The following is a 230,102-nucleotide window of genomic DNA, read 5'->3' as shown; positions in this document are numbered from 1 at the left end:
GGATAGGGAGTGTCGGAGGGAGACACAAGAGGGAGGAGATATGGGGATATATGTATATGTACAGCTGATTCACTTTGTTATAAAGCAGAAACTAACACAAAAACAAAAAAACAAAACAAAAAAAAACGATGTAAAGAAAAAAAGAAGCTAGATGCAAAAGACAGTCCATTTACATCAAGTTCATATGCAGGCAAAATTAATCAATGATGATAGAAATCAGAATAATGGTAGGCCAGGAGGGACGTTAGAGAGATGTTTGGGATGCTGATTAATGTTCTAAGTCTTGATCTAGGCGGTGGTAACATGTGTGCTCACTTTATAAAAATTAATCAATCTGTACAATTAAGATTTACCTTTATTGTGTGTGTTATACTTTAATTAAAAGTTTATTTGGGGGTGGTGGTGCTGTGATGAATTGGGAGATTGACATATATTGACATATATATTATCATATATATTGACATATATACACTAATATGTATAAAATGGATAACTAATAAGAACCTGCTGTATAAAAATAAAATAAAATAAAATTCCAAAAAAACAAAAAAATAAAATAAATAAAAGTTTATATAAATAAAATAAGAATGAACATATTAGAGAGAGAGGGTTACACTGCATGATTTTTAATGTTCCGTACAGTTCTAACATGCTATGATTTTGTGTGAAAATGCTTTGAAAATAATAAAATCCTCTACAAGTAAAAAAATAAAAATAAATAAAGTAGACACCAAGGGACTTCTCTGGTGGTGCAGTGGTTAAGACTCTGCGCTCCCAATGCAGGGGACCCAGGTTCAATCCCTGGTCAGGGAACTAGATCCTACATGCCGCAACTAAGGAGCCTGCGAGCCACAACTGAAAATAAAAGGAGCCCGCCTGCGGCAACTAAGACCAGGCACAACCAAATAAATAAATATGTTTTTAAAATAAATAAAAAAATAAAGTAGACATCAAATAAATGTTTCCACTATTGTGAATTGTGGGTATAATTAATAAAGCACCAAAATGATGCTTGCCACCTAGCCAGGAGGGTTAATAATACACCAAAATGGGCTTTGGTAAAATGGTGTGCTCTTTCCATGCTCGGCAAATTCCAGGAAAAGATGGGAAACAACTATTCTGGATAGCTTAGAGAATGGTAGATGCATTGGAATTCATGGAACTCCTGAAAACTAAACGTCCTTAGACCCCAGGTTACAAATCCCATCCCATGGAAGATAAAGAATGGACCACTGAACCTACCCCGTGCCCCAGACTAGATTAGGCACCCCATTTTATACCCTATGGCTTCCTCTTTCCTTGTAGCTCCTACCATTCGTGAAATTTTTTATCTCACGTATCACACACTAGACTCCAGCTCCCCGTGAAGGCAAAGGCCACGCTGGTCTCATTCCCCATCGCATCCCCAACATTTAGCCCGAACTGCCACATAGCACGCTCCCCGTAACGTACTCGCTGAATTAATTAAGTGGTCACTGGATGGAGCTTCCAGCTGTGGGTTTCTAGGCTCCCACTCCAACCATCTGACCAGAATTAAGAACATGAGCTTGATCCCAAGCAGAGGTTTCCAGACAGCAAAGCACGTAGGCCTAAAACCCACCAAGCCGGTGCTTTTGCTCCCTGGTGCAGCTCCCCGATCCCACGGATCACACGTGTTTTGCACATGGAACCCCATTGACGTAACTGGGAATTTCACGGATGGAACAAATGAAGGGGCAAGGCAGCAGTAGATGTCTGCAGCACGAAGCTGTCAAGAAGAGATGTTTTGCGACCGGGGAGGGGGCCAGAGAGTGTGCCCCAACCGCGAAGGGCAGACCACATGCTGCCGGGTGGTGGTCACTGACCGGCCTTCTAGAACGCACGGAGGGGTGACAGCTTGCTCTGCCTGCTTGGCCCCAGAGCATCGGAAGCTTGGGTGGGTTCCATAACAGCAGCCTGGCCTCCCTTTCCATCCCGCAGCTCCCTCCTCAGCCCTGGCCCCTCCACTTCCGTCCCACCGGTCCCCAGACAAAAACAAAAGACCCATTACTGAGTTATTAGCTTCGTCTCGCATATCCTGTGGAGGGAGACAACTGCCAAGCCCACTTCGACTTAAAATGTTTAACAGATTTGCCCACATCTAATTTCTGTCACTGTGTTTACAGTACAAGGAACCCAGAGCAGAAAGCCGTGGAGAAAAGTCCTGGGGTTAGGACGGCGGGGGCGATAGAGGAGGGGGCAAAAAATAAATGCCAAACGCCTTCAAAGGCGACATTCCTCCCTGTGGTTTGCAAACACTTCCTCTCTCCCCAGTCATCCTGTAATCATGCTCCAGCGTTCACCAGAGGAGTGTTTACATCCAACACCATTACCGGCAGGGGAGACGGGCGAAATTAAGGCCTCTGGTCTCTGTTCTCTGAGGCCCCATTATCTCTTTCCTCCCTTTACGTCCTTTCATCAGACGCCTCCAATATATGAAGGGGTAAAAGCCTTTAATGGGATTTTGAAGATCTTAAAAGCCAGGCGGTTTGTTTAAAAAGGAAAAAGACCAAGAGGGGAACATAGCCTGGGATCCCTGGGTCCACTTCTTGAAAAAGGGAGCGAACTTTGTTCTCTTTTTTTTCCCCCCGTCTGCCAAATCAAGTGTTGGGTTTGAGGTTTGTCTTGGATGGGCAAGCAGACCACACAGAGCTGCCCGTGGACAGCTGCCTTTCCAGCGAGGCTGAGAATTGCCATCCACAGCACTTCCCGGGCCTGGCACGTCCTCTCCACTTCTCTCTCTCTCTCTCTTTCTCTCTCTCGGAGCTGTGTCAAGGCCCAAATTGGCACCAACATCCCGATCGTGGTTAGCCAAGCCTAATGGTGGCCGAGGGAACAAGATAAAGGGGAGACGACGGTCAAAGTCAGAGGAAATATCGCACGTTGGCAAATTCGAAAGAGTGGATTGGGGTTTCTTCACTTCCCCAAGGCTGGGAAAACCCCTGTCATACATGGCCGCAAACTTTGGTTAGGAGAGAGACTGGGTTTTCCAAAGAAATAGCTCTACTTGGTGTTCTCTTTCCATTTAGCTGGGCCAATTATGCTTCGCTGAATCAGCACTGGACTGCTCGGGGTTTGTTGAGCCATAGTTGTCTTGGGGAGCCATGATGGCGTGAAGAGTGATTTATGAGTTACACTGCATTTGAATGAGACTCTGTGTTGGGCTGGGCTGGGTTGAAGACATTGTTGGTTCGTGTTGTAATATCAGAGCGGAATATCGGCGTGGAATCTTGTGATGCCGTATATTGCTTTGATCCCTGGCGCCACGTTGGCTGTGGTACGGTTTCAGAAGACACACTGGTAGACAACGCTGTGTTTGTTTCGGGGGGGTTGTTGAGTTGGACTCTGACACAGCCGTGGACTGGGGTGTCGTGTTGGGAAGGCCGTGTAGTGAGACCGTCCAGCCCTGGTTTTGTTCACCAACGCAACTAACCGGTCCAGTAATAAAATCCAAACTCTCCTCCCAAGGTTGCCACGTGGCCCCTCTGCACAGAAGCTGAGGGCTTTCAGGAGACACGAGACAGAACTATGTCTCCTGAAATCCCGATGAAGACCTCAAGGTCATCACAGCCCTATCACCCAAACTGACCATTGGCTGAACAGCACGTCCAAATCCCCAGGACTCTTCTGCAAAGTGCAATAGGATCTTTCATTACCACACTCCCCGGTTTCCCTCGCTGCAATAGTCTCCCCTCAAACCACATGGAGCTTCCAGCCAAATCTCAAGTCCTGCCTCTTCCCTCGCGCACTTCAAAATATTTCTTAAACTCACTAGAACCTTCGTCGGAGGTCGTCCAGCCACAAGAGCTGGAGGCAAAAGGACGTGACGTCTCCCTTGTTCCACGGAACACTGCTCTCTGCACATCAGCTGACGCAGTTTCCTCCCTTGTCCCAAGCGAAGCCTCCTGTTCGGGGGAAATGGACATTTCCTCCCTGGGTTTTATAATGGAACCAAGTTGTTCCACCTCCAAAGACGACAGCAGCCATCACAGCAATCGCAGCTCCCACGAATGGCAGCTCACCGTGGGCCACATGCTGAGCTAAGCACTGCACATGCCTCTTCTCATTACATCCCAACAACATCTCTGGGAGGGAAGTATTATTAGCTTTGTTTGACACATTCATTCAACAAATATTTTCAGAACAACTACTACGTTGCAGGCACTGTTCTCGGACCTGGGGATGCAGCAGTGAACAAAACAGTTGAAAATCTCTGCTAGCCTGTAGATTCTGATCTAGTGGATGGGGAAACTGAGTCTCAGAGACGTTAAGACGGTTGCACAAAGCCACACAGCTGTGAATAGCAAAGCTCAGACTCGGCCCCAGAACCGCCTGACTCCAAAGCCACGATTCAAAAGACAAACCAACCAAAAAAACAAAAACAAACAAAACACACACATACACACAAAGCCATGATTGTACCAACTACATATCCTTCCTTTATAAAAGCCACTAATGTGTCCTGTCAGGATGCACTGGCTTACTTTGGTTTTCTGTTTTTTTGTTTTTATTTTCAGTATCAGCTACTCTGTCATGGCTGCCTGCTGCTTGGTCATCACCCATCAGATGTAAACACAAATAGCACTGCAGGCTCAAGTACCTTTATGGAGGGATGGAAGTTCTGAGGCCAGAAAGAAAGGGCTGATGGAGAGGAAGAGATAGAGGCTCAATCCCTCTAGGTTAGAGCTGGCATGTCTACGATCCAAGGGTCATTGACAGCATGGGAAAAGGAACAAGGGTGAAATCTTGGCTGGTACAGTCCATTCCCAAGCCAGAGAGAACCGTCATAATGGAAAATATAGTATTCCACTTTTTAAACTGGGAAGAGTTTGCCTAGGGCTTCCCTTCCTCCTAGGACTGAAGAAGAGAAGGATGGATTGTCTAGACAGCAAGCCAAGCTTAAGAGACCAAGCTCTAAGTCCCCGTTGCACATTTTCTGGAGCCTAGGCTGGTCATTTTGCCTCTCTGAGACTCAGTTTCTTCACCAGTTAAATGTGAATGTTCTTAACACCTAAGTGACAGAGCTACGATAAAGAGCGTTAAATAAGAATATATAGAGAAAGTGCTTTGCCCATTATAAAGAGCTACGTGAGTATTAGATAATCCACCAGGCTGGCAGGAGCCAACTCTCATATTACGAACTACGAAATTACAAGGCCAGGAACACTGAGAGGAGAGACAAGGTCTTCATAGGGGAGAAGATGATCAAGTCAAGATTGTAGGAGAAAGAAAATGGGGTTCATGTTGCTATACCTGCTATATTGTAAGCCCTCTGGTTGGCATATATATATATATATATACGATTTTGTTTGGGGTGACTATATTATCCTCATTTTATGAATAAATAATGTTCAAGGAGGCAAACCAGCATTCCCATTGTCACCAGACCAAAAAAATGGAAACACTGGCATTTAAATTTAGAATGGCCACTCGCCAAAACCCAGATTTTTTTCCCCCACTTTGTCACCTCATTTGCCCGAAGTACTCCCTAAAAGAAAACCTACTCAACTGGATTTACATTTAAAGGCCTAACCTGTCTTTAGTATCCATGTCCTCAAAATAAACAGACCCCCAAGCCTCAGTCACACCATTTACAGAAGCCCCTACATGGAGTGGGTTGCCTCTGTCTGAGTGGCTTCCCAGAGTCGGGCAATGAATGAAGTGACCCCCCCCGCCCCGACCCTCCATCTCCCCCAGTCTCCTGGTCCTTCCTCACACAAAGAGGGTTTCCAGGCGTTTTGCAGGGGATTGTGAATACGAGGTGCCTCTTGCTGTATCCAGGTTCTAGAGTCCAGTCTCTCTAGATAAGGAATGGCGTACTTGACATGACAGAGCTCCCGTGTGTGTTGTTTGAACTCCATCCTCAAATTCTAGTTCTGTTTTCCTCTCCTCCATTGATTGAAAGGGCTCTCATTCAGCACAGCTTGCTTCTCGCAGACTGTCTCCAGATCCACAGATTCCTGGCTTCGGTCTCAAAATCCTACTTCTTCCACTTAGTAGCTGGGTAACCCTGGGCAGGTCATCTGGCTGCCCCCTCCATCTCAACACACGGCCCCACCTGCCACCCAGCTGCCCAAATCTGCAAAGCAATCTCGAAGCACCTGTCCCTCTATCTTCAGATCTAAGTCCTATCAACCCAACCTCCCAAACATTCCTCAAATCCATTCACTTCCCTCCATTCTCACTGCACTAGCTTCCACCGTCTCCATCCCTCTCCTGGATTTGGTCTGACTGCTTCCACTCTTGCCTCCTCCATTCTTTCTCCTCACTGCCACCGAGCAAACCTTTTAAATATGCAAATGCATTCATCATGCCTCCACCTCCCTTCCAAAATCCTTCAGTGGCTCCCTATTGCTATAAAGTAATGGGCCAAAGCGGGGAACCATGTCAGCTCTACCGTCTGGGTTCCTACCAGCCTCGTGGCCTTGGTCAGATGGCTTACCTTCTCTGTGCTTTGGTTTTGCAATCTACACCTATAGCTCAGGGCTGTTGGCAAGATTAAATGAGTTAATGGGAGCTCCCTGGTGGTCCAGTGGTTAGGTCTCAGCGTCTGCACTGCCGTGACCCAGGTTCAATCTCTGGTCGGAGGATTAAGATCCTGCAAGCCGCATGGTGTGGCAAAAAAAAAAAAAAAAAAAAAAGATTAAATGAGTTAATAAATAAAAGTTACTTGGAAACGTGTCTAGTGAATAGTAAAGACTCAACAAATCCTACCTATTTTATCATCTTCACCGTCATTATTACTATGCTTATTATTTGAATAATAAAGCCCTTAGCATAGGATACAGAGGTTGGCAAGATCTATTTCTTGCCTACCTATCCAACTTTACCTCTGGTCTCACCCCTGACATTCTACACACCAGCCATTCTTAACTTCTTTGTTTTTTTAATTCAATATAGGGGCAACGATTTATGTATAAAGATGGTCACCGTAGTGATGTTTATAATAAAAAAAATTTTAAGGTAAATATCCATCAATTTAAAATGCTTAAGTAAAATCGTAGTATAATCAAGTATTTCAAAAACATTTTAAGTTATGACTCTAATGAATATTTAATGACAGGAGAAAATGCTTATGATATGACAGCACGTGAAAAATGACTTAAAATTGTATCTACAGCATTATTGCAACCTGAAGGAAATAAATCAAAATGTTTACCAGTGGTGATTTCTGTACTGTTATACAGTGATTATAGGTGATATTTTTTTTCTTCAGACTTTGCCTATTTTCCAAACTTTATAGAGTCAGCATGTATGCCTTTCATATTAGGGAGAGGGAGGGAGAGAGAGAGAGAAACTTGCCTCCTTTCTTTTTTTGTTTCAAATGTAAATGTTCTGTTATTAAAAACTCACTCCCCAGCCCACACACGTACAATTGCCACCGTTTCCCACCCTCCCTCCCTGTCCATGAAAACAATATTTCAATTCTGGTCTTAAACGATTGTACTGAAAACTTAAAGAAAACCCAGTTCCCCTCCACAGGCTAATGTACTTTGCTAGGCTCCTGTCTTGGGATAAAAGAAATCTTGAAATTAAAAAAAAACAAACAACAACAACAAAAAACTACAGTCGGCTCCATTTTAGAATGAAATCCAAAACAGATTCAGTCGCAGAGGACAAATACATAATACATTTTTTAAATGGAGGCAAACAAATCACTTAAATCCCAAGATTTTGGACTGCTGTCCCTATTCGTAGAAATTATCACCTGGTCAACACACTGCATCTCTCAGGAACCCAGATATCCCTTAATGTGTTTTTTGGCAATAGTGGGGGGATGTGGTGTATGTGTGTATATCTTTTTCTCCCGGGTCCACCAGATGTTCTGAGAAGCTTAGTCTGTGTCCCTGAGATGCAGAGTTGACCAGATGTCTGACATCGTGTTTTTTTTTTGGTTTTTTGGGTGTGTGTGTGTGTGTAACAGGCAGAGAAAGAGAGAAAAATAAAAGGGCAAAGTTCACTAACAATTTTTTTTCCTTTTCAAAGCAACTTTGATAACTCTCCGTTCCAATAAGTTATGGCTTCCTCCCAACCTGCTTCCTTGGTGGGAACAGTAGGTTCCCATGCCAACTGGAATGGGGAGAGGGGGAGGCCGTGAGAGCCATTTGATGGTTTGTCAAGATATGCACTCCAGCACCTCATTCTTCTAAGAATGTTTTTAAATGAAAAAGCTTTGCTGCTTAGACAAAAAGAGGAACAAATATTCTTGCAGAGAAGCAAAGAACCTCATTCTAAAGGATGCAGGATAACATTACTAATATATCATTATGAACCCTTAATGAATGAAAATATTATTCACATTTTCCTTTGATTTTATGCTTGGTTATGAAGCATTTCAAGAGGAGGGAATGAAAGAGACAAACACTGTGGCTGGCATTGTTACTTTGACGTTACAAATAACTGTATTTATGACGGTATTATACAGTTCATATATTTCCCTCTAATAGTGCCAATAAAAAGATGGTATTTTCCCAGCGTCTGCTCTCTGCTCATGTTTTATGTCTTACTTCCCTCAAGGGTCTGTGTGCTCTTAAGCAAAAGAGCTAATTTTTCACAGTGTTAGAGGGGAAGGGAAGTTGGCTTTCTGTCTTTCTACCACTCAACTGTTGTTTTCCTAGTAGCCCTCACAGGGCAAAATGTTCTTCTTTTCCTTTAAAAAGAAATGCTACACACATGTACATATTATAATAGCGCACATATTTTCAGAGTTCTTCCTACCTACCCAGGACCTGGGTTTTACACATTTCACTTCAACTGACCTTCAGGACAAGCTTCTGACCCAGGTACTCTGATTGTGCCCATTTTAGGGATGAAGAGACTGCAATTCTTGGCAAGTTCCCCGTAGACACTCAGTATGATCCAGGACTCAGATCCCTCAAAGTCAATGCTCCAGAGAACACTCTTGTGCTTTTCTGTCCTTTTGTTTTTTTCTCACTGTTGAGGTGTTCATTGCTTATGATGGATAAATATTCTTTTTTAAAAAATAAATTTATTTATTATTATTATTATTTTTTTGGCTGCATTGGGTCTTCGTTGCTGCACACGGGCTTTCTCTAGTTGCGGCGACTGGGGGCTACTCTTCATTGAGATGTGCAGGCTTCCCACTGCAGTGGCTTCTCTTATCGTGGAGCACGGGCTCTAGGCATAAAGGCTTCAGTTGTTGTGGCTCGCGGGCTCTAGAGCGCAAGCTCAGTAGTTGGTGGCGCACAGGCTTAGTGGCTCCTCGGCATGTGGGATCTTCCTGGACCAGGGCTCGAACCTGTGTCCCCTGCATTGGCAGGCAGATTTGTAACCACTGCGCCACCAGGGAAGTCCCATGATGGATAAATATTCTAACTGATAGCAGAGAACTCAGTCTCACAGAGCACATATTCTTTTTAGATGGGATGAAAAGGCCGGCTAACTTTCATCAATAATACTTCTTGGTGTCTTCTCCCACAGGTCTAGCTGTGTGAGCTTGAATAAATAATTGAACCCACCTGAACATCAGTTTTCTTATAAGAGAGAAATATCATAGCTTAGAATCAACACAGAATATGAGCTTAAGAACTATGATACATTCACTTACATAATATTCACTAAGCCCTTCTTAGATGGCTGACAAGATATTAGATGCTGAGGGAACAGCAATGAAAAGAATATAGCCCCTGCTCTCTGGATGCATACAGTCTAGTGCGAGAGATAACTATGCAAACAGACCAATACCATTGCTTGTGATTAGTTAGTTCTTTGATGTAGTTACCGAATTGTTGTCTTTAAGTTTCTGACCAGCATCTGAAGCACTAACAAGCAAAATAATTTCAGAGTTATCCAGAAATATTTCATCACAAATACTCCCTTCTAAAACAAACAAAACAAAACAAACACTTGTAGAAATCCATAGGGCTTCTACCAGGCAATTTAACATATAAACTGTGGATATGTGAGTCAAACATAGTTTTAAACTATCATGGCAATGAACAAAGATTATCATGTCGACAAATGACTACCCCTGGCGATTAATATCTTTTTTTAATACATACATACCTGCACCAATCAGCAAAACTGAAATGTGAGAGAGCTCACTACACCACGCCAGCCAGTAAGAAAAAAAAAAAAAGTATTTCTAAGTACTCAGCAAGACTGTACTCTTCAAGATATCCTCAGACCCTCTCTATCTTCAAGTCTCCATGATTCTATCAGGTACTTAAAACAGTTTCTCAGCCTGGGCACTATTAACATTCTGGCTAGATAATTCTTTATTCTGGGAGATTCCCTGTGCACTGTAGAATATTTAGAAGCATCCATGACCTATATCCACCAGATCCCAGCAGTAGAGACGATCACCTCCCCCCCGCCACACCACATCATGACAACTAATAACGTCTCCAGACATTGCCAAATGTCCCCAGGGGAGAGGGTGCCCCAAATCACCCCCCAGTTGACAACCATTGGTCTAAGACTGAAAGCACCTCTATATTTTGGAGGAGTTAAGATCAACTTAGGATCTAGCCTAGTCTGGCCTGGTCCCTTCTAAGATACCTTTTCTTTCTTCAAGTCAGGGGTTAGGAAGGAAGCCATCAAATGTTTCATTCATTCATTCATTCACTTGCCTACTCACTCCCTCGTTCAGCATACATTGGCGGAGTGTAATGGCAATTTGCAGGCATGGCCCGGTACAAAACCACTAAGCACATTAAAGATGTCCAAACAAATACCATCCAGGACATGATCTGAACTATCAAAGCTCACCAGAACACTTGAGGTCTTACCTTGACCCTGGCACTATCTCTTGAGCCAGTGGTTTCCCTCTAGGACTCAATTTCATCACCTGTAAAATGGACTTGATGTGTGTGTCCCAAATATCAATCCTTTGGATGCTACCTTCAAAAGTTCTGCCATCCTCACCATCTGTATAATCATTTGTTTACTATATTTTTTCTTAAATCAATTCTTTTTATTTATTTACTCTCCCAAGGAAATTGCATATCACTATTACGTACATAAATCCAGTATCACATCCATAAATAAAAGGTAACCTTAAAAAAGAAATACAGGGAAAGTAAAACAAAGCTATTATATTCCAGCTACACACTGCTGTCAATGGGAGGTTCTCAGCATGATGCCTATTCTCTCCATATTACAAAGCGGAGGACAGGAGAATGGTGAGGAGATGTTAAAGGCACACCAGGGCCAAACTGGAAATTTCTCTGTGCCAATGAGAATCAAAGGAGGCTTGCAAAGGGGGAAAGCTCTCACTATGTGATTCAGAATCACTTATTTTCATGTTCTTGGACCATCTTGAATCATTCATATCTGTCGGTGGCATGCATGCCACCTTTTGGGAAACACAAGATCAGCTGTGCCAGTCTAGTTCTTAATACCTTGTTTCACTGGCTTTACTGTGTGGCCTCATGTAAATGACGTAACTACTCTGAAGCTCAGTTTTCTCATCTATAGAATGGAAACACCATCGCTGCCCCTCAAAGCTGTTGTGAGCAGTTAATAACATATTTAACCTCGCTTTGATTTCCAAGGTTCTTCTTTAGATCTAACATCCTAGAAAAAAGCAATTCCCCCAATAATCTTTGTAGATGGCCTTTTGAGTCATGTTTAGGAGCTGCCATAGCAAAACAAAACAAAATAAAAAGTCTTTAGAGTTGTTCCCCCCCCCCATTCATGTTGAAACTTAACCCCCAATGTGATGGTATTAGGAGGTGGGGCTTTGGGGAGGTGATTAGGTCATGAGGGTGGAGCCCTCATGAATGGGATTAGTGCCCTTATAAAAGAAACCCCACAGAGCCGCCTGACCCTCCCACTACTTGATGACTCAGCGAGAAGATGGCCATCTATGAACTAGGAAGCAGGCCCTCACCAGACACCAAATCTGCCAGCACCTTGATCTCGGAATTCCCAGCCTCCAGAACTATGAGAAACAAATTTCTGTTGTTTAAGCGTCACCTAGTCTATGGTATTCTGTGATAGCAACCTGAATGAACTAAGACAAAAATTCACCACCTTTGGGCTAGATGTTCTTAGCCAATCCCTTAGGTTCTCTGAGCCTCAGTTTCCTTGACTATAAAATGGAAATCAGAAAGGCTTTCCTGCCTGCCTGCCCCTTGATAAAAATCACATGGAATAATGACAGCTCTTTGTAAATGGCCAGGTGAGTGATACACATATCGGTATTGATTTCCGAGCTCCTGGAGTTAAGTGCATCTTTTCATGTGTTCTTAGTTGCACCCAGGCAGGTAGGGAAGAAACGCCTCAGGGCTGCCCCTGCTAAGGTGAGCAGCTACGAAAGAAGTATGTTGCAAGGAGGTGCAAATGTTTGGGGTAAAAAGTTCTGCAAGTAAACCAGAGGGGCCAAGATTAGTGCGGGGTTGGGGGGTGGAGAGGAGGGAAGAAATGGAAGAAAGTGTCAGGAGTGAGAAAGGGGTGACTTCGCAAATTTGCCCTCTGGCATCAGGATCCTTGGCGAGCTCAGCACTTTTGAGGTTCAAGTTTGTTTATTCTTGGCAAAACGCAACCGCCTGTTTCTAAGAGAAAAGTCTTTAAAAGGTTTATAAAATCTACTCAAAAGGCTTTCTGGACATCAAATAGCTCATAAAAAGGAACATTTTGATGAGTTAAGTGTAAATGAATCAGAAACATACGGATTCCATTTTGCCTAATCTGCCCGTGGATTTAGGAATGAAGGGGAAAACTGCTCCAAGCCAAATTCTTCAGGGGCTTTTAGACCCCTGAAACCTTTGAAAGCCATTGGCAACGTTAAGCACATCCCATACAGAACTCTGCTTTGTCCTCCTGAATTTTGGTCTCCAAGAAAGGCCCCCGCGGGAAGATTAATTCTGAGGGAGAAGGGGAAGGAAAGGAGTAAACACAGCCCATTTACTAAGTGCTCGGAACTCTGCACTTCACAGCTACCATGTGCTGATCCCCTCCAGGAAGGGAACATACTTTATGTCACCGGAGAGACAGGAGAGCACAGAGGATGGTGACACCAAGGAGACAGGGTGCTCATCCCAGCTCCACCAAGGGCCAGCTTTGTCTATCTGGCCAAGTTAAAGTAATGTGCCTAGGCCTCAGTTTCCCCATCTGTAAAATGGAGCTAAAAGGGGCATCTAGGTAGAATTGTGGCAAGGGTTAAATTTTTACTTTTTTTTTTGGCCGCATTGCGCGGCTTGTGGGATCTTAGTTCCCTGACCAGGAATTGAACCCGGGCCATGGCAGTGAAAGCACAATGCCCTAACCACTGGACCACCAGGGAATTCCTAAATTTTTAAATTATAAAACATCTCATCCAGTGCTTAGCACATAAATATTCGGTCAAGACTGGCCATCATTATGATACACAAACCTTGTAGAGTGGGCACTAATGTTATCCCCATTTTAAAGTCCAAGAAACTGAGTCCAAGAATGATTCACTCACCCCAGGCCCCAAATCCATTACAGTAGTAGACTCACGATTTAAACTTAGAGCCTTATGATTCCCAAACCAGAGGTCTTGTCACTCCACTCCACAACTTTCCCAAAAGAATCAAAAGTCTAGCAGAACCGGGATTTCCCTGTTGGCCCAGTGGTTAAGACCCCGCGCTTCCACTGCAGGGAGTGCGGGTTCGATCCTTGGTCGGGGAGCTAAGATCCTGCATGCCGCTGGTGCGGCCAAAAAAAAAAAAACACAAAACAAAACAAAACAAAACAAAGAGTCTAGTAGAACCAATCAAACTCCAGAGACCTGGAATTAATTTTCCAATAAGGTCTGTGCTGGGACCCTCACTCCAGCCTCATGCCGGTATCTAGAGGTGAGCTAAGATGGGCCTTCCTCCCAGACTTCTAAGGACTTTCCGGTGCCAAGACACTAGCCCTACACCCTCCATCAGAGGTGTTGAGAGATATCCCTGGCTCCAAAGTTTTGTTTTCTTGGTGTGACGGGTTAATGGAATTACAGGGAGGAAGCGGAAGATGAAAGGAGAGAGAGAAATTTGGAATCACGCTACATTTTCCATTCACTGTCTCTCAGACTGATGCTGTGTAATACGGCTGTAAAAATACATGAAGCAAAATCTAAAGTAGAAAAAAAAAAGTCTATGTAAATGGGCCAGGTGGATAATACTCGGCGTGTTGTACATGTTTCTGCACATGGTTTTATCAAAGGGGATAATTACAGCACACCGAAAATAGGATATATTGTTTCCATATGAGAGATAAAGAGGGAGTGTTATAAGTGATTAAAGGGACTTAAGGGTATAGAATGTTCTTGTAATGAGAAGAACTGCTCACGTCCTAGAATTAGAGTGTTTCTTAGCACGAATTGCAGAAGTCTTTCTAGTATTCTATAAAGGAAAGGCTTCTAAATTCTTTGTAAGTTTGGCCAAACTCAAAAAGTTTTGTCCAGGGATTATCTAGGCAGATCTTTGCATCTGGCTGCTTCACCAATGGGCCCCACAGCAAAACAGCTGATGAGGTCAAGAAAGCCCAGAGCCTGATGACAATAAGACGAACAACACAAAAATTGGGCAAGGACTTGAATAGACATTTTTCCAGAGAAGATATACAAATGGCCAATAAGCACATGAAAAGATGCTCAACATTATTAGCCATTAGGGAAATGCAAACCAAAACCATAATAAGATACCACTTCACACCCACTAGGATGGTTGTAATTAAGAAAACAAAAAATAACAAGAGTTGGCGAAGATGTGGAGAAATTGGAATACTTGCACATTCCTGGTGGGAATGTAAAGTGGAGCGGTTACTCTGGAAAGCAGTGTGGCAGTTCCTCAAAAAGAGTCACCATATGACCCAACAATTCCACTCCTGGGTATATACCCAAAGGAACTGAAAACAGGTATTCAAACAAATACTTGCACACCAGTGTTCATCAAAGCAAAATTCACAGTAGCCAAAAGGTGGAAATAACCCAAGGGTCCATCAACAGATAAGTGGGTAAACAGAAAGCAGTCTATCCATACACTGGACTCTTACCCAGCTATAAAAAGGAATGAAGTACTGACACATGCTACAACATGGGAGAACCTCAAAAACATTATACTAAGTGAAAGAAGACGGACACAAAAGGTTACATATTGTACGACTCCATTTATATGAAATGTCCACAATAGGCAAATCCATAGAGACAACAAACAAATTAGTTTTGTTTTTTAATTACCAAGGTAACACCTCTGATGGGGGGTGTAGGGCTAGTGTCTTGGCACCAGAAAGTCCTTAGAAGTCTGGGAGGAAGGCCTATCTTAGCTCACCTCCGGACACCGGCATGAGGTAAATTAATTACCAAGGGCTGGAAGTGGGAGGAAGGGAGGGGGTCAGGGAGGAAAAACTGCTTAATGGGAATGGGATTTCTCTTTGGGGTGACAAAAATGTTTTGGAACTAGATAGGGGTGGTATCTGCACAACATTGTGAATATGTACACTTTAAAATGGTTAACTTTAGGGGACTTCCTTGGCGGTCCAGTGGTTAAGACTCGGGCTTCCACGGCAGGGCGCGTGGGTTCCATCCCTGGTAGGGGAACTAAGATCCCACATGCCACGTGGCGCAGCCAAAAAATTAAAAAATAAGATAAAATGGTTAAGTCAAATCAATATGCTCTACACCTTAAACTTATATAGTGCTGTATGTCAATTATATCTCAATTAAACTAGGAAAAAATTTTAATGGTTAATTTTTTTATAGTAAACAATTTTTATTACTGTTTCTTTATACATGTAGCTCTAGATGTATCATGTTTGAAGTGTGATATCAAGGGGTTTTTTTTGGTTTTTTTTTTTTGGCTGCATGGGGTCTTCGTTGCTGCACACGGGCTTTCTCTAGTTGCGGCGAGCGGGGGCTACTCTTCGTTGCTGCGAGTGCTTCTTATTGTGGGGGCTTCTCTTGTTGCAGAGCACTGGCTCTAGGTGCGCGGGCTTCAGTAGTTGTGGCACACGGGCTTAGTTGCTCCGTGGCATGTGGGATCTTCCCGGACCAGGGCTCCAACCCATGTCCCCTGCACTGACAAGCGTATTCTTAACCACTGCACCACCACGGAAGTCCCTTAATGGTTAATTTTATGTTATGTGAATTTCACCCCAATATAAATGAATAAACAAATAAAAATAAAGGCTGGAGCCCAAGTTCCTTCCCTCCACCTGCCAAGACCTTGCATTAAAAGATCTTGGCCTCCAGCTCAATGCCAGTAACTCTAGTCTCCCTAGAGTTGGCCTCCCTCGAACTATAATTCCTCTCTTGGAACTAAGCTGGATGGGCCCCGATGGTAAGTAACCAAACTGGCTTGCTTCTCAGAAGGGTTTTAATATGATACGGCTGGCCAAGACATGGATTTTTGCAAACTTTTTTCCTTAAATCTTTTCCTTTGTTATCCTCTAGAAAAATAATTCTAGCAGATATAGAGGGAGCTGGCCATTCAGAGCTTTGTCAGTCTCTGTGGCTGAGCAGCCTGTCTTGATTGACAAGGAAATTAGCATCCATAAGAATCGTGTGTCCTTATAACTTAGAGGTGACCTGCCTCGATGTTATTATAGTAATAGATATAGATTCAAATCTTTCTTTGCCCCTTACTCACTCTGAGCATCTGGGCAAGACATTACCTCAGTTTCCTCATCTGTAAAATGGGCATAACTATACCTCAGGATGTTGTCACGCAGTTAACATAGCATTCATATTGGAGTTGCTCAAATAATAATATTCCTTTCCCTTTCCACTATCCTAGCCTGGTCTGAGAGGTTTAAAATGGAGATAATGAAGGAATTTCCTGGAGGTCTAGTGGTTAGGATTCCACACTTTCACTGCTGAGGGCCTGGGTTCGACCCCTGGTCAGGGAACCGAGATCCCAAAAGCCACACAGCGTGGCCAAAAAAATTAATTAATTAAACAAAATAAAATAAAATGGGGATAATGATGCCCAAAAGGGAATAAAACAGATGTGAAAGGGCACTGAAGGTGTGGCATTAGCTTACTGATGGTGTACCATCCCAGTAGATCTGGAAATGGATAGGATCTCCCCGTCACTACACACATGAGAAAACTGCAGCACAGAGAGGTTGAGAAACTTGACAGATATCACACAGCAAATCACCCACAGAGCAAGAATTACAACTCGGGTGTCTGAAGCTCCTAAGCTGCTCACTAGGCAGTGGTGTATGATCCATGGATGAGGATTCAGGTGCCTCCCTCCAACTGGGTATCTACCAACTCCTGCATGACCTTGGGCACTGCATGCTCAGTGGTATAGGCCCACACTGGGTCACTTGCAAGGTCAGAAAGACTATGCTGGCAGAATAGAGAAAATCTTGCAGCTGAAAGTCACCAGTTTCCTACATGTCTCTGGTAAGCAAGAAAAGGAGAATTCTTTAAAAATAATTCTTTCTTGAATATATATTTCCCAGAATTTGTTCATTCAACAAATATTTATTGATTTCTTATTATGGGCCAAGTTCTGTTCCAGAAGCCAAGAACACAAGGTCCCTGTGCACAGAAAGCTTACATTCAAGTGGAAAAGACAGAAACTAACAAGTTAGAGAAAAACCAAGAGAATTTCAGATTTATAAGCACTATGAAGTCACTAACATGGAGAAATGCAATAAAATGTGCAGGGCATGCTAATTTTAATTAAGTGAGCAGGGATGTTCTCTCTGAGGAAGGGATATTTGAGTTGAGACTGGAATAAATTGAAGGAGCTGGCAATGATCTGAGGAAAGAGTATTCCAGAGTGAACAGCACGTGCAAAGAGCCTGAGAGGTAGGAACAAATCTGACATGTTTAAGAAACGGAGATGCTCTGTGGCGAGGGTGAGGCAGGCTGGGGGTGAGGGCGACAAAGACGAGAGATGAAAGCAGCGAGGGGGAGGTCTGACGCCAAACCATGCAGAGCCTCGCTGAACTTGAATTACATAAGAAACAATCTCACCATAAGCAACTTAACAATGCCAATAACATAAAAGATTTAAAGAGATCATGGTCACCCGTTATCGCAACGTCTAGAGAAAATTGACCAGTGATATTCTGGTGCATGTCTTTTCAAACATTTTATTTCATATCCTATCATATAAATATATAAATATATAGGGGACTTCCCTGGAGGTCCAGTGGTTAAGACTCTGAGCTTCCACTGCAGGGGGCAAGGGTTCGATCCCTGGTTGGGGAACTAAGATCCCACACGCCACTCGGCACGGCCAAAAAAAAATTTTTATTTTTATATATATATATATTTACAAGAGTAGGATCATATAATACATCCATGAAACTAGCTTTCCAATTTATTTTTATTGTGTGTTTATTACTTAATACATCATAAACATCTTTCCATGCCAGTTCACTTAGATATCACACCGAGTTCACTTGGACACAGTGTCTGGGACATAGTAGGCACTCAACAAATATTTGTAGAAGGAAAGAATGAAAGAAAGAAGGAAGGAAAGAAGGAGGAAGGGAACGAGAGAAAGGGGAGGAAATAATTTTTAACAGCTGCTTCCTCTTCCAGCGCATGATTATAGGTTAATTTCATAACCCATCTCCTACTGTTGACATTTAGGATGTTTCCACGTTTTCACTGCCATCGACAATGCTGCTGTGACATCGTCACCTCTGTCCTCACACCTCAGGATAATCTCCCAGAAGTGGAATTTCTGGGACAAACGGTGTATGTGTTTTTAAAGAATGTGCCCTCCAGAAAGATTTGTCTGTGTGACCTTCCATTGGCAGTGTCTGAGGATGTGGGGTTTCCCTCACTGTATAAAATGTCGCTTACGGAAGAAAAAAACAAAGCAGAGGCATCCAGGATGAGTTTACTGAGTGCCGCTGGATCTCTGAAAGGTCATCTTGTTTCACTCCGCCATGTAGGCATCTTTTCCCACCTAGAAGATGGGGAATTTGCTCTTCTGATTCCCCCTCCTCCTTGGGACATTTCCAACGTGAACCATCTCAGACTTTGAGAAATGAGGCCAGTTGACTGGGGAAACTCTTCCATTTCTGGGTTTGGTGTTACTAAAAGACCTGCCCCAGATCAGATGCTTCCTTCCCTCTGCAAAATTAAGAGGTGCAAAAAGATTCCCAGTGCTGACTGCCAGGCCCTTTCATAAGTCACTGGTTTTAATATTGGCTTGGCAGCTTCAATAATGATTTCTTCTTTTAAAGCATGGGACTTGGAGGCAAACTGAAGAATGTGGCCATGAACTTAGCCATGAACCTCATGAACTTAGCTTGGCTATGAACCCATCTATGAACCTGGCCATGAACCTAGCCATGAACCCAGCTATGAACCTGGCCATGAACCTCGTCTGAGCTATGATTGTTCACAACACTTCACACATCCCTACCATCTTTTAACCAAGACCTCTTTCCATGGCCATTACTTTGGTCTCTCCATCCTCCTGCAAGGAAAACTTCAAAGTTCCCAAATTGTAGAGGAAAGAAAACTGAAGGCGAGGCTTGCCCCATCTACAAATACTCTGGGGTTTGATATGACTAATCAAGATGGAGTCTTGATTATCTTTCCAAGAAAGATTTCCTTTAAAATCTTTCCATATAGGAGAAATACTATCTTTTCCAGTTTAGAGACGAGGAAACGGAGGCCCAGAATGGAATGATGTCTTTGACCCTGGTCACACCACGGTCAGCGGCAGACTCTGAACCAGAGTCCGTACCTCTGGTTGTCTGGTCCGTGTCCTATGAAAGCATCTGCTCTTCTGTGTGCTTCAAATGCTCTCTTCAACACGACCCTTCCTCTTTATTCCTTTTTTTCTTTTTTTTTTTTTTTTTCAGTCACGCTGTACAGCTTGTGGGATCTTAGCTCCCCGACACCAGGGATCAAACCCAGGCCCCCGGCAGTGAAAGTGCGGAGTCCTAACCACTGGACCACCAGGGAAGTCCCGACCCTTCCTCTTTAGCATCAAGGAGCTGGGAAAGCAGAGAGCCAACACAGGAATTTGCTGTGGACGAGCTGGAAAAGCTAGACCTAGACGGAGAAAATGGAAGCAAAACTATATTCTGCCATTTCACCAACCCAAGAACTGTCTAGAAGTAGCACTAGTCTAGACGTAGCACTCTTCCTTTGCTTTTTGAATTTTTTTTCAAGGTCGCTTCCCCACATCTGCCACAGACCCAGCAGGAAGGTGTGATGGGTGGGGTGTGGTCCATCCCAGCTCAGGGAGGCTTCTCCACGCTCCCCATCCCCTGCCCTGCTCTGAGATGCCAGCTGCATCGTGAGTCTAGCGGACCTGGGAGATCTGGCATGGGAAGGAAGCAAAGCGCTGTTTGGGGAAAGAAAACCCAGTTTTCTCTGGGGAAAGGATGGGCACTTCTAAATCGTAAGCCTTATCTACAGGCTGGAGGGATGTGGGGTTGGAAGGGACACAGTGCCATGGCGAAATGCTTCCAACGAGGACCCGTAGACCTGCCTAAACACTCAGAATAAATAAATAAGAGCAAACTTCTCCCTCCTGCATTAGGGGGAAAAATAGGAAAGAAAAGTAAGGGAGGGTTTATAAAGGCAGCCCTTCAGACCCTACAGCCCACTAGTCTCAGCTATTTTCCTGCCGTGGGTTGGCCTTGTCCCCCATTCATTGGCTCCCTTGCCCTTGTATTTACCTGCTGTTTATTATCTATACCTGAAAGGCCAGGAGCGGACCGGAACTTGGCCTTTGTTATCCGATGCACGTGAAACAGACTGTTAGAGCTGGAGAGGCTGGGCTGCCTTTTCCCACAGCTCTTCCTTCCCAGCCCCCATTCCTTGCCTCACCCTCTGTGCAACCAGCCGGCCAACAGGAAGCTGCACACTCCAAGAATCAAGCAAAACCCACTTGTGGTCCACATAACAGAGAACCAACCTCATCCGGCTGAGCCCCTCTTTACCTCGACCCAAGGAAGGGGTGAGTGTTCAGTGAAATTGTCAGAAAATGCCTGAGGAGTCTTTGGAAGTATTCACTATCTTCCTTAAGAGATCTGTTGTATCCTGTGTCTCCAGATTCAGGGACCTTGATGTCTACAGGAAGTATGATCTGGACAGGTGCCGTGACTTCGATGTTAGTCTCGCTTTGCAGATGAAGAAACTGAGGTTTAGGGAAATGAAGTAACTTACCCAAATTTCACAGCAAACAAGTAGCAGAGCCAGAATTGCAAACCAGGTACTTCTGGGCTAGAGGCTGTGTTCTAGAGCCACGTGACCCAGTATGGTAGCCATCAGCCATGTGTGGTTACTGAACTTGCCCAGGCACACGGTTCCTAAGTGGTGAGAGCAGGACTGGAACCCAGAAAGTCTAGCTCCTGGCCACCCCCTCTTAACCTTTGTGCTACCTGCCTCCAGTGAGCCCTACCAGAGTTACTGCTGAAGCTCTTATAAACTCTCGTGCTCTTAGACAAGATGCAGTAGAAAGAGTTGGGTTCTAGCCCCAGCCCCACCTCTTCCCAGCCAGACAAGGCACTGCCCCTCCTGGACCACAGACTCTCCACCCATTAAATGAGAATATCGATAACATCAGGGTTTTACAACCAGCTCTGCAACATCCTAGAATCCAGAGAGGGAGAGGGAGGCTTCCGACCCCTACTTCATCCAGGGCCTCTCCTGGTGGGTCTGTTTTAGAAACTGTGCTACTGATCTTGTTTGCCGGGGAAAAAACGATGTTTGAAAACCACTAAGTCTTCGAGTTTCTAGTGCCTGCACAGTGAGTGGAGAAGAGAGGGAGAAGGTGGGTGTTTGGAGATGGAGCCAAAAGAGAGGAGGCTCCAATCTGTTTCTGGGTCATCCATCCAAGTGAAACACCAAGTGAGGCCATGGGAAGATGGGAGCCTGGCTCAACTGGGGTAGCGGCGGGGAAGATGATGGCATCAGGACAGAGGGGCCAGAAGGTCCTGCGGGCAGAGCCAACAGAGCAGAAACCAGAACTGTGTAGTGTGCTGTGAGTCAACTCACTGCATCCTCAGCCCTCAACTAGCCAGCCCTTCTTCCGTGCCTGCCATCCCATTTTACAGATGATAAAACTGAGCCCCAGAGAAGACACATGACCTCCCAAGGTCACTCCCTCTTCCACAGATGCACTCAACATATATTCACAGGGCACCATCCAGGTTCTCAGTGGTCACAGCAGACCTGGGTCCCTTCTGTACTTAGAAGCTCTAGGGAACATTCACAGATGAAGAAAAGTCAGAACAGGATCGCACACAAACCAGGGTGTGATTTAATGTTTACATGTAACAAATTAACATATTGAACACCATCCCAGGAGCAACAAAGCAATGTCATTGTGCTATTTACGAAGTAATTAAAAGATTTATAAAAAATAAAAGGATGTTGGGAATTCCCAGGCGGTCCATTGGTTGGGACTCCGCGCTTTCACTGCCGAGAGCCCGTGTTTGATCCCTAGTTGGGGAACTAAAATTCCACTAGCCGTGCAGCGTGGCCAAAAAATAAAAATAAAAATAAAAGGATGTCCGTGTATCGACAAGTTTACAGTCGTGTGACAAATGTCACCTCCTTTCAATGCTGTTGGGACATTTCTGTGTGCGAATATACAGCCATTTGGGGATAAACTCAAACATCTAAATTCACAACCTTTTACGAACGTGAGGCTGAGACGAAATCACCCCTCGGGCATCTACTTTAAACCAAGCCTCACTGGACAAAGAGGAAGCGGGGAACAGGATGGGCTTCTGGGCTCCCTGAGCACCCAGTCTACTGGGGAGACTCATGGGTACCACGAGGCAGGGACAATCCAGGATGCTGTGATGGGGGAACTCTATGCTGGACAAGCAACAGCAAACCAGAGGAAGAGACAACTCCCAGCCCAGAAAGCCATCCCCCAAAAGCGCAGCGGACTTGGGGAAGCTGATTCCGCACCCCTGATGGGCTGCAGGCTCCCAGACCCTGTGACCTCATGCTCCCACCATCCAAAGCCACGGCAAGTTGCAGGACACGGGGGACAGACGTTTGGGGCGGCCAACCCGGACAGTTTTGCAGCCCCATGACTCAGCGACCATCTTGCCAAGACACAGGCTTCCTCCCTAAGAGACCCCCGTGTACCCCCGACACACCCCACGTCCACAGAGTCAGAACATATTAGAGCAAAGTTTTGCTCCCCGGAGCCTCTCGTCTCGGCAAAGCCAACTAATTCAGATTTAACCTCCCTCTTAATAGGCCGAGTTGCTGAGCCTTCTAATTAATGCCACATGTTTCCCTCAGCTGTCATCCTGAATAAATGTTTACAAAGCTATTAACGTACTGTATTTGTAAACCGGGACGGCTCGGCTTTGGGGAGTCATGTGGTATGCATTTTCTCCTCAAAGATGGAAAAGGCTTAGCAATAATAAATACATTGTTTTGCAGGGATGGGAGCAAGGCGTTGCCTGAAAAAAAAAAATTTATTGCGAGCTTCCTGAGACAGCGTGGCTGTGTGTACGTGAGGAATCGAAGCTTTGGCCGAGTTCAGAAGAGCTACAAGGGGCCGGATTTGGCCCAGGTGGGGGCCTGGAGGGGAAGAACTCCAAGGGCAGAAAAAAAAACACTGGTTTGAGATCCGGAGACCTGGACTCTGGTTCCAGCCGCTTTGCTCACCAGCTTTGTGACATTGGGCCAGTCACCCTTCCTCTCGGGAACTCAGTTTGTCCATCTGGAAAATGGGAGGTTGGGCTCTCCAAGAATTTTGCATCTTGGATCCAGGATTCTAGTCTTGATTTTTCCTCTGCTCTGACCTCCAGAGGACACCTGGAAGGGTCTTGTGGAAGCTCTTCAAAGGGACACCATGGCCCTAAAGTCCTAATATCTTCACATAAGACCCTAGACTCGGCATCATCTTCCCCACTTACTTCTTCAGCCCCATTTCCCATCCCACCTGCTTCATACTCTAGCAGCCACGCTAAACGCACTGTCACTCTCCTGAAAGGATCCCGCTGAGTCTCACTTGTAAGCCTTTGCCTGTGCTGGGTTCTCCACCAGGAGCTCCCTCTTCACCTCAATTCCCTTTTGACTTGGGCTATTTCTACACATTGTCCACATCTCCACTTACCTCCCACTTTCCCTTGGCAGCCTTTCTGGAACTCTCAGGTCCCTCACAAATGTACCAACAGGACCCAGAAGGTCTCCTGCCTCAGGGGAGTATTATCTATGGGTCCACCCATAAAGCATAAGAGTAAGCTCCAAAAGAGCAGGGATGTTGCCCATTTTATTTGACGCTGTGTCCCCAGTGCCTTACAAACAAAGAGGACATTTTTTTTTTTCCTTTGGCCAAGCCATGAGCCTTGCAGAATCTTTGTTCCCTGATCAGGGATCAAACCTGTGCCCCCTGCAGTGGAAGCATGGAGTCCTAACCACTGGACCACCAGGGAAGTCCCACGGAGAGGACTTTCAGTGTTGCTGATGAATATGAAGTGAAAGGTGATGGGGGCAAGTTTCCAGCACAAAGGATAATGGAGGGATCTTTTAGACACTTTCCAGCTCCAGGAATTTTGGCCCAGATACATACCATCTTGCAGTACTCTTTCCATTTCTCACCGGATTCATAGTAATGGGCTCAGAGAGGTTAAGTAACTTGCCCAATGTTATACAGCTAGTCTGGGACAGAAGCTGGGATTTGAACCCAAGACCTTCAGTCTCTAAAAGCCCAGACTTTTACCTACTGTGATATTCAATCCCCCTAGCAGTGCCACCACCCCTGCCCACTCCTGGCACCCATACAAATCCACCCACCCACCCACCTGAGTCTGGCCTGACATCCCACACCTGCTGATATAAATGGCTTTAGCACTGTATTCCAGTTCTTTTCCATATATTTGTCATGCCGGTTACTTAGGATGTGCTCATCGGGACTCTGGGTGTAAGTGACAGAAAGTCAACTCCAACTGACATTAATCAAAGCGGGGAAGTGGAAGGATAGTAATTCTCCTATTGAACCACAGAAAGGACAGGCAGGAAACTGGCTTTAGGCACGCCCAGAATCAAGGATGCAGACCTGGCAATCCTCTGTCTCCACTTTCTTTCAAAGCCAGCTCCCACCAGAAAGCTGGAATTGTAGCTGCACTTGAATAAACAACAACAAATTCTTCCCTATCAGGTCCACTGTAAAAATCCTAGGGAAGCAATTTGATTGGCCGAGCCTGAGTCACATGCTCCTGCTTGGACCAATCACTGTGGCCAAGGTAGAATACAATGATGCTCAGTCCAGAGCCCCATGCTTGTTTGGAGTTGGGGAGAAGCCATTTCCAAAAGGCTGGGGTACAGCCCTTCATTCTCTTGGGATTCTTCATTTGATGAAGAGAGGCAACTAAATCAACACACAACTAAAGCTCCGTGCACAACAGCTACCCCAGAGCAAAGCAAAAAGAGGCTTTGTTTCCAAGTGAACTTTGTAGAGCACTGTCCATGGGAAGGGTAGGAAGAAAAGTGAGGGGGTCTACAGAGAAATGAAAGACCCAACTGCATTTGGGTTTGCTCACCTTTGCATCTAGGACGCCTAAGATAGTGCCTGGCACATAGTAGGTGCTCAATAAATATAAGTTGTAGGAATAAGTTCGTGAATTAGAGCAATATGTGTTGGCTGAGAATATGAAAATGTCCCTGCTTCATCACAGGGTTCAAGAGTCGGACCGGCACAGATTCAAATCTCATTTCCAGCACCTCCAAGTTGTTCAACTGGGGGACGTCACATCATCCATCAGAACCTCAGTTTCAGCCTCCGTAAATGGGAAACAACATGCCTACCTCCCACTGTTGAGAATGGAATTAAATAACCTCTCCAAAACACCTGGGATGGTGTTGGGACACCATAACTGTCCCATCTGTGGCAGTTATAAAAATTATAAAAATGTCCCACTTATAATTATAATTATATAAATGTCCCATTTATAAAAATGTCCCACTCCCTCCCCATTGGGCAGTATAGCTTGACTCTTCGTTCAACAGCAGTTTTACATATTTACTTGTTTCAGTTCAACACTTGGAGCACAAGAAAAAAAAAAAATGAAGACAAAGGTTTTTCTAAGAGCTAGTGTCCGTTACAACAAAACGTGATTTTCCTACAGGCTCTCCATGGTGAATTGAAAACGGCTTGAACTGGTTTCATTCCAAGCAGCAGACACAATTGCTGCCGACCTCAAGGCTTTTCGGAGGGAGAGCTGGCCCTGCAAGGGGTAGTCTGGTGCTCTGGGCTCGGCTGACTCTATTTTAAAAGGAGTGTGAAATACCAACCCGATTGAAATAGCAACACTTCTGAAATTGTTGCTGAGGTCCTATAACACAAAACCCAAAGAACGTATGGGGTCCCCCGACATTTGCTCTCTGCACTACATACGCCCAGTATTTTGATCCCTGAAGCCAAGAGCACGAGTTTTTCACAGATATTGGCAACCACCTGAAGGTAACACAGCAGGAGCCAAGCCAGAAAGGATGCTGAAAATATTTTGAGGGTTCTATAAGTCCACGTTACAATTTTTTGCTTTTTCTTTATTTTTTTGGATCCATCCTGTCTCCCCTGCCTCCCCTACCCCCTTCTGTTCCTCTAGTTCTCTGTATCCCTCCCTCTTCCATGACGATGGAAGGAAAATATTTATCCCCACACGTGAGTATTAACCACACAGAACTCATCACCAAACAAACAGAGAAACGATTACTCTCGATCCCACTTTAGAGAACATTCCTCTCTTATATTCCTCCTGGTCCCTCTTAGAAAACCGTCTCTGGAACATGTCTTCTGGCTCGCCTGGGTTCAGGATTCCTGGGCTACAGGCTCAGCAAGGCCCCGTGTTCTCTTAGCTCCATGAAGACCCCAGACTTCACATCCAGCCTTTTGAGTCCTGGACGCCCCTTGAATGTTGGTGGGGAGAAGATCACCAATGTCCTTTGCTCCAGGAACCTGAGCTGAGCTGGCTGATTGGTCCCACTTAAAACAGTGTATCCCAAAGCCTGGACAGAGGCCAGCTTCATGGGCAGGTGACTACCCCGCACTCAGAAGGGCCCTGAGCTCGGTTTAATGCTCTGCTGTCACTGTCTTGAATAATAATTAATAATTATTAATAATAAATAATGATTAATAATTAATTAATTAATAATTAACAATAATATTATTAATAATAATAATTTTGGAAGGAGAGGTCCCGCGTTTTCCTTTTGCGCCGAGACCACAAATTATGTAGCCAGTCCTACCTGAGACACATACCACTCGCTGTACAAGAGACGATTTTAGGTGCTACACAGTCAAACCTTTTCTTAATTTAAGTAGTTATGTACACAATTCTGTATGTGTTAGAACAAACGTGGAACTAGGTCAACACACCCCGACTTTTGTGGCTATTATTACTTACGAGGGGGTTAAATTTATCTATGGAAAAAAAGTGAGTCTATTTAAAGAAATATAGGAGGTGAGTTAACCACACTTGCTACTCAATTGTGGCGAAAGAATCAAAGGGAGGGAAGCAAGTGAATAAATCAAATTTTAAAACTGCCAACTTAAAGAACCCCCAAAGCTTTCTCCCCAGTACCACCAAAGCTCTGATCCAAAAATATTACTTTTACCAACTAGCCACAGTGCCCGGAGTTCTTGCACTGCTGCTTTTCAGAAGGTAGTCTAATTCACTGTGTGCCTTTGCTCAAGTCCCTTCATCGCCTGAGCCTCAGTTTGTCCATCCATAAAATGGGCCTGCTCTTTCCTACTAGGAATATTGGATTCTCCTGAGTTACACCAATGGCTTGAAAACGCTAGTTAGTTCTCGCACTGGCTACATCTGAACCACCAAAAGAGGTCATTAAAAAACGCTTGTCCCCAAACTACAGTCCTGGAGATTCTGATTAAGTAGGTCAAGTGTAGAGTTGGGGGACAATTTTAACCAACCTCCTCAGTGATTTTGATCAGCGGCCAGTTTTGAGAAACACTAAGTTGAACTATTGAAAATCGTGCATTAATCATTCAACAAACACTTGCCAAATATCCCCTCCGGGTCTTGCACAGTTCAGGATAACAGAGAACTATAAGATCTCAGCCCTCCGGGATCCAATTTCAGATTGCAGAAAGAGTTTGAACTTGAGATAACATCAACTTCCTGTGTGCCAGTTCCTATTAAAGAGTTGTATGTATATTAACTGTGGCACATGGGATTTCCTGAAAAATACCGCAGCGTATTGCCAGTCCCATACGCCTTTCCAGAACTTTGCCACTCCCCCATCAACCAGTTGGAGTTTTTCTGCTCCCCTTGACACTGGGCAGAATATCTTTACTTCCCTGATGAGCAGAAAACAGCAGCAGTGACCCTCTGTGGCAGCCAAGTAAGGTCATAAAAGGCGATAAGTATTTCTTCCACATGGCCTTCTCTCTCTTGTGATGTTCATCCTTGGAACCTAGCCACCATCTTGCAAGGAAGCCAAGTAGCTACACAGAGATGCCATGTGTAGGTGTTCTGGCTGTCTGGCCCAAGAGAGGCCTCACCAATCACCAGACACAAGAAGAGGCTACCATCCAGATAATTAGAGCGCCCAGCCTTCCAGCTGGGCGACTGTCCAGATGTGACCAAGTGGAACACAGAGGTTGTCCCCATTGAGCCCTACCCAAGTTGCAGATTTATGAGAAAATGGATATAACTCCCTCTTTTAACCCATTAAGATTCAGGGTGGTTTGTTACGCAGCAGTAGATAACCATAACATGAGCCCATGGAGGCTCCACAACCCTACAAGAAATGTATAAAGGGAAGCCCCTTTTGACAGATGAGAAAACTCAGGCTTAACGAGGCAAAGCCACTTGTCCCACTACATACAGACAACAAGCAACACAGCCAGAATTTGAACCAAAGCCTATCCATCCTCACAATCCACATTCTTTGTTGATGTGACCATCAGCAGATCAATCTAGAGGGTGTAAAGTGTTCTGAGTTTGGAAAAAATGGGGTAGGGGGGTGGATGGTGGAAGAGACAGGCCAAGAAATAAGCTTAGAGAAAGAGCAGGGCAAGCCAGAAAAAATAAGCAGACTTGCCATTGGAATTAAAATCACTCAAGTTCAACCCCTACCTGGGTCAGCTAGCGATGCTCCCTGCTGTGCAAATGCCAGAGGGGAATCCATTGCTCGGCACTCGACACCCAGGTCAGAAGCCTGGGAGGGCTCTTGTCATCTTCCCATCTCTTCCTTCAACAGGGATGGGGGTCTTGTCTTTGAAATCCTGCTTCCTCCTGCCTTCGCCACTCCCAGGCTTTCTCCCTCAAACACACAGCGCCTGATTCACAAGGATGAGATGCTGAGAAAGCAGATACTAGAGCAAAACATCTTTCTTCTGGTTACACTTCATTTCTCTCTCCCTCTTGCTTGAAAGATGGGGCCCTTCAACAGGTTAGGGACAGGAAAATGAGAGTCTTTCATATTCTGGGCAATACTTCTTTCTGGTTTTCACCTTTCCTAGTGTCCCCTGCATCACTAGGGAGATGTTTTGTGAAGATACTCATGATTTATTAAATGCCAGGCACTGAGTTAAGTGCTTGACATCTATGATTATATCTGCTCCACTTCCAAATGAGCCATGGTAGAGATTAAATGACCGATGACACGTAAAATAGTCCCATGCCAGACACTGAGAAGCTAACTTCATTGACCACCTGCGGCTCTGCCAATAATAATAATAATTCATTATGATGATTACTTATTACAACCACCCTATAAGATAATGCCTCCTCCTTTTAGGTCCTATGACTTCCCTACTTCGTGATGACAAAACTGAGGCAGGGACAGCATTGGTCCAAGGTCACACAACTTACAAACGGCAGAGCCCGGACTCACACCCAGGACTCTACAACTCTGAAATCCATGCTTGTAAGCAAGATGGCTCCTTGCCCATTCATTCCCAGGTGCCCCTCGGTGCCCCCACCCCTATCTTGCCATCCCTCTCATCTCCTCGCTTCCACGCCGACGTTCTTTGCCCTGCAACATGCAAGAGTCCGAGCACAGTTCCTAGCCCTTTGCACTTCTTCATCCAACAGCCTCGTAATACTATTACTGCTGATGGCTTTTCATTCCCAATGCCAAACCTGATTTGGAGTTCACAAGGCTGAGGGTTTCAATCCAGGCCCTGTGGACAGGCTCTGGGAGCCCTAAGTGACTGGAGCTTACAGACAATCTAATTGTTATTGACATTTGTGTCTGATTATTCATCAAGGAAGAGCCGTCTTATAGGCCGAGTCATTCTATTCCCCAGCCCCCTTTCAGCCTCCCCACTCACGACCAAACACGGATGCACCATCAGGGGCGGGCCAATCAATCGTAATATCACTCTACATCTATCAGAGCCACTTTTGTGGGCTTGGGTGCAGGGGCAGATGCGAAAGAAGGAAATGGGAAGATGAAGAAGTGGATGAAAATTATTGTGCACTGAATCTGAAATGGAAGCATTTACGCAAACAGAAAAGAGTAGACTGCATTACCAAAGATATCCATCTATCTATCTATTTATAGATAAATATATCTACTTTTATCTACCTACTTACAGAGAGATGATAGATAGATAGATAGATAGATAGATAGATAGATAGATAGATAGATAGGAAGAATTGTATCTATATCCGTACTTATAAACCCCACCACTTGGGAGGGTAATTATTAAGAAGCATGTCACTTGTCAATTCATTCTGCTTGGTTGAAGCCCAGTGTCCCAGGAAAATGTCCAATTTTATCTTGAATGACATTTGTGTCAGGTTAATCAACCTGGATCATAATCAATCCAATAGGTTGATGAGTTCCCTTGCCCTGTCCCCCCAAAAAGCAGCTCATTCACATCATAAATCTTTCCCTCATTTTATTTAATTCTATTTTTCTAGAATGTCCCATTGGCCACATCTCCCTTTGTAGGGTTATCTTGAGAAAGTTGAAACCATCAGCACTTGCCAAGTGCTGGCTGCATCTGACCTCAAGTGTTTTCACAATTCCTCTTGACTTCCAAAATGTGTGAAGACCTTACGATGTCCGTCAAAGGTCATTTTGCAAGGAGCAGTCAGAGTTTTGCACGGAGCCATCCATACTTTCTTGGACTCTAAACAATGACACAGTCCTTTGGAAGGGCTGGCACATTGGTTGGTCACCACGATGACCCTGACCTACTCAGCAACAGGACTGGGTTAACTCACAGAGACCAGGGCTCTTCTTTGCTCAAAAAGAAAAGAAAATTGGCACATGAAAACAACAATGCATTCTACAGACTACCAGAATGGCAAAAATTTAAAAGACTGATGATCCCAAGTGTTGGTGAGGCTGTGTGATGACTGAAGCCCTCATACCTTCTTTTTTTCTTTTTTCTAAATGTATTTATTTATTATTTATTTATTTTTGGCTGCTTTGGGTCTTCGTTGCCATCCGTGGGCTTCTCATTGCAGCCGCTTCTCTTGTTGCAGAGCACGGGCTCTACGCGCACAGGCTTCAGTAGTTGTGGCACGCGGGCTCAGTAGTTGTGGCTCGCGGGCTCTAGAGCGCAGGCTCAGTAGTTGTGGTGCACAGGCTTAGTTGTTCCACGGCGTGTGGGATCTTCCCGGACCAGGGCTCAAACCCGTGTCCCCTGCACTAGCAGGTGGATTCTCAACCACTGCGCCACCAGGGAAGTCCCCCTCATACCTTCTTGATGTGTGTTATGGGCTGAGTTGTGTCCCCTCAAATTCATATATTCAAGTTCTAACTTTCAGCAACTCAGAATGTGAGTGTATTTGGAGACAGGTTCTTTAAAAAGGTGACTGAGTTGAAATGCGGTCATTAGGATGGGTGCTCATCCAATATGACTGGTGTCCTTATAAGAAGAGATTAGGACACCAACATGCACGGAGGGAAGATCATGTAAAGTCACAGGGAGAAAACAGCCACCTACAAGCCTTGGAGAAAGGAGGCCTCAGCAGAAACCAACGCTGCCAACACCTTGATCTTGGACCTCTAGCCTCCAGAATTGTAAAACAATAAATTTCTGTTGTTTAAGCCACCCAGTCTGTGGTACTTTATTATGGCAGCCCTAACGAACTAATACAATGAGGATGCAAAATGGTATAGCCACTTTAAAAAACAGTTTGCCTCTTATTATAAATTTAACCACATACTAATAACATAACCCAGAAATTCCATTCCTATGTATTTACCCAAGAGAAATTAAAACATGTTTACACCTAAAAATATGACCTAAAAATGAATATTTATAACATGATTATTTACAATAGCCCAAACTATTGAAACAACCCAAATGTCCATCAACTGATGAATGACTAAACAAATTGTGGTATATCCATACAATGGAATACTACATAGCAATAAAAAGGAACAAATCACTGACACATTCCAAAACGTGGATGAATCTCAAAAGGATTCATTCTATTAAGTACAAGAAGCCAGACACCAAAAATTATGTAAATAATTGCCATTTATATGACTTGCTGGAAAAATCAAATCTAAACAGACAGAAAACAGATCAGTGGTTACCAGGGGCTGGAGGTGGGAGAAGGGAATTGATTACAAAAGGAAACAGGGGAACATTTTGGGGCAATGGAAATGTTCTATTTCTTGATTCCAGTGATGGATTCATGTCAAATTCATCAAAATGTATTCAAAAGGGTACATTTTATTGCACATTAATTATATTTCAATAAACTGAACTTTAAAAAAAATAATGAGCTATCCCTCTTTGCCTAAGGGGTAAAATTTTTTTTAATTAATAACATCCATTATTGGTGAAGATACAGGAAAGCAATTACTTCCATGCACTCCTGTTGGGTGTTTAAATTAGGAATGTCTTGCTGGAAAGCAAACTGGCAGTTCTCTATCAAAATGTGAAATATACATTTCTTTGACCCAGCATTTTCACCCTTAGGAATCTATCCTGCAAAACTACTTGTATATTTACAGATACATCCATAGCGGTGTTGTTTATCATGGCCCCAAATAAGAAGCAACCCACAGAGAAAAAATCCATCAGAGAAACAGGAGCTTAAAGATATACACCCACCTGGTTGACGTTGTTATCTTAAGGGAGGTATAGGGGTGGGGTTAAAGAAGTGGCGTATTTTACTCAATATTTTTCTGTTCATTTTCATTTTTATACAAAGAATGAATTCATATATTGTGTAACTTTTTTTAACCCTGGGATCAGAACTCCCATTTTAATAAATAATACAATGAAAATGCATCTCACTCAATCATCCTCTTAAAGTTTCCCCCTCCCTGCTCTCTCCCTTCTTTGACATACACACTGATTGTTCCAAGAAAATTAATTAGTTGAGATGGGTACCGACCATTCCTTTATCTAGCAGATTTGAGGCAACAAAATCCTTCAAAGAAAAAAAAATGCTAGGGGCTAGATGCTACTAGTGTACATGCTACCAAAATAATGACAACAATTAAAAGTGAAAGAAATTGGCTGATTTCACTTAGGTGCAGATCCGATGATCAAGAGTTTCATATGCTTAGTGAAGGTTTTCTCTGAGTTAGCCCAATGACAGGAACAAAATTGGGAAGAGAAAAGGACGAAGAAATCGTGAACCATTTACACCGTGGAGGAGGGATTAGAAATGCTTAGGGGAAGAGCAGATGGGTTGATGTTGGATCCAGGTTTCTCTGACCTTAGAGGGTAAATATAAAACGAATCAACTTCAGTTACAGTGAAAAAACACCGAGTTCCTTTGGAACAAGGCTCTGATCGGGGACTTTGACTTTGCAAATAGCCGGTGTGCTTGCAACACTTAGCCTCCGAGGCCGCCCTAGGAGCGTGTGCACTTGGGCTGACTAAGGGCTGGCTTTCCTCTGTGTCCCACTCCTAGAATCGAGCAATTAGATATTCCCTTTGTTGTTCAACTCATCAACCTTGGTGAAACCAAAGATTTGCTTGAGCTACCGGAGTAATCGGAAAGGAGGATGGAAAGCAGGTATGTCCTTGAGTTACAAGCTTTCCCTGCGGCCATTTCTCCTCCCCAAAGGAGAGAATTACATCTCAACTTAAGGGTCCCTTGAATTTTTCCAGGTGAAGGTTCTAGGAATGATGGTCTCATTGAATTTCTTCTTAGGAAGTTTTAAGCTGGAAGTGGAAAAATCAAAGGATGAGGGAAAAACTTAGTAACTATGGAAGTCCCAACAATGGACCATAAGGCATCTTAGTATCTTGGCCAAACCCTATGATTATTTTCTCACTTAATTTGGCGGAAAGAGATTCCATTAAATTAGAGGCCAGCAAAATTTTCCTGTAAAGGCTCAGAGAGTAAATATTTTAGGCTTTGTGGCCCCTGTGGTCTCTGTCACAACTACTCAACTCTGCCCTTGCAGTGCAAAAGCAGCCGTGGACAATACATAAATGAATGGGTGTGACTGTATTCCAATAAAACTTTATTAATGACACTGAAATTTGAATTTCATATAAATTTCATGTGTCGCAAAATATTAATCTCCTTTTGCTTTTTTAAAAAACTTTCAACCGTTGAAAAAGGTAAAAAGCATTCTTAGTTCTCGAGCCTTACAAAACCGGGTGGTGGGGGACTTCCCTGGTGGCGCAGTGGTTAAGAATCTGCCTGCCAGTGCAGAGGCCATGGGTTCGATCCCTGGTGCGGGAAGATCCCACGTGCCACTGAGCAACTAAGTCCGTGCGCCACAACTACTAAGCCCACGCACTGCAACTACTGAGCCCGAGTGCTGCAACTACAGAAGCCCGCACGCCTAGAGCCCATGCTCCGCAACAAGAGAAGCCACTGATGAGAAGCCCGCGCACTGCAACGAAGAGTAGCCCCCGCTCACCGCAACTAGAGAAAGCCCGCGCACAGCAACGAAGACCCAACGCAGCCAAAAAAAAAAAAAAAAAAAAAAAACAGGTGGTGGGTTGAAGTTGCCTCATGCGACCTGGTTGGCCAACCTCTGCCTAAATTACCGTGTCATTTATGGTTTTTGGTTACAAATATATTTCTATTTTGAAACCTCCCTTTTACTACATACAGTGTCTTAGCAGACAGATGGATAGATAGGTAGAAAACTGATAACCGCTAGATGATATGTCAACAATTAGAATTTTTTTAAGCAAAAGAAATGGTTGTTGCCCATTTAGGATATTAGAATATAAGCCCCTTGAGGGCCGTGCTTGGCACGAGGCCTGGCATGTAGTAGAAGCTAATCATTTCTCTCAGATAAATGAACAAATAACGGTCAAAGGAAAGGGAAATTTCGTTCCCATCCTAGAAACATCATCGACACTCATTTGTCTGAACTCTAAGCGTTCCAGAAGAACGGTAGAGGGCAGGTGTCAAAACTGAAGACTTAAATTAGATTAAGGAAATGAAAATAAATCACCGGCAGTTTCTTGGACAGAGGTGCATTGCAGCATCAGAGCTCAGACGCAGCGTCAGATCAAGATGAAAGTCTGGAAAAATTATCACAAAAGGAAGGATATGTTTAGATTGGTCTTACCAAAAGGAGAGGTCCAATTTGGGGGAGACAAAGAGAAGAGAAATCAAGGGCAATAAGATGTCAAATTATATTAGCTAGGTGTTTATGCCCGACTATGGCAGCTTAAACATTTAAGATATCACTTTTTCTCTCATCAAATAATCCCTGAAGTGGGCAATCAGGGAAATATGGCAATTCCATCAAATTTTCAGGGAGGCAGAGGCAGGTTTCTTCTATCTTCGTCCTCCATCTCCAAGTTACCTCATAGTTTTAAGGAGCTGCTGGAACTCTAGCCATTACATAAACATTCCAGATTGCAGGTGCAGAAATGAAGAGGAGAGGACAAAACGGTACACTTATCAGCTGAGTTAACTTTCTTAGTCTTCCCGAGCCATCACAAACATTTCCACTTGCCTATCAAGGGTCCAAAGTTAGGCATATGAACATATTTAGCTGCAAGGGAAGCACTGAAACACAGCTTTTGATTGGTGCATTGCTATTTACATAAAATCGGTGGTCTATTTCTAAGCAAATAGAAGAGAAAGGATATTGTAAAAGCAACCAGGCATGGGAGTTCCCTGGTGGTCCAGTGGATAAGACTCGGTGCTTTCACTGCTGTGGCCCGTTCAATCCCTGGTCAGGGAACTAAGATCCAGCAAGCTGCAGAGCATGGCCAAGAAAAAAAAAAAAAGCAACTAGCCATATCTTCCTTAGCAATTACAATAGTTTATGAATTCATTGATCCATAAACATTACAATTACCAGGCTTGGCTTGCCAGACAAGGTTACAGCAGAGAACAATGGAAGCCTCTGTTCTTGTGGAGCTTAAAGAGAGAAGAGAGACATTAAACAGAATCATGGATAATGAAGGTTTCTAAAATACAGGTTGCTATTGGAGCATATGAACTGGGTCATCTAATCCAGGGGTTGACAAACTTTGTCTTCAAAGGCTCAGAGTGGGACTTCCCTGGCGGTCCAGTGGTTAGGACTCCCTGCTTCCACTGCAGGGGGCCCGGGTTTGATCCCTGGGTGGGAGCTAAGATCCTGCCTGCCACACAGTATGGGCAAAAAAGAAAAAAGGAAAAAAGAAAATTCAAAGCGTCAGAGAGTAAATTTTTTCAGCTTTGAGTGCCCTATGGTCTCTGTCTCAACTACTGAACTCTGCCGTTATAGCATGAAAACAGCCATAGGAAACATGTAAATGGATGGACATAGTTGTGTTTCAATAAAACTTTATTTACAAAAGCAGATAGGGGGCCGAAATTGCCCCACGGGTCATAGTTTGGTGACCCCTGATCTAAGTTAATGTGAGCTGTCAGTTAAGATCCTGCTGAAGGGATGCTTTATTAAGAGGAGACATAAAAGATGATCAGAAGTTCATGATGAAGAAGGGAACAGGGTTGACATAGAGTGTTCCAGGTGAAGAGTCCATCATTTCAAAGATGGAGCTACAAGAGAGAGCAAAGCATAGTCATGGTATTTAAAGGAATCCAAATAGGATGGAGGAAAACAAGCAAGAAAGAGCGTTATAAAAGATGAGTTGGTAGGAGGCTGAAATCAGGGATTCCACAGGGGGTCTGTACTTTATTACAAGGGCAATATAGAGTGACTGGGGGCTTTCAGTAAGAAGTGACAGGATTAGACCTGCATATTTTAAGTCAATTCTGGCTGTTGGACAGAGTGACGAGATCAGAGGGGCCAAGGATAGAGGTGAGACATCCACCAGAGTAGATAAAACGAGAAATAAAATCCAAGAACATCAAGGGTTGGTGAACTGTTTTTACTCACAACACTTCTGGCACCAAATGTGTGCGTTTTTTCCACACACCAACCAATTCTCCAAATCTCCAGACACCAGCCTGGTGTCCTACAGTTCATTTCAATTCTGACACTAACTACCCAGAGTTAGTGTCATATTCCACAGGTTTAAGAGCTCAGTCCCCAAGACGGCCTTCACTTCAGTCACGAGTATTGGGGTCCCCAAGGTACCCACACACGTCTGTCTGACTTGGCTGGAAATCAGGAGCTCCTACAACCTCCCTCCCCCAGGTTTAACAGTTTGTTAGCATGGCTCAGAGAACTCACGGAAACAGTTTACTTATGTTTACTGGTTTGTTATAAAGACACAACTCAGGAGCAGCCAAATGGTAGCATTGCATGGACAGGGTTTGGGGTGGCGGTGGGGGTTCAAGAAGCTTCCATGCCCTCTCTGGGGGCGCCACCCTCCCAGCACTCCACGTGCTCACCAACCCAGAAGTTCTCCAAACCCTGTTCACTGGGGACTTGACGGAGATGTGCTACAAAAGCATGCGATAATTGGCCGCTGGTGACTAGCTCAACCTCCAGCCCCTCTTCCCTCCCCAGAGGTTGAGGGGGTGGAAAGCTGAAAGTTCCAGTCCTCTTATTATGCCTTGGTCTTTCTGTTGACCAGCCCCCATTCTGAAGCTTCCTAGTTATCTCATTGGATACAAGCTAGACCATCACCACTCCAGAGATTCCAAGGGTTTTAGGAGTTGCGTGCTAGGAATCGGGGACAAAGACCAAATATTTATTTATTATATCACAGTTAGCAAATAAATGGACAACCTATGATAGCTCTTAAACTTATGGTGGGAGGAAAAATTGGTACAACCATTTCGGGAAATTGTTTGGGAGTTTCTATTAAAGCTGATACCCTTCTACCTTGAGAGCCTAACATTTCTACTCCTAAGTAGATGCCCAAGAGAAATGCTAAAATACATATACAGGAACATCCACAGTCACCCTTTGAAATAGCCAAAAATTGGAAATAATCCAAATGCCCAGCCATAGTAGGATGGGTAAATAAATTGTGTTATCCTTATACAATGTTGTAAAATGCAACGTTAAGAATGACCAGCCCACAACTACGTGCATTAACATAGATGGTGTCCACAAACACAAGACGTGCTGAAAGAAAGAAAACAGACACAAAAGGGTATAGTCAGTTCTGCCCTGATGTGACATTTGTGTACCTAAAAATCACTACCCTATGCAAAGTCGCTCAATAGAAACCACAGGGCTTATGGGGAAATGGGGTTAGGGGGACAACACGAAAAACTTAACTGGTGACACATGAATAATAATAGGAAACTAACAAAAATGGTAGCCCAGTTTTACAAACTTTAAATGTGTTTTTTTTAATGCATAAATACGACGATTAATATGGCACTTTGGAAAAGTCCTGAACTTTGCTTGCTTGCGGAAGCGGCATCAGAGGATTTGTAGCCCGTGGTTTCTTGTGGAGTGATGGAAAGGGGGTGTCTGAAACAGGAAAGTCCTAACACCAGGAGTGGATGAGTGTGACTCATGACAGACGCAGTGAAACGGGGAAGGAGCAATGCTTGGGGTGTGTGCATTTTGTGTATTCCTCCGCCAGGGGCGGTTTTCCACATTTATTTAGAGTTTTTCAAAACAAAATCACAACAGTCAGTCCAAAATTTGCCTTATGCATACGCTGCTCTCTAATATGGTCAACATGCTGGAACGAAGGTGCGTGTCCAGAGCAAGCGTTACAGCAGAACTGACTCTACCTACTGAATGATTCCACTTTGTATAAACTTCAAAACCAGGTAAAGCCCTATCTATGTGTAAGTCAGGAGAGTGGTTACCCTTGGATGGAGTAAGGTGATGACCCCAAGAAGGGCAATGACGGGGTTCCTGGGGAGCTGGGAATGATCTGTTTCCAGGTGCTGGTTTCATTTTATAAAAACATTATGGGCTCTGATCTTTACCATACTTGTCTTTGCTATGTATATACCAAACTACAATAAGACACAATGAATGAATGAATGAATGAATGAATGAATGAATAAAAAAAGAGAATCTAAACAAAGCAACAAGAAAAGAAGACTAGTTAGGAAATTGTCCTTGTCTTCTGGATAAGAGACAATGGTGCAGACATAGAAAACAAACTTATGGTTACCAAAAGGGAAAGGGGCGGGAGGATAAACTGGGAATTTGGGTTTAACAGATACAAACTACTATGTATAAAATAGATAAACAGGGACCTACTTATAGCACAGGGAACTATATTCAGTATCTTGTAATAACCTATAATGGAAGAGAATCTGAAAAGGGATATATATACATATAAATGTGTGTGTGTATAACTGAATCACTTTGCTGTACACCTAAAACATTGTAAATCAACTACACTTCAATAAAAATAAAATAAAAGCCCTTTAACAGCCCCTACCACCACCACCAAGAAAAGACCATGGTGGCCTGGACCAGGGTGTAAGCAGAGTAGATCAGAGAGCTGCCTGGGATGCAGAGTGCCATGATGTGACTGACGGAGGAAAACCGAGAGATCAAGAGTCCAGGGTAACGCGCAAGTTTCTCTCTGGGATAAGGGATCAGACCAATGTCAAAATGGGAAGTTCCCATTTCAGACAAACCTCTTCATGCTTCATACCCGTCCAATTTCCCTGCAACTTTGGACAGAACTGACCAACGTGAGAACAAGTTCACTACATCGCTACCAAACACCCAGATACTTCTTTCATTAGGTCCATGGGAATCTGCCTCCTTTTCTGAAACAGAATAGTGATGAACTCATGTTATTTTATGGACGTAACTTCATGATTTCACTGAGCAAGGACCACAGTGAGAGAACCAGGGTTTAATGGGATCTTGGCATATTTTGCTAGAACAGAGAGAATGTTCATAAATGTGCCAAACTTCCAGGCAAAATGGCATCCGTTTGTATTTCTTTCTACACCTTTAAAAAGCCATCGTCCTTCCTTACCCACCCCCATATGGTAAATAGTCTAGATGGTAAAGTTTTAAAGTTGGAGACTTATAAAGGCGGACAGGAAATCAAAACCACCTCTGTTTCATGGTTTGTGATGACTTACTCTTCCACGGTTTTGAGTTTAGAAAGAGTTGGGGTTTTTTTAATTAATTTTTAATAGCATCTGCTGTTATTGTTTTTTCTATATAGAAAAACTCTGCAAAGATCCAAGCTCACCCTCTCACTTAATCATCTTCTTTATGGGAGGAATAAATGACTTTAGAGTTGAGGTGCCGAGGGCATCCAAACTCTTTCTCAGCTGGTGCACTTTGAGTGTAACTTAAATTGCAAACCCCCTCGGGGCCCAGGACTTATCTTCTTTATCTCTTGTAAAGGGCTGAACAGACTGTGAGTATTCAACAAGTAATAAATAACGCTATATTCTACATCAATAGTGAGTGCAGTCTAGTTGGAAAAAGCCGATTCTGATAAAAATCAAGGCCCAAGATATACGTATGCGTATGGCTGATTCACTTTGTTGTACAGCAGAAACACAGCATTGTAAAGCAATTATACTCCAATAAAGATGTTTAAAAAAAAAAAATCAAGGCCCAAGCATCACCCAAGCCTTGGATTTCATCCAAATGTGACCTCGTGGAAAGACTTTTTTTTTTTTAATACATGTATCCACTTATTTATTTATTTATTTATTTAATTTTTTTTTTTTGGCTGTGTTGGGTCTTCGTTTCTATGCGAGGGCTTTCTCCAGTTGCGGCAAGCGGGGGCCACTCTTCATCGTGGTGCGCGGGCCTCTCACTATCGCGGCCTCTCTTGTTGTGGAGCACAGGCTCCAGATGCGCAGGCTCAGTAGTTGTGGTGCACGGGCCTAGTTGCTCCGCGGCATGTGGGGTCTTCCCAGATCAGGGCTCGAACCCGTGTCCCCTGCATTGGCAGGCAGATTCTCAACCACTGTGCCACCAGGGAAGCCCAGACTTTTTGAAAATTAAGAGGAGGGATGTGTGTGCTGCCTTGAATTTCCTGTCCATATTGATGCCCCTTAGAGTAGGAAGATAAGGGTTTTCAGAAGAATCTTTCTTCTTTCTACATATTGCTGATGATTCCCTAGGTTTGACAGCTAACTGTTCTTCAATTAATATCTATTGAATAAATAATAATAATAGCTAATACGTATGAAGTGCTTACCCTGTATCAAGCACTATGATAAGGCTTTACAGGGAGTAAGTATCTCATTCAACCACCATGTCAACACTATGGGGTAGGTTCTATTACTGGCCCCATTTTACAGATGGGAAAACAGAGATTCAGAGAGGTTTAGTCACTTGCTCAAGGTCACTTAGCTAGTGAATGGTACAGCAGGATTTTAACTCCAGCTCAGAACCACTCCATTTTACTGTCTCTGCAAATCAAATGCCTCATCGATTGAATATGCTGACTTTTGTGCCTGAGTTAAGACCAAAAATAGGATTACTGAAATTCAAGGGTTAAAAAAAAATCTTGCCAAATGATTCTTGAGCGGTTAAGCCTCAGAAGAAGTGGTAGATACTCATATCTCAGTTGCTTTGCCTTGAATATAACCAACTCCTTAATGTCCCAGAAACTTGGAATTTGGCATTAAAAAGAACTTCAAAGATTATTTAGTTCAACGTCTTACCCAACAGAAGACACCCTTCCATGGAACAGTGTGGTCTCTGCTTGCCTGCCTCCAGGGACGGGAGGCTCACTCCTTCAAGTACCTTCAAGCACTGCCTAAGGGGCAGGTTGCCCTTTCCTCACCTTTCAGACCTAAGCAAGAAATTGGTGCCTAATTCCTGGTGCTTCACAAGAAATACAGATCTGTCTGCCTAAGTGAACACTCTGGTTTGTTCCCTGGAGAGACAGACAAAATGATATCAGAGTTTATTGAGGCTTCCTGCCAGCCCAAGTCTCCACATGCTACTCCCAGCTCCATAATCCTCAAATCTACAAAAATACAACAGGATGGCATGTGCCGAGACTTCCCTGGTGGTCCAGTGGTTAAGACTCCATGCTTCCACTGCAGGGGGCATGGGTCTGATCCCTGGTCGGGGCCAAGTGGCACAGCCAAAAGAAAAAAAAAAAAAAGATGGTGTGTGCTATGATGTATTCTGGGAGGCAAAGAGAAAAATCTCCAATGCTCTAAGGAAATACCCAGGCAGCCTCTATACCCCTTCCTCTTGGTCTTCTTTCACTGGCACTTGAGTATCTTTCTGTCACTCTGAACACTCAGGAGTTCTAATAGGACCTCTCCCAAGGACAGAGTCCTTATTTTCAGCCAACCCTACCTCACCTACCTACCTCTCCTACTCATAGCCAGCCCCCTCCACATCTCCTTAGTATCCGTGTGCCTACCACAGAGAAACTGTAGTGGTGACAAGCACTGTCCTTGAAGCCAGAGGGATCTGTGTTTGCATCCCATGTTTATGGCTTACTAGCTGTGTGACCTTGGACAAACATCTTAGCCATTCGGGGCCTCCATTTCTTCATTCACAAAATGACCTTATTCCTCAGAGGGACACAGCTCATGTAAAGCAATGAGTGGATCTATCCTGAGGATCTAACGTACAGCATGGTGACTACGGTTAACAATACTGTATTATATACTTGAAAGTTGTTTAAGAAAGTAGATCTTAAGTGTTATCACCATACACTGAAAAAAAAGGTAATTATGTGAGGGGATGGAGGTGCTAACTAACCTTAGTGTGGTAATCATTTCACAATATAGCCATGCATCAAATCATCACATCATACACCTTAAACTAACATGGGTTACATGTCAATAATATCTCAGTAAAGCTGGAAAACAATAATAAAATTAAAATTAAATAAAATAATAAAATAAAATAAATTGACACACAACACATAAATTGACACAAATAATCAAACAGACATAAAAAGACAGACATCCAGACAGTCACACAGACATTTGTACAGACACACACACACACTCACAAAGACACACACGAAGTAATAGCAATCCATCACAACTACGGCTCTGTTCCCTCGCCCGCAGCCAACCTCCGTCCCCGCACCTCCCACCTCCTGCACCCCTGCGCCTTCCCCTTACCCGCCACCCCCCAGCCCCTAAATTCAGAAAGCTGGGCCAGCAAGGACGTTTGATTGGCCAAGCCCCCTTCAGTGGTTTTATTTTTCCGAGTGCGGTTTTGAAGCAACATGGGAAGTAATGAGAGGAAATAATTTTGTTCATTGTTGAACAAGCAGAAGACACTGTGGCAATGTGTATAACAGATGTGTGTGCAGGGAGAGGGTTTCTATACACGATTGTGTGCTCCCAACTCTCTCCAAAGATGGGGAATTCAAATCGGCATTTTTTATTTTTATTTTTTTAAGGGACGGAAGCGGGAGGAGAGCTTGAACCCGCTCCAGAGGTGTATTACGTTGGACAGCCCTGAAGCATGGGGTAGCCTGGCCTGCAGCCTGGTTTCTCCTAAGAAGAATCACGGGATGCCTGCTAATGTTAATTCCTCGATTTATATAATGTCAGGGAGTCAGGTTTTATCTCTCCTTGCCCCCAAAAATAACATTAAACAAAAAAAAACTGAACAGAATGAAAATCACTTCATGGAGTCATCCAGATGAAACCAGGAGTCTGGCTACCTTGGGCTCATGAATGTGGTATCAGAACTGTACAGGCTTCCGGTAAAATCCAGCCCATGTGTCCCTTTAATGAGAAAGCCCACCCTGCCCTCACTGCCCGCTAAATGTCGTCCCCTTCCTATGCATCTTTCCAGTTCTTATGTTTTAGGTCAAGCATGCTTTAATCTTATCTCTGGTCTTTCACCTCAGACCTCGCTAAAGAGGCTTCTGCCAGGAGCCAAGGTCATGCTCTTTCTCCCTGGAAAAGCCAACGGCCTCCTCTGGTCCACAGGCATAAGCTTAACCAAAGATCACAACTGGCTACATGTGAGCTGGATCCAGACCCCAGACCTGTTTTATTTGGCTCACGGAGTGTTGGCTCAGACGATATATTTTCAAAATTTTGAATCATCTGCCAACATTGAAAAATCAGAAGCTTTCACATAAAAATTGCAGTTTTTCAGCTTTTCTTGAAAACTTGAAAGTTCTGGCAACACTCAGCCTATATTCCTACAAGGTTATCTTGGCTAGAGCTGAGTGGCGGGTGGTCCCTTGAGACAGGACGTTGCATTTTGCCACAGTCCACACCACTCCCTAGTGTCTCCTCACATTGTGTCTCAAAGTCTGTTGCTCTTTACCACTGACCTCTCAGTGTTGTTTTACTTACAGAAGAATTAACGGGACAGGAAGATAGGTCTTACACCCACTTCTCTTTCAAAAGTAGAGAAACAAAGGATCATGATGGTGTAATAACAAAACAAAAACTTAACACTTACTTGGAAGATTCTAAGCTCATTATATGAATTAATTCATTTAATCCTCACAGCAACTCTCTAAGGGTTGGTCCGTGGATGTTATCTTGTTATTGTTTTTTGGGTTTTGGTTTGGTTTTTTTTTTTGGCTGCACCACATGACTTCTGGGATCTTAGTTCCCCCACCAGGGATCAAACCCAGGCCATCGGACTGCCAGGGAATTCCCTGTTATCTTGTTATTGTTGACATTGTTGTTGTTATTACCATTTTAAGGAATGGGAGAAATTACGGTAAACAAAGAAGGCCATGCTTTACAGGGAACGAGGTATCTATTTCTTTGTGGAAATGGAACTATCCTATATACCATCCTATGTACCATCTTAAAGATCTTCCATTTGTCCCTCTAGAGCCACTCACCACCCTTCCCCACCCTACTCTCTCTGCCCCTGGAGATGTATCCTTACGGATCTGTATGGGTCCCTTCTTTGGCTTCAAGTTGGACTTGGCCAACAAGCGAAATGGAGAGGAAATATGAGTGTGAGTGAACCTGGGGTATATATTCCCCAGCTCCCTCCCTGTGGGGTCAAAGAGTCATAGCAGCTGGACTGAGTCCCTCAACCCAAGGTCAGGGCCTCGCCACAGAATCGCCCTCCTCAGTAACTTCTCTTTCAACCTAGGGGAGGTAAGTGCTCCCACGTGTTACTAGTCTCAGGGTACTTCACTATTCCTCTTGGTTTTCTTCTACCTCCTTAGTTCCCTTCATCCCTCACAAACATCTGTAAACAGTCCCTTGAGGAACCTTCCATCACATGGCCCGGTGGGAGGGTATCATCTGTTTCCTGCCAGGATCCCATCTAATGCATCTTTTTTTTTTGCCCAGCCCTAGAAGATATTTGAGTTTGCTACCCCTGCACTAGACTTACATTTTATACAGCACACAAGAGGAGTGCAGTAAGCTTATCTGTGGCTCTCAGAAAACTAATTCTTTTTTTCCACCACCATCTTTGATGCAAAAAAAGAGAAATATCTTTTTTGCTCTTGGGCTGAGAGCATGCCCTTGGGTTTTTGCTCATGCCCTTGGGTTGACAGACCATATGGGGTAAAGAAAAGAGCACTGAAATAGGGTTTAGGAGGCCTGGATTCTAGGCAGAATGCCCCCTTTCAGAAACATAGTCGCTCTGCAGAAGAGCCAGCTGGGACCTCACCAGATGCAATCGTGCAAAATAGCGTGGCCACAGACAGGATCTTTCCAAGCCCTGCCCAGGGAGGAAGGCAGCCTGCCCAGATTTTTCTCTTTCTATTCTGTTTCCCTGTTCGATACCCATCCCCACCTCCCCTTAAGCCTTGGATCAATCCCCCTTACCGCCCCCCACCCTAAAATTTCCAGTTGTGCATCTATGGCATAAATGTTTGTTTTTCGACAAAACTTCATTTAAACTTCAACTCTCTATGTGGGAAAGGAATGCCTCTTTTAACAGAAAATCAATGTTGTTAATAAACAAAGTACATGTTATTTAGCATCGTTGGACCCTGCAAGTCCCACCAGGTCACTTGGCACTTCTATAGAAATATGTTTCTGGATAATCCCAGAGCCCCTGGCCAGGCCTCACCCAGCAGTCTCTGAAAGTTAAAATAATCACATCGTCAAGCAGTGGATGAGATCAGAATTGTGCAAAAGGGCCCTTGGAAACAAAATCCTTCCTCGGCCAGAAGCAGAGAGAGTGAGAACATGATTTCTCTTTCTTTAGCGTATGTTTGCTAAAGACCTTCTCAAGGCCAAGCGGGGACCTGGGTCCTGGAGGTGCAGAGGGCAAGTGAGAGACAGTCCCCTGGTTCCCTGGGGGCCCACGTTCCAGATGGTGCCCACACACCCAAGGCCCTGTTTTGATGGAATTTTCAAAGTTCAAGGGGATCACAGACACAGGGACCTACCACAGTGATTTATACCCCAGCCTTGGTGTCGGGGTTAAGTAGACACGGGAGAATGGGTGCTAGAAGCCATGGGAACAGCACGTACAGATGCACAGAGATGCGAACACCAGGTGTGCCTGGGCCACAACAAGAAGTTCCATGCTGCTGATGGGCAGGTGTTCTAGAGACCATTCATCCCCCCACATTAGAACATAAGCTCTCCATGAACTTATGTTTACCAGGGGGGAAGCGTTGTGGGGAGGGATAGATTGGGAGTTTGGAATTGACATGTACACACTGCTGTATTTAAAATAGATAACCAACAAGGACCTACTGTAAAAAATAAATAGATAAATAAAGGGATAATTTTTTAAAAGAAAGGAAAAAAAAGAACATAAGCTCTCTGAGGGTAAGGATTCTTGTTTTGTTCATGACTATAATGCCTGACACATAGTAGCTGCTCAAAAAATATATGTTATGTGAATGTATCCACATATCTACTGAGAACCTTCTAGATAATATACTCTACTGGGGAATTAACACTGGACAGAACACAGGTCCAGCTCTCCAGGTGCTCACAGGCTGAGGGAGGGGAATAAAGGTAAGGAAATGGACAATTGCGATACAATGTGATAAATACTAAGATACGCGAGCTGCTAGGGTGGACTTTTTGGTGAAGTAAGAACCCTGGAGAAAGTAACATCTCAGCAGAGTTAACCAGGGATGAGGGGACAGGACTGGACACTCAAGGCAGTGGGAACAACACATGCAAAGGCTTGGGGGTGAGAAAAAGCAGGAAAGGATGGGATCAGTGGAGACAGACAGCCGTTGGGGTGCATGTGTCACAGAGAAAGGTCATCCAGCCAGAACACAGAAGGTAGATTGATAGATCACTAGATAGATAGATACATACATACATAGATAGATAGATACATAGATACATAGATAGATACATAGATACATAGATAAAGACTGACAATAAAATTCAATCACTACTGAGAGGTCAACTCCGATAACCAAATCTCCAATAACCAAGTCAACCAGGTCCCTAGGTGTCTTGCTTAATAAGGACACGTTGCCTTTATTAATCACTTACTATGTGCCAGCCACTGCGCTTTGAAGCTATTTACTTTTCAGGTCTAAGAAGTGGGTCCCACTTTTATCCCCGTTGTACAGGTGAGCCAACTGAGGTTCTACGGTGCAAAGTGACTCCCATGCAGGGTTCACAGGCCCCACTCACAAAGATAACAGAGATGTGAACCCAGGCCCATGAGAGCAATGGAGGCATCTTGTAGCCCGAGAGGGCAGGCAAAAAAAGGAATGGAGAACAGCGAGGAGGAAAGTGAGTCACTTTATCCACACGCATGTCTTCCTGGCTCATCAAATGCAAATGAAGCCTGGGATGGAACAAGCACCGGTAATTAAAGTGGAATGAAGGTGGGGATGGTGGAACAATGGGGCACATTCTCCACCACCAGAGGCAGGGTGGTTGCCATGGAGACAGACCAAGTTGATGGGACCAGAGATCAAAGGCCTCCCCACGATCTTCTCCTCTGTTGGACTTGAAGGATCAACTGTTGAAGCTCCTGGAGGGCGAGAGAACACAGCTAGCTGTCCCAGCTAGAGGACAGTTTCTTAGCATCTGCTTCTGAAGCTGGGACATAGCATATGGTTGAAAGGGGAGTATTTGTGTCCTTCAATGATTATGTTTGTTTGTTTGGGTTTTTTCTTTTCTTTTTTTTTTTTTTGGCTGCGCAACATGTCTTGGGCTTGCGGGATCTTAGTTCACCGACCATGGATTGAACCAGTCCCCTCGGCAGGATGATTATTATTTTATTAACTTTAATTTTCTTTATACCAAGCTTGTTGTCAAAAACTCCAACAATGGATACAAAACAGATATGCATTAAAAGGAAAATTCTCTTCCTCTTATTTGAAGCCTCTGATAATTAACTCTTTCTAAAAAGACACACAAAAGACACACAAGAAATTGAGAGCTTTTCTTGCTCCTTGGGTGACCTGGGTATCTCTGGACAAAGAGAAGGAAGCTGTCTTCACTGTATATCCTTTTATACGTTCTGATATATTTTTTAATTTAAAACTATAAATTAAATTTTAAAAATAAGTATAATTTTTAAGCTAAAATTATACACATAAAATTTAACCATCTCTTAAATAGGCGGTTATGTCTCTTACAGAATTTTTTTCTCTTTGCATATAGAAACTTAGATACGTAACGTATACAATTGTTCAACAATGAAAATCTGTCTCATCCTTTTTAAAGGTTTTGTGGAATTCCTTAAGACCATGATCTATGTAATCTATTCCCTTTCTATAAAAGAGAGGGGATTGAAACATTGCTGTTCCCCTTTCATGCTTCCACCTGGATCACTCCAGACTGAAAGGGAGCAGAGTAGCTACCTGGGGACTTCAACATGAGGCCAAGTCAAAGCTCTAATGTTTGGACGGCTGAGTCAGGTGACCTATGACCTGGCACACAGATGCAAGAGGTTTTTTTTTTGGCCACGCTGCGCAGCATGTAGAATCTTAATTCCCTGACCAGGGATCGAACCGACGCCCTCTGCACTGGAAGCTCGGAATCTTAACCACTGGACCACCAGGGAAGTCCCCAAGAGCTCTTTAATCAGATCCCCTGGGCTCAAATCCAGGCTCAGTCCTTTAACAGGATCTCAGGCTAAATCTCAATGTTCTTATCTCTTAAGAGGGCATCATAGTATCTCCCTCATAGAATATTCCTGAGGAGTAAATGAAAAATCCGTGCACGGCACCCAGGCTGTGGCCTGGCAGAGAACACCTAAGCGCCCCGAAAATGACCCTATTAGTGTCCTTAGTCTTATCATACTATTACATCCTCTAGGATGACTATTGGCTAAGCCCCCTCTCCTCCAGCCACTCACTCAACACGTGTTAATTGAGTGCCTAGTACGTGTCCAGCTGGGGTCCACCCAGCTCAAGGAGAAAGGCACACATCAAAGGGAAAACTTCAGCCAGCTCTGGCTCCACAGCCCAGAATTTCAGTTTACACCTCTGATCTGGAGATGCCCTAAATCAGCAGGGCCCTTCCAAAGAGACAAGAAAAAAAATAAATAAACTTACCTAGAGTTCAAAGTCACTAATGTGGCTCCAGAATATTAGGACACGGTATTTGTTTCCAGGGCTCTGAACAGGGACGTTTCAAGAGAAATTTTCAGGGAGCACTTCCAGAATGCGTTTGGTTCACACTCACTTCTAAACCAATGAACCCCCATAGGGAAATCAGTGTGGGTCCAGGTTTAAGTTAAATTATAATAATAGTAGTAGTAATAATATTAGCTCTTATTTATTAGGGGTTTGCTATGTACCAGACTCTGTGCTAAGAGCTTTCCATGCATCATCTCATTTCACCTTCAAAATAAGCCAAGAGGCAATTCCCTGGTGGTCCAGTGGTTAGGACTCAGCGCTCTCACTGCTGGCGCCCAGGTTCAATCCCTGGTCGGGGAACTAAGATCCCACAAGCTCCACGGCGTGGCCAAATAAAAAAAAAAAAAAAAAATTAAGCCAAGAGATATGAAGTGTTAAGATCTACATGATACAGATGGACCATTGGAGGCTCAGAGAGGTCAAGGGGCTTGCCCGAGGTCACACAGCTAGTAAATGGCCAGGCCAGGATTCTGACTCTAAAGAGCATGCTCCAGAGCTCTCTGCCACCTGCAAGTCAAAGAGCAAAGACTCCTCAAACTTGGGGAGGATTTGGACTTTTCTCTTCTCTTCTCTAAACCCCTGCAAAGGCCACCACAAAGAGCATTTGCAGCCACGGTAGAAGACCAGAAAGCTAACCGAAAGCTCAGTGGTTAACTCCCCTTTGGGTGTGCTCTGGAGCTGTGCGCACAGGCTACGGAAGAGGGGCTACAGAAACCTGAATCATTTAGCACAAGGCCTGGAAGACAATGCATGACATTGTAGGCTGAGGCAGCTGAACCTGAGAACCCTGGGGACCTGGCCGCATCTCTCTAATCGGATCTGAAAACCACATTCCTATGGTTCCCCCAGGTTGCAGCGAATTCCTCTGGCCTATTAAGCAGGTACGACCCATCTTTTCGATATAAAAACAATAGGCTGTGTGCTGGGCTGGGCTGAGACCTAACAGAAAATAAAAAGTCAGCAGCACAAAGCCTATCACCTCAAACACACATCTGGAAAGCATTTTCTATTGATATAAAAATGGATGTGTGGATAATGCATATGTGTATTTATGAATCTGGTGTATTAATCACAAAGGTCACAGTGAGAAAGGGCCATTCTGACTCCAAAGCCAGCCCCCATGCTGAGCTTTCGGATGACTTTGGGGTTGACTTATCCCAACCGAGGCCAAAGCTTCATATACACACCTTCTTCTCCACTAATCAGGTCTCCAAAACCCAACCAGGCTAAACACGGACGCTTTTTCTCTGGTGTCTTGGAGTGGATACATTCAAAAACGGAACATGCTTATGAGGTCTGCTGATTCTGGCCCCTTCTAATGAGAGCTCTTACTTGACTGAAAGCCAGGTTTCTTAGAAAACTGCATTTTGCAAGAAAGCTGGTTGATTTTATGTATATATGTGTGTGTGTGTGTGTGTGTGTGTGTGTGTGTGTATTTATATATATATATATATATTTCATTTATTCATTCAAGAAATATATTTCGAGCACCTACTATGTGCCAGTAATGGTTCCAGGTGCTGGGGATACAGTCACAAACAAGACACATTAAGTCCTGTAGTCTTGGAGGTTCCAATCTAGTGAAGGAGACATAAAATGAACCAGTAAATGAATAAATATAGAATATAATTGTGATGGACAGACTCTAAGTTACCCCTTCCATGATTCCTGCCTCCCAGTATTCACAGTTTTGTGTAATTCCCTCCCCTTTAGTATGAATGGGACTTGTGACTTGTTTCCAACCAATAAAATATGGCAGTAGTGGTGGAATGTTATTTCTATGGTCTTACGGTCTTGCTAGCTGACTCGCTCTGAAGACCCTCCTGGCTGGCGTGATGAAGTAAGCAGCTGTGTCAGTCAACTGCAGGCAGCCCCTAGGAGCTGAGTGGCCTCCAGCTGACACTGACCAAGAAGCCAGGGCTCTCATTCCTATGACTACAAGGAAATTAATGATTCCAATAACCTTAGTGAGCTTGGAAGTGGATCCTTACCCAGTCAAGCCCCCAGATGAGAAAGCAGCCCAAGTAACACTTTGATAGCAGCCCTTTGAGACCCTAAGCAGAAGACTCAGACTCCTGACATAAAGAAACTGTGAGATAATAAATGAGTGCTGCTTTAAGCCACTGTTAGTGGTGATTTGTTTTACACAACCATAAAAAATTAATGGAATAATTATAGATAGGAATAAGTGCTATGAAAAAAATAATAAAGGTAAAGGAATAGAGTGAGGGTGGAGGGTTCTTTTGTGGAATTGTCCAGAGGTGGCCTCTCTGATTAGGTGACATTTGAGCACAGACCATCAAGAAGCTGTGTGGAAAATCTGAGGGAACAGTGTTAGGAGGAAAAAGAAGGGCAAACACATGGTTTCATGAAGGAAGAGAGGAGTCGGTATATTTGAGAAACAGCAAGGAGGCAAAAGTGGCTGCAGCCAGTGGTCAAGGAAAGGGTGATGGGAGCCAATGAGTCAGTGGTCAGATTATCCAGTGCTTTGTGGTTCACGCAGTAAGGACTCTGGATTTTATGCTAAGAATACTGGGAGGCGATTAGAAGGATATAATAAGATTCATGTTTTTAAAGAGACTTCTCTGGCCGCTATGCTGAGAAAAACTGAAAAGGAGGAAAGATGGAATCGTGAAGACCAGATAGGAGGCTGTGGTCATTGTCTTTGTAAAACGCTGGTGACTTGGACTAGAGTAGGAGTGAAATGAAGAGAAGCCGTCAGATTTGGGTTCACGTCTCTGAGGTTCCCTCCTTTCTACAACATGCCTCTTAACTTCTAACCACTTTGGAAGCCCCAAAGTCCAACCTCTGAATCCTCAGCCCGGTAAGACGGCGAGTTTCTGCTCACCTTCTATTCCTCTGCACCATGAATTAACCAAAGTCTTTAGACAAAAGGCTGGGATCAATTTAAAGATCTCCTTCCCCTCTCCCTAGCATCGTATTCCCACAAGGTCTATATGTGCTGGTGCATTCCGATTCTTATAAACAGTTGTTGCATGTATTTATGTCCAGCTTTTCTCAATGTTTTTGGAGGAGGGTTATTTTCATACAAGCTCCACTGGAACTGACTTTTTCACTGAAGTCTTCTCCCATGCCTGGTTCAAATCAATCCCTTTACTGTAGTGGTTATGAACCCAGACTCTGGAGCCTGGCCGCCTGGATTCAAATCCCACTTCCGATACCTTCCAGCTCTGAGCCTGAGATTTATCACTTAACCTCTCTCTGCCTCAGTTTCTTCATCTTCATAATTGGAAGAGGACCTCCCTGGTGGCGCAGTGGTTAAGAATCTGTCTGCCAGTGCAGGGGACATGGGTTCGAGCCCTGGTCCGGGAAGATCCCACATGCCGCAGAGCAACTAAGCCTGTGGGCCACAACTACTGAGCCTGCGCTCTAGAGCCCGCGAGTCACAACTACTGAGCCCGAGTGTCACAACTACTGAAGCCCACGCACCTAGAGCCCGTGCTCCGCAACAAGAGAAGCCACCGCAATGGGAAGCCTGCACACTGCAACGAAGAGTAGCCCCCGCTCGCCACAACTAGAGAAAGCCCATGCGCAGCAGTGAAGACCCAACGCAGCCATAAATAAATAAATAAATAAATTTTTAAAAAATAAAATAAAATTGGAAGAAAAATAGTTCCTATCTCATGGAATTGTGAGGGGTAAATAGAACAATACACTTACAGCATGTAGAGCATTGTCTAATACATAGTAAGTATTTATATAGGTCTTTATTATTATTTATACAATAGATGGGAAAGAAAGACCCACCTTGATACATGGCAAGTTAATGGCAGAACCTAAAACCCAGGTCTCCCAACTTTCAGCCCAAACATATAGAAAAATATCGGCATGGAGATAATACCTGTAAGAATGTGAATTCCCTGGAACACCCATCAATATTATTACTATAGAGTAGTTAACCGTTTTTTTGTTTGTTTTTTGGCCGTGCCACATGGCATGTGGGATCTTAGTTCCCCGACCAGGGATCAAACCTGCGCCCCCTGAAGTGGAACTGCGGAGTTTTAACCACCAGACCGCCAGGGAAGTCCCCTAGAGTAAGTAGTTCACCTCTTTGATAACCTTTCTCCCAGAGGGTAGAGTGTTGATGGTATGGAAAATCAGATGGGTAAATTTTGCTGGAGAAGAGAGAAGGGAAAAGTCTGGAGCATAGGAGTTACGACTACGGAGGGACTCTAATTAACCAGGCACAGCAAAAGCCAGTTCTTCATCTATTTCCCATTTTGTCATGCTCTGCATTGGGAGAGTTCATGTCCCCTGGCTTTGTCAAGTTTACACTTAAGCCTCGACTTAGACCTGGAACACTGGAAGAAAAATGGGTGCAGGTGGGTTCCCATTTCTGTGCAACCTCCCAAGCACCCAGCTCCCAAAGTCCCCTGAAAATGGGAGAGAGCCATCCTCTAAGACTCTCTGTACTACTTCCCATCGATTCCACTCCTCTGCCCACCAACAGGGAAACAGGAGGCCTCCTGGCCAGAAACTCAGAGGATGCCAACGCCATTCTGGCACCACTCCCGGCTTGCTCCGTGGTCCTGGGAAAATGACGGAACTCACCAGCACACTCATTTCCCTATTGCCAGAAGAGAGACAATAAAATCCGCTTCCCAGAGAGCCACGGGAATTAATTACTTGAGCATTTATTAAGTGCTTTGAAGATGCAATGTGTGAAGTGTTCACTTTTTCCCTTCCTTGCCCTCAGGTTTTCCTAAGCAGAACAAGAAGTCACTAAAAGGCAAGTCCACAGCTTCCATGGAAAGTTCAGGACACTTCCTAAGGGCACAAGTAGCGTATTAACTCCCACTTGAGCTTCAGCCTGTGCAGCACGAGGGATGAAATAAGTTTGCAGAGACTCTCGCAGCTTGGCTGAATTCCCCTCCAGTAGCACGTTGGAAACTTTCACAGAGCTGCTTCCATATCTTCATCATTTATTCAACAATTTTTGTAATTTTGTATTTTATATTGGAGTAGAGTTGCTTTAAAATGTTGTGTTAGTTTCAGGTGTACAGCAAAGTGTTTTAGTTATACATATTCATATATCTATTCTTTTTCAGATTCTTTTCCCACATAGGTTATTACAGAGTATTGGGTAGAGTTCCCTGTGCTATACAGTAGGTCCTTGTTGATTATCTATTATATATACATATTCAACAAATATTTATCAAACACCTTCTGTGTGGTAGGGATTCTTTGGGGCACAGGGAATAGAGCAATAAACAAAACATCAAAAATCCTTTCATTTTAGAATTTATATTCCACTGGGAGATTGTGGGGTGGGAGTGGGGGCCACACAATAAATAAGAAGAACAAGTAATATATAGTCTGTGAGATGGTGAAAAGTGTTAAAAGGGAAAGTAAGGGACAGTAGTAGTTGCCATTTGATGAACGGTAGACAGGGAAGATGACATTTGAGTAAAAACCTGGAAGGAGGGGGGATGAAGGGGGGCTATGTAAGGGTAGTGTGCTTCAGGAAGAGGGAACATCATGCATAAAGGTGCTGAGGCGGGAGCTTATCTAGAGTGGAGCGTGGACAGCAGTGTGGCTAGAGTAGAGGAAACTAGGAGAAGAGCAGGGGGAGACAGACAGATGGGCAATGGGGGAGGGGAGTTGTGCCAGTCATGGGAAGCCTGATAGGTCATTAATACTTTGGCTTTTATCTGAGTGTAGTATAAACCTACTGGTGGTAGATGGATGGATGGATGGGTGTTTGGATGGATGGATGGATGGATGGATGGATGGATGGATGGGTGTTCGGATGGATGGATGGATGGATGGATGGATGGATGGATGGATGGATGGATGGATGGGTGTTTGGATGGATGGATGGATGGATGGATGGATGGATGGATGGGTGTTTGGATGGATGGATGGATGGATGGATGGATGCATGCATGTTTAGATGGATGGATAGATGTTAGATATATTGGATGGATTGGATGGATTGGATGGATGGATGGGTGTTTGGATGGATGGATGGATGGATGGATGGATGTTTGGATGGATGGATGGATGGATGCATGGATGGATGGATGTTTGGATGGATGGATGGATGGATGGATGGATGGATGGATGGATGGATGGATGGGTGTTTGGATGGATGGATGGATGGATGGATGGATGGATGGATGGATGTTTGGATGGATGGATGGATGGATGGATGGATGGATGGATGGATGGGTGTTTGGATGGATGGATGGATGGATGGATGGATGGATGGATGTTTGGATGGATGTTTGGATGGATGGATGGATGGATGGATGGATGGATGGATGGATGGATGGGTGTTTGGATGGATGGATGGATGGATGGATGGATGGATGGATGGATGGATGGATGGATGGATGTTTGGATGGATGGATGGATGGATGGATGGATGGATGGATGGATGGATGGGTGTTTGGATGGATGGATGGATGGATGGATGGATGGATGGATGGATGGATGGATGTTTGGATAGATGGATGGATGGGTGTTTGGATGGATGGATGGATGGATGGATGGATGGATGGATGGATGGATGGGTGTTTGGATGGATGGATGGATGGATGGATGGATGGATGGATGGATGGATGGATGTTTGGATAGATGGATGGATGGGTATTTGGATGGATGGCTGGCTGGCTGGCTGGATGGATGGATGGATGGGTGTTTGGATGGATGTTTGGATGGATGCATGCATGCATGCATGTTTAGATGGATGGATGGATGTTAGATATATTGGATGGATCGGATGGATTGGATGGATGGATGGGTGTTTGGATGGATGGATGGTTGGATGGATATGCTTGCCAGTTTCTTGACTGCAAACAACTGACCCTAATTGAGGCAGAAAATAAATGTTTGGGATACTGGGCAGCTAAGAATCTACAAGAAAAATTTGAGAGGAAAAGTGACATCGTTGTGCTCAGTGTCTTCTGTTCGGCCTTCCAGATCCACTCTCTACCTTTCTCCATTCTGCTCTATGCCCAGGAGGCTGACCTGTATGGGCCAACTCAATGTTTTCTCTGGCTCTGGCATGAGATCAGAGGGAGGGAGGAGTGTGTGGACAAGGTATTTATCCTCTGGTCCCTTCCCTGCCAGGTCATCACAGGTTGACTGTGTCCCTCACCCAAGGCCACAGCTGCTGCCAGGAGGCCTCTCCCCACACTGTCTCTGGATTCTGAAAACTGCTTCCCTCCCCTCACCCCTTCATGCCTGGGGGTAGTAGTATGTCCAGAACCACTCCTTTTCCTAAACACAGCCTATGCTTTTGTTCATTGTTCCTTTGTGACACTCTCTCCAAGTTCCATCATTTGAATAGGACATCTGTTTGTTGCTATTTCCTGCTCCCGTTGATTTATTCACCTTTGCATATGCCTAGTGCCTAGCTCAGTGTCTGTTATGTTAGAGGAATGGATGGGTAACTGATGGATGGATGGGTGGATGGATGGATGGATGGATGGAGAGATGGATGCAAGGATGCATGAATACATGGGTCTGACGAGGGGTCAGGATTTTTGGTTCCACACAAGTAATTCCAATTGAGGCAGAAAATAAATATCCAGGATAGTGGATCACCCATAGAATCTGCAAGAATAGTGGGCAAGAAACCAGGGAGGCTAGGAGGCTGAAATGCCAATGCTTTAGCACAGCGAGAACCCCACTCTCATCATCTCACCACCACCGCCCACTGGCCCTGGGATAAATGCTAAATACTTTCAATGTCACTCCAAGATTTCTGTCCTGGGCAGAATATCTAACTGGCCCAGCCCTAATCTCTTGACACATCCTAGTTTCTAGGGAATGGGGGAAAGGAAATCTGCTCCCCTTGGCTTGTGTAATGGGAAGCAGTCCCTGCTCCCACCTATTTCGGAATTTCTCCCAAAAAATAAAGATATTTAGATATTAAGTAGCAAAAAAAACAATATACAACGTAGTGAATAACTAGTCCTGAACTTGGCTCACCAAAGATACACTTAGTAAGTGGTTTTGTGAACAAATAGCCCTACAAAGAAGACACAACAGGATTATAAGGCTCTCTGACCCTCAGCAAGCTTTCGTACTGGTGGAGAAGAAAGAGTAAAGACAGAAGAAAGAGGCGTTAGAGATTTAAAGAAACTTGGGAAGGCAGAATTTCCAAAAATGGACATCTTTGAACCTAGCGCCTTGTGATACTCTATGAGGGGGAAAAATGCTCCATGATCAATACTGCATTCTTGACACCCCCTTAGAGATTCATATTAGGCATCAGCACATGAAAGGCTCCAAAAAGTCTTGTAGAATTTTAAAAATCTGTTGGATTTTCTTTCATTCCAAACTGATTCACCATGGAATCATTTTTCATATAACAGCCTGGGGGCCTTAGGGGTTTGTGAAAGGAAAGCTCTTATCAGATGTTGGGAGAGTACGGGAATAATATGGATGGGGTGCCAGGGTGGAGCTCTATTGGAGAAAACTTCATTTTGGAACATGATCTGTCACTGTCACAGAGGGACGGGGGAGGCAGAACCATATCCTGAGAAGATGTGGGTTGATAAGGACATTCATATTCGAGATGTGAAGAGGGAGACCAGGAGATTCTGGAATAGGGCTATGCAAGGTAACCTCCCCTTCCTTCTTAGATGATCATTGCAGTTGGTGGTGAGTTTGGGGGGCTTGGGAAAAGACTGAGATCCCCAAGGCCAGTCCATTCCCTATGGAAAAAGCAGGCAAGACTCAACCAACAGGAGTTCAGTGCAACTGCTCCTGGAATCTCAGCTTGTTCAAACTGAAAGAACATTCTAGGCAAATCCAGAGCATCTCGAAACCAGAGTCCTGTAGAATTTCAGGATTCTGTCATCACTGATTCTATCTATCCCATCACTGGAGAAAGTGACTTAAAATTAAACATGGTTCCTTGACTATAGCATCTCTCAGAGCGTCTAATACGCAAACGATCTTCGTCAATCTCCAGCAAGGGAACAGAGGATGCACTATTTCCCCCAATATATGAGACCAACAACCTCCGCCCTTTTTTAATGAAGTCTCTACCAGAATAAGCATTCCACAGAATATACTTTAGAAAACCAGTGATGACTAAATTCCCTCATTTTACAGATGGAGAAACTGAGACCCACGGAGGAAACATGAACCTGCCTAAAGTCAAACATCAAGCAGGGATAAGGCCAGAATTCAGGAATCCCATATCTTTCCACCATGCTGCATGGTAAAGAGGCCTTTGTTCAATGGCCTCGGAGCTCGGCTCCAAGAAATGAAAGGTAAAGAAAGTATTTTTATTTTTCATTAAATGCTTACAGATTAAGTGCCTAAAAAGTGCACAAAAACATATATTTTTGAAAGACAATGGAATTTGGAAAAGTTGCCAACCACTGTTTAAAATCCAGCACAGAAGGGAGAGAAGAAATGGTGTGAGCAAGTGTGGGTCTCCATTTGGGTAGAATGATGAAAGTTTTATGAAGGTTGGAGACAACCAGCTAGCTGTTTTTTTTGTTTAATTAATTTGATTGTTTATTTATTTTAATTTTTTTTGGCTGTGTTGGGTCTTCATTGCTGTGCTCAGGCTTTCTCTAGTTGCGGCGAGCGGGGGACAGTCTTCATTGCGGTGCATGGGCTTCTCATTGTGGTGGCTTCTCTTGTTGCAGAGCACGGGCTCTAGGCACGGAGGCTTCAGTAGTTGTGGCTCGCGGGCTCTAGAGCGCAGGCTCAGTAGCTGTGGCGCACGGGCTCAGCTGCTCTGCGGCATGTGGGATCTTCCCAGACGAGGGCTCGAACCCGTGTCCCCGGCATTGGCAGGCGGATTCTTAACCACTGCACCACCAGGGAAGTCCCAACCAGCTAGTTTTTTTAACAGGTCCATCTCTACCCCCTGCCCACCAACTCCATTCCCAAGGCCACTGCCTTTAGCACAGAGCCTCAGCATCTTTCCCCTGGGCCACTGCCATGGGCCCCAAGCCATCAACACCATCCCCGACCAAGGGGTCTTGCTAAAGGTCAAATCTGATGTTGTCATTCCACGTGACCTCCAAAACAAATGCCAAGTTCCTCACTGAAGAACACGAGCCTCACAGAGATTTCAAGCCACATCTTCCATCACTCATCCCTTCCTGCCCGAAGCTAGGACCTTCTCACCATCTCCTAAATTCCACCCACTTTCAGAGCTCCTTCCACACCTTTAGATCTGCTTTATGATCTGCCCAGAAGGCGTGCCTCTGTCTTCAACTGGAGAACTCCTCATCCTTCACAGCCCATCTCCAATGCTTTCTCCTCCTTGAAGCCTCTCCACTGTCAGTGGGTTGGCCCAGACCAAGGTCTATATTACATTTATTTGTTCATGAATCCGGGGACTCATTAAAGACCTGTTGTGTGCTGGTCACTGTTCCAGGTGTGGAGGCTACTGAGGTGAACAAGAGAAATGAGGTCCCTGATCTCAGGGGATTTTAAATCTACTGGAGGGACAAAGATCAATCAACAGGTAAGCAATTAAATAAACTATTGCAATCTTTAAAAAACAAAAAACAAAAACCCTCAGCACTCATGTCATATGTAGCTGATATATGTACCAAAAAAAGCACAACTGGCTGCCTGTCTAGGCCACTCCTCCCAGGAAGGCACCTACGAGACAGACTAGCTGGCTGGGCATCAGAAGGAGCTGATTTGGGGGCTAGACTCTGTGGCAGAGCCTGGGGAAAAGTCCCTTGCCCCTCTGGTGCCACAGTTCCTTCCCTGGGGCAGAAAATATCAAGGTTAACAACGTGGTCCCTAAAGCACAGCCTGGGGCAGAGTTGGGAGCAGAGATCATGATTATTAAGCTCTGCCTGATGCTGGGATGAAAGGTAGTCTATAAAAAATTGGTACTATTAGGGCAGAGGTGGGTCAGCTCCTGGCTTTCGCCAGTGGCTGGAGAAGGCCTGGGGATTCTTCTACATGAAAGTGTCGCTGCAGAAGCAAGCTGTGATTAATCAGTACTGTCATTAGTCCTCCGATTACCAGCTTGCTGGGCCTTCACCAGGAGGATGGTTCTTAAAAGCACCCTCCACTGCACCCTGAAGAAAATCTCATGGTCATAACCCCAAACGGCCCCAACTCCTGCCCACCATCCCGATTCCTCTGGACTAGCAAGAGTTGTATACCTACTATGTGCCAAGAACTTCTCCCATTTGGTATGTAATATACGGGGGTATTTTTCCTTCCAGTTTTCTTGAGATACAATTGACATAGCACTGTATAAGTTTAAGGGGTACAGCACAATGTTTTGACTTACATACACCATGAAATGATGATCACAATGTTTGGTGAAGATCCATCACCTCATATGGATACAAAATTAAAGAAATAGAAAAACATTTTTTCCTTGTGATGAGAACTCTTAGGATTTTCTCTCTTAACAATGTTCATATGTCATACACAGTAGTGTTAATTATATTTATCATGTTGTACATGTAATATACTGTTATAGTAACCACCCTGAAGGTTCAGTGCTATTGCCCCATTCCTGACCTGTATGTCAAGAATCTGAAGCCCAGGGGCTTCCCTGGTGGCGCAGTGGTTACGAATCCACTTGCCAGTGCAGGGGACAGGGGTTCGAGCCCTGGTCTGGGAAGGTCCTACATGCCGCGGAGCAACTAAGCCCATATGCCACACCTACTGAGCCTGCGCTCTAGAGCCCACGAGGCACAACTACCGAGCCCGCACGCCACAACTACTGAAGCCCACGTGCCTAGAGCCCGTGCTCCACAACACGAGAAGCCACCGCAATGAGAAGCCCGCGCACCGCAACGAAGACCCAACACAGCCAAAAATAAATTAATTAATTAAATATAAAAAAAAAAGAAAAAGAAACTGAAGCCCAGCTGGCGGGTGACTAAGCCAGAATTCCGATGTCAAGTCTGAAGTTCCTACTACCATGTTCCACACCCTCTGGGCCTTTCCTCACACACCATCCCGACCAGTGAAGATTCCTGAGCGGCAGCTGAGGTCAAGATAGACCAGAAAAACCACCACTCAGGAATCTTGTCCTCCTATGCCCTTCCCTCTTGCTCTCTCTAATGGGTTCACCTCCTTTGCTTCTCCAAGGACCTTCCGATTCCTATTGTCTGCAGAGACATCACACATCTTTCTCAAAAACACAGTGTAATAGAATTTTACCAACCCTCAGAGAAAAAGCATTTTAGAAGATGCAAGGGCTGAAAAGAAGGTGTCTTGGTATAGGTTCAGGAGATATTGGCGATTTTCTTCCAGCTTTGATTGTTCTCAACTACAAACGCATCTATCACTTGTCCCAAGATTGCCACATCTACTGGGAACATTCTACATTAAGAGTCGTGCTGCCTGGAGTTGTTACAAAGACCTCCCACATCCTAAGAACTATAACTCAGTTTTCCCATCTGTAGAATGGGAACAGCTAACTTCCTTAAGATTAAGAGCACGGGAAAATGCTTCTTTCTCTTTCTCTTTTTTTTTTAATTTTATTTATTTTATTTATTTTATTTTTGCCTGCGTTGGGTCTTCGTTGCTGCGTGTGGGCTTTCTCTAGTTGCAGCAAGCGGGGGCTACTCTTTGTTGCAGTTCGCGAGCTTCTCATTGCGGCGGCTTCTCCTTGTTTCAGAGCACGGGCTCTAGGCGCGTGGGCTTCAGTAGCTGTGGCATGCGGGCTTCAGTAGTTGTGGCTCGAGAGCTCTAGAGCGCAAGCTCAGTAGTTGTGGCGCACGGGCTTAGTTGCTCTGCGGCATGTGGGATCTTCCCGGACCAGGGCTCGAACCAGTGTTCCCTGCGTTGGCAGGCAGATTCTCAACCACTGTGCCACCAGGGAAGCCGCTTTCTCTTTTAATTTTTTAATTGCCTCAAGCTAGAGGGATTCAGGCATGGCTTATCAATTCACTCATTCGTTCGATAAATATTTGATTTGGAGCACCCACAATATGCTCAGTGCTGCTTTAGGTCCTGGAGATGAAATCGAGAGTAAGACATGTCTACGTATCTGTGTCCAGAGGATCCCTAGCTTCCTCCAGATTCTACAAGATTTCTGTGAACCAAAAAGCTGCAATAAATCCCTTCTGACCCACAGGCGCTATGGGTTCCTGGGTCATCCTCCTCCTGCCTCTATCCCCCCATCTATGAAATGGGATTAATGATAAACCCCAAGGATAGCATCAGATTAATAAAATGAAGAGACCAAGGAGCTTTGAGCTTCCTGAAAGAGGAGGAGCCAGGCGCTGTGGGGTCTGAGGCGTGTCTGCTGCCTGCAAGAATGTGGCTTTCCCTCTGGCTCCCGGGAACCCAAGACATCTGACAGGACACTCCGGTCCCCTGGGGAGAAGCCTGAACAGGCCTTGGAAAGGGGCGAGGTCCCAGAGTTATAGACCAAAGGGGGAGAGAGGGTGATGCACACGCATTTACCCCCGGGTCACTGGCTCCAACGCAGGCTGGCAGATCTCAACCGAAAGTTACTGCCATCTGCTCCGTGACCTCAATCCATTTGCTACCGTGCACATTGCAACTGGCAGCCCCAGCGGGCAGGCTGGCACTGACCGAGGCTGAAAATGGGTCACTCCCAAGAGTCCCAAGAGCTGGCCTAGGCCCTGGATTGGGGCACGGGGTGGGCAGGGAGGGGCCTGGAACTTTCCATCTAAAATAATAGCCGGAAGAGTAGCATGGACAAAGGTCTCATCCTCTAGGAAACTTTCTAGACTCTACCTTCCCTCAGCTCTGGATCGCAGCAAGCCACGCCATGTCACCCCCTGTTCACAGGAACCGGCTGTCAGATAAATCACAGCAAAGCATACGGGGCATCTGGTCAGTTTCACAGGACAATAAAAGCTGTTTATTAAGAACCTACAGCGTGCCAAGCAAGGAGCTGGACTCATTACCTGCATCACCTCATGAGATCATCAGCCCAAATCTGGGAGCTATGTACTCTTGCTTTCGATTTAACAGATGAGAAAACAGAGGCTCAGAGAAGCAAAGAACTTGCCCAGAGTCATTCAGCCAAAGGTGGTGGGCCAGGATTTGAACTCAAGAAGTTATTGTTTAATAGGTAGAGTTTCAGGGTGAGTGATAAAAAAAGTTCTGGAGATGGATGGTTACACAACCATGTGAATGTACTCATTGCCACTGAACTGTACACTTAAAAGTAATTGAAATGGTAAATTTTGCTATGTGCATTTGACTACAATATCATTAATTACATGACCATCCTTAGGGGAAGAACTAAATGGGATGTATTCATTCCATGGAACTCTATCCAGCAGCAAAAACATGACAAGTCTGTATTACTAATATGGAAAATCTCTTACATATTGTTAAGCAAAAAAAAAAAAAAAAAAGGTTGCATACTTATAATAGGAATCAATTTATGCAAACATACCCACTCAAAAAACACCATTTATTTTCTGTGTGTGTGTGTAGCCAGTTGTGCTTGTTTTGAAAACATAAATTTGTTCCATTCTGACTGGTATATCTGGGAACAATTTGAGCATAACCAAATTTTGTGTTTGCTCATGCACGATTTCATCCACAAGAAACACTGGGTCAATGCAGAAAATTGCACCCAGCTAAACTGACCACTCAGGAACACACAAAACAGACACCCTGCAACCTCTTCCAGCTTCCTCCGTGTGCTGTGCGTACTGTGAGCCACAGCCATTCACGCCTGGGTTACAATTTTCTGATTTCAGACAAACTCTTTCTACCCATTCACAAGAATTCACAAGCTGCAGCCCTTCTGGCACCACTTCCACAAGAAAAGTTCAGGACTTTGCCGAAGTCAAGTTCCATGGTTATTATAGCATTTAGGTATTAATATTTCTTAACCATTTAACATGTGTCAAATTGTGCTATAGTTTTTATTAGTTTCCTGTTTTTTTATGTGTTACTGATAAAGTTTTTGACTGTTGTCCCCTTAGCCTTATTTTTCTCACAAGCCCTGTGGTTTTTATTGTGCGATTTTGCACAGTGCAATGATTTTAGGAATGTATACGTCACGCTCTAGCAGAATTGACTGTGCATACGTTTTTTTTCTAAACATATATAGATATGTATGCACACATATATGCATGTGTGTGTGTGCATAAATAAAGTCAAAACTGATAAATTGATAATAGTGAAGTTATCATTGGGGTGGGGAGGCTGGAGGAAGTAGCTAGAAGGACTTTAGTCATATGTATAGGTTTAATTTTTTACAAGAAGTGTTATTAATTTTATTAACTGTGCAGCTTAACTTTTAAGAAAAAGGGTTCACTATTTCCAGACCCATGTTCATAGCAACACTATTCATAATAGCCAAGAGGTGGAAGCAACCCAAACGTCCATGGATAGACAAACAAATGTCCATGGATGGATAAACAAAATGTGGTCTATCCATACAATGGAATATGACTCAGCCTTAAAAAGAAGGAAATCCTGTCGCAGGTTACAACATGGATGAATCTTGAGGACATTATGCTGAGTGAAATAAGCCAGACACAAAAAGACAAATACTGTGTGATTCCATTTATATGAGGTTCCTAGTGTAGTCAAATTCATAGAGACAGAAAGTAGAAGGGTGTTTGCCAAAGGTTGGGGGGAGGGAGAAATGGAGAGTTGGTGTTTAATGAGAACAGAGTTTGTTTTGCAAGATGAAAACAGTTTTGGAGATCCGTGACACAACAAGATGAATGTACTTTACTGAAAATGGTTAAGATGGTAAATCTTAACACACTTAAAAATGGTTAAGGAGATATGGGGATATATGTTTATGTATAGCTGATTCACTTTGTCATAAAGCAGAAACTAACACACCATTGTAAAGCAATTATACTCCAATAAAGATGTTAAAAGAAAATGGTTAAGATCGTAAATTTTATGATACAGTTTTTTTACCACCATTACATTTTTTTTTAATTTTTAAAGACCCATAATAACAGGTATAACTGAATCACTTTGCTGTACACCTGTAACTAACACATCATTGTGATTCAACTATACTCCAATATAAAGTAAAAATTTTAAAAATAAAAGATCCATAATAACAAACCAATATACCACATGAAAAGGTACATTAATAAAGCAACACACACTCAGGCTCCAGCTCATTTCCTGAAGCTTCTAGAACAATGCATGAGCCCTGCGTAAAACTAGCTGGTTAACTCTGGTTCATCAGCTTCTCGGGCTGGTTGGTTGACTGACTGGCAGAGGCATCATGCCCCACCCAGAGGCTTAATATGAGAGGGGAGGCAGGAGGGAGCCATAAATAACACGTTAACCACCAACTCTTCACAGGGCCAGGCATCCAGCAAAGCACTATGTGGCTTTGTCCCTCCAAATCTGCTGTGAAACCGGATCCTGCCTGTCCTCCACCAAGAAGGCGCCCAGAAAATCTACGACCGGGCACACCAGCAGAAGGAGAAGCATCGGGCCCCAGGGCTGCGGGTCCGCCAAGGCCTCCAGACTCCATCCCACGGGCCACCCGCAGATGCCCCCACTGGCCCTGCCAGCTGCTCCCAGAGAGAGGCCCCGGGGATGAAAGAGCACGCCTGCATGCGTGTGTGCTGCATAGCGGGAGGACGATCTTGGCAGGCCTGTGTGGGAAACTTGCAGAACACCTGCCTCTAGGATGGGGGGCAGACCCTCTGCGGGGGCCCCCTGCTTTCCCGGGGCCCTGAGTGATCCTCAGACGTGCCCTGGGCCACCGCCACCGCCTTCAGCGGCAATCAGTAATGGCCCGCATCTGCCCACACTGATGAGCTGGTGGGTCAAGGAGACAGGATTTCCAAGCATCTGTGCTTCCAGCCATCTCTGAGCCGCCCGGGGAAGGAAAGGGCACTCCAGCCAGCTCGGTCCCTGCCAAGGGCACTGGGAAGTATTGTCTCCTCACTCAGAAGCGCCCTTCCCACCTCTTGGCCCTCCTGATTCTCAGGCAACCTTCAAGATTCAGCTAGTGCCTCCTCTTCCAGGAAGCCTCCCTGACCCCAGCTCTCCCACCTCTGCATGCCGCCCCCCCCTGGTGGATAGAAACTCTTTCAACTGGATCCCCTGTGCCCAGCCCACTGCCTAGCACAGAGAAGGCTGGTTAAAGGAAGCTAAACAAGATGGAAAGGAAGATGAGGTCTTCTCAGAGCTGAGAGTTAAGAGTAGAAAGATCTTAAAGCCGGAAGAGATCTTGGAGGGACTGGGGGTAGGGGGGGGTGGTCATCATTTTCTATGCTCCTTACCCTTTTTTGAGAATCTGATCAAAAGCCATCTCCTTAAAGGCACATGCTCAAACACATACACAAAATGTTCAGGGGCTATTCTCACAAAGTTAAACAGAGTTACCATATGATCCAGCAATTCCACTCCTAAGTATATACCCAAGAGAAATGAAGACAAATGTCTACACAAAAACTTGTGCATGAATGTATGTAGCTGCATTATTCATAATAGCCAAAAGGTGGAAACAACCCAAACGTCCATCAAGTGATGAATGGATGAACAAACTGCAGTATATCCATACAATGGAATATTATTCAGTCATAAAAAGAAGTAAAGTCCTGACATGTACTATATCATGAATGAAGCTCGAAAACATGGTGCTAAGTGAAAGGAACCAACCACAGAAGGCCACATATTGTATGATTCCATTTATATGAAATGACCAGAATCAGCAAATCCATAGAGACAGAAAGCAGATTGGTGTTTGCCAGGGGCTGGGGGGAGGGGGGAAAGGGATGACTCCTTGAAAATATTCACTATGAAAATATTCGGAACAAGATAGAGGTGATGGTTACACAACACTGTGAATGGACTAAATGCCACCGAATAGTTTGCTTTAAAATGGTTAATTTTACGTTATGTGACTCTTACCTCAATTAAAAAAAAAATTCCAGGGATTCCAAGTTCATCCCGTGCCGCCCCCCCGCTTTCTTGCTAGACCCCCAGATGAAGAACCCAAAGTAACATCATTCTTTTTCTTTCATAGTTGGGGATATTAAAGCCCAGAGAGGAAACAGAAGTTGCTTCGGCTCTTAGATCTTGAGCCAGGAGCCCCCGACTCCCCATCCGGTGCTCTTTTTACATCTTTCCAGGATGCTTCTCGGCCTTACGTGGTCTCAGACAGCTGTGTCCCTTGCAGATGTTTTCTTTCTCTGAACCTCAGTTTCTCCATATATAAAACTGGAGATTTGGGCAAAACATGATACCTATTATCATACGATTTATGGTAGTATCTGGATGAGCAGTAATTCATTTTTATGCTAATCGTTGTAATTTTAACATGCACTAGGAAAAAAAAATACAAGGAGCAAATCCAACCGTAAGTGATACAGACTAAAGGATGTGTGTATCAATATTTTCCTTTTTTTCAACTTTTCACTAATGCTTGTTTTCCTAAAAAAAAAAAATGCTTGTATTCACCACACAAAAGCCAGAGGGCTTGAATTTGTCTGTATCCTTTCTTGGTGAGGAAACTTAGGCTTGCTAGCCTTAAAATAGATGTTTGTTTTTTTTTTCAAGTGAGTCAGTTTAGAGGAAAATATTAAGAAAATAATCCTACAGGTGGTGTAATAATGGAAAAAAAGGGGCTAAGAAAGAACGTGACTAATTGGAGTTCAAGACTGGTTGAATGGCAGCTGTGACATTCTGCGACCCCATGACAAGCTCTGGGCTTCCCCTGCTCCTGGCATGGCTATTTAGGGTTCCAGCCTGAAACACATCAGTCGGGATTGGCAAGGAGACAGGTGGGGCCTTGAGAGGCCCTCTCTCTGGGGCAAACATGCGAGGCTTTGTCTCCAAACAGCTCCAGACTCCATACAATGGTTGATCAGCAACCTTGGGACCCATCCCTGACCTGTCCGCCTCCCATCCCTGACCTGATGGCCGCCCTGCTTGCCTCCCAGGACACCTGGACCATGAAGCCACCCTCCAATGCCAAGCAGTGGGCCGGATGCCCTGCTAAGAGGGGACTCTTAGGGAAGGGCGTAGGTGTATCGTTTCTGGGGGGAGTGTCTACACTGAAAGCCTGCCCCCAAAAAGTCTTTCATTAAAGCCCGGGGGCATACCTCTCTGATGGTGGAATTCTGAGGCCACATGACGGGGGAGACAATTTTGAGCCGTGGAGGCCTTGCCAACATCTTCCAAGCACACCCCCGAGGCAGCTGCCAGCTTGTCCCACATTTGGACAATCACGCAGTCCCTTTCCTGGACAAATTCATCTCGGGGGTAGACAAGTCTAGCCCGGCTGAGTTGGCCGACCGCTCCCGAGTCCTCCAAAAGTTACCCTGCCACCCACCCTCTCCCCTCCACAAGTTCAACAAAGCACTTGATGAAGCTGGAAGAACACAGACCTTGGGGCCAGCCAGACCCGAGTTGAAGTTCGGGCTCACTCACCAGCCGTGGGGCTGTGTGGCTCTGGCTGAGCCCCTTCACCTCTCTGAGCCTCGGGACCCCTCACCTCCAGCCTGGGGTGAATCATTCCAACCTCGCAAGGTTACGCTCAGCACGTAGTAAGTGCTTGATAAGCAGTAGGTATTAGTTTAAGGAAAATATGTATTCTTTTTTAGACAGAGACCATCAAACTCTATGGCCTGGGAACGAAAAATAGACACAGACCAACAAAATATAATCTGTGTGTGTGTGTGTGCACGCGTGTGTGTGTTTGGGGGGCTGAGAGATGGGGGAAAAAATGGATGGATTAAGAGAAGAGACCATCTCTCCAAATACTTTTTTTTGTACTTTGGGTTAGTGAACCAGGCCACAGTATTACTTACTCCAAAGATTAAATTCAAAGCTATGCATCACGTGGCCTAATAGCCAGGTCACCTCTCCCCCAAACACATCCCTCCCAGCCCTGACCACAAACAAGGGAATCTCTTTGTCCCTCCTCTGAATTCAGTGTGCAAAAGAGCCCAAGTAAGAAGCAAAAAGGAGGGCAACTTTCGAACAGGCTGTTAGATTTAGCCAAGCAACTGGTCTCCCCATCGCTAATTAAGTTAATCCGGTGGGTTTGTCTTTTCTTTTTCTTGCCTGATTTCCTCCCGTGGAATCAGCAGGGACATCAGAGAGGAATGTGCCTGGTAACCCACCAAGCAGGCCCTACTCTTCAGCTGACAAAATGCATTAACGCCAGAGAGAAGGAAGTCGTTCTCCCCTCCACACACACACACAACACAAGTCATAAAAAACCTATTTTGTTTTCAGCTGACCCTCCAGTGTATGTGCCAGGGTAAACAGATCTACTTTCTGCGGCTTTACCCCGGCCCCCCTTCTCCTTCTTCACCATCTCCACCGCCAACCCCCGTCCCATGTTTGGGCTGCTCTGATCTGTCATAACATTGTGTCTGTTTATCCGAAATATTTCCACTCAAAACGCTTGTTTCTTCAACCGACTGACATGTTGATACAGCTCCTGACAGCTGAGTGACTCTGAGTGAAATAAAATGTAAAGTAAACACATTTGCATACAGTTTATAGACAGCCTGGGTCTGAGGAAGTAAGGAGATTGAAATCGGAATTTCTTATCTTCCATCACCCCGGCCTTCGGGGTCCCTCCCTTTTCTTTTTTCTAGCTCTCTGCTCCTGGAATGCTGCAGGAGTTCAAGCACGGCCCGCCATTGGGGTTGGAAAAACTTCCTTTATAGTTTCTGCCCGATCTTCTCCCTTCCTCGGCTGAGGCATTCGAAGGCCCAAGTAATTTTTTTTGGAAATGTCTTCTCTGATGTTTTTCAAGATCTGAGAGTTAGAGCCCAAGTGAATCCAAACAAATGGGCTCTGTGCATTTTGGGTGGAAACCATCCCTTCTTTGAAACAGTTTCTCTAAAATGAGGGAGTTGTACTAACCTTGATCTTCTATGTATACCTTCTCAGATAGTCAGGAATACTGCTCTCAATCGTTGAGATGGCCTGTAACACACTGAGCTTCACTTTTTTTTTTTGGCTGCACTGGGTCTTCGTTGCTGCAGTGGGCTTTCTCTAGTTGCAGCGAGCAGGGGCTACTCTTTGCTGCGGAGCGCGGGCTTCTCATTGCGGTGGCTTCCCTTGTTTCGGAGCACGGGCTCTAGGCACACGGGCTTCAGCGGTTGTGGCACGCGGGCTCAGTAGTTGCAGCACGCAGGCTCTAGGGCCCACAGGCTCAGTAGTTGTGGCACACGGGCTTAGTTGCCCTGCGGCATGTGGGATCTTCCCGGACCAGATTTCGAACCCGTGTCCCCTGCATTGGCAGGCGGATTCTTAAGCACTGTGCCACCAGGGGAGTCCTGGAAGCACGGAGTCTTAACCACTGGACCACCAGGGATGTCCCTGAGCTTCACTTCTTATTTCCCCAACGTCCTTAGGAAATGCGGCTCCATCTAATTCCTCGTTCCTTTCTATTTTCTTAAAGGCATCAGAAAGCAGCACTCAGAAAATCCAGGGACAGCCACTGCCTCCATCAGATGCCTGCGGTAGACACCGTTAACGGAGTAGAGCACTTTTTCTCACTCAGCCTCACACAGCCTCAGAATCCTACTCAACACAGCCCTCCCAGTACCTACTTCAAACTGACCCGATTTCTCTCTCAAGGTGCCACCTGTTTCCAACCTCTCATCTAACATAGTGGTTCTCCAAGTGGGGTCCCTGGAACAACAGTAACATGGGCTACTGCTGAACAGGGAACTTGTTAGAAATGCAAATTCTCAGGTCCCACCCTAGACCTACTGAGTCAGAAACCTGGGGTCGGGGTGGGGGGCCGGGAGTTGGCCAGTGGAGCCAGTTTGCACTGCATCACAAGAGCCACAATGGAATATTTACACCACAGAAGCTGGCTGCAATCAGGGCTTCTCCTCCACCCCATGCCCACCCCAGAGGGCCTGCTGTTAAACGTTTACCAGCCCACCACTGGGTGGGGGGGGGCACCCAGAAGTCTGTATGTGAAGTCGTTCTCCAAGTTTTTCGGAAGCATGCAAATGTTTAAGAAACACGGCTCTAAGTCAAAATCAGCGATCTTCAATTAGAATTATCTGGAGGGCTTTTTAAAACATATTCATATTAGGGCCCCATCTCAGACCAATGAGGTCAGAATCTCTGGGGCAGGACCTGAGCATTGGTATTTTTTTAAAGCTCCTTGGGGATTTCTAACGGGCAGTAAGGTTTGAGATCCACCAGTCCAAACCGTGCTTCTCGAACTTTCACACGTGCCCCCAGCTCCCGGGGATCCTGTTAAAAGGCAGATTCTGATTCTCTGGGTAGCCAGTGCTGTTGAGCTGAGGACCACACTTTGAGGAGCCAGGCTGTAAACCCCCTTGACGCTGCCCCTTCTCCAAACGCAGTCATTCTCTCCGATGCCCGTCTACAGATCCACCTTGACCCTTCGCCCTCATCAGAAGGGCCCAGGACAACAAACTGGTCCTGACTCACCCGCCCACCATGTGGGTGCATCTCAAAATGGGTATTTACACAGCCTGTGAAGAATATGAGTATCAAGCCCGCATTTGCCTAGAGAAACCCAAAGGCTGTAAAAGGGCTGAGAGACAGATTCAGGCAAATCTGTTTGCATACAGTTGACAGGCCTTCACGGGGACGCAAACTGCCCTCCGGGTGAGCAGAGCCACAGTTATAACTCACCTGGAGGCCGGCAGAGGTTGGCTTGGGGCAGGTGGCCACCCCGAAGGCAGAGCCTAGCCAACTGATGCCTCTTCCTGCTTCCCTTCCAAAGCTCTCCGCTCACAGGTGGGTTGCAGAGAATTTCTCCCACACTCTTGCCCATCCTCTGGGGCCCAGCAGTCTGGACAACCCATAAATAGCCTGTCTTACCATCACACCACTGGCCAGAAACCTCTCTCCCAGGGCAGATGGGTGAGGGCAGCCTCAGACCCTGTGAACAACACAAGATGAGAAGGCAGAGAAGGGAGGTGTGCAGAAGCATCCTAAAATTATTTCATCGTGGTATCAGGAAGGCATCCCGTGGGCTGCGCCCTGGCACACCTCCTGGCCCTTTCCCGTGCTGTTCCCTGCACCCAAGATGCCTGCCCAATTCTTCTCCTATACCAAAATCACCATCCACATCATCACCACACCAAGCGTGAACCGAGCACCTGAAATGGGCCACACACTGGGCTGAGGATTGTCCACAGACTAGCTCACAACAACACACCTGGAATTATTGTTGGCCCTTTCTCTTTTTTTTTTTTTGAGGTGGGGGGGCGTGATTTTTAAAATTTTTTTTATTGTGGTAAAAGTCACATTATATAAAACATACTATTTTAGCCATATTTAACTGTACAGTTCAGTGGCACTAAGGACGTCCACATTGCTGTGCAGCTCTCACCATCATCCATCTCCCGAATTTTTCACCTTCCTAAACTGAAACTCTGTCCCCATTAAACACTAACTCCCCATTCCCCCTCCCCACCCCACCGCCACCTCCCGGCCCCTGGCATCTACCAGTATACTTTCTGACTCTTTGAATTCGGCTATTCTAGGTACCTCGTAAAAGTGGAATCAAACAGTATTTATCTGCACCTGGTGTATTATATATTGGAACGCATTTTTAAGGTTAATTTAATATATGTCCTGCAAACAGACTGTACCTTCTTTTCCCCCCTCAAGCTGTGCTATACAGTAGGCCCTCACCAGCCATCTACTTCATATATAGTAGTGTACATACGTCAATCCCAATCTCCCAATCCATCCCACCCCTGTCTCTTGGTGTCCATACGTTTGTTGGCTCTTTCTAACAGATCAGAAAGCAGAGATGCCGAGAGGGAAAGTGGCTTGCCCAAAGCTACATCACAAGGGGCAGAGCCGGGATATGAATCCAGGTCAGTTGGATTCGAGAGCCAGTGTTCTTATTACAGCCCTGGAGGGCTCGGTGCAAGCATTCTCTCTTGTAAGAGTTCTTCCACAGTTACCCACTCACAAACAGATGGGCCCTCCTGTGTGTTCCCATGGCCCCATGTATGTTACCTCTATCACAGCGCTGCTGCATTATCTTACTTTGCACCTCAGGGCCTTTGCACCTGCCGTTCTTTCCACCTGGAATGGAATGCTCTTCCCCAGTGAGTCTTAGGGTTTCAACTCATTCAAGTCTGTATTAGTTTCCTATGGCTGCTGTAAAAAATTACCACAAACTTAGTGGCTTAAAACCACACAAATGTATTATCTTTCTGCTCTGGAGGTCAGAGGTCTAACATGAGTTGGCCAGGCTGTGTTTCTTCTAGAGGATGTTAGAGTGGATTTGTTTCCTTGCCTCTTCTGGCTTCTAGAGGCCACCCCACATTCCTTGGCTCATGGCTCTGCATCACTTGGACCTCTGCTTCCATTGTCACATCTCCTCTGATTCTGACCCTCCTGCTCTCTTCTTATGAGGGTCTTATGATTACCTTGGGCCCTCTCTGATAATCCAGGATAATCCCCCCATCTTAAAATCCTTAACTTAATCACATTTGCAAAGTTCCTTTTGCCACGTAAGGTGACATAGTCACAGGTTCCAGGGATTAGGATGTGCACGTTTTTGAAGAGCCATCATTCTGCCTACCAGAAGGTTCCTACATGTGGTCCAAACCAGCATCCTCCTTCACTCTCCCATGTCCTTCACTCCTTTTATCCCCCAGAGCACATGCCACCATCAGATAACATCCTGTAGCTCTTTGTTTGCTGTTAATCTCCGTCCCAAGAAGAGAATTCCGAAGACAAGGACCTTATTTGTTCACTGATGACTCCCCAGTACTCAGAACTATGCAAACATACAGTAGGTGCTCAATAAGGGGCTTGCCAACAACTAATGGTTGACGTCACCAAGCACAGTCCAACCCGTTTTCCTCATTGGACTGGGGAGTCCACAAGGGCAGAGGTCCTGACTGATGGCTCTGTCTTGATGGGGATCAACGCTCAAATGTTAAATAGAAAAACCTACCCTTTCAGCACCACCCTCCTGCACCCGCCTGCCCCAGGAGAAATAGAAAGAACCCAGGCCTCCGTGTGCCACCTCTCCACTGCACTCAAATCCACACACTAAAATCCACACAGCTGAGGTGTGTCCCAACACCCCAGGGGGCTCCTGAGAGGGAAACTATAAACAGTCCGAGGAAAATGGGGTGTTGGTGACATCACTCCACCCCGAGTGAGCCCACCCAGACCAGGCTGCTCTGTCCAAGCCCCAGTTCTTTCCCAGACTTGTCAAATGGCCCAGTGATTTAGCAAGAAAGCTGTTCTCATCAAGTTCATCCGCGTGGCTCCCATGTGTCCATGTCCAAGCACGTAAGGGGAAATAAAACTCTTCCAAGGACAGTGACATGATTTTTTTTCTGCCCTCCTATTCCTACCAACCTAATTCTACCATCCCCCACCCCAGAGTTGTTGCTTGAAAATGCTACAGGAAAAAGTGAGGGTGAGAAGGAAGAAATTAAATCTATTTTGTTTCTCTGCTCAAAACTCTTCGGTGGGTCCCATTTTCATGGCTTTGCCTCTTACTAGCTGAGTGTCCTCAGAAAAGTTGTTTAACCTCTCTGTGCTGCAGTTTCTTTAACTAGAATATCAGGATAATAACAGTAACCAACCTCATGGATCGTGAGGACAGAGAGACTTGATACATGTAAAGCACTCAGCACGGTGCCTGGCACAGAGTAAGCGCTCAAAATCTGTGGGCAATAATTTGATGGTTCCTCCAAAACTTAAACACAGAATTATATAACCCAGCAATTCCACTCTTAGGTAAGTACCCAAGAGTAATGAAAAGATATGTCCACGCATTTATATCACGGTTCATACAGCATTATTCACAATAGCCAAAAGGTGGGAACAACTCAAATGTCCATGAATGGATGAATGGATAAACAAAATGCAGTATACAACCAAATGATGGAATATTATTCATCCATAAAAAGGAATGAAATACTGATACATGCTCCAACATGGATGAACCTCAAAAACATGATGCTAAGTGAAAGAAGCCAGGCACAAAAGGTCACATATTATATGATTCTACTTATATGAAATGGCCAGAACTGGCAAATCCATAGCGACAGAAAGCAGATAAGTGGTCGCCTAGGGCTGGAGGGAGGGGGGCCTGGGGAGTGATTACTTACGGGTATGAGGTGTTCTGGGATAATGAAAAACTAGAGAGAGGTGGTGGGTAAATGCCACAGAATGGTATACTTTCAAGTGGTTGATTGTGTGTTATGTGAATTTCCCATCAATTTCAAAAAGTTAGCTCACGTACATAGTGTGCAAGAACTGTCTCCATCTTTGGCCTAAGTTCTGGCCTTTGCCAACCTCACCAGTCGCACCTACCACAAATTCTCCTCTTATTCTTCATGCTTCAGCCACTGTAAACGACATATGTAAGTGATCATCACATAGCTGCCATCGCTGAGATGTTCTAAATGCCAGGCTATGTGCTAAGTGGGTTCTACTATTACTCTCCATCACTGCGTCTCCGAGATGTTGTGCAACTCACCAGAGGTCATATAACTAGCAAGTAGGGAAGGCTGGATTAGAACCCAGGATTGCCAGATTCCAGGGTCCACATTTGTAACTACTGTGCTATATTACTTCCTCCAACTCACTGTGTTCTTTCATGATTGTCCCTTTGTTCAGTGTGTTCCTTTGACCCAAGGTCTCTCAATCTCAGCACTGTTGACATTTTGGGTCAGTTAAGTCTGTGTTGTGGGAGCTGTCCTGCTTATTTATTTATTTACTTACTTACTTTCGGCTGCATTGGGTCTTCGTTGCTGCGCGTGGGCTTTCTCTAGTTGCAGTGAGTGGGGGCTACTCTTTGTTGTGGTGCGCAGGCTTCTCATTGCGGTGGCTTCTCTTGTTGCAGAGCACGGGCTCTAGGCACGCGAGCTTCAGTAGTTGTGGCACGAGGGCTCAACAGTTGTGGCTCGTGGGCTCTAGAGCTCAGGCTCAGTAGTTGTGGCGCACGGGCTTAGCTGCTCCGCGGTATGTGGGATCTTCCCGGACCAGGGATCGAACCCGTGTCCCCTGCACTGGCAGGCAGATTCTTAACCACTGTGCCACCAGGGAAGTCTGTCCTGCTTATTATAGGATGTTTAACAGCATCCCTGGCCTCTACCCATTAGATGTCAATAGCATTCCCAGTTGTGACAACCAAAAATGTCTCTGGACATTACCAAATGTTATTTAGGAAGGCAAAATCTCCCCTGGTTGAGAACCACTGCCTTGACTGAAAATGATCTCACTGATCACCTACTTTAGCAGACACAGTCATGCTCCCCAAACATTCCATCTGCTCCCCTACATTTCCCAGTTCCTTGCAGTTGATTGAGGCCATGGGCCAAGTTCTAGCTAACGACCTGAGGGTAGAAGCCATGTGTTTCAGCTCCAGGCTGAGGCAATGAAGAGCCCATGCAAAATTCCCCAGTCTCTCTCTTCTTCTGTCACTGTGACCAAGGAGGCCAAGTGGCCCATCCATATGGCAAGTTGACAGAATGGCAGCACTTCCATCAGGCTGAGTCCCTGAGCGACTGTATGGAACAGAGACTTCACCAGCCTGTGCTAGACATGCAGGGCCCGCAAGGAGCTAACCTATGTTGTGTCAAGCTGCTGAGATTTTGAGGTCTGGTTTGTTATCCATCAGAACTCAGTCTGTCCTGAGGAATACACATGCCTTAGAAAACTCTTCTTCATCCTTCAAAACCTAACGCAGAAGTTGTCTCCTCAGCAAAATGTTTTTTTTAGTCTTCCAGAAAAAGTGACTCTCCCCTCCTTCTATATTCTATATCTATAGATACTTCGATTGCTACTTTCATCACAAGTATGTACATCTTTTAGGAGTCCCAACCCATCCACACCCCCATCACTTACAACTTGTAGAAGAGATGTGTCTATGTTAGTTACTTAGTTAGCTAGCCAGTTAGTTAGTTAGTTAGTATCATGTAACCCCACTTCTTCAGCCCATCACTATTCAGAATGGGAATAAACCTTTGACCCCAGCTGGGTCAATCCATTCTTTCTCCCAGAAACCAGAAACAAAGAGACCCTGGTCAATCTGTGTCAGATGCTGAAACTGACAGCAGTCTTGTATAGTTAGGGCTGAAGTGGCCATTGCCATCCATTTGGTGCTGAACTGAGAAAACTATTCTTCAAAGAAAGAGAAAGAATAAAACAGATTACAGAAAGAAACACAGATGAGATGTCATATGGTCGTCAGGAGACAGAGAAAGTAACATCTAGTCCTGATCTTTAGCTCCCCATTCTGGTCCCTTCCGATGATATTCTCATCTTGCTACAAACTCATCAGTTTGTAGGGGGGTTTGTTTCTTATAAATAAGAAACTTTGATTAAGACATGAATGATTATTTCTGGAGTAGGCTGCGATAGCTCTTCTTTATGTCTGCCCAGGAATATTTTCCATCCCATTTCTTCTGGCCCCTTGACAATATATTGCACACATTCTCCTCTAGGCCTGGTCTATCATAGAACTAACTCCACACTGTTATAGTGACTGGCAAGGAAGGGCACATGACCAAAATGGGGCCAATCAGAGCCCTTCCCTGGGATTCATACACTGATGCTGGGAAGAAGATTCTTCCTCCTCCCGTGGGGATCAAGGAGCTGTTTGAAGATGCTGAAGGCCATCTCTCCCACCACATGGGTGATATCTATGGTGGAGCTTGAGATAATAATCCAGGCAGAGGCAAATGGAAGTGAGAGAGGAAGAGGGGAAGAGAGAAAAAGAAAAGGGGGAAATGAATCTTGATTTCAATCCTAGGCCCTGATTCCTACCTTTCTTTTTTCCATTACATAAGGTACCCTACTCTCCTGTCAAGGGATGTAAACAGTTTAATCCCTTTTCAGGACTTAAGCTAGTGGGATCTGTATTTCTATCGACTGCTTGCAACTGAAATAATGTGATTTTGTACATCTTTGTCTTCCCAGTAGACTTTAAGTGCCTTGAACAAAAGGACAAAGTCCCATTCGTCACTATATCCCAAGGGTCTAGCATAGAGGAGTCGCCAATTTATGTCACTGAATGAAGTTTCTAGAGTCATGGTGTAGCTCAACATTCAATGTATCAGGTCACCTAATAGCTGTCATGAAAGCATCTTTGACATCATAATGGAAGCTGCAAAAGTCAGTGTTTCAGAGAGGGTCCCCTTGAATCAAACAGATGTGGGTTTGAATCCACCTTCTAGGCCTTGGATAAGTTATGTTGCCTCAAAGAGCCTCAGTTTCCTCATCTGTAAAATGGAGATATTAACAGTATCTACCTCATAAGACTGTTGTAAAGATAAAATTATATGATAAACGCAAAGTACTTTGGACAGTGCCTTACACAGTGTGCTCAATGCATATTAGTTTTATTACTATTATTATTATTATTACTGTATGGTTATTTCTTAAGTCATTTAAAAAATATTCTGGTTCTTTCGCAAGATCTTAACCTGAGCCTCAGGGAGACTTTGGGCCACCAATATTGCACTAAACTTGGAGAGCATGTGCATATGGAGTTATTGAAGGAGGAGAGGATCTCACAGAGCTATTGTCCAATTCTCAAATGGCATCCAAGATCTGCAAGAACTTCAAGGCTGCTAGTGACTCTCAAAACATACATCTGTATCTGATCTAGCAATTCCACTTCTGGTTACGTGCCCAAAAGGACTGAAAGTAGGGACTCAAACAGGTACTTGTACACAGATGTTCATAGAAGCTTTACTCACAATAGCTAAAAGGTGAAAACAACCCAAATGTTCATGGACAGACGAATGGATAAACAAAATGTGGTTTTTATATACAATAGAACACATACAGTGGTATATTCATACCAAGGAAGGAAATTCTGACACCTGCTCAACATGGACGAACCTTGAAGACATTATGCTAAGTGAAATTAGCTGGTCACAAAAGGACAAATATTGTATAGTTCCACTCCTAGGAGGAACCTAGAGCTGTCAAATTCATAGAAACAAAGTAGAAGAATGATGGTTGTCAGGGGCTGGGGGAAGGGGGGATGGGGAATTAGTGTTTAATGGGTACAGATGATGACAAAGTTCCAGAGATGGATGGTGGTGATGGTCGCATAACAATGTGAATGTACTGGGCCTTCCCTGGCGGTCCAGTGGTTAGGACTCCACGCTTCCACTGCAGGGGGCCCGGGTTCCATCCTTGGTTGGGGAACTAAGATCCCACAAGCTGCACGGTGCAGCCAAAAAAAAAAAAAAAAAAAATTGTGAATGTACTAAATGCCACTAAAATGTACACTTACAAATAATTAAAATGGTAGGTTTATGTTATGTATATTTCACCACAATTTTTAAAAATTGTGAATGTACTAAATGCCACTAAAATGTACACTTACAAATAATTAAAATGGTAGATTTATGTTATGTATATTTCACCACAATTTTTTAAAGCGGAAAAAAAGAACACATACGTCCATGGCCCTCTGACCTTCTGATACCAAATGCCTTCATGCCAGCCCCACGCCTACAGATCACCAAATGGACAGAGTGGAGAAAAAGAGGCAAAGAAGGTTCCCTCCTCAGTTGGCCCAAAAGATCCATGTCTTCCAAGAGCACTCTGGGTTCAGCCAAGCCCCAAACACGTTTTGCCTGCAGCACTTCATTCCGGCTGTAATGAAATTACGTGTGTGTGCTTACAGGGAAAGGGAGCGGTATGGTTTTAATTTATTTATGCTCAGCGTCTCAGAACGCAGTAGGGTAGCTGCTGTTTGATGCTGGAGGCATTCTGCAAGGCCTTTGCCTAAGCCTTCGTTCTCTTCGGTAACAAGAAACCAAGGTTAGCTCAGACTAAATTGTCTTGAAAGTCTGAGCGGAGAAGGGGCTCCAAACGTGGAGCTTGCCAAGGAAACACATTCCCTCATCCAAAGTAGGCATGAAATAAGGATCTGGTTCCTGGGACCCAGGGGTTTCCCACAGAATTCAGAAACTCAGACTTATCCCAAAATCTCAGGAGCATTGTGGTACAGAGTCATTTGGGAAGAGAGAATAAAGAGGAAAAAAAAAAAAAAAAAACCTTTATCAAGAACCTACTGTGATGCCAGGGACTTGACAGATGTTCTTTCCATCAAACGCCATTTTTCTGATAGGGAAACTAGGCTCCGAGAAGTAAATCGAATGGATTAAAATGTTAAGTGGAGCTTGAACTTGGATAGGGCTGATGCCAACGTCTATGTGTTTCAGTTTAACCACCTGTTACCGTTACTATGGCTGTGTAACAAATCACCCCAAACCTGTGATGTCAAACAACCACCATTTTATTATGCTCACAGACTCTATGAGTCCAAAATTTAGAAAAGGTAGAGCAGGTATTATGAGTCAAACTGAGTCCCCCACAAAAAAATATGTTGAGGTCTTAACCCCCAGTATCTCAGAATGTGACCTGATTTGGAAATAGGGTCTTTACAGAGGTGATCAGGTTAATGTAAGGTCCTTAGGGACACCGAATCCAAGATGACTGCTGTCCTTATAAAAACAGGATATTTGGTACACTGTTGGTGGGATTGTAAATTGGTGCAACCATTGTGGAAAACAGTATGGAGGGTCCTCAAAAGTTAAAAATCGAACTACCATATGACCCAGCAATTTCACTTCTGCGTATTTACACAAAGAAAACAAAAACACTAATTTGAAAAGATATATGCACCCCAGTGTTCATTCCAGCATTATTTACAATAGCCAAGATATGGAAGCAACCTAAGTGTCCACTGATGGATGAATGGTTAAAGAAGATGTGGTGCATATATGTATCCATATATACAATGGAATATTACTCAGCCATAAGAAAAATTCAATCTTGCCATTTGCAGCAACATGGATAAATCTAAAGGGTATTACGCTAAGTGAAATAAGTCAGAGAAAGAAAAATACTGTATGATCTCACTTATGTGTGGAATCTAAAATACAAAACAGATAAACAAACAAAACAGACTCATAGATACAGAGAACAAATGGGTGGTTGGCAGAGGGGAGGACATGGAGGAGGGTGCAAAATAGGTGCAGAGGATGAAGAGGTACAAACCTCCAGTTATAAAATAAGCCACGGGATGTAATATACAGCATAAGGAATATGGTCAGTAGTACTGTAGTAACTTTGTATGGGGACAGATTACTAGACTTATCACGGTGACCGTTTCATAATGTATGCAAAGGTCAAATGACTTCCTGTACACCTGAAACTAACATAATACTATACATCAACTATATCTCAATGTTTTTGGGGTTTTTTTGGGCCGCGGGGCCCGCAGGATCTTAGTTCCCCAACCGGGGATCAAACCCGCGCCCCCTGCAGTGGAAGCGCGGAGTCTTAACCACTGGACGGCCAGGGAAGTCCCTAAATTTTTAAAGAAGGGAAATTTGGAAACCGAGGCACACGCACAGAAGAAAGACAACGTGAAGAGACACAGCAAGAAGGCCACGTGAAGATGGACGATTGGAATGCTGCTGCCAGAAGCCAAGGAATGCCAAAGATGCCCACCAAACGACCAGAAGCTGGAAGAGGTGAGGAAGGATTCTTCCCCTGCAGGCCTCAGAAGGACCATGGCCCTGCCAACACCTTGATCTTGGACTTCTGGCCTCCAGAACTGTGAGACGATAAAGTTCTGTTGCTTTAAGCCCCCGAGTTTGTGGTGTTTTGTCACGGTAGCCCTAGGAATCTAACGCGCTAGCGAGAGCAGAGGTCAGCACAGAGCTGAGTGTTGGGGTGCCAGCTCGGCACGTCCCCCGCATCCAGCCCCAGTCTCCTGTAAGCTGCTTTACACATGGGATTTCTGCATGTGATTGTATCTGAAAATTATCCCATAGTTATAAAAGCACTTTCATTTTACGAGATGGGAGATGGAAACTGAGGTCCAGAGACAAGTAGGACTTGCTCGAGGTCACCCAGTGGCTCAAGCAGCGTCTTAAGACAGGAAGGCAAGTGTTCCGGCTGCCGTTCCTGTTTTCTCTGCTGTCACCACTCATTTGGGGTAAAGGCCCAGGCAGCTTGGGGACAGGCTGTGTTCAGGGTGTCATTTCGCGTGGCTCCACTTCAGAAGCTTATTTTCCCCTCTTTTCATCGTTGCTCTGAGACTAAAAGATGGTGCCCTGATTGCATCAAGCACCCAGGCTTCAAGGCCAGCAGGGCACGAGGGCTGGGCCGCCCCTCCTAACCGTGACCTTACGAGCTGCCCTCTTGGCAAAGGTGAGCGGCGGGTGGGAGCTGGCAGAGCAGGCCTGGGGCACAGGGTTAGGCCCTGATAACCCGAGATCAAAGCAGCCTGTCAGCAGTGTCAGCTGAGAGGCCGCCAAGACAAGCGACGCGGGCAGCTTTATCTCCCCGCTGGCCCGAGAGCCGGGGCGGGGAAAGCACCACGGTTCCCGGAAACTATTTCTGGAAGGCCAGGAGGGACCTGATGGGGCCCTTGCTCATGGCACGCTGGCTCCGGGTCTCCTGCAATCTCACGCACCCCGCCTGGTTTCCTCTGTCTCGCGTTTGGGTTCTTTCCTGCTCTTTCATCCACAATTTTCCATTTTCATCTCTCCGTGTGCTCACACACAACAAAGATGGTTTTCTCAGCCCTGCAATTCCCGCTTTCCACTTCTCTCTTTCACACACAGAAGATGGCCGCTGCCCTCACCTCCCTGCCAACACACACACAGCTGCCTCTCTCCCTCCTGGCCCTTTCCATCCTCACATTCGCAGACAACCAGCTTTCTTCCACCTTCCTTTATACACGTGTGCATTCTCGCACGCACACGTACACACACACACACACACTCACACCTGCCTGGGTTCCAATCTCCAAACCCTCTTAAACCAGAATCCAAAGACAGCTGCCAATTAAAGCAATAAAAACTTCTAGCCTTCCTCTCAGTTATTATGAACTCTGGGACCATTTCCACCAGCCGATGCCTGGACTTTTTTTTTTTTCTCCCTTCAAGGTGTTGACCCTTTAATTTGCAGCTGGAAGAAACCCAGCCACTGTTCCCGCTCCAGCTGTGGCCTCTGTCAGCTGGGCAGCCCACAGCTGGCCAGTTTCAAACACATCCACTGGAGCCCAGTTACCTGGGCACTTTTAAAAAGGAAGAAGGGGGGGGAGGGGAGGGAATCTACATTCCCAATACATTATCTGAGAGATTCCAGAAACTTCCACACACCAAAAGTTTGAATTTTCCTCTCTACCCTTAAACTCACACCTGATCTCTTGACCGGGTGTCCAGCCTGGACAAAAGGAAGAGAGAGGGAGAGGGACGTTGATGTACTTTCTACTTTCTGCCATCAGCACCTGCAAGGCTTCAGAATTTCCTCAGACTAGCTGGGCTGGGACTTCCCTGGCGGTCCAGTGGTTAGGACTCTGTACTTCCACTGCAGAGGATACGGGTTCCATCCCGGTCGGGGAACTAAGAGCTCACATGCCGTGAGGTGCAGCCAAAAAAAAAGAAAAAAAGAGAAAAGAATAGCTGGGCTGGTGGAATGGGAGGCGGGATGGGTTCAGGGAGTCACGCCCTTGCCCAAAGGCAAAGGGAAGGAAAGGAGCATTTATGGAGCCCCTGCTGTGTGCTGGGTACCTTTCCCATCTGTTCTGGGAAATGTCCAAGAGGCTGTGGGTCCTGCACTCAGCACAGTGCCTGGCGCATAATAAACACTCAATACTTTGCAAATATGTTGCTCTTTTTCTTAGCACCTTCACAACACTGTTCCATGGATATCCCCATTTTGTCAATGAGGAAAATGAAGCTCAGAGGCGTTTGGTGACAACCACCTAACCACAGCCCATACATGCCAGAGCCCGGCTCTCCCCCGCCACCACCACCCTTTCTGCCAGCCACGTAGCAACATGGTTGATCGGGGGAAGTTGTATTGCATCCTTTTGCTTCTCTCACAGAATCATGCAAGATTCTAGTTTTGGAAATGTGCTTTTCCTAGCTTCTTGCGGGTCTGGTTAAATCTGAGTATGACATCTGAAAGGGCTCCTATAGACCCCCTACAACCCAATCACTGACGCTGAGATTAAAAGCAAACTGAAGCAAGGGGAAGAATAGAGGGGCTGTGTAGTTTTCATCTACCCTTATCAGGGTAACAGCTTCTCAACGTTGCTTTGGGAAAACAAATGTTCTTTTACTGGGTATAATCATAGTGGAGCTGTCAATCACGAGCTCACCACCAAAGGGAGGGCCTAGGACCCAAGCTCAGCCAATCAGAGGCTCCCTCCCAGGAATTCGCATCCAAGCTGGGGCTGAAGCTTCGCAGCTCATTCATCTCTTCGCCTGAGTCCTTGAAGCCCTGTTACCCAGTTCCCTTAGCGCCTGTTTTTTTCGGTGGCTTTGTTCCTCTATTCTACAAGCTCCCTCCTATCCTTCCAGTAAATTCCTTCTTGGCATACGTTAATGAAAGTCACTTTTGTTGCTTGCAGTCAGAGAATTCTAAGTGATACAGGAAGGCATGCAACCAAAATCACCCAGCAAGGCAGTGGCAGTGAGGAGACTGGAACCCATTTCTGAATCCCAGTTCATTACCTCCTCTCGGGCCTGGAAAGACGTAAGCGGCTTAATTCTTTCTTTCACCCTCTATATCGCTTAACAGCTCTGAGCCTCAATTTCCATAACGGAAAAAAAAATGGGAATATTAGGTCAAATACTATGAAATTGCAAGTTTTACAGTTCCAAAAAAAGGGCAAATATGGGACTTGCCTGGCGGTCCAGTGGTTAAGACTCCGCGCTTCCACTGCAGGAGACACAGGTTCAATCCCTGGTCAGGGAACTAAGATCCCACATGCCGCGCGGTGCGGCCAAAAGATTAAATAATAAAAAATATAAAAGGGCAAAGAGATTGGCAATATCATATGAAATGTGTCCAGATCCCAATTCCAGTTCATCAGGAGGGAGGTTTTTCCACATCAACAAGGAATTCTCTGGACACCTAGCTGGCGTTCAGTTTCAATTCTGACACTACCTGGAGATAGGGTCAGATTCCACAGGTTAAGGGCTCAGTCCCACGAGACTGTCCCTCCTGCCCCACCCCACCCCATCAGACACCAGTCAAAAGCCCAAGCTGTTACTTCTGCTTCTGACCTACCAGTCACAAATTGGGGGTTCCAAAGACCCCCTCCAACTCAGGATCCCCGTTGGAAGTCCAGATTGTTACCTATACTTCTGACCAACTAGCTATAAATCAGAGGTTCCCATCACCCCCTCCTTGGGTTCAATTAATCTGCTAGAGCAGCTTACAGAACTCAGGAAACCCATTTACTCACTAGATTACCAGTTCATTATAAAAGCATATAACTCAAGAATAACCAGATGGGAGAGATGCATGGAGCAAGGCACGTGGGAAGGGGCACAAGGCTTCTATGCTCTCTCTGAGGGCACCATTCTCCCCAAATATCCATGGGTTCGCCGACCTAGAAGCTCTCGGAACCTTCTCCTTTTGTGGTTTTTATGGAGGCTTCATTGCACAACCATGATTGATTACATCATTGACCATTGGCAATTGGTATCACTCTCTAGCCCCTCCCCACCTCCCCGGAGGTTGGGAGTGGGGCTGAAAGTTCCAACCCTCTAATCCCTTGATTGGATATCCGGGCAATCAGCCCCCATCCTTAGGTGCTTCCAAAAGTCACCTCATTCACATAACAAAAGACACATTTATCAGCTCTCATCACTCAGGAAATTCCAAGGGTTTTAGGAGCTCTGTGCCAGAAACAGGAACGAAGACCAGATACATATTTCTTATCATAAATCACAGTATCACAATCACCAACGCCCCACCTGGCCTCACCGGGCCCTCGTCTCACTGGTGGTGTGTAGCCCTCCTCTCCAAGATCTCAGAATGGGAATGTAATGACTTCTGTGACTCAAAAGTCCAGGAGTGGATTCTAGTCTCAGGCAGAGATGGATCCAAACATTCAAACTAAGCCTTTGTGACTTTCCCCTCCCATCTCTCAGCTTCAAGTCTCATTTAGTTGACTTTCTTCCAAACAGGCTCTCACCTCATGATAGCAAAGAAGACCCTCAGAAACTCCAAGCTAACATCCTACTAATGTAGCAACCCCAGCCAAGAAGGTGTTCCAATTTCTTCACCATCCTATTAAGAGTCCCAGGAATGAATCCCATTGTCCTTCCTGGTTTAGGTCGGTCACATGGTCACCCATGAGCCAATCACTCTGGCCAGGAGTCAGAATGCTCAGATTGGTCAGGCCTCGGTCACACGCCCACCCCTGGACCTTGGGGATGTGGGTCAGCTTCACCTAATTGTCTGGACACAGAACAGAGGAGGAGCAGTTTCCAAAGGAAAAATCAGGGTGATTTACACAAAAGGAAAAGCAGGAAAAACTGTCGATGCCCACCCTATATATCCTGCTGGTTCACGGTGGCATAGCTGTACATAGTTCAATGCACAGATCCGGGTCACACATACCTGCATCTGAAAGCTGCCTCCATCACTTTCCAGAACTTGGGCAAAGGTAATCTCACTGAGCATCAGTTTCCTCATCTGTAAAGTGGACAGAAAACAAGTTTCAGCTCACAGATTTCTAAAGATTAGAAAAAATGCAAAAATAATAGGAAGTCTGTCACAAAAACAGTAATAATAATAATACAGTAAATATTGTTACTTTGGAAAAAATCTCAGTTCTCAATGCCCATAAATATCCTAGTTCATGGCTTCTGGATGGGATTCTCTTGTCTTTCTCTGTCCTCTTTCTTCCTCAGTTATCTGATGCTTTGCCTTTTTTTTTTTTTCCTTGCAAAGATTAAATACACACACACATACCCCCACACACACACACACACATACACACTCACAAACACGAGTCGAACCCAAATAACACACTCATATAAAATAGAGGAGGAAGTGAAGATCTGTGGGATTCATTTATATTCAACTGTGAGCAGCCCGAGACTCGTGTGGTGGAACATATGCAAAAGGCTTAAAGGAGGAAAGAAGATGTTAAAATTGTAATTTTCCCAATCATATTGAGACATTTCGTTCAGCCCTAATGACAGGATGCATAGCATATCTGTCAAACACTGTGCTACATCTCCAGGCAGAAAATAAATAAATTGAGCTTCTGCTCAGAGACAGCATAGGCTGAGATTGCTGTCGGTTTTGTTCCACTTTTTTTTTTTTTTTTTGCCTTTTTTTCTCTCCAAGCCATTTTGTTTTTGTTACCGTCTTTGTGAGATTTGCTCCTGTTTTCTCGCTTGTTCTTCTTCCTTCCACGCAAGTTGGAAAGGACCTAAGTCTGCATGGACCAGGAAAGTCCAGCGGACACCTTCCAGAAGCTCCACATAGGTCGCAGGATACAGTATAAGGTCTAATGATCAGGCCCTGAGGGTCCCACCTGGACCCTGACTTCCGCAAAGACCCCATATCTACTCCTTTTTCTAGTGGCCGACGCAGGAGGCCAAGATCAGTTAGGCAGAGAAAGGCTGCGATTTGGTGTCCCACGTGGTCTGTGGTTGAACTGATATTAGCCAGTGGTGGGCAAAAACTGAGGAAATCTATGGTCAATGGGTGAGAGAAAGGCACAATTTCAAGGATAAATCTGGGCACTTCCTTGGGTCTGAAGAACCTGATTTAGTTGTGAGCTGGTTCCTAGAATTTCCACTGACATCAGTGGAGCCCCACTAATGGAAGATCAGCAGCATCGGGGGGTTCTTGGCTGGATATATTTTTTGTTGTTGTTTTGTTTATTTTTTTTTTTTGAAGCTTAATCAATTGTAGAGCTATCTGGTGGGATCTATAACCCCATGAGCCATATTTTATATATGGGTTTTGTTTTCTGTTTTTTGGCCATGTGGGATCTTAGTTCCCTGACCAGGGATCGAACCCGCTCCCCCTGCGTTGGGAGCATGGAGTCTTAACCACTGGACCACCAGGGAAGTCCCACTGGCTGGCTATCTTGATGGCACTCCACCATGCTGGTGCTCAGGTCATCTCACCCACATACCTTAAGGTGTGGCACTCCTTTCTGCCTTCCAGGGTAACACTAGGGCACCAGCCTCAGAGGGACAAGGGACGGCAAAGTCCAGAGATGTAATCAACACACTGAAATCGCACATCCTTGAATGGATGGGGCATTCAAGAGCGGAAAACCTGAAACTGAGTCAGAGGAACTTGGATCAATTAGATGCAAGGAAGAGATAGCCGAGGAACTCTTGAAAATATTTTCCAAGCCAGTGGCAAGAGAACGAGCTTGGAGAGGGAGACGTGGACCAGATCTGGAAGGATTTGAGCATCACCCTAGGCACACATGGGAGCCATGGAAGGGCGGAGAGCAGGACCATGATGATGAGAGTTGCATTTCAGAAGATCACGCAGGCTGCGGGGTAAAGAATGGATGGAGGGAGGGAAGAGTGGAAACAGTTGACAGAAGGCTCCTGTGGAAATCTAGAAAAGAGAGGGAGATGGCCAGATCGAAGACACTGGGAAGAGAATGGAGACAAGTCAACAGCTCCAAGAACTATTCAAGAAATAGGATTAGAAAGAAAGACAGTTTTAGGCACAAGAGACAAGGGGTGAACACCTAAAAACTTCCACCCTAAGAAGAGTTAGTCTAAGCTATTCCCCTACCTTTAGTTTATCTAACACAAGTTAGAAATCTTTTTTTTTTTTTTTTCCTTTAAATTGTGCTCACGGACCTATGGTATCCCTACATGTCTCCTGTCACCGTGCTTGTGCAGAATGCTTGATCTAGCAGGCTCTGAAATCAGACTGCCAGGGTACGGTTGTATTATTTAGAGTCTTCATTAGAAGCATGTAGAGACTGGATGCATTTCATAGTTCTCTTTGATGATCTACTTAGTAGGTGAGAAGAATTAAAGGGATGAGATTTTGAAGGCTCCAGAACATTTAGCAAGCCAATGTCCTTATCCAAATTCAGAAGGATGTGATCTTAATGCAGTCCTTGGCAGTGGAGTCAGGAAAGCAAAGCTGTGATGGAGAGACACTGTTCTATGTAAAGAAGAGAAAAAATACTTTCAGAAACTCAAAGCTTAGAGCTAATATCGAAGAAACACTGAATGGTCCCCAGTCCTCTAGCGAAAAGCACACGTATCTGCCAGCCTGTCGTCAAATAGCAGCTAATCAACAATCCAAGTTGCTAAGACTATCCATCCAGTGGATCTTATCCAAACAGGCTGTCCTCAGGCTGAGCAGGGCAGAACTAAAGGAGTAACCAGGGTGGGTAAACTCAACACCCTAGAGTAAATTAAGAGCTCACTACTCAATCCAGATCACAGATGGAATTGTTCGACATGGACATTGACCATCCTTCCTGAGTAAGATAACTGATCATCCCAGCAGTGTCTGGGACTTTCAGGGCTAAAATAGGGAAAGCCCCAGGCAAAGTCGGACCCCTGAGCCCCACTTGGAGCTCACGTCACCACTTTGAATGGTATCCTTTTCAATGGTGAGTTCAGAAAACATATTGACCAACGTGGGGTCCATTTTACTAGGAAAGAAAATCAGTTTGCTCCCTTGCATCTACTCCATCCATCTTTTCCAGTGGAAAGGAAATTGGTACAGCTACAGTGGTGAGTGCACGCTCTGAAGTCAGATGCAATGGGCTTAAATACTTGCTTTCCTCATGTTTATTGTGCCTAACTCATGCCTCTGATGTTAGAAAATGTATGGCAACGCAGTGCTGAACGCGGTGCCTGGCTTGTAGTAAGTGTTCAAAGCCACGAGCTGTTTTTTATTATTAGAACTTTCCATCGAACCCCACCCCAACCCCAATCCTCTTGATGGAACGCTACTTAGAGCTTCTAATCTCTCTCTTGGCATTTCCCATTTGACCTAGGCTTTGAGGAGCTTCTGTAATTCATCCTCCCTTCCCTGGGCCTTAACTGATAAGAGTCCAGGTACCAGGTTCCTCTTTGCAAATTTGTAACTGAGAAGATTTAGAAAACCTTTGATTAAAGTGACTAACATGACTGAATATGAAAGGAAAGCAGAACAATCGTGTCTTTCCTTAAGAAGGAATGGGTTATCTCTAGGGGGAAGGGAGTTTTCTAAGCCCCGAAGATGTTTGTTAAAGGACATAATGTGTATAAAAAGCTTAACACGGAGATCCAAACAATGTCACCGTCAAATTATTATCTCTTACCTGAACAATGGCTGTGGCCTCCTAACTGAACTACTGCTTCTGCCTTTTGGCCCAAGAGTCTGTTCTCCACCCTGCAGCCAGAGGGATCTTTTTATTTATTATTTTTTGGGGGGGTTGCGGGGGTGCCGTGCCGCATGGCTTGCAGGATCTCTGGTTCCCCGACCAGGGACTGAACCTGGGCCACGGCAGTGAAAGTGCCAAATCCTAAGCACTGGACTTAGGGAACTCCCCAGAGGGATCTTTTGAAAATGTAAGGCAGCTGCCCTGGTGTCCGTCAGGAGAAAGGATAAACTGGTATATCCATACAAAGAAATACTACCTCACAATAAACAAAAAAAAAGTACTGGTCCAAATTAGAGCATGGGTGAACTTCAAATACATTATGCTGAGGGAAAGAAGCCTTACACAAGACTACATACTGCATGATTCCATTTATATAAAGTTCTGGAATAGGCAAAACTCACACATGGTGAGAAAAATAAGAGCAGTGGTTGCCTGGGGGCAGGGCAGGAGGGAGAGGTACAGTGATAATACTTTCTAGCTTGATAGGGGTTAGGGCTGCACAGGTATGTCAAAAATTGTCAAAATTCAAAGAATGACAGGCTTAAGACTTGTGCATTTCACTGTATGTAAATTTTATCTTTAAAAACAAATATTGAACTCTGCTTAGTGATATGCATGCCTAAATGTTTGGGGATGAGGTCACAGGATGTCTGCAAGTTATTTTTGAAATGCAACAAAACTAAAAGATGAATTGATAGATGGATAGAGGGATGAATACAGGAGTAGACGTGTGATGAAGCAAACAGAGGAAAATGTGAAGTGTAGAATCCACTCGGTGGGTATATGGGTACATAATTTTTCAACTTCTCTATATGCTTGAAATTTTTCATAATAAAAAATGGGGGAAATTCCCTGGTGGTCCAGTGGTTAGAACTCCGAGCTTTCGCTGCCGAGGGCCCGGGTTTGATCCCTGGTAGGGGAGCTAAGATCCCACAAACTGCAGCAGTGCGGCCAAAAAAAATTTTTTAATAAAAAATAAATTTTAAAAACGGGGTTGGGTGGGGAAGGGGAGTAGAAAGGGAGATATGTCACTCCTTTTTAAAATAGCTTCCCTGTTTTAGTCAGATGCAAAGCCAGAGCACTTGCCCTAGCAGGGTCTACAGGATCTGGGCTCCTTCTGACTCCTAACTCTCTGGCCTCATTTCCTGCCACCATCTAAACAACCTTCAATGATGACTGAAGCCTCTCGACCACTTTACTTCCAGCCATGGCAGCCTCCTTGCGCATCCTCCAACATACCAACCTTGTTCTGGTGTCAGAGCCTTTGCTCTTCTGTTCCTTCTGCCTGGAACACGGTTCCCCCATTTCACAAGCTCGATTCCCTGACTTCTACAGTCTCTGGCCCCGTGTCACCTCCTGACTACTCTATATGAAACGGCACTTCCTCCCATCACTCTCCATCCCTTTACTTATTTTAGGTTTTTATCACCTGCTGGTACAATATTCATTTGTTTATTACCTATCCCGCTCCCCCGCCCCAGCAATATAGCCACTTTGCTTTGTTCCTTGTGGTATGCTGGCACCTAGAATGGCACCTGGAAGACGTTCCTTCAATCCTCACTTAATAAACACGTGAATGAATGCATGTGCTGCTGACACTACGAACAGTCATTGTAACTGAGTACCTGGTAAGTGCTGGCCCCGAGCTTTCGCTCCACTGACTCCCGTGCTGTCAGATAGCCTATGGCTATTTTGACAACTGAGAAAAATCGGAGTTTGAAAGATTGATTTACCCAAAGACAAGGGTCAGGGCTGGAAAAGTCCAACCTAGTTCTTCAGTTCCAAAGCCCAGAATCTTTCCACCTTGCCACAGGGCAGGGAGGGTCTAGAAGAGGGAGTCACATGGGAGAGAAGGTGTGAGCAGGTCGCCAGGACTACCCTAACTGCAGACGGAAAGACCCAGGTGCTGGGCTTCCCTGGTGGCGCCGAGGTTAAGAATCCGCCTGCCAGTGCAGGGGACACGGGTTTGACCCCTGGTCCGGGAAGATCCCACATACTGTGGAGCAACTAAGCCCATGTGCCACAACTACTGAGCCTGCACTCTAGAGCCCGCCAGCCACAACTACTGAGCCCGTGTGCCACAACTACTGAAGCCCACGCGCCTAGAGCTCGTGCTCCGCAACAAGCGAAGCCACCGCAAGGAGAAGCCCGCGCACCGCAACGAAGAGTAGCCCCCGCTTGCCGCAACTAGAGAAAGCCTTCGTGCAGCAACAAAGACCCAACACAGCCAAAAATAAATAAATGAATAAATTAATTAATCAAAAAAAAAAAGACCCAGGTGCCCACACATCCAAGGACATCAGACTCTCCATTGTCAAACTTCCAATGACACCTCGTGCCCCCGGCCCCCAGTCTACCAGGATCAAATGGTCTGACCAGCATTACTACTGGGCTTCCAACTTGAGCGGCTCTGGTACATCATGGTCTGCGTTGTTTTGGTTTTTTGGTTGTTTTTTTTTTTTTGGCTGTGCCACGTGGCTTCCAGGATCTTAGTTCCCGCACCAGGGATTGAACCCAGGCCCCAGCAGTGAAAGAGCAGAGTCCTAACCACTGGACCACCAGGAAAGTCCCTGGTCTGTGTTAATAAACTGCCTTTCAGTTGCAAAGATGACCTTAACCCCCACGTCAAACATCTTTATTCTGTTTCCTCTTATACACAGGCTATATCTATTGACCTTAACACAGCATTTTTTTTTTAATAAGTGTTGAAAAATGTTAGTTTTCTCCATGGTTAACTAGTCCATATCAGATGATCAAGTTCAACATATGGGGAAAAAAATGTCAAGAACATTTGCAATTATTCATAGATAATCAGTCAGTGAATGGGCATTCAAGAAGGGAGGGGCACATCAGTTGTTGCTACATGTGTGTATTGAGCACCTACTATGTGCCAGGCATTGTATCAGACACTAGGGGATGAGGAAGTGGGGAATGGAGTGTGTGCCCTGCAGAGCTCAGTCACTTCCTGTGTGACCTTGGCCAAGTTACTCAAGCACTCTGAAACTCGGTTGCCTCATCTGAAAAGTGGAGATAATTACATCTCCTTAAAAATGCTTTTATTGTGAGGAACACAGGAGACAATGTACATTACAGGGTCTAACACAGTGGCCAGAAGACAATAGCCCAGGAAAAACATGGTAGTTCCATGCCCACGTCTCCCTCCCTTGCTCCCTCCCACTTCAAGGAGACCTTGAGACATACATGGGGAATTCTGAGGTCTGGGCAGACCAGGTTAAGTGCTCCAAGTGAGGAAGTGACCCACAGACTATTTAATTCCTTAATTCTATGCCTAGGAATACTCACAAAGGAGGTATTTTTGTCCCCATGTTACAGATGGGAAAACTAAAGTTCAGAGAGGATAAGTAACTTGGCCAAGATAATATGGTTTTTAAGCTTTAGAAGCCTCCAGTTCTTGTCTTGTTCATCTCATGGTAGAGAGAGATGGATTCCAACCAGCTGCAGAAATCCAGAACGGCTGCTTGGAGGAGGTAGCCATTTCAAGAGTCTATCTTCACAGCATAACGATCTGTTTTCCTCTAATACCAAACTCAGCATTCCTGAGGAGTCTACATCCTGGATTCCATAACCCAGAGCTTTGCCACTTTCTTTCCAGCTTTGGCTGTAGCCCAAGTGGACATCAGCACAAATTTCCTCCTCTGAACACAAGTAAAACATTCAGATTCACAGAGACCTCCACCCGACACCACCCATCTCCTTCCCTTGTTATCCCCATATCTAAAGAGATTTGAGAAAGATGCTGCTCAAAATCTCTTTTCGAACTCCCTCCCACTGGTTGGTTATGTCAGACCTACTTTTTTGTCTCTTGGTGACAGGGTTTGTTAAAAAGGAGAGGGGAAATCCAGCAGATACTAAGACATCCTCCTCAGACTGGAGGACTGACCACCCTACCATTCAAAACATGCATGTTCTGGTTATTTACAATTACCTGTTTGTTTGGGAAGGAGTTTTTCTCTTTCTTGCACGTCCCCTAGCTGTGTATACAGTGAAGAGGACGGTGCCGAGCCTGTAAGATTTTTTTTTCCCTCCCTGTGTTTATCCACCAAAGAAAGTATTTTAAGTACTTTGTTTCCATTATGCTATTCTGAGCCCATTACTTGGTGGGGTGATTAAAGATGGCTTTTGGCAAGAGAAGAGAAAGCAAAGTGTTTGTTACTCAAATGACTGCTAGCCTTTCCCAGGCAGTCTTCAAAGGGGAAAACATAAACACATGGCATTCAAAATACATATTGGCTTGGTACTGGGAGCCCTGGAGGACATCTGGCCCTTCACCTTTGCCTGGAATCTGAGGAGCTGGGACAGGAGGCATGAAAAGGGCTCTTTCTAGGGCATCTTGAGGGCAACTGACCTCTCTGGGTTCTTCTATAGGCAACTGACCTCTCTGGGTTCTTCTATCTTCCTCCTCACCTGTGTGGTCCTTGATTCTTTCACTTGGCTGGGGTCTTCTTGGGTTACTTCCCAACCCTTTCAATTGTGTTTGGATCCAACCATGGACAAGAAATATGGGCCCTCTACGTTCAGTTCACGGGGCTTAAAGTCTTCTGGCATGGTCTACAGGCCTTAATCAAAAGAATCCCACAAGCATGTTTCCAAGAGGTGATGAATTTCACAATGGAGAAGGACAAGGCGTGTAATGGGCCTGGGAGTAGGAATCAGAATTTCTCTTGGGGTCAGGGAGGACTTCCTTGCATGTGCAAATCTGAAAGATAAGCCCAAACTGGGTAGGAAGGGGTCTCCTAAGCAAAGGCTGGGAGGAGAGAACAGGACTTTTTTTCAAAAAAGGGAAAGAAGGCGGGGTAGCTGGAATCCAGAGGACAAGGGCAAGGTGATGTAAACAGGTCAGAGAGGTCTTGGGTGCCCCTCCCCCCAGTATAACCACATAGCAGGTGCTAAATACAAGGTAGTGAAAACAGGAGTGGGAGGAGGAAGTGTGAGCTAGAATAGAAGGGGCCAATCCCTGCTTTCTTAACAGCCGGGTGGCCTTTGGGCAAGATATTTCACTGCCGTAAGCCTCGATTTCCTCATCTGTCAAATGGGTATCATTCGCCCTACCTCAAAGGGCGTGTGGTACATAGTTGGAACTTAACTTCAATGCTGCACTTTCCTTGTTTCACTGAGCATCTTGGGAGACTTGCATGAAGCCAAAAAACCCCATCTCTGATCGATGGCTCATTTGGAGCCTATCAGTCCCACAGGCCTGTCAGCCCCACTGGCCAGGGGACCTCACTGCAAGCTTGTTGTAATCACTTACCCTCCATCCCTACAGTCAGAAGGCGCCCTTTTGAAGTCAACATCTGATCTCTCCCTGGGATCTTGGGGACATTAGTATCTCCCTGGCCTATCTCCCAAACTATTGGGACAAGCCGATGAGATAAAGGGTGGGTGAGGTCTTTAGAGGATTCCTGTTCCCCTCCCTGGGCTGGGGAGGAAATCTGCATTGGTCTAGATAGGGTTACAAGTTGCACAAAAGCATTTTCCCTGAACTCACACCCTTAAGTCAAGGGCCTCTAGAATTCAAAATGGCACCTGCAAGTTCGGGCATGTCCAGAGCGCTGAAAACATCTGGGAATCTCTCTCTTCTGGAGCCAAGCGGGCAGCTTCAGAACTCCAACTGCTCAGGCAAAGTGAAAGCACAGGCTGGGGCAGCCCCCGTGCTTCCTCTGCTCTGACGTCTCGGGTGCCAGCTCCACGCTGGGTGCTTTTCTCCACCCCTCTTCATTTCCTGGTCTCCACCATTCTGTGGGACAGGGATAAGCCTTCCCACTTTTGACAGATTTGATCAAGTGAGAAATTCAGCTACTTGCCCAAAGTCTCAGTTATGAAATGGAAAAGAGAACTCCTGATCCTGAACGCACACACAGGTCTTTAGTCTTCAAAGCTGTCTTCATGGCTATTTAGCTGCCCCCCCTCCATCCAAAAATTAGATTACCCGGGACCCAAGGAGGCCCTCGAAGAATGCTCAGGTGGATGGAAGCCTCCAGGTGGGGGGGTCTTTGCTTTGAATGTTGAAATTGGATTTCTAGAGACTCCCAGGCTACCAACAGATCACTGACATCTTACATCCTTTTAGTCCTCTTCCAATCCCGTCTCCTCTGCTAACCTCACTCGAGTTCTAGAAGGTACAACCACAATCATCATAATCGTAATTGGCCCCATTTATTAAGTACTCTCTAAGTGTTAGATACTGACCCAAGCAATATGTATTTCCTCACGGTATGAATTTCAGCACCTGATAAACTGCTGTATCATCATCCCCATTTCACAGATGAGCAAAGTAAGGCTCAGAGGGGGAAAGTCTTCACCCAAGGTCACAGCTGGTAAGTGGCAGAGTCAAATCTGAAATTCCATCTGGCTGATCCCAAGCTCTCAACCACCTCAACACTGCCTGCTTTTCTGCCTTCACACTCTGACAACGGTCAAAAAGACAACACCAAAATCTAGTGAAATTCTGTCCGATGAACCCTGAGGCCCGACCCAGGTTTGCCCGTCCCTCTCCACCTCCACCTCCAGGCATCAGGGTCCCCACCTGTGGAATAAAGGTCTTGCTCAAATCCTGACAACAGCAACTCAACGCAGAAGCAGCATCCCCCGTATCCTCAACCCCATCCCAGCCCTGAATCCTCCTTAGGACCCTTCTCTCTTCACATGGAAAATGGGTGAGGGCTTCAACAACTCACCCTGTTTCTCTTGCTGACTTCCAAGGAGGAAGGAAGATGTCTGAAGTCATAGCTGGGCTCCTTTGGGCCCCACGGCAACACACCCTGGGCTTTCCCTCAGGCTATTCCCATTCTGGGAGCTTCACCTGGCCTTTTCATGCTTGAAATTCTCCTTCATTGACTAGAGTCTAGATCCTGAGGTTGGAATCTGAGCCTTGCCCTCCAGGATTTAGCCCCATCTTGACTGTGAGCTTTGAGAAGGGGTAGACCTAAGCCTTTAGGGCCAGACAGAGCTGGATTCACGTCTCAGTACTGCCAGGAACCAGCTGCATTGTCCTCGTCCCTGTGAAAGACACTTAGGGGGTTCAACACTGATAAAGGTCCTACTGTGTGTTAGGAACTTTGTTACAGGGCACAGTGTTGAATAGAGAAACAAGATCCCTGCCATCTCAGAGCTTTCTTTCTAGTTGGAAAAGTGGGGAGAGGGGAGCAAGTACATAGGAGATTTTCAGAGGTAAATAAAAGAAGGCAGAAGGATAGGAAACGGCAGGGGGATATTTAATGCACAGCAAATGTCTTCCTAAGGAGAGGACATTTGATCAGGATGACTACCATATGAAGGGCCAGGGAAAGAGCATGCAGGCAGAGGGAACAGCAAAGGAGCTTGCTGTGCTTCGAGGCCAAAATAAAGGTCAATGTGGCAGAAAGGGAGTGAACTTGAAGGAGAGGAATGCAAGACAGGATTGGAGGATGTCAAGAGCCAGATGACAGAAGGCTTTGTAGATCACAAAACAGAGTTTGGATTTTATTTTAGAGCCATGGAGAGCCATTGGAGGGTTTTAAGAACTTTTTTCACTCTTTTACGAAAGAAACTGTCTTAAGGACCTGTCAGACTCTTCCAAAGTGGCTGTACCATTTTGCGTTCCCACTGGGCATTCCAGTTGCTCCACATCTTTGTCAATACTTGGCATGGGTGGTCTTTTTTTTTTTTTTTTAAACTTTGGGTTTATTTATTTTATTTATTTATTTAATTTACGGCTGTGTTGGGTCTTCGTTTCTGTGCGAGGGCCTTCTCTAGTTGTGGCAAGTGGGGGCCACTCTTCATCGCGGTGCGCGGGCCTCTCACTATCGCGGCCTCTCTTGTTGCGGAGCACAGGCTCCAGACGCGCAGGCTCAGTAGTTGTGGCTCACGGGCCTAGTTGCTCCGCGGCATGTGGGATCTTCCCAGACCAGGGCTCGAACCCGTGTCCCCTGCATTGGCAGGCAGATTCTCAACCACTGCGCCACCAGGGAAGCCCATGGGTGGTCTTTTTCATTTTAGCCATTGTGTTGGGTGTGTAGTGATATATTGTTACTGTTTTCATTTTTATTTTCCTGATGACTAATGGTGTTGAGTACTTTTTTATGTGCTTTTTGATTGTTCATATATCTCCTTCTTTTGCCCCTTTTAAAATTGGGTCATTTGTCTTCTTATTCGTGAGTCATAGGACTTCTTTTAATATTCTGGATACATGTCCTTTGTCAGATAAATGATTTACAGATATTTTTTCCCAGACTATGATTTGCCTTTTCATTTTCTCAACAGGGTGTTTCAAAGAGCAGAAGTTTTAAATCTTGATAAAGTCCAATTTATCATTTTTTTTTTATTTTATGGTTTATGCTTTTTGTGTCCTAAGAAATCTGTGCCTATTCCAAGGTCACAAAGATTTCCTAGTGTGTTCTCTTCTTCTAGAAGTTATATAATTTTAGCTCTTTGGTTTTGTTTTATCTTATATTGTTTACCTTAGGTTAGAAAGCTAAATATACACTTACCATACATCTCAGCAATTCAACTCTTAGATATCTACCCAAAGCAAAGAGAATCTTATGTCCACAAAAAGACTTACACTTGATGTTGTATCAGCATTATTCATAATAGTCAAAAACTGGAAATAACCCAAATATCCATCCACAGGTGAACAGATACACAGCAGTACACCCATGTGATGGAATGCTACTCATCAATAATAAGGAACCAACCCTTTGATCCATACAACAACAAAAATGGACCTCAAAAACATGATCCCAAGCAAAAGAAACCAGACAAAAAAGAGTCCACACTGGATGATTCCATTAATATAAAACCTTAGAAATGATCAAGTTCTTCTACAGTGACAGAAAGCAGATCAATGGTCACCTGCGGCCAGAAAGTATGGGTGGAGGTGGGCAGGTGACTGGGGAGGGACTGGTGGGAACTTCGGAGGTGAAGAAGAATGTTCTATATCTTCATTGGACTGGTGGTTACACGGATGTGTACATTTATCAAAATTCATTGAACTGTACACTTGAGAGAGATGCGTTTTATTTTGCCTCAATAAAATGGAATTTTGAAAAATAAGAGCAAAACAGATGGAGAATATGTCCAGGACGGGGACCAGGGAGGAGATTTAGGCCACTGAGTCATCCAGGTGAGAGAGATGAAAGTGGCTTTGTCCAGGGTGGAAGAAGCAGGTGGTAGTACTTGCTGGTGTGGGTATTATTATTATTATCTTGTTGTTGTTGTTGTTGCTTTTTTGCCTTGTCTTACCATGAGCCAAGGACAGGCTCTCATCTGTAGATGAACAGACCATTTCCCCTTCTCCACTGCCTGCCCTCTTCTCTGCCGAGTCATCTCTCAAGGTTATCATGTGGAACAAAGATCTGACTTCCATCTGGACATTGCACAGCTGATGCACACACTCAGGAAAACATGTCACTGGTCAAGGTAACTGAGAGCACCTGTGATGTCACCCCCAGGCTCCCAGGCCCCTCCCCATTCTAAAAATGGCCTCCAGTCTTGCGCCCTCCCCAAATCTATCTCTATAAACAGAAAGACTTGTTTTTTTCTTTTTGCTAATTAAATTCCCTTGCATAAAATTCCTCAGTCACTCCCCGTTACCCTGAGAATAAATTTGAAATTCCCCACATGATCTGAGCCCAGCCAAACTCCATCTTCATATCTCCCTGCTACCTCCCCCAGGATAATACCTACTCAACCTTCAGAACTCAGCTTAGATGCCACTTCCTCCGGGAAGTCTTCTTGTCCTGCCCCTCAGGTGTGAGTCAGGTCTTCCTACTCAGTACCCTGAGAACATTCTTCCTAACTGTCATCATAGCACTTAGCACAGTGCATTTTTATTGCCTGTTAACTTGTCTGTTGCCTCCAGATGGAAGGGGATATGCACAGGGGCTGGCACACTTGTGGTTCATATTTGTTAAATGTTATGGACCATACAACCTTCAGTGCACAAAGGAAAGCCAGGATTAGAAGCCACTACTAGCTGACTCCAGGGACTTGTTCTGTCTACTATCCCACACAGATGTCAGTGGAGGCACAAGAGTCTATCTGGACTAGCAGGCCCCAGAAAGCCAAGGCCCAAGTATGCAGGAGCCTGGAATGGCAAATGTGCCTCCACTGTCCTCTCCCATATCCATAGCAGACATTACTAATGGATCACAACACTCCTTCTCACTGATCCCAGGCTCAGCACAGGGCCACAGCCAGTCTCCACCAATCGATCCAACCCAGCACCTGACATGTAGTCTAAATACATGTAATCTGCTGTCCTACATCCCCTTTTAGCAGGCAAGGAGAATGAGGCTAGAGAGAGAACTGGTTTCCCAATACACATGTAAGTTCATGTGAAAACAGGGACAGGATCTCTCCTCTCCCAGTTCAGTACTGTTCTCCTACCCCTCCTGGCCTCTGGAGACCAGCTCCTCACGCCGTGCGGTCAGCCTACCCTCAGGATGTCTGGGGAAAGAAGTATATTTGTGAAATTAGACCAGGTGACTCATGGAAGGCTCTGAAGACAAGAATAACTTAGGATGGCCCAGGGGACTGTCTTTCCTTTTTTTTTAAAGTTGTTCAGAGGCAACTCCAGCCTTTTTCTCTTTCCTGTGAGTCTAGCAAACTACCTGCATGTCACATGTTCCTCACCATCGTGGAAGTCCAATACCTGGGTACGTGGGCTGCAGACCCTTTAGGGATGAGCAGAATTTCCAAACCGAAAAATGGAAGACTTCCCAAGACACATGCTGAAACACAATGCACCACTTTCTCCTTTTTCAAAAAGGAATTTTTTTATTTTGTGATAATTTTAGATTGGCAGACAAGTTGCAAAGATGGTACAAGAATCCCCCTTTACTCTTTTTTTTTTTTTTTTTTTTCTGGCTGCACCATGAGACATGCAGGATCTTAATTCCCTGACCAGGGATCGAACCCGTGCCCCCTGCAGTGGAACCACTGCAGAGTCTTAACCACTGCACCGCCAGGGAAGTCCCATCCCTGTTTACTCTTCACCCAGTTTCCCCTAACGTTACCATCTTGCCTTACCATGGGATGTTCCCCAAAATGAAGAAACCGACATTGGGACAGTATACTGAACTAAACTCCTGATTTTATTCAGATTTCACCCATTTTTCTGTTCCAGGATCCAGTCCAGGAGACCCTGTTGCTTTGAGAACTTTCCCTTTTTGATAAATCCCTTCCCTGGCTTTCTCCCTTTCTCCTGGCAGCTAATTCCCCCTGGCACTCAGAAACGGTTGTTTGCTTATTGCTTTACTCTGCTCTGATTCATTTTATGGATTATGGTTTGGGGGAAAGCTTCACCTGCCTATCTCTAATATTGTAAACGACCCTTCTTCAGCACATTCATTTTTCCTCTTTCTGTTTTAAAGTCTAGCTCACGTCATCAAAATGGCCACTGGCACTTCCTGGAAAACTTGGCAGAGCATTTTACTGTATTTCTAAAAAAAAAAAAAAAAAAAAAAGTTCTGCTCTTTTTTTCCAGCCCCCCACCCCAAACCTCGTTTGTTCTTTTATGACTAAGGATATTTATCTCCTTTCTGCTTTAGAAGTTTATGGGCTGCTTTTCCTTTGAATTCCAGGCCAAGGTCAGTAGCCTTTTGATTGTGATGTCACAGTGTGTTGCCTTGGTTACCACTGTGACATCATCAGACAAACCTGGAGGCCCGATGCAGGGGCGGGGAGAGGGTCTTTGAAACAAACTGTCTCTTTCATCTGCCCTTTGTGAAGAAACTGCCGCTGCTTTTGGAAAAAAGTTTTGATAAATTGTGAAAAGTTAAAGGGAAGAGGTTAATACGAAGATTTACTACCTCCCCCCAAAATGCCGCAGACCCCTAAAAGTCAGGCCACAATCAAAGGCTGCAGACTTCTGAAGAGGAAAAAGCTAAAGGAACAAATGCATTCCTAGAAACCAGAACCCAGTATTTGTAAAAAGACCATCAGTTAGCCACAAGAAGAAACACACACACACATACACACACACACATGCACACATGCACGTACACAGATACAAATTGACTATCAACCAAATTGCCTCGAGATGGAATGTATTTCACGAGGTGTCTCTTGGTCTTTAATCTAATCTAATCTGTCTCTCCCTCGGCATAAAAGCGAAAGCAAAGAAAGGAACTACAAGCCAGGAATGCTTGGTTTAAAAGGCTTTTTAATAAAAGGAGAAAAGAAAAAGAACAAAAGCGGAGTGAACACTCAGCAGACAGTTTTCATGCCATTAAAACAGCATCTTGAAAAATGTTCATCTTTTTTTTTTCCCCCTTAGGGTCAGGGGAATGGAAGAAAAAAATGTGTTTTTATTGTGAACATGTGTCAAGGGGACTCTGTCGCATAAACTCGGTACCCACAATAAGTATATTTGTGTCGTAATTAATGTGAGATCAGAGGCGCATGTTTTGCCAAAAGGCCATTGTCAGCATGGGGTGTATTATGTGGGTCAATAATCTAGTTTTCCGAATGCGGTGTACATCCCTATTCATTATAATTAAGCACTCTGTCATCTAACGACAAAGCAAGCAAGAGTGACTCCCAGATGGGATTATACCTAAAACACAGTTTCCAAATGTTTCTTCTTGGCAAATCTTTTAAGGAAACTCTCTGCAGAAGGAATGTCAAGACATCTGTAATTAGATCTTGGAGAAAAGGGTGGAAGACTGGGGGCCAGTTTTTATTTTGTCTCTCCGAGAAACCCCATGTAATTCTCTGTCCTGGCTGTCAAGGGCCTTATCCATCGAAGGTCCTCGAGTCATCTGTCGTGGCCTTCGCTGTCTCCTCGGGTCTCCAGGAATGCTCTTGCAATGTCAAGTACCCCCTCGGAAAGTTGACTGCAGCAGCTCTGAAGGCAGAAATGGTGGCGTCCAAACAGTCTCGGGCCAGGGCCGGGCTTCGAACCTGGTGGGATGCTGTTTCTGAGGGTTTCTACTTTGTTTGTTACGGGTCTGGAGGTCTGATGAAGAAAGCAGGACGGGGTGTGTTTTGTGGACCCCGAGGCTGCGTTTTGGAAGACATTTGTACAACAAGGACAACCCATTCATTTAAGCTTTTCGCTGGGGCCACAAGGAGGTGCGTGCATTGTGGAGCCGGGGTGCGTACCCCCATCCCGGTCTGATGTTGGACGTGGGTCTGCGTCTGTCTCTGGTTTTACATGTTGCGTATGAACATGCTTCCGCACGCCTGTGGGTCTCAGGCATGTGCTGTAAGCATGGGACGCCTCTCTGTGCATGCGATGGGAGTTTGGGGGGGGCATCTATGAGCTTGTCGCAGTGTATCTTTCAGCGGCTCCTATGTGTCGCCCCACGCGTGGAGCCTCTATAACCTCCAAATATCCTGCATTCATCATACTCTTTTTTCCAACCAACAGGCTATCTGCAGACCTCTCAGCTCTTTATCACCCAAATACGATCTTAGGGTGTTGGAAAAGCGAAACACATCATAAATCTCAAGACTGGCTAGAACCTGGAGACTTTTAAAAGGAAAGAAAGAGGAAAGCGGGAGGGAGGCGGGAGGGAGGCGGGAGTGGGGGGGGTGGCGAAGGGGGCATTTTGATGAAGCACTTCTCCCTGAATCCAACTTAGAAGCAATTTTCTCTTGGCACTAAGTGGGATCAATCCTAGTGTTTGGGGTTTCTCCTCTCCCCCAAGCCCCTCCCCTTCTCCATGCTAACAGTCAGGAACAGATGTGCCCCACTTTATAAATGCTGACCAGCTGGGGAGGCTGGAGCCAGCGTCCACAGGGCTTTTCCCAAATGCTGATGCCCGGGGAGGCCTCTAGGAGGAAGACTGGGGGTCTCTCAGACACATCTTGTGCCCTGCTTGTTTCCAGAAACTTCCTTGGGGTTCCCTGAAAGGGGAGTGTTCAAGAAAATAGGGAATGCCTTGTAGCCTTTGTTTGTGGCATCCCCGTGGCTGTGCTGCTGTTCGTTAAGACCTGAAATGCCAGAAGGATAATAATCTGAGGTCCTCTGGACTGAGACGGGGCCGGTGTGGGTGACAAGGATTCAAGAAAGAGGTTCAAGGCCAAGGCTTCCCTTGAAATGGGTGAAAAGAGGGGAGCTTGATCGTTGCCCATGTAGATGATTTTTTTCCCCTCCAGGAGATTAAAAGGCCCATTTGTTTTTAGAAGTCTCAACCCGGCCTATTGGTTCATTTCACATATCAGTTTGCAGCGTGCTCCCCTCCGTAGGGCTGCTTGGAAAACACAAAGGCAGGAAATTCAATTCAACACAGGCCTGGTGACATCTCTGTTTGGGGTGTGTGTGTGTGTGTGTGTGTGTGTGTGTGTGTGTGTGTGTGTGTGTGTGTGTGTGTGTGTGTGTGTGTGTGTGTTTGTACAGAGGCTGACAACGTGTTCTCCTCAATCAGATCATTGCCTTGTAGAGTTATTGTTTCTGCAGCTTTAGAAACAGCTGGAGGGATTCTATAAGAATCGTTTAAATAAAGCTGCTCACAAACCGTCCACTGCGGGGTTTGGGAAGGAGATGAAACCTGTCCCATTTGGATTTTTTTCCTAAGACAGTCTTCTCCCATTCTCCAAATGTGTTCACTTAATATGTTATCCCCTCAACACACACACTTTTTGATTCAGGTGTAAAATACATAGAGAAAAGCACATATATCATAAGTGTACCCAGCACGTAGATTTAAAAACGAAACAGACATCCCCAGAAGTCCCCGTGGTGCCCCTTTCCAATCTCTGTCTGACCCCCACTCTCAAAAGAGCCACCACTGGGACTTCCCTGGTGGTCCAGTGGTAAAGAATGTGCCTTACAAGGCAGAGGACACGGGTTCGATCCCTGGTCCGGGAACTAAGATCCCACGTGCCGCGGAGCGGCTAAGCCCACGCACCACAGCTACTGAGCCCACGTGCTCTGGAGCCCGCGTGCCACAACTAGAAAGAGAAAACCCACACGCCACAACTAGAGAGAAGCCCACACACCACAACGAAGATCCTGCGTGCCACAACTAAGACTCGACGCAGCCCAAAAGAGAAATTAAATAAATAAATAATAAATCTTTAAAAAAAAAAAAAAAGGGCAACCACTGTCCTGTTTAGCTCTGCCTGGTTTTGTACTTTGTATAAATGGAATCCCACAGTATCACACTTCAGGATCTGGCTTCTATAGTTCAAAATGAAGTGTGTTAAGATGCACCCCTGTTGTTCTGTGTATTTGTAGATCAGTGGTTTTCAACCGGGCAACTGCATGCCTGCAGGGGACTTTGGGCTGTGTCTGGAGACATTTTCGGTTGTCAGCACTGGGGTGCAGCTAGTGGGTCCGAGTCACGGATGTCGCTCAGCGCCCTGCGATGCACAGGACAGGCTCCCACAACAGGGGATCATCTGGCCCAGAAATGCCAACAGGGATGAGGCTAAAACCCCCAGTCTAGAGCAATCGCTTTCGTGGCCGGGCTTGGATTCCTCGGAAACACCATTTTTAAAGCTTCCTGGATCCTCACCCCAGCACAGCGGAGTTAGCCTAAACTAAACTCCAAGTTCAAAGCTTTGACTCAGAGGCGGGTTTACTGACCTCTAGTTCTATGGCCAAGGTCGGGGCAGGGAGGGTAGTGAGGGATTGGGGTGGAGACAGGGAAACACAGAAGGCTTGTCCCCAAGGATGTCTGAATCTTGCCTGGCGAAGAATTCAACCTTAGAAGGTCTTAACAAGCCACCCGTGCTTCTTTGGCAAAAGCAGGGGAAGGAAATGACAGAAAAGTTCTGACGAACAGAGCCACGCCGCTGCACACAGACATAAACAGACAACCGCACAAGTCCAAACATATACCCCCCACGGCTCTGAACACACACACACACGCACGCACGCACGCACAGACACAACTCCCCAGCAGGCCCGTGCTCAGAGAAAAAAAGACTGAGGTTGTTTTTAAAGGGACCCCTCTCCGAGTCCAGCTGCTTAAAGAAATAGTTGGGGAGTAAGGGGCAGGGGGATAAAATGGAAGACTGGGATTGACACATACACACTACTATATACAAAATAGATAACTAATAAGGACCTACTGTATAGCACAGGGAACTCCACTCAGTACACTGTAATGGCCTGTATGGGAAAAGAATCTAAAAAAGAGTGGATATATGTATACGTATAACTGATTCACTTTGCTGTACACCTGAAACTAACACTACATTGTAAATCAACTATACCCCAATAAAAAAAAATTTTTTTAATAAATTTATTTATTTATTTATTTTTGGCTGCGTTGGGTCCTCATTGCTGCACGCAGGCTTTCTTTCAGTTGCGGCGAGCGGGGGCTACTCTTCGTTGTGGTGCGTGGGCTTCTCACTGCGGTGGCTTCTCTTGTTGTGGAGCACCGGCTCTAGGCGCTTGGGCTTCAGTAGTTGTGACACGCGGGCTCAGTAATTGTGGCTCGCAGGCTCTACAGCACGGGCTCAGTAGTTGTGGCTCGCAGGCTCTACAGCACGGGCTCAGTAGTTGTGGCACGCGGGCTCAGTAGTTGTGGCTCGCGGGCTCTAGAGGGCAGGCTCAGTAGTTGTGGCGCACGGGCTTAGTTGCTCCGCGGCATGTGGGATCTTCCCGCACCAGGGCTCGAACCCGTGGTCCCTGCATCGGCAGGCGGATTCTTAACCACTGCATCACCAGGGAAGGCCCAAAAATTTTTTTAAAAACAGAAAAGAAATAGTTAAGATGACTGCATTCAAGGAAACCAAGCCAAGGCAGGGACCTCGTCTATCTATCGCTTGAGCCTTAGCTAGGTTTCTCAGCCTCAGCGCTACTGCTGTTTTGAACTGGATAATTTCTTGTTGCAGAAGCTGTCTTGAGCATTTCAAGATGGTCCGTGGCATCTGTGGCCTCTACACTAGAGGCACCCCATGTTGTGGCCACTGAAGGTGTGTCTAGGTATTGCCCAATGTCTTGTGGGGACACTGGCCCCAGCTGAGAACCCCTGATGTATCCCAGTGCTGGCCCCACAGAAGCAGCCCCCAGATGAAATGTTTGTTGACTGAATGAGTGAACCATTCCCATTCTTTCCTGAAAATCAGTGAACGCCCGTGGAAACTCAGCTGACCTCTCCTCTTCGGCAATCACATATACCTAGAGATAAAAACACAGGCAAGGGCTTCCCTGGTGGTGCAGTGATTTAAGAATCCGCCTGCCGATGCGGGGTACACAGGTTCGAGCCCTGGTGCGGGAAGATCCCACATGCCGCGGAGCAACTGGGCCCGTGCGCCACGGCTGCTGAGCCTGCGCTCTGGAGCACGCAAGCCACAGCTACTGAGCCCGCGCACCACGACTGCTGAGGCTGCATGCCGCGACTACTGGGGCCCGCGTGCCTGGAGCCCGTGCTCCGCAACGAGAGAGGCCACGGCGGTGACGGGCCCGCGCGCCGCGGTGAGGAGTGGCCCCCGCCCGCTCACCGCAACCGGAGGAGGCCCACGTGCAGCAAAAAAGACCCAACGCAGCCAAAAATAAATAAATAAAATAAATTAAAAAAAAAAAAAAAAAAAACACAGGCAAACAGGGAATTCCCTTGCGGTCCAGGGGTTAGGACTCCACCCTCCTACTACCGGGGGCCTGGGTTCGATCCCTGGTTGGGGAACTAAGATCCCGCAAGCCACGTGGAGCAGCCAAAAAAAAAAAATTTTTTTTTCTTTAATTAAAAAAAAAAAAAATAGACAAACAGAGATGGCCCTGGGCTCCCTTCTAGGCCAGGGATCCTGGTCTCCGAGGTTCAGGCCTGGGCAGGATAGCAAGGGGTTCTACCGGGGTAGGGGACTTCACTGCCATCATGACAGCCCTTGAAGAAGTGGCCCCCAGAGAGACGCCTAAGCCACATGTGCTCTGCCGTTTGACTGAGGGACATTAATGCACTTTTCCGGACCCTGATTGGGTTTTAATTGTGTTTGGAATATTGCACTCCTCCACACACCAGCTGAATTCGCCGTTGCATTCAGAATTGTTTTCACTCTTCCCTTCTCTTTTCTCTGGCTTGTCTGCGGAGTTGCAGTTGGTGGGGGTAGGGAGGGGTGATCTGGACCAGAAAGTGCATCTGCGGAATTTTCCACACGCAAAGGTGAGCCCATCTGAGGCTTCGTTTGCGCTCTGAACTTTCCAAGGACACATGGGTCTGCGTACAGGCTGGGAAGTGGGACTTCAGGCAGACTTAAGTGTAGGTATCTACTGTTTGCATGTAAAACACAGTACTTAAAGATCATACATTCATTCAGTGAACATTCTCCAAGTGCCAGGCACTGAAGATGCAGAGATAAAAGATGTTTCTGATCTTCAAGTAGCAAGAGATAGAGTAACAGTTCATTTGTCATTTATTAAGTGCCAGGCACTATTTTCTTCTACTTTGTAAACATTCACTCAAAGCATCCTCAAAATAACCCTCTGTAGGTAGGTCCCATTATTACTCCCAACTTACAAGCACCCACAACAAAGAACTGTCAGGCCCCAATGTCAATAGCCCCAGGCTAGAGGGTTGGAGTTCTAAGCCCTGTGCTTCCGCCCCGGGGCTGTGTTTAGGGTGTCCTAGGAACACACTTAGCCAACCAGAGGAGCCCCAACCAGCGCTCTGGAATGGACCCATGACAGGCATCTCAAAGTGAGGACACAGCCATTGTCATGGATAAGGGTGTAACCACACTGGCTTAAGTCCAAATCTTCACTGTGCCCTTTTAAGTTAGGTGACCTTGGGTGAGTTACTTAGCCTCAGTATCCTCATCTGTTACATGGGTATATTAATCCTTTCCTCATAGAGGTGTTGTGATGATTCTAACCGGAATAAAGAACCCCACGCTGTGCTGAAAACATCACAAGCACTCGGTCCAGGTAAGCCATTATCCAGCAGGATGGAGAAGGATATATCCCAGGCAGGCAGAAGAGACCTAAGAGCTGCTTCAAGTCAGGGAGACATTGCATATAAAGGTCCTCGGCAAACATCAAGTGCTATGAGCATATCAGCTGTTATCTTCAAAACCTGGATTGACCCCTGAGTCCACTGAGGTTTATGAGAGGTTCTGCTAAAAGGCTGGACCGGTTGACCTCTCAAAACCAGGATGACCCCACTCTGAGAGGAATCATCCAATTTTGCCAATAATATTTACCCAGTTGACTTCACTGTGACGGCTTGTGTGTTTAGTCCAATAGCCTACAGCCTTCCAGCAAGGAGTCAGTTTCTCCCTCAGTAAATAGCGTAGGTCGCACTTAACCAGCTGTTAATGATCTCTGAGCCAGAAGTGATCTTATTTCTTCTTCTTAATATAATAAATGCGTAATTTCATATGCATTCATAAGCATTTTCTCTACTCCATAACCCTGGGCTCAATCCTGGCCCCGCATCATGCTTTGTGTGTTATCTTGGACAGATCATCAACCTTTTCTGACCTCACTTTTCTGTCTGTAAAATTGGGTTTCATTTTATCTACCTCCGGCACTTTTAAAATCCATCCCCAAATTCTTTGACACTCATCTCATCCAAATACATGTCTATGTCCCTTCCCCTTGAATCTGGGTCGTCTGTGACTGTTTCAACCAATAGACCATGGCAGAAATGGTGCTGAACACTTTTAAGATGGGTCACAAAAGGCAATACAGCTTCTGACTTGTCTGCTGGAACACTTGGTCTTGGAGTCCTGAGCCACTGTGTTAAGGCTACCCTGAGGCGGCCACGTTGGGAGGAATCCCAGGCCATGTGCAGAGGCCTGTGTAGGTGCTCTGAGTGGCAATCGGAATCTTCAAGTCATCCCAGCCTCAATCCTTCAGAGGAAGTAAAGGAGCCTTCAGATAATTCTGGTCCCCAGCCATTAAGTTGCCACATCATCGAGCCTTCCCAACTGAGCCCTCTGTATAGACCTCATGGAGCAGAGACAAGCTATTCCCACTGAATCTTGGCTTAATTCCTGACAACAGGATTTGTGAGTGGTTTTAAGCTGCTAAATGTGAGGGTGATTTGTTACACAGCAAGAATAACCGGAACACTATATCAAATGATCGTTGCAAGGGTTAAGTTAGCTAGTATATGTCAAATGCCCTCCCTCGGGGCCGTGGCACAGAATAGGCTCTCAAAGAATGTTAACTCTTCTTCTTTTTATACTTTTGTCTTTATGACCTCACATCCACCACCACCACCCTCGCCCCACCCCTTGCCCCCAGTTTTATTTGACAAATAAACCTGGGAGAATAGGTTCCTCTAGCTATTTCCATCCTGTCTAGATCATGGACTCACTTTGGTAAACAAAATCATGAAATGATCATAACAGATCCAGATCTGGCTTTAAGCTGCAGATTCACAGCAAACCTGATCATAGACTCTCCACACAACGTTAGATTTCACCTATCTCAGGATCTTTGGGGTTGCAGAGTGAAAAAAAATCCTCCCAAGAGAAACTGGAGTGTGGTCCAACTCAAAGGTATCCCATGATACCAAGTCACAAAGCAGAGTTCTCAGAGATGCAGCATCTTGATGCCACAGGGTGTCTCCTCTTGGGAAAAGTATCCCAAATCAAGAGTCAGCCACAGGCCACTGAAGAAACGCCCCCTGGAAGAATCCCACTCAGGGCGTTCTTTGCCAGCTCTGCTTCTATCAGATATGTGGAATCACTAGGGTTAAAAAGATGCCCCACTGTCCTCCCTCTATTTGGGTTTAATGAGCATGAATGATGCCAAGCTCTGTGCTGGAGGCTGGGAATTCAGAGAAGGAATTCCTGGCCCCAGCACCGCGGAGCCCAGCACTGAATCCATTTTCACATGAGCAAGTCCTTCGAATAACCCAGCACTTTACAGACTAGAGAGCATCTTGCTAACATAGGCAAAGTTAAGTGAAAAGCCAAGTCCGGCATGGGGGAGTCTAAGTGTGTCTCCCAAACCAAGAGGCCAGACAAAAAGGAGAAGAGTTGGGAGTGGGGACTGGAGATGTAAGGGTCAGGTGAGATACAGAAAGTCAGAGTAAATAGGGTCAGGAATGGGTAAGTAGAGGCAATGCCCCAGAACAGGCCTAGCTATGGGTGAAAATGTTTTGGCTGCCTTAATCACTAGTTAACTAATCCAACATCCATTCCCAACAGCCTTCTCCCTTCCTACCTCCTATAATGGGGTCTAAAAAAGAAAAGATTCACTTTCCTGGCCTCTTGGTAGCTAAAGCAGTCCATGTGGCACAGTTTGGGCCAATAAAATGTAAGCAGAGGTCTGTTGGGAGGATTTGGGGGAGAGTTTCAATTTCTCATCAAGGAGAAATGCTCAAGAGGAAAGCCTTCTGGTGCCACCCCTTCCTCCTTCCTGTCTTAATGCAGACGTGATGCCTGGAGCTGAGGCAGCCATATTTGAAAATGAGGAAGACAGGCACAAGAAAAAAAGGCCAAATGCTAAGGACAGTGGAGTGATAAAAGACAAAGCCGGATCCTGATGACCTCTTAAGGCAGCTGGATCAATGTCAGCAGCAGCCCACCTCTGGACTACTCATCATGTGAGAAAGAAAAACAAAAAAAAACCAAAAACTCTCCCCTTGTTTAAATCACTGTTAGTTGGGCTTTCTGCTACTAAAGGTCTTCTTAGGGGATTCAAATTTCTGTCTTGCTATAGTTATTGTTATTGTATAGCAAAGGCATGGTGCACCTTTGTTTGATGGGCTGTGGGCGGGACACACATCCCACCTGATAAAGTGTTTGCAACACATCAGCTAATCCCCAAGAAGAGGTCTTTGTGAACAATTGGAAATGATCTAACTGCCCAGCTGCAGGGGATGTATTAGCTAAACCTTGGTGCATCCTTATAATGGAACACAACTCCACCCCTAAGAAATAATGGTGTAGAGACAAATTTATTGGCAGGGAGAAGCCCATTCTATGTTAAGTTTTGGTTTTTTTGTGTGTGTGTGGCTGCGTTAGGTCTTCGATGCCGTGTGTGGGCTTTTCTCTAGTTGCGGCGCGCGGGGGCTACTCTTCGTTGCGGTGCGCGGGCTTCTCATTGCGGTGTCTTCTCTTGTTGCAGAGCACGGGCTCTAGGCACGCGGGCTTCAGTAGTTGTGGCTCCCAGGCTCTAGAGCGCAGGCTCAGTAGTTGTGGCGCACAGGCTTAGTTGCTCTGCGGCATGTGGGATCTTTCCGGACCAGGGCTCAAACCCATGTCCCCTGCACTGGCAGGCGGATTCTCAACCACTGTGCCACCAGGGAAGTCCTATGTTAAGATTTTTTAAAGCAGGGTATCAAACAATATGAGAAAAGGTATCTACCAAAGAATATACACCGTGTGTTTCCACGTATGTCATATATGGTGATAGAGGTCAGTTTAGGTGTTGCCCTGGGAGAGTATGAAACAGAAAGAAGTAACAGAGAACACTGTAGGGTGTTAGAAATATTTTATAATATCTTGACCTGGTGTTGGATACATGGGTGCATAGAGATGTAAAAATTCAGTTATTATCAATGCAACTGGTGTTTATTCTTTGAATGCATACATTAAAAAAAAACTCCAGTAGGTTAATTAGGCTGTCAGTTGTATGAAGTAAATTTTGGTCAAGGAATAGCCAAGGTAGTAATGCAGTAATAAGTTATAAATGTGCTCACTGTGTTCTAGAATGTCACGATTGGAATACAAGAAATATGTGTAAGAAAAAATACAAATATTCAATATTGATGGTTGAATGAAAAAGAAAAAAAAGAAAAGGTATCTAGAAAGATATTCACCTGAAGGTAAATAGTGGTTGCAATCTGAGTTTTTGTTGTTGGTGGTGGTTTTGTTATTTTCCATATTATTTGAATATTTTACAATAGGTACATATAGTTTTTGCTAATAAAAACTGTCATTAGCAGCAAATGCAATAACTTATTTTCATCTAAAACGCATGTACCATACCCAGAAGACTGGAAAGATATATGGTAAAATATGAATACTTAGCCCCATGGGGTGGGATTACAGGTAATTTTTTTTCCTTATCTGCCTTTTCTACTTTTTTGCAATAATGAGTATATATTACTTGTTTAATTTTTCAAGTTCTGTTTTTGAAGAGCTACTCCTCTCATTATGTTTGCCAAAGCCTCAAAACCTCCCCTTGGGAGATATTTTAATCCAATCAAGATCTTCTGGTCCTGGCAACAAACTCCAGGGCTGGTGTACTGTGATTTTAAATAACTAGCAGGATGTAAAATTAGAAGACGGTTGAGTCCCCAATTTCTGGTCATTGTCAACTTTCCTAAAGAACTCCCTGAATTGCTTAATCCAACCCGTTGTATTGCATTTAAACCCCAAAGCAAAAGACAGAGTGATAAGAGGAAAATCCCACCTCCTGATACCACAGATAAGAAATTCTCCTTCCCTTCTCCTTGAAGATAAATCATGCTGACCCACCCTCCATGGATTCCCCTCTTGGAAGAAGAGTCATAAAAATATGGCAGGCCAAAGCATTTGGAGAAGGATGACGGAATGACAGAATGACAGAAAAATATACGATCAACTTAGCAGAGGTGGCCGTCAGTTTGGGGGCTCTCCAGAGTTCAAGCATGACCGTAAAAGACCTCAGCATCCCAATGACTCCCCCAGGAGAAAGAGATCTCCCTCCAAATCCAGCCTGTCACCTAACATCGGTGAGCAGGAGTGCCCCGGGGGAGCAGGAATTGGTTTATCTGTGCCTGAAAGAGCCAAAGATGGAAGGAGGAAGGCCAGAGGGGTAGACAGAGGGGCCTTCTCTAACGATTTAGGGCTCCGCATCTTCCCCCAAAAGTCCCTCTGGTGCCCTAGGGGTCCCGGAAAAGTCAGCCCAGAGAAGGCAAACATGGAAAATAAAACTCCCCAGGCTTGGGGTGGGAAAGAATCTGGAGGGTCCAGTTGCCGCTGTCTTGCAGAACTAACACACGGCCCACAACATGCATGACCTCTGGTTCACATCAGCGCTGCTGATCAAAAGGAAGAAGCTCACTGCACCCTGCCCAGGCCTCCCCATCCGGGGAAGATTCAAAGCCACTGGCTTCGTGGCTGGTGTGGCTTCCATTAACCCAGAGGTTGGTGCTGAGGACTTCTCGAAAAGTTGAGCATCAAACGTAATGAACCATGAGAAACCAAGAGCTCAGGCCAGCCCAGTGACCTTTAAAGCAAGATAATATTACTCAAAAAGAACACAGTTATGGAACCATTAAGACAAACAGGATCGGCGCAAGTGCCCTTCAATTCCCACGGCAGACGACAGTCCGCGGCGACTTGGAGATGGGGCTCCCCTCACCCCTTCCCCTGCTTCCTCCAGCCCCTACCTCGCTGGGCCACGCACACTTCTTTCGTTCCTTCCCAGATTAACAGCAAGGATGGTGCTATGTGGCGGGGTGGGGAGATGCCATCGCTTAAGAGAGCACCTTCCATAATGAGATCCTTGTATGGCCAAGGATTTGCAGCATCAAAGCCAATGTTCACCTTGGTTTCCTGCCTACTGCTATGGACGCAAATAACTATCAATACCCCCTCCCCAGAACCAACCGGGGTTCTGAAATGCACTCGATCATCCAAAAGATGGTGTGTGTGTGTGTGTGTGTGTGTGTATACACATGCACACTTACCCCTTTATTCTTTTCATCCTTCAACTTCTGCATTGCCCCAAGTTTTGCATGGAAATAGATACAGGGTATTTTGAGATCTAGACCAAATCCTGACTTCAAGAAATCAGATCAGTTTCAGGCAGTGCCTGGGTTCAGCGAGAGGCCAGTCCACCCAGAAACGTAAACCAATTCCAGCCAGGGCTAGGTGAATGCTCACCAGACAGACGTACTGGCCCCAAGCATGTCTGAGGGGCCATACAAGGCTCAGCTCAGACACCACACACTCACACACGCACATGCACGCACACAGTCATTTTGGGCTTGGCTGTCATAAAACTTAAGACACTTATATGGGGGTGGAAGGTCAGGAGGGGGGGAAACATTATTTTCTGTTATTAATTACACCTTATCCATTCTACATGTGCTGCACTCGTCTTAGATAAAGTTACAGTTCTATTTTATTAGGAAGCCTCCGGGATCATGTAAAGGGGGATTTGGGATTCAGACAAAGGAAATCGCAGGATGGGATGCAAGGAGGGGTGGCGGGCAGGGGGAGCTCATTTGTCCTCCTGCTCAGAAGCCCAGCCGGTCTCCTCCTAGGCCATTTCCAGGACTGAATCTGCACATTCTTGAAATAGCTCGCTCTGCAAGTGCTAAATGAACCTGGTCCCCAAATCAACTCGGTCCCAATCGGACTGCGAGCTTCCTGAAGGCAAGGACAGGAGGTGAGAGGGAAAGAGGAGAGTGAACCCTCTGGCCAGGCTGCTGCTGGGTTCAAAGAGAGATGTGAGGCCAGCCGTGGGGCTGGGGGTAACTTGGAAGTTCAAGTCCACATCCGGGTCACCCCTACCCGCCCCGCAACGGGCAGCTGCCGGAGGGAATTCTTTCCTTGCTGGGAGCTCCCATCAGTGGGAATATGGGGTAGAGATGGGTGCTGGTGGGTTAGGCAGATGGAGGGCCTCGGGGTCCAACAGGAGGGCCCTTTGAGCCCCTTCACCCTTGATGGATAAGAAGAGAAGTCTCAAGTGTCTACGACAGGAAAGAAGGAACCAAGACGCCCCAGTGGGTGGAGAAGACAAAATGGCAGCATGGAAAACAGACGGTCTCATTCCTAGGGGACAGCCAGAAAAGACCCAGGAGGACAAAACCTGGATTTAAATCCTGGTCCAACTCTTTCCCTGGGCAAGTTATTTGCTCCCCCTGAACCACAGTTTCCCCAATTCGGAAACTAGGAGAATCACATCAATAATAACACGGATCGCACCACTGTCACTAATAGCAGCAATGACATTAAAAGGGCTGAGACGATCATCAGAAGAGCCCGCCCTTCCTAAGGCACTGTACGATAACATAATGGGAAGCGCCTCAGAGCCATAAATCACAGTGCAGATATAATTTATTGTTATTAATATGATCTGCCCTGTCCTTCCCCAGCCCCCCGGGCTGCCAGGAAAGTCTGTGCTCTGTCATCATGCACTTGAAGACAGGTTGTTTTGTCCCTTCTCTCCTCTTGTTTCTAATCACAATGTTCTAATTCTCCAGCTGAGGTTGAATTCAATTCTCGGCCGGAGCTGGATGCCATATATTACCCCCTGTCCGGGCAGCAATCTGGCTTCTGTCTCCTAGAGCTGCCGTGGGTCCTGTGCTTCTTAGGCACCAGGCGCTGGGCTCAGCTGAGCACCGGTGATGGTTTACAGCCCACGGCAATGCAGTGAAAGGTCCTTCTGTGATCCCCATTTTACACAGGAGAAGACTAAGTCTCAGGAAAGACAGCTGGATTTAATCGCAAGAGTCTCTCACTCCAAACCAGCACATCTTTCTGCCCTCCTGAACACTTCTTTTTTTTTTTTTTTTTTTGGCTTGCGGGATCTTAGTTCCCCAACCAGGGATCGAACCTGGGCCCCGGCAGTAGACGCACGGAGTCCTAACCACTGGACTGCCAAGGAATTCCTTTTTTTCATTTTTTTCTTTCTTTCTTTTTTTTTTTTTTTTTTTCCCCTGTGGCCACGCCACACAGCATTCAGGATCTTAGTTCCCCGACCAGGGATTGAACCTGCGCCCCCTGCAGTGGAAGCGCGGAGTCTTAACCACTGGGCCACCAGGGAAGTCCCCCCTTTTTTCCTTCTTCTTCTTTTTACTTTTTTTCCTCCTGAACACTTAACATAATTCCATCAGGTCTCTGATAACTTGGGAGGGCAGTCCCCACCTGTTACTAGAATGTCTGTCTCACATACAAGGGAACTGAGACTCAAGAACTGGGGTCCCTTGGAAGAGCAGGCCCTGCTATCTTGAGTTCAATGAAGCATTCACCAACCCTCAATTCTGATTTCAAGGAACATGCAAGAGAAAGAGGGAGGGAGGGAGGGAGGGAGGGATGAAGGCAGCCTGCGGTTGGAACGTCTCTATCTGCCCAGCAGCATGTTTCCCGGGGGTCCCGCCAGGAATTCAGGCCTGTGGGCCCCACTGGGAGTCCTGCCAATGAATCCAGGGCCCTGGCTGCCTTTGATCCTTCCCACCGTCCATCCCTCCCCTGATGTAATCCTGCCTTGTAGCCCCGATGTCTAATTTGTGGTACCCCAGCAGTGCCTCCCAGGGCACCAGGCTAGCAGGGGACTTTGAAGGCCTGGTGACACTGATAGGGAATTCCACGTTCTGGGAGAGAAACGTGAGTCAGGAGCCCAAGAATAAAGCACCTACTAGTCCAAGATATGGCATTTCAAGTATCGCATCTGCCCGCTCATTTGCTCTGTTTCTACCTCTGCCGTCTTTCTCCTTGTATGACTATGTCTTTGGGTTTCAGTTTCTCTTTGCAGGTACCGCCTGGTATTTCTGACCCTCTCCTGGCCCCCTTCCTCTGTATTTCTGGGTAGGGGTAGTTATCTCTGTCTCTCTCTGCTTTTTTTTTCCTCTCTCTTCTTTATCCTTTTCTCTCCTGCGTTTCTTTCTCTCTGTGTGTGTGTGTCTCTCTCTCTAGTCTCCTTCTGTCTCTCTTTGGACTGTCCCCACCTCTTGCTGTGTTTCTCCCCATGTGATCTGTCTGTCCCCTTCGCTGTCTCCCAGGACACCAGGACAGCCCAATCATTCCACAAAACGATTTAGCAGAGGCAAAAGCAGCAGCCACAGAAACATGGCTCAGGTTGGGAAGAGTCACCCTAACCCAGAGCCACAGAGTATGGGTGAACCTGTCCATCACCTTCTGTCCATCACTAAGAACGAGTCAGGGGTCACAGAGGATGCAGGTCATTTCAAGTACCCGAACCTGTTGCTGGGAGAGAAAACCCTGCTGATGGGGGGATTCTTGGGAGGTTTACTGCATAGGGGTGAAGAGCCTCCACTCTCCCTGAGAACCTTCCAGACACGCTAATCAATTTCCAATTCACTCTTCCAACATCACTAGGGGCTGTCAAGCCCACACTTACAGATCGATCTCCATTTCCAGGTCTCCCACCAGTTATCACAGCCAAAAATGTCCCCTTGGCTAAATCTTGGAGCTCACCTACATTTTGAAACTTTGTGAACCAAATGAATCCACAAACACGAGGCACCAGGACCTCCCGGCGACAGCCCCATCCTCACCTCAAACACATACATTTTTAACTATCAAATGTCTACCAAGAACCCAGCATTTGCTGAGTTACTTCACTAACCTTCCTTCTTTTAATCTAGACTTCTCAACAGACCAGTGAATATCATTAATCCTCTTACTAAAAAACTGAGATCTCAGAAAACTGAGATTCAGACAAACACAGTGACTTGTCCAAGGTCACACAGCCAGTAGGATGGGTGCCCGGCCGAGCATCTCTTTTCACACGTAGAAAAGACAGCTGGAAACTTGCCTGAGCTTTGATTTTATTTTTTCTGTCCCTCCTCTCACTGACTGATCACATCAGAACTGGATTTTGCTTCCAGGCCAAGCATATTGGGTTATTTAGCTTCCAGAACCCATACCAGTGTAGAAACAGAATTTCTCTTCTCTAGAAAACTGCCCTTTTTTTTTTTTTTTGGCTTGGGAAATGCTGTTTTCTCCTCCATTTCAGGGCAGGAGGCATTCCGGATATTTAACTTTTGGAAGGCAAGTTTGGCATCCGGGACTGTTTTCTGCCTTATTAAACTTTTCAGAAACTGTATCTCTTTTAAACAGTCTGTAGGGGCTCTCCGCTACCCTGTCTCCCCCCGCCCCAGCAAAGGACCCTCTCCATCAGCCCACACGTTCCCGCATCCCATCTGTCAGAGGCCAAAGCCAAAACACGTCCCGGGAAAAGCTAGAGAGGAAGGGGCGAGGCAGGGAGAGAGATGTCTAATCATCACACAACCTTTGAAACGTACCTCGAGCAAATCGACTTTGTCTAAAACGCATCCAGCATTTAACATTTAATAGGAGCTGATCAATTTAATGCACCACATGCCTTGGGTAAATGGATCCTTCCCCTTTAAGGGTCTGTTGACATTCGGTGAAGGAGAAAAACAGTTGTTATGATTCAGAAACTCAGGATGAACCCAATTAATCAATGCTGAGATGATTTGAATCATGTGGCAAATGCTTGGTCACCTCTCTGATATCCTATCCCCGTCCCTGGGAAGATGCAGACATGATTGATGTCACCTGTGACCACCATGTCTCCAGGCAAGACCCCCCCCAAACCCGGCAGACAGAGAAACAAATTAGATCCAAAGGCCCGGGATCAGTTTCAGAGGGGACAGGCCTCCAGCTGGGGAGGGAGTGGTCTCTGGGGGGGCCTGGCCTGGCCTGTCTGTCACAGGCAGGCAGAAGATAGAGGCCAGACCATATGGGGGCTGGGAAGGAGGGCGCACTCAGGGATGGGGTGGCCAGGGCCTCTCAGAGTCTTAGAGCCGTGAGCATGCCCGTATCTTTGAGGGCTTTAAAAAAAATTTTTTTTTTAGTGTAAAAATAATTGCTCAAGCTTCCCCTGCCTCTTAGAATTACTTTCAGGCGTGTCTGTCCTGGGCCTTGACTGGGAGGAAATGGGGTCCGAGAGGGAGGGAGTAGAAGAGAGTGTTCATCAGAGGTTTTTTTTTTTTTTGATCGCTTTGAAAGTCTCTGCTTGTTACACACACACACACACCCCTCATCGCCTTTCCCCTGGCAGCCCCTGTGACTGCCCTCATTGATATGAACCTTGGCCAGGTCAGTTCCACTCCCCCAATGTCACCCCCACTTTTTTTTTTTTTTTTTTTTTTGGCCACGCCGCAGGACATGCACGATCTTAGTTCCCTGACCAGGGATCCAACCCATGCCCGTGCAGTGGAAGCGCAGTCTTAACCACTGGACCGCCAGGGAAGTGCCAGCACTCCGCCTTTTTACATCAGCCTCCCTTGCCTTCTTCCTCCCCCAGGAGAGAATGGACCATAGGACAGGGGCCACTTCTGCGTTCCTAGATGCCTTGGTTTCTAAGAATAGACCCTAATATTCTCTAGGGTCTACATCCGTGCACACACACATTGTTTTCACCCCTACTCCAAATAACGTCTGGGGTTTATGAACTATACAGGAGGCCTGCTGTCTCCTTCCTTCTTTTCCTATCTCCTTATTCATTCTTTTTGTTCTTTCCTCCCTTCTTTGTCTTCTATCTCCCCCTCCCTCTTCCACCTCCCTTCTTTCATTCATTCAACAGACATTTCCAGAGCACTGCGGGCACTTCTGGGGGTTTCTGGGAAGAAGGGGAGATAAGGTCCCTACCTTTGGAGAGTGCAGGAAAGATAAGCAGAGGAGAGAGCAGGGATGCCTCCATTTCCTCATTCTTCTCACCTTCTCCCCAGAGTCTGTGCTGCTGCAGAATTGTCAGCGCCTTCAGTCCCGTTTCACAATTCTGACCTCAGAGACTTTCCCAACACCAGCCTTTGATCAGGAGCGCAGCCACTGAATCCTTGTGGATAATTCACTTTTCCGTCCTGAGGTGCCTCCCCATGATGTCTTCTGGAACCTTCCAACCATCATCCAGCTCTTCTTCCTGCGAAGTCACTGGAAGTACAAGACAGCCAGAACCTCATTTACCTTGTCCAGACTGTAACCCGGGCACCCAGCCCCCAACACAGTGCTCAGCACATAGTAGGTGCTCTAAACATCTGCTGAATAACAGAATGAAAAGCGCTGCACCCACTTTCCACTTGACATCACCCTACTGACTCTACAATGTGCTCATTTTACAAAAAAATCACACCTTGCCTCCTTCCCGAAAGGTTTCCGATTGTTCACAATGCAGATTCCTAGGCCCCCAAAGAGGTGGATTCTGTAGCTCAAGGGTGTGGCCCTGGAATGTGCATTTTAACAACCACGCCAGGGGACTCCTATGCGCACACTCCTCAGACCACTCTTTGAGAAGCTCTACTGTGGATAATAGGGAGCCATTGAAGGTATGGGAGCAAGAGCATGACTTGCACGCTTTAAAGAAGGTCCTGGCGGCTGCAGTCTAGAAGATGAAGCAGCAGACCTGGGGGTGGGTGGGAGAGATGAGTTAGGAGGTGAAGTTCCAGAACTCTCTTGAGGGCTTAGGGGCAGAATCTTCTTAGAAGGGGGTTTAGGGGACTCAGAGCATGTTTACTTGGGGTATTTTAGGAGAACTCATGGGGATTTCCAGGAGGCTTCCTGGGTTTCACCTCTCTTCCTGGGAGGAAAAGCCGTTAAAATCCAGAAACTGGCAGGTCTCAAGTATAGAATTTGCCAAATTCGTGGAGAAAGAGTAAGTTGGAGAAAGGAAAGATGGGCCCCCTTTCCTTCTTCATTTCCTCCCTGGCCATTTCCGAAAGCCCCTTAGCAGCCCCCTAACCTCCTACTGCAGCAGCACCCCACCCCGCCCCCGCCCCAAGCCGCAGGGTCTGGAGGGACCAGGCTCCTGGCTTCTACCCTCCTGGGGTTCTCAGAGGAGCATCTGGCCGCGGACCCTGGGCTCTGGCCGGCGGCATCTGTTTGCAGTGCTTGAGTCAGTAGTTTTATTTCTGCTCGGCAGTATAACATAAACTATCTTGTTACACGGCAGGCCAACTGGGCGCAGAGCCGGCTGCTCTACAGTCCTCCAGCGGGACCAAAGCAGAGCTTAACTGAGCTGGTGGGCCTGGGCAAGGCCCCTAAAGCAGTCAGAGGAAACGGCTGCTCTATGGAAAGTTCTCCCCAGCCTGGGCCTCTGCCGTTTGAATCCCAGGGCAGCTCCTGGCTGACCCCTGGAATCTACACTACCCACGACCCCCACTCACGCAAGCACATGCAAATCTCCCCCATCTTGCCCATTTCCGGAGGCAGCAGAGATAGGTCAGAACTATCTGCTCCAAGGGTGGATGTTAGTTAAAAGCTTGACTTCTGGAGATAGCCTGCCTGGGCATGAATTCTGGCCATACTATTTGGGGCAAATGCTTTCACCTCCCCGGGCCTCAGTTTCTGCATCTGTACAATGGGATTCACAAGCATTCCTCCCATGTAATAGGGCTGTTTTGAGCCTGCCATCAGGCAGTATCTGCAGCATTGCTGTTTTTCGTTTGTTTGTTTAAATTTATTTATTTATTTTTGCCTGTGTTGGGTCTTCGTCGTTGGGTCTTTGTTGCTGCGCGTGGGCTTTCTCTAGCTGTGGGGAGCGGGGGCTACTCTTCGGTGCGGTGTACGGGCTTCTCACTGTGGTGGTTTCTCTTGTTGCGGAGCACAGGCTCTAGGTGTGCGGGCTTCAGTAGTTGTGGCACGTGGGCTCAGTAGTTGTGGCTCACGGGCTTAGCTGCTCCGTGGCATATGGGATCTTCCCAGACTAGGGCTCGAACCCGTGTCCTCTGCATTGGCAGGCGGATTCTTAACCACTGCGCCACCAGGGAAGTCCCCGTTTGTTTGTTTTTGGCCTCACGGCATAGGGGATCTTGGAGTTCCCCTACCAGGGGTCGAACCCGTTCCCCCTGTATTGGAAGCTCGGAGTCCTAACCACTGGACCACCAGGGAATTCCTGATCAGGCAGTATCTGCAAAGCGCTTGGCAAACACCCTGGTGCGGCGGGCACTCAATAAACGTTGGCTGTTATTCCAATCATTAGGATGTATGAAGTGAAAAGAGCCGGCCAGAACTGGAAGCAGCCACTGGGTTTGGTCATCACTCTCAGCCCAGCTGGAAGGAAGTGCACACCCTCCCAGGATGCTGAGGCAAATACAAAAGGAAATCCAACCTCTTCCCCCACTCCTCACAGGGTCCCAGCTCCTCACAGGGTGGGGCTCCCAACTTTGGAGGAAGAGACAATCTCCTCCTACGCCTGACTCCCCAAAGAAACAGATGTGGGGGGCAGTTCTGAGAACCTGATGCAGGGACAGGACCCCCAGTCCTCTGATTCCCATATCAGTGGGGAGGCTTTGGGGATGAAGAAAGAAAGAATCTATACTCTGGGAGACCCCAAGCTTGCTCCAAGCTCACCTACACTAAGGGGGGTGCTATTAGCCCTGACTACAGAGCTGGAGGGCCTGGACCTCTCTACCACGACACAGACCTTGACCCTGGACGTTCTCAAAGACAGAGGGACAGTCCCATGCCCAGTGCCCGGCAGCCTCCCTGGTACCCCTGCCTATAGGGGGAGACTGGGAGATCCCCTCCACTCTCTTGTTTTTTATCTTTAATGTCCGGTCTAACACTTCGCATGTGAGAGATTCTAAACAAATAATGAATGGGTGAGTTCACACGTGTGTGCCGCAGTAAGTGAAGTGTGTGTGTGTCTGGGGGACTTGGGTAAGGGTATGTGTACACATATGCGATGAAGATGAAGATGCTTGTATCTGGGAGAGGTTGCACACGTGTGTGCACGCAAGTGTGTCCCTGCAGCTGGACGGATATTCCCTTGAGGGCCTGCTGAGTGTCCCCGAGGTCCTGCCTGGGGGCAGACAGCCTGGGGGCAGCACACCCTCAGATGCCCACTCCAGAGGTGGCAGGATGACCCTTAAAAATTGAAGATGGGGTTGGCAGGGCATTCAAAACCACTTACAGAAGCCCCTTTATCTGGAAAGGAAACTAACCCCATTACTAATTGTAGCCAAAGTCCCTTACGCTGGAGCCTCAGGGGTAAATGTCCCCTGACCCAGGACCAGTTGGGCCAGGACAGCCGAGGACCCACAGCAGAGAGAACCTCAGATCCTTGCTGCCGAAGTGAATTTGCATCGATGTGGCTTTCTGTCCACTGTCGGCTACAAATCACACTGACCGGTTCTGCTGTCTTATCCATCTCTGCTCACTTCCTCTCTGTTTCTCTCTCCAGGTCTGCTTCTCCCACTCACAATGCCTTTCTGTCTCTGTATCAATTCCGGGTCTTTATTTTCTCTCTTCCCCCTCTTGATTCAGGCTTCCTTCTCTGTCTCTCTGAGTCTATTTCTCTCTGTCCCTCCCTGAGTCTCTCCTGTGTCTACCTTCTCTCTCCCCGTGTTTCTCTATGTGCCTCAGTATCCTTCTGTCTCATGTTTCTCCCTCCATCCTTCCACCTCCGAGCCGGCCTCCGTCTCTTTTTTCTGTGTGTTTCTCTCCCGACCTCTCTCCGTCCATCTCTGCCCTTCCGCCTGGGTCTCTCTTCTGTGTGGGTTTGTGTCTCCGCATCTCCCTGCGCCCCCGCCCTGCCCCCCGAGCCTCCCCGCCCCGCCGCTGGGCCTGGGGATCGTCACTCAGCGGCCCTGCCTGATCCAGCGCGGGCCCCTTTGTTCGCAGCTCCCTCCTCCTACACTCCCCCCACCCCCGCATCGTCCTCCAGGCCCTGCTTTCCCTTCCTCCTTCCCAGGCCCGACAAGCTGGGCCATCTCTCCAGCCCACGATGTGGAGAAATGCGCAGCCGCGCCGCGAGCGCCAGGGCACAGGGAGGCTGAGGCTGAACGTCAGAGCTGGACCACCCCGACGACACCTCGGCTGGGGCCATTAAGGAAACACCCCACCACTACTCCCTCCACCCCACTATCCCTCCCCCATGCGGCGCAGGGGGGCTGGGAAGGGCCTGGTTCCAGGCCCTCGGAGGCGGGACCCCCATCCCTGACCCCATCCCTGACTCCGAGTGGCCCTGGCCAAGTAGTGCCCCTCTCTGGGTCTGTAAGATAATGCCCAAGGCCCCCTCTCTTACTGGAGGCACAATGGTTTTATCCACCACCGTCTGCCCCATGCCTCCAGCCCCCAGTGGGGTGCCTGGTCCCCCGTGTGGTTGGTACATTGACTGAACCTGCATCCCAGGAACCTCCAACCAGCTGGGCCCTCAGGCTGCCCTCCTCTGCTGCCCTGGGCACTGGCTCCCACCTCGCACACTTTGTCCTCCCATTTCCTGGAGCAGAATAGGAAAGCCTGAGATTTCTGTAATTTCTCCACTGCCCCAGGGAGTCCCTAGGAACGGAGACACCTCTATAAATCAGCCCCAGAGCATCCGTCAGCACATGTGTGGAGCTGTTGATCCCGGCGTTAAGGGCTACCCCTCGCTGCAGGAACAATCCACTTCTTGGGACTGTTCTGTGCCCCAGGTGTCTTTGGGCGTCTGTGATCACATCAAGGATGGCCCAGCTCGGTGTCAGATTTAGGGCAGGGAGATGGAAGTTTTCTTCTGTCTGTCACATTGCCTGCTCCCTCAACCTCCTCTCTCTGCCCTCTGTTTTTATCTGTCTTTCTCTTGTCTCTGGGCCACTTACTGGCTGAGCACCTTGAGCCAAGTGTCTTCACCTCTCTGACTCTCCACGTTACACTGTGAATTGCAACACAGCTGGCTCACAGTGCTGCTAGAAAAAGTGTAGCCCTTAAATAACAGCACTAATAATAATAATAGGAGGAGGAAGAGGAGGAAAAGGAGGAAGAGGGTGGGCTGAGCAGGGGTATACCATGTCTATGTGAGCCTAAAACCCGTATTCACATAAGTCAATCTGGTTCGATATATATACAGGCAGTAGCACACAGAGCTTCTTGGTCTTAGAGACCCCCCAGGCCAAGCCTAATTACTCTAGCCAAGACCTTCACCCTCCAGCCCCCACTCCTTGGGCTCACTGGCCCCAAGAACAGGAGGCCTCAGAGGAATCAGAGATGGGGTTATAACCCACTTCTCACGTAGAAGCCCATATACTCCATCGTTGGGCTGGAATCAAGAAGCCTTTGGCGTGCCTGCCAAAGAAAGGGCACTTCTTCAGCGATCCAGAGCTTCCCACTGCCACCCACCCTCCAGAAGTCTGGGGAGCCTGATTTCAGAGAACCCTGGGATTGGAAACTCATTCTGCTTGGCTCTGAATCTGCTTTTTGGTTGTGGCCTAATGAGCATCTAAGAACATTACGATCACCGGCGACTTAGCAATTAAACCGTCTAACCCCTGTACCACCATGATTTTGCAGTTGGAGTAACTGAGGCCCAGAGAGGTTGAGCAACTTGCACAAAGTCACGCAGTAAGTTGAGGACAAAAGGAAAACCCAGGTCTGTCTCTGGTGCTCTCACGCCCCTCCCTTGCTTCCTCCCTCAGGGCTGTTGTCAGCACCCTGGCCTGGGAGGGAGACGGTAAGCCCCAGACCTTGGGGTTCCACCTTTGTTTGCCCTCCTGACTTGATACGGACTGAAAGTCATGCTCCACGCCCTCACCAGGCCTGTTTCCCCATCTGGAGGGTGACTGGACCGACTATCCTGAGATCCTCTCATTCTGTTTTGAGGTTTGTATCAGAGAAAGTCAGAACCTGCTTCCACCGAAATGCGCCAGATTTACACAAAGTGAGCCCCCCCCAACAGCCGCCCCCCTCCTGGAGCTCTGAAGCCACGACTTTACTGGCTCTGTGCCTTTTAAAGCGAATAGTTGAAAGTCCCTACCCATAGGGCTAGTCACGTAAGAAAAGAACCATTTATTATGGAGGGCATAGTAAGTACTCAATAAAGGATGTCTACGCTCATTATTTTTACTCTGATTATCAACCGCTAATCTCTGTTTCCCCCACCTTCAATGTCAAGACCTCCCCCTCCACTTCTGCCCTCAGTCTTCTCCATCACCCTCTCTGTCCTTGGACTACAAAGAGGTAGGGTGAGAGACTGAGGGTGGACAGCCCACAGCTTGTAGACTGGTGCCCCCGGCTAGCCACCCAGAGCCAAGGCTATATACCCTAGTGGTGACTGCCTTTGAAGTCACCATCTTATGTAACCCCCTTGTCCCATCCCCATCTTCCTGTTCGTCCCCAGACCTTGGGGAGGAAAATGCAGCCCAGGGTCAGTAAGCCTGGGATTTCTTTCACGTGGCTGAGGAGAGAACTGGGAAAGGCTCTCCCAGAGGCATGACACTGGTGGTTAGGAGTGCCTCCCCATGAGTTCAAACCCTGCCTCCAGCGCTTCCTCACGGTGTGACTTTGGGCTGCAACAACGTCTCTGTGCCTTGACTTTACTGTCATGTGTTAAGTACCTAATTCATAGAGTCACTGTGAGAAACACTTGTGAGAAATAAATAAGCAAATGGCTTAGAACCATAGCAGGTGGCTTAACAAAGGAAGGGCACTTGTTAGAAGTAGTTAATAATGTTATGTTAAACCCTAAGTATTGACCTTTATTCTTCTGAAGAGGGTTGTTCAAAATAGGATTTGAATCCCAAAAGGGTAGCTGGGAAACTGACCTCAGCCTCAGTTTTCCTCATCTGTAAAGTGGGGATAACACCTCCTTGCCAGGAAACCAGCTGAAAATTGAACCAGGCGATCAATGGAGAAAAGGTGCAAGTTTACATAACCTTATCCGTAATCCCTGTGCGTCTCCACTATCCTCGTTCCCAAAACTTGGAATATGGATTAGGGAATGTTTACACACACACACCTCATTGTAATCCTTAAGAAGAGGGACCACGGGGTCAGCTATTCGAATGTTTCCCCTCCCTTCCCCCAATTCGTCCTTCCAAACGGTCTGAAGGCGTCTGCTGAAGGGCTACAATCCACCGGAACTCTCGGGGTAACTGCCTCCGCCTGCCCTCGCGGGTGTAGACCGAGATTTGCGGGGACTGGGAGAGAGGAAGAATGTTTGTGCAGCCTGCAAACGACTTGGCAGGCTGCAAGAGGGGAAAGGCCGCTCCGGGGAGAGTTCACATTGAAATTACACGGAGGGAAGAACGTGCAGATCAGCTCTGAAGCTCATAAAACAGAGCGAGGTGACTGAGAAGAACAAACACGCCTCCAGAAGGAAAATGTAAAAGTTCGTAAAACGCGCTCTTCAAAGCCTGACTGGGAGGGGGTGGGGGGCGCGAGGGAGGGGGTGGGCCGTGGCCGCCGGGCGAGGTCGCTGCCCTCTGGGCTGTTACGAGCGGGGTCTAGGAGGGGGAAATGGGCCCAACCTCCATCTCCTCCCACCGAGGAGGTCAGCGCTCCTCTGGTTCCCTCCTTCGACGAGCTTGGCCCGCTGGAAACGAGAGGGCGTGGGCAGAGTGGTCCGAGCGCGAACCCACGCAGGGCCTGGGGTCTTGGGGAGGACCACCCCCGCCCCCTCATCTGGATGTCGAGCACGGGGACATAATAGAAGCTCGGTCCTGAAAGGCAGGCAGGGGCTAGAGCACTCCCTCGCTCATTGGATAGTCACTGGAGCTCGGGGCATTGTTTGGACTTTACTCAAAGAACACTTGGGACACAACATCGTAATCCAACTATACTGAAAAAAGAAAAAAGAACACTTGGAAAGCCTACTGAACCCTCCAGGGTCAAGACAGCCCACCTTCAAACCCCTCCTCCCGCTCCCCATCCTCCCATCCTCGCCCTTTCCTTCCACCCGGGAGAAGGCCAAGGTCGACTCCTAACCCCAGGCGGTGCGCCCCGCCCTGCGCTCTGCGCTCCTGGGCTGGGTCCCCGCCGACGCGTCCCGGCTCCCCCGGTCAGGGTCCCCACGCTCAGCCTCCTGTGCAATTCATTCGCCCCTACAGACACCCGGGTTATTCGCCGGTTAATTCCCGGACGCTTTAACGAAAAGCCTGGAAGTTAACCTCACGCCCCGCTCGCACTGCCCGATGGCGCGGCAAGTGGAGGATTCTCGGAAAAGATCAACCGCGGCAGCTCCCGAATCCCGGCAGCCCCTGGCCGGCGGGTGCCGAGCTGACGAGAGAGGAACTTTCTATAACCACTTACTGGAGCACAAAGCCGGAAATTGGTCCTGATGCGGGACCCTGTAGCTTCCTACGTGCTTCTACGGCTTCCAGCCTCGGTGGGACCTCGGTGGGACCTCGGTGGAACCTCCAACATGGGGAAATTGAGGCTCGGAGAGATTAGGGTGCCCCCAAGACAGGCTGCCTGGACGAGACGGAGTCGGGCCGAACCCAGGGTTTACACGTTTTAAATCCCAGTTGGGCGCGTTCTGAGACGCCCGCCTGACCTCCCTGAACTGGGTCAGCCCAGGCGTACATCCCGCGGAGGGATTTGGCCTTTGACCCGCGGAGGGATTCGGCCTTTGACCCGCCGATGCCCTGCCGGGGAGAGGTCTGGTGTATTTCCCTGGTCTTCATCCTCCCCGGTTTGCGGGGGGCCAGTTTCCCCGCTCCTCTCCTCCCCCTCCTATCCCTCCCACCCCCCACTGAGCTTCCTACAGTTTCTTGGCCAAAGCCTCACCTCTAGCAAGGGAATTCAAATTTGCCTCTTCACTCCAAAGCCTGTGCCTGTATTCTTTCTATCAGTGGTTCTGGAACATTAGTGAGCACCACAGTCCCCTGGAGGGCTTGTTAAAACCAGATTGCCGGGGCTTCCCTGGTGGCGCAGTGGTTGAGAATCCGCCTGCCAATGCAGGGGGCACGGGTTCGAGCCCTGGTCTGGGAGGATCCCACATGCTGCGGAGCAGCTGGGCCGGCGAACCACAACTACTGAGTCTGCGCGTCTGGAGCCTGTGCTCCGCAACAAGAGAGGCCGTGACAGTGAGAGGCCCGCGCACCGCGATGAAGAGTGGCCCCCGCTTGCCGCAACTAGAGAAAGCCCTCGCACAGAAACGAAGACCCAACACAGCCATAAATAAATAAATAAATAAAATTAAAAAACAAAACAAAACAGATTGCCAGGGCCCACCCCCAGAGCTCCAGAGGTCTGGTCTGGGGTAAGGCCGGAGAACGTGCATTTCTGACAGGTTTCTAGGTGCTGCTGGCCCCGGAATACATTTTGAGAACAACTGCTGTATATGCCGCGGTGATGCTGAATTCCTCTGTTCATAACGTCTAAATACTGTGCGTCCTCCCAGACTAAAGCCCCTTAAAGGCAAGGAAGCCAGTCTTCTCTGTATATTCCCAGCACTTGCCACAAGGCTCTGCAGACAACAAGTCCCCATAAATATTTGGGCTTAATCATGATTGCTGAATATGTCGCCATTTATAGAGGTTTAGTGCATGCCTGCTGCTTTTCTGGGCGCCTTAAGAGTAGCAGTTTATTTAATACGAGCAACGACCCGGGAAGGTAAGACACGATCTCCCGTTTTACTGATGCAAAAACGGAGCCACAGAATGGGGGTGCCAGGCACTGAGATGGAGAGAAAGGAGACTCAGGGGAAGTCTTCTTCGTGGAAGGCAGGGTCTCCCAAGAATCAGCAATCTCTGTCTTCCTCTCTGCTAACCCGGGGAAACCGTCTTAAAGGGAGGGTTGGGGAAGGACAGGCTCTCCTGGCAGGTGACAGTAAAAAATAGGCAGCATCACCATCAAGGGAAGACCTGGGCCTCCAGAACCGTCACAGCCTAGAATGTGTGCCCTTCACACCCCTAACACCTGCCTGTGGTGTTTTGGCCAATCCATCCACATACCTGAGGCTGGGAGAGACCCAGTGCCCGAAACGCCGTACTTTCTGCACTGGAGTCCCCCCCATCCCACCCTCTGCCAACCTTTCCGAAGGCTCCGGAATCAGAGCTTCGGGGTCTCAGACTCCGGTGGGTTCCACAGTGTAGGGTCAAGAGAGACACCTGTCCAGCCAGTGGAGGACGGGTGAAGAGTCTAGTCATCCTAGGCACAGCCATAGCCTCACCTGGAAGAAAACTGTCACCCAGCTGACACAGGGTCAGGGAGGAGCCGAGGGCACCCCTATCTTACAGCCTCCAGGTAGTTGTGGCGCCCAAGCTCCTGTGTTCAAACTGTATTTTGTCCCCGAGTTCTACACACAGCTCAGTGTTCCTGGGCCACATCGTAAAAAGATTTACAAGATGATGTTAAACTGGCAGTAAAAACAATTAACTTTAATGGCACCTTGGGTGGATGTCTGGGTGGGACTGAGGGAGGGCCCATGCTTCCTCCTTTCCTGACCGGGAAGCCAGGTGAGAGAGAGGACCTGCTTGCTGTCAGGCAGCCCTTTGGGTTCAAAGGTTCAAGGTTAAATCAAAAAGAGGGGGCTTCCCTGGTGGCACAGTGGTTAAGAATCTGCCTGCCAATGCAGGGGACAAGGGTTCGAGCCCTGGTCCGGGAAGATCCCACATGCCGAGGAGCAACTAAGCCCGTGCGCCACAACTACTGAGCCTGCACTCTAGAGCCCGCGAGCCACAACTGCTGAGCCCGCACGCCACAACTGCTGACGTCCATGCGCCTAGAGTCCGTGCTCCGCAACAAGAGAAGCCACCGCAATGAGAAGTCCGCGCACCACCACAAAGACCCAACGCAGCCAAAAATAAATAAATAAATAAAATAAATCAATTTATTAAAAAAAAATCAAAAAGAGGACTGGACTAGGGGGCCGGAGGAGAAGAGTTCACGTCCCACTTGACAGTTCCCAGCTGAATGATCCTGCACACGCCCCTTAACCACTCTGACACTCAGTCTTCTCATCTATTAAATGGGAATCTGTCGAATGGAAATGTGTGAAAAACCTTTTCAAATGGGAATTTGTTAAAAAAGTAAATAAATAAATACAAGTCTCCTTCTCGGGGTTGGGAGGATCGCAAATGAGATTTATTTGGAAAGGCGTCCCGTATGCCTGACATTTGGATGTATGTATTAAGCCTATATGTGAGTGTGCATGCGTAATGAATGTTAGTTTCTGGAGGACCCAGGCTCCCCGGGCATAAAATGAAGGGGAAACACCAGGCTACTGCAGAGGCCACAGGCCCCTGGTGCAGAATCCCAACCTAACCAGCGTCACTTACATGTAGGTTTCCTGCTAAAATTGACTTGCTTGTCCAGCCAGTGACCTCGGAAGCGACCCCCTGCTCAGGCAGGCTGCAGCCCCAGGCTTTGAAACTGACCTGGATTTCTAGAAAGCTGGCAAGGAAATGAGAGTGGCTAGGGGGCGGGGGGGGGGGGCCTGGGGGGAGGGTTTCTGCCTCCCATGTGCCCTGCTCCAGTCCGGAAAGCTCTAATTCTGCAGGTCTCCCTGGCCTGCAGACAATTAACTGTCCATTTCAGAGAGACCTGTGTGTCTGTGTGTGGCCCTCTCCACCAACGAGGACCAGGGAGACATGCCCCAGCAGAGGGTCGGCCCAGGGAAGGAAATCGCCCATTGGCCTGTTTCTCTGCTTTGGGAAATCAGTGGGGAAATGCAAGAGGGAAGTTAGGCTCATCCTCTATCCTCCTCTCCCAGGGGCCAGCTCTACATGCTGCAGAAGAGGCTGGCCCTGCCTGAGACCTGCATCCCTCTCTAGGGCCTTCTCAGGTCCCATCCCTGGCTCTGCCCCTCTCTGGGTCAGCCCCCTAAGGTCTCATCACCAGACTCATTTGCTCTGGAACGAAACCACTGTCATCAGTCTCAAGGAAGCCATCTGACATCAGAGTGTGCACCCTGCCTTCTTCACCGCTGGGTGCCTAGTTCCATTTATTTTGCACCCCTCTCCCCCAGCAGACATATTTCCCCCTGCTTATTTCAGGCAGTGTTTAAAAAAACAAAAAAGTTAAAAAGTTGGAATGATGGGGAATTCCTTGGCGGTCCAGTGGTTAGGACTCTGTGCTTTCACTGCCGAGGGCTTGGGTTCAATCCCTGGTTGGGAAACTAAGATCCTGCAAGCCACACGGCACAGCCAAAAAAAAAAAAACGTGGAGTGATGATCCAGAGTTAAGTGGTGTGATGGTTAATTTTATGTGTCAACTTAACAGGCTAAGGGATGCCCAGAGAGCTGATAAAACATTTCTTCTGGGTGTGTCTATGAGGGTGTTTCTGGAAGAGCTTAACATTTGAATCGGGTAAAGCAGTTGGCCCTTACCAGTGTGAGTGGGCTTCCTCGAATCCACTGAGAGCCTGAATAGAACAAAAAGGTGGAGAAAGGGCAAATTTGCTCTTTGTTTGAGCTGGGACATCTATCTTCTACTGTCCTTGGGCATTGATACTCCTGATTCTCAGACGTTTGGACTTGGACTGAATTACACCACCATCGTTCCTGATCTCCATTGAATTGGGTTTGATTTCTTGCTGCCAAAAATAAAACTTATAATGGATACACCTGTTCTATCTCACAGAGTGATCTTGATTGGGGTATCCTTAGGGTGGCCTCTTCAATAAACATCCTTTGGCAGAGGTGGTGGGAGTGGGGGATGTCTTTCCTCCAGAAATGCCCTAGTTCTATTTCCCCATTGGGTATCCAGGTTTGATTTTAGGCCTGGATTCTATTCCAGCAAAAGATACAGGCTACTCTAAGTCTAGGTCATAAAAGACCATTCAACTCCTATTTGATTCTCTTGTTCTAGGTGTTCAATCTCAAGATAGTCTTACTTGGAACCCAGTCACCATGATGTGGGGAACCCCAAGCTGCAGGAAGATGCCATGTGGAGCTGTTCCAATCGACTGTCCCAGCTCAGTCCAGCCTTTGAATCATCCAACCCCAGTGCCAGACACATAAGCGAAGCAACCTTAGGTGTTTCCAGGCCCCTAGATGTTCAAATTACTCCCAGCCATTCAGGTCTTCCAAGCTGAGGCCTCAGGCATCATGCAGCAGAAACAGGCCATCCCTACTGTGCCCTTTGTGTCCAAATTCCTGACCCACAGAATTTGGAAGCATAATAAAGCAGTTGTCTTTAGGCCACTAAATTTGGGGTGGTTGGTTATGGAGCAATAGAAAACCATGTAAATGTACAATGCCCTTCACCAGTCTGAGCCTCAGTTTTCCCATCTGCAAAATGTGGATATGAACACCTTCCAAAGGTGATCCTGGGAGTGAATGTGCTCATACAAATAGCAGATGACCAGGCACGTATGCCTATTGGACTTAAGAGGTTAGAACTGTTCAGCTCAGACAGAGGCTGGGAGCATAGGTGGGGCACCCTGAGATTCTCAACACCCAGATTACCTGCTCCCTTTCACCATACCCAGAAAGAACCAAATCAGTGCTTCAGCTAGCTCTCATATCGAAAAAGAAGCCCACAAAATATACACACCCTGCCACCATCAACTTCCCTTTCCATGCCAATCAAAGAATTAATTTCCAGAAAGCAAGACTGCCAACAGCAGAAATAAATCACAACTGGGCAGGAGATGAACATTTTCCAAAGAGAAACAATTTAGCAAAAATCTCTCCCCCCTCCCACCCTCTCCAAACCAATAACAATTCGATTATTCAGCCGCCACTATAAATGATGAAGCAGCCACATGGCATCCCTGAGTGAGGAGGAGGAAAGGAGATGAAGACCAGCCAGAGGGACATACTAAGAAGCCAAGGGAGGTAACCCTCCCCAGGACTGGGGGAAGGAATAACAGCTGTCATCCTCATGGTCATTGGCATAACACTTTGTTACATGAGGCTCTTACATCCATTATTGCATTTGACCCTCTGAGAAAGCTTAAGAGGTTGACTGAGGTGATGTAATCCATCCCCGTTGAACAGATACAGGACATGGCGCTCAGAAAAGCATTCAGCTGTGATAGAAAGAGCACCCAATTTGGAGGGAGAAGAAGTTGATTTGTCCACTTATTCCACGACTGTTTTCAAAGCCTATTAGGTAGTGGGCACAAGACCAGGTTCTGGGGATACATCGATGAAGACAATAAACCAAAATGCCCATGGAGCTTAGATTTTGATATGAAGAGAACTATAATTAAAAAAAAATAATAAACAGGGAATTCCCTGGCTGTCCAGCGGTTAGGACTCAGCGCTTCCACTGCGGTGGGCAGGGGTTTGATCCCCGGTCGTCGGGGAACTAAGATCCTGCATGCCGCAGGGTGCAGCCAAAAATAAATAAATAAATAAAAATCAACACAACAAGTAAGGGCATTAAATGCTCTTAAAAGGCAAGGAGGGCTATGATAAAAGCAAGTAGAAGGGAAGAAGAATGGGGAGGAAGAGGGCTGCAGTTTTGGATGGGGTGGACCGCAAAGGCCTCCGTGAGAAGGGAGCATATGCGCAAAGGCTTGCAAGATAGGAGGGAATGAGTCTCACAACAGTTTGCTGGGGAAGGAAATAGCCAGGTCAAAGGGCAGAGGTGGGAGCATGCCTGCAGGTTCTAGGACCAGCAAGGACATCAGTGTAGCAGAAGCAAGGAGAAAGGGAGGAGTAGACAAGGAGGTCAGAGAGGTAAGAAGGGGCCCACTCAGGCCAATGTAAGGACTTTGGTGTTTACTGTAAATGAGGTGGGAGCCATGGCAGGATTTAGAGCAGAGGAGGGACCTGACCTGACAGAGGCTTTAGGAGGATCCCTCCAGCTATTGTTGGGAACAGCCTATAGCAGGCAGACTAGCTAAGAGGCTACTGTGGCAACCCGGGTGAGGATGATAGTGGCTTAGACCTCAGTGGCAAAGGCAGATGTGAGAAGAAGGGGTTGAGGACTTCCCTGGCGGTCCAGTGGTTAAGACTCCGTGCTTCCACTGCAGGGGGCACGGGTTCGATCCCTGGTGGGGGAACTAAGATCCCACATGCCACACAGCCAAAAAAAGAGAAGGAGGAGGAGGAGAAGGAGAGGAGGAGGAGAAGAAGAAGAAGTAGTTGGACTAAGAATGTATTTTTGAAGATAGGTCAATAGGACCTCTGCCTGCTATGTCCCAGCATCTAGAACAGTGTCTAGCACCTGGTAGATGTTCAATAAATAGTTGTGGAATGAATAAATTGGGCTGTTGGAAAAGGTCTCTTAAAGGAGATGAGCTCAAAAGCTGAGGTTTAAAGGATGAGTAAGACACGAATAAAGAAAAGGGACAGGGGATCTAGGAAGAGGGCGGCCCCAGTGATTCTTGCCTCCTGGTATTCACACCATGTAGAGTCTCCTCCCACATCGGATAGGGCCAACCTGAACAGCGAATAGGATATGCAGAAAGGATGGAGTGTGTCTTCCAAGGGTAGGTCATAAAAGACATTGTAGCTTCTGTGTCGCTCCCTCTTGAGTCTCTCACCCAGGAGGAAGCTGGCCTGTTGTCATAAAGACACACAAGCAGCCCATAGAGAGTCCTTGGAGGGAAACCGAGGCCTCCAGCCAACAGCCAGTACCAATTTATCATTTGTGTGAATGAGCCATCTTGCAATTGCACCCTATGGCCCCAGTCAAGCCTTCTGATGACTGCAGCTCCAGCCAACATCATAACTGCAACTTCATGAGATCTTGAGCCAGATCTATCCAGCTAAGCCATGTCCAGATTACTGACCCAGCCTTAAGTTTGGGGTAATTTATTACACAGCAGTAGCTAACTGATACAATGCCCATATCTGAGGGGAAAAAAGAGACCAGGATGGCTTTACCTTTATGTATGTGGGAAAGAGAAGCAGGAGATAAGGACCAAGGACTTAGCAAAGACCAAATTGTGGAAAGCCTTGCTGGGCACATGGAGGGGTTTAAATTGTACTTTAATTGCCCTGGGAAGTTATGGGAGAATTTTTTTGTAGGGGAATAACATGACCTAGATTTACACTCTCAAGATCCCTGTGGCTGGTATTCTGAGAATTGAGAGGAGAGAAGCACAAGGAGAAACCAGGAAACCACAGGGAAGCCAATTCCACCACTTACTAGGTGAGTCACCTTGAGCAAGTTTATCTCTACACCTCAGTCTCCTCATCTGTTAAATGGGTATCATGGTCCCTAGACTTAGTAGCAAAGATTATGAGATGATATATGACAGGAGCTTCCAGGGGTGCCTGCTTGCAATACGTGTTCTGCAAATCTCAATTCATCCCTGCCCCCTGCCCCTCCTGTAAAAACAAATTCCCTCAGGTACCCCCAAACCACAGAATTTGTGTTCGAGTCCTAGGAACTGACAGATTACAGAACAATCAACAAGCTCAGCCATCACTGCCACACTGGGTGCCTTCTGAGTGTCCGGCACCGTGCCAACCTCTCTCCCTGTGCTATCTCATCCATCCTCCCTGTCACGCTCTGAGGCCAGTAATTACTATCACGGCATTAACTTCAGAGCCTCTGTGCTCTTAGATTCCCATGATGTCACATCACAAAGCAGGTCTCAGCTGTCACTTCCGGTCCCCTAGCAAAGAGGCCACAGAGACTGTAAGGACTGGAGGAAATCCTGGTCTTGATACAGAATTCTGCCCCTTGAGTGGACACTGGAAAAAGAAGATCCTGCCTCAGTGACCTGTCTGAGCTGGAGCTCATCACCTCCTCACTCTGATGTCCCCAGCTGGACTTATCTGTCCTGCCAAAGGCAGTGAAGAAGAGTGGGGAAAAGCACAGCATCTAGAACAGTACACGTGGATCCAAAGCCCAGCTTTGCCACTTGCTAGCATGTGTGACTCGAGGGAAGTTGTGCAATCTCTCAATGCCTCATTCTCCCCATCTGTAAAATGGGGGTAATGGCTGCACCCCCCCTTTTTAGGGCGGACCTAAGGAAGAAGTTATTTGTATTTGCAAGATGCTTGGGCCTGACAGCCGCTGCTCTGCTGATAAGCTGGCCCAGCCTCCCGTTTGCCTCCCTTCCCCCAGCCCATTGTAGGTAGTCAGTAAAGGGTTTACCCCAGCCCGGCAGGACCTGGGCCTCCATCCCGGTCCTGCCATTTCCTAGGTGGGTGGCCTTGGGCAAGTTCAATCTCTAAGCCTCTGTTTCTTGATCCATCAGAAGGCATGGGAATACCCACCCCCCAAAGCTCTGTGAAAGTTAGAAACCGAATATATCAAGAGCTCATCACAGTGCACAGCACATGGAAAGTATCCGATGATATATGAATTCCATCATTTTTTATTTTGTGCTTCTCCAACTTGGTGAAAGAGTATCCACTTTAGGGCCTCTCTGTTGTTTTCTCTGATACACATTGTCTGTCTTCCGTGATGGAAGAAAAAGAGGAGGAGTAGGAGATAAAGGAGAGGAAAAAGAACGACCAATCCCTGTGTGCCTAACAGGCGTCTGGCATTGTTCTAAGTGCTATACATGGACATTCTATTCGATTCTCATTATAATCCCCCATTTTACAGATGATAAGACTGAGACCCAGAGAGGTCACAGGACATCCTCAAAGTCACACAGCTGGGAAATAATAAAATCAGCAGATTAAGCGAATAAACACTACCTTTAAAATAAGACTCCCATTAAAGGGGGACTGGAGAGTGGCTGGAAGACACACACGCTCCAAATTCCTCTCCAAGTGCGACAGCGACACACTTGAGCCTATCTGGGTGCTGACAGGTGGAGAGAGTGTTTTGTGCAGGGCTTGGTGAGCACGCAGCGGTTCCAGGAAATTCCCAGCGCATCTACTAAAAGGCACCCAAGAGTCCCCTTTCTTTGAGGAAAACAGTCTCAAGGTCACTGGATGTGTTTGTCCCAATCGGAGGGTCGAAGAGGACAGGGGTGGGGTCAAGTCTGTGCTGCTTATTCTCTACCCCCTGCCCCTCCACACACACAGATCCACACTCCATCTCGTCTGCTCTGCCCGGAACCCAGGGAGTGACCCCTGCAGATACATCACCAGCTCCTTGCCCTCTCACTTTTGGTTACGCTCAGGTTCTGGGCAGCACAGGCAGCAGCTAGGAGGGAGAGTGGATTAAGAGGTCCTATCGGGGTGTCTATTCCCTGCCCCTCCCTGAAAGTGACCCGCTGTGACTGGGGCTCACGCTGGAAAGCCCAGCTCCACGTTCCAGCCCTCGCTGGCTCCATACCCCTCCGCCTGGTCCCTGCAACCCTAAGGGGGGTGACGGCTCCCACTGTTGCTGGCCCCAGAGAACTTTAACATCCTTTGTTGGTCTCCTTAACCCTGCTCACCACCACCACCACCCCCTGCCATAAATAACCCTTGTATTGAACTCCTCCTGGTTGAATTGTCTGGAATGAAATCTGTTTCCTACGAGGACCTTGCCTAATCTAAAGTCAGGGGTGGAACTAATCAGAAGGGAGATCCTGGTTTCTAATTGTCTCTCCAAAACCTATCGCAGGTGAAGGTAAAGTAGAAGAAGTCAAAAGATCGTTCATGGCCTCAGACACCGCCTCTCTCCAGCTCTCTTCAGACAAGCTCAGGCCAGTGTAAAGAACGGACTAAATCTGGTTGCTGTATCCAGAAGGACCTTAGATCAAATCTTGCCTCTGTCACAGCCTGGCTATGAGGCCTTGGACGTGCCACTTAACTTCCCTGAGCCTCAATTTGCTCATCTGTACAATGGGAATAATGTCCACCTCATAGGATTGTTGAATGGACGGGATAGCAGATGGAAAGCAAATCACATAGTACCTAGTACCATCATAGGTGCTCAGTAAAATTCCTGGTCTCCTTCTCACCTCCTTTCTCTAACTTCCCTCTTCCTTTACCTAAATTCCTCTCCTTGACCCAATCAGTAAGGAGGCAAGGAAAAAAAAAAAACCATCATCACATCAACACCTTAGGATTGCGTCATGGCTCATGAAGAACTTCCAGGGCTGCTGTTTCATTCCTTTAGGCAAGTTGAAACTCTTAAGAGGTGAAAGGACGCAGCTTACGAGTGTCTCCAGCCCATTGGCTCAAAAGCATGCTCGAAGACATCAGCATTTAGATCAAAAAGCCAGAAAAATCAGGATTTCTAGAACCCAGAAAAACCTCAGTCACCCACTCTGATCAGTTACTCATTGCTCTGAAATAAACCACCCCCAATGTAAAGGCTTCAAAGGATCACGGCATATTATTTCTGGTGGGTGGGCTGGGGGTGAAGAGTCTGATACCTCCTCCATACCTCTGGAGCTTGGCAGCAACAGCCAAAGGCTGAGACCTGTCTCCACACGTGTTCTCAAAAGTCAGGAGTCCAGCTGTAACTTCTTTCCCTGGCACCTGGACCACAACACGGTGAGAACAGAACTCGTTGAAGGCCCACCCTCAGATGCATGTGGCATCATGTTTACCACATCCTATTGGTCAAAGCAAGTCACAGGATCAGCCCAGGTCCAAGGGGAGTGGGAGGAGCGGCAAAAACAGTGCAAAGGACTGTGGGAGGAATTTTTGCGAACGTCCTTGAAATCCACCAATCCATCTTCCGGTCCTCCAACAAGGCTGGCATCCCAGCTTTGCTATCCCTCACTGGTAGCTTCAGTTCACTGGAAAGTCTCATCTCAGATTTATGCACCTCTGAAGGCCGTGAAGAATTCATCACTATGACTCATATGGGCAACGTGGCAGTTCAGCCTACAGTCTAAGCTCAGTCCACCCTCATCATGACACGACAAACTCGGTGCTTCTCCGTAACTCAGGTTAAACTTCCAGACAAACAGGCTTTTGAGTCAGGAACTATATAGCTCTCTCCATTTGTAGATGAGGAAACTACAACCCGGAGAGGTTGAGTGACTTCCCTCAGATGACACAGAGAAAAAGAGAGATTGAACCCAGGCCAGCTCCAGGGTCTAATCTCTTTCTCTCCTCCCTTTAAGCCCTTGAGAGTCAGGAAATCACAGTTCTAACTCTGCTTCTCCCATGGGAAGGGAGCCTCGCTTTCCCCCATCTGCTGGTGAAGTTGGTCCTCACCTCCCCACACCTTTCTCCCAGGTGTGCTGTGAGCACAAATGAGTTAACGTGTCTAAGAGCCTACAGAACCTCGCATGAGATATAATTACAGTGAATTACCATCCACGGTCTTCTGGGAAGGATTTTGTCACGGAGTAGGTAAATAAATTATACCCTGTGGTTCACCCTTCCCACGGGCTGATTAACTCTTCCAGAGAACGTTCCCCAGTGGTTGAGGTGATGGAGCCCCTTGCCAGCCCAACCTCCCACAACTTGGGGCTCCCTTCTGTCTCCAAAGACACCCTGGGTGGCTCTCAGCCTAGAAACACATCTCCTCTCCGATCTGATTCTTCTCAGGGTGAATCCAAACCCCGTGTTGGAAGCCCACGTGGGTCCCTCCAGCTCCAGCCCCAGGTGAGCAGGGTTCTAAGAGTTAACTAACCATCCTCTGCAGAATTCCTGGGTAAATACAATCCAGGCTGCCAGATTTATTGCCTTTTAATGTCTCCCGTGTGGTTCCATTAGCCCTTCCTTCTGATACCTCTATCTTTTCCATCTGACTTCTCTCCACCCATACTCCATAACCCCGGGTTATGGATTTTCCCATTAACTCCTGCACTGAGGTCTGGGCATAAAAAAAATCAATGGGCTCCCCCACTTACCCACACCCCTCCCCCCCACACCCCGGCATCCAAATATTTACTTAGATCCTCCTTATCTTTTCCCGAGCATCTCACTGCTTCTCTCATTTTCTCCCACAAGCTGCCAATCTCTCCTCTCCCACTTCTGAGAACTTCTCAGGAGAGCCATGACCGCTCGTTAAATTGACCTCTAACTAGGCTGAGTCATCAGCCCCTGCCCTGAACCCCTTCTTTTTGTTTGTTTCAGTTTAGCCAATGCATGCCCTGAGCTACCGTCCCTAACCTAGCTCGCACCGGTTCCACGGCCGGCCACTGACCTCCGTTATGTAAAACCTTCCGTGATTTGCCTTCGCTGGAGAACACCGCCCTAACTGCTAAGCCCAGAGTTCCACAGGCTGCTGCAGGATTGTCTAATGGCACTAACCTGTCACTTCCTCCCCTTGTGACCTTGGGTAAGTTACTCGACCTCTCTGTGCTTTAGTTTCCTGATCTGTAAAACAGGTGGATGACAGTACCAACTTCCTTGATGGTGGAGGTGGGTGAGGCTAGGATTAGACTTGTGCTATGCGTCCAGTGTTTGATGCAGCACAGGGTAAGTCCTCGACTTATCTTAAGGCTCAATAAATATTAATCCTCATTATTTGCCAACCAGCCAGGCACTCACGCCCTCACCCTTCCTGGTTCGTACCATCAAACAATTTGCCGTCCTCTAAACATTTTCATGCCCCTATCCACCTTTCTGTGTGCTATTCCCTCTGTCTTGAATATATCGCTTCCCCTTCAATCTGACCTGGAGAATTCATCTCACCTATATGGTCCAGTTCAAAAGTGTCCTCCAAGTAAAGCATTCCTCAATGACCCCAGAGTTCATCATTCCCTCCTTCAAATCTCCACAGCTTTTCATGTTCTGACACTAGAATCTTCAAGACTCAGCCCAAGGATCACTCACTCTAGAAGTCTTCCCTGGCACTGTGTAGCAGACTCCAAGGGCCTGGCATGTACTTGAATGAATGAATGGTGAATGCAACCAACTCAATCTTATTTTCAGTCACCTTTGTTAATGTGCTGTTATGTACATATTTTTCTTTATTTGTTTCATGTCTTTATTCTTTCCTTCTGTACTGGCCTTTTAGACCATTAAGCTGTTTGTCTTAGACTTAAAATATTTTTAACCTGGAGAAATTGTGTTCAACCCCTTCGTTCATTGATTCATTCAACAAAATGTACTGAGTGTCTACTACATGCCTGGAAAGGCTCTGTGCTAGGAACTGGGGATACAGTGTGAATCAAACAAAAGGGTTCCTGAGCTCACAGAGCCTTAGGGAGGAAGACAGATAACGACTGAATCATCCCATAAAGGTACAACTCTGATAAAGTGCCATGAAGGGTATAGAATAGTCGGTTTATACCTAACCTGCAGGGTCAGAAAAGGCTTCTCAAGAGAAGTGAGCTTTGAGCTGAGATCTGAAGGATGAGTAGGAGTTACTCAGGTGATGAGGGGAACACCCAGGGCCTGTGGAAGAGGAAGTGTGGCAAGAAGAAGTGGTGAAAATCAGAGTATCTTGTATCAGTCAGCTACTGCTGTGAAACAAGCAACCACAAAAACCTCAGTGGCATCACCAAGAAGCATTGGTTTCTCGTGTGTTTTCAGATTGGCTGATCTTGGCTGGACTCAGCTAGGCTTCTCAACTTCAAGCTGCCAGTTTGACAGGGCTTAGCTCCCAAACATAGGTTGTGGTCCAGTTGGCTCCATTCATGTGTGTTCACTCTGGGTGGGAGCCAGGCTGAAGGGGCAACAGCTATTCAGGGAAAGCTCTTCAATCAGTGGTAACTGACACACAAGAGGACAAGTGGAAACATGCAATGCCTCTTAAGCCCTGGGGTCAGAATTACCCGCTGTCATTTCTGCCCACTTCTTTTTTTTATTATTAATTTTTATTGGAGTATAGTTGCTTTACAATGTTGTGTTAGTTTCTATTGTACAGTGAAGTGAATCAGCTCTACATATACATATATCCCCTCTCTTTTGGATTTCCTTCCCATTTAGGTCACCACAGAACATTGAGTTCCCTGTGCTATACAGTCGGTTCTCATTAGTTATCTGTTTTATACATAGTAGTGTATGTATGTCAATCCCAATCTCCCAGTTCATCGCACCCTCCCCCCACACCTTGGTATCCATATGTTTGTTCTCTACGTCTATGTCTCTATTTCTGCTTTGCAAATAAGTTCATCTGTACCATTCTTCTAGATTCCACATATAAGCAATATTATACAATATTCGTTTTTCTTTTTCTGACCTACTTCAGTCTGTATGACAGTCTCTAGGTCCATCCATGTCTCTGAAAATGGCACAATTTCATTCCTTTTTATCATTTCTACCCGCTTTTGATTGGCTGAGGCAGGTCACATGACCAAGCCCAAGGACCAAGTTCAGGGAAGTTACCTTAATCTTAGATGAGTGAAACCACCAAGACACAAGGCAAAGAGCATGGATACAGGGGTGTGAAGGTTTGGGGTTCAATAATTCAATCTACCACAAGGCAAGAACAGAAAATAATGACTGAGAACTTGAGACAAATTGAGGTGGAGAAGACCTCGTGGGTCTATTGAAAATTTTTGGTCTCTCTCGTAAGAACAATGGAAAGCTATTGGAAATATATGTAGCATGACAGTGATTTGGACTCTGAAGTCATCCTCTGGCTGCTGTAAGGAAGCAGATTGGACAAGGACACGAAATGATAAAAATTCCACATGTCTGATAGCTTTCAATCCTGCGTGTGTTTGAATGTGTGTGAGTGTGGGTTTATGCCGCTACATTTACACACCCAGTTCTTTCTCGGAGAGGTGATGCCCTAGGATTTATCACTGCACACATCTGAAGAGCAGCTTATCTGTACATTGACTGGTACAGCAACTCTACTGCTCCATCTCTCAAGCTCCCTGAGATTCACACTTTTACGGCAGGGAGAGCAGGAAGATTTCCACATGTTTTACAAGTGTCCATTTATTTCACTCCCGAGAGGTGTCTCCCTTATTGTTGTAATCGCCATCATAACAATACCAGTTTCCAAACATTCTGTACTTTAAGTTTGCAGAGGATTTTATCCACGGGCCCCAGGAGATAGGACAGGAAGCTTCAGCCCCGTTTGATAGATGCTGAGGGTTGAAGAGGTTGTCTGGCCGACTTGTTCACAATATCAAGAATAGATGAATCTGAAGCCAGTTATCTGCACTCAAAACCCATAGCTAGCTTTTCAGCCAGTTCCCCTGTCTGACCTGGTCATGATATTCTGATCAGTAAGTCCAGCCAATGCTGTTTTTCTAAGACTGTTTGACCAGATGGGGCAGCAACTACCCTAAGAGGTAGGTTCAGAAACGGGGCTATACCCAAGTCCCGGGGTTCCTCCAAACACCTACAAACATTCCTGAAAGCCCCTGGCTTCCCTCAGTCAAGAGAAACATCCATCTGAAGGGTAATCAGCCAGAAAAACCTGTTTGCCAGCAAAATTTCACCATTTTCACAAAGACACAGAAAGAGAGGGGCTGTGTGATTTGAACAGCCATCAGCCTGAGTGGCAAGGAATACAGTCTGACTTTCTTGCATCACTACGGAACCACACTTCAGACTCAATGGCTTAAGTCTGCACTCGGCCACCGTGGGGAGGAAACATGGTGGGGAGAAAGGATCACACATTGTCGAACACAGAAAACAAGCGTGCACAGCAGGACTGCAAGTTTGCAAGTCTGGGGTGAAACCTCAAGCTGTTTCCCTCTTGTCAGCCTCTTTGAATGTGAGGGCAAGATTTACTGCTAGCATTGGAAGATGGCTTTTTACAGCCATCGCAAATGGATTGGAGACGGCAGAGTAGTAGACTGCCCTGACCACGGAGGGACCGTAGAAGGCTCTTTTAAAGAACTATCCAACATCACGGACACAATAAAGTGGCGTTCCTTGCCAGCGAAGAGCACGGAGGATTCGGCTGGAACCTTTGGGGGCCAACACCCTTACACACATAGCCAAATTGCTGAGGGTTTCAAGATGTAAATGTTTTCAGTACACTTGCTCAGCCTGGCAGTTTCTGTCTATTTAGCAAGATCTGTCTGCAGTGTAGGCAAAAGTCTTGAGGTCCAGTTGATGGGGGACTGCATTTATTATTGATAAAGGTGAAGGAAAAATGGCTTGTGTCTGGGTAGCACCTGGCCCAACGGATTTACTGTTTACATAGCAGATATTTGTAATTTACCCCGAGCTGCCACATGCTACTATTTCCCTGTGGATTGCCCATTTTTGTCTAGCTTAGTCTCTCTTTTTTGATAGGCTGGTTCCTTACATGTTGAATGAAATATAAATTATTAAAAGACATTCCATGTATATTAATTTATTTAAAAAGGAATCCTGAAAAAATATATTCTGGCATGAATAATATATTTCACAAAACAAAAGAAAGTGATGCATCAGTCAAAACTATACATGCACTTATATATATATATATATATATATATATATACACACACACGTATATTAATATAACTAGGATACATGTTGTTACCATGGTGACTTATGAGGAGAGGAAGTAGGAGAGAGTTATAGGAGAGAGAATTACTTTTCACCCTACCATTTTGTACTTCTTACATTTGATACCCTGTACATATACACACAACCTACTCAAAAGGAAACAATACTTTTATTTATTGTAACGATATGTATGGGGGAACAAAAGGAAAGTGATTATTATTAGAGTTGTTATTAAGTTTTTCTCTAGATTTCAGATTTATCCCATGAACATATTTTTTTTTTAATGTGCTTCTTTGCTTCTTTATTAATGGGTAATACATCCATAAATGACACACTTCCAAATAGTTTACAGTTGAAAGTAGATTCACCTCCAGTTCTGGTTTCCAAGTTCAATTCCCCGTAGGAAACCAGTGTCTCTAGAGAAATATTTATGTGAAAATAATAGTGAGGGTTTTATTTGGAACATGGGTCCGGTGTCAGCTTGGGAAATATGGTGATGAGAATATATATGAAAAGGGGTATACGTGTGTGAGGAGGTGAGGGTGAGATTTGTAAATGCTTAAAGGTAGCTCAGGCCTGAGGATCTGTACCCCTGGGGCAGCCCCACCATCACCACTGATGCACCTTCAGGCTCAGCTCTGCTGGGGACCAAGCCCCATTGCTCTGGAACCCAGGACAAAGGCAAGCTGAGCTGGTCCCCAGCGTATGGAGGGCGGCTGGGCGTGAGAGGGTTTGCCTGGGAGGGAACCCAAGACTGAACAGCCTCCAGTGTCTTCCTTCTGGTTTCTTTTTTTTCCTTCCCCCTCTATAAACAAGTGATTAATGCCTTGCAAAAAGGCACAGACACACCTTCCCCTCCGCAAGGGAGCCCCTGCCAGATTCCCTAGCCTTAATTCTGCTGTGAACACTCATGGGGGGGAGGGGTGAAGAATAAATCCCCTCCTTCAGGAAGCAGACCTGAGGGCAATGTGGTTTGTTTAAAATCTCCCGTCGGCTCTGATGGAGTGAGTACTTTAAAATGAAAAGTGAAAAAAAACAAAAACAAAAACAATTCGCCTTTCCCTGAAGCAGCTTCCGGTTTGTAAACCTCTCTGCAGAGGACCCTCCCAAATGGACCCAGCTGTGGCAGAATCTTCCTTTCCTTCTCCCAGCACCGGTGAACAGTTGGGAGGTGGCGGGGGGCAGGGTGGGGAGAGAGAGGGGGTCCAATGGATCAACATTTTCAGAGAGTTTCACAGGCTCCTTTTTCATTTGGTTCGCAAGAGGCATCCTGACTGAATTAAGAAATAAATTCCTTACACCTGAAACTAACACAATATTGTAAATCAACTATAATCCCATAAAAATTTTTTTAAAAGAAAGAGAAGAAAGAAATTCCTGATGATGTTGTGGACACCCCTGGATTAGAAACGGGCTGACCACCGAGTACAGGAAGAAATTCCCGGCACATTTGTTTGTAAAGGTTATCGCTTTTAATTTCCAGTTGAGTGCAGTTCAATTATATATCATACGTCAAATTCAACAGAAGAGATATATCATTTAGAAGCGTGAAAATTTAGATAGTGGACAGTATCTACTCAGACCTTAGCGTTTAGTGATGCGGTGTCCTCTTGAGAAATTTGGGAGTATTTCACATAATAAATGAAGACGAAATGAAAGAAATGAAATATCACTGTTGTGCAAACCCCTAATGAAATAATGGATCCATCCTAAAAACAGTCACCAGCAGCTTCTCATAAACCAAGAAGAAAGACAAGTGATATTGCAAGTTTTTTGATGGAAGTACACACCACCAGGAATTCCCTGGCGGTCCAGTGGTTAGGACTCCACGCTTCCACTGCAGGGGGCACGGGTGCAATCCCTGGTCAGGGAGATCCCACAAGCCGCACAGCGCGGCCAAAAATAAATAAATAAATAAAAAGTAAAAGTTAAAAAAAAAAAAAGAAGTACATACCGTCATCCATGAAGCCGATTTGCCAAAAGAATCAACTCTGAAGCTCATCAAACATCTCTGTCTAACCACTAGTCTATAGGAAATACAAGGGACAGAGAAACACAATAAATGATACTACAGGGTTGCAAATGGCAACAGCCAGAATGATTCCATTATTTCTATTTATAATTTTTTCAGGGAAAAAAAAATGGGAAGTGGATGTAAGAGATACATAATCAAAAACAATGTAGACACATTGCCTGTAACCTAACTGGAACAAACCAACTGTGATAAAATAAGAAGAATGAGACGACTGGGAACTACTGAGTACTAACTGGGTATTTCATAAGATTACCCAGTCATTGCTTTTGGGGTGTGTGTGTGATAACAGTCTTGTAGTTGTTTTTTAAAATTTTTATTCTTATTTTTTGGAGACACACACCGAAGTATTTACAAATGAAATGATATGGTGTCTGCATTTGCATTAAAACAATCCAGTGAGGGTACGTAAATGAAACAAGATGGGCCATGAGTTGATAATTATTGAAGTGGTGGTGGGTATATGGGAATTCCTTCTACCAGTTGCTGTACTCTTTTATGTTGCAAATGTTTCAGTAAAAAAAAGTTTGGAGGGAATTCCCTGGTGGTCCAGTGTTTAGGACTCTGCACTTCCACTGCAGGGGGCGTGGGTTCTATCCCTGGTCAGGGAACTAAGATCCCACAAGCTGAGCAGCATGGCCAAATTAAAAAGAAAAAAAAAAAAAAGTTTGGAGACCACTAGCCCAGACCATGAAAACCAACAGACATATGACCCTTACTCTAACCAAATGGTGCCAAGGAGCAGGTTGGCTGAGGAGGAGTGAAGAAATCTAATATTTATTACGTGCAAATTCTGTGCCAAGCATTAGAATAAATTCTCTCTCCTGAGTGATTTTGTCTTTCCTGTTCATCAATTGTGGGCAACCGATCTGCTTGGCTCCATTTTATAGATGAGGAAACTGAGGCCCAGAGAGCCAAAGTGACTTGCCATATGATGCCAAGACAAGATTAGGTGCTGATGAGCTAGGACATCTAGCCATTAGGATTTATTTTTCTTTGTGACCTTGGACAATTACTTTTCCTCTCTGGGCCTCAGTTTCCCCAGTCTTAGAAGACTGAGCTAATGACTCATAGGGTAAAGTTTACTCTTTGGTGTTCTTCTGCCACTCCTCCATGACCTTCCTGTTTCTTCCTTTCTTCTGTCTTCCCAGGAATGTGTCAGAGGCAACCTGGTATGGAAGAAAGAGAAATTGAGTCCTGGGTTCAAATTCTAATTCTGCCTTATGCAGACCTTGGTAAGTCACTTAACCTCTCTGAGCCTCACCTTCCCGAACAATAAAATAGGGACGAAAATAAGAACTACCTAGAATGATGGAGACGATGGACAAAGAGTGCCTAGCTCAGAATCCAGGATTGTGTTCAAGTAAAGGTGGGTCTCCTGCACCTGTCTTCTCTCTCACACTTCCTTTAAAAATGAAGCCCCCAGGAATTCCCTGGCGGTGCAGTGGTTAGGACTCCGAGCTTCCACTGCAGGGGGCACGGGTTCGATCCCTGTTCGGGGAACTAAGATCCCGCATGCTGCGTGTGCGGTGTGGCCAAAAAAAATAAATAAAAATAAAATAAAATAATAAAAAATAAAATAAAAATGAAGCCCCCCCCCATCTGCCATTCACAACTCCCTTTTCTGATTTATTTTTTTCCATATGACTCATCACCACTAAACATTTATTTTTCCTCTTTATTTTGTTTCTCATTAGTCTCCCCCACATTAGAAGGTCCTTGGGGACAATTATTTTTATGTGCTAGGCTGGCTGCTATATCCTTAGCCCTAGATGCATATGGGCCCTTGGTAAATATTTGCTAAGGAATGAATGAGTTGAGTGAATGGATATTAGAGCTTGTAATGGGACCTTTAGATAAGGTCCACTGCAAGCCAAGAACAGGGCACAGGTCTTGCACAGAGTAGCTGGTCCATAAATACTTTTGTTCTCCTTTTACTGAGACCCCAGAATCTGCTGAGGTTACCTCATTCAACGTCAAGCTACACTCCATTTACCTGAGGGCGTTCTGACAGTTTCCAGCTTTCTTGTTTCTGGTTATCCCCTAAATAAGCCTCCAAGTGCCTGTCCCAGTAGCTCAGAGTTCTTTGCACTGTATTTCACCGAGGACAGTGACAGCTACTGTCCTGGGGCCATTTGCAACTTCCCTGATCACAGAGGTTTGACTAAGTGCTTAGTTTAAAGGCAAAAAATGCATCAGCTCAGTGTCTTAACCCTTACGAAGGGGTTACCCAATGCTAAGGTCGGACTTGTCCACAGACTCTTTGGGGCAAAAGAGCTGTGCAGGAGTTATTGTGTTGGTGGAGAGGAAGGGGCAGCGATCTTTTGTCTAGGTGGGAAAGCTGAGGTTTTAGAGGGGGCAGAGCTGCCTAGAACATCACCCCAGAGGTGGAGTGTGGGTGTGTTAGGATGGAGGCATTGATGAACACTTTGGGGAGAAAATTCCCTTCTCTGAGCCAAACCATCCCAAGCCAGACCTCGCTCCCCTCTGGGCCTATTGAGAAATATTCCTTGAGATGTTGTTGATAATGTCTTTCCTTTCTGCCTGAGCTCGTGGGATCTGGAGATTGCGCCGGCTTTCAAAGCTATGGCTCTTTCCCAGGAGAACCTTCCTCAGAGACCAAGAGCCCAATTCATTCCCTCTACACTTCAGGGGTTCTTACCCTGCTGTCCTCCAATGACCTCTTACAGGGGTGTCCCCGAATAGAATTCAGGCATCTGTGAACTTGCATGACTCGCAGTGAAATCAGTATTTTTTTCCATTATGAATATAGGTGACCACCCACGGGAAGACTCGCACTGGCTATGACCTGGTCACCAAAAGAATCACAGGTATTTTCACAATCGCGTTACAGGTGTAACTGAGATCCCCAAATGTTGTTTTGCTCAACCTGACTTCAAAGGTACAATATCAGAGCCATGGCTAGATTGTGTGATTTAATGCGTTCGTAAGGAGCATATATGTTACTATATATATTTATTTAGTAACTATGTTACTATTATATTTTTAATATTGCTTTTATTTAAAATTGTAATCCTATGTCTTGTAAAAAGAGAATTCCAAGGAGGTATCCACAGGCTTCACGAGATTGCCCAAGGGGTCTGTGGCCCAAAAAGGTGGTGAAGCCATTCTTGGTGATGGAGAAAACAAAGGGAGGGTTTGAGCCATGATTCTCAGGCTCAGGGAAGAGCAGAACCTAGAAATCCCAAATCAGAGCACAGGATGCTTGATGCTGCGGTAGCATTAAAAAGCTCTAGGAAAGCACGCTGAGCAGCGCTCTCCAAAGCATCAAAAGGGGTGCGAGGGTGGGAGCTGAACATAGCTTTATATGGAACTAAATCTCCGAGGAAGAGAACCATTCCTCTTTCAACTCTTTTTCGGACCTTCGGACTAAGTCCAGGCTCAGATGAGCGCCCACCTACCTGTCTCGATCACCCTTCTAACAATCACTGCAGCATCAGCAAAGCGAGAGCAGACCTCGAGCTCAGAGCCTTGTCATGTTGCTTTCTTTCCACCGCTCACCATTTTCCGGGTTCCTTCTACTGCTGGGAAGTGAGACACAAGTTTGATTTACGGTATCCAGATAAAGATTTCATTTTCAACAAGTTAGGTGTTTTGAAAAAGTGAGTAGATGTGGACTTCCCTGGCGGTCCAGGGGTTAAGACTCCGTGCTTCCACCGCAGGGGGCACAGGTTCGATCCCTGATCAAGGAACAAAGATCCCGTATACCACACAGTGCGGCAAAAAAAAAAAAAAAAAAAGAGTGAGTAGATGACTGAAACATATGTCAAGGAAATCACTGTGAAGGTGAAACCAAATTATATAAAAAGATCTCCCTCCCCAGCCACTCCCAATTTTACCAGTAATGGAATGGAGGCCAGATACTTGCCCAGTGCCTGCTAATTCTCAGGCAAAGTGCCTGGCTTTCCCCTGTGGCTTCTCTGGCAGCCCGTGGCCTGCAATCTGCTCCCTCTCAACCTCCTAGACCTCTGTGGGGCTGAGGGGAGAAAGTCGGAGACTCAAAGTTCCCAGCATGGGTGTCAAACATGCCTTCTGAGTGCCCTGGCTCCAGGGTCCCCCGTCCTGAAGGACCCAGCTGAGTGGGCCTTTCATCGGCCTCTGAGAGGTGGCAACAAGCGTCGGGGCAGAATGCCTGCTGCCCGCTGCCCCCACTTCTGCAGACCTGGCCAAGCGCTGGGAAGACTGGAAGCAAGATTCCAGAGGCATCTGGATATTATCAGTCACTCAACTGTCTGGCCAGTAGGCTGTGGTGGGGCTGGTGGCAGGGGGCAGAAACTGGCTGGAGGGCAGAGTTAGGAATCCCACACAGATTCCTGGGGCCAGACCCAGCTCCCGGCGGGGAGGGAGGAGGGTGGCTGTGATGGACCGGCCGCAAAGCCTGCACCCTGCCCAGCCCTCATTAGGCGGTAGCACCAAAGGGATCAGAAAGTCAAATGATGACATTTACCTGATAGAGGAAACAGACAAGGTGGGAGGGGGTTGGTGGGCAGTGGGGAGTGAGCAGCCCTTGAGGACAGCAACAGGGAAGGGGGGTGGGAGGGGGTGGGCAGAGCTTGCCCTCTGGTCCACTTGAAGATTCCTGCTTCAAAACTAACCCTGATGGCTTCCAGACAAGTCGGCACCAAGGGTCATTTCTGGAGGCTGTAAGTGTTGCCAATGGCAGCTGTAAGGACAGGTGTAAATCTGTCCATGCATTCCTCCCCATTCCCCCTCCCAGCTTTCTGCACCTGAAGCAGGTCCCCTCTATAACTACAAGCCCACTCAGGAGGCCTAAACACACACACGCACACACACACACACACACACACACACGCACACACACACACACGCACACACACACGCGCGCACACGCACACACACGCACACACACACGCGCGCGCACACACACGCGCACGCACACACACGCACACACACACGCACACACACGCACATCCACACGAGCACTCATGCCCACAGTTAATGCTTGGCCTGCCTTGCGGGGGTACAATTTTTTTTTTTTTTTTTCAGTGCTCCTTTAAAGCAAACTCTATCAGCTGTTTGTTAAAGCAAAGCAAACACAAGCCTTGCAAGAAGACTAAGAAGAAGCAGCAGGAGGAGGAGGAAGAAAAAGGAAAAGAAATCCTTTTATTTGCTACCATGAAAATGTCCTTTTAAAATACCTTTCTTTTTTTTTTTTTTAAAAACATCTTTATTGGAGTATAATTGCTTTACAATGTGTGTTAGTTTCTGCTTTATAACAAAGTGAATCAGTTATACATATACATATGTTCCCATATCCCTCCCTCTTGCGTCTCCTCCCACCCTCCCTACCCCACCCCTCTAGGTGGTCACAAAGCACCGAGCTGATCTCCCTGTGCTATGCAGCTGCTTCCCACTAGCTATCTGTATTACATTTGGTAGTGTATATATGTCCATGCCACTCTCTCACTTCGTCCCAGCTTACCCTTCCCCTCCCCGTGTCCTCAAGTCCATTCTCTAGTAGGTCTGTGTCTTTATTCCCGTCTTGCCACTAGGTTCTTCATGACCTTTTGTTTTTTTCCTTAGATTCCATATATATGTGTTAGCATACTGTATTTGTTTTTCTCTTTCTGACTTACTTCACTCTGTAAGACAGACTCTAACTCCATCCACCTCACTACAAATACCTCCATTTCATTTCTTTTTATGGCTGAGTAATATTCCATTGTATATATGTGCCACATCTTCTTTATCCATTCATCCGATGATGGACACAGGTTGCTTTCATGTCCTGGCTATTGTAAATAGAGCTGCAATGAACATTTTGGTACATGACTCTTTTTGAATTATGGTTTTCTCAGGGCATATGCCCAGTAGTGGGATTGCTGGGTCGTATGGTAGTTCTATTTTTAGTTTTTTAAGGAACCTCCATACTGTTCTCCATAGTGGCTGTATCAATTTACATTCCCACCAACAGTGCAAGAGGGTTCCCTTTTCTCCACACCCTCTCCAGCATTTATTGTTCCTAGATTTTTTGATGATGGCCATTCTGACCGGTGTGAGACGATATCTCATTGTAGTTTTGATTTGCATTTCTCTGATGATTAATGATGTTGAGCATTCTTTCATGTGTCTGTTGGCAATCTGTATATCTTCTTTGGAGAAATGTCTATTTAGGTCTTCTGCCCATTTTTGGATTGGGTTGTTTGTTTTTTTGTTATTGAGCTGCATGAGCTGCTTGTAAATCTTGGAGATTAATCCTTTGTCAGTTGCTTCATTTGCAAATATTTTCTCCCATTCGGAGGGTTGTCTTTTGGTCTTGTTTATGGTTTCCTTTGCTGTGCAAAAGCTTTTAAGTTTCACAGCAATCAGAGAAGAAAAAGAAATAAAAGGAATCCAAATCGGAAAAGAAGAAGTAAAGCTGTCACTGTTTGCAGATGACATGATACTATACATAGAGAATCCTAAAGATGCTACCAGAAAACTACTAGAGCTAATCAATGAATTTGGTAAAGTAGCAGGATACAAAATTAATGCACAGAAATCTCTTGCATTCCTATACACTAATGATGAAAAATCTGAAAGTGAAATTAAGAAAACACTCCCGTTTACCATTGCAACAAAAAGAATAAAAATATCTAGGAATAAACCTACCTAAGGAGACAAAAGACCTGTATGCAGAAAATTATAAGACACTGATGAAAGAAATTAAAGATGATACAAATAGATGGAGAGATATACCATGTTCTTGGATTGGAAGAATCAACATTGTGAAAATGACTCTACTACCCAAAGCAATCTACAGATTCAATGCAATCCCTATCAAACTGCCACTGGCATTTTTCACAGAACTAGAACAAAAAATTTCACAATTTGTATGGAAACACAAAAGACCCCGAATAGCCAAAGCAATCTTGAGAAAGAAAAATGGAGCTGGAGGAATCAGGCTCCCTGATTTCAGACTATATTACAAAGCTACAGTAATCAAGACAGTTTGGTACTGGCACAAAAACAGAAATATAGATCAATGGAACAGGATAGAAAGCTCAGAGCTAAACCCATGCACATATGGTCACCTTATCTTTGATAAAGGAGGCAAGCATATACAGTGGAGAAAAGACAGCCTCTTCAATAAGTGGTGCTGGGAAAACTGGACAGGTACATGTAAAAGTATGAAATTAGAACACTCCCTGACACCATACACAAAAATAAACTCAAAATGGATTAAAGACCTAAGTGTAAGGCCAGACACTATCAAACTCTTAGAGGAAAACATAGGCAGAACACTCTATGACATAAATCACAGCAAGATCCTTTTTGACCCAGCTCCTAGAGAAATGGAAATAAAAACACAAATAAACAAATGGGACCTAATGAAACTTAAAAGCTTTTGCACAGTAAAATACCTTTCTTAGCAGACTGGGAGGCCAGTAAGGGAAGAAGCAGGGCCAGAGGGAAGATGAGCCCTGGTTTATTTGAACTAGTTGGAGTGATGCTTCGGGGAGGGGGGAAACGTCACCTTAACCAGGCTCCTCTCTAGTATCTAACCCCCCGCCTCATCTCTCACCACCTTCCCCTGGTTAAACAAAGATCTGCTTTCCCAGGAGTAGCTGGGGACAATCCCCATCCACGCCCCCCCATCCTCCTCCAGAGGGAGCAGCTAAGAAATTGCACGCACAGCCCCTCTCCATCTCGCCCAGTGCACTCTGGGAATCTGGAGGACTCTGGCGGGATGTTTCCTCTTCTTGGCCAATTGGACCCTACCAAGCAAACCTTCCTTGTGGGTTTGAGTGGCTATGTGTTGGGAGAGGAGAGAGGCTTCCATGCCAAGCTGATGGCAAAGAGAGAAACGCATTGTCTTTTTCCGCACTGACTCAGAAGCTCTCAGCCACACATTCCCCCACCCCTACCCCAAAGACCTTGTAGGGGGCCCCTGGAAACCCCTAATGAATGATAACTTATCTCCTAAATTGCTGGTATCTGACGCTTCGTATGGTTTAAAAACCATATTCCCTTAAGGCTGGAGGCTACTTCGGGAACTGGTCAGTTGGAGTAGCTCAGTCATGATTTAATGGAGGCATTTATACTGTGCTAGATAATCTTCTAGAAAGTTAAGGAATATGTCGGGAGAGGGGGCCAGGGCGTGTGGCTGGGCTGCCCCAGACCTCACTGGGCTATCGTTTCCCCACCATCTCTCTTCTCTCTCCTTGGGGGCATTCCTTTTCCATGCTCTTTCCTTCTGTCCCACATTTTCCTCTGTCGTTCGTTCTCTGTGCTTCTAGTTGCTTTTCTCTTTGTCTCCTGAGTTTATCTCTCTGCCTCTCCCAGTCTCTCCAGGTGGGTAAGGGTCTCTGTCTATCTCTCGGTGTCTGTCTGTCTCCCTCTGTTTTCTCCTTCCTCCCTTCTCCCCAAGTGTCCCCTCTCTCTCTTGCTTTCACTCTCTCCACACTCCCTGTCGTCATCCTTCTCCATCTCTCCAAATTTCCTTTCTCATCATTCCCCTCCCCCACCCGCTCTCAGGCTGGGAAGGAGTGGTCCCAGTGTCCTCGAGGATTGAGGAAGGGGATGGTGGACTGCTGCTGACTACAAATTGGGCAGCTGCAGTCTGGGCCTGAGAGTGTGGGGTCATCAGCCATACACAGCTTTGCTGAGAGCCACGAGGCGTTCAGGACCCCTCCGAGGAGCCTGAAATCCCTTCCAGCCCCGGTCACAGGCAGCCCCCTCCCCATTTACAGAGCTCCTTGCCCTGGGGGCTCTGCCCAAGGACGCTCCAGGCACCCAATCACGTTCCTTCATTTTCCACAAGTGCTATTCCCTCAGTAGATCTGACAAACTTTTTTCCTCAGGTCAGGAGATGGAAATGGCCTGGGGCAGATGGGGGGTGGTGGAAAAGGCATTGGAGCTCAAGTCAGGACACCTGGTCTCCAAGCCCTACTGGGACCTGAACTCCAATGCAAGGGGAGGAAGGGAGCACTGTCTCTCTTGGATCACTTGCGGTTTTGAGATCCTGAGATTCGGGAAAGGAGCCCACAGTGGCACTAAGCCTGGATTGGGAGGCTTGAGGAAGGCTCTCACTGTAGGATCAACTTGGGAGGAGGACAAGGAATGGGGCTTCAGGCTGAGCTGGAAACGGAACTGGGTAAGAGAGCAATGCTAATAGAGAGAGGGCTTAATATATACTAGGTAGTCTTCTAAGAAAAAGAATATGTTCTTAAGGATACCCTAAATATATATAGTATATATTTTTAGTATATATGTGATGTACTAAGTAGATATACACTGAGTCTATACTTTTAGTAAATACATATATAATATATACTAAGTATATACTGATTGTATCTATTATATATAGATAGTTATATATAGAGAGATATAGATATATAGATTGTCATATGATATATAGAGAGAGGGACAGAGAGATTAGGGTGCCCAAACAGCTAATGCTTAATGAGCACTTACTATGTGCCAGGGGTTAGACTGAGTGCTGTACACACGTGATCTCATTTACTCCTTGCCTTGGTCCTCTGTGGCAGGACCTATTATCCCCAGTTTTCAGAGGAGGCAACTGAAGCTCAGAAGAGTTAAGGGACTCTTCCAAAGCTCCAAGGCTCTAACAGGGCCCCTTTTAAAGCTCAGTAGGAGGTGTGCCAACACTTTGCTGGAACGCACCTTGTCTGAGGCTGCAAATGTACCAGGGCCAACAGCAATTACAGTGGAGCGGGCAGCCCCACAGGCAACTAGCCCTCCCCACACCTGAGCTCGCACCTGCTGGCTAGGACCTGGATTGTCCTCGCCTCCAGGTAGCCGGGCACACCACGCGGCCAACTGAGCCCCACCTGTCTGTAGGTCGCGCCTGGGGGAGACTGGGGTCGTGGAAGTGGATAACAGCCCTCGGAGAGGGGGAGCGGGAGAGGGCGGGCGGCCGTGGTTCCAGTCTTGACTCCCCTCCACACACGGGAACCGCGGTGCCGCCACCACCCAATCCGTTGGCCATTCCTCCTCTCCCAGCTGTTTCGTCTGTCGCTTCTCTGATCTGAAAGGGGCGGAGAAACTGAGGCCCAAAGCAGTTTGCGCCAAACGCTTGCGCCAAGCTCGCCAAGCTCTTGCGTGCGCGCCTGGCAGGGACTTGGCGAGCGGAAACCACAGTCCCTGGCCTCCCGCGAGGGGCAGGAAGCGAATGCCAAGCGCGGCGCGGGCACCTCGGGGCCTTGAGCGAAGCCAAAGTCGGTGAAGCGGGCAAAGGAAGAAAGAAAAAACGCGGTTCCGGACTGCTGTTTGGAACGCAGGCATTCATCGAATCATCCACTGGGGTCTGCTCCTAGGACCCCGTGGATGCGGCTTGGGGAGGGGCTGGGCGGGCGGTCGGCGGAGCAGGGAGGGCATGGAATCGGATCGAGTTTGCTTCTGTAGCTCGGATCCTGGCGGTTGGCGGCAGCTGGATGTCATCCCGGCTCCAAGCCTCGAGATGTGAACAGCTACCTGGACAAGTGGAAAAAAGTGGGAGAGATTCTGGCCTCAACTTCCGAGTCCGGATTCGAGGGGGAGGAGGGGAGAAACAGAAAGACTGGTGGGTGGGAGACCAAAGTGGAGGCTGAGCTCGAAAGACCAAGAAAGAGGGAAAGAAGTACAGAGTCCAAGAGCGATTCGGGCCTTAGCTCTAAGCTGGAGGAGGCAAGGCGATTCTGGCGACCCTCTTCCAGTACATAAATATTCGGTGCCAGGCCAGCAGGACCTCTGAGGACCCCCTGAGCTCTTGGCGGGATCAAGGGGCAGGCACCGAATGCCTGGTTCAGGGTGAAACCCTTAGCCGTGCCTCCCCTTTGCTGTGTGACTCTAGGAAAATCACTCCACTTCTCTGAGCCCCCAGGTCCACCCCTCTAGTTCAGAAAAGAGCACTGGCACGTGGCACAAAAAGACCTTGAAATAAGTGAGTTTACGATTGGTGTCTCCCCTCCCATCCCTGCAACAGAGCTGCTTTGGACGAAAACACAGGGATCTTCGCTGCCTCGGTTACCGCAGCGTGACTGGAGGAGGTGCTGGAGGAACAAAGTAAGGCAGGCACACCGCAGGCGCTCAATAGTTGCTTGTGTGTTGCAGGCGTGCCTCAATTCTAAGTCCTCATCGCATGGGGACAGGGGTCACGGGTTACCGAAGCCTTTCAAAGCCGTGCATTATCTCAGAGGATTCTCCTAACCTCAGCCGGGAGCCCGGATCCTAGGTGACCCAAGGATGAAGAGTCGTGTACCCAAGAACACACAGCAGGCCAAGGGCTCCAAAGCCCGTGCTCATTTCCACCCTGTCTCCCCAGGTCAGCCCTTCTTGGCATCCGCAGCGCCGTTCCCAGACCACCCAGCCCCAGATCTGCTAGGCGGAGGCTGGGGCTTTGGAGGGAGACGTCCCAGACGAAGAGCTTGGAGAGAGACGAAGCTGGGAGAGGGGTGGGAAACCCCGAGCAAAGTTCAGGAGAGGGGGCGACGGCAGAGACCGAAAAGGGAAGAGAGAAGCGGAAGGAGGGAGACAGAAAAAGGGAGAGAGACGCGGAAAGCTAGAGCCTGACGGAGCGCGGGAGCGCGCGAGCCCGCTCCGGGGCGCGGGGTGCTGGGCGCCGGGCGCAGGACAGCCCGAGGCGCCCAAGCCGTGTTCCTCGCCGCGCCCCACCCGGCCCAAAGGGGAGCGCCCCACCGACCAATTTGGCTTGCACAAAACCCGCGCCCCAGGGGTCTTTGCCAGGCCTCTGGGGCTTGATTCATTTCTTGACTAATTAACTGGAAGCTACGTCGCCCCTTCTTTCAGGGCCCAATTAATTCGCCGCGGGCGGTGGGGCGGGGGCCTTGCGGCCGAGGCGCCCGCCTGGAGCCCCTTTGTGAAGGGCTGTCTGGACCATATTGATTCTACATACACACACGTCCCCCTCCTTCCTTCGTACAAAAAAAAAAAAAGTCTTGAAAGCTCTGGATTTCCCAGTTTAAGAAGGTTTGTCAGACTCGGAAACCGCCCTCCCCCCCACCCCCCAATTGCATTTGCTTCCAGAAGGAAGGGACCAAAGGATCAAAGCAGCTGCAGATCTGCCTGGGAAAGGTTTAAATGGAATGTCTCCTCCCTAAAGGGCAAAGAAGTACAGGAAACAGGTCACCCCTCTGTACCTACCGTATGTATGCGCGGTGCACCTACGACCTTGTCGTTAAAAGCCAGACAAGAAGTTAGACCATCCCCAGGTTGAATCTCAGATCCACGAGGGACTAACTAGCTGTAGGCGCTCGGGCAAGTCTGTATGTCTCTGCATGACTCAGTTTCCTCATCTGGGAAATGGGCATCATTGAGAAGGCGCCTGCCTCCTCGGATTGTTGTATTTGGTGGGCTGATGTGTGGAAAGCTCTTAGAACGTTATCTTCCTCGTGGGTATTTCACAAATCTTCTCTCCAATAAATAGGATTTTTTTTAACAAACCCATTTCGCAGATGAGGAACAAAGGGCTAAGGAGAGCGGACCGGCTGCGAAAAGATGCGGGTGTCTGATTCCAAGGCCGAGAAGCTCCAGAACGAAATTTACCAGAGAGCTTCGAGAGCGCTTGGCGGGATGGCCGGGAGTGGAGAGCACTCTCCCGACCTGGTGTTCCCAGAGGCTCCCTCGTGTGAGGCTTGAGGCTTCTTCCCGTCCACCTACCCCCATCCTCGCTCCAGTTCGGTAACTTAAGCGGGGGAGCGGGAAACCCTAAATCCCGAAACCTTTTGGGTGGAACCCAGCGCGCAGCAACGAGGGCGATTTCCGAGCGGTCGTCAAAATCGTCGAATCGATTGTATTGACCTCGCCGTGGGTCAGCTTGTCTCCCCCATCGATCAACCCAACGAAGTCTAGGACAAAAATATAGACGGAAGGAAATCACAGCCGTCTTTGTAAAGCTGGTGGGAAGTGGGCTTGCCGCTGTGCGAGGGCGCGTGGGTGACTCAAGGCTGTCCCACCCCCTCGCAGCGAGTCGGGAGAATGAGCTTCTCACCCCACTGCCCTTAATTCGATCGATTCATTTTTTAGTTTGTTCTATTTTTAAAACAAAGAAACCAAACAAGAATTAAGTTTATTCAATCAAACAACATTTGATGAACACACCGCACGTGCCAGACTGCGCCGGGCATTGGGGTACTGAGGGGAGGGGTCTGCACAGAAACATAAAACCCTGGTGGGGGAGGGGTTGTAGAATCTTCTTTGCTGTCACTTTTCAGCAATGAGACCTTGGAGGAGACTCCCTAGCTCTCTGTCCCACAATTTCTGGTCTGTTAAGGGCAGTAGTGCTGCTCAGTCCTAGGCTAGGTGTACCTGCTGAAAGGAAAAAAAAAACAAAAAAAAACAAAAACGGATCGGAGAGTCTAGAGGTTAGATCCCTCATCACAGCCTCAAGGCAAGGTCGGAGCTGGGACTAGCAGATCTGGGGATGGCCTTTGCAACCTCAGTGGGTATAAACTTCTGCTCCGCCTAAGCCGGCCCGGGATGACCACACCCGGCCAGGTCAGTAGCGCCACCAGGATTTCCAGGGCTCCCAGACTCTGCTTCTTCCCCGGAGCGAAAATTCACCCAGCCTTCCCTCTCCCCAGAGCGCAGAAGAGCTGGGGGCCGACTTTAGTTCAGCCTTCCTGCCCTAAGACCTTGAGCTTAAGCCCTTTCCCACACCACCTTTCCTGGGCCTTGACTTTCCTCATCTTTAAAATGGGAATTATCTCTCTTTTTTTTAAACTGCAGTGAACAAAGCTCAGGACCATAAGCATCAAGCTGGCGAGGACCCATCTCTTCACCCACGTGTCTCCGGTGCTCAGCAGAGTACAGGGGCAAATAAGCCTCTCGGTCAGTATTTTGTGGAATGACCAACTGGATGTTTCTATCCACTACACCAAATTTCTCTTCCCACTACCAACTTTTCACTGTCTCATGTCAGAATCTGTCTGGGGGAGCAGCTAACAAATTTAATGCCATTTTAAAAAAAGTACTCTTTGGAAGTGGTCACTTGTTTTTCATGTGCACAGAGAACCCCCTTTAGTTCGATGCCTTCTTTCCCTTTCTTCACTGACTTCCATTCCTATATCGAAAGATTATTTACTGAGCACCTACCAAGTACCAAACACTGTGATCAGAGCTGGAGATGTGATGAGTCCCATCCCTCCAGGAGCTTACAAGGTGGAGAACGAATACTAGACTCTCCTACCCAGGCCATGTAGCCGATTCACTTCTTTGGTTAAGGTTGATTTTATTTTTTTCCCCTTCTAGCTCTATAAGAAACTTTTGACAAGATTGCAACGTCTAACGTGGTGCCTGTCACACAGAAAGCACTCAGTAAGTGTGGCATGAATTTATTCTTCCCCGAATTGTAGCCCACAGCTCCTCCTTTGGCTGTGCAATAGCCAGCCTGAGGTCTTAAGTGCCTTCAGAGAGACACTCCCAAATGAGGACTCTGGCAATGTGCAGTGCCCCTAAGTCCCCAAGGGGCCAGAGATCAGAGTTCATCCCAGCCCTGAGATTCCCAATTCCAAATACAATTCCAGCTGGTAAGGCCAGCCACTCAGATTAGACGGAGCATACCTGGGCAGGGGGACCACTAGATTGGCCTTTGCAAAAAGGGACATTGGACGGTGAGGTTCTGCAAACCGTGTATGTACCCTTTTTGCATCTCCATTACCTATCTGGCTGTCCTCCTTTCCAGACCACTCCCCTCCAAATGCGAGCGCGCGCACGCACGCGCACACACACACACACACACACACACACACACACACACACACCTTTCAGAGTAAACAGGAGCTAGTGCAGGTGACACCTAAGAAACAAGGCACTAGTTTGCCCTGAGAACCATCTTTCCCCACATCCCCGTTCTTGCCCAGCCTCTCTTGGTCCAGCCTCCAGATCTGGCGGGGCTCTGGGTGACCCTCTCCCGCTCCAGCCTCCAGGAACAGCTCCGGTCTCCTGGTGCATCGAGACTGCCACTGTGATCGCTCAAAACCGAGGTCTCAATCCCGCGCGTCGGCGGAGATTCGCTAAGGCCTTGCGGGGTACAGGAGGACGACTGTCCGCCAGCCTCGTCTCCCCCCAGCGCCATCCAGCGGGCGAGACGGCAAGGGCAACCTGGGCAGAGGTTCCGGGCGAGTCCCTCCCGAAACGAGGTACGGAAGTTTCCAAGCGGGAAGCGGTCCCTTCCTCCAGCCACCCCCCACCTCCAAATTAGGGCACATCTATCTCCTACCCTCCCCAAGTACTCCCCTCATTGCTTAAAGCTGATTCGGGTTCACCCAGCGTTCAATCCCCTCCCACCCCCTTTTATTTATGCCCAACATATGCACTGGACAGGGAAGTTTTTAAAGGAAGGGGGAAAAGGGAAAGAAAGAATAGTGGGGGAAATAGTGTTTGCTCCACTGCTTAGAAACTTTCCTGTGGCGGCTCGGGGGTTTCATCCCAGGCTGGGTTGACGCTTTGTCTCTTTTTGTTGCGGACATGTTAAATCCTGCCTTCCTAATTCTACACCCATGACCTTATTATACTGGCTGGAGTCAGGCGCCTTGATTCCCTGCCCTTGCATGCAACCTGGGCTGGAAAACCTCCTCCCCCGTGATCCCCGTGGGTGCCAATCCCCCGGTGATGGGTCTCCAGAGTGGCAACTCAGCCGCGGACAGAGCCCTACACGCAGAGGGTGAAAAACACCCCACTTGATACACCCGGAATGTTATCGCTAATTTTTTGGAAAAGTGCCTGTGTACACACATATTACATACATTATTGAGCGGGTTAGCGCAAGACTAAAAACAGCGAACAACACTTGGGGTGGGGTGGGGGCGTATTCTCCAATTCCCTGCTAATTTGTAACAGACAGACTTTATTGCTCCGAGAGAAAAGGAGTAACTGCGGTGCGGCAAAACAAATTTCACTCTGTCTATATTGATCAAATGGGAGTCAGCCCCGTGAGGTGTGATTACAATGCATTTTTAAATCTGAGATTTAATTTCATATTTGGGGCTACTTGGAAGTCCATATATACACACTTGTACCCACATAGAACATCTTAGAAACACACATGCATATTCTATTATGTTTAAATAACGCAGTGAAGTATAGCCTTGAAGTTGGGCCCATAAACCGCTCAGCTAGCTCTCCAAACATTAGGAAGATCTAAACTGAAGCTCAAAAAGCGTCTGGCTCTACTCTCTGAAAGCCCACCTCTGCTCCAGATTCAGCTGGGGGCAATGTTCTGATACCCCAACTAAAGGGAATTTACTTTTTTTTTTTTCTTATCCCTCTCTCACAATCTCTACAACTAAAAAACTTTATACTAATTCAACTCCAATATCCCTGTTATATAGAAATCTGTCCCATTCCCTTAAAAAAAAAAAGAAAAAGAATTCATAACCCACATTCAAAAGGCCTTTCATTGACTCCAACAATTCTCAGTTCTAGACGGAGGAATGAACGCATTAATACAGGGACATAAAAGTGAGTGCAACATCATATATTTACTTGTCTAATAGAAAAATCCTAACTCTGCTGCACCGTCCTCCCCCCAACACCCCAAAAGAATTAGAATCCAGCCGTGGATGGGTGGGTGGGGTAGAAGGGGGGATTGAAATGAAGCCGCTTGGAATGGAAAAAAAAAAAAAAAGCAAGGCATTATTTACACCTGCAAACTTTGGACGGTTGTATTCGGCCCCAATTGGCTTAATTGTAAATCTTTTCCGCATGGCCCCAACTCCTGGACGGAGCGTCTGGGTTTAATAATGCGCCCGGGTACCCCAGCAGCGCCGGGCTGCAAAGACAGAATCCCCCGCCCCACGCCCACTCAGCTCAGAGGTCATTATAGCAGCCCCCTTCCCCCCCCCTCCCAACCCAAACCCTGCTTGAGGTACCAGAAGACCAGACTCAGACTTGTGGGGAACTCATATTTTACCGTCTGAAGACAAGAGAAGCTATTTCAAAAGCAAATATACCCTCCAAGTCAGAAGTGGGAGATGGCGCTCTCCCCCCGCCCGCACCCTCACCCCCATCTCCTGAGTGTTTGACTTGCACCGGGGCCGAGTGGGGAAAGAGAGGCGTCTACACTGGAAGCCAGAAATAGGCTTAGACTCCCCAGGCTGGCAGCGTAGGGCTGACCTGTTCATAGAACTTGCTGCTAAGAAAACATGTAAAAACACACCCCCGCGGTGGGAGAGGAGATGGCTTCCTCCACCCCACTCTCTCTCTGCACGCAGAAAACCTCCCGGGGCTCTCAGCCTGGTTCCCTCGGAGAGTTGCAATTGCAATCCCTTGCAGTTGTTTTTCCACCACTTTGAGAGACAGAGGGTGCTACATGACTCTTTTCTGTTTGGTACCCCGCTCCCCAAGGTCTTTACTATCCCCCCCACTCCCCCCCCCGCAGCCCCCGCCCCGTTAGTCCTTTGCCACCGGAGTAGGGCGGGAGTTAGGAATCGAGGCTGCGGAAAGACACATCGGACGTCCGGGGGAGGTGAGGAGCACCTAACTCAATCTCCGTGATCCCAGTTTTAGGGAAAAGACGTGAGTTCCGCGGGCAGGGCCGACCGCGCTCCCACCCGGGAAGCCCGCCTCGCCCCGCCCCGGCAGCCGCAGAGGGGAGGCAGGTAACCCGCGCAGGGAGCCAGTACCCGCGGTCGCGGGTTCCCGGGCCTGGCGGGACCTTGTCGCGACCGAGAGCCGGGGCAGGCCAGCCCGTCCGAGACCCCTTTGCTTCCCTGCGGGCCAGTGAGGACGTTGGGGCGGGGGGGGGGTCCCCGATCCGAGCTCCGGTCCCCTCCACCCCCGGGTGCGGGTGTAATCCGAGGCCGCGAGCGTCTTCTCTGGTTCCGCGCTGGGCCAGGCCTGGAGCCGCACCGAGGCACGTCCAGCTTCCGTATTTGGAACCGGGGGAGGGGGAGGGGGCAGCGGTAGGTGAAGCCGCCCCCCGCTCCCCCGCCCTGGGCGGAAACCTTCGCCAAAAGGACCTTACGAGGAGCACGGGGCTGTCGCCGTCTCCCACTCCTTCCGGGGGCCCGAAGTTTTCCTTTCCCAAGTGAAAGGAGGAAAGGGCATTAGGAGGGAACGAAGGGGGCAGGTTGGTTCCTAGATCCGTAAGGCCGCTCCTCTCTGCCCTCCCGCCCGCCCACCAGAAGGATTTTTAATATTTGGCTTGGAGATGAAATGAACTGAGGCCTGGGCGCCAGCAAAAGCAACTCTCAGGAGAGGCTCTCTCACAATTCCAAACATTCCCTCTTTCTATGTCAGTGTGTGTCTCTGCCTCCCTCTCTCTTCTTCCTCTAAAACATAAATACAAATTTAAAAAGAAAGGAAACTTCTCTAGCCCTCCTGTATTCCAAGCCCAAGCTGGAGACTTTTTTAAAGGCTTCTGGGATCTCTAAGACCAAAACTTTCACCCAAGCCTTCAGCTGCGGTTATGGGCCAGAGGACTGTCCCTCTGGCTTGTACCAATCACTCCCTGGATATCCCACAAGACTCGAACAGGATTTATGTATTATTTGGAGACAAGGATGATTGGGTCAGGAGCAAGGCATCTCCGACTTAAAATGAAGTCACATTGTTGAGGCCTCTAATTTCTTTTACTGACACAGAGGAAGAGGCTCCCCAGGTTGCCAGGTAATTAGCACACAGAGGTGCAGCGACCCCTGCGCAGTTATCTGAGTGGCTGTGGTAGAGGCTCAGTGATCACAGAACGCAGAGTGAGTAAAGGAGCTGGTGCCTGATTCCAAACTGTGAGAGGTGTGTTTGGCCGGAGCGTTGGCAGCCATTCGGTGACAGACAGGCTAGGCCTGGAGTCGGGATCCTGCATCCGCAACCCAAATCCTGGCCTTGGAAGCAGGTTTGTAAGCCCCCTACCTGCCAAGTCAGCCAGAGGAGCAGGTGAAATCACCTTCAAAACACCCCGTGTCTTAGAACCACAAAAGAGTATATTGTCCATAAGACTGTACAAGGGAGGAGGAATTTGATCAGTTTCCAATATGACAGTAAAGCCTAGAACACTAAATGCCCACACCCCTCCAATCCCTGAAACCCCATGACCACACAGGCAAGGCAAATTCCTCCCCAAAGCCATCGCTCCCCCAGAGACAGCTATATCTCTTGGGGGCTTCAGTGGATATGAAAGAATCTCTGTCAGTGTTACCTCCTTTCCTATCTCTTCACCCTACTGGATTTGGGAGACATGAAAACATTAACTTTGGGAACACAGGCAGATTGTCTGGCTGGCAAGGAGCAGTGGTGAGGCTACGAGAAAGAAATGGAAAGAAAAGAGGAAACACACACACACACACAACTTCGGTGCTCACTGGTCCCTTTCATTTATCTCCTGCCTTCCCTCTCTGCTCTCACCCTTTTTAATTGAAACCCAGTAGGGGAAACAGTAATGGATATTGTGCTCAAATTGAGAAAACGTGTCTGTGGCAACCGGGGGACAGTTAGTTCAGCAGATTTGGAGGAGCTGATCTTTCTTTGCCCTGTCAACCTCCCTGACAGTAGCGGTCATCTGATTTGCCATGGCCTCTCACTTACAGATCACCCTGTTTCCTCCGCCCCGTCGGCTCTCACAGGGCAAGACCCCACTGCCCCAGTGCCCCTGGCACCTAACAACAACACCAGAAATAATGGATAGAAGCAAAAGCAGGAAGTCACAGAATTAAGGGCTCCTGTACAGTTGACACCCTCAATCTGCAGTTGGGGGGACTGGAGAATATATTTCCCTTCACCCTTTATAAAGTATTCTGTCCCCGAGATCTCCACCCCCCCCCCAGGCCACATTCTTGGGACACATCGCTGAAGGGCCATTTATACCCTTACCTGTCTCGACTGAAAATCTGGAACGAGGACATTGAAGGAAGAAAGATTTGGGGTGGTCAACGGTGCCCGGTGCCTGAGGCCAAAGTCAGCTCTGCCTCTGCGTCTTGCAGATTCTGGGTCAGATACGATGAGAGGAAAAATTCCCGGCCTCTTCCTAGTGAATTCATTTCTGCTGGACTAAGAAATGTCCATTGCATTATCTTGGGTTTTTTTTTTTTAAGTAATTGGGTAAAACACACAAAGAGAGCATTGAAGATGTAGATTGGTTTGAAATTAGGAACCCACAATTAGTTCCTTTTCCTGACAGAGAGACAGAGGGGGAAAAAACCTTCACAGATGTATAAGAGGCGTGCTCCCCAGACACACACACACTTCCTTCATCCTTCCCTCCTTGCTTCCCTTCCAGCTTCTCTAAATCACTAGCCGTTTACAAATTTGCCATTTTGCAGAGTGATCAGCTTTGATGAAAGGTGGGTGCTAATAAAAATAATGCAGAGGGTGAAATCTTTTCATTTTGCCTCTGCCAAAAACATATTTACATTAAAGGGAGGTATGATAAGCATGGATTAAGTGTATAACGAATGATGCTCTAGAAACAGCATAAACCAACTGGCGCCAAAGTGAGCCTCTGTACTAAAAATACTGCTTCCCCAAGCTAGACAACTTTGACAATCTTCTCTCTCTCTCTCTCTCTCTCTCTCTCACACACACACACACACACACACACACTTCAGACTCTTGTACTGAATCGCCCTAATCAATAATTTAGAGGGCTGTCAGAGGACAGGGAAATGTGCCTTACAGGAAAGCCCTGTGCTGCTGGGGCGAGACAGAGGCTAGAAGCTGGGGTTTAGAACCCAACATGCTGCCCTTCACCCTGGGCTCCTGCCTTGGAAAAGAGGGGGAGAGAGAAAGAGAGAGAGAGGATGGGAGATCAGAGCATTGGAACAGGAGTGAGAGCCAGCTCTGGGGAAAAGGGTGACTTTGGGGATACCAAAAGCAGAAAGTGATACTTCCAACCTACACAAATGGGCCCAGCGCTCTTCTGTCTCTTAGGACATATTATCTTCCCAGCCAGGGGTGTGAGGGGAAGGTGTTTGCTTGAATCCCAGGAAGAGGTATCTCCAGCCTGTCATGGTTCCTGGAAAAGAGGAGGGAGGGAGAGAGGGGGGAAATACAGAGGCAATCCAGAAATACAGAAAGGCAGGAGAGAATTCAGAGAGGACCAAGAAAGCCAGAGAAAATAGAAAGGGAGAAAAAGAAAGAATAGAAAAGAGTAAATCAAAAACAGAAAGAATAAGAGAAGTAAAGGCTGGGAGGTAGAGACTGAGGAGACATATAGAAGCCAAGCACAGGATAGATGCCAGGGAGGGAAGAGAAAGTAAAAGAAAACACAGGAAAGACCACAGATCTGCAGTCACAGAATCTTGAAAGACATAGAGAGACAGGAGTGCCAAAAGAAAAAAAAAGAAAGGAAGAGAAACAAATGGGTGCCCTGTCTGATCTAACCAAGAGGATTGTGCCTACCCCCGGAGGGAAGAAAATTGGGGAAACTGACCAAAGAGATTGATCCTGAAGCCTCCAGACCTAAGAAGAACTAGGCTCTTAAAGCAAGTTGGGGGGGGTGGCTGTGGGGGGGCGGGGGTCAGGCGGGGCGCGACGAGGGAAGATGCGAAACTCCAGAAGGAAGATCAAGCCTCCCAGGTCTGTGAAGTCCTCCTTTGGCTTCAGAGCTGCGTGTGGGAGAGTCAGGGTTTGGGGTAGCACCGGAGTGCTAATGTGGGGAGGAAGGTGCTAGTAGCGATTTGCGGGAGGAAACAAGAGCAGTAACCTAGGCACTCCCGAGGGAGCTGCCTCCCTGAGGTCCACGATAAGAATATCAGGTCCCGGCTTAGGGGAATTGAGCGCAAAGGAGGATGGGAGACCTGTAGCGGGCACCTAGTCAGTTTCAACGCTTGTCAATATTAAGAAGAAAAAAAAAGCCTGGTATCCCATGAGCGGGGGGCACTGGGCAGAAACAGGGAACCATCTCTACCCAGAAAGCCCCTCCCCAGAAAAAGTTTACGTCTTGACCGACTCCCGTAGTAAACTTCTTAATTAAGCCTGAGACCCTCGGAGAAACCCCTGGATGTCCTTATGTCAACAGAGTTCCCCGTTTAGGGACACCTCGGACTGAAAAAAAGCTCCGCGGCAAACGGTGGGTGAAAGTTTAAGAGGGAATAAGCGTGTAATAGTCCCTCGCCAGACCTCACACATGCTGAGGAGAATATTTACAGCAAACTTGCCAAAGTAAACGACCCCGCCTACCCACCATCCTTCCCCCTTCCACCACCCCCCCTTTGTAAACTTCAGATAAACACCATTCGGTCACAAAAGGGTCGATTTGCCCCCTTTATAGTTTGAGGCAGGCGGTGTCATAGGGAAAAGTGGGATCAGCAGAGGCTTCCTGGGGAATTCTTCGGCAAGCATTCTCTGCCGCATCCTTGGCCTGGTCTGAGGATAGGTGATTTGGGTGCGCGCGCGCGCGCGCGCGCGCGTGCACATACGCCATTTATTCTGAGGCTCCTCCTTGCCCCTCCACTTTAAAATCCGCACTCATACGACTTCTTCACTTTAAACTCTGCAGACATCACAGATTTGGAGAGGTGTGTGTTGGGGTTTTTTTTTAATTAAAAAAAATCAGGCCTACAATTATGTGAATACTCTTTGCAAAAGATGGAGGAATATTGGGGGGACACCAGAAGTTCCACGCGTCCTCTAGGATTCAAAATTTGGCCCCCTTCTCCCGCTCTTTTAAAGCAGCGTTTCTCAGGCTCTGCCCAGGGGCAGGCTCCTTCAATGTTCCCCGTCTGCCTTTTGTGGAACGTGAGGCGAGGAGAAAGACAGAGAAGATCCAGAGGGTCTGCATGGAGAAAAAAAAAAAAAGACCGTGTAGAGCCCGCGGCTAGAGCCTAAAAGCCCGGGCCCAGGGCGCGCTGGCCTGCGAGTTCTCCCGGCCGCCAGGCCTGGCACAAGTCTTCGGAACGCGCTAGCCAATGTTTAACCCGAATGCGGTGGCCACCAGGCCGCTTTTGTTTGTTCGCAAATTAATCACCCAGCGCACGGCCGGCGCCAGAGTGGGTTTATCACCCACCGGGAGGGGGGCGCGGCGGCCCCGCAGAGACAAAGAGGAGTTCGCACCTTCCCGCTTTTGATCCCAAGTTACTGCGGCCTCCCTGCAAAATACGAGCCTCCTGGGGCCGAGTCTGGGAGGTCAGTCATAATTGGCGGAAGTTTGCAGACCATTAGCAAGATGTCGACATTTTCGATTCAGAACCCCGCAAACTTTCCTCTCCCCCCTCCTCCCTTGCGCGCTGGAGTGGGAGTGGGGGTCAGGAGTGGCAACTGGGGTGACCCCAGGGTTAAGTTAGAGCTACGGGCAAAAATAGGCACGTGAGGGAGGGGGCCGTGTGAGGGGCAGAAATCAAGGCTAGGTCCACCTCCGCCTTAGAGGCCAAAGGCAAGTCGAGATATTTACAAGTGAAATCAGCAAGCTCCCCTCCCACGTCCAAACCGAAGGGAGGCCAGAATGCGGAGGACCGAGTAAAATGTCTCTCTCCTGGGCATCTGGACGCTTGGGGCACCGAGTTGGGGGGTGGGTCAGTCATCTCGTGGTTGCAGAATTACTTTCCTTCTAGTCGGAGCGTCGGGGCAGAGATTGGCCGGCGAGTGCAGGCAAAACCAGACCGGGGGTTTGGGGCCGCTCCTGAAAGCGCAGCGGTGAGGCCCCGGGCTCCGGCGGCCAGCAGTGTGGGGGAGGGGCGGGTTTCAGCCTCCAGAGACTCTTGAAACCCTGTGGTGACCTCCGTGGTCGGTGTAAGAAGGGGGAAGGCCTGGCTTCTCGCACCCTTCGGGATCGGGCCACTAGGGACGCGGGAGGGGGGCGTTGTGAGCCGACACCCTGGCCCCCGCCGCCTCTTGCTCCACCACGGCAGAGAGAGGCCGAGAGGACGCCAGAGAAAGACCGAAAGGGAAAGAAAGGGGCGAGGTGGCGAGCCAGACGGAGTTCGCAGAACCACTCTATTCTCTCTGGTGACTTCAGGGAATTCTTAGCGCTGGCGCCAAGCGCTCTTAACCATGTGCGTCAAAAATGCGAGGCTGGAAAATCTTGTCGCCTCAAAAGTTCCGCCCCTATCTCGGAGCGGTTGGCGCACAATGGAACTGCATTTTCACCCCCCACTTGCTCCCACTTCGGAGTCTGGGAGCTGGGGGCTTAGGGGGTACACGAGGCAAAATGTAAGAGAGGACGGTACTGGCTATCGACACACAGACACACACACACACACATCCAAACCCTGGGGTTTCTTAACCCCCTAGGCCGCGCAATCAGCCGTTCCTTCGTTCCACTGGAGGAAGCTCCTAACTCACGAAGGGTAAAAGAATATTGTCCCCAAGATTTCCCTCCATCCAAGCAGGGACGGCCCAACTCACTGGCCCCCAGAAATGGGAAATGTAGGTCTGGGGAATCCTCTGACCCGGACAGGGACCTGCGGTAACAGTTACCAATTCGGCGACAGGTCTGATAGCTAAGATCCGGTTACCTCCCTCCCCTTCACCCTTGCTGAGGCCCCCCCACCCTACCTGAATTGGAGCCGGTCACCTCGCCTCTGGGATGGGGGCGTTTCACGATTTGTTTTACAAATTCACCCCCCGACTTCTGGCGAGATAAGTCCCCGGGTGGAGAAAGAACTGAGGCACCGAGAGATAAGTGCGATGCCTGGAGAAGATACAGAGCTGGCGCACCTCCCCCTACCAGCTCCTCACCGAGCCGGCCGCCGAAGGGAGGGAGGCGGCTGGACGGGGACAGGCCCAGAACCTAGTCCCTCGCTGCGCTCACTTTGTTCAGATCTCCCCTCTCCCCTCTGCACTCACACACACATTCAGGTGGAAAACCGGGAGCCCGATTCCAAATGGAAGACGAGATCTAAAAGGGCTGGTAAATGTATTTCAAAAAAGCCCGAGTCCGCCTCCCGGAGTCAGTTGAGCGCAGACCCGGGCAGCCGCGCAGGCTAAGTGTTTGCGTGTACGTGGTTTTCGCGGGTGGCTGGGTCCCAGTGGGCCGGCGCGTATTCGCGGACAGATGTGCTAGGAGTGTTTGGGTCTCCGCGCATAGTTTCGCGTGGCGCACGGTGGGGCGGGAGCCCCCACCGGCGTGGTCTGAGATCTGCCCGCATCCGTGTGCTCGGGAGCCCTTGAGCCCTGCTGCCGGGCAGAGCGGCACCGAGAGACACCCGAGCTCGGGAGCCCTTTAGTGGCGGCCGGGAGGAGCTTGGCTCCACGTGGGGCTGAAGAGCGCGCAAGCCTGGAGACTCGGCGGCGCTCGCCTCTCCGCGGCGGTCGGCTTTTGTTGCGCCCGGCGGCCGAAGGGCAGCTCGCGGGAGCCTGGGCCGTCCGCTCGGCTCGCCCGGGGCCGGGCTAAGAGGGTGAGCGGGAGAGAGAAACGGCCGCGGCGGCCAGAGGCGAGCCGAGCGCGCGAGAGGCGAGCGCCCCTACCCGGCGCCGGGCGCGCTCTCCGCCTTCCTGGCCCGGCTCGCTCGCTCCCGCCTCCCTCCCCCGTGCTCCATGCCCGGCCTCCTCCCTCGATCCCGGGCTGGATGACTGAGGCATTTCAGACGTGGGCTGAGCCAGAGCAAGCGAGCTCTGAGGCTGCGGCGATCTCTCGATAAGCCACCTAGAGGCGACTCAGTGCGCGCGCTCCCCAGTGGCTCCCCGCCCTCCCTCTGATCATGTTGACATATTCACAGGACAGGCAGTAGTACCGATGCGGCGCTGCGACGTTACAGTTTCCGACACCTTCTTTTTATAACTCGGCTCTATCCCCCAGCACTCGACCTGTGAAAACCACGCCTATGCAGCAACACAATTGGTCCGAAAGCGTCAAAGAGCCAATCAAGAGGCCTCCGGCTCTCCGCAGCCCACAGCAGAGCCCGACCTTCTAGACCGCCGAGCAGACGCCCGGGGAATTCTAGAGGCGGAGGAGGGTGGCGAGGAGCTCTCTCTGGCTTTCTCTGGCTCCCTCCCTCTCCTCGCGCTCCCTCTCCCACTCTGTCTCTCTCTCTCTCCTCTCTCTCTCTCTCTCTCTCTCTCCCTCTCCCTCTCTCTCTCCCTTCTTTTCATTCCCCTCCTCCCCCCTAAATCCTCCCTGCCCTGCGCGTCTGGACGCAGATTTAGGAAGCGAATTCGCTCACGTTTTAGGACAAGGAAGAGGCGCGGGAGAAGAGCACACCAAGATTCGGATTGAAACCCAGACACCAGGCTCGGAGCGGAGGAAGGAGGAGGAGGGCGAACGGAAGCCCGTTTGCAGTTCAAGTTTTGATAGCGCTGGTAGAAGAGGGCTTCAATCAGAGTTGTTTTTTTTTTTTTTTTTTTTTAAAGGAGAGAGACTTTTTCTGCTCCCTCGCTCGCAGTTCAAGCCGGTCTAGCGCAACTGCAGACGCCTCCTGCGAGCCAAAGGGAGAGGCAGAGAGATAGGGGGCGGGGGAAGAAGAAGGAGAAGAAAAGGTAAAAAGTCTCCTAGGAGAACCGTTCGCATTTGCAACAAAGAACTGGGGGCTGGGGAGGGACTGCCGGGACCGAGGGCTGGCGTGTCTATTTCGAGCCAAGCGGCAGGGCTCCGGCACGAGTCCAGACCCTGCTCGTTCCTCTCGCCTCGTAAACCGACTTCCAGGAGCGGCTTTTTGAAAACGCAAGACACAAGGACAGTCATCCGAGCGACTATGTCTCCTGATTTCTCGCCTTGCCCTCTTTAAAAGCGGCATTCCCCTCCCGAAAAGGCACTTCCCCCTCCCCTCACTTTGAGGTGCTTTAGTTGTGATCCCCCCCTTTTTTTTTTCCTTTCGCTTTTTTTTTTTTCCCTCCAAACTATGCGCTGCTGTTAAAAAACAAAAACAAAACAAAACAAAACAGCAGCTGCGGACTTGTCCCCGGCTGGAGCCCAGCGCCCCGCCTGGAGTGGATGAGCCTCTCCATGAGAGATCCGGTCATTCCTGGGACAAGCATGGCCTACCATCCGTTCCTACCTCACCGGGCGCCGGACTTCGCCATGAGCGCGGTGCTGGGTCACCAGCCGCCCTTCTTCCCCGCGCTGACTCTGCCGCCCAACGGCGCGGCGGCGCTCTCGCTGCCCGGCGCCCTGGCCAAGCCGATCATGGATCAATTGGTGGGGGCGGCCGAGACCGGCATCCCTTTCTCGTCCCTGGGGCCGCAGACACATCTGAGGCCTCTGAAGACCATGGAGCCGGAAGAAGAAGTGGAAGATGACCCCAAGGTGCACCTCGAGGCCAAAGAACTTTGGGATCAGTTCCACAAGCGGGGCACGGAGATGGTCATTACCAAGTCGGGAAGGTAAGCAAGCGTCAAGCAGCGGGCCCCCTCCCCCAAACTACTGAAGGTTTCTTTCCTCCTTTTCTCTCTCTCCTCCCAGAACGGTCGGTTTGCCAATTATTCCGGCTTAGAGGCAAACACAGTTCCCCCAGAACTGTGTACCAGAACTGTGTACAGAGACCTCCCCGGGCCCTGCCCCTGTGGTAGGAGATTTCAGCTTACCTGGGCGTCTGCAGCCGGCCGTTTTTCCTACCTGGGTCTGCATCCCGGGTTCCCTACAGGATAGGTAGAATTTTTTCAATGCTGCCCAGACGTCTCTGCAGGAAGAAAGAAAAGCACCCCACTGCAGGAAGTTCAGTGTTTCAAACCTTTCTGGAACATCCTTGTGTCTTTGTAGATGTATTTTTTGTCTGGTTCATTTTGCTCTCGGAGAGAAACACTTACAGCCCTTTCTGTTTGTGTGGTAGCAGGAGGCCTGGAAGGAGCTGCCCTGCCTTTTCTGCCCTCCAGCCTAGCATCTGGGTCTGGAGGGGGCCTGAGCCTGCCCCTGCCAGCGTCAGAGAGAAACCGAAGGGCATTTGGGGTTTGTCCATACTGCTTCGTGTGTCTGTAATCGAGGGAGAGTTCAACAGGCAATTTTGGCTAATTAAGATTATGTTTGCAGACCCAAGGAGCCAGTAGGGAGCCCCATACTGCTGTTTCATGTGTGAATATTATCAACCACATTTTACATAACGTTTAGAGGTCCTTGCCTGACCAAAATGTGCCTGTCCCTTAAAATCACTGATTTTTTTCTTAAATGGCATTGAAATCTACCAAGGCATAAAGTTGAAGGAATAAAAAGAAAATCCCTCTCTTGAGGTCTTTAGTTTTCTGTGTCTTTCCAAGCTAAATGAGGCCAAAGTTTGCCATAAAATCCTCCAACCCAGAAGCCATACAGGCAGTTTCACAGCGACCCGCTCTCTGCTCCCTTTTAAGTCAAAAGTACAGAATGCCAATGCCTCTGGAAAGTAAGAAGCAATTTGGTGGTGGCGTCTTGCCGTTTTGGACTGGCCCGAGCAGTGGGGAGAATGGGGTTAGCAGCGCGATAGGCAGACTGGTGATCAGGCCTGGGCGTCCACCCCAATCTACAGAATTCGTTTTGAGAACTCACCGAAGTACAGTTTCATTTCGCCAGCAGCGGGACTGCTGTTCCACAGCAGGGAGGGGTGCAACTTGACATTTCTTTTCTTGATACGTTTAACATTTTCTCATCAATGGGTGGTGGAAAAATTCTACCTCGACTGACTGAACTTGACTAAAATCCTACCCAAGCTGTTTACAGCTAGACACCCAGAAAAGGCAGAGGAAAAGGCAGAGGCAGGAATTTCCCTCTAAGGAGGGCAATCTCTAAAGTCATACAAGAGACCAAACAAATTACAAAGAAATTATTAGATGATGTAGAGAAATCCAGTGCCACAATTCATTCGTTTTGAATCTTGGGACATTTAAAATAGAGCCATTTGAGCATATTTAATCCTTCTGTTGTGGAAGGAAACAACTTTGCATCCAGTCGCCCTACTCTGAATGGCACAAGCTCATCAAATGTAATAGAAAGTTTTAAATTTGATTTAAATATTTTGGTAGAAGATCAAACCCGGAAACTGAGTGATTTTTTTTTTTCCTTTTTTCTTCTCTCTTCTCTCCCCTCGTAGGCGAATGTTTCCTCCATTTAAAGTAAGGTGTTCAGGGCTGGATAAAAAAGCCAAATATATTTTGTTGATGGACATTATCGCTGCAGATGACTGTCGGTATAAATTTCACAATTCTCGGTGGATGGTGGCGGGAAAGGCTGACCCTGAAATGCCAAAGAGAATGTACATTCACCCCGACAGCCCTGCTACGGGGGAACAGTGGATGTCCAAAGTTGTCACTTTCCACAAACTGAAACTCACCAACAACATTTCGGACAAACACGGATTTGTAAGTTCCATTGCTTCCCTTTGATAAAATTTTCTCTTTCTTCTCTCTAGCAAAGGCAGTGCTTCCACCTTCCATGTAAAATCAAGAGTTTCTCCCTCGCTCTCAGTTGCCAAGCATAGCAAACTTGCTCGATCCGCAAACAGAGATGGAGAGAGAATTCCAGGGTGTTTCTCTTCAGATAATGGAAGGCCTGGCATTCTGAAAGAAGTGAGGCTCATATTCTATGGCAAGTCCAGGTCTTGGTAACTGTTTGACCTGACAGGGAAGTTAAAAAGCAATCGTGAAGACGTAAAATCAGTGTCAAAGGTAGATGTTCGTAAAGGATTTGTTTTACGATATCAAACTTCTATTTTGAAACCAGCCGTATTGTTGCTTAGGGGAGTTTTAAGGTTCGAAGTCTTGACTATGTTGGTGAGAGGGTGTGAATACAGATTTTGAAAGATGTTCTTCCCTTGGACTAAAAAAGAATTGGGCTTAGGTGAAAATCAGGTTTACTAGAAATGAGACTTAGATTTCCCAGTACAAAAATTGCATGTGTGTTGGGAGTATATGTATGGATTCAGGGAGGGAGTTCCTAGAGACTTTCAGGAGACTTAGATTGCTTGTAAAAGTCAAGCAAAGGACCTTTTGCCCCCTGCCCCTACGCCTCCCCAACATTTCAATAAAATAAACAGAGTGATAAGTGAGGAATAAGCAGAAAGATTAGGCCCAGGAAGACGTGAATGGCGCGGAAATATCTTCAGGGGGCAGGAATTGCATTTGAAGCCCTTGATTTGATTAAGGCATAAATATTCCTCTCTAGAGTTCAGCCTTTCAGGGCTTTAAGTGGATTGGGCTCGTCAATTAGTGGGCACTTAAAAGACTGAATCATTTTGTAAATTAAAATGCATGTTTTTCTCTATCTTTTAAGACTTTGGCCTTCCCAAGTGATCAAGCAACGTGGCAGGGGAATTATAGTTTTGGTACTCAGGTAGGCTAGGGTTCAAGGTACGAATCAACCTTAGATGGTGAGGGTGGGGGAGGACCCTTTGGAAATTGAGGAGCAATTTGGATTCTCCAGAAGATTACGTGGGGAGCTGAATGTCCCCACAGAGGTACTCCAAGGAGGTGGGCTCGGTACAAGCGTGGTGCCCTTCGGTGGGGTAGACGTCGGCCTGACAGGGGTCCTAGGGTCCTGTTCTTCCCACTAAATCCTCTTGTGATGTGTGTCTCTCCTCTTCTGGCCCCTGCAGACTATACTGAACTCCATGCATAAATACCAGCCCCGCTTCCACATTGTGAGGGCCAATGACATCTTAAAACTTCCTTATAGTACTTTTCGGACGTATTTGTTCCCCGAAACCGAATTCATCGCTGTGACCGCATACCAGAATGATAAGGTAACCAAAGTCGCTTTTCTTTTTAATCGTGATATTAACACCCACTCCCCCTCCCCCCTTTAAGCTGCTCTGGGGAGAGGATAAGAAAGTTACCAGAGCATTGGGATGGGAGTCTGATTTTTCTTTTGTGATTTGACCTTCAGTGGAGCTTCGCGGGGAAGGGGCACTGGCACACTGCAGAGGCAGAAGGAAAAAAAAAACTTGACCAGCTAGGAATCCAGTGCTGAGTGAAAAAAAATGCCACACTAACTTTGCCAGTGAGAAGCTCCTATAACCACCCGTCCTTACTGTTGCCCGCCCCACCCGACCCGGGGCTTTCTCCTGTTGGTTTCAAGGTTCATCCTCTTCCCCTTCAGGAAGAAGGGTCAAGAAATCAGGTTCGAAAGGAACCAGCTAAAATTGAAGGCAAAAGCCATTCGGGATCTTGGGAGGAGAGTCCCAGCAGAGACCAGATTTTCTCCCCTAGCCAGAAATCCCGAGTAGCTGGTCTGGTTTTTATTACCTTTTACGCTGCTGTGTTTTTTATGGTGTGTGTGTGTGTGTTTGTTTGGAAAAACCTACTCTGATCACAGGGTCATGCTAATTGAGTTGTCTGAGGCTTTTGAGATGAGGTGACCAAAGTCACCACTTCATTTGAAGGGGTTTTTTTCCCCCCTGGGCCTGAGGCCAGGGATTAGGAGTACCCCCAAATGGAACAGCTGGCAGCACCTGGTATGTAAAGCTATGGTGGCCCGAAGGTCATGGGCGTTTGCACAGAGAGACACAGAGAGACACTGAGAAAGTGACTCTTGGCTGCGGGTTCACCAGTCGCCAGCTTGGCTGTTAGCAGGCAGTTAATGGGGACAGGGGGCAGGGGAGTGGGGGGCACCTGAGGACCTCTGCCCTTCAACTTCTGAACCCTGGACCTCAGTGCCAGTCCAGCTCACTAGACGACGATGCCCTACATTTTGAATTCACTCTCACTATGGGTGGGTCCTCTGTGGCCCGCTGACGGGGGTGTTCCAGGTGTGGTTCCTTGGTCTGGAGACTAGGACATCAGGACCTCCTCTCCCTGCAAGAAGTGCAAACAGGATTTATTCCAAGAACAAGAATCCATCCAAGGGGCCCTTTTCCCACCTCTAGCGAACTCTGTATACATCATCCGCATCCCCGACCCCACCGCAGGGAAGGGATTTGAAAGATTACATACTATTTTTCCTCAGTGTGTAAAAATGCACGCACCCTCTAGACCCAGAATCCTATGAATCTAAGTTGTTAACGGAATAATAAAATATAGCATTTTTGATCAAAGCGGCCATGGGCCTTCTCCACCTAATGGTGGTGGCAGGGCATATAAATGAAAACAAATGTTAACAGTGGTCATTCAGTCCTTCTAAATCTATAATTGTCAATATCGTAATTCCTGAAACATACCCTGCCCCCGACACCCAGCAAAAAAATCAAGCCCAGCGCCGGCACAAGGGTAGTGAAACCCCATAAATCATTTTATTAGATTTACAGAAAAGGTTGGAGGATGTGCTGTGTATATGTTTGTACGTGTGTTTTGGGGCAGGAAATATACCATAACATATTTTATGATCATTGCACTGTATAAAAAATCTAAAGGAAAGCATAATTTTAAGATCTACAGGTTGCCCTTTGACAGCTTTTCCATTTCTAAGCCCAAGCTGTTGGCTGCCCAGGCAAGGATCATTTCAGCCTGGAATCCCTGGTTTGGCCTCCAATGGGAGATGCCAGCCATGGCACAGTTTCCTTTGGTTTTCCTCCTGGCCCCCTCCAAACTTCTTCTGTGTTCCCCTCTCTCTTTCTCTTCAACCTGGCCTATCCAAATGACTTCTCCGGTGGTTGGAAGTCAGATTTCTAGTAGATTAATGAGTTGGGGGAAACACTCCCAGAACATTCTAGAAAAGGAAGCCAATGTCTCTTTCTTGCTTGTGTCTCCTTCTCCAGATAACTCAGTTAAAAATAGACAACAACCCTTTTGCAAAAGGTTTCCGGGACACTGGAAATGGCAGGAGAGAAAAAAGGTGAGCTGAGACAGTTGTTTCTCAGATAATTTAGAAAATCGCTTTTCTAGGTCCCGACACTCGACTGTTAGAAGTGGGATGCAGGCACTTACCTTGAGACGGTTGGGGAAGGGTGGGGGAAGGGTGGAAAACAGTTTGATGCCCCTCAGCCAAGAGCTTACCAATTTCGGTACACTACTTTCTCTACCTCTTCCATGTTACCTTAAAGGAAGTTAACTAGGCCACCCCATAGAAAGATGTCTCTGCAAGAAAAGTATCAGGGATACAGATTATATACAGATGCCTATGAATTTCTAATTAGTTTAAGTTCATCCTGGGCAGGTCCCAGGAAAGGACTAAGCCATTCACAAAATGCCTTGGAATTTTTGCAGTCTTGTCTGGCAAATACCCTCAGACAGAACTGAAGCCCCTGGAGACATCTATGGCCCCCTCCTTCTGTGGGGACACATATCATTCTGCATTAAGCAGACAGCTGGCTGGTATATAAAAGAAGCTCTCCCTTCCCCCACCCGCGTTCAAAGAATTTCGAAAATCAGCCCCAATTTTTAACCTAGCCCCTGGGGGAGGGGGTGGGCATTAAGAATGAATTTCTCACATCAAAATAGATTTTTTTTTAGTCCGATTAATGCGTTGGTGAACCGATTACAGTAAAGTGCACCATGAAATGACCACTTCTTCCCAATCTCAGCAACCCATGCGGAGTTGGTCCGTTCTTTGTGTTCACTGTTTGCGTCCTCCTCTTCCCCTCCGCCTGTGAGGCAGGCTGCTCAGCTGTCTCTGGCTGGCTCCCATCTCCCCTCTCGCTCTTTACTTTTTTTTTTTTCATATCATGGTTTATTTCATAAGATGACATCATAATTCATGTCTAAGTCACAAGAACAAAGACTCAAACTCCTCCTGCCTTCCCGTTGAACTCTGAGGGCAGGGAAATCCAGGTACAAATGCATGATCATGAGATGGCCCAACCTGATACCTAGTGGCTCAGGGTCACCAGGTATGGTCCTCCTCCTCATGAAGACATTATCTTCCCATCACCTGGACCTGCAGCTCCCAAAGGAGCAATCAGTAACTCCTGGGGAGGTGTGAGAACTGGAACCAGTGAGGCCCAAAGTTGCTCTTTACTTTTAAACCAGATTTCACTGCCCCAGCCAATACCCCTTCCCTAATGAAACCCTCTGGTCTTGAATAAATACACCCAAAGCCTTCTTTCCCCCTCCGTCCCCCTGGGCGTGTGTGCGCCTCTTTGGAGAGGGTGAGGCGGACCGAGAGGGGAAAATCCTGCTCTGATGTGTAACGCTGGGTGTGTGTGGGCTTCTGCCACAGAAAGCAGCTCACTCTGCAGTCCATGAGGGTGTTCGATGACAGACACAAAAAGGAGAATGGCACCTCCGACGAGTCCTCGAGTGAGCAGGCTGCCTTCAGCTGCTTCGCCCAATCCTCCTCTCCGGCCGTCTCCACCGTAGGGACATCCAACCTCAAAGGTAAGTCTGGCCACCTCTGATTTCTCCAGGTCTTGGAAGCCTGAAGAGTTGGGGGCTGGGGGCGGCACCCACCAGGGAACCTGACCCCTCCAAAGCTTCAGATCCTTCTAGAAGTTTGTAAACAGGAGCCAGATCTCACAAAGGGTGATCAGGTGTGTCCCCCTTCCCTAAGTTCATCTGAGAGCTCAGACCCCTTTCCCCCAGACACTGATTTGGCGGAGGAGGAAGGGGTGGTCTCAGTTCCTGTATCCCCTCTGGGTGGGGGCCTGGAGCATCTCTCTCTCTCTCTCTTTCTTTTTCCCACCCCCCCCAACCCCATCCCTCCAACCAAGCAGCAGCTGACTTTTTTCTACTCTGTCTTCAAACTCTAGGTTAAAATGTGTTAGGCTGGGGGTGGGAGGAGTCAGGGGATTTTCTGCCACCTGGAACAGGGAAGGTGACCAGGAGAAATCCAGCTATAGAGCCACCCTGGACCTGTGAGAGGAGATGGAGCACTGAGAGTCTGGGCTGGGGAGGGCAGGAGCTGTGCAAATCCCCAGTTGGTTTCCTGTGTTTAAAGAGCAAGAACTATTTATTTGGAAAGACACACATGCTCTCAATAGGAAGAGACCTGTTTTTTAAGTGAAATAAAATGAGAGTTCTGTATGTCGTCAATCCATTCAAGCTTTAAACACAAAATGGGATCTCTTTTTTTTTCTGGTAGGACACCCACAGAGGGTGTGGTGAGAGCAAAAGAGAATCCATGATTGTCTTCTGGTAGTGAGTGGGCCACTCATCACCCATCTCTGTCTGCAGAGACCGGGGAAACAGAGATGGCTCAGTGGTGTGTGTGTGTGTGTGTGTGCGCGCGCGTTGCGGGAGGAGTGTTCGCTTCTGCCACTACCAATTCAAACGTCAGGGTTCTCTCCAAACAAATCCTTCTGAAAGAATCCACAAATTTGTGGAAGGGACTGATCTCAATCACTCAGGGAACAAAGAGAGGGTAACTAGAAGGTGTTCCCGCAGTGAGTTTTAGTGTAAGTCAGTTTTAATGTTTAAAAACTGAATTTGCAATCGAATGGGGAAAAGGCCAGTAAAGGCTTTGTCTGACCTAGTAGGAGCTCAGTCCTCACTTGTGTAAAATAGTAAAATTTACTACCCATTTGGGGAAGGATCTATGGAGGGAGGGGTGCCGCTCTATCTACATACTTGAAATTCGTTACTAGCTTGTTGCATCCTTCCACTAAAATTTGCCGTATCACACTCCCACTTTGCAGATGAGAAAACTGAGGCGCAGAGAGGTTAAGGGGCTTCCTGGGGTTACACAGCTGGGAAGTGGCCGAGCTGGGATTCAACGTGGGGAACTGGAGTTCTGCTGGCCCGGGTTTCAGAGCTAACGCCCTTCCGCTTGGCTTTTGTTTCCCTCCTATGGTAGATCTGTGTCCCAGCGAGGGTGAGAGTGATGCCGAGGCCGAGAGCAAAGAGGAGCACGGCCCGGAGGCCTGCGACGCGGCCAAAATATCCACCACCACGTCGGAGGATCCGTGCCGGGACAAGGGCAGCCCGGCGGTCAAGGCGCACCTCTTCGTGGCCGAGCCCGGCGGCCGGCCCCGGGACAGCGGGCGGCTGGACAAGGCGTCGCCCGACTCGCGCCACAGCCCGGCCACCATCTCGTCCAGCACCCGCGGCCTGGGAGCCGAGGAGCGCCGGAGCCCGGGCCGCGAGGGCGCGGCCACTTCCAAGGCCGAGGAGGCGCGCGCGCTGCCGGGCAAGGAGGCCTTCGCGCCGCTCACCGTGCAGACGGACGCGGCCGCCGCGCACCTGGGTCAGGGCCCCCTGCCCGGCCTCGGCTTCGCCCCCGGCCTGGCCGGCCAGCAGTTCTTCAACGGGCACCCACTCTTCCTGCACCCCGGCCAGTTCGCCATGGGGGGTGCCTTCTCCAGCATGGCCGCCGGCATGGGGCCCCTGCTGGCCACCGTGTCCGGGGCCTCCACCGGCGTCTCGGGCCTGGATTCCACGGCCATGGCCTCGGCCGCCGCGGCGCAGGGACTGTCGGGGGCGTCCGCGGCCACCCTGCCCTTCCACCTCCAGCAGCATGTCCTGGCCTCTCAGGTATTTATCAGCCGCCTCTCCAGCCCCTCATTCACTCTCGTTTGCCTGCCCTTTGGTCCCAGACACTCATCCAGTCCCCCAGCCTAGAAGCTTTCAATAATAATTATTATTATTATCATCATTATTATTACTAGGTGCAAGACTTATTGATTCATCATAACTTCACACGCCCCACCAAAACTTAAAAAAATTTTTTTCTATGTTAAGGGCTATTTCTAGCAGAGTAACTAGATGGTAATAACAGGTAATAACTCTACACAGCACTTACTTTGTGCCGGGTGCTCTTCTAAGTACTCCATCTATTCTGACTTCAGTGATCCTATGATCACCTCCACCTTCTAGATGAAAGGACAGAGATCAGAGATGTTGAGTAACTTATCCAAGGACACACAGCTGGTAGGTGGTGGACCTGAGACTCTACCCCAGGCAGTCAGACTCCAGGGCCTCTTCCAGAGGCTGTGATTTTAGCTTCAGAGTTACAATGTCTCTTAAATGTTTCACAGCCAACCCTCCCCCAAGACTTAGAGGAGGGAGAGACCATGGCCTGGGAAGGGAAGTGACTCCCTGGGGAAGAGTTGATTCTTGAACCTCCAATATGAAGCTATTTCCCTGCTCCCCCACCCCTCGCAGGCCAGCCTGTTAGGGGTTAATGGCTTGTGCACACGTGGGAAATGTCAGAGAAGGACAGGCTGGGGCTATGGCAGGCTTGGCGGCCTGTGTATGGCTCAGACAGCTGTGTTGGGGCTCCAGCAGCTGGGGAGAAGTCTCAGGCTGCTGAAAATGCTCTGAACCCCGGTGAAAAGGTTCTATGGGGTTTTCTGCACGCCCTTGCCTTTTGTTTTGTCTGAGCACATTCATCTCTCTTCCCTGAGCCAAGAGGCAGGACTGGCCTCCCCCTCTGGGAGGAGGAGGGGACTGAGAAAAGGGCTTCTGCCCTTCCTCCATCCCTCCCATCTCCTGTGCTAGCCCTTTCTGGAGACCCTCCTGTCATTGGTGGGCAGGTGATAGGCGGGCGAGGGCCTGCCTGGGCAAACAGGTACTAATAGTACCCAAGGCAATGGGTCAGAGAGAACTAGCCCAGGCCAGGGTCCCCGGATTTTTATTCTGCTTCTGCCACTTGCTAGCTGAGTGAATTCCTACACCCCTGGGGCCTACCTTAACTCAGTCTCTCCACCTGTAACACCAGCATATCTGGGGCTAGGTGATTTCTTTGTCTCTGTTCATAGCAAACACCCTTTACTCTTTCCCCCTCCATCCTGCCCACCCCCCTTTTCCTTTTACTTAAGGATCTTCCCCAGATTTTTTTTTTTTAAACTTCTAGACTGGAGTAGGAGGGCAGAGGGGTGGAGCGACAAGAATGAAAAAAAAAATGCATGTCCAATATTTTATGTCCTCTGGTTTTCACCCAGCTACTTTTGTGGGGTAGACTGTCTGTAGCCCCATTTAACAGGTGGAACAACTGACTCTGATGGGAGAATTTCCAACCATCTTATTGGCCAGGCACCCTGTGTGAAGTATATTGCAGGCAGCAGCTCATTTCATACCCACAAAGTCCCCCATACGTATGTGAATTATTGAACTTTTCCCTGGTTTTGCCATATAAGAAAGGTGAGGCACAGGGAGTGAATACTTTGGCCTAGATTGACACAGCTCAGATTTGGACCTAGACACAGAAGTTTGAGTGTCCTGCTCCCTACCCCCCAGGGAGAGAGGTTAAGGACTCGCCCAAGGTGGGGATGGGTGGGGGAGGGGTGATGGATGAGGTTGGCTCCTCCCCACTGCGCAGAGCCTGGGCCCTGACTCTTCTGCCCCTGCGTTCTCTCTCTTCCTCGCCCAGGGCCTGGCCATGTCGCCTTTCGGAAGCCTGTTCCCTTATACCTACACGTACATGGCCGCGGCGGCGGCCGCCTCCTCGGCGGCGGCCTCCAGTTCCGTGCACCGCCACCCGTTCCTGAACCTGAACACCATGCGCCCGCGTCTGCGCTACAGCCCCTACTCCATCCCCGTGCCGGTGCCGGACAGCGGCAGCCTGCTCACCACCGCCCTGCCGTCCATGGCCGCAGCCGCGGGGCCCCTCGACGGCAAGGCCGCCGCCCTGGCCGCCAGCCCGGCCTCGGTGGCCGTGGACTCGGGCTCGGAACTCAACAGCCGCTCCTCCACGCTCTCCTCCAGCTCCGTGTCCTTGTCGCCCAAACTCTGCCCGGAGAAGGAGGCGGCCACCAGCGAACTGCAGAACATCCAGCGGCTGGTCAGCGGCTTGGAAGCCAAGCCCGACAGGTCCCGCAGCGCATCCCCGTAAACCCCTCCCCAGAAAAGTCTCTTCATTCCAGTCCAGTCCAGTCCAGTCTGCAGTGCACTTTGTTGGATGTCAAATAAACCACGGGCGTGCAGTGAGGTCAGCCCTTCTTTGTGCAGCCCTGTCTGGGAAGGGGTGCCGGACTCCTTGGAGAGAATGTGCTAGAAACAAGCCCTGTCTTCTTGGCGTGGTTTATACATCCGGGATCTGGCTCAGAAACGTCGGTTGCACTGAGCTCTTGGGGGTGGGAGTTAATGCCTTGGAGGCCGGGCCGGAGCACCTCCTTCGAGGCTGGTCTGGAAGCTGTGGGAAGATCGAGGTAGCCAGGCCCCAGAAGGGGAGGGGTTGAAAAGCTCCGCCATTGCAGATTTATATATATATTTTTTCCTTCACCGTGTCAAGTGGAAACACAAATAAAATTGAAAAGAAAATACCGGGGATAAATGGATACATTAATATGATTCTGTTTGTGAAGATTAAAAACTTTCTAGTGACCTGCGTATCAGTTCTAAATAAATTACTGGGTAGCATTGTTTGGGGAGGGAAGTCCCTGCCATCCTTGTTTAGTCTCTATTAAGGAAATCTGTGTCTTTTTAATATTCTTGTGATGTTTTAAGAGCTATAGGTCTCTTTTTGCATGTTCCACAGTAATGTATTTGTGGGTTTTATTTTTGAATGCTTGCTTTTAGAGAGAAAAGGACATTACCCCTTACCCTTTTCCTCGATTCTCGACAACCCCAAGGGGGATGATTTAAAGGGAAGGGGTGGGGAAAACACCAAAAATGAATTTATTTTATCTAAGCTCTGTAGCAGGATTCATGTTGTCCCTCTGGCAGTTCTTTCTCTTTCCTGTATATGCAATAACAAGGTTTTAAAAAAATAATAAAGAAGAAGCGAGACTATTAGACAAAGTATTTATGTAATTATTTGATAACTCTTGTAAATAGGTGGAATATGAATGCTCGAAAAATTAAACTTTAATTTATTGACATTGTACATAGCTCTGTGTAAATAGGATTGCAGCTGTCAGGTTTTGTGGTTTTGTTTTCCTATAGTCAGTTTTATTTCAAGGTCACAGGATCGCTTTTAAAAGTAGAAAACACACTTTCTGCACCGACACCGGCACACTTTTCAAAAGAGTTGTCTGCAAAGAAAAAAAAATTTTTTTAATGTCCAAAAGTGGGGAAAAGTGCTATTGCCTATTTTACCAAAACTTGGGGAGGTGGGGCTGCTTCCCAGCCCCACCTGAAATTCCTAAGAGTGGTTCTGAGATTGCTTGCGGGTGGGGTGGGGAGTGCGGAGGCTGTGGTTTGACTGTATGATTTTTCTTTTGTATTTGTATTTGCTAGTCTCTGATTTCTTCAAAACGAAGTGGAATTGACTACTTACTGTCTTCAGTGTTGATGGTGTTTTGAATTGGTGCCTATAGAGATATATATTCACAGTTCAAAAGTCAGGTGCTGAGAGCTGGTTTAAAGACAAAAATTCATGAAGGTATATTTTGTGTTATAATTGTTGAGTTCTTTGGTTTTCTGTATTTTTGCCCCCTCTCTTTAAAATATCATTGAAATTTCAATAAATTTTTATTGAAATGTCTTTGGGCCTCGTGTTAAGTGCTTTCTTTAGGGAACTTTCCTGAAAGTGGAGAGTGGGCCTCTTTCTCTCCTGGCTTCCTTTAGCCCCTTCTCTTTGCCTTTAAATAATTAAGACCGCCCCCACTGAACCAAAATGAGATGTCACTCAAGTTACAAAACTAAAAACAAAAGTCCCTTACTCGGCGGCGGCGGCGGCGGCGAAGGGAGCGGCTTCAATCTGAAATTACTTTTCCTTTAAATTAGGAAGCAAAACGAGAGACGGAAGGGGGGCTGATTAGAATTGGATAGAATAGCAATTTCAGATACTTAAGTTTTAATGGAAAAAGAATGCTCGCTCCCTAAGTCAGTGTTTCCCGCACGAATCCGAACATTTTCGTTTTAGGCTCGCTCTCCCTTTGCACGTCGATCTGGGAAATTCAAGTCAATTTCTCCTTGCCCCAGTGTGCAAAAAAACAAAACAAAAACAAACAAACAAACAAAAACTAGCAGAATCTCCTCGTGGCCAGCCCCGGCTTGGCAAGGCAGCAACCCTCCAAGCTTCAGGAGAAGGGGACGAAATCGAACGCTCCCCTGTAGTCCCCGGTGTCTCAGATTGGACCAGGCTGACCTAAGACACCCCTCGGAGGCCTCAGCCCGAATTGTGCGTGCGAAGCGCGGCCAGCTCTGCGCAAACTTTGCGTCACGGGAGGGAGGAGGGCAGTTTTCCCCGCAAGGGAAAGGTAATTCCAGGGCGCATAGTTGACCCCCTCCGAGGGAAAAGTCACCCAGGAGGCTGACACCCTCCTCCAGTTCTTCCCTCCAACCAGCCTCCAGGCTGTTTGGGGAGTTGCCTTTTGAAGTTCGATTTATCTTTGAAACATTCAATAAAAAATGGTGAGGCCATGACAGTCTTTGGTCTCCTGCCCTCCCCACCCCAGCCTCGCCTCGGAGGTGTGTGTGTGTGTGTGTTGGGAGCGGGGAGGGGGGTTTAGGGAGGACGGGAAGGTTCTCCAGGCCTTTGCTTGCTCCGGGGGCCTTGACTTGAGGACGCAGCCGGAGCCTGCCTGGCGGCTGCCGCCCTCCCCCCCCCCTTCCCTGGAGCCCGCCAGCCCGGCCCCAAGTCCCTGTCACCTTCGGGCCCCTTGAATGGCTGGCAAGGAGGACCCCCCCCCCTCCCCTCCCTCATGCTGTACTTGGAAGGGGATCGAGGTCGAGACCTTTTGGAGAGGGGGGCACAGCCCCTTCCATCTCCAACCAGGCACGTGGGGAGCCCCATAGCCTCTCCTGCGCTGTCTCCCGGGGTGGGAGGGAAAACAATCAGGGTCGGAGGTGGGTGGGGGGAGCTTTGCCAGGCTTGGGGATCTTTGGGGCGCTAGTTCCCCGGAGGGCCCGAAGATTTCCAGGGCGTGCGCCCTACGCGCAGCGGCCGCAGCCGACTGGGACTGGTTGTTGGCCCAGCGATTACGCGCGGTGCCTGCGCCCGGGAAGGTGGCAGTCGGCTCGAGGTGCTCGGCAGCGCTCTCCCCGAGCCGGGGTGGGGGGCAGAAAACAGCCTCAACCTCAAGGAGGGCAGGAATGCTTTTCTTTCACGGTCCAGATTTGCTCACCTCCTCCCCACTTCACCCCCAAATTCTGGGACGGTGCTCAGACGTGTATCTAGCCTCTCCCAGTGCTTGCCTTTTTTTTTTTTTTTTTAATCTCCCGTGTATCTTATTTGTATATAGTGATGTTAATGAGTAACTCTGGTGGCGCTGATGGACTGGGGGTGAGCGGCTCGCAATCTCTCTGGATTTCGTTGCCTATTACTCACCTGGCGCCGGTCGCAATCTCGCCGCGGGCTTTATGGTGGCGGCGGCCGCCGCGGAGGCCACTCGGGGCCGGCGCCTTCGCCTTTTTTTTTTCCGGGCTTCGAGTGCCACCTATCTGTCTGGTTCACGAACGCGCCCCGGTGGCCGCCGCTTGCTCGGCTCCCCAGTGCCTCCCGGGTTCCGGAGCTGAGGCGTTTCACCTTTGCCCCTTCTCATCCTCTCCAACCCCAGCCCGGGCTCCCCTCCTCCTCTGCCCCCCGCGCCACCCCCCACCTCCCACCCCAACGTCGGAAGAAGCCGCCGTCGTCTCTTTCCTGGATATCGCTTTCACTCCTGTTTGGGCCTCAGATGAGAAAAACAGTCCTTCCCGACTTCGGGTTTCCAAAGAGCCTTCGGAAATTCAATGAGGGGGATCCTCTCTCATAATTTTCTCCCAAGTACCTTGCCGCTCCGTGTAGAAACCTCTACCAGTTCCCTCGACCCTGTCGGGCAGGGGATAACCTGAGTTCATGCTGGGTAGATGGCGAGAGAAAGGATTCCCCCCTCCCCAATATACACCACTCAGATTCTACCCTGGATGCAACTCCCCTTTGCGTGATGCGCTCTCTCTTTCTTACTTTACAATTCTGTTTTGGTTTGGTTTGGTTTGTTTTTTTTTCGGTTTCTACCCTGGCCGCGTCTATAGGGACGAAGGGCACATGTCTCTCGTGAGCAGCGGTCCGTAAAGGGCCCGGGCCGGGGTCAGCTACCGCAGCCTGCAGGGCCGAGCGACTTCGTGATTTGTAGATTTAAGGTGACAAATGCGGGTGCCGGCCTGAGCCCTCCGGCCCCCGCCCCTTGGGAAGGTCGGCTCCAAGCTTGGCTGCGCCCAGGCGTCTGAGACCGGCGGAGGGGGAGGGGGCGGGCTCGTCTTTTGCTGTGCTCGGAGCCGCGAGTGAAGGCGTCCGGGTTCCTGCTGACCTCCCGGCGCTAATTGCAGGGGCCGAAGGGCGCGCTCGGCAGAGGCCGGGGTCACGACCCTGCGCTCCCTCCTCCCGGGTCTCGACAAGCCCGAAGGAGCCGGGGGTGCGCACGCGGGGGTGCGAGTGCGAGTGCGCGTGTGTGTAGAGCCTCCCTCTGGATCTGCGCTGTACTGGAACCCACCCCTCCTTTGTGGGGCGAGTTCCCGGCGCGTAGGCCCTTACAAAAATTCCATCCAAGAAGGAAAACCCTTGTGCTGACCTTTCCCCTAAGCCAGCAGACAGGCAGCCGCCTTTGGGCGCTGCAAGAGGCTTGAAACGCTTCGCGTCCGTGCGCTTTTCTGCCTCGCTGGTTTCCAAATTTGACCTCACGGCAACCAGCCAAGAGAGTGGCTGGCTATTCGGGTGTAGATGCGAGGCCGCGATCGCGACCTGGCTCTTATACACATAGCTCTAGAAAGTTCGTACCTATGGGTAGCTCTTTGGGCGTTCTGGGGTCAGGAGCTACAGGTGTTAGAAGTAGATGCGTGTGCGCGCGCGTGTACGTACTTGTGCGTGCTCTACCAGTAGACGTCTCTTTCAATTTGTATTTCGAAGTTCCTGCGCAAGACAGTTCCGGATGTAGATGCCTTTGGTTGTTTTATAATCAAGATGCGTATAATCAACATGTATATGTTGCAGATGTCGGCGTTCAAAGTACACGGAACAGCAATAATAAAATGAGCTGGCATGCCAGCATACCAGAGGCCCGTGCACAAGCTAGGTACTCGGTTCAGGCACCCCACAAAAGAGATCTCCTTTAACACCGCCTCACAATTAACCCTATGGTGTGTGAGGACGACCTTTATGCCTTGTTTTACAAAAGAGGGAACTGAGGCTCAGAACGGTGAAATCACTAACCCAAGAGCATCCGGGACACTGTGTTGCCAGGATTCGAGACCAAGGCGGCCCCAGAATCCAGTGGAACCACTGTTTCTAGTTCAGGTGGAGGTGTACATACCTGCGGTGCATACATCCAAGACGTAGAGAAATCTATGGGCGTGTTCTGGATTTCGGTGTGCGTCTCACGCGCTTTTCATAGGAGAACACTTTACATTTCTTCGGGCGTCTCTCGTGCAGTGAGAAAGCGCAGTTTCTATCTCGGCGTCCCATTCTCCAGCCCTCTCTCCCCCGTGCAGTGCCGTCGAGGAGGAGACCGCACGCTTGGGGCCCTGGTTCCCAGGCGGACGAAGCGAAGGTTGGCTGGTGACAAAACCCCACTTACAAATGCTTGCGGCGGGGCACGGAAGCTGATACAGTGTTCTCGTCCCGATCTGAGTCGCGAGGGACAGGGAGTTACAACCGCGCGGGCGTGCGCCAGGGCAGCAGGGCGACCACGCTAACTCCAGTTTCCCTCTCCCGCCGGGTGGGAGAGCGAGACTCGGGCTTTGAGTATCTCAGGCTTTTCTCCACCGGCCTCCGATCCTCTCCTGCGTCCCTAGCACTTGCTGAGCTCCATCTGCCCAGGCGCGAAAGCCGGGGACTGCAGGTGGGGACCCTGCCGGCGCAAGAATCGTTTGTTCCTTCCTGGTTCGACCCTGCTCAGCTTCCAGGAACTTAAGCAAATTTGGTTCCTCGGCCCCTCTTTTCTCTCAACTCTTTGGCCCCAGGTGGAAGCCGAGCGCTCGGCTAGTGGGGAGATAGATCCGCTGGAGGCGGGAGAAGGGGTACGGAGGGCGCAGCCCCACGCAGGAAACGGGGTGCCTGGTTATGAGACAGCGCGGCCCAGGTTCCCCAGCCTGGGCAACTGTAGGCCCCATGCACCCAAGGAGCCGAGGCCCGGGTCTGGCTGCAGGCTGGGCGGGGAGGGCGGTGGGGTACGGGGAGGACACAACACATTGCTCCGGTAGGGAATAGGGACCCGTCTTCCTTGCGCCCAAGACGCAAGGCGCTTTCTGTCCCGCGGCTGGGATGAAGTCAGGCGGCCTGTGCCGGTCCGATCGCGCAGCTTCGGGGCAGTCCCTGGCGGGGGAAGGCGGGGGAGGGACTTAGAAAAGGGACATTGGTACCGTCCGAGCCGTCCGGCTCTCCACACCCCCCCATCCCCCCAGTCCAACGATCCGAGTCAGCCAGTCTATTTGAGCTTTTGAAATGCGATCCCCCGCGCCACTTCGGTTTCCCGCTAATGGCCCGGGCTCTGGTTTCGGGTTGGGGGATTGCACCCGGAGGAGAGGGGCTGCTTCCCCGGGGCCCGCGCCAGCCCACCCCCGTCTAGGCGCTCTTCCCGCCGGCGCGGCGGGCCCAGGACGGCACGCCCCCTGCCCCTTCAAGGTCCCCAAAGCGTCAAGGACACCCAGGCACGGAACTGACACTCGTGCACTGACTTCCTTCTTGCCACTTTCGCTCCTTGCCGACCACCCCAGTCCCCAGCGCGGGCGTCTTTGACGTCACTTTTCTTTTCTTTTTGTGCAGGGACCAGGCGCCCCTCACTTTCCCAGGAACTCCAGGGGAGCGTCCGCTGTCACGGCTCGTAACTTTAGTCGCCTCCATGCCCCAATCCTCCCAACCCGAGGTGTGAGCGCCAGTGTTACAGCGTGTCTGCCGGACGGTGTACCTACACCGCAACGCTGCCTTGTCCCAGGCGGCCCTCTCCCGAAGGCCCGCACCCTTTAGCTTATGGCCATTCTTTAGGGTGAGGGCTCTTAACTGGAGGCCAGAGCTCTTGACTTCAGCGGATCCCCAGAAATCATAGACAAAAGTTTGTTACTGTGCATATATGCAGATTTGGGGGAGGGAACCCGACAATTTTCCTCAGTTTCTCAGACATGTCTGAACCCAACCAAATTAAGGTGCACTCACTGCTCTGAGGACAAAAAGAAATGGGGGGAGAGTTTAGGGTGGGTCCTGGAGACTCTTGTCTTGGCCAGGTCGAATTTAGCTTTAGGGACCAGCTCCAACTCTCTCCTTATCCTTCTCACTCACCTTCTCCAAGGACACTGTTTCCTTGCTTATTTTGAAGCTAAGCTTCCAGACCCGGAAGGCCTCAGGCATTGTCTAATTAGATGACTAATTAATGATATTAACTTATCAACCAAATGATTATGAACAGTCATTATCACTCCCAATGAATTCTGTGTTAATTTCCTGTTGCTAAGGTCAACCCCACTCAACTAGCGCAGGTAATCAAAGGAAACCACTTTTCATAAAACAAAATTGCTTTTTACTACACACCCTCCTCCCACCTCAAGATCTAGGGCAAGGGGAGACACAGATGAGTCTCCTTTGTGGAGAGACCTTTGGGGTCCAGGTTAGGGGTTCCCCTGCATCTATATCCCCGTACTAGCCATCTCCACGTACATCATGGTGATCTGGCAGTTTTCATCTTTGTTCAGATCTTCTGAAGGTCTTAGTTTTTAAAATTAAAACCACATCTGGGGCTTCCCTGGTGGCGCAGCGGTTGAGAGTCTGCCTGCCAATGCAGGGGACACGAGTTCGGGCCCTGGTCTGGGAAGATCCCACATGCCACGGAGCGACTGGGCCCGTGAGCCACAACTACTGAGCCTGCGCGTCTGGAGCCTGTGCTCCACAGCAAGAGAGGCCACGATGGTGAGAGGCCCGTGCACCGCGATGAAGAGAGGCCCCCGCTTGCCACAACTGGAGAAAGCCCTTGCACAGAAACGAAGACCCAACACAGCAAAAATAAATATAAATAAATAAAATTAAAAGTCAGTACTTGTAATTGGTCTGTTCATAGTTTCAAAAAAAAAAAAAACCACATCTGGTGGTATTGGGGACCTGAATTTTGGAAGATAGATGCGTATGTGTTAGCGGGGGGAATAGTTTGGGGTCTGAGGGTCACCTGAGCCTTTTCTCCAGGGCAAAAAAAAAAAAAAAAGAAAGAAAGAACAAGGTGAAGGCTGGGATTTCTTCCAATGCAGAAACTTCCCTTTATCTTTACTGCCCAGCAGAGCCTAGAACAAAGTAGGCACCTACCCAAAGTGTGTGTGAGGCCAGCCTAAACATGCTCAGGAACCCCATTAACTTGGAAGGCTGAGGTTACAGTGGAAACATTTTAAAACGTCGCCTGCATTTTTCTCTGTCATGCTTCCCTCTTTTGTTTTATTTAAGCAAACACACCAACCACACATGAAAATTCACTAGCACTTAAAGAAACGTCCTAAACAGGGCAGAATGTTTGAGGAAAGAGGGAAGGGTTCTCTTGTTTCTTCCTCTCTGATAAAGTAAGACCCCAGGAGAAGCCCCTCATCACCCCAAGCCTTGCCTAAATAAACCCCTTTTGGTCGTACTTGGCCACTTAGAGATGGATTTCATCCTGGCATCAGGACAAGATGGATTTCATACGAGGTGATGTAAGCAGAGGCTCCCAACCTCTCTCCACCGCTGCCATCTCAGCACCCCTAAGTCCACGAATTCCCCACCGACCTCAAGTTCGCTCCAAACTTTCCCCCAAGACTTTCCTGCAGACGTATCACAAGAAAAGTGTGTATGGTGAGACCAGTGTTTGGCGACAGCCTGGGCCTTGCCTCAGGGAGCTGAGGACGCAGCGCGCTTCCCCCTCCCCCGCCCCATTTGTCGATAAACAGGCCATTTCTGCGCTGGTTTTATTTGACATAAAAGCCCCCCTGGTGTTACTTCCCCCGATTTCTTGACACATACTGGTCTCTGAGTTAGAACAGAGACCTAAGGTGAGAAAGCTCAAACAGGAAGGGGAGACTGCAGTCAATCAACACTAACTCTTGGTTTCTCCCGGGAGAAAAAAAAAAACTCAAGCTACCTGTTTTGCAGAGCTCAGGGGAGGAAGGATACAGAAAAAAAAAGCAGCTCAGTTCCAACCGCTCTCCCTCGCCTTTGCTTGGCCGTTCCTTTGCCGCCATCTGCTGGTTCTATGGGGAACTGTAGGGGGGGCTTTTTCAAGACTTGGCAGGACAGAGGGTCACTCATTCATTATTCATTTATTTATTCAGCAGATAACTGTACCTGAGACACAGTCTCTGTTCTCATGAGGTTTGCAGTACAGTAAAGCCAGTTTCATGGCCATCCCCTGAAGGTAAGATACAGAGGGAGCAAGGTGTCAGAGGAAAGCCAGGTCCAGCCTGCCACCTGTTTTCATGTGGCCTGTAAGCTAGAAATGGTTTTTACATTTTTAAATGGTTAAAAAAAATCAAAAGAAGAATACTTAGTGCCATGCAAAAAGGACTTGATATTCACATTTTAGTGTTCAGAAATCAAGTTGTATTGGAAATCCAGCCACACCCATTCACTTACATATTCGCCCCGGCTGCCAGAGTGAGTTGTTTTGACAGAGACTGTATGACTTGCAGAATCAGAAATCTTTATTATGTGGTCTACTGCAGAAAAAGTTCGCTGGCCTCACATCTAAAGAAAGGGGTGCCTACTACACCCAATTTTAAAAAATTATTAATTTATTTATTTGGTTACACTGGGTCTTAGTTGCAGCAGGCGGGCTCCTTAGTTGTGGCGTGCATGTGGGATCTAGTTCCCTGGCCAGGGATCGAACCCGGGCCCCCTGCATTGGGAGTGCAGAGTTTTAACCGCTGCGTCACCACAGAAGTCCCTACACCCCATTTTTCAAGATGGAAAACTGTGCTACAAATCCCGAGAAAGTCTGGAGGACTTTGGGAGAAGAAAAAAATGTAGACCAAATAAATAAAGCATAGAAATTGTCAAAGCTATTTTTAAAACAAACAATGCAGACCAGGGGCCCCATTGCTTGAAGGCTGGACTCAGAATGGGTTAAATGAAGCTAAGGATAACAATTTCAAAGTTGCTTTGAAATGGAAATGAGCTACAGAGCGGTAAGACCCCCAGCACCTAGTAGGTTCTCAATAAAATAACCATTCACAAAAGATCACCTCCCCAGGGCAGGGGCACCAGATCCTGCAGAAAAGACACTGGTTGCAAGATGTAGACAGCTTCGGTTTAAAAAGACTCTGACAAAGGTCAAGAATAACAGATTGTGGGAGTCTAAGGAAAGGGAATGGTGTGGGCTTGGGCAGACTCAAGGTGAAATCAGTTTTGTTTTAAATTCTTCACTCAGTGAAGGAAAAGCAGAATGCCTACAGCTGCAAGACAAAGGCTGAGGCTTGCCATGAATGACTTTTTTTGTGATTTGCTTTGCTTTGGGCTGAATGAAGGCGACATAAGTTCATGTTTATTCCTTTCTAAGGCTTGCAGCGATTCCAAACACAAAAGAGGCTACAACCATTTCTCTCTCTCTCATTCTCTCACTCCTTCCTTCTTCCCTCCCTCCCTTCCTTCTTTCCCTCCTTCCTTCCTTCCTTCCACCTTATTCCAGATAACAGCCTTCACTCTGAGGGTCAGGGCAGGAAACTGAGGCTTCGAGAACTTCAGTGATTAGCCCAGGTTTCCGCATCCAAGGCATGACTTCATCACAAAGCATGGGGCTTCTCTTCTGTGTTCTTTCTATGAGGACGCCTTGCCTCCCTCTCAGCTTTGGCCTAAATGAGAGCCTCCTTATTTATCATTTGGAAGCCCCAGGATGTACAGAACCCAAATCCAAGCTGAAATGAAGGCAATTACCCAGATAATTTAGGTAAACGTTGGGGTTGTGTTGTGAGTGTTTTAACATCCAGGTCTGAATTATTGGTGTAATTGTTTCCACTCCTCCCCCTCATTGCTCTGTTCAAGAGGCAATTCTCCCGACAGCCCCTGTTTGTTTTGTCCGGGTTGAACAGGGCCCAGTAGCTAAGGAGAGCCGGCTAGAACAAAACCCTGGGGGGAAGGAGGCCAGCCGGGCAAACTCTAGAGGGCCAAGCCAATTTGTGTTTGAGGTCAATAACCTTTGTGTTTCCATCAAAACCCCATGCATGAGGCACACTCCACCCCTAGCAATTCTACAGTGAAAAACGCTTGCTTCCAACGTATGAAACATCAAAGCAGCAACCGCACGTGCGCATCTCCGTGTGTGCCGCCCGTTAGAAAAGAAAATTAAGCAAATAAAGGAGAATTTTTTAAAAACTGAAAATAAAGCTTCTCTAATTTCTTAGAAGAAGAGAGTGAATTGTGAGGTCGTTTTGTCCCCTCCTCCTCTTCAACCCCCCAGCACACACACCCAGGCTTCCAATCTGCTTAGGAGGAAAAAAAGCTTCAGCTCCTGGAAACTTCATTTCCCTCCTCTTAAAACAGGGCCGATAATAATCCTTGCTTTCTGGGGTTGGTGGGAGATAGTATAGATGCAACAGAGAATCCAGGACTGGCATATAGTAAGTCTGATGCCCGCCCGCTCTTATTATCAGGGATGAGGTCTGAGATAGTGTCTGCTAAAGTGGACATAATCCCGTACATTTCCAGAAACAAGGCAACTACTCCCAGACCTGCCAGCCAGTATCTTTCCTGGTTGGCTAGTACACACAGCGAAACAGGAAGGCTGGTGCCCCACGGACACCCGAACAATGGGAAATCCATGCATTAAAGTTTTATAGGCTGTGGTAGTTTAGTTCAAAAGAAACAGAGTCTGGAGAAAAGCAAGCTGGGTCCAATGACATCAAGTGGAACGAGGAGCTCCGAGTACATAAGCTTCTTGCCTCTGTTCGTATTTATTTATCACTGCTGCTCATGCCGGTCAGGGAAGCAGGAGGTTGGCAGGCTTACCCCTCGGTTAGAGATAAGGAAAGGAAGGCCCAGAAGGTCAAGGTTTTATGTTAGGGCCTGAAGCCATTTCAGGGCCAGAGAACTCAGTGTTCAGTTAAAAACAAGGCCAACTCAGCAAGCGAAAAGGAGAATAAGAATGTTGAGTGTGGATCAAAACATTTGCAGGGACGATAAAAATCGAACAGGTATATTATCTCCAGTCACTTCGTGTCTATGACAACCTTTCATTTGGAACAGCCGTTCTCGCCCCAAGCACACATCAGATTTGTATCCAGCCTCAGACTTGTTGAGTCAGAGTTTGGGGGACAGGCCCTGGCCTCGGTACTTCTTAAAAACTCCCTGAGTGACTCCAAAGTACAACTAAACCACTGATAATGGAGCTATTTTTTATTTTTTTAAAATAAATTTATTTATTTATTTATTTTTGGCTGCATTGGGTCTTCGTTGCTGCACGCGGGCTTTCCTTAGTTGCGGCGAGCGGGGGCTACTCTTCGTTGTGGTGCATGGGCTTCTCATTGCAGTGGCTTCTCTTGTTGCAGAGCACAGGCTCTAGGTGCGCGGGCTCAGTAGTTGTGGCTCACGGGCTCTAGAGCGCAAGCTCAGTAGTTGTGGCACACGGGCTTAGGTGCTCCGCAGCATGTGGGATCTTCCCAGACCAGGGCTCGAACCCGTGTCCCCTGCATTGGCAGGCAGATTCTTAACCACTGTGCCACCAGGGAAGTCCCTGATAATGGAGCTATTGATAATCTCTCCAGGGTACTCAAATCTCATTGATAAGTCATGTTTAGCAGTGAAAAAAAGAACACTAATATTTTCTTCTTTTTGATTCAAAAGAGGCTTTGAAAAGAACAAGAAGGAAGGCATTGAACCCCAAGCCTAAAGTTTGGGTTATTAGGTTTCTTCCCCAGGGTCTGGTTTCAGTGGATCCATGACCCCCTGGCATCATAGGCTGAGTTGACAGATGATGCATAGATGGGCATTTTTCGAGGGAGATGGTCCATCGTTTTCATCAAATTTTCAAAGTAAGTAGGTACCCCTGCCCTTTTTCCCAAACGTTTAAAAGTCACTGTTCCAAGATTAAGTCAAACTAAGTATATTCCAGGAAAGAGATTGTCGAGGGATCAAACTCCATCTCATGGCACTAAATCCGCTGCTGTCATGTTCAGACCTGGGCTAAAACTGCTCAAGGTCATGGCCTTATTTTCTTTGCTTCTCCTGGCTCCACTGACCCTGGTGACCATGCCTCCTCGATGTCTCTTTCTCCCCTCAGTTCCCATGACCCCACAGCCCTCTGGTTCTTCCCCTGCATCTCTGGCCATCTTCCCATCAGCGCACTTGCAGGTTCCTGCTTTTTCCCCATTTGTATGTGATGCAGCCTCTTGACTGCCACCTCGGTCCTCCTCACCCCTCTGTATATGCGTCTTCCTTGCTCCCTAACAATCACCACGTTGCCAGTTTCAAAATCCGTCCTTCTCCAGGCAGACAACCAATTTTCTGTCTTGCCACTTAGAAAAGAGAAGTGCTCTCCCCTCCTTTCAGGGTCATTGGGAAGACTAAGACTGACATCGTATGACAAGTGAGCCCAACACCGAAGGTCTTCATTTGCTTGGGCTGCTGTAAGAAAGGACCGACTGGGGGTCTTCAACAACATAACTGTATTGTCTCACAACATTGGAGGCTGGAGGTCCAAGATCAAGGAGTTGGCAGGGGTAGTTTCTTCTGAGGCCTCTCTCCTTGGCTTGCAGGCGGCCGTCCAACCAGATGGATTGTCCAAACTCGCACAAAGTGGATTCAAATCCCAGAGCTCTCCTCAGCAGGCCTGGGTGTCACCGTAGAACAGAATTCCCTGTTTGTTCTGCACAGAAGACGTGACACACGATGGAAAGCTTTGGGCAGAAGAAGCCTGTTGCGGAAGCAAATGTGCCTGAGGAACCCAGGGTCTACCAGGTGGTGAGCTCTGGGAAGGAGCTTCAGGTAAGTTCCTTCTTCTCCTCCGGACCTCCATATTTATCACTGTGAAATGGGCACAATGGGCCAGTGGAATTCCCAAGGCCCTCAGCAACATATCACAGTCAGAATCAAGGCCAAATGTCTGGCCCATCTCAGTTCACTTCTTTTTTTCTAAAAGATTCCTCATGTTTAGCACCAAAGTCCTGCCTCACCCAAGGAGTTACTGTGTTTCATTGGCTGAAGGCCATGAGACCTCAGAGAAAATAGGGAAGGCACACATTTATAGCCAAGGAACCCCATAACCATCATCTGCTCTTTCCTCTCGACTTCAAAACCACCCCCGTTCCATTTCCTTTCGGTGCCCGTCCGTATTCGTTTTTTTACAAGCTCAGGAGGGATTGCAGACACCCCCTCCCTCATCAGGAATGCCAGCTTTGTTGTCCAATGTCAGGATTGGCGCCCGCAGATGGGGGCGTCTTTGGCAAGAGGTTTAATGAGTTTTCCGTCTTCGGGGTGGCGGGTGCTTCCTTGATTCCACGCCCGCTCTCTCCCAGGCTTGGACCGTGGGCTCTGCCGCCAGGCGGTCCCAGAGAACAATCCAGTCTTTCTGGGACTGACATCAGTTCATGGGAGTGGGGAGGAAGTAGCCGAGAGCGGGGGCGGGGGCGGATCCTGCTGACACTGCGGGGAGGCCACAAAAGCTGGCATTACCATGTCAGTCCCTCCAGTAAGGGCCTTGTTTGTGGTCCCTTGTTTGAGGGTCATAGAGAGCTGGGCTGAGGGGAAATAGGGGAAGAATGCAGCCCCATTGTCCACGGCTGGGAGACTCAAGTGGGTCCCTGGTGAGGTGCCCCCTCCCAGGAGGCTCTCTTGACGACCACTTCAGACAGACCCCTGAGTCTTCAGGGAGTAACGAAAGGCAAGTGGGGAGTGGGTGGGAGCTTGCACACTCCCCCCTGGGGCTCCTGAGGGCTTAGGGCATGAGGTTTTAACTCAGAATCGAGAAGCATCCACACTGTTCACTCTTTTTAAAAAAAATGTCCACTTTGTTTTTGGAAAACCTCCCCCGTTCCCCGATTCCACCCTTGAAATCTCAAAACATGAAGCATTGAGGAACGGACTCAGAAATAATAAATGGCCAGTATTAGGGACCGAGTCCTTTTTCTAGACAGAAATGGCTTAGTATGTATTCAAGATGGGACCTTTAGATGACCTGGGTCTGTGTTTTGGAGGGGGACATGGCAACCACAATATCGACCCCTCCCGCTCCCCTCAAGCCAGCCTAACACCATAAAGGAAGGCAGGGAGACCCTGGCTGAGGGAGGGTGTTTACAGCAAACATTCTCAAGGGGGGGCGAAGATTGATTCGGGGCGGGGAGGCAAAAATCTTACTCTATGTAGAAAGCAAAGATACACATGCAGTACATACATAGATGTGCAGTGTTTAATATCACAGTATCTGTGATATTAACATTTCCTGGGGTGGGGCCATTAGGAAAAACATGTCTAAAAAGTTTCCTTAAGGGGTGCAATAATAAAAAGTTTGAGAAACACTGGCCTAGAGAATATAGATTCTGTCAGAAGGTCTGCATTTAAAACCCAGCTTTCTAACTTTCTCGCTGTGTGTCCTTGAGCCAGTTACTTAACCTCTCTGAGCTCAGCATTTTCACACTTAAAGCAGAGACTATGCTACAACCCTATCTACAGACTTGGGGCTTTAACACATTGAAAGTGGCTAGAAGAGCATCTAGCATTTGGTCACTGTTTGTTATTTTTATCATTAGGAAGGCACAGAATCAACTTTATCACGTTTTTGTCTTCCAGGATTTGCAGGTAATTATGCCGGCTAGATCTACTAACTTGAAATCCTCACTTTTCAGACCTCAACTAAGAGATGCAATTGTTAAACAACTGATTAATTCGGGTTTTAATGTCAGACATGGTTTGCTCCAGGCACTCAGAGATGAGGAACGCAGGGCCTGCCCTCAAGGGCTACAGGCTACCATTCTGACCCATCACATTTCCTTCATGCCTATTAAAAATGCGGTCCTGGAGAGGTCCTCCTGGGAACATGCAGTTCTATCTGTTATCAATCAATTTACTATCATCATCATCATCCTTAGAAAATGGTGCCATGTTTCCAACCCGGGTTCTAGCAAAGCTCTTGGGCAGCTTTTCGTTGTAATGAGGACCTAACAGCACCTTCCTTTTAACTAAGAGCTGATTATGAGCTGAGTGCTTTGGAAATTTTCTCATAGAAACATCACCCCTTTCCATCAGGAGTAAACCCCACTTTGCAGATGAGGAAATAGACTTGGAGAAGGTATGTGACATCCCCAAGGTCACAGAGTGAGTCACAGCAAATGAGATTTGAGCCCAGATTCCCCTGATTCCAAAGCTCTCTGCACAATGCTGTCTTCCACGGAGGGCCTCCAAGTTAAAGAGAAGAACAAAAGTTTTACTGATGGCAGGGAGCTACTATAGACCCAGATGTGGCTCTTGACAACTGCTTCAGACATTACGTTGTGGCCTGTGTTGTACTAAACGCTAATGGTCATTGAAGTATTTGATGATCCTGGAAACGCTTTTATTCCCATTCTTCAGTTGGAGAAACTGAGGCTAGGACAAATTAAAGTCATTTGCCTATGATCACACAGGAGGGGAGTGGGAAGGATGGAGTTTGGAGTCTGTGCTTCTAACCACTTCACTATGTCCCATTCATTCATTCATTTTCCATTCCGTACTGAGGATTTTCTAGACTGATTGCTAGAGTCTCTTCCTATGGCTCCTTCTCCGAAGATTTTCTTTTTTGGTTCCTCCTTGTCCCTCTCCCCCTGGTAAATATGGCTGGAAAGGGAAAATCCTGTTGTGAGATTCACATGAGACACAGGCTGTGAAATGCAGTCCCTTCTCTCCCTCTGACCTGAGTGCTCTGAACTGGAACAAACACGTCACCTGTCTGGGTCTCAGTTTCCTCATCAGTTCAAACAGCGATAATAAGACTGGTCCCAAAGGGTTGTTGTGAAGCCAAAGGAAAGTTTGTGGACAAAACACCCATGAGGAAATTAACACAGGGGAGGGCCTCCCCTGGGAGTGGAGATGCACTTCTGTTGACACTCCTGGAACCTTGAGCAGGGTTGGCTGAAAGAGTGGAGGGACTGGCGTGGGACCTCCAGACTCCTGGGACACCCATGTGACTCTCCTGTTCTGGCCATCACGGTACACGGGGACCACGTTTGGGAGAGTCCCATGAAGCTGAGTCATGCACAGAGAAAATGCCTCGCACTAACGTCAAATTTCATTCACTCACTGACTCATTCATTCACTCACTCATTCATTCATTCATTCACTCATTCCTGCACTCATTCATTCCTGCACTCATTCAGTCACTCATTCATTTGCTCTTTTACTCATTAACCCATTCATTCATTCACTCATTCATTCATTGATTCACTCATTCACTCACTCATTCACTAACTTGCTCAGTTCCTCAACCACTTAATCATTTAGGCAAATATTCACTCACTCACTCATTCACTCACTCGTTTCTTTACTCATTTATCCACTAACTCAATCATTCACTTGCTCATTTACTCACTCTTTCATTCATTCACTCATACTCTCAGTCATTCATGTAGTCATCTACTGATTTGTTCCTTCTACAACATTTAATACTTTGCTCCTTACACTTTGCACACTACCTATGGTTGTTTGGGGCTTGCAGCTGTGAAGAAAATGGTCAAGATCACTGCTCAAATTCTAAAGGGGGCAGGGAGATTAAAAATCAAGTAAAAAATGCACCTCATACATACAGATTGTGATAAGTGCTCTGAAGACTGAACAGACTGATGTGAGAGAGGGGCCACTTAGGAAGAGGGAGACCAGAAGACCTTCTAAGAGATGACATTAGAAGCAAAACCTAAAAACAATAGACAACGAGGGGAAGAGCTGGCATCAAAATCAGCACTTTTTCTGACCCCCTTCCCAATAACTTTGCTGCTTTGTTATTAAAATGTAGATAGGGCTCATTTTTTTTTTTTTTTAAAAATCTAAAGATAAAAGATTTCTTGGAAGAATGCACTCCCAAAGTGCTTAGCACAAGCCTGGTGAATTTTATCTTTAGCAAAAATATTATTGTTTTGTAACTGAATTTATTTTTTTAGAATAGGAAGAACATTTTTTCAAGTCCCTACCCACAAGGCCCCTCTCCCGCCATCATTTTAATACTTGCAAAATCTGGAAAATATTATGTTTTAGGGCTATATCACCATTCTATCCAAAAGAATAGATATTTCATTTGTGATTTTTGTTTTCCCTTAAACCTTTGTAACATTCACCTTAGCATTCCCAGCTCCTAGATTTCCCCCAGGAGAAATTCCAAGAGTCAGAAGGGCAGGAGGAGAGATAAGCATATTCTTAAGTTTTATGATACATTTCACCAAACTGACCTTCACATATTCACACTTGCACCAACCCAGGAGAACATCCAAAGAGACCTTTCTCCTCTCCTTGGCAATCCCAGTTGGCCTGCTGGGGAGGACGGAATTAGGGATAAAGATCTCTTGTCTTTGTGAGGACAGCTAGACGCCACTGGGTCCAGGACTCCCAGCGTGGGGAAGGGAGATTCTTGGTAGACATTGAAATGCAACCACCTCTCTTTGAAAACAAGGGTGGGATGACTTTTTAACAGATTGGGGACCACAGCACCAGGGTCTCAGAAAAACCCCACCCAAGATCCACTAATTTATTCATCTACTGCCTCGTACCTTCCAGAATTTTAAAAGCAGAAAACAAATATTTGTTTATTCATCTTCTTGTCTCCTGAGATCTCAGACCACCTTAAGGTCTAGTGATCGGAGGAATGGACTCAGTGAAATATTTCAAACTTTACTAAGTGGAAGGTCTTTTAGAGGGATGACTTGGCGATGAACTGGAATTCAAGGGATGAGGGCTTTTTTACATAGATGTTTGGAAAAATCTGGAACTAGATCAAATATCCAAATGTAATGAACTCTCTTGTGCTTCTCATCTAGTTTCAACAATTATCAAACTTTTGGCAGGACCTTGTCAACATTCTGACTTTTGGGGAGCCCTCACCCCATATCTTAAAATGCACCCACATTACATAATAAATATAATTTCGTATAAATACAGTTTTGAGTTATGCTTTGGCAAGTTGACATAAAATTATATTTTGTCAACATTAAGCATTCATTAATTTTAATTTGGCAAGTTCACCCCCTCAACCACTCCCTTGGGCTCGTCTGAAGAAGGGTGTCCGTTATGCCCAATGGTTAGACTGGCCCTGCTTTAGATGTGAAAAATGACACCTGGATCAAGAAAAAAGAGCAATTCCACTTGTTAAAAACTACTTATGACAATTCTTATGACAATGGGCCTTTAGATCCAGGGGGTCTGGAGGAAAATTGTCAAAGTTCAGCCAAAATTTCCCTATCAATGGAAAAAAAAAATTAAGGAGGTGAGATTCCCCCCCCACCCCCGTTTATTTTTGCTATCCTGTCTTGAGTATTTCCCTATGTGGAAAGTCCTTGCCATTAACATTCAATAATCATAAAACATCATAGTGCTAGTAGGTATTACTTTTCCTATTGTTTTTGCTGTTTTTATTGACGAGTCAGTGTTACTCCTGTCACTGATTTCCTTTTTTTTCTTTCAAAAATCAATTTAATTTCTATTAGCTGCAAACAAATAATTGGAAAATGAAATTAAAATTTGACACAGCAACTTCAAAAACTAGAATATCATTTGAAATGAATTTAACAAAAGATATGCAAGACTTCCACATTGAAAGTGCAAAATATGACTGAGAGAAATTAAAGGAGAGTTAAATTAATGAGGAAACATACCATGATTATAAATTGGCAGACTTAATATTGTTAAGATGTAAATTCCCCCTAAAATGACATATAGATTCAGAAAATCCCAATAAAAATTGTCAGGAGGCTTTTGTGGGTTTTGTTTGCTTGTTTGTTTTTCTGTTTGTTTTTAAGATTCTTTTCCCCGTATAGGCCATTACAGAGTCCTGAGTAGAGTTCCCTGTGCTATACAGCAAGTTCTTATTAGTTACCTATTTTATGTATAGCAATGTATATATGTCAGTCCCAATTTTCCAATTTATCCTCCCCACCCCCTTATCCCATGTTTGTTTTCTACATCCCTGATGTCACTGGTTTTCATAAGGAAACACAGGCTCAGAGAGGTAAAATAACTCACCTAAGGTAACACAGCACCTGCTGGAGTCTGAATTCAAGCTCTGGTCTTATCCAGTAGCTGATAAGATCTCTTGTGATCTCTGCTCTCGAAAACCCAGCCCCTGGGTGCAGAATTTTGTCTCCTCTGCTTGCAGATAAATCTGTCATCCATTTCACCTTCTCCAAGTTTTAGTGTTCTTTTTGATTGAACAAAGATAATAGTAAATATCTGCTTACCCAGTGGTCACAGGCGTACATCAGGAAATACGTGAGAAAGTCCCTTATAATGAGCAAAGTCTCCCTTAGATGTGAGTTATTCCTCTATCTCTACTGCTACTTTCACAAGGAAAGGCCAGAAACAGATAAAAAGGGGATTAACCAGGGAAATGATCCTCTGTGAATGCTAGCAGGTGACATTTTAACCTCTCATTACTGGGTCCCCAGGATTTGGCCCATTGTCCATTTGGTGCATAATAGGTGCTCAATCAATATTTACTGGAAAATAAAAAGGAATAAATTCTTAAATGAAAGCATGGGTTCCTAACCTGTGAACCCCAGAGGCTCAAGGGATGGGTTATGAGACCGGCTATGTGTTCCTGTAAATGAGAGGCCACCTACTTTCTGGGTTCTGGGTGTGTGCATTTCCCTGGGTGGAGAATAACAGGCATTCCTGGGATTTTCAAAGGGTCTGTGATTCACAAAAATGTGGGATCAAGCCCTTCCAGCAGTATTTGCCCACAGAATTTGCCTCCCGGTAAAGTTTTCCTCAAAGTACAAAGTGATAAGAACAGGGTTTAAGAGATAAATAAATAAATAAACGAAGAAATGTAATTAGATAGGAATATATGTGTGTACATATATCTCTATATATCTATATAGAGATGTAATGAAATTGCTATATATGCAATTATATGTAATTAAATAACTATAGATGTATGTGTATATATGTTTGTTTCTCAAACCTTATTCAAATGCTCTTGCATATTTATAGATAAGTATTATATATAAAATTTTCATTTCTGGCAAAAACAATTATGTAACAGCAACTGAAGACATATTGGACCATGCACAATTCCACCGGCAAATTGGCGTTCACTTCTTCACTTTCTCTTCTCGTCCTCGCGTTCAGGAATTTGAACGTTGGCTTAGAGTAGACAGTGCTTTGAAATTTACTTGTTATTTTTATTTTTGGCCACACCGTGGGGCTTGTGGGATCTTAGTTCCCCAACCAGGAATCAAACCCAGGCCCACGGCAGTAAAAGCGCAGAGTCCTAACCACTGGACTGCCAGGGTTTACTTGTTATTTTGATTGTTATTACTCAACATAATGTGTCTCCCATGTTGCTAGATAGATTTCCTATAATCTTTTTTTTTAAAATTAATTAATTAATTAATTAATTAATTTATTTATGGCTGTGTTGGGTCTTCGTTTCTGTGCGAGGGCTTCCTCTAGTTGCGGCAAGTGGGGGCCACTCTTCATCGCGGTGCGCGGGCCTCTCACTATCGCGGCCTCTCTTGTTGCGGAGCACAGGCTCCAGACGCGCAGGCTCAGTAGTTGTGGCTCACGGGCCCAGTTGCTCCGCGGCACGTGGGATCTTCCCAGGCCAGGGCTCGAACCCGTGTCCCCTGCATTGGCAGGCAGATTCTCAACCACTGCGCCACCAGGGAAGCCCCTATAATCGTTTTAATCATTATGTAATATTCCACTCCCTTATATAATAACTCGCTTAGGGCATAGGTTATTGTGAGAGTTGAGTGAATGTAAAAAATGATCTTGGAACATGGTTCGGCACATACGAACTGCTCAACAATGATAACATTATTTTCATTTCATCCTGACAACAAGTTTATGAGGTAGGTATTATTATTACCCTCCTTTTGAGATGAGAAAACTAAGGCAGAGAGAGGTTAGGTAACTTATCCTGAGTCACACAGCTGGTCAGGAATGAAGTCCAAGAAATCAGTGAGTTAACCATTTCTGAACTCCTGGATCTTCTATCTGCCCCACCTCCTACCTTGGGGCAGGATTACTTACAGTACAGGGACCCAAGCCTTTGATGTGCTCATTCCATTTGTTTGTCTGGAGATCAGAAAGGAATACTTGGATTTATTTATGTAGTTTCTGGCTACAAAAGGCCTCTTGAGATTAAAGAGATGAGTTATTTAATTGTATTGCTGGGTTGGATGATTACCCCCCAATGGTCAAGACTTTCCTGCTCACCCTGCTGGTTTTATGACCTCAGGCAATACATTTCAATTTTCAGTTTAAATCTCAGTTTTTATCATCTCTAAAACTCTCTTCCCAGAGGGGGGCTTCACTGGCACCAGCACAATGCAATCTACCAGACTCTGGACCCCTGCCCCCTCTCACTCCATCCATCCAGCACCCCAAGTTCAAATTCATATCCCAGAATTCCCATTCCTGCTTCCCTTCTCCTCCCCTCCCTCCTCTGCTGAGTAACCTATGGTGGCTTCCCAGTATCTCCAGGAGCAAATCTACTTTTCCTCATCTCTAAATTGAAGAGAATAACACTGCCCAAGTCAGAAATTTTTTTATGAGGATTCAATAATAAAATACATTTTTTAAATTTATTTTTTATTTTTATTGACATATAGTTGATTTACAATGTGTTGATTTCTGCTGTACAGCAAAGTGATTCAGTTATACATATATATATATATATATTCTTTTTCATATTCTTTTCCATGATGGTTTTTCACAGGATATTGAATATAGTTCCCTGTGCTATCCAGTAGGACCATGTTTATCCATCCTATATATACTAGTTTGCACCTGCTAATCCCAAACTCCCAATCTATCCCTCCCCCACCTCCCCTTGGCAACCACAAGTCCATTCTCTATGTCTGTGAGTCTGTTTCTTTTATTTATTTATTTATTTATTTATTTATTTATTTATTTATTGGCTGCGTTGGGTCTTTGTTGCTGCACGCGGGCTTTCTCTAGTTGCGGCGAGCGGGGGCGACTCTTTGTTGCGGTGCACAGGTTTCTGATTGCGGTGGCTTCTCTTGTTGCGGAGCACGGGCTCTAGGCGCGCAGGCTTCAGTAGTTGTGGCATGCAGGCTCAGTAGTTGTGGCTCGTTGGCTCTAGAGCGCAGGCTCAGTAGTTGTGGCGCACGGGCTTAGTTGCTCCGCGGCACGTGGGATCTTCCCGGAGCAGGGCTCGAACCCGTGTCTCCTGCGTTGGCAGGTGGATTCTTAACCAGTGTGCCACCAGGGAACTCCCTGTGAGTCTGTTTCTGTTTCCAATGTGCCGAACATAGTGACTCCTCAGAATAAATGTATTATTACCATTCCTTATTTTTGTTGTCTTGGGAGAAGGGACGTGTCCAACTTGTTAGAGAACTAGCACTCATTGCATTGGTCTCTGGCAATTTCCAACACACTGCCAACACACACAATATTTACATCCAATTCCATTCTGGATTGGGATGAACTTTCTCTTTGAGAAGGAAAAAGCCAGTGGCGGTGGAGCTGAACAAGCCATCAAAAATATCAGATTCTAAAGGAGGCCACAGGATGGCTCTCCCGAGAGGCCTGGCTTGAATAAAGAAAGCCCAGCGTGGTTCATGAACGCTTTTCCTTGCCTGAGAAATAGCATCCTGTTTGGGGTTCTGGGACCCCCTTAGCCTCTCAGTGGCTCTGCCCCTCAGGACTGGGAGCCTCCTGGGAAATGTTCCAGGTCCACTTTCTTTGTTTCTCTCGATTTCTCCCCGGACTCACATCTTGTGGGCACTGACATCAGCTATCTGATTGGGGTTGTCTCAGGGTTTTCCACCTGTGTGAATGCAAGGAGAGAGCTCCAGATAGCTAATCTTACCCCTCACCAATCCTTTCAAAGACATCAAGAGAAAATCCAGGAATCACCTAGTCATCCCAAACCTCCAAAGCCGGTTCAGCTGTGCTAGTGAAGACAAGTCTCCACTAGCGCTATTTTGGGTGTTCCCAGCATTCTGGCTGATAAGGAGTAGCCTCTGAGAAGCCTCAACGCGTGCCCAGGAGGCAAAGTGGGTAGAAGGTGCTAACAGTGATCACCTCTTACAAGAGCAGGTACCAGGCATCTTCCAGAACTCTCTAGCTTCCATCGTCTCTCTATACTTGTACAACAGCCTGCCAGGACTGACACGCGATAAACCCCTTGGAACAGAGGAAGATACCGAGGTTCAGAGAGGTTAAGTAACACACCCAAGGTCGCTTAAGTGGTGGAGCCAGGAAGCACACCCAGAACTTGCTACATGACAGATGGGCTCGAACTTCTGGTCCTAAGTCCTCTGTGTGCCACCCCCTCCCCCCAATCGTCCTACATTTAAAATCTGCTGCTGCTGGAAAGCATGACTTTCAGGAAAGAGTTGTTCATCTTTTGCTGCTTCTGAAGTAAACAGGTTCCAAGCTCTTTGTGGATCAGCGGGTCTCTTTGGCCTTGGCACGTACTCAAAGATTCTGGAGATCCTGGGGAGGTTTGCACAGTAAGGTCCCTGTTGATTCATATGCATTGATGGTTGGCTTGCATTGGACAAATGCGACTCCAGAACCACCTAGAAGTACTTTACTGAGGAAATATAGATGCACACTTCTCCTCTCTACCACCATATACATATCCAACACCCGGAACCGCGAGATTTTTTTTTTCTTAAATGGCAATGCAGTCAATTGTGCAATGGCCAAAACTTGTAAAAATGAACCATGGATTCAGTGCCCGAATCAACTTAGAGATTAATTTGTTTTACTTTTGGTTTGTATTTTCTTTGCAACGTATTTTATTTTTTGTTTTGTTTTGCCATTTAAATATCTTTCCCATCACTGGACACTTTCCAAATTATATTCTCTAACTGCAAAACTAATACATGTCTTATTGTTAAAAAAAAAAATTAGGGATTTCCCTGGTGGTCCAGTGGTTGAGACTCCACGCTTCCACTACAGTGGACATGGGTTCGATTCCTCGGGGAACTAGGATCTTGCATGCCACTTGGCTCAGCCAAAAAAAAAAAAAAAAAGGAAAAGAAAAGAAAAGAAAAGAATAAATCCACCCCTGCCCCCCCAACTGACGTCACCTTTAGTCCTCCCATACTCTAGCTCCCTAGGAATAACAGTTGTGTGTGTGTGTTTAAAGGAATTTTTTAAAAATCTGGTGAATTATCTTAAATATCAAATTTTGCAAATGTTCAAATACCTTGAAGGCCTGGAATGTACAGACAGAAGAAAGCCTAGATTCTTCTCTGCGGCATTTGAAGACGTTGCTTACACCTCTGCAAACCACCCCCTCATCTCCACTTTTTTTTTTCTTTTTTTTTTTTTGGACCACACCACCCGGCTTGCAGGATCTTAGTTCCCCAACCAAGGATTGAACCCTCGCCCTCAGCAGTGAAAACTCAGAGTCCAAACCACTGGACTGCCAGGGAATTCCTGCCCTTTTTTTTTTTTTTTTTAAACTACTAACATTTACCAAGCACTTCTTCAAGTAGTTTATCCTTCTCACTAACCTATGAAGTAGGTACCAATGTTCTCTCCCATTATGCAGAGAAGGAAATTGAGGCTGGGAGAGGTGAAGCGATTTTCTCCAGATGCCTTAGCTAGCAAGTGGCTGATCTAGGGAGCACCTCTCCTGTCCCGGCCAGAATTTCTGTCTCTGTGCCATCAGTATTTTGGATCAGATGATTCTTATCGGTTTGGGGTGAGGATGGTCCTATGCATTGTAGGATGTTTAGCAGCGTCCCCAGCCTCCACCCACTAGATGTCAGTAGTAACACCCTCTCACCTTTACTTTGACAACCAAAAATGTCTCCATACATTGCTAGATGTCTCCATGGGCAGTGAGAACGGCCACTTTAGGCTAACATCTCATTCCTAAACTGTGATCCAAATGTTCTCGGCCAACATGTGCCAATAATTGATTGAATCTTTTTTTTTTAAATTAATTAATTTGTTTTTAATTTTGGCTGTGTTGGGTTTTTGCTGCTGCGCACGGGCTTTCTCTAGTTGTGGCGAGTGGGGGCTACTCTTAGTTGCAGTGCGTGGGCTTCTCATTGCGGTGGCTTCTCTTGTTGCGGAGCACGGGCTCTAGGTGTACAGGCTTCAGTAGTTGTGGTATGCAGGCTCAGTAGCTGTGGCTCGTGGGCTCTAGAGCACAGGCTGAGTAGTTGTGGCACACAGGCTTAGTTGCTCCGTGGCATGTGGGATCTTCCTGGAGCAGGGCTCAAACTCGTGTCCCCTGCATTGGCAGGTGGATTCTTAACCACTGCGCCACCAGGGAAGTCCCTAATTGATCAAATCTTAACCCGGTTTATGAGTGTCTTTCTCACTCATGTCAAGATCTTTACCCCCTCCTTTCACCTTCCCAGAAACTCTGGATCCACTGATGGGTTCTCTCTTCCCTCTACTACGGCAAAGCATGTTAGTTTTATTTTTATCCTTTCCACACTTACTCCATCTCTCTGGGTTTAAGGTCATGTTATGGCTGCATCTAACCCCTCCCCACCTTGGCTAGACCCAGGGAAGGCCTTAAAGGCAAGGGCTTCCTCTAGTTACAATAGCCAGGACAAGGAAGCAACCTAAGTGTCCATCGACAGATGAATGGATAAAGAAGATGTGGCACATATATACAATGAACTATTACTCAGCCATAAAAAGAAACGAAATTGAGTTATTTGTAGTGAGGTGGATGGACCTAGAGTCTGTCATACAGAGTGAAGTAAGTCAGAAAGAGAAAAACAAATACCGTATGCTAACACATATATATGGAATCTAAAAAAAAAAAAAAAAGGTTCTGAAGATCCTAAGGGCAGGACAGGAATAAAGACGCAGATGTAGAGAATGGACTTGAGGACATGGGGAGGGGGAAGGGTAAGCTGGAATGAAGTGAGAGAGTGGCATGGACACATATACACTACCAAATGTAAATAGATAGCTAGTGGGAAGCAGCCGCATAGCACAGGGAGGTCACCTCGGTGTTTTGTGACCACCTAGAGGGGTGGGATAGGGAGGGTGGGAGGGAGATGCAGGAGGGAGGAGATATGGGGATATATGTATACGTATAGCTGATTCACTTTGTTATAAAGCAGAAAGTAACACACCATTGTAAAGCAATTATACTCCAATAAAGATGTTAAAGAAAAAAAAAAAAGGCAAGGGCTTCGAGATTTCCATCTTCCTTGCACATCTTTTTTTTTTTTCCCCAGTATGGTAACCACTAAGCTCATGTGGCTATTTATTTATTTATTTTTAATTTAATTTTTTTTTTTTGGCTGCTTTGGGTCTTCGTTGCTGCACGTGGGCTTCTCTAGTTGCAGCTAGCAGGGGGTACTCCTCGTTGCAGTGCGGTGACTTCTCTTGTTGCGGAGCACGGGCTCTAGGAGCGCGGACTTCAGTACTTGTGGCTCGCAAGCTCTAGAGTGCAGGCTCAGTAGTTGTGGCTCGCGGGCTCTAGAGCGCAGGCTCAGTAGTTGTGGCGCACGGGCTTAGTTGCTCCACGGCATGTGGGATCTTCCCGGACCAGGGCTTGAACCCGTGTCGCCTGCATTGGCAGGCGGATTCTTAACCACTGCGCCACCAGGGAAGTCCCTCCTTACACATCTTTGATCCCAAAGCCAAGCGCAGGGTCTGGCACAGAACAGGTGTAAACATATGCTTGGTACATGGAAAGAAAGGCACAGGGGAGTAACCAGTGACGACATCTGGGCAGGGCAGGGTTAGGGAACGACGGAATTTTCCCTTTCATCTGCATATATTTGTGTATTCTTTGAACTGAAAAGAAAAAAAAGTATGAGCTACTTTTATAACATAAAAAATACATAAAAATATTCAATAAGGCTGGATACACAGGTTGCTCCCAAATTAATTTTGTTCATTTTTTAAAAATTGAAGTATAGTCAATGTACAATATTGTATACGTTACAGGTGTACAATATAGTGACTCACAATTTTTAAAGGGTATACTCCATTTATAGTTATTATAAAATATTGGCTATATTCCCCGTGTTGTACAATATATCCTTGTAGTTTATGTATTTTATACATAGGAGTTTGTACCTCTTAATCTCCTACCCCCTCTTGCCCCTCCCCCTTCACTCTCCCCACTGGTAGCCACTAGTCTGTTCTCTATATCTGTGAGTCTGCTTCTTTTTTGTTATCTTCACTAGTTTGTTCTATTTTCCACATGAATTTTTAAAAAATAGCTACACAAAGACATGGGGGAAAATACAGTGAAATGTCACAGGGGTTGTCCCTGGGGAGGGTTCCTTTCGCTTTTCTGCCTCTCAGGGGTTCTCAGGTGATGCATTAGAGGTACCTGTGCAGGCTCTGGAATGACACCAACCCAGCATCATACTTGGGCTCCATTGCTCACTAGCTGCGTGGCCTTGGACAAGCAAGGTCATCTTCTAGTGGAGGACCTCATCATAAGGGTTTGGAATGGCTGACAGAGATAAGGACTGGAAAATAAAGAACTTAAATAAGAGCTCGATAAACGGCAGCAATTGTCATTATCTTTTTCATCAAACATGCTCTTTCTCTTTTTAACATGAAAAGAAGAGCAAAGCCAATAAATGCTCCTTTAAAAAAATTCTAGGGGAAGGTTATCAGAAAGTCCCCACCATCCTTCCCCCCATTCACAGTCCTCCCCTTCACGGGCAACAGCTGGGCCACCTACTGCCTCGGGGAGGTCCTGAAAAAGCCCAGTGGCCAAAGCAGAAGAGCCTGCATAGCCCCAAGCTCAGAGCCAACTCTAATAAACCCAGAGACCTTTTACAAATATACTCGCAACTCATGGGAAAAACAGGGCTGCAGCGAATCTCCCTGTAGTCGAAAATCTCAAATAAATCCATTTTTTTGTCTTTGAGGTCAATTCCACGATATTTTGTTAACCTAATTATTTGGCTCAGGCTGATAAGAAATCTGTTGTTACCATTTGTCAACCCTGGTGGAGCAACTAGGGCAGCCAAGAAGCAGCTGGGGATGGGACATTCAGAGCAGATGAAATAAAGATCTGAGCTCTCATTGGCCAAGTTCTGCTAGCCTAGCTTAAGCTGCCTAGCAACCCTTCTGACACTGGTACCATGTCACGACTTTTACAGGAAGGACACTGAGGCTGAAGGTGATAATGAGACTTAACCTGGGCCGCCAGCTGGGCAATGATACAGCCAGGGTGTGAATCGAATTGAGACAATTTACAGAGATTCAGGACGCCTGTAGGATAATCAGACACAGCCTGGCCCAGTGCCATGTAGAATCTTTTTTTTTTTTTTTTTTAATTTTTTAATTTATTTTATTTTATTTTATTTTTTATTTTTGGCTGTGTTGGGTTTCCGTTGCTGTGCGCGGGCTTTCTCTAGTTGCAGTGAGCCGGGGCTACTCTTCGTTGTGGTGTGCAGGCTTCCCATTGTCGTGGCTTCTCTTGTTGCAGAGCATGGGCTCTAGGCACGCAGGCTTCAGTAGTTGTGGCACGTGGGCTCAGTAGTTGTGGCTCATGGGCTCTAGAGCTCAGGCTCAGTAGTTGTGGTGCATGGGCTTAGTTGCTCCGCAGCATGTGGGATCTTCCCGGGCCAGGGCTCGAACCCGTGTCCCTTGCATTGGCAGGCGGATTCTTAACCACTGTGCCACCAGGGAAGCCCCGCCATGTAGAATCTTGCTGCTACTCAAAGTGTAATCCACAGACCAGCAGTAAAGCCTCACCGGGAGTCTGTAAATGTGTAAATTCTCAACCCGCCTCCCCTACTGAAATAGATTGTGTTCAGAACTCGCTTTGTTTGCTGTTTTCCGTGTCCCCTGTCTCCGTGTCTTTTTCCACGGCTTTCGACCAGGCCTCTGTCATCTCTCATCCGAATCACCCAAACAGCCTTTAATCTGCTCCCTCTTGCTCCTTCTAAACCCTTGCTCTAAATCCATCCATGGCTCCACATGGCCTTTGTGTTCAGCACTTCCTGTTCTGGACCCTGACTTCTGTGGCCTCATCTCTCACCTCCCTCCTTCACCGCAGCCCACACTCCACGGTCCAGCCTTATCAAGGACTTGCCCTCCCTGGTATGCGCCCTGCCCCTGGGGCTTTGCGTGTTCTATTCTCACTGCCTGGAACATGCTTGCTTTTCTCCAGCCCCAGATTCATGTTACCTGCCCTTCGGTTCTCATTTGGGTGCTGCTTCTCCAAGGAAGTGTTCCAGCCCTTTGAGCTTGTCCCAGCAGAGGTATCGTCACGTGACGCTGTGGTGCCTGCCTGCTTATTTGTCCCCTTTTAGATTTTAAGCACCTCGAGGAGAGAAATTATGTCTTCCTCATTCATGGAAACTTCGGCACTTAGCCTTAGATCTGGAACCCAGTAATGGTTGGTTGAATTAACTTAAAAGAACTCTTAAGTGCTGCCTCTTACAGCTGGGCAATTGATGTGAAGGCTCGTGGTGCTGCAAGAACCAGCCTCCATGGGATGCTTTCTGTCTTTTATTTTATAACATGTGTTTCGCTTTTATGTTTGTTTTGTGAGTCATAACTGCATAGGATACACACGGTTTAACAGATTCTCATAAAGGAAACACCAGTGTTAGCAACAGGCAGGACATAGCACCCCGCATCTTCCGGAACAAGTAACCACGACCCTGGCTTTTGGGATAATCCTTCTCTTGCTTTTCTTTTCTTTTTTTTTCTTTTTTTTAATTCCTCTACTTTTTATTTATTTATTTATTTATTTATTTATTTATTTATTTATTTATGGCTGTGTTGGGTCTTCGTTTCTGTGAGGGCTTTCTCCAGTTGTGGCAAGCGGGGGTCACTCTTCATCGCGGTGCGCGGGCCTCTTATTATCGTGGCCTCTCTTGTTGCGGAGCACAGGCTCCAGACGCGCAGGCTCAGTAATTGTGGCTCACGGGCCTAGTCGCTCCGCGGCCTGTGGGATCTTCCCAGACCAGGGCTCGAACCCGTGTCCCCTGCATTGGCAGGCAGACTCTCAACCACTGCGCTACCAGGGAAGCCCTTCTCTTGCTTTTCTTTATTGTGTTAACCCCTATGTAAGCGTCCCTAAGCAATGTAGTTTAATATTGCCTCTTTTGCTTTTGAACTTTATATAAATGGAATCATGCTCTATGAGTTCCTCGGGTCTGGCTTCTTTCCCTCGACGTTCCATCTGTGAGATCATCCATGTTGTTGCAGGCCACTCTGCAACATCATTTTTTGGTTCGTTTGTTTGTTTATTTGTTTTTTGGCCGTGCCATGCAGTTTGAGGGATCCTAGTTCCCTAACCAGGGATCAAACCCGGGCCCCCTGCAGTGGAAGCACGGAGTTCTAACCACTGGACCACCAGGGAAGTCCCACCATCCGTTTTCATTGCTGTGTAGTTCATTGTATGGATGTGCCACCATTTCTCCATTCCACTCTTGGTGGACCTTGGGGCTGGTTCTAGTTTGAAGCCGTCATGCAAATGATGTGTGAACAACCTTCCTAGCTATGCCTCCTGGCGTGTGTGCACCTGAGTTTCTCTAGGGAAATCACCCCAAAAGTGGAACTGCTGGGATACAGGGTACGTATATACTCCACACACAGTCCTCTAATGTGATGACGAGAGCCTTCGCCACTCTTCGTCTCCTGGGTGAGAATAAGAGGTGTTGGGAGTTTTCTTCTACATCCTATCTCAATCTCTTCAAAAAGGTCTATTACAAAGGAAAGAAAAAAAGAAGAAGAAGAAGAAAGAGAAAGAGAAAGAAGACTTCTAGTCTATAATCTCAAATTGCCCAAGGGGCTTTCTGCTGACCCGCCAGAGGCAGGCATGCTGAGATGGAAGGAGAGCGGGGTGGAGCTTCTCCTACCTTTGATGCCCATCTGAGTGAGGCTGGAATGGTATTTGCGCTTCTCCGGTGACTTAGCTGTGAAGATTGCTTTGGGGCTTCTACTTTTTTTCAACAATAGAGGACTCATCGAGTTTCTGAGTTGTATTTTATCATTTTTCCCTCATGGAAATACTGATGGTCCTTTCTAGTTATGAAGACGATTTTTATGATCTCAGGAAGAAAAAAATATCAGAATTCCATAAAGTATAAAAAGGGAAATAAAAATTGTTGCCATTTAGAAATATATGTGTGTATGTGTTTGTGAGTGTATATATATATGTGTGTGTATATATATACATACACATTATTGGTAAAATTTGCATGTGGATGGCATATTAGATAATAGAAAGTACTTTCCTGTGGTAATGCAACAGAATATCTTTGCTGTTAGGGGATACATGAAGAATTAAGATGTAAGGCATCCTGATATCAGAAACTTACTTTCAAATGGTCCCACAAAAATAACAATCATAACATGGATAGACATAGAGGTAGGTATGAATATAGATACAAGTATAGGCATAGTTATAGATATAAAGCAAATGTGGCAAAATGTCAGCAATGCTGAATCTGGCTACAGGGAATATGGGAGTTCTTTGCACTGTACCCGCAGCTTCTCTGTCAAATTTGAATTTTCTTCCAGCCTTATCGAGATACAATTGACATATAACATTGTAAAAGCTTACATCCCCACAAGGTGATGATTTGATACGCGTATATATTGCAGAATAATTACCACAATAATAAGGTTAGTTAATGCATTTATCATATCTCATGGTTACATTTGTGTGTGTCTGAGAACATTGAAGATCTGCTCTCTTGGCAACTTTCAAGTATACAGCACAGTATTGTTAACTACACTCACCACTCTGTACATTGGGTCCCCAGAACTTATTCATCTTATAACTGGAAGTTTGTACCTTTTAACCAACATCTCCCCATCTCCCCTGCCTTCCCACCTCCTGGCAACCAGCAATCTACTCTCTTTTTGCTATGAGTTTGGCTTTTTCAAGATTTCACATACAAGTGAGATCATACAGTATCTGTCTTTCTCTGTCTGACTTATTTCACTTAGCATAATGCCCCCAAGGTCCATCTATGTTTTTGTAAATGGCAGAATTTTCTTCCTTTTTTATGGCTAAATAATGCTTCAATGCATATAAGTACCACATTTTCTTTATCCATTCATCTATTTATGAACACTTAGGTTGTTTCCATATTGTGTCTATTGTGAATAATGCTGCAATGAACATGAGGGTGCTATGAACCCACTTATTATCTTTTGTCTTTTTGATAGCAGCCATCCTAACGGGTGTGAAGTGATACCTATTGTGGTTTTGAATTGCATTTCCCCGATGATTAGAGATGCTGAGCATCTTTTCATGGACCTGTTAGCCATTTCTATGTCTTCTTTGGAAAACTGCCTATTCAGATCCTCTGCCCATTTTTTAATCAGATTATTATTATTATTATTTTGTATTGAGTTATGTGAGTTCTTTATATATTTTGGATATTAACCTCTTATCATAGTTTGTAAATATGTTGTCCCATTCTTTAGGCTGCCTCTGCATTTTGTTGAATTTTTTTTTCAAAATAAAAAGCTAAAAGTGACCTCCAAATCCCACTAAACAAAATAACCAGTGTTTACATCTGATTAATTTCCTACACAACTATTTAAGAATTTATACACATGTGCACACACACACATAATTTTGCATGCATGAGATTGTACTACACTTGCTGGCTTGTAACAATTACTTTTTATTCAATAATACACTGTTTTCTCTTCATGTTAATGTCAAGGTCACCCACCTCATGCTTAAAGGTTGTTTAGCACATTCTATTATATGAATATTCTTTAGTTTACTTAACCAATTCTCTTTGGTGAGTTTTCCCTATTGTTGGACTTCTAATTTTTCCAGTTTTGCCGCTGTTATAAACAACACTGCAGTGAACATCCTTTTGTATTGATCTTTGCTTCTATTTCCCTGTAAGTTCTTCAGTATAAACAAGTTCTGTTTTTCTTAAGTTTTAAAACTTTTGAATCAAATTCTTCATTGTGTGCTTGTTTTAATTTTTTATTGCAATATATATATTTTTTAATTAATTAATTTACTTATTTACTTTTGGCTGCATTTGGTCTTCGTTGCTGTGCATGGGCTTTCTCTAGCTGCGGCGAGCAGGGGCTACTCTTTGTTGCAGTGCGCGGGCTTCTCATTGCGGTGGCTTCTCTTGTTGCGGAGCACGGGCTCTAGGCCTGCGTGCTTCAGTAGTTGTGGCACGTGGGCTCAGTAGTTGTGGCAGGCGGGCTCTAGAGCTCAGGCTCAGTAGTTGTGGTGCATGGGCTTAGTTGCTCCACAGCATGTGGGATCTTCCTGGACCAGGGCTGGAACCCGTGTCCCCTGCATTGGCAGGTAGATTCTTAACCACTGTGCCACCAGGGAAGTCCCTGCAATATATTTTAAAACTGTGTTTTCTTGAGATATAATTGACATATAACGTATTAATTTTAGGTTGTCAACATAATGATTTGCTATATGTATAAATTGTCACATGATTAACACCCATCACCCCACAGAGTTACATTCTTTTTTCTTGTGATGAGAACTTTTAAGATCTATGTTCTTAACTTTGGTATTGTTGACTATAGTCTGTGCTTAACTGTTTTGAATGACTATCTACTGTTTTTGCATCCTTAATCTGCCTGAAGTTCTTTACTTGACATTGTCTCATTTAATTTTTACAACAGTGCCATGGGGTAGGTACTGTCATTATCCATATTCTAAAGATGAGACCAAGGTTTAGCAAGGTTACTGACTCATCCAAAGTCACACAGCCAGCTTTATCTAATTCGAGGAGTCTGGGTGTCTAAAACAATTGACTTTGCTTAAAAAGGAAGATGTGGGGCTTCCCTGGTGGCGCAGTGGTTAAGAATCCACCTGCCAATACAGGGGACACGGGTTCGAGCCCTGGTCTGGGAAGATCCCACATGCCGTGGAGCCACTAAGCCCCTGCGCCACAACTACTGAGCCTGTGCTTAGAGCCCGCGAGCCACAACTACTGAGCCCACGTGCTACAACTACTGAAGCCCGCATGCCTAGAGCCCGTGCTCCGCAACAAGAGAAGCCACTGCAAGGAGAAGCCCGCGCACCACAACGAAGAGTAGCCTCCACTCGCCGCAACTAGAGAAAGCCTGCGTGCAGCAGTGAAGACCCAACGCAGCCAAAAATAAATAAATAAAATAAATTAATTTTTAAAAAAAGAAAAAAATTAAAAGTAAGATGCACCTGTAATTTCCTTCTATGAGCAAACCACGCAAAAGAAAGGCTGATTCGACTGCCGTTCCCAAACCGGCATGACCAGAATCCGGGTGGTGGTGGTGAGGCCCTCAGCTTCTGCTGGAGCTCTGCTGCCCCCTGGTGGCAATGCCCTTTCATTGCTTAGATGGTCAGTCTCTTAGCCGGGGGCCAGTTGTAGTTGAATTCACACCCTTTAGACAAGATCACTAGCAATACTACAGTCATTAAGTAAATATTTTCAAGGACCCTGCACTGAGACTTACATACACTATCAATCCAATCTTGCAACGTGGTGATTACCTCCGTGTCATAGAGAAGAGACTAGGATTCAGAGGTTAACTGGTCAAGGTCATGTGGCTCTCTAATGACAAAACTAATTCAATCCTAGTTTTCGCTGGTGCTTAAGGGAGCCCCATACTTCTCCCAATCTGGCACAAATTAACATCCTTGAAACCCTTTGGTAAATTTAATTTGCCCCCAAAGCAGTATAGTACAGGGATTTAGAGTATGGGCCCCAGGGTCTGACTGTCCTAAATCTTAATCCTCCCTCTGACACTCTAGTTCTATGAACTTGAGGAAGTCTCCTGACCTCTCGGATGCTCATGTGAAAACAGTTAAGATGAGTGAATAGTGCAAGTAAAGCTCAGGGTCTGGTATTTAAGAAGCAGTCAATGAATTAGAGCTTTATATGAAAGTAGTGCAAAGACTTAGGATCAGAGTCCTGGATTTGAAATGGTGAGAATCAGCATTCCGGATTCAGGTCCTAGCTCTGATATTGATAAGATGTGAGCAAGTCCCTTTGCTCTCTGACACTCTGTTTCCTCCTCCATCCAAGACATTCTTGCAAACGCAATTTATTGATTTGCAGCCACTCCTCTTGGCCTTGAATCTGATGCTGAGCCTCACAGTTTCCCCACCTCTCAAATAGAGACAAAAAATAGACAAGTTTTCACAGTGTTCGTACCAGGCAGCAAATATACTGGTGCTACCTACGTGAACGTTCTGTTAATGAAAGAGGTATATGAGGCTGGCTCTCAGCAGTCAAGAGGCTTGAGATCTCCTGAGGGAGCAAAAAGACTTAAACTGATGACTAAATGTTTTTTGAATGCTTAATATTTGCCAAGCACTCTTCTCTGTGCTCACAAACGACTCATTTGATGCTCACATCAGCTTTATGAAGGAGGCCGTTTTATCTGGTGATATGAATGAGGAGGGGGGGCATGTGATACAGATCTAGCCAATCACAGTTGTCCATATCCCAGCCACAGTGATTGGCTCAGGGAAGGCCATATGACCCAAGTCTAACCAATCATTTCCTTTCCTGGCATTGTGTATCTGGATGCTGGAAGAAAAAGAAAAAATTCTCTTAGCTCCCAAGGTCTGGGGTGATGTCAGCCCAGCCTAAAGCTGTCTGGGGTGCTGCTTGCCCTGGAAGAAGCCAGGTAAACTGCATGAGAACGAGGCCAATGCAGAGAGAAGATCAATGGAAGAGAGTTGAGACCAGCTAATGTTGTTTGCATTTCAGTGTCCACTTTTTCTCTTCCAAGTACAGGAACCAGTGAATCCTATTTTTTTCTTAAGCTATTTGTTGGGATTCTGTCATTTACAACAAAATGGTCCTCACCCATGCACATACAGAAATAATATTAAAAGCTATGACCACCAATATAATAATATTGACCTTTATGGCTTCGTGTGTGGTGGCATTTGACATGTTTGTGATGGGTTGAATGTGTCCCTCCCCAGCCCCCTTTGTGTCATTCGTATTTTGAAGCCCTAACACCCAATGTGATGGTAGTGAGAGATAATTAGGTTTAGATGAGGTCATGAGGGTGGGACCCCCATGATGGGAATTGTGCCCTTTTAAGAAGAAGAAGATGGAGAGATTTCTCTCTCCATGCATACACACCCAGGAAAGGCCACGTGAGGACACAGTGAGAAGGTGGCCATCTGCAAGCCAGAAAGAGAGCCCTCGCCAAGATCTGACTCTGCCAGGACCTTGATCTTGGACTTTCCTGCCTCCAGATCTCCAAGAAATAAATGTCTATTGTTTAAGCCACTCAGTCTATGGATTTTGTTATAACAGCCTGAGCTGTTTCAGACAGTCTTCAAGATTCAAACATCATCCTCTCTGCAAACTCTTCCTGGATTCCCCAAGTGAAATTAGTCACTTTATAATAAATGCATTTTATGTCATCATCATCATTATGTTTTTTATTCTATAGAATTGTAAGGTCATATGTGCCTTGACTTTTATGTCTTCTTGCTTTTGCTCACGATTTCTTCCACCTGGTTTGCCCTCTCCTCCCCATTTATAGGGAGTTAGCCCTGCAGTTATAAAGAACAGCAGCTTCTGAATCAGACAGAACCGAGTTCAAATTCCACCTCTTCTATTTGTTAGCTCTTTGACCTGAGTCAAATCCCTTACCTTTCTGAGCCTCAGATTTCTCATCCACAAGTTGGGCATAACAGTGGTACAGGCTACACAAGATTAATGTGATCAAATTAAATCATGGCAAGTGTTAAGTTCACAATAATTGTTAGTGAATTCTTTAATAATACTTTATCTTATGAGGCTATTTCTTGGTGGTGTTTGAGGTTGTGGTCAAGGTTCAATGGGGGGGGGGTTGGAAGAAATACTCTGTTTGAATGTTCCCATCATAAACCTCAATCTAGGTTAATCAGCATGTATATATCAGAGGCTCAGCATAAGCCACCATTTATCCCCAGAGATGAAGGAATTCCCATAAAACCTTAGGTCTCCAAACAAACATCTTCCCACACTCAGCACATCCCATTCCCACAATCCTGGGCCTCTCCAAGGAATACAGTTGTGGGGGGAAGGACATGAATGAGTCCCACTGTGAAGGGATACTTTGCAAGATGCTCTGTGTTGGATTCTTATTTTGGAAAGTAAGTCTTCATAAAGTGAAATGTCTACGTCTGCTTAGTCAGTTTGGGAGACTCTCCTTTGGGTACCATAGCTCTGATGGCTGCTGAATAATTCTGATTCTTCCCAGCCTCATCTTGGGTAGGTGTTCCTCATCAAAAGCATGTGGGTTGTGCAGCCAGAGAGACGTGGGCAGGAATTCTGGCTTCTCCACTTACCTGCTATGTAATCTTAGCTCTCATCTTACCCCCTCAAGTCCTACCTCTACATCTATAACACAGGGATACATACCTTTCATAGCTGTTGTTTAAAGATTAAATTAGATGATATCTTTGCCAAGTGCTTTGATACCTTGTGTTCCAGGTATTTATAGCTTTGGGACAAACCGCCTGAAAACTTAGTGCCTTAAAACAACAGCACCATTTATTTTGCTCTCAGTTATGCAGTATGGCAGGGCTTGGTGAGGACAGCTTGTCTACACTCCACAAAGTATCAGTTGGGTGGTTGGAAGGCTGGGAGCTGGGGTTATCAGATGACTCACTCATTCACGTCCCTGGTGATTGGTGCTGGCTTGCGGCTGGTTCTTTAACTGAGGTCATTGGCCAAGACACCTCCATGTGTCCTCTTGGTGTGGCTTGGGCTTCCTTGCAACACGGCAGCTAGGTTTTAAGGGTGGGTTTCCCAAAAGCAAGAAAGGCTGCTTGGGTTCAAGGGGAGGGGAAATAGTTCTACCTCTTGATGGGGGGATGTCAAGACTCTGGAAGAGAATATGAGACCAGAAATATTGCTATGGCTTTCTGGGGATGAATACAAATTGCCTCATCTAGTAAGTGCTAAAGAAAGAGCAAGTCTTCAGATCTCTCCCTGTTTGAGCCTTACATGTATATTCTCTAATCTGTAAGACAGGAATAAATGACTCCTACTTTGTGGAAAAGTTGAAAAAATTGCAAACGGTATATGAAGATTTCCTGCTATGTAGTAGGTGTTCGATAAATGGGTCATTATAATATTAACTCATATTAATTTGGCCATTGCCAGGTGCCAGGCACTCCCTTCAGAGCACTTCATTGTGTTTTATTTCATTTAATCCTCACAACAACCCTATGAGATAAGTTGTATTATTATTTCTATTTTACAGATAAAGGGACTGTGGCTCAGAGAGGGTAAATGACTTGTCTAAGTGTCACACAGCAGGTTAGTAGGATTTCCAGGATTCAAGCCTAGACAGTGTGGCTCGAGCATGAACGCTTTCAAACGTTAATACGGTACTGCTTCTTAGTGATAGAAGTCGTTGCCCACTCAGTGCAAAATTTTACAGTGTGACCCAATGGAAAATACTAAATCTATAGGGGCAAGAAACAGAAGCCAATGTAGAAAAGGTGATTAAAGGCTGAGACTTGATGGGCACCTGGTGCCAGGGAGGCAAAGGCTGAAGTTTAACTGTACCCACCAGTCATAAATTATTAACTCATGGCCAATCCTGTGGTTATCTAGAACTCCGCCAGGGGATTTGGGGTTGACATGTACACACTGCCATATTTAAAATAGATAACCAACAAGGACTTACTGTATAGCACAGAGAACTCTGCTCAGTGTTCTGTAATAACTTAAATGGGAAAAGAATTTGAAAAAGAATAGATACATGTATATGGATAACTGAATCACTTTGCTGTACACCTGAAACTAACAGAACACTGTTAATCAACTACACTCCAATATAAAATAAAAATTAAAAAATTTTTTAAAAAGTAAAATCACATTTTAGTAAAAGAAGAAATTATAAGTATATATGGAGAAAGCTAGAAAGGTATACAATAAAATGTTGAGAAGAGTTAAAAAGAAAAGATGAACCCCTCCCATCCAGATTATTTTGAAGCAAATCTCAACAGATATTAAGATATTAAATACTACTACTACTACTACCATTACTAATGATAATAATCACAATAGTAGAAACTTTCTGCAACAGCAGGCCCAGAAGGAAAGAGAGTAGAGCTATTCCCAACCACCAACATCCCTGGGCTGGAGTCATCTCTGATGACAGGGGGTCATGCCCGGAACTGAGGCGTCTCCAGAGTCAAACAACAGAGAGGTCTCCTGGGGACCATGACCTCATGTGGAGAGAAACAGGCCTCTGAGGCCTTTGGTGCCTCCATCACCTCCTCTCTCCTAAGGCTTCAGTAGCCCCTCCAGACGGAGACAGTCACTGCACCATAAATTGCCAGGACTGAGACCTTTGGTTTGGAAGGTTTTTTGGTTCCCTTGCCCTCTCCACCCTGTGATGTTGAAACTTGTTGCTTTGCTTCATGTTCCGACTGTGGGTGTAATTATTGCCAGGGGACCAGCAATTAACCTGCCACAGAGCGAGCGGGAAGGGGTCTCTGGCTGAGTGTCCTGTGACAGAGCAGACGGCTTGTTGAGGTCCAGCAGAAGCGCCCGGGATGTCTGCTCTTAGGCAGGGGGTGGGGGGCGGGGAGCAGGGGATGCTGGGGCCACAGAAGGGTCGGCATTTCTCACCGATCTCATCAGAATTGGAGTGCAGTGGAGAATTGGAATTTTATGAGGGAGAATAATACCTCTGTTTGTACCCGAGATGCTGGAAAATGTCCCCTTCCTAATTTTCTCTTAGTATCCTTTTCTTTTTTTAAAAAATTAATTAATTAATTAATTAATTTGTTTTTGGCTGCGTTGGGTCTTCTGCTGTGCGCGGGCTTTTCTCTAGCCGCGGCGAGCGGGGGCTGCTCTTCGTTGCCGTGCATGGGCTTCTCGTTGTGGTGGCTTCTCTTGTTGCAGAGCACGGGCTCTAGGCACGCAGGCTTCAGTAGTTGTGGCACGTGGGCTCACTAGTTGCAGCTCGCCGGCTCTAGAGCGCAGGCTCAGTAGTTGTGGCGCACGGGCTTAGTTGTTCCGCGGCATGTGGGATTTTCCCCGACCAGGGCTCGAACCCGTGTCCCCTACATTGGCAGGTGGATTCTTAACCACTGTGCCACCAGGGAAGTCCCTCCAAGGACATGTTTGGTTCAGGCTTTCTTCCTCTCCCTCCTTTTGAGTTTCAGATTTTGACAATTGCTGGGAGTTAAAACTGGAGGTCGAGAGAGAGGAGAAAGATTTACATCATTAAGAAGGCTGAAGAAGAGATGAGACGGATCGGACAGACTTGGGGTTCAAAACCTACTCCCCACTTACTAACTGCTGGGGTCTCAGGACTCTCTGAGCCTCACCCCTTATTTTTGTAAAACGAAAATAGTAATGCTTTCCTCTTGGGATTTTTGTGCACATAAAACAAGATGTTCTGTTATAAAATATTGTCTATATTCCCCGTGTTGTACAGTATATCCTTGTAGATCATTTTATACCTAATTGTTTGTACCTCTTCCTCCCCTACCCCTATATTGCCCCTCCCCACTTCTGCTTCCCCCTGGTGGCCACTGGTTTGTTCTCTATATCTGCGAGTCTGCTTCTTTTTTGTTATATTCACTAGTTTTTTGTATTTTTTAGATTCCACATATAAGTGATATCATATGGAAAAAAAGAAAAAAGAAAAAAACAAAACAAACAAACAAAAAAACCCCGGGGAGGTGTGGGATGAATTGGGAGGTTGGGATTGACATATATACACTACGATGTATAAAATAGATAACTAATGAGAACCTACTGTATAGCACAGGGAACTCTACTCAGTGCTCTGTGGTGACCTAAATGGGAAGGAAATCCAAAAAGGAGGGGATATATGTATACATATAGCTGATTCACTTTGCTGTACAGCAGAAACTAACACAACGCTGTAAAGCAACTATACCCCAATAAAAATTAAAAAAAAAAAAACCACCAAGATGTTCTCTGTAAGGCATTTAGTGCATTAGCGTGTGATGAGTATTAACTACATTCATCTTATTGTCTAACGTGGATGGACACTTCATTCCTGGCTCAGACTGCTGCCTGGGAAGTGGGTCGAAGTGTGTTTGCAGCGGGGCGTTGAAAGCTCTAGTGGTGGAAGGCACAACACTGGGTGATCATGAACCTGTGAAACCTGACAAAGGGCTACCCAGGGACAAGGAGGTGGGAGATTTTCTGGCACCAGGAGCCTAGCAAACAACAAGAGGAAAATAGGGGAGTGAATCACTGAGAAAAATAAAATCTTCCTGTTTGTGCACAGGTTTGCTTTCTTCTTGTGTGATGTAACCTCAGGGGCCATAAGACTCTTCATTATATTAAATATCAGGAGCCATTGAACCAGGGTTGTACCACAGGGTGCTGGGAATTACCATGATATGATAGGTTATTGGTAAATAATGATCCCTTCTCTTTTCTTTAGAAGTCAACAGGACCCTACAGGTATATTATCATCTCATGCCTTCTCATGACCTCCTTACGACCTCCCTTCTTCTTTTTTTTTTTTTTTTTTTGGCCGCACCGTGCAGCTTGCAGGATCTTATTTCCCCTACCAGGGATTGAACCTGGGCCCTGGCAGTGAAAGCGCTGAGTCCTAACCACTGGACCACCAGGGAATTCCCTAAGACCTCCCATTTTTACAACAGCAATGAGCTCAGAGAGTGGAGGAAACCGTTCCAAACTGATGGTAGGGAGGCCCTCGTGGGACCAGAGCCCAAAGTCTTAATTCATTCAATATTTACATCCATACAGGGTCCTTGTAACTCTACTTTACCTTCTGGAATTACTCAAGAACAGTAAGAAGAAACCATTGAGTTGAGGAATAATTTCATTCATGGGTGACTTAAAATGGGCAGCATGAAAATAACCTATATGTCCAGCAGGAGGGGATGAGTTGAAACATTATAGTACGTTTATAAGGAATATTATACTGGCACTAAAAACAATGCTGTGGACCTGTATTACGGACCTGGGAAGACAACTGTAATATTTTAAGCAAAAAGTTTGGTTAGAAGATGGTATATTTAATATTATTATAAGAAAGTGTATGTAGGCATGTCTACAAGGCCATAGATCTAAATATTAATAGTGTTTATCTCTGGGTGTGAGATTACGAGAGTCCTTTTCTTCTAATTGCATATCTGAATTTTCTATTTCTCCTACAACAAACTTGCATTTTTTGAGCAATTAAAATAATAAGAGCAAACATGAAGTGGACAGAAAAGGAAAACTTCTTAAAGATATATCAGGTTTAAAGAAGGCTGAGGTGGGATTTCACAGTTGGTTTCCAGTTATGGCGGTTTAACAAGAAATTATACCACATCAATTGGGAAAGTGAAAGGAATCAGTTATTAATAATAAACAGCTTGCAGTCTTTCAACTTTTAATATGTCTGGCAATTGGTAGCGACTAAAAACAATTCCCAAGAGGAAACTATGAGAAATTATAATAACAGGGGTTGAGTACTTATCTTCTGTCCAATGTTCTCCTAAACTCTACTGCAATAATTAATCTTTCCCCAAACTATGAGGTAAGTGTGACTATTGTCACCAGCCTTTATAGATGAGAAAACTATTGGGCTGGCCAAAAAGTTCATTCGGGTTTTACCGTATTATGGAAAACCCGAAAGAACTTTTTGG

At 46.9% G+C, this 230,102-nt stretch overlaps 1 protein-coding gene and 2 long non-coding RNA genes across 5 annotated transcripts; 2 read left to right on the top strand and 1 right to left on the bottom strand.

Annotated features, from left to right (window-relative positions):
- Nucleotides 1-5,761: 5,761 nt before the first annotated feature.
- LOC309611381 lies at nt 5,762-174,140 on the bottom strand. Of its 2 annotated transcripts, XR_014234492.1 has the most exons (4): nt 174,054-174,094; nt 120,862-121,143; nt 86,907-86,981; nt 5,762-6,616 (listed from the first exon to the last, which is right to left on the bottom strand). It is a non-coding gene; the product is annotated as an uncharacterized lncRNA (long non-coding RNA). The 2 variants fall into 2 exon arrangements; XR_014234491.1 differs by lacking the exons at nt 5,762-6,616; nt 86,907-86,981; nt 120,862-121,143 and adding exons at nt 161,071-161,331; nt 167,827-170,728 and having other exon boundaries at nt 174,054-174,140.
- Nucleotides 131,140-165,357, top strand: LOC309611387. The gene is made up of 3 exons (XR_014234498.1): nt 131,140-141,939; nt 149,190-150,869; nt 161,749-165,357. It is a non-coding gene; the product is annotated as an uncharacterized lncRNA (long non-coding RNA).
- On the top strand, nt 173,482-188,020 carry TBX3 (T-box transcription factor 3). Of its 2 annotated transcripts, XM_082355715.1 has the most exons (8): nt 173,482-175,209; nt 176,883-177,150; nt 178,061-178,120; nt 178,383-178,529; nt 180,480-180,556; nt 181,880-182,037; nt 183,452-184,128; nt 185,966-188,020. In XM_082355715.1, the coding sequence occupies exons 1-8, from the start codon at nt 174,821-174,823 to the stop codon at nt 186,425-186,427; spliced, it is 2,238 nt and encodes a 745-aa protein (XP_082211841.1). In that variant the 5' UTR covers nt 173,482-174,820; the 3' UTR covers nt 186,428-188,020. The 2 variants fall into 2 exon arrangements, with proteins under 2 accessions (XP_082211841.1, XP_082211842.1); XM_082355716.1 differs by lacking the exon at nt 178,061-178,120 and having other exon boundaries at nt 173,488-175,209.
- Nucleotides 188,021-230,102: the final 42,082 nt, after the last annotated feature.

This window comes from Balaenoptera borealis (assembly GCF_965194805.1).
Source record: "Balaenoptera borealis genome assembly, chromosome: 14".
Classification (NCBI taxonomy): domain Eukaryota; kingdom Metazoa; phylum Chordata; class Mammalia; order Artiodactyla; family Balaenopteridae; genus Balaenoptera; species Balaenoptera borealis.
This window is presented reverse-complemented; position numbering and strand designations above follow the sequence as displayed.

Bases quoted from the DNA above. Each gene is read 5' to 3' on its own strand.
- TBX3 (XM_082355715.1), top strand. From the start codon at position 174,821: ATGAGCCTCTCCATGAGAGATCCGGTCATTCCTGGGACAAGCATGGCC. The intron at 175,210-176,882 runs GTAAGCAAGCGT...CTCCCCTCGTAG, and splicing joins GTCATTACCAAGTCGGGAAG to GCGAATGTTTCCTCCATTTA. The intron at 177,151-178,060 runs GTAAGTTCCATT...CTATCTTTTAAG, and splicing joins TTTCGGACAAACACGGATTT to ACTTTGGCCTTCCCAAGTGA.